The sequence below is a fragment of the Nuphar pumila genome, chromosome 5 (assembly GCF_984573655.1).
Source record: "Nuphar pumila chromosome 5, dmNupPumi1.hap1.1, whole genome shotgun sequence".
NCBI lineage: Eukaryota > Viridiplantae > Streptophyta > Magnoliopsida > Nymphaeales > Nymphaeaceae > Nuphar > Nuphar pumila.
The window spans coordinates 21,774,155-22,062,512 of record NC_143253.1 but is presented as its reverse complement, the minus strand read 5'-3'; the positions used below and the strand labels follow the sequence as shown (position 1 = coordinate 22,062,512).

General features: G+C 38.3%; 9 protein-coding genes across 16 annotated transcripts in view; 5 read left to right on the top strand and 4 right to left on the bottom strand.

Moving 5' to 3' along the window:
- Positions 1-1,386, top strand: part of LOC149837084 (uncharacterized) — a 7,053-nt gene extending 5,667 nt beyond the window's left edge. Inside the window, exons 4-5 of the mRNA XM_090007238.1 lie at positions 569-702; positions 788-1,386. Coding sequence (XP_089863364.1) covers positions 569-702; positions 788-943 — 290 coding nt within the window. The 3' untranslated portion in view covers positions 944-1,386. The remainder of the gene's footprint in view (positions 1-568; positions 703-787) is intronic.
- Positions 1,387-18,477: 17,091 nt separating this feature from the next.
- PSF1 (partner of SLD five 1) lies at positions 18,478-48,330 on the top strand. 3 transcript variants are annotated; one of them, XM_090007235.1, is made up of 9 exons: positions 18,483-18,877; positions 29,866-29,949; positions 30,248-30,294; positions 30,402-30,523; positions 32,943-33,010; positions 47,118-47,231; positions 47,345-47,507; positions 47,582-47,728; positions 48,103-48,330. In XM_090007235.1, exons 4-9 carry the CDS (start codon positions 30,449-30,451, stop codon positions 48,124-48,126), a joined length of 591 nt encoding a protein of 196 aa, XP_089863361.1. In that variant the 5' UTR covers positions 18,483-18,877; positions 29,866-29,949; positions 30,248-30,294; positions 30,402-30,448; the 3' UTR covers positions 48,127-48,330. The 3 variants fall into 3 exon arrangements, with proteins under 3 accessions (XP_089863363.1, XP_089863361.1, XP_089863360.1); XM_090007237.1 differs by lacking the exon at positions 29,866-29,949 and having other exon boundaries at positions 18,478-18,877; positions 47,345-47,504; XM_090007234.1 differs by lacking the exon at positions 29,866-29,949.
- Positions 48,331-55,312: 6,982 nt separating this feature from the next.
- Positions 55,313-57,981, top strand: LOC149837082 (pentatricopeptide repeat-containing protein At2g34400-like). Its single transcript, XM_090007233.1, has one exon. It carries the CDS (start codon positions 55,350-55,352, stop codon positions 57,195-57,197), a length of 1,848 nt encoding a protein of 615 aa, XP_089863359.1. The 5' UTR covers positions 55,313-55,349; the 3' UTR covers positions 57,198-57,981.
- Positions 57,982-64,853: 6,872 nt separating this feature from the next.
- LOC149837081 (kinetochore protein SPC24 homolog) lies at positions 64,854-69,460 on the bottom strand. The gene is made up of 5 exons (XM_090007964.1): positions 69,276-69,460; positions 66,955-67,097; positions 66,764-66,849; positions 65,647-65,720; positions 64,854-65,305 (listed from the first exon to the last, which is right to left on the bottom strand). Exons 1-5 carry the CDS (start codon positions 69,451-69,453, stop codon positions 65,199-65,201), a joined length of 588 nt encoding a protein of 195 aa, XP_089864090.1. The 5' UTR covers positions 69,454-69,460; the 3' UTR covers positions 64,854-65,198.
- Positions 69,461-76,876: 7,416 nt separating this feature from the next.
- Positions 76,877-196,583, top strand: LOC149837080 (pumilio homolog 5-like). Of its 4 annotated transcripts, none has more exons than XM_090005806.1 (12): positions 76,877-77,057; positions 79,597-79,697; positions 79,795-80,446; positions 80,591-80,673; positions 107,301-108,721; positions 108,811-108,952; positions 109,066-109,173; positions 109,512-109,724; positions 109,795-109,905; positions 136,224-136,418; positions 137,539-137,713; positions 196,064-196,583. In XM_090005806.1, the coding sequence occupies exons 3-12, from the start codon at positions 80,014-80,016 to the stop codon at positions 196,084-196,086; spliced, it is 2,904 nt and encodes a 967-aa protein (XP_089861932.1). In that variant the 5' UTR covers positions 76,877-77,057; positions 79,597-79,697; positions 79,795-80,013; the 3' UTR covers positions 196,087-196,583. The 4 variants fall into 4 exon arrangements, with proteins under 4 accessions (XP_089861932.1, XP_089861930.1, XP_089861931.1 ...); XM_090005807.1 differs by lacking the exon at positions 76,877-77,057 and adding an exon at positions 77,874-77,972; XM_090005804.1 differs by having other exon boundaries at positions 76,878-77,057; positions 79,795-80,673.
- Positions 196,584-200,506: 3,923 nt separating this feature from the next.
- On the bottom strand, positions 200,507-231,842 carry LOC149837079 (ABC1 family protein). 2 transcript variants are annotated; one of them, XM_090005802.1, is made up of 21 exons: positions 231,250-231,624; positions 230,949-231,132; positions 229,704-229,738; positions 229,462-229,578; positions 229,104-229,331; positions 228,889-228,975; positions 228,657-228,746; positions 228,450-228,576; positions 228,170-228,264; positions 227,893-228,061; positions 218,223-218,344; positions 217,268-217,396; positions 217,092-217,190; positions 216,921-216,978; positions 216,767-216,842; positions 216,504-216,639; positions 208,109-208,266; positions 202,976-203,048; positions 202,683-202,877; positions 202,412-202,505; positions 200,507-201,527 (listed from the first exon to the last, which is right to left on the bottom strand). In XM_090005802.1, exons 4-21 carry the CDS (start codon positions 229,534-229,536, stop codon positions 200,671-200,673), a joined length of 2,868 nt encoding a protein of 955 aa, XP_089861928.1. In that variant the 5' UTR covers positions 229,537-229,578; positions 229,704-229,738; positions 230,949-231,132; positions 231,250-231,624; the 3' UTR covers positions 200,507-200,670. The 2 variants fall into 2 exon arrangements, with proteins under 2 accessions (XP_089861928.1, XP_089861929.1); XM_090005803.1 differs by having other exon boundaries at positions 229,462-229,581; positions 230,949-231,842.
- A 9,646-nt stretch (positions 231,843-241,488) lies between these two features.
- LOC149837078 (large ribosomal subunit protein P3-like) lies at positions 241,489-244,064 on the bottom strand. Its single transcript, XM_090007232.1, has 2 exons — positions 243,796-244,064; positions 241,489-241,795 (listed from the first exon to the last, which is right to left on the bottom strand). Exons 1-2 carry the CDS (start codon positions 243,991-243,993, stop codon positions 241,631-241,633), a joined length of 363 nt encoding a protein of 120 aa, XP_089863358.1. The 5' UTR covers positions 243,994-244,064; the 3' UTR covers positions 241,489-241,630.
- A 12,559-nt stretch (positions 244,065-256,623) lies between these two features.
- LOC149837077 (ubiquinone biosynthesis protein COQ4 homolog, mitochondrial-like) lies at positions 256,624-272,198 on the top strand. 2 transcript variants are annotated; one of them, XM_090007230.1, is made up of 3 exons: positions 256,624-256,764; positions 270,288-270,479; positions 271,505-272,198. In XM_090007230.1, the coding sequence occupies exons 2-3, from the start codon at positions 270,297-270,299 to the stop codon at positions 272,003-272,005; spliced, it is 684 nt and encodes a 227-aa protein (XP_089863356.1). In that variant the 5' UTR covers positions 256,624-256,764; positions 270,288-270,296; the 3' UTR covers positions 272,006-272,198. The 2 variants fall into 2 exon arrangements, with proteins under 2 accessions (XP_089863356.1, XP_089863357.1); XM_090007231.1 differs by having other exon boundaries at positions 270,283-270,479.
- A 9,380-nt stretch (positions 272,199-281,578) lies between these two features.
- On the bottom strand, positions 281,579-286,166 carry LOC149837076 (uncharacterized). The gene is made up of 3 exons (XM_090007229.1): positions 286,035-286,166; positions 282,039-282,146; positions 281,579-281,946 (listed from the first exon to the last, which is right to left on the bottom strand). Exons 1-3 carry the CDS (start codon positions 286,080-286,082, stop codon positions 281,728-281,730), a joined length of 375 nt encoding a protein of 124 aa, XP_089863355.1. The 5' UTR covers positions 286,083-286,166; the 3' UTR covers positions 281,579-281,727.
- Between the last annotated feature and the right edge of the window lie 2,192 nt (positions 286,167-288,358).

Sequence of the window (288,358 nt, the reverse complement as noted above, 5' to 3'; positions counted from 1 at the left end):
TAAATGAGAATCATTCTGTCACAATGGTGAGAGAATAATTCTCATTTGGGGCCAAGCAAGCATGCCCGCAATGAACACTTCCCAGGAATGTGACTTACTTACCTTTTCAACTTTGTGCTTTCTTGGGTGCTTACAACAATTAATAGTTAGTCAAATTGCTTAACCTTCTAAATTTGTGCTTTATTGGGTCCTTAGCAATTAATAGATAAGCCAATTGGCTTAGGCAGCTAGTTTCAAATGTATCACCCCACTAAGCCCCTTGTTTTTGAGTAAGATTTTTTTATTAGTTTATCTTTAGTAATTTCTGAATAGAACAGTGAAATTGGTTTGTAGAACGTCTTTTTAGTAGTTCTGACAGGAGGTTTTCCTTCTTTCTTTGTGCATAGACAGGATTTTTTCTGTTTGGATATTAAATCATAGCATAAGTATTTTGAACTAAGTTTTGTATTTAAATCATTTATTGCTTGTAAAGTTTTATACCCCCTCCTTTCTCTTTTGTTTTATAGAGACCTTATAAGCATGTCTACGCACTAAACTGAAGTTCATCATGAATTGCCTGTATGTACAGATCAGTTCATCACCTGCGGGAGATCAAGAGATGTTGCACATGAACTTGCTTCACAAATATGGTTAGCAGTGATCAATAATTTGGAAGAAAATGAGCAGACATTTCTATTGCTCAAACATCTTGCACAAAGAGCTGTAGGCAGTTCCATTTTTCTTGACATCTTCACTTTTTCCTTTTCTTTTTACAATTATATATTCAATTTCCTAACATTTTTTTCAGGACGAATACAAATTCTCTTCTGAACTCCAAGGACGCATTTTCGAGAAGATTTTTACAGATTTTCGTGATTGCTTAGCTGACAGAGATTTTGATGATATATGGGCATCTGCAAGAAGCAAGTTTCATCCAATTCCATGTACATGGCTAGGCTACTAACTGCTGCTTCATTCTTCTGTACCCGCAGGAGAACACCATTTGGAGCCAGTACACCTGTCTACAAGGATCATATATGCAGGAGCTTGCTCTCTCTTTTTTTCTTTTTCTGCCACTGGGTGCAGTAATGGAAAATCTTCCCTGGGGATGATGTTTAACATGAGATGGATGGTGTTGATTGCCCTTCCATCTCTAAGATGATGGTCCTTCGGAGAAAGTGTACAAGTGTTGATTGCACTTCCTAAGATGGTCCTATAGGGAAAGTTCCTTTTGTTGCTTCAGATAAGTGTAGATATATATACATTTTTTTGCTCATATTGCCCTTTTGCATGATTATACTAAGAAAATGTGAAATTTGACACTTTTTATCACAGTTCACAAGCAGCATCTTTTTTTTTTTTGGCAATGTTCATCAGTTGTGTATACGTGGATCCATACAAATCTATCTGAGATTATGCAACTGGATTGCAGTTTTAAAGCAAGCGAACAACTTTGTAAGCCAAATCTGGTTGACCGACTCTACCAAATCAGATAACTTAGTCCAGCATATGCTGATTGGGATTGAATTGTGCATAAATACTAAATACACAGTCCCCATCCTGGAGCTGAATTTCAAGACTTCCTATTTTGCACTATAGATTGGATATGTTATGAACCTGTACCCTTCCAAACATTAGGGAGATTTTGAAAAATCTGTTGGGATTTATCTTTTTCAAACCTGGATTCTTGTTAATCAAAAGCAGCTGCAATTTTTGGGGCCAAGTTAATCTAGCTCTTCTATCCAACGGTACATTAGAACATAATAACCTAATCAGATCTGAAGTTGGCTCCAGATACAGATGGGAAAAGCCTTTGTCAGCTGATTGCCTTTATCATGAGATGCAGTTATATACACTGTAGGTTTTCAGATGGCGATCAGGTTTTATTGCAGGCAAACATGTGAAGGAGAAACGAAGGAAATACACCCTTCACCTATGTCACAGAGATACTTAAAATATACCCCCGTATGAAGAATTACACAAAAATGACGTGTCACGTGTCCTTTTACGTAGTCCTTGTTAACATAGCCCTTCATAAATACATAGGGTGCCCGGGTTCTGGTGCACTAGCTTACACTCGGCATGACTTTCCTGAATGCCACTTAAACTACTAAAACGCCCCACCATCCATATTTGAGATCACCGTGTCCCCCATGGAAGGCTAATGGGCTAGTCAATCGGACCGTTATAATTTGCTCAAGACTTATGAAATGGTAGTCTATATGGTTGCAAAACAAACAGCAAGCACAATCTGGACAAACTCTGCAGGCCACCGGCGCAGCACCATGCCCCTTGTGACTACAGCAATTGTCCAGATTTCATGGAAACATAAGCCTGAGCTATTTATTTATGAAAATCTGCAACAGTGGCCGGCAAGAGGCCAGTGTCCACCGGCAACTTGGTAAAACCAGCACTAGGTCATCCAATCTGGGATGCATTGTTGGATGCATGCTTGAATGAAGGGATGCTGAAAATATGTTATGCAGGAATGAATTTCTATCTATGTTAGCAGGGAGGGGGTGTAGATCGGTTCTCCAAGTATGCCACTTAGTTCTTTGTTGTAGGCACAATATTAGCAGCTGGGCAACATCGGTTTCACCTTCTTTTTTATTTTTCTTAGAAGATAACATAGAGTTATATGAAAGTACCAAATACAACTGTGCTGAATCAGATTAATGTTTTTCCTAACTGGGATACAGAGAAGGTATATCCATTATCCACCAGCATTTACTATACAGAGGTCTGCCAACAGAACCATCAAATTGAGCCTCTTATATGTAACCTACTAACATTGATATCAACAACAAAAGTATCGAGGCAAAGCAGGCAGAAGAGAGATCCAGGAAATTCGGTCAATACCATGGTTGAAATCAACATGGGAATAGGGTCGGAGATGTATTTCTCTGAAACTTGCCACCAGGGAAATCCAGCTTGCTGATCTTCTCTGCACACCAATGCAACTGTTCCTCATCGACCCTTGCCATTCTCAGCACTCTAGACACCACTCTAGCATCGATGAGGCCGAGTAGTAGCTCCACCTCTTCAGGTGATACAGGCCAGGATTTCTTTTTCCACCCTTTCTTTCTGAAGAGCTCCTTCAATTTCATCTTCTTCTGGAATTTATAAAGGCAAATAATTTTATGATTACCAAACAAGCAACAAGTATGACAACGTCTGATTCTATCAATATTTCACAACCAAAAAAAAAAGAAGAAAAAAGAGCAACCATGAAAAGAGATTTTCTTTTTAGTATTTTACTTCAAATACAGAACTAAATCATAATTCCTCGAGGAAAAAATTAACTTTCACATAGACAAGTTTACACAGGGATCAACCAACTTGGGTTGCAAGAAATCGGAACAAACTGCAGTCAGACTTCATATAAACCCAGCTACTGATGGTGGCACAAAGTCAGAACACAAGAATAGACATGTCAATGAAAAAGAACATAGCAGAATCTAGGAGTACCTTGTCAAGATCAGTTTTTGTTTGTCGCAAGAGACCAGAAAGTTGGTTGTGGCCTCCAAAAAAATTTACAACACCAACTGCTTTCTTCTTATCCATCTTTAGAAATTGGCAAAATAACAGGATACAATCTTCAAATATCTCGAGGAGGTCAGATGCGGAGGTGGATGAGTCTGAGTCCGACTCTTCACTTGTTTCCTTCTGGTCCATACCTTGATATATTCAAGAAGCAACCTTTTTACGATGAAAATAAAAGAGAAATATTTATATGACACAACATGCAACAGAAAATCTCTCATCTGTTTGAAGAATTGCCAAATCCAAAATGTGGTTCTTGAATCAAAAGATCTGTATGGATACCAAAATATCACAAGTAATATATATAACATGCCAATAGAAAGGTGCACGTTCTGCAAATCATACTTTTAGATAAGGTATCACATCTTTTCTAGCATGAATATAAAATAACTTTTCAAATACCCAAAAAAAAAAGTGATTCATTTGGGCAAAAGGAACTTAAACTATTTTTATCTTAGCCCAGTTTATTAAAGTTTTTTTTAAGAAAAGTTTATTAAAATGCTTAACCCATTTTAAATTTCTTATGTATGATGCAAAATTTCTGGAGCATCATATGCAAGTCCTCCTGTATCTTAAAATTCACTAATATAAAGATAGATAGCTTGATGTACCAAAGGAGCAGCAATTACCTTGGAAACTCGGGACTTGAAGCAACTTTGGCATGGAAACTCTAGCACGGGCATAAATCTCCAGTCTATGACCCGGTTCGAAAGGCTCATTCTCCATGAATCTCTGTAGCATAACTTGAAATTGCTGAAATTGTTGTGCCACATGGCCATAACATGGAAAAGATTGGAGTTCTGTTGACATTATCTTCTCTCTGAATTGTTTGTATTGGCAGTGGAGAGCTTCCCATGTCAAGCATACCTGACCAACATATGCAGTTTCAAGATCTTGATATGGATCATGATGGTGCTCTTGCAGATGTTCAGCATCATCCTGAAATTTAGGCTTCTTCATAGACAAACAACCAAGAGTTGATGACATCTTCTTTGATGCAGATCTTGGGGCTTTTCTCGAAGGAATTGGAGAACCTAAAGCCAAGGATGACATCCAAATTATCAGATCCATTGTGAAAAAATGTTACAAGAAAGAGTTACTTTCAAAAGAAATAAAGCTAAGAAAGATAAATGGACTAGAAAAAAATTCAATTTCACTTTATTTTCAAATTTCAAAGCAATTAGTTTTCTAGCATTCCTTTTATTAAGGTCCTTTTTAATCACATCATTCCTTCTCTGATTGGGTAAATTCATAGACAATAGAGATATATTGATCATCATTAAAAAGTACATCTAGCAACAGGATAATAACTGGCTGATTTTTTTTCAACAAGAGAGAGAGAGAGAGAGAGAGAGGCCAGGAGATAATGGAAAGCTAAGGCTATGCTGAACCCAAGTCTGCCACAGCGGGGAAGAGGCTTTGCACAATCAGAGATATGCCCAAAGCGGTGATCCAAAGCCAAGAAAATTAACCATAAACTGGTTTTACGATATTTCAGTGCAAAAAAATATTACAGAAGATGCAGCAAATCAAACACAGGGGGAAAACTCAGCTTCAGACCAGTTAGCAACTTTACCAAGAGAAAAGAAAATAAATAATGAATTGTGAAGTAGAAATTTATACAAATGCATGACAATTATAATGCATCCTTGTGCATGATGTGGAAAAGGAACAATGAAATATCTCCAAAACCTAAAAGAAAATTCAACAAACTCCTAACCAAATAAAAAACCCTGCTTGGAATTCTATAGAGACGCCAAATTCTGAGAAAATCAGAACAATGGAATGTTAATAAACAGTATTTTCTTGCATCACATAGCGTGTAAATAAACAACATTGCCCTTGAAAAATGGTGAAATTCAGTACCTGCTTCAGGCATCTGTTCAGCAGTCATCCTGTCAAAGAACAACATCTTCTCACTGTATTGATTGTATACATTCTCAAATGCACAACTAGAGCTACTATCTTCAGCATCAGCTTCTGAGTCCCTCCACTCGCTAGAGCTTGTCTCCTCCATATACGCATCCTCCTCAGGTATCAACACCATGAAACGGTTCTTCCTCAATTCTCTCATCTGCCTCTTCACTTCGCCCGTTATGAAATCGTCATCGTCATCCTCAATGTCCCCAGGTTTATCATCACTACTGGTTATCGACGCAGGCTGAAATTCTTCCTTCCCATTAGCTGCTTCACTGGGTACCTGAATCAACTCTGGTCCTTTCTCCACACTTTTCTTGTGGGCCTTCCGAAAGATCTTACCATTAAAGAAATTCATTGCTACGCCTCTGTAATCCTGCACCGTTTAGCAATCTTTTGGCAGCTCCAAATTGGATTTTTGATTGAAGTGCCGGATTCCCAGCAATCCTAAGAAAACTCTAACGGGGATTCAGATGACCAACTGCTGCCATGAAATCAATCATTCAAGAATCGAACAAATGATCTAATTTCCAAGCCAAATCCAGCACAATGCTTGATGTCTATTAAGGAAAACTAACCACGCAAACGCTAATAAAAGTTTCAATTCCCTCAACAACACTCTGGATCGGTACTTGCATTGCATGCAAAAACCATGGCAAACACTACAGTTTTCTGATCTTCTCGCCCTCTCTCAACTAAAAGCCTCAGCAAATATCTTCTTTGAAACAAATGAGCAACTCTAATCCCCAGTCTCCGCAGTCGAAAAGGACCTCCCAAATCCTGAACTAAATGCGGATCGTCATCATCGAAGCTCAGCCCTGTAACTAAAACCCTAGCAAAACCCTCCTCTGCAACAGATCCACACCCGATAACAGTTCCCTCAGAAACCCCTCAAAGTTTCAGTCTTTCACCAATACCCCTGAGGTAAAAAAAAACACTGAGAAGAGACTGAACCTGTTTCAAAGCTGCACTTCCAAAAACCCTAAAACCCATCCTGCAATTGCATCTCCCTCACCTTTTTAAACACTCCCCAGCCATTGTTTCTTCACACTAAAACCCCAAAAGGCAAAACACACACACACACACAGAAGAAAGAGAATCTCTCAAAAACTTAAAAGAAAGAGAGAGAGAGAGAAAAAAAAAACTATGAATCTCACCAACTACAGAATCCCAACATTCCTCTCAGACCTCACCAAAAACCCCTCAAACAAGCACCAAGACCCGTACTAAAACTCCAGAGAAAGAGAGAGGAACGCTATTTGAAAACCCTAAAACCTCCTAGTCCCTCCACCAAAAAAAAAAAGAACCCCAAACCCCTTGAGGGATCAGAGGGGGACCCCAGAAGCTTCTATAAGAAGCAAGGGGATTTGGGGTAGGGGGCTAGAGGCTATTGGGGGTTATTATTAGACTTAGAAGGAGCTGATGCACGGAAATGGTGGAGAGAGAGAGAGAGAGTGGCAAATGGGAGTGATGATTAGTCTTTGAGAATACGTGAGTGTTTGTTGGCTCACTTCCATTTTTGGGGGAGGGGCATATTGGGGATTCAGGAAATGAAAGAAAGAAAGAAGCCGGCTTTGCTCAACTGCACGGAGCCCCAGAGACCACGGTGCTCTCCGTTGATACAGAGAGAGACAGAGAGAGCGGGAAATTTTCTGTTGGGCGAAATTTCTTTTAAGCCCCTATCTTTTCGTGATAATACCGTGAACACCCCTCCTCACCTCCCAATTCCAATGCTTCACGAATGTGCCCTCTCGCTCAAAAGTATGGGTACAAACGGATCGAAAAAATAGTCCGAATATTCGATCCTAAATAAATTTGTTTTTTGTTTTTTCGGATTCCGATCCTTACAGTAAGATCCAAATGTGCACTTGAATCATATTTGGATTTGCTTTAGATTATTTTCAGATTTGGATGGGGTTCAAATCAATATTTAAACTCAGATCTGATTCATATTCGGATTCAAATCTAATCTGATTGCTTTTTTTTCTCGTACGTGTAAAGAGCTTATACTATATGAAGAATTACCACATATATCTTGCATCTGAATTTGGCCCTACATCCAATATGATTCAAATTTGAATCTATTGTTTGCATTTGGAAACCAATGATCCAGCCTATATCTGATTTTTTGTACACCTACTCAAAAGTAGAAACCAGTATCCACAAAAGGAACCAACTTGTGTTTGTCTTCTTGATGATGTTGAACAGCAGCTAATGGAAACAACTTAGCTGGTGAAGAGTACACTTTGGTGGATTCCATGTTAATTTTTGTTTTGCTCCAATAATGTTTTTGGATCTAGGAGATGAGTACCTTCTTTTATTTTTACTCGGAGAAACCACCCCACGTTCAGAGACTTAGCTGCACTGGCTCAACCTGTTGTACTTACGATCGCTTTACCCTTCGACCTCAAGGAGTCGAGTCGCTAAGCTTCGGCTTACGCAAGGAATGGTGCTCATGAGATTTGAACCTAGACTGCCTGTCAAAATGATTAAGAAATAGGCACCTGGTGGACACTGGTGGTACGGCGAATTAAAAAAAAAAATACAAGTATAAGTGTGTATATATGTATAATGGGTCAGGGGTAAACCCCATGTTAACATAGGTTTTTGGGTTTTTTATTTTATTTTTAAAATTTGACCCATGTAATCTATGTACTTGATATCACAGCTCTTGATGAGTTTGATTCCAACACATGGGTGAGCTTTTATAAAGTTTTAAACATCAACTGTCTAAATTTTGTAAGGCTCTAAACATCATTTTTTTCATCAAAACACATAATTCATGTGTGGATTCTTAATAAATCAACCATTAAGGCCAGAGCCACATAAAAAGTATAGAAGAAACCAAAAAAAAAATATTTAGCACCTTGTACCTATTACTCTCTCTCTCTCTCTCTCTCTCTCTCTCTCTATATATATATATATATATATATATATATATATATATGATTAAATCTAATTTTGAATAAATTTTTAATATTTTTTAGTTGACAACATGCTTTTACTAAAATAAGTGTAATGCCCCCCAAAATTCAAACTTATAAACCTTTGAAAATACATAAAAAAAGCCTTTCATTTTTCAAAGATTTTATTTTAAAGAATCAGCAAAAATAATTTTTTTGAAAAACAAAACAAGTTGACAACTTTAGGCACGTTAGCGTAAAAATCCATCACTTAAACCATCATTATCAAAAATATTTTTAGCAAGACAATTAATGAGACAAGTATGCATTAATGATAACTTTCATTTATCCAAAATTTAGGATTTCCTCATATACAAAACTCAAAACCAAATCAGGTATCACAAACACAAAACTATGAGCAAATGAGTGAGATATCGAACCATCTCACGCCACGCCATCAGATGTCTGAAAAACCTATTTGTCACCTGTGCTTATAAGATGGGTCAGTTTCACAAAAAAACTGATAGGTACGTAAGTGAGACAATATGAAACAAAATTAAAACAAATAGTATTATATTGGCATGATAAGCACTTTAAATCAATAATTAAGTTACACTAGCATGAGCAGTTAACTACGCAGAAAATAATCTATTTCTAGCATGTATAATTGATTTCACATGTGGAGAACAGTTAACTAAAGCAAATAACTAACACAGAATATAAGCATACACAATAAGCAGTTCATCAATATTAAAATGCACAATCAAGCAAATATTGTGAACAGGATGATCTTTGTTTTGATATTAGCTGGCATGTTGGGTGCACATACGCAAAATATAGAAACAGCTGAGACTGAACAAAAGCTTTATTATGCTATGTATTTTATGATACCTTAGATAGCTAGTTGAGTCTGCTCCAAAGGGGATGGTCAGTGACCAAAAGAGGATTTTTCAAAGGCATTCGTAGCTACATATGCATCTCACTTCTACAGAAGTCCATGAGATCAATCACCTAGGATAATTTTTGGTAGTCTCATTCCCTAACTTCGATGACTAGGGATACCTAGTCATTTGCTCATGGGGTGGTTATCAATAACCTGTCTATCAAAGTTTTTGTACCATCCATCATCTTCTTTGATGGAAACAATAAGTGAATGGGCATATCAGAGGTTACTTAACAGACGCCTCATCCTATATGCTTTGGTCTTTCAGACTCACTTGATCATCTTGCTTGTGAAGGTGAATTGTCACCATTTTATGTTATTTCAACAAGGTGCTTATTGCACGTTTTGAGGTTACCGTACATGTCTAAAGGTACGGCTACGATGATAGGGGCATGGGTTTCTTAAAGGATAACCCGACACAAAGTTTTACAAGTAAATGATATAAGTAATTCAAAATTCACTTGCATGATTAAGATCTCCATGGATCTGAAATGCTTCTCCCAAGTGTACCAACTTGGGGGAAAGCCAGTTGCTAATTTGCAACCCACAACATCTTATGCGAACTTGAGAAGCCAAGATCCGTGTAAGGAATTCTCTTCTCAAGATTGAAGCATTTGTACGCAAATTCACATCTTTTTGAAAAGAGTGAAAATGGTGTGCTGCGAGAATTATATTTAAGGAATAACAAATACCCAAAAAATGTAAGTTTGTATTCTAAGTACGGCGGCAAGGAAAAACAAGAACAGTAAAGCGAAAGTAATAGCTCATGCACTAAAGTGTGACGGCAAAGCAAGTATAAAATAGTAGATGTAAAAACAAGCGTGTGCACTATAGAACAACAACAAAGTAAAGACAGTAAGTACAAAAGTAGTAAAGAACAAAAAGTAATTATGAAAGCAAAATCCTGTGCATATAAAGCGCGACAGCAAAGTAAATACAGGAACAGTAAAGACAAAAGTATCTGTGAAAGCAAAAACCTATATACATAAAGCATGGCGGTAACAAAAAACAGTAAATGTAAGAAAGTAAATGTGAAAAATAAAAGCAGTCGCACATCAAGTGCACTGACAATAGAAAGCAGTAAAGACAGAAAAATAAAAAGGACAAGAATCGTGAAACCACGTTCTTGAGTTAAAGGCGTACGTATATATATATATTGTCCTTTATCATTTCTTTTACATTCTAAATTTTAATTTTAATCGCTTTATTTTAGTTTGTTCATTGTCCTTTGTATAACTTTCTCTTACCTTGATGAGTCGCGGTGTTGCGTATGTTTTCGAGCGTAGGTAATGTATGTTTCGGGTCGCGGGGCACGAGCGAGCTCCAATGCTCAAACTGTGAAAAGCCAAAACATTAGTATGATATTTGAGGGGAGGAAAAGAAGGACAAGGGGCTCACCTCTGACGGCTTGTTGAAGAAAAAGGAGCAACGGGTAGAGGCATTTCCCCTACCCTCTGGCTGTCGGCCTGACAAAAAAGGGAGATAGAGGGGGTGGGCTCAACCGTCAGGCTGGGCCCATATCTGCTTGTCAGGGAAAGGGGGAGACAGAGGGGTGGGCTCGACTGTCAGGCTAGACCCAACCTTGCTTGTAAGGGAAAGGGGGAGACAGAGGGGGTGGGCTCGGCTATCAGACCATGCCTGACCCTCGCTCACAATAGAGGAAGGGTGAGGGGTGGGCTCACAGTCAAGTTGAGCTCGAGCCTGAGCCCGACCCTGACGAGAGAAGAAAAAGAGAGAGGCAGGAGCTACGCCCCTGCCTGTTGAAAAAACACAGGGGTAGGGGCGAATCCTATGCCTGACAACAATAAAGAGGGAGGCAAAGAACTTTGCCCCTGCTTGCCAAAAAATGGTGGAGGGAGGGGCTTCACACCTGCTGACCAGAAGAAGGGCACATGCAGCGATTTTATTACACACAGACAATAGGGGGTGTTTCCCTTGGTGAAAAATGAGAGAGAGGCTAGAAAAAGAAGAAGACAACGCAGAGAGGAGAGAGAGATTACCTGAGGTGAGGCCAGAGAAGGGGGGGTGAGCACGGGGCCACTGACGTCAGGGTTCAATCATGGGGAGTGAGAGATGCAACGAGGAGGGGTCACCACCCCGGGCTCCGAGGAATGGGGGGAAAGGAGGTCTGGAGGTTCTCCGACAAGGGTCGCTGGAGAGAGTTCAGGGGAGAGGGGGTGAGCGAGTCAACTTGTGTGTGTGGAGGGGTGGGGGGGGGGGGGGGGTCATCGACGCACACAGGGGGAGAGAGAACCGGTAAGAGAGAGAGAGAGAGAGAGAGAGAGAGGAGGCTCAATCATGGGTTGGGTGCAAAGTGGGGTCGCTAATGGGGGCTCCAGCGAGCTGTAGAGGACGGGAGTCGGAGGTCAAAAGGCGAATGAAAAGAGAGAGAGAGAGAGGGGGAGAAGGCAATAAAAGGGGTTTTCTCAAATGAGAAAACCCTACCCCCTTCGTTGCTTAAATAAACACAGGGGGAGGGGAGTTATCGGGTACCTGAGTTCAAGTCCGGGTCGAATCCATATCCGACTTGACCCCTTTTTTTTCTAAAAAACTTGGGCCTTACAAGAAGAGGTAAAACCATATTTTGAGAAAAAAAAGAGGCATGGGAGATAATGTAAAAGCAAAAGAGGATGGGAAACCAAAAGTAGAAAACCTCACCCTACCTTTTGTAACTCTTTAAAATTTTAATAATATATATAAGACCTTTATTGATGACAATGCACAATAACCACAAAAGAGAAAAAGAGGGTGAGAAGGGGGCTATCAGTTGTCCTCTCCCTTTGTGTCATCTTGGTCGACTACAAGTCTATAAGGAAAAATACTTTTGAAAAAATGATTTAGGTCGGCCGGAACCCTATCCCGTACTGACCAATAAAAATAGAATATAACATTTTGAGGGGTAAAAGAGTACTTTTAGATTAAAAATAAACTCCATAAAAGACATGTTTGGTGGGGTTTTAGCCTTTAGGAGCTCCCTTTTTTGTCCCTCCTCCTTTCGGTGACTCTCCGGTGAGCTTCCAACACTCAGATGTGCGTGCTACTCTCTCTCTCTGCTTCTTCTCATCCTTTTTTCCTTTTTGTTATCCTTCTTTTGTCTATTATTCTCCTTTTTTTGTTTTCTTTTCACTATTGGTTTCATTTGCTTTCGTCTGATGGATGAAAGAGAAAATAAGAAAAATGTAATAGATTAAGAGTTAGAAAATAGAGTACAGAAAAAATAGGATAAAATAGAAAATTGATGCATTAGTTTGGTACTTTGTTAAAAGGAGTTTACGATAACAAGGATATTCGGTATCCTTGTCATCTCAGTATACATGTTTGGTATCCTTGTTATCTCAGTATACCTAACAAGAATATTTGTTATCTCGGTATACCATGTATTCTTGTTATCTCAATGTATATCGAATTCTCGGTACTCTTATCGTGATTATCGGATCAACCAAATGCAGCTATTAATAAGAAATTGATATTCCAGAGGAAACATTGTATTATATATATATCATTATTGTAATTCATTCAAACAATGCAATTTGATATGATATTTTCAATTCTCTATACTCATTCTTCTTCGTGGTATCAGAGCTTAGAACGTAGTGAGGCCTATTTTTCTCAAGTCTAGCATCAACTAAAGCTTGTTGTTGTAATCAATTTATCAACGTTTGTTGATCTGCTGCTTCAACCCATGTTGGCTATCTTTCTAGAGTTTGTGCATCCTCTGTCCAGATTATTTTTTTACAGTTTGCACATCTTCATATTTGCAATATTGTAATCTTCGTCCGTTGACCAGCTCACTTTTCTTCAATCTGCAAAACTACCCTAAAGATGAACAACGGAGTTGAAAGTTCGTCAAGTCTGAACCCTAAAGAGATAGAGAGTCCATTTTTTCTTCCATCATTTAGATAATCCCAGCATGGCGCTGGTATCATAACCATTGATCGACGACAACTATACCAGATGGTGTCGGGCAATGACCATGGCACTATTTGCGAAAAATAAATATGGTTTCATAGATGGGTCTATTAAGAAACCGAGTTACCCTCCAAAGAATATTGCTGCATGGGAACGATGCAATAATATGACATTATCATGACTGCTCAACTCATTGCATCATGATTTGTCCTCACGCGTTATCTACACTGAAACTACAGTCGAAGTGTGGACCGAGCTCCGTGAGCGATTCTCCCGATCAAACACTCCATGACATATACCAGATCCAACCAGAGATTGCTAATCTTATACAAATGAAAAAGCTCATAGCAGCCTACTATACCAAGAAGAAAGGCCTATGCGATGAGATGTTCACATACATAACTATTCCACCATGTACATGTGGAACGACCAAGGCCATTCACAAACAACACGATTAGAAAAGACTCATGCAATTCTTAATGGGTCTCAATGAGAGCTACAGTGTCATAAGGAGCCAATTGCTATTGATGTCACCATTAGTAAGTATATCTAAAGCTTTTGCACTGCTCATGAAAGAAGAAAAACAATGTGACCTCAGAGTCATGTTCAATCAAGAACTTATGGCGGTGGTTGTAAAAAGTTCTAATGTTCAAAACAATATGGATCACACCAATAATCGTCAGAATTCTATCTGCCCAAAGTGTGATCACTGCAAAAGAATTGCTCATGTAAAGGCCAAATGATTTCATCTACATGACTTTCCAAATCAATTTGGTGCTCTTCCAATAGAGTCAAACTAACACGAGTTTTGTGACTTCTGAAGGCAATAAGCCTGTCCAAAGCCCCAAACAACTTGGTCAAATATTAGCTGTAATAAATCTAGGTAATTCCAAACCAGCACCTGCGATCAACCTAATAGGTAATCTCAATGTTTCCTTCGTATGCTCCATAGCGCTTGTACATTGGATCATAGACACGGGCATGACAAACCGTATTGCTAATTCTTTGTTAAATTTAATATCTTCTAAGACAACCATTTTCCCTCCTATTGGACTGCCAAACGACTCCTCTACACATGCCCATCACATTGGTAGTGTCAGGTTGGCACCAAATCTTCTTCTATCAAATGTCCTCTTTGTCCCGTAATTTAAGTTTAGTCTTAGTTCTATGAATAAATTGATTTAAGACCTCAAATGTGATGGGTTTTTTTTGTCATGAATATTGTGTTTTTTAGGACTATCTCTTGAAGAGGAAGATTGGAGTATGTAAGCAACATGATGGACTTTATATTATTGAGATCAATGATAATTTTTTCCTGAATAATTCTTCTTTTGATTCCAATATTTGGCATTTATGCCTTGGACATCTTTCGAATGCTAGATTGCAAATTCTTATAAATAATTAAAATTTGCATGGTTGTGTTCCTCCCTGTCATTGTAACATATGCCACAAGACTAAACAAACTCAACTTCCATTCCTTAGCGGATCCATTGCTTCATTAAAGCATTTCTAACTTACCCAATGTGACATTTGGGGGGGGGGGGGGGGTACCAAACCACCTCTTTATCCAGAGCACAATATTTGTTGACCATTGTTGACAATTATTATAGAACCACATGGGCTCACCTTATGATGTATAAATCAGAAACCATAGTTCAAATCAAATTTTATTCTTTCATTGTTGAAAATCAATTTAACAATAAAATTTTAAGTCTCATATCTCACAATGGAACTAAGTTTTTTTCAAGTGACACCAAACCTTTTTTAGAGAAAAGGAAGATGTGCATCAACATAGTTGTGTTGCGACCCCTCAACAAAATGGTGTGGTTAGACACAAGCACAACGATTTGCTCAATGTTGCTAGAGCCTTGAGATTTCAAGCCTCCTTACCCATTAAGTTTTTTGGAGAATGCCTTTTTATGGCTGCATACATCATTTCAAAACCATTATTGGGGAAGATAACTTACGAGTTACTCCATAAAAAAAAATTGACTTATGACCATTTTTTGTCTTTGGATGTCTTTGCTATTCTCATAATATCCATTACTCTCACAAAATTAAAAATCATGCATGCAAAGAAGTGTTTATAGGATACTCATATGGTCAAGTGAGATATCGTGTGTATGATCCTGAAAACACAAAAGGTTTTTGTAAGTCGAGATATCAAGTTTTATGAAAATGTCTTTTTCTTTCAAGATCATAATGCTCTGAATGAAGAAGATAGGAGTATCCTACCCATTCCCATCTTTGAGCCTCAGTCTTGCGAAAAATAAGAATCTAATGAAAGTGCGGCAAATGAGACACCTACACCATCCATCTCGATTCAAATCCTAAAACCATTGAGCCCATTCAAGTCCATCTCCGAAGATCTGAAAGAACCTGACATCTGCCACTGCATCTCAAATACTACAATTGCTATATCGTTGCTCCCATACTTAAATTGATCGATGCAAGAGAAAAGGCCTATAACACAAATCATGAGTTTTTCAAAGTTATAAGGTGTGATCATTTTTTTAAGGGACACTGTGCCTTTCTAAGTGTCTTAATGTCCATAACTCAAGACCTTCTCCCAAGCCATGAAGTTTTTGTATTGGCGTGATGCCATGACTGCAGAGATTAGGGTATTAAAAGAAAACCACACTTGGTCAATTATGGATTTACCCACAGGAAAACACACAATTAGATGCAAATGGGTATACAAAATGAAGTATCATTTTGATGGTTCTATTGAAAGACATAAAGCTTGCCTAGTGGTTAAAGGCTACACTAAAATTAAAGGTTTAAAGTATAATAAAACTTTTGCCCTGGTTGCAAAGATGGTCATCGTACGATGCTTGATAGTTATTTCAGCAATAAAGCATTGACATATATATCAAATAGACGTTAACGCCTTTTTACATGGAGATCTCAATGAAGAGGTTTACATGAAATTCCCACCAGGTTTTTGGTTCAGGGGGGGCATAAGGTTTGCATGTTGCAAAAGTCATTGTACAATCTTAAACAGTTTTCTCATAACTGGTTTGCTAAACTTTCACATTATATACTTCAAGATGGTTTTGTTCAGTCTAAGGCTGACTATTCTCTTTTTTCAAAGGCCACTAATGGGGCACACATCTTTGTCCTAGTTTATATAGACGATATCATTATTGCAGGAAATAATCTCACCTACATCAAGAAACTCAAAGTACACATAAATCAACAATTTCGAGTGAAAGACCTTGGATGTTTAAAATACTTTCTTAGCATTGAAGTCACCAGATCCAATAATGTCATCTTCCTCTCTCAACGTAAGTATGTCTTTGATATTCTTTAGGACATGAGATTCCTTGGAGCAAAACCAAGCAAATCACCCATGGAATCCCACATTAAGCTTGGTAATGAAGATGACACCTTATTGAAAAACCCGAGACCGTACAAACGTCTGGTGGGTCGGTTATTATACCTCACTATAACCCATCTAAATATCATTTTTGTGGTCAATATTCTAAGTCATTTCAGCAGTCAGCCGCGACAACCGTATATGGATGCCACTATTCGGGTCCTTCAATACATCAAAGTTGCTCCGGGAAAGGAATTTTTATGTCCACAAGCAACATTCAAGTGATTTATTATTGTGATTTCAATTGGCCTTCTGCCCAATCACTCGCAGGTCCACGTTCGACTATTGTATTATGATTGGGCACAACCCCCTTTCCTAGAAGAGTAAAAACAGTCCACCGTGTCTCGCTTATTGACTGAAGTTGAGTACTGATCTTTGGCCTTAGCGTGATGCGTACTCACATGGATCAAATACCTGTTGAGGGATCTTGGCATTAGTCATTCCCAGCACATGATATTGTATTGCTACAACCTAACAACTCTTCGCATTGCTGCAAATCAGGATTATCAAAAGCGCACCAAACACATCAAAATCGATTGTCATCTCGTGCACGAAAAAATTCAGAGTGGCTTGATTCAAACAAATTTTATTCCTATACACTTACAATATGCAGATCTTTTCACCAAGGCGCTTGGCACTAATCACTTCTCTCATCTCAAGACCAAGTTGGGCATCCTTAATTCGTTTGCTCCAACTTAAGGGAGAGTAAAAGGAGTTTACAATAATAAGGGTATTTGGTATCCTTGTTATCTCGGTATACCTAACAAGAATATTCGGTATCTCGGATACCCTGTATCCTTGTTATCTTAGTATATATCGAATTCTCGGTACTCTTGTCATGGTTATCAAATCAACCAAATGTAGCTATTATCAAGGACATGGTTATCAGATCAACCAAATGCAGCTATTATCAAGAAATCAATATTCCAGAGGAAACCTTATATTTTTTCTATATATATGTTCATTGTATTCTCTCTTGTAATTCATTAAATTAATTCAGTTTGGTATCATCCTTTCAATTCTTTGTTCTCGTTCTTCTTCATGTATTCATGTAATTAAACATTCAAACTTCAAATTTCAAGATAATTTGTCATTGATCACTAGTCACTACAAAGTTGGGGACTAGGAGTCTTGGGACACAAAATTTTACTAAGAGACATGGTTACACTTAATAAACCAAAGTACCAACCTTGGACTCTGGATTTTGGATTTTGGATTTTTCAGCATAAGCAATCCCCTCATTGGCTAGAGTCAATAGACAATGTTTGTTTTTTAAGTTTACTGAAAAAAGATACCTGTCCATTGACAGTCAGTCAACCAATGTAAAACTTGTAAATTTTTAAGAGAAAATAAATAAAGTTTTTTTTATTTTGAGTTAAAAATATGTTTTTATTTCTTATTATCAATTTTGTGTGTTTATATGCTTAATTATATATTTCTGTCAAAGAAAGGTAAAATAGTTATTGTAAATGAAATATTATTAAAATATTCAATTTAATCATTTTAATGAGTCATAAACCCATTTAAGCATTTTTTAGGTGTTTTGGATGTAACGGGACATATTTTGATGGTTTTAGAATGATTTTGTAAAAAAGGTATTTTAGTTATAAAATTAATTATGAGAAATATTATAATTTAATAATTTATTGCTTTAAAACCAAATTTTGTTTATAATTTAATAATTTATTGTTTTAAAACCAAATTTTGTCTAAGTTAAAACTATGAACCACCAAGTAGTCTTAGTGTTAGTATTATTTTTATTTTGTTTACTTTATTTATTTCATCATATATATATTTTTTCAGATTATTTAGATTCATCGGGTCGGGCCCGAATCAGACCCGATGATACACCCGATAAAGCCCTAAATTGCTTTTATTATTCTCCCTGTTCGCAGTCTCGAATCTCCTCCTCTCTCCTTCCTCGTTCGGAGACCGGTCGGAGCAGGGCACCGTCGCCGACTCCCGTCGGCCGACGTCCTCTATTCTTCCCCTTCCTTCTTATTTCCCCTTTCTCTCTCTTCTTCTCCCCTCCCTTCTTCATTCCTTCTCCATTCGAGTGCCGACCGGAGGGCACCACCATCGTGAGCCATCGCCGTTGCCGGTACTCACCATCCCTCCTGGTTCGAGCACGTTGCCGCTTGGATTCCCTCTTCTCTATCTCTCCCCCTGAGCAGCGAGTTAGTAGCCTCTGCTGCACCTCCACCGCCATTGCCTTTGCCGTTGCTGGAACCTGCGACAGCGCCACACCACTCCGGTGACCCCTGCCTTCCGAAACCCTCTTCCTGCCGATGCCGACGAACCCGGGTGAGTCGTCGCACCCTCTCTGAGTACGTCTATCCCCTCTCTCTCTCTCCTCTGTTCTGTAAAGCACACCCGTAATCATTGTTTTTCGTTTTCTGGAGATGATTTCCCTATTTTGGGTAGAGCCCGGGCCACCGTAGGTGGCCGGATCCTTGCATCGCCGGGAAACACCCCCCAGCCGGGGGGTTTCACTGTTTGTGCATGGGCGTAACTGCAGTACGCGTGAGATAAAAAAAAGTTCTATTAATCGCTGAGTTCTATTTTATTTATGCGTTAGATTGATTTAATTACCTTTGCTTCCCCTGTTTCTCTTTTCTGTACCGCCCCCATCGGGGTTTCTCATAGGGCAAATGGGCGAATGACAAACCAACCGATTGGGATTGGATTTCTTGTCGCCCTTTTCACTGTTTTATGCCTAAATTTGTGAATGCATGATCTGTTTGCTGAGTTTTTTCTTTTTTTTAACCGATTATCTTCATGCTTCTTGGCTAAGTAGCCTGCTGTAAACACCTCAATTTTTCCTCTTTCATTTTCAAACACCCCCTTTCACCATATGCCAATCACCTTAGGAGTCTAACCCTAGACTTATTCTAGTTTGAGTGCCATTTTGCCCCTTTTTGCCTATAAAATTACCATTTTACCCTTAGGTCACCTTAGATCTCAAGTTTACAAAAGTTGGAATGTCGGTCATTTCTAGCTTTCCTGATCTCACAACGAGCGAATCCTATTCATTTCTGACAATTTTAGCTGAATCTGGTTCATTTATTGAGAAATTAGCTCATTTTTTGCTCAAATCCCAGCCAATTGTTCCCGAGTCAGTCAATTTCAATCAATCATGTTTCCCTGAGTCTAACTTGAGTTATCCGGGAGTTCAAGTGGCCCGACCCCAGTTCAAATTCGTTTTTCATACTTTTGGAGTTCATTTTAGTCAATTTGAGCCCATTTCAGCTGAACTTGAGCTTAAGTCTAGTCAGTCTAGCTAGTGCCTGAGCTCCAGATGTAGTTCACATCAGTATAACTGACCTTCATTTTAGCTCACTCTCAGTATATTTTCGTGATCCACTTCACTTCATTGTTCATTTCTCACAATTTCTCTGAAAATTATGTCATTTCTCGATCATCCACTCTAGGAGTTTAGTTGAGTCAGTGTCTTTTTAGTTCACCTAAGTTCAGAAACCCTAAAACTCTGTTCAATCCAATTTAAACCAGTTAAAACCTCATTGTTCAGTATCACTCCATGCCCTGCAGGGGCAAAATCATTTCTCTGAACATTTTGTTCGAAACATCAATTATATCATTTACCCAAACTGGTACAAGTGTCAATCTAGGCTCAAATCAATTCCTTTTATGAACTTTTAGATATATCCGAGATCCAATTCACATTTGGATCTTATCCAATATCAGATCTGATGTTCAATTATCAATTCTCATCCTCGGGCATGAATTGTCAATTCTTTGTCTTTGTCAGGGGTCTGGGACTTCAAATCCCTCATCTAGGGTTTGCATTTCACATGTCATTTCATATCATTTTATGTCATTTTATCGCATTGCATGTCATTGCATATCATTTTCGAGATCCAACACTCTTGTATTCAAAATATCAAATTCAGACTCGATTTTTAAAACCTTTCTTTTGAAATCAATTTCAAAAACCTGGGTTTTAGAATCGATTTTTGCCATTTGGCCAACCCCTGAGGCTTTATATCTCCTTATTTTAAAAACATTTCCTTAGAAAAATGATCTGGATTCGTTTTAAACTTGATTTCTAAATCAATTTTGAATTTTCTTCAAGTGGGGCCTACCCTGCAAGGGGCGCCAACCCTAATTTTCATTTTTATTCAATTTCATCTCATTTCCATGTTTTGTCTATTTCAAAATACAAATTTTTTTATAAATCTAGGTGGTCTTTTAAAGCCTCTTGAAAAGCTTGTTTTTAACTCCTTTATTTTCACCATTTTAAAATCATTTTTGAAAAACTTTTTTTAATCTTTATTTTAATCTCTTTAAAAATCAAATGTGGGGCCCACTTAGGTAGTGCCACATTTGAGGATTTTCAAGCTTGTTTAGAACTTAATTAGGTTTAGTCAAATGTCAAAACCATTAGGAGTCTCCTTAGAAAAATCCCCCCCCCCCCTTCCCCCTTTATGGTCTATCTCTTTTAATTAAGAGAGTTCCGACTAGATCAAAACTTTCTATAAATAGAGCCCTCTAGGATTTCGACCCATGCTCTCTCTCCTCTCTTTCCTTCAAGTTTCAACAACTTCCTCCATTAATCTTAAGGTAAGCTTCCCTCCTCTTTTTAATTTTAATTGATTTTTATTAATTTATTAGCTAATTTTCATTAAAACCAACATTGTCGCCCCTTCTTGTTGGATCTTTTCCTTTCTTTTCCATTCAAGAACCATGTTTATGATTCAAGAATATGATCTACTGATTATTTAATGTGTTTTACACATTTTTGATCCATAAACAACCTTCGTCTTTCATTTATTTTGTTAATGTATAAAAAAGATCGAGATTCGAGCCTTCTATGGATCAAATCCCTCTTTTAATGGCTAAATCAAATTCTCAGCCATGCTTCCCTGTGTTTTTATTTTGATTTCATCCTGCTCATGCATATTTTCATTATTTCATACGTTTTAATCATGATTTATGGCATTAGTTATACATTTTTATTAGTTTTATCATGCTTAATCAAGTTTTATTTTGTTATAGGGTTTTAGATTCCATATCTTGAATTTCGGTCGTCTGTTAATGTTATTATTTTACCAGTTTATATTCGTTGTTTAAATATGACTTTTTTATGGTAGAATTATGCATGTGTCTATGATTTTCAATAAAAAAAAGATTTTTCTTAGTTCTGTAACCCTGTTTTCAAAAATAAAAGTCGAAACCTGTTTTTTGAACCGGAAAAATGCTGTGAAAATCTAGGAGCATCTTTTCGAGGTTGTATCTCCCTCATCGGAGATCATATTAGCAATCTGTAAAAAGCAGTGTCTTCGTTAGAGTGTCTAGTTTAATCTGTGAAATTTTTATAAATTTCTACGGTCGAGTTCTATTTTTTTTTAACCCGACATCAAAACCTGTATTTTTTGAATCGACAGGCATAGTTCAGGGCCAATGTCATCTTGTCGAAATGATATCTCCTTAATCGGAGATTGTATCGATGATATGTAAAAAGTGACCGATCTGTCTGTGTGTCTACTTTCTATGGTGTGATTTTTATAAATTTTAATCGTTGTTTTCTATTTTCTTGAAGCCTACAATTGAAATCTGTGTTTCTTGGATTGTCGGTCTTGATTTGAACCTTGAGTTGTATTGCCAGAATGATTTCTCCCTCACCAAAGATCATATTTTTGATCCGTAAAAGGTGATTTTTTCATCATGATATCTAGTTAATCTCTGAAAAAAATTATGAATTTTGATGGTTGTTTGCTATATTTCCTTAAACTCGAAACCGAATCTGTCTTTTTTGCATCGTTATGCATAGGTCAGAATCAAACGCGTTTTGCCGGAGGCGTATCTCCCTAACCGGAGATCGTATTCCTGATCTGTAAAAAGGGCTATTTTCATTGATTTGTTTAGTTTCTCCCTATTAAATTTCATAATTTTTTATTGTTGTTTGATATTCGATTTTGGTCTGACACCGTGATAGGTACAAAACCGCAGGTAAAATAACATATTTTTCTCCTTTTTATTTAATATTTATTGCTTAAATAATCAAATTCATTTTTCAGTTGCATGTTATTTTTAGGGTTATTAGAAATGTTCATGTCAATTTTTATGATTTTTAAAATTCATTTGATGTGTTATTTAATTATTTCATAAAAACAGGATGCCCACGGAGTTTTGATTCAACCGAAACACGAGAAAATTTTATCTTTTTTGCATATTTTATTATTTCCATACATTGTTTTCAGGAATTTTGAGTTCGTTCATGTTTATAATCATATCATGGTGCTCTTCACTTGATTTGACATTGTTTTGAATTCGTTTGATCGCTGGATTAAGCGTATTACAAAAATCTTTTCTGAAAAACCCTATTTGGCAACAAATGTCAAATTTTAAGGGTATTTTGGTTATTTTTTCTCAGTTTCAAATTTTCAAGTTGTTTATTTTTATTATTCATTTAGTTATAGATCATCTATTATGTTATTTAGTTGGTTTTATTTCAGGAAAGCATGAAAAATGCTTATATCTGGATAAATCCCTTAATTTTTCAGTTATTGTTAGATAAATCCCGAAAAGCTGACATTTTTGCTACTAACAGTGTGCTAATTTTGCAGGAAAGCTCAAGATTAGATTCTCTTTTATTCTCTTTTTTCTTATTTTATTTAAATTATTGATGTAAATTGTAATTATAATATTGAAATAAAAATTTTTCTTTCTGCTTAGCTTATTATACATTTGCATATAGTTTATTTTCAATAATATTGATTGTGATGAACGATGATTTATGCATATTTCAAATCCACAATGCTCAACATGAATGACACGTGCACCTACTTCTATGGAGTTGATAAACTTAATGAAATTCGTATTTATAGCATAGCCAGAATACAAATGAAACTCAGATTTATCATCTTTTTTTAAGTTACAAACAACCTACACTGTTTAGGCTATCTTGAAAAATCATTGCATATTTTCAAAAACTTTTTCAAGTATTTTTTCTCGTAAAATCAAATGAGAAATATTCAAAATATATTTGTGGTCATAGTCATGAATATATGGCGAATTTATTTCATCTAAATTTTATAAGGCACAAAAATCCTTTTGCTCATGATTTTATCAAATTCTTCAGAAAATGTTTTCACAAAATGCATCCATGCATCATCTAAGTTTAGATTGCATCATGAAATGAATTCATATGACCACACACTCAACCCTTTTGATTTATTTCAGGGTTTAAAATTTAGAAAAATCGATTTTCTCAAAGTTACTCGATTTTTCCTTAAAATGAACTTTTAAGTTTTTTCCCTTTTCCAAATATTTTTCTAAGTCCAATTCACAAATTTTCAAGTTTCCTTTTCTTCAAAAGTGTTTTCCCAAGTGTGAAAAACGATTTTTCAATCACCCCTTTTTTCAAGAAATTCCCAATATTCGAAGCATACATCACGTTTTCAGTCAAAAATTTTCAAAGTTCATAGCGTATGCCTGCTTCTTCGTGCATTTAGGAATATAATAATGATTTTGACAGTTGAGCAAAACAAAGCATAAGATTGATCATTGGTTCGATTACCCTTGGTTATGGCGTCAGGAACGATTGAACCTCGTACCGATTGGTGAATCCCATTTTTTAAGTATTTTCTATATTTTTCAAAACGAAGACGAGTTATTTTCAAAACCTTTTCAAAAGGTCAGTTGACTTACCAAAGTAAAATTTTGCTATGATAACACCTGCCCACCATATTCCTGGCATAGGGAATCATGCAAGGCTGTCGTTGCATGATAACAAAAATACCTTTGGTTTTAACGATAGTCTTGTTTTAATTTTCCTGTTTCAGTTTGTATTTCTAAAGGAATACTTTCGTGCCATCGCAAGGAGCGATGTTTTGGACTGCATGCATCCATGGGTTTTGTGACACGGCTGTCCAAATTGGTTGGACTTGTTAGCATGTTACTTTTATTTTTATTTTTCGCATGCCAATTCAAAACTAATTCATCATGATGCAAGTTTTTTTGAAGTATATTTATGTTGCCAAATCAGAAGTGTGCTCTTTCTTTATCATTTATGAGAGAGAGAGAGGGAAGTTGGGGGTAGGCATATTGGCATTTGAAGGTGTTAATAAAACAGTCTCTGCATAACTCCAAAAGAATTTGTTTTTTACCATATTTTGCTCACACATGCATCTCTCCCTCCCTCTCTAAGTCTCTATATATGTATGTGTGTGCATGCATGACTGGTGCAAATGTGTGTGTGCATGTCATGGATAATAAATCAATCAGAGGAGCAATGACAAACACAAAATGTATGATAAGTCTGTAGTCCATTTCAAAAAACAAAATTATTCTCCAAATGTATCTGGAGTTGGGTCCTTTGTAATGGTTGAAAGTGTGTATTTGTGTGTGCGTGCATGTCTTTGTGTATGCATGAGTGATTGGATATAAATTGCTAATCTCTGTCTATATTGATATTCAAACCTTGAAAAGAATCTTATGCAACCGTCTTTTGTATATGTTATTGGTTCATTATCTTGTTCATTTGATGCTACTACATGGCTTGTAGTGTTACATCAAAAGTTGCCTGGGAAAGTTGTAAACCCTTGAGAAAAAAAATTTGTTGTTGGACCTGGGTCGGATCCATATTCCGGATCCAAAAGGAGAGGCAGTCGGGCACCGCCTCACTGCCCACCGCCTGCGTATTTTATACATAAAACACGCAGGGGGAGGGACAATCGACGAGCCCCTCCCCCACGCGTCGACCATCGCCGCTCCCCCTCTCTCGTTGGACCTCACCGCCGGAGCCGACCATCTTCGGCATCCACGACTGTCGCCGGAGACCCCAACCCGCCGCCGCCGTCGACTGCCTTTGTTCCCTCCGCCGCCGCCGCCGTCGACTGCCTTTGTTCCCTCCGTCGCCGCCGCCGCCGACTTCCAGGTACGCTCCTTCTCCTGTTTTCTCTCCTCTCCCCCTTTTCTTCTCCTTCTTTTCAATCAGCAGGCCGACAAGGGCGACACCCCCTACCGCCTGTGTTTGACTGGTTGGCAGGGGCTTTTGCCCCTGCCTCTCGCCTTTAGGAGAGTCGGCAGGGGGCAACGCCCCCCTGCCGCCTATTTTTGCTCGGTCAGCAGGGGTTTCCAACCCCTGCCCGTCTCTCCCTCTTTCTATGCATTCGCTGGAAGGCCGACAGGAGGCCAGTGGCCCCTGCCGTGCCTTCCCCTACCTCTCTCTCTCGCTCTGGGTCTACCAGGAGGGTGGTGCCGAGCACCCCTCCTGGTTTGTCTCCTCTTCGGAGGGATGACAGAGGCGAGGCCCTGTCGTCAGCCTGCTCCAGCAGGCCAGTAGGGACCAAGTCCCTGCCGCCCCCGCTCTTAGAGGGCTCCCGAGGGAGGGCTCTCAGGTGGCCCTTGTGCTATAGTTGGCAGGGTGGCAGGGCCCCTGCCTGCCTCTTGTTCAAGAAGGTCGGCAAGGGCCGAACCCCTGCCACCTCCTTTCTTCGGGTTCTCGGTAGGTTGGCAAGGGTCGAGCCCTTGCCACCTCCCTGAGTTCGGGAACGATGGTAGGGGCCGAGCCCTCTCGCCGTCTCCCTTGCTTTTTCTTGATTGGGTGGGCAGGGGTCGAGCCCCTACCACCTCCCTATGTTCGGATAGGTCGGCAGGGGCCAGCCCCTGTCGTTTCCCTACGTTTTGGTTGGCGAGGAGTGGTCGAGCACCTTCCTGCTTGTTTATTGCGCAGGGAAGGGGTCAACTCTCTGCCTCTCCCTTAGTGGCTTGCGGGCAAGGGCCTTGCTCTTTGCTCTTTCGGCCGGCAGGGCGAAGCCTACCTCGTTGTCTTCTTCGGGCAAGGGTGCAACCCCCTGCCTCCTCGTAGTCCGCTGATAGCAGGTCAGCGGGGGCTCGCAGCCCCTGCTCTGGTTCTTACACGGATAGCAGGCCCGCAAGGGCACGATGCCCCTACCTCTGTTTCCTTCACGTTAGGACAACAACAACGTTTCCGTCCTCTCTACCTTTCTGACTAAGATAGCATATTGACTGTCGCTTTTGCAGCTCGTACGACGGATCTCACTCGCACTCCGCGACCCGAGTTGTCAATCACCTACACTCGCAGACGCCAGCAAGCTTGCAACTCCCCAAGATAGGGAAAGATTGCACAGAAGACTTTGACAATTGAATTAAGTTCAATTAACTAAAAATGATCATTAAATATATATATATATATATATATATATATATATATATATATATATATATATATATATATATATATTTATACGAGTACGCATTTAACTCAAGGATGCGGTTTCGCGATCCTTGTCCTTTACTTTCTGTCATGTCTTTACTTTGCCGTCGCGCATTGCGCTCAGGCTTTGCATTGCACTCCTGCTTACAGTTTCTCCTTTGCCGTCGCGCTTTGCGTTGCACTCCTACTTACCGTTTTTTCTTTGCCGTCGCGCTTTGCGCCCAGGCTTCTTGCTTTTGCATATGTTTTGTTATTGCATTGCCATTGCAAATGACGCTCAGATTTTCGCTTATTGCATGCGCTATAAAGGCATCATCGTGGAGGATGCAAAGGCATTTACCACTCTCTCTCTCTTTCGACAAGAGTTGAGTCGAGAGCTTGGCGATACATCCTCGTCTAAGGAGAGGGATACCTCGCAAGGATCCTAACTCTTCGAGTACGTAGTCCTGCAGAGTAGACTTGAGATTTAGGGAGTTGCGCAATAACATCAAAGACTGCCCAAATCGAAGCATTTGGAAGAATGTGTTTTGGCCAGTTCTGTTCGTCTATTCGCCATATCTCGGGTAACCCCAAATTGGGGCTCGAGCGAACTTCTTAGCGGGGGGTTCTATTGAGAAACCCATATCCCATCTATCGAGGTCGGTATCGAGTCATGCGAGGCATGTAGATACCCTGATAGCGGATGAGATTCGAGATAGTCACATCAGATGTTGGCACAAGTTTTTGGCGGTTTCAAAAGATAAAGATTGCAAAGTAAAGTTTGAGAAACATGACATCTTTGTGAAACACTTCTGCTAAGGCTCCTATTAAGGAGCTATACCCCTTTCATCCTAGAGTATTTGTAGTCGTGCACTACACGCTAGTACTGCGATGATCGGATGAGACGGTTGTGCGACCTCGAACTGTGCTAAATACACAATGCTGTAATCACATAAAATGGTCACTATTCGCCTTCACAGGTAAGATGCTCGAGTGGTTTAAAGACCACAATATAGAATGGGTTGTTAGTTAAGCAATCCCTAACGCACCCATTCGTTTCTTGTTGTCTGTCAAGGGAGAGGAAAGAGCGGTACAAAACTTCAATGGACAGGTTATTAACAATCGCCCCACGGGCAAAGATCCGACCTCCCCAGTCATTGGAGTTAGGGGAAAGGGGCTACAAAAGTTAGCTCAACACTTTTGCAGAAGTTGGATGCATCCGTGACACTGCTTACCTGCTTTTGGGGAATCCTCTCTCAGCTAAAGCCATCCCCTTAGAAGCAGACTCAACTAGCTATTCGGGTTATTGAAAAACATAGAATAACAGACGCCTGAACTAGTCTCAGTTGTTTCTACGTTTTGGCTGCGCGTACCCGCAAGTCAGTAATATTGAAACATAAAGTTTGTTCACACTGGTTGATGGGTCGTGAGACCTGCTTGGTGCTTATTGTAATGTAGCACTTTGACTTGCATCTCTTATGATTGATGTGATTGCATACAACTCATAATCTACGAACTGGTGGCAACTAGGATTGATGTGGCCGCTTGTCTTATAAGTTGCTTACATATTGTGATATAACTGCTGCCGTATGATTGCTTATCATGTATAGCTTATGAATGACTTGCGATGCAATGGTTTATATCTTACGATTAATGTAGTTACTTGCAGATGGACTGAACTAATTAATGGTAATTGTATGTATTGCGAGCATTGTTATGAATGCTTGTCTTATTCAATTACTTTGTTGTTATGAATGCTTGTCTTATTCAGTTGGATTGCTATAGTTGCTTGTTTAGCACTATGGTCCTTATTGCACTTGTATTTAGTTGGTTGCTTTACTAGAGTTTTGCTTACTCCATGACACGTTGGTTAGTTCTGCTAGTCTTGTTTTTCTTGCTTGCTTTAACAATTATTTTTCATTGAATATAGTATCTGTTGAGGACCTGATCTCCAAAGGATTATCTGCGAGGGTGTGTATGATCAAGACCCGGTGACCCGACTAGAGCGGTAGAATCTCTGTGAGGATGTACACTGTCCACGAACGGGTAGCCGCAAAGACGGTGAACTCCTGTGAGGAAGTGTATGGGCCCAGACTAGATATACCATCTAGGGCGGAATTCCTTGTGAGGTTGTACATTTTCAAGACCAGGTGATCCGGCTAGAGCGATAAAATCTCTATGAGGAGGTAAACTATCCAAGAGCGGGTAGTCGCAAAGACGGTGAACTCCTGTGAGGAAGTGTGTTGTCCAAAACCAGGTATACCATCTAGGGCGGTAATTCCTTGTGAGATTGTACATTTCCAAGACCAGGTGACTCGACTAGAGCGGTAGAATCTCTGTGAGGATGTACACTGTCCACAAGCGGGTAGCCGCAAAGACGGTGAACTCCTGTGAGGAAGTGTGTTGTCCAAGACCAGGTATACCATCTAGGGCGGTAATTCCTTGTGAGGTCGTACATTTTTCGGACCTGGCGATTCGACGTGGAGCTTGTGAGTTTTGATTACCATAAAAAGTTATGGTGAGCTCTGATGATCTTTTGAGATTGATTGAGATAGCCAGTTATGAATCTATTCTGTTTTAGCATGATTATATGCTGAACCCAGATGTGAGAATCATATCTTTATTGATTTTAGATCATGCTTTGAACCTTCTATGGAAGGGTGGGTTTTTCTGATAACGTATGACGCCTAAGTGAGTCATAACCGGTGACACTTGGCCACGTAAGGCCTTGAGAGATGAAATAAATTAAGGTTGTTCAGGACAAAGAGTTTGTTAGAAATTGTGAGAGCGATAAACGATGACCTGATAATGATTAAATGCAGAGACCCCGTTCTAGGAACGAAAACAAGCTTGTTGCGTGGTAGTTCACATCTTACGATCAAATGAATCGTCATGTTGTGTTTGACAGTTGCATTGCTTACTTGCTTGAATTGCTTACATGTTCTGCACTGCTTACTTGATTGAACTAGTTACCTGTTTAATTGCATATCTGCTTTAAACTGCGTAACATGATGAATTAAATGTACTTAATTCAGTTTCCTGTAGTCTCTCTTGTGCACCTACTAGTTTTTCGCAAAATTAACCCATTTATATGGGTACATCTGATGATTAGGTATATCACGGGCGATGGCGCGGTGGCAAGATGACTTCAAGACTTTCTTCTTCCTGTTCTTAGCTCGCACCCTGGACATTTTGGGTTTTGTAACGGATTTTTCTTGGTTTATCCGAATTTTGTGAATTTTGGTTCTTTTAGCTAACGCGCCCAAAGTTGTCAGCTTGCCTTTTTGAATTTAACAAAAGAATAGTCTTCTGCTGATTTTATAAACAAACTCTGAAGGAAAGAGATTTTTTTTAGTCTCTTGCCTGTTTTCTGAAAGCTTCGCAAGTTTGAAATTTTGGGGCGTTACAAAAGTTGTCTAGCAATTGCGGTGTTTTGAATTTATTGGTTGAAACAGTTCCTTATTTGGCTAACTTGACTGTTTCTTTTTTTGCAGAATAACAAATATTACAGTTCCTTGATTTTCAAAAAGCTGATTAACAGGTTTGCTGTCTATCGAACCTACATTTCATTTAAACTTTCCTCTTGAAAGCATATTGGGAGCCCTTTGCTGAAGCCTTCTCCTGAATGGAAACCTGATGGCACCTTAGAAAAAAACAGTTGGAGGCTACTATTTGGCATAATCGTTGTCTACAAAATGTTCTGTAAAAGTGCATCTCAACTGCTGAAGGAACTAGTATACAATGAGAATGATCAGCTAACACCATTCAATGTAAGTTTCTGTTGTTGCAAGGTTGATCTGACAAGCTAATTAGAAATTAGCATATACACTGGCACCTTATTACTATGGGTATCCTTTTTATAAGACTGATTCTTGCAGTTGCATCCTATAGCAGATCTTGTATTTTTCACAAACTAAGAAGTGCCACAGAAAAAATAAGTCAAAATGAACTATTCGTGTCTGATGATGACAATAGGTTGAAACCATGTCACACGGATACTCTATTTTGGCTGATGTTCCATACCCCCTTATATAATCGGTATTTTAGGGGAACAAAGGTTGGACAGGCTGGGGACGGAATACCAATTGGTCTTTTTTGCTTTTGGTGGGTCTATGACTGCACAAGCTGCACGTGCTGTTAAGGATGAAGTGTAAAATAATGAGGCTTTGTAACGTCCATTCTTACCCTTCTCAGTGGTGGGATAGATACATTTTTATATTGTTTTATTGTTTACTTTGTCCAATGGATATGCAAAGTTCTGGTCCCTGTCAAGAAAATGAGCTTGGAAAATTGTTTCTATAACCTTAATGTCCATATATATATAGAAGGGGGTCCGGGGGTTCCCGCGGGTCCATTTCATAGGGATTTTTTTTTTAAAATTTTGCAGCCCATTTCATAGGGAAAAATTAAAAAAAAATCCAAAAAATGGATCAAAATGACCTTGGGTGCGTTGACTGCACCCAGGGTCAAAAAAATCAGGGTCAATTTTTTTTTTTTAAAAAAAAATAATCCAAAAATGGACCAAAATGATCCTGCGTGCGTTGACCGCACCGGGTGCCCCACCCGCACCCGCGTCACATTGATGCGGGTGTGACACTTGTCTGGCCGAATCCCTGTGACGTAGTTCAACTGTCTTTTTGTCCTCTCCTGTGATAATCATGTCGTTCACATAAAGGAGTAGAATAATCATACTTGCATCAAAAACCTTAACAAACAAAGTTGTTTCAGTCTAACAAGATTGAAATCCAATATCAAACATAATTTGACTAAACCTGGAATATCATGTCTTTCGTGATTGTTTAAGACCATAAAGTGCTTTATCCAAATGAAGAGCTTTTTCTCTAGGAATAGTTGTACTAGTTAGTGCTTCCCTATAAACTTCTTCAACTAAATTCTCATTAAAAATGCGTTTTTAATATCTATATGATATATTGACCATCTTTTCACAGAGGCTAGGGCTACTAAGGTTCTAATTGTGGCTATCTTAGCAAATGGGGCAAATTTTTCTTCATAATCTATTTCATACCCTTGAGAATATCTTTTATACTCTTTAGAATATCTTTTGACCACTAATCTAGCTTTGTATCTTTCAATAATGTCATTCTTTTCTATGACAATGTCTTGAATAATTTAAGTACTTGATCGTTTCTAAGGCATCTAGCTTTGCCCTTATGACTTCTACCTATTCAGAGTGTTCTTTTGCTTGAGCATAGGTCAACGGTTCTACATATGAATGTATTGATGCAATATAGGCTTGGTGCTTAGGTGAAAAGGAGTCATTAGACACAAATTTTGCATAAAGTTTTGATACTCTAGATGACCTTCTAGTTTGTGTTTCCATCTGGTTTTCATCATCAATATCTTTCTAGTGCACATGGAGGTTTAAGATCACTATGTTAGAAATATTGTATACAACTTTGATCATTATGAGGTTGCTCTTCTCTAATCTCATTATCACGAGATTGTTCTTTACTCACTATATCATCTCTAAGTTCTTGATCTTTATTAAGATCAACATTACAATCTTCATGCTTTGGGTTAGATCCAATAGAAAAGAATACTAGGTTATTTTCTTAGATTTTTCTATTTCAAAAAACTTTCTTTTTCTAAGGACGCATTCCTTGAAACATATAGCTTTTTGTTTCTAAAATCAAATCATCTATAGCCTTTTTTGGTTATTTGCATATCTCCAAAAGATACAAGGAATAGCACGAGGAGAAGGTTTATCATTCTTATCATTAAAAACAAAACCTTTACACCAAAAAAACTTTCAATCTAGAATAATCTGGAATTAGTTTGAAAAATTATCATTGTTTAATGGTTTTCCTGCTTGATTTATGGCATTCTAGTGTTAGAATGATATCAGAAAAGGACTTAAGTGTTTTGTTCTATTATGTGTGCATTGTTCTGTAAAATCAAATCTTTTCCCAGACAACATGCTTCTTCCACATGCATCTGCATCCAGTAATGGTGAAATCACAACCTTTGTTCATTATGAAAGCAAAAGGATCCATCGTATTCTCAATGTGCATCAAGTTTCACTTAAATTTCTTTGTGTGTTTATGTATGCTTTACTTGGAGACTATCCTTCGGTAATATAATAGTTTACTGATCTTGTAATTTCACAAGTTCATGGTTTTAGTGTAGTTCTTATAGATCACTAATTCTTTCTTCCCCTTTTCATCTTAGAATGATATGTTTGAGCACGTTCTTAAAGAATGCAACGAGCATCATATTCAACTTCAGTCCTTAATGAGGTATGTTGATGTGCATTAATTTATGTGGCATACATAATTTGTACAAGTGGGTCTATTGATGGCAGGAATTCTTGAAATATTTTGACAAAGGCAACTAATGATGCCACTCTAAAGGTTATCTATTATGTAGCATTCAAGAACCCAAGATTTTGCTGCAGAATTTGTTTACCTATTTTGTTTCTAATTTTGCCTCTAATCAAACATTGTGATCATTATCCTTATTTATGAAAGTATGTTGAGGATTGAGCAATTTGATCTGTTTATTTTTTATATTGAGCGGCATTTTAACAATTCAGTGACTGTTGTTATTTGAATGGTTACAGTTTGAAGACAAGAATCCTTCATTTTCTGGGTAGAAAATAGGGCAAAGTCTTTCCAGATTGCTAATGCTACTACTAATTTTGACTTGGACTCCAAGTATGCTGTCCTGTATGATTTTTTTTTCTTCAAAACTTGGAAAATTGTCTTGTGTTTAGCTCCAACTTAAAACGATTAAAATAATATCTTGCTTGCATGAAAAATTGTTTCACTATATCCATTTTGCACACACACACACACATATATATATATATATATAATGTTGAAGCATACAGACTTGTTGGAATAATTTCTTATTTCAAGTTTCAACTGTTTTTAATGTTATCAATAAAAAACATACTAGGGGGCGTTTGTTTCATGCCCTTATTAAGAATGTATCATAACCGGGTCGGGTTTTCTAATGTGACATGTAGTTTTACTTTGTGTCTGGGTATGGATCCAAAATACTTAATCCAATCCAGTTACTGTTTTATATATATATATATATATATATATATATATATATATACATGAAATAGGGCACTACTTCTAATGAGAAGAAGTCCCCTCTTGCTGCTGCAGCTTTCTCTCTCATTCCTCACCCTTACTTTCTGCGTAGATGAATCAGGTGGGCCATTCTTACAGCCCTTTCTTATGAAAAAGGCTCTCTTTCATAGGAAATAGGGCATCTTTCCTACAAAGGATGAAACAAACATGTCTGGGAAATATATGGTGGGATCCACATAATAAATGCAAAAAAAACAACTTTCCTGTCAAAATTGGTTTATATCTCCCCTTTGGGGAAGCACTTTCCCTCCAAAGTGACCATTTCAAAGGAAAGAGGCTTCCCTTGAGTGGGAGTGTAACAAACGCCCCCTAAGGTTCTTGTGTGAATCCTATTTCTCAAGGACATATACCATACTGATTCATGACATGAATTTAATTTTTTTTTAAAATTATGATACCAAGACACAAACACTCATACAAGTCATTCTAAATTTACTGCACTTACAACACAATTTAAAATTTATAGTATCTAATATGGCAATGCATTTAATGTTCTTTATTTATGTGCGCAATGTATTTGGAGTGTAACAAACACCCCCTAATTTAGGTTAATTAGATTGAGATTTGAGTGTGCTTACTCCAATCCTGTGAAAGATGGTTCCTTGTTAATCGAAATGGAGGAGATTAAAAAAAAGGAACCCTTCATTTTTTCTTCTGGAACGGGATTAAACTTTTTTTTTGCAATCTTCTTCCACATGCTTCTTCGTGTGAAAAAAAACTTCAAGAAGTATTTATCATGGAAGAAAAAAATCTTCCAGGGAAAATTTAACTCCAGCGATCAAACACCCTCTTAGCGAAGAATGACGTGCATTTTATGTGAAAACATGTGTGACATTTTGGTTGTTTGATTTCTGGAGAAAAAACTTCTTGGGGATTTTTTCTACCATGATAAATACTTCCTGAAGTTTTTGTCATAGTGACCAATTATCTTGTGTTTGACTACTGCTGGAAAAAGTGGAGGAAGAACCCAGGGACCTTTTATCTTTGTACTCAAATGCCCCCTTTAGATGTAGCTGACTGGGTAGGTTCATGCAGGTTGGGTCTGGACTTGGTTTCTGGAGCAAATTTTTTGGTTTTATCAATGTTATTGTTTTTGGCAATTTCTTTATTATTCATCCCTTTCTTCTGATATTGAATGATTTTCCCAATAAGAATAAGAAGAAAAGAAAAGAAAGAAGGTCCTTGGAGTTCCATACAATAGTATAACCCAGAGTTACCAGAAGCTTCTTAGATAGGTGGAAAGCCCGCTTCCCGGAAACTCGCTTCGGTAGCGTGATCCTCCTCGCTTCCGAAACTTGATGGGAATCTCGATTCTCCCATGCTTCTCCTATGCTTTTCACATGCTTCATCTATTCTTCTTATATGTTTTCTCGCTCTACTTTTCATATTTTTTGTGTTTCCTCTCACGCATCTCACTCACTTTCATATGCTTTCTCTAAACTGGCAATCATCATTTTTAGATTTTGTTAAAAATGTAATTCTTACACTAAAAAATCATGAAATTTAAGAATAGACACTTTTATTTTAGTTTTTATTTGCTTTCCATTTTTATTCCCATTCAATTCTTATATTTTTTTTTATTCCTCGCTTGCTTCCTATACATTTTAAAATGCATCGCATCTGCCTTCCGCTTTCCGTATTGTTTCCCCCTTCCGCTTCTTAGTCCGACAACCTTGGTATAACCTCTTTGTTGATGGTAATAATGTAATAATGGTTGGCTCCTACGGAAAAGTCCTATGTAGCTGTTTACAGGTGATGCAGCATGGCTGGGGACAAGTTGCAACCTATGTCACCTAGGTACCTGAAAAATATATATTATATATCTAAAATATATGCTGAAAATATAATATATATCTAAAATATGTAGGACATGCCAAATGCCGTGTCCAGGTACCAGTACTCGTGTCGACACGGGTATGGCACCCAAAGTGCTGTGTCCCGGTTGTTAAAATGTAGCTCCTAAAATCATTGTAAATATAAATATATATATTTATATACATAGAGATATATTTACATATAATATATTATATGTACATATATCTCTCTATATATAAATATATATATTTTTACCCGAAAGGGCATTTCTGTCATTTCCTGTTTTGCGCATATTCACTTTTAGAATATGCTGTAATTTTTCTTTTTATTTTTTCTTTTGTACTTTTGTAATTTCTTTTTTTTCTTTTTCTTTTTGATTTCTTTTATGTGCATTGGGGGTCCCCCAATAGAGTCGTTGGGGGGCCCCAACGGTCACAAATGTGACCGTTGGGGGCTCCCAACGACTCCTTTGGGAGCCCCCCCTTTGCACCTTCTAACATTTGTATAAATAGGGGTGTTCCCCTCTTGTATTTCCGAAGCTTGAGAGTCTCAAGCATTTGCTTTTATATATTGAAATACATGCATTATTGCATGTTTATTATTTATACACTTTTTGTGTATTTTGTTCAAGTGTTGTGAGAGTGCTTTCGTGCACTTCTTTTATAAGGTTTTTATGCTTGTTTATGTATTGTCACTTCGTAGACAATTTCACATGGTATCAGAGCTCGGTTGCTGATTGGAGATCGTGAGATCCGCCTTTGTTCGAGTGCCTCGAAAACCGTGCCTTCGGATTTTTTGAGATTGAAGTGGTGGATCTTGCTTCTCAAATATTTTAGAAGGATCTTGTGCTAAGAAGAAATTGAAACATCGTATTGGTACGTCTTCTTTCTTCTTCTCTCTACGTCTTAATGGGTGAGAAAGAGTCTCACTTTGCCCTTGGCTTCAAGTTGAATGAGTCCAACTATCATATTTGGGCCGGGAATATGGAGGCCCACATAAAAGGAAAAGGATTGTGGGGTTATGTGCAAGGAACAATTTCGGAGCCGGAACCCAAGATAACCATAATGGACGAAAGTGAAATCAAGATTCTTGAGGGAGAGGAAAGGATCAAAGCTCTTGAAGAATACTCAAAGAAACACGACGAATGGGAAATGAAGAACTTCAAGATTCTTTCTTGGTTCTTCGCATCCGTCGAAACGAAGATTAATGCCAACATTATCAAATTCAAAAAGGCATCGGAAGCTTGGCATTATCTCGAGAAGATGTATACATCAAGAGACCTATCTCATAAGTATTACCTTCAAAAGAAGGCCCTCTCCCTTACTCAAGGTGAAATGTCTATTAGGGAATATTTTGCCGATCTTTCCTCTATTTGGGATGAGCTCTCTATGCTTGAACCAAAATGGAGTGGAGAGGCAATTGAACTCCGCCACAAGCAACTTGAAGAAGATCGTTTCTTCAATTTTTTGAATGGGTTGAAACCGGAATTTGAGCAAATAAGGTCATCACTTCTATCCTCATTTACTCCTCCCTCTCTTGAAGATGTTCTCACCAAATTAAGTGGTGAGGAGACTTGTATGAATTTATGTAAACAAGGACCAAGTGTTCTTATGGTTCCTTGTAATTATGAAGAAAATATTGAGGTTAATGCCGTATCAAGACCCAGAAATAATGTAAAGACCTATCGTCCTCCTCACTTTAAATTCCAAAATCAAGGAGGAGATGGTGGACAAAGAGGGAAGCGGGACTATAGCAAGACTATATGTCACTTTTGTAAAGAACCGGGACATATCAAGCCAGTATGTCCCAAATGAAAGAAGCTTCTTGCTATGGCCACCACCGGCGCACCACAAAAGGAAGAGGCATCATCAAGTGGGTCACTCTCGTTGAACCAAATAATGGAAGCCCTTCAACCTCTTCTCAAGGGAGCTACATCCGGTGCCGCCGTGTCTACTTCTTCCATTCCAGGTAAAGTCCCTTGGCTTTTGGACTCAGGTGCATCCTTTCATATGTCCCCAAACATATTTTCACTTTCCGATTATTCAAAAAATGCTTCTCCATCCTTTGTTTCCACTGCGGATGGAACTTCTCTTGAAATTAAAGGAATAGGTAATTTTGAAACTCTAGATTTTTTTATTCCAAAAATTAGATTTATACCTAAACTTAATTTAAATCTTCTTTCTGTTTCTCAACTCTCGGATCATGGTTGTGATATTAAATTTTCATGTGATAAATGTTTAATACAGGATCGCCTGTCCGGGAAATTGATTGGGGAAGGCTTTAGAAAAGGCGATTTATACTACATGGAATCTCTTCGAGTTCCAAAATCTTTTTGTAATGTTGCCCGAAACAAAGATATAAACATGTGGCACAAAAGACTTGGTCATCCTAATATCACCAAGTTGTCTTACTTACATTTTGCAAAAGACCTATGTAAAAGTTCCTTTTCTTGTAATGACTGTATTCTCGGAAAAATGAAAAGTTTACCTTTTGAGCAAAGAACTATGTTCTCATCAAAACCCTTTGAAATTGTTCATTCCGATGTTTGGGGACCAGCACCTGTTGTCTCAAAAGGAGGTTTTTCTTATTATGTTATTTTTGTGGATGATTTCTCTAGATATTCATGGATCTTTTTTCTTAAATTTAAACATGAAGTCTTTTCATGCTTTAGAACTTTCCATTCGATGATCAAGAATCAATTTAATAGTAACATAAAGATTTTTAGAAGTGATTCTGGAGGAGAATATCTCTCCAACCAATTTAAAATATATCTTGAAGATCAAAGAATCATTCACCAAAGATCTTGTCCTAAAACCCCCCAACAGAATGGGTTGGCCGAAAGAAAACATAGACATATTATTGAGACCACTAGAACCCTTCTTATTTCTCAAAACATACCAAAAAATTTTTGGGCTGAAGCTGCTCTTGCTTCTTTTTATCTAATAAATCGTTTGCCTTCTAGAATATTAGGAAAAATATCCCCTTTTGAGATCTTGTATAAACTCGAACCAGATTATAATAGGTTACGAGTCTTCGGGTGTAAGTGTTTCATACTTACGGATAAGAATGACAAACTCTCTCCTAAGGCTATCCCCTGCGCTTTTCTTGGATATTCCGAAACTCAAAAGGGATTTCGATGCTATGATCTTCGAGAAGATAAATTATATGTTTCTAGAAATGTAACTTTTTTGGAAAATGAAAGTGGATTTGAAAAAAATGTTTCTCAACAAGAAAATTTTGATTATTCCTTCCTTTTTGACTTATTATCTAGTAATGATGATACATCCAGTGATGATGATATGTCATCAAACCTTGATGAGAACATTGAAAGTAATATCGAAGAGCATAACCAACAAGAAGACAAGATTTCTAGTGATCCTATAACATACTTTCGTAGAAACCATGACACCTTTAGAAGTGCTATTGACCAATATAGTGAACTCATTCCTGTTCTCGATCACCGAAGGTCTGAGAGGAATATGAGACCTCCCACTCGTTTTGTCTCCTTTGATTTCTTTTCGCCCAGATATAGGGCTTGTCTTAGTGCCATTCATTCTTATTTTGAACCGAGAAACTTTGAAGAAGCAAAGAAATGTATAGAATGGCAAGAAGCTATGCAAAATGAACTTAGTGCTCTTAAAAGGGCTGAAACGTGGAATTTTCAATCTCTACCTATAGGAAAGAAAACTATAGGTTGTCGATGGGTTTTTAAAGTTAAAACTAAGAGTGCCGGATCACTTGAAAGGTATAAGGCTCGCTTAGTTGCAAAAGGGTATGGGCAAGAGTATGGGATTGATTATGAAGAAACTTTTGCTCCTGTAGCCCGAATTGTTACAGTTAGGTGTCTTATCACTATTGCATCTATCAAAAATTGGAATATCTTTCAAATGGATGTGAAAAATGCATTTTTAAATGGTGATCTTAATGAAGAAGTGTATATGGATGCTCCACCTGGCATGGAGATCCCTAAAAATAAAGTCCTTCGTCTTCGAAAGGCCCTTTATGGTTTGAAACAGGCCCCCAAAGCCTGGTATGACAGATTTACCAGTGTAATGCTGGAAAATGGTTTCTCCTCATGTTATACTGATACTGCTCTATTTACTAGAAAATCTAAAGCAGGGATTGTAATATTGTTATTATATGTTGATGACATGTTAATCACAGGTGATGATATACAAGGAGTCAAGGGTATTAAGTCCGTCTTGACTTCAAAATTTGAGATGTCAGACTTAGGCTTTCTGACATATTTTCTTGGAATTGAGGTTGCCTATTCACAACGTGGTTATTTTCTATCTCTGTCTAAACTTGCTTGTGAGATTATTGACAGATCAGGGATTTCTGATGACAAAGTATGTGAAACTCCTGAAATTGTGGGAGCCAAAATGAAGATTGACGACGGTGTTCCTCTAACTGATCCTACTCCCTACAGACAGTTGGTAGGTTCTTTAATGTATCTTAGCATTACTCGACCCGATTTGTCACATGCTATACACATCGCCAGTCAGTTTCAACATGCTCCTACAACCGTCCATATGGGTGTTGTACTTCGCATCATCAGATACTTGAAGGGAACAGTGAATAAGGGAGTATTCCTATCCTCTTCTTCTGAATTAAAATTGCTTGCTTATACTGACTCAGATTGGGGAGGTGACCCTAGTAACCGTCACGCCACCACTGGTTTTTGTATTTTTTTAGGAGAATCCTTGATCTCGTGGCGATGTAAAAAGCAACAGAAGGTCTCCTTATCATCCACTGAAGCCGAATACAGAGCCATGACATCTACCACCATGGAAATAGTATGGATTCGACGTCTTTTGGAAGATATGGGAGTAGTTGTCAAAGAACCAACAAAGCTATGCTGTGACAATAAAAGTGCCATCTACATTGCCAAGAACCACACATTTCACGAGCGAACAAAGCATATAGAGATGGATTGTCATTATGTCCGAGAGGAATACTTGAAGAAGGTCATTGATCTGCCATATGTGACATCTGAGTATCAACTTGCCGACTTCTTCACAAAAGCTCTATGTTCGCCCAGATTTCATTTCCTTCTTGACAAACTTGCGGTTATCACACCGTAAGTTTGAGGGGCGGTGTTAAAATGTAGCTCCTAAAATCATTGTAAATATAAATATATATATTTATATACATAGAGATATATTTACATATAATATATTATATGTACATATATCTCTATATATATAAATATATATATTTATATATTTTTACCCGAAAGGGCATTTCTGTCATTTCCTGTTTTGCGCATATTCACTTTTAGAATATGCTGCAATTTTTCTTTTTATTTTTTACTTTTGTAATTTCTTTTTTTTCTTTTTATTTTTGATTTCTTTTATGTGCATTGGGGGTCCCCCAATAGAGTCATTGGGGCCCCCCAACGGTCACAAATGTAACCGTTGGGGGCTCCCAACGACTCCTTTGGGAGCCCCCCCTTTGCACCTTCTAACATTTGTATAAATAGGGGTGTTCCCCCCTTGTATTTCCGAAGCTTGAGAGTCTCAAGCATTTGCTTTTATATATTGAAATACATGCATTATTGCATGTTTATTATTTATACACTTTTTGTGTATTTTGTTCAAGTGTTGTGAGAGTGCTTTCGTGCACTTCTTTTATAAGGTTTTTATGCTTGTTTATGTATTGTCTCTTCGTAGACAATTTCACACCGGTTACATAGGCTGCTACATATTTTTCTTTGGGAAAAGAAAACTGCAAAATTTCCAATGTTTAGCAGAAACATTTGAACAGAGTAGACTGATAATGAGATCCAGAGAGTATAATTTAGTTTATAATCAATTTATTGGTACTTGAATTTGAGATCAAAATTTTTACATACAGTTTTTGGAGATGCACTTTGTAAATATGATAATGTGGAAATGGTGACATGTGAGCCTTTTTACCACAAACCAATGCGAATCTACTGGCCCTTTTGTATTAACTAGAAACGTGCACTGCACCAAACTAAGAGAGAGAGAGAGAGAGAGAGAGATTGGTGCTTGAAATGGGGATGCAAACAGATCGGATCTGGATAAGCTAAATACATGAGAGTTGGATTCGGATTGGGTTGGAACTGCCAAACATCTCAAAACCCCCATCTTGGTGTTTGAAAGACAAAAAGATAAGTCCAGATGTATGTCTATATAGATGAATGAGAATCGACCCCCCCTCTCAAGATTTCAAATCCTTGAGAGTGGGTTCCATGGATGTAGGTCTTTGCATTTGACCTAACTACATATTCCTATGTGTTTCTGTTTGATCCTAGTTTTCTCATACGGTATCAAAGCTACCAAATATTCTATGATCTCTGAGATTATAGTGACTTTGTCAGTCGGCAATATGCTTCTTTCCTCGCTTCTAGGCTCGATCCTATTTTGCATTGATGGCAAGTTCAGGAACTTTTATGTCTTCAACCTCAGGACCCTCCAACTGCAATGGCTCGTCTGGTATGAGCAATCATCTAATTTGGGAATCCCAGCTCACACCCATTCTGATCTCTCTTGATCTAATGGGATTTGTTGATCAAAGCAGACCTGCTCCATCAAAGTTCAAAGAAGGATCAAATTATCTTAATTCTAAGTATGTTGATTGGCTTAGGCGTGATCAAACTTTGCTAAGGTGGATTTTGTCATCTTTGACCAAACAAATTCATAGCCAAATAGTAGGTTTAAATTCGTCATTCGAAGTTTAGAGTGCCTTGAAGTCCTCATAAGTTGCACACTCTAATCTAGAGTAATGCAATTGAGATCACGATTTCAAGACATAAAGAAAGGCTCTAAATCTATCAATGAATATTTTCAAAATTTAAAGGCCATCACTCATCAATTGGCCATAGAATCAAAACCTGTAGGAGAAGATGATATGATTATGTAGATTCTAAAAGGTCTTCCAAATGAATATCTAGCTTTTAAAACCTCTATTGAGACAAAATCGGATCCTGTCTCATTGAATGAACTCTACGGGATGTTATTGATTTAAGAAGTTCGATTCAATGAATCTGAAGAAAGTGGTACTGAAAATATTAGCCATGCTACCAATATGGTTTTTAAACCAAATTTTAGCAACCAAAGCCAAAATTACAACCATGGGAGAGATGATTTCAAGGAAGGTCTCGTGGTCGTGGTAGATCAAATTATGGTGGAAACTTCTATCAGAATAATCATCCTCGTCCCATATGTCAGATCTGTGCAAAACCATGCCATCTTGGCAAAACATGTTATCAATATACTAACCTTCTTCAAGGGAAATCCGGTCCACCACAAGCATATACTGTAACGCCCCAAAATTTCTCAACTTGAAAAGTAAAGTTTCTCTGAAAGAATTCTCTTAAAACTTGAACTCTGTCTTTTTTAAAGCCTTTTAAAAGTATCTTTCTATTTTAAGAATCAAGTTTGTCGAATTTCAGGCACGTTAGCTCGACAAACCAAAAGTGACAACAACATAAAATACTAGAAAGCTGAAAAGAGTGCTCAATCTTTAATTTCAAAATGTTACTGTACAATGAAAAACAAGAGGCTCAACCCCTATTAAAGCAAAAACCCAAAACTCAAAACCCTGCAACGACAACCAGGAATCTGAAAGGAAGGGTACAACCTCGAGCCACGTCGCATGCACCATTGACTGTCTGCCGCCGCTACTCGTCATCTGCCTATAAAACGGGTCAGTCTCATGAAAAACTAGTAGGAGTGCAAAAGAATAAAAACAACTAACAACTAAAACAACTAAGAATACTACAATATGATGCACAAGAAACTCACAAGTATGCTAGCATGCGATACCACAAGTACGCAAAAACAATTGCTGAAGGGTGATCATGTTTAATTTAGTTTTCACTTGTTAACCGACCATGCGGGTACGTACATGGCACACGAACCGAAACAACTGAGACCAATTCGAGGGTTTATTATGCTATGTATTTTAAGATACCTCAGTTGACTGACTGAATCCTATCCTAAGGAAGCGACCGATGGTCGAGAGAGCAAACCCCCAAAGGCCCAGTAGGGATGCATCCAACTTCTGCAGAAGTGTTAGGCTATCTATTGCTAACCCTTTCCCTTAACCTTCGATTACTGGGGAAGCCGAGTCTTTTGTCTGTATATAGCCATTAATGGTCTGTCCATCAGAGTTGGTACCCTTCGTCCTCTCTCTTGGCGAAGCTAGGTCGAATCGAGCGTGACAGAGATTTCTTAATCGCCGCCTGATTCTTTGTGCTCTGGTCCATTAGATCCAAACGAGCATTTTGCCTGTGAAGGCGCATGTGAGGCCATTTATGTGTGTTTTGAAACTAGTGCCCTTGCACGATTGAGATCTTATCTACCTCGTGGTACTCATTGCACCATGCCACTCATATTAGCGTTGCAATAGTACCAAAACCTAATCATTTGCCTAAGACTCAGGAAACAACAACCCTACGTGCAACGAGGCTCTTTTCTCGAGTTAGGAAAAACCAGTATCTCGTTTTGTAACTCACTGCGAAGCTTGAACATTGATACTCGTGCTCTTACGCTTGGTTAAGCTCTGCTGTCAACCCTGCCAACCACGACAGTGGTTGAGACTGCTGCAATAAAAAGAAGAGTGACATTTGCTATATATATAAAAGAAATTACAGAAGCAACACCGAATGGAATCAACAGGGACTAGGATCGCGAAACTCCGTCCTGGATGTAAAGACATGTGCTCGAACGAAGCCTTAGCGCAAAGCGCGGGGCTAAAGAAAATATAAGCAAGAAAGCGAAGGACCAAAAACGCGAAACCACATCCTGGAGGTAAAGGCGTAAGTAAATATACGTATAACAATTGTCAGGGCACAAAGCGCGGGGCTAAAAAAAGAAATAGACAGAAAGTACAGTGAACAAGGACCAGGATCGCGAAACCGCGTCCTGGAAGTAGATAGGCAAGCATACGCAAATAATTGCTAGGGCGCAAAGCGCGGGGCGGAAGGAAATTAAAAGACCGGAAAGAAAAGAGCAAAAATAAAGGACTAAGTTCGCGAAACCGCGTCCTGGAAGTAAAAGGCAAGAAAGGAAAGTACAAAAAGGAAAGCCTTGGCACATATAGCGCGATAGCGACAAAAAGTAAAGTACAGAAAGGGAAAAGGACTAGGATCGCGAAACCGCATCCTTGAAGTAAAGACGTATATATATATATATATCATATAGTGGTGGCAATCGGGTCGGGTTGGCGTGTCAGAATACCTCAACATGAACCTAGCCCATTTCATTTAACCCTTAACCTGATCGGGAAAATGAAATACCTCCTCAGATGAGGCTCAGGTTTGTACCCTTATCCTGATTGGGCGGAAAATGAAATACCTCATCAAAGGAGGCTCAGGTTTGTACCCTTATCCTGATTGGGCAGAAAATGAATGAAATCCTCGAAGGAAGAAACCATGATGGAACCTTCGGATCTCCGCACAATGAATCCGATAGGGGTTTTGCAAAAGGATGAAATTGGGGTCCCTAAAGCTTGAAAAAGGGTTTGATTTTGGGCGACTCATTGCTGAGACTAAATAACTTTTGAAATTGGTGACCTTTTGCGAGGAAATGATTGGTAGCTTAACCTCAAGCTGAAATTAGACTCTCTATGGTGGGACACAAGGAAGTGTGCGAATCTGAGAGCCCAGACGCTCAGATTATATCAACAGAAGGGAAGGAATCTTGAAAATCCCGTTATCAAATCCTTAAAGGGATAACAACTGATGTCAGGATGCGCCAAAGATGAACCTCAATCTCTCGCTTCACGCCAGGATGACTAGAAAATATTGTCAAAATGTTGAAAATTGTTGTTGATTCAAAATAATTGAAAGTGATGCACATTATTTTGAAAATATTCTCTCTTTTCTATCTAAATTATTACCTCCGACTGGGCTTAACTCCGTAGAATCAGGATTCAAATTCAAATTGCTTGCAAATGACTTTTTTTCAAGGAAGCTATCAATTTCCTTGATATGAACAAAAAGAGAATATTCTTGATATTGTGAAAACAATTGGTGAAAGAATATTGATAATAGAATTTCACAAAATTTAAAGAGGATTTTTAGCAGATTCGGCAGTCTGATATCCTAGGATTCTTTTCTTCTGATGATCTTTCTGCCCACTTTTTTTTTGACAGAATTGGAGCTCTCTTGGGTTTTTCGGGATTACATCATCCTTCATTTTGGAGATGTCCTGACTTTTTTTTTTGAAAGGGTACGTCACAAACTCCTTCATCTCAGAGATGTTCCGATCCTTCTTTTCTCTCAAGGATTATATTGATGGTTATTGACTCTTTGGTTGAAAATCTCTTGATGGTATCAGAAATTAAATATCCTTTAGGGTTTTTCGGGAGGCTCATCGCAGTCGCCTTCATCTTGACGGTGATCTGAACTTTCCCTGAAAGGATCCGTCATAAACTCCTTCATCTTGGAGATGATTCGAATCTTCTTTGGCCCGAGTGTCTAAATTTGGAAATATTTTCTCAAGAAAAATAATCTGGATTTATTTCAAACTCAAATTTTTGAATTCTAGACTGAATTTGCTTTGCAATGGGGTATTGAACTTCAAAATCCGAGCCCGTTTCAAAAACTGCCAAAAATAGCTCGTTTCATCTGAAAATAATTTTGAAATTATTTTCTCGAGAAAAACAATATGGATTTCTTTCAAAATTAAATTTTTAAATTCTACATTGGATTTGCTTCGCAACGAGGTATTGAACTTCAAAATCCGAGCTCGTTTCAAAAACTGCCAAAAATAGCTCATTTCATTTGGAAACTTTCTAAAAATACTATTTTACCCCTCTAATCGTCAAAATGAATTTCAAAAGTGAATTTGGACCCGCTCTGAGATGGCCCATTCATTTACATTTCTATTTTATTAAAAAAAAAGTGAATTTGAAAGAGCTTAGCCTCCTTTGCTCTCTTCGACAGCCTGGCACAGTGAACTTTTTGAACAGGCATCCTTCTTTATGTTGGCTTTCAATATTCAGTATTACAGTTTATATTTGAGTTGTACACATTCTTTTCCTAATTAGAAGCACATTATGGGGCTAATTTGTTTTATCTTATTATCTTCTAGTGAACTGAATGCTAGAAAATTATTTTATTATGTTCTTTCCTTAACAAATGATATGATAGTTTACAAATTTCTGCTATACTTTTGCTTAGTGTTCCTATGTTTTAGTATCTAAAAAATTTCATTTTTACTTTCCACCAGTTGGACTAGATATTATGACTCTCCAGAGCCTAGTTTAGGAGCATGTATTGTGGTTTGGTTTTACAATTCTTGTGATTGCACTCATTTGCCTGTTTGTTAGGAAAGTGTCATGACTTGAACTGCCAATGGAATTTGGTTGTGTTTTCTCCCTATTGCTTGCTTTAACATATGCACTTCTGAAACTTATCTGACTTGATGCTTGCCTTTTTGTTTCTTTCTAATAGGAAGATTCAGGATGATGGCTTAGACATACAAACAACTAGAAATGCTGATCACTTTGGTGCTGTAATTCATCATCTTTCCCTGATACGAAACAAGCGCTGTCTTATGGCCTACATGTAATTTTAACTGTAATTTATTTGCTTTTCTGTACATGTTGGAATACATGAGGACCTTGACCTTTATGTATTTCTCTCTCCCTCTAACTTGGATATTCATGTCCTGTAACTAGGTATAACCGTGCAGAAATAATACAGGGTCTGAGATGGAAGATTGGGCCTGTGCTTCCGGAAGAAATTCAAGGAAAGCTTAACCACTCTGAAGAAGAGTATTTTAAGAATCATTCTGCTGCTTTGGAGGCATACATGTCAGAGCTAGATCTTGATTTGACAGTGGTCTCTCTCTCTCTCTCTCTTTCTCTCTGAAAATGCCTATGCAATAAAACTGTTTCAAAACATTATTTTACCAGGATATGATCCCACCAAAGGATCCATCAATACAGGTCCGTGTTCTATGTGATATTGGTGATGTCTTGCTTGGTGACCAGCTAGCATCACTTGTTAACAACTCGGTGCATTTGATGAAGCGGACAGATGCTGAACAGTTTATTTCCCAGGTAAGCCTGGAACCACATTACGATTTCCAGATGTTTGTTTAAATCTAGTGAGAATCATTCTCTCACCCAAAAGAGAGATTGATCCTCATTGGCTCCATTCTCTCACATCAAGGCAAACATGAGAGAATGGAGCATGAGAGTCTCATTTGTGGTGGCAAATAAGAGTCGTTCCAGATCACACAATTCCAAAACACGTGATGTGGAATCTTTTGTGCAGGCAAAGCAAATATGATCTTAGTCTTCATCTTAGCTTTTGAAGATTTTGGTTTTTCTATCCTCTTAAAGAACATCAGATGTGCATGATATAAATATAAAAGTGAAAGAAAATGGGGGATTTTCAACTTCTAACTTAAGTTCTACTATGGAAATTTCAGGGGATGATGGAAGAGTTCAATTAGTAATAATCAGAGCTGTGTTTTTGTTTGTAGATTGTCAGAGATAATTTGACTTCTTATATGTAGTTTAACTTTCTAAGCAAAGCTCTGCATCATTTGGCATATCGCTGATAGAAATATTATAGCCAAGAAATTGGGTAAAGCTAATGTTGGTTGTGCGGAGAAAACAAATGGTTATGGATGTTCTTTAATGCAATCATCTTATCAGCTAGATTCTACGAGAAATCATTTGGTTCATAACAACATTAAATGCACTTTATGCCATTTCATTGTGCTTTCTAGTATTACTGCATTTATGAGAATTTGCCAATTACATACACGAGTCTGAGATGTTGAACTGCCAATATGAAATTATAAGATGTCATGTTGCCATGTGATATGGGGTTAGTAGCTAAACTACCCTATAATTGCTTGTTACAAAGGGAGCATCTACACTCCCATTCAAGTAATCTCTGACTTTATCAATTCATTCTCAAATACCTTGCAGTTATCACCCATCTTATCATTACTAGAATTCCAACGAAGCTGTATCGACAATTTTCTTTTCCTTGAGTCCATATTTCCCTTCATTTTATAGTATGTACTCTCAAAGTCACTATTTGTGCTGGAAGATTCAATAAACTAAAACTGCTGTTATGTCATTTTGTGTTTCTCTTGATGAATGCCTATCAAATAAAAAGGTTAATTTTTCCTTGTCTTTGGTTCATCTCTTTTCCTCCATCCTGCTTTTATGGGAAAACATTTGGTAATGTCTCCATTACATCATGTCACCTCTGGAAGTCATAGGTACAGGTTGCTTTGATCCAATCGGACCTCGTAAATATGTTCAGCATGTTCCAAATAGTAGGAACCTGTTCTTGAATAATGTTTTTCACCTGAGAAAGTATCACAACTTGTAGGCTGTTGATTTTTGAAGAATTATAACATACTAAGCGAGCATGAACAAGAGTGCTGGTCCAATTCTACTCGAATAGTCTCATTAAAACCTCTATATGAGAGTCAGTGGGATATGAGAACTAGAAATATGGGCACTTCCGACACTTTTTTTTTTCAAATCCAATCATGTGGATGTGCTCGGCATGGTGAATTTGCTAAGAATCGACCATTGGATCAGTTATTTTTTTTATAAATGTGATTTTTGAATTCTTGAATATTTATGAAGATTATGAATCATTGATTTTAAAACCTTAAAAAATCTTGTTTATGCATCAAAATTGGATGACATGTTCTTATAAACCAAGCATGTAGATCACATCCATACGGTTAGATTCAAGAGAAAAAACAAAAAATCCATGAAAATTGTGGTTGACATTAGTTTTTCATATTCTAATGACTCCTATATGATATATTAAAATATATATAAATTGATCATACTGTACAGGTAATTTCACTTGATTCTTTAAAAACCCTATAATTTTTTATGTTTTTTTATGTCTAAAATTGTAAATATTTGACATCATTGGGGCACTTTTACCTTTTGTAACTGCAAATTTAGGCATTTTTATGATAAAATTGTATTGTTTGTCAAATATATCATAGGTTTTTTATGCAAGTTTAGACCTCATGAACTCGCATAAATTTATTTGTGAAATCTCAGTGAAACAGAAACCACAAAAATTGCAAATATCACTCTTTTTTGCATATATTTCATGAAATCACAAAAATAAATGTGAAATTCTAAATTCATAAATATCATATTTTTTTTTGCATATACTTTTTGAAAGTGTATAAATTTATATGTAAAAGTGCACTTATCACTTACCACCAAATTCACAAATATCTTACTTATTTGCATATACAACACAATATCACATAAATTTATAGCACTAATTCATTTTGCAAAACCCCCACTAAATTCGTAAATATCGTATTCGTATATAATACATGTTCTCGCATAACGTAATTTGTTAATCGCATTTAACTATTTGTGAAATCATGACACATATGAGATGTTGCTTATTTGTTGTGAAATGTTTTCTCGAATCAAATATAAACCTACTATGGTCCCCGACCTAATTATTTTCACATAATCTAGAGTTTGTCTCCAACTAGTGGTCCTTAACGAGCTTTCTTTCCGACAACTATTCATCAAAAGCATTTCATCATTGTTAAACCATTAATAACATGTTTTTTCGATAAGCACAATGTACTTTTTTGTGTAATAGCTGAATCAGACATTGTTTTATTTTATTTAATGGCTGAATTAAACATTGTTTTCATTTTGTTTAATGGTTGAATCAAACACTTTCATTTTGTTTAACGATGAAATGATTAAAACAATATTTACTTTTTTTCGAAACACAAATGTTATTTGTTTTTGCAATGCTTGTTCAATGTTCCCATTGTTATTGTAGAAAAATTTAAATATGTTTATTAATATAATATGGCCGTTAAGAAGATTATGTAGAATGAGACCACACCCACATCATTTGAAATTTCTCAAGCATAACAACAAAAGCCAACAAAAAAGTATATACGGAGTCATCTTGGTAATTTGGAAACACGGCTTACTGTGTATAAGTGGGTAGAGAGGGTGCCACATCCTTTGCCAAAAATGTGGGTGTCTGATGTTCTCCACAAAAACGGCATCATCGACAATCACATACAGTTGTATTCAAGCAATGAGCTACAAATTCTAAAGTGACCATGTCTAAGGTAGAATTTATAGAAAATGTTAAGCAGTTTATATGTTAAATCTTGTCTCTCATCCCGGAAGCATCTAAAGAGGGGGAGGGTGACCTATTGACTGGCAATGAGGTTGTTGCTAACTTCAATAGCCGGATAAGTGAAGTTGGAGATGCGGCTATCTCTAGTGGCAGTGGTGAGAGAGCAGAGGAAGCACCTGACCAAGGGGTTGAGATTAATGTGGACCCTCCTCAGGAAGTAGATATAAGTGAGGGTCATGTAGTTGGGTCGGATACAAACATTGCTCAAGAGGTCGATGTTGCTCTTTATGTGAAGGACAAAGTGCATGATCCGATGAAGAGGTCGCAGCAGGGAAGAAGGTCTGGTACTCATGGACAGGTAAAAATGCATTGCAATTGATTGACTGAATATATATATTGTTAGTATACTTGAATGCAACTGATTAGTTTGTCATGTATGTGTAAAATATATAAAAATTTATTGCAATTGACTGATTTCATTTATTAAATTGAGATATATATGTATATATATTGTGATTGCTACTATACATGAATGTATTTATTTGTTTGTTATGTATGTGTGCAAAATATAAAAATTTATTTCAATTGATTGATTAAATTGATGTATATATATATATATATATATATATATATTGGTATTGCTACTATAGATTAATGCAATTGATTAGATTGGCATGTATCTATGCAAAATGTAAAAATTAATTATAATTTACTGATTTTATTGATTAAATTGAGATTTATATTATTATTGTTATTATATATGAATGTAATTGATTAGTTTATCATGTATGTGTGCAAAATATAAAAATTTATTGTAATTGACTAATTTCATTGATTTTATATATATATATATATATTGTTATTGTTATTGTTATTGTTACTATACATGAATTCATTGAAATTAACTGATTTGACTAAAATTAATTTGGATTGCAAGGTTCTTATTCAATTGATTCAAAAGAGCCAACATCTTGCACGCACTGATTGTACTCTAGCCAAGCACACCAATGGTTTTTAACACTAACGAAGGAAGCGACTGAGTTGTTGGATCAAATACATATTTGCAAATTCTTGGAGATCATACCATGGAATATGTCAACCCCTCGTAGAGGCCATTGTGCAGTTTTGAAATTCGGCGACCAACACATTTTAGTTCGGAGATCTTGAGATGACCCTTACGTTGGAGGACATGACACGAATAACCGAACTAAAGTGCCATGGAGAATCAGTTAATGGACAATTGTGAAAAAAAATTAAATTATTGTGTGATATTTGTTTGGAAGCAGATGATGATGCATTCGAAGTCGATAAGATCAAGTTTTTGTAGCTTAGGAACAATTATGACCTTAGTAAGGAGATGAGGATAAAGGCGAAACTACCGTCTGTTGGAGAAAAAGGAGGTAGTAGGGTGGGCAAGATGATGATAGCACTTTGGCTATACTTCTTTGGCTCATGTTTATTCATCGACACTGGTGAAAAGGTGGTACATGCATCATACATCGAATTGTTAGTAGACTTGAATCGCATCGATCAATATGCTTGAAGAGTAACCACACTTGCACATTTGTATGCAAGTTTGAATAGCATGAGCAACATAATAAAAAACCTTGTCAGGATGTTGGTGTTGTTGAAAGTATTTATTTTTTCATTGGACCTAAACTTTTTTTATTTATAGTTGTTTATATAATCATTGTTATGCATATGGGAGCACATTATCCGTTGAAAGGCCCTAGATACATGATGTTTCTCATGAATTTTTATGTGCCGCAATGTGAAGTCGGTCATGCAATGAAGGACGTGATCGAAGATTGGTGGGTTCTCACATATCATGTGCCGACTGTGCTTCATCGCTTTTCATGTTAACTAGGGTAAACATAAGTATTCTTATTGATATTTCATATGTTTTTAAATAAATGCATGTTTGTATACCTAACTATAAAGAAAATGTAGGTAAATTGGTGCCCATGTGAAGGCGTATTGAAAGAGGAGGAGAAAGTCGATCTACTTTTGAGGGTAAAGGACATCGCCAGAAAGGACATTTGGATAAACAACATGAATGAAGTTGAGCATCAAGTGCCTAGCTAAGTGATTCGAAAGTTTGGGTTTATTCAACAACCAACCAGTCGCCCTCGCATAGTTAGTAAATTTTTATCATATGCCACGAAGGATTGCCCCACTACATTCCTCTACGGACTTTAAGATTGGCGTGAGGGCGGCAAAGACATCTGCTTATCGTCCATGAAATGTGCTTTCAATTATGATTTTGTAGTTAGGGGTGGCAAAATCTGACCTGACCCGCCAACCCGCTTCTTAGCCAGGTTTGTGTCGTAAACGGGTTAGGCGGGCGAGTCAACCCATTTACACAAACTTGTCAACTCGCAACCTGTTTATATATATATATATATATATATATATATATATATATATATATATATATATATATATATATATATATATATAAACTTATCGTGTTACTCGGGTCGATCATCGTGTCTATGTTATCGGGTTGCGGGTTACTCGGGTCGGTTATCGTGTTTATGTTATCAGGTCAATCTGTTTAATAAACGGGTCACTGTGTAATCGTGTCGACTCGGTCCATTTATTAAACGGGTTAACTGTGTCGTGTCGGGTTACCCGTTTAATAAATGGGGTGTGTTTGTGTTTGCCACATTCAACCCGTTTAATAAACGGGTTGTGTTCTTGTTGAGGTATTCTGACCCGCCAACCTGACCCGATTGCCACCCCTATTTATAGCCGCCTACAAGGTTGCATGTTCTTTAACGACAAAGAGGTCCTTTCAGGAGAAAAAAACGTTAGAGAGAAGCACACAAATAGCGTAAGTGAATCGGAGGGAGAGTTAACTCTTGCACTTGAATAAATATGCATTTTAAACAATATGGTACGTACTCAAGATAATGTGATATGTACTCAAGCTGACCTTCTAGAGAATGCAAATAAGGTCATCGAGGAGCTACGATCACGGCAACCACAACATCTTCAACTGTAGAAATTCATTGTTTTTGTTTTTTATATATATTTGAAGGTCAACATTCTAACTCATTGATTTGAATATAATGTCATTTGAATGTTTTTATAAATGATTTTTTATAGAGAGGCGTTTGTTTGTCATTCATTGATTGAATGTTTAAATGATTTAAATATAAAATTAAAATCATTAATCTTGCACTTTAAATAATTTTAATGAAAGCATTGTTGAATGATTTTTATATAATATCATTATTTATATGTTTTTAAATCATTTGAATGTTTAACCGATTCAAATGCCTATTTGATTATATTCATTATTTAGGTTGTTATATATGAAAATTTACAATGGTTTTATACATGATTCGAGAAATTATAAAAAAAATAAAAAAGTTTGTACATTTATAATAATTTTGTAAATATTTTAAATATTTGGAGATTCACAAATAACTTCATGCCAGAGTGTTAAATTAGTAGAAAGTGTTTTGCAAATGTATTTTTGCAAAATATTAACGTATACAAGAAATAATATGATATATGTGATTTTGGTGGTTTCAGTTTCACTAATATTTCACAAATATATTTTTGTGAGTTCGTGAGGTTTACATTCACATAAAAAAAGCTGTGATTCTGGATTTAAGTGGGTGTTGGACATATTTGATGACTGGTATAATTTTATCATAAAATACCTAAATTTATAGTGTCCTAACAATGTGAGATATTTATGATTTTGGATACGGAAAGAATATAAAAAATTGTAGAGTTTTTAAGAATCAGATCAAATTACTCATACAGTATGGTAAAAAAAAAAAGTGTTCTAACGGTTCTCTCCCATGAATGGGTCTTGCAACTAGAGATGCAAAATGAGCTATGATGAAAGTTTTGCAAATTTTGGCTGTTTCATATCGTATTCCAATCCGAATCTCTATATATTTAGTTGTTCCAGATCAGTTTGCATCCCTAGCCAAGAGGTCTTGGGTTCCATTAAAAGCATAGTCATAAATATCGCAAGTTTAACGCCATATTTTCATTAGGCATAATTTTGCCATTAAAAACGTGATATTTCAGAAAAACCATTTATTTTGAAAACGTCAGGTTTTTAACGCACTAATATAATGTTGAAAATATTGTTTGCATACTTTGTATTATTTTCACATTCATTATCAAGTTTTATATACTTTATGTACATCTTATTTTGTATGTATCGATGTTTTATCTGGGAAGCCATATTTTTTGAAACAACGCGATATTTTTTTGGAGAACGACATGGATCCAACCTAATTGTATTCCGATTCAGATCCAGAGTCCTATGGATTGGATTCCGATCTTAGTCCAGATTTGGATTTCAATGCAAAATCAATACCGAATCCGAATCCAAATTTTATCGGATCCGGATTTGGCTAGCGAATCTGCCTAATTGGATTAGGATATCAGGGTTAGGGTAACATCCGACCCGTTGACATCCATAGAACCAAACCCGAGTAAACGGGATCGATTCGGTCGAGTATCCGAACCAAACCCGTTCTGTTTACATCCCTGACTGGCTAACTCCCACGAGCGCCAATCCGGAGAGCCATGCTCGCCGGCCGCGCTACCCACCACCAAGCTACCAGAACCAGACGCCTTCCCCTCTCCTCCTCCTCCTCCTCGCCTTCCTCCGAAACCCTGACCCTTGCCCTCTTGAAGGAGTGCACAACCCTCCGCCGCTTCAAGGAGATCCACGCCCACTCCCTCCGCAACAACCTCCCCGATGGGCCCTCCCTCCTCTCCAAGCTCGCCTCCCTCCGCTCCCACTCCTACGCCCTCTCCCTCCTCTCCCAACTCCCCCACCCCGATGATTTCTCCTGGAACATCGTCATCCGCTCCCTCGTCTGCGCCGGCCGCTTCTCTGACGCCCTCGCGGTCTTCCGCCGGTTGAAGCGATCCGGCGCCTACCCCAGCAACTTCTCCTTCCCCCCCGTCCTCGCCTCCTACGGCGCCATCGCGGCGCTGCTCCCCGGTCGCTCCGCCCACGCTGACGCCGTCAAGCTCGGCTGGGCGGCTCGCGACGCCTTCACCCAGCACTCGCTCATCACCATGTACGGCCGGTGCGCCTGCGTTGGGGACGCGCGGCAAGTGTTCGACGAAATGCTGCGGAGAGACGTCGTGTCCTGGAACGCCACCATCGCCGCACTCGAGCAGAACGGCCGCGCTCCGGAGGCCGTGGAGCTGTTCTGGCGCATGCGCCGGTCCGGGTTCGCCCCCGACGAGCCGACGCTCGTCAGCGTTCTCTCGGCCTGTGCAGAGCTTGGTGACGTCGGGTTGGGGTCGTGGGTGGAGAGTTACGCAGTGGGTCGTGGCCTCTTGGAAGGCTCCACCTTCGTCGGGTCTGCGCTTGCAGGGATGTATGGCAAGTGCGGTCGCGTTGATGACGCCCGCCGGGTGTTTGATGGAATGTCGAAGCGGGATGCGGTCTCTTGGAACGCGATGATTTCCGGGTATGCGCAGAACGGACGGTCGACCGAGGCGATTGAATTGTTCGTGGCGATGCGGGAAGCGGGCGTCGAGCCTAATAAGGTCACGCTGGCAGGCGTCTTGCCTGCGTGCGCCGCTGTGAGTGCGCTTGATCTCGGCAGGTGGATCGATGATTACGCTGAGCGTAAGGGGTTCAAGGGAAACGTCTTCGTTGCAACTGCATTGGTCGATATGTATGCGAAATGCGGGATGCTGAACCATGCCCGCAAATTGTTTGATGAAATGCCTGAAAGAAACGTAGTCTCGTGGAACACCATGATCTCAGCTCTTGCTATGCATGGGCGCGGGAGGGAAGCAATTGAACTCTTTGGGATAATGCAGGAGGTGGGGATGCTGCCTAATGAGATCACCTTCGTGGGAGTGCTATCAGCGTGCGTTCATATTGGCTTTGTCGAAGAGGGCCGTGGGTTCTTCGACTTGATGGAGTGGAAGTATGGCATTGCACCAGGCATCGAGCATTGTACTTGCATGGTGGACCTTTTCGCACGAGCAGGGAGGTTGGTGGAGGCCTATGAGTTTGTGGCAGCGATGCCGGTGAAGCCTGATGCGGTTGTCTGGGGGGCATTGCTCGGTGCTTGCCGGAACAGGAGGGATGCTGAGATGGGCGAGCGAATTATGCAGCGGCTGCTCGAATTGGAACCGGAGAACTCCGGCAATTATGTTGTGCTGTCGAGCATGTATGTGAAGGCAAAGAGGTGGGATGATGCCGGGAGGGTCCGGGGGATGATGCGGGAGCGAGGCATAGTGAAGACACCTGGTTGCAGCTGGGTTGAGGTCGATGACTGGATCCATGAGTTCCACTCATGCGATACATTACACGCTCGATGGCGAGATATCCATGAAGCTTTGCAGAGATTGACAGAGGAGATGAAGGCTGAGGGCTACAAGCCAAGGGAGGACCTCGTGTAGGTGATGCCCATAAGGCTTTGATGAGATACATGAGAAAAATGTGTTGGATCTCTGGATATGTGCATAATAGGTACTGGAAATATTTGAGCCGATGAACGCAGAAAGGGTGGAGGTGGAGCCCAACGAGGTCACCCTGGTGACTGCATTGTCCATTGCTGATGAGCTTGGAGATCAAGAATTACATTAATGTGGATTCAAGATGAACCTGATAAATGAGAAGAATTGCTTGCTGCTGCACTCTTTGCTGAAATGAAGAGAATTGAAGCCAACTTGTCAATGTCAGCTTAATGGAGTTTAAAGAAATGTGCATGTTGGCTCTTCTTTTGCATATATGTGTTTCTCTTTGTTGCTTGTTGAAGTTGGGCAATCAATTTGTTCAGGTTCTCATGTGGCCATTTTTTGGTACCGAGAAAGCCTAGTGAAGGAGAAGGGGAACTGGAACCATTGAAACTAATGGATTTGACTGCAAGTTAGCACATTAGGTGAAGCAGATGTTTGTCTGAAGTGCGTGCTGTTGTAGTAGATGTCCCGACTTGTGAGACGTGCACACAAACAAGTGTTGGGAGGGAGGGGGGCTTAAGAGATAATGCAATGAGCAAATGATCGATAAGTATGGTCCTAACTATACATTGGAGAAAATTGAAGAAAACAAGCTGAAGTGAGTTAAAGCCCGATTTGTTTATTTTGAATCACAGTATGAACTTTAGTGGTTTTTGGTGAGATTAAGAAAAAATTATGATTGTGGTGGATAAGGCAGTATGGGATATGTGAATAGATACCCAAATAGGAAGAGATACTTGGACAGAAAAATAAAAGAACTATTAGCATGCACTAGAAATATGGAAAATGACTGTAATGTACGACAAAAATGATGTGTTTTTTTATAAAACTTTACAATTTGCCAAGTTCTTTTGGATATCCAAAAATTACAAATGTTGGGTATTAAAATGAGCATTTTAACTTCAGCATATGAGGACCTTTTGAGGACATGTGAATTTTCACTGTGACAGACTATTATTGATTTTTGACCCAAACATTAAGGAATTCTAGAAAAAAAAGCTAGATAAATACCTTTCAGACTGAATATGACAAACAGGCGTTGAGATACAATTTTGATAGTGTTTCGAAAAAATGAGATGAATAGACGCAGGTGCGCCTAGTTTGGTTATTCTATGTTGTTTTTGGGGCATCTGCGTCAAAAATTTTAAAAAACAATAAAAATGACGAACATATCGATGCGTTAGCTTTCCAATGACACAAAGATTGCTTTAATCTAAAGAGCGGTTGAGGACAAACTTTTTTTGTAGATAGATTTTTTTTTTTATCGCACTTCAAAGGTAAATTCATACTATTTTTTATTTTTTGGACTACCTGAAGTTTACATAACTATAGTTGTGAACTTCTTGTAACTCAAACTTATTGATGTTCGCAAATATTTCACTAAATTCGCATATATTATACGAAGTTTGCATAACCAAAATATGTGAATTTTCGATAATTAAAACATGTAGAAACTTTATAAATATTTCAATATTTTTGCATATATAGTTCAAAATTTGTTTAAAAATAATATACATATTTCAATTAAGCAACCCAAGAAGATTCGCAAATAAGGGATGCTTCACTTAAATTTTTGATATTCAAATTTTCTTACATTTGCATGCTTGTTGAATCATATACAGAGTGATTTTTGTTCATATTTTTTCATCATTTGTTTCTATATGAACCCTAACCCTTTTTTCTTTAGAACTCTCAATATTTTTTTTCTTCCCTTGTAGTGATTCTCGTAAAATTGTGGCGATTCTTGTAAAATATTTTTGTTGCATTCCGACAAGGTTTCGATATCATTCGCAGACTTCCTAGGTTAGGTCGAAAGGTGATCATTTAATAGCCCATGTGTATTTGTGTTTGGTTGTGGTTTGTTTTCTTGTGTTTTATTTAATATTTGTATATCATTTAGGGTTTATTATTACATAAGCATTGAATAAGGGTTTTTAGAGCGATTGTTGTTGGTAATTATGTTAATTGAATGTATAAAATGTATATGGATGATTTTTCACATGTTATTTTAATTAGATGAATGATATATTTTATGGTTAATGCATGCAGTTAGTAATAAACTCTGAAATGGTTAGAGTATACTACCGTAACACTTGCCATCCTATTTGGAGTTCTATAATCGTCTTTAAAAATAGTAGTTATAAGAAAATTATGACTTTCATGTCTCGTAAAATCAGATATGTGAAAGAGTCAATGATCTTCTGATATAATTTTTCTCTGAACCAATAATGTCAACATATATCGATGGTTGTATTTGATGATGATGATGATGATGTAAAATTGATGTTATTTGGTGGTGACGTTTACTTAGTTACCTGCAAAGCTAAAGAACAAGTTATAGCTTGCAAATGAAATGACAGGAATCTTCTAAAAAATATCCATCTATCTTAGGCACCATCGATAGAGTTCAGTCCTTTGGCAAACATTCGACAGTTCTAAATAGTTAATGATATCAATATCCCAAACATTGAGTTCAGGCACGCAAAGTGCATGTAGTTGGCTGAAATGATTGGGGATATAGATTTTTAATATGCCAGCAATAAAAACTTTCATGAACAATTGATGTTGGTTGCAGTAATGTGGATGACATTCAGCCTTTCAAGAAAGATAACAGAGGTATATACAAGATGTTGGATTTTGTAATTTATGCTTGAGATGTAGGTGTGATGATGTTATATTTGTATGGTTAATCTTGAAAGTTGAAAATACATGAATGTTATATGCATTAAAGCAAATGAAGCGATATATACGATGAATTTTGATTTAATTTATACAATAAAAAAAGTTAAATATTAGTTGTAGCGATGACGTAGATAGTAAATAATCAGATGATATTAATAATTATGATGATTATACATGTCTACTTAGCCGTACTGAAAAATGATAGGACATGACCAAGACATTAATAACATTAGACAAATAATGATGGGTGAAAATGATACACAAATGGCAATTGGAAAGTTTAATCATTGGTATGTTGTATAAGTTATATAAGCATTAGTTGGGTGGTAGAACTATTTTTTGTTTTTGCATTAATGAGACATAGTTAAACAGGTTCTCGTTCAATGAATTTTCATATAATGAAGAACAATTGAAAAACATCAAAGTGAAGGCATCTCAATTGTATAATGAGTTGCGTAACAAAAAAACTTAATGATTGTAAACATTTTCAGGAGCTAACAACAAGCTCAAATAATTTAGAAATTGTTTTTGGTAAAAGATTTAATGATCTTCAACATTGTCACAAATTTTTTAAGGATCATGTGATCAGAAATAACTATAAATCAAAATTCGTAAAGAGCTGTAATAAGTCACTGTCATTTGCACGAGAAAGAAACTCCAGACTATGGTTGATTGCCTCAAAGAGATTCATTACATAACGATACACAAAACAACATTCTGTTGAGGGATGAAGTATGAAAGTAGGCATACATGTGGTGGATCATTGGGCAACCTTATAGTAGAAAAAATGGCATCCAAGTGAATTTCATGTATTATTGATAAACACATGCACGATAACCTGAAGATTACTCCAAGAGAAATCATGAATGACATCAGTTGCGAAGAAGGTGTAGAGATTACTGATAAACAAGTATGGTGTGGGTAGGAATAGACAAGTATTGTACTATATTGTTTATTCGAAAAGTCATTTAGGATGCTTCCTGCCTATTTAGATCATTTCATGAAAGTTAATCGTGGATCACTAGGGTACATTCATACATATCGAAAAGATCAATTTAAGTATGTGTTCTTATCCTTTTGTCCATACATTGATGGGTTTTTTAAATGATGGCCTCTAGTTCTTATAGTAGATAGAACATTCCTAAAAAAAGATACATAGGTATATTGTCGTCAACCCATAATATTGATCATTGTGTTAAGATATTTTCATTAGCTTTTGCAGTTGTGGATAAGAAGTTAAATGATTCATGTACATGATTTTTTGAGCATATGAAGGAAGAGTATGTTGTATTTGATTATTATAAAGAGAGATTACCATTTACAATTATCTCATATAGGCATGAAGGTCTAAAGTATATTGTCGCCCACACATGACATATATTTCATATTGGATATATTAAGTGTACTTTTGGTGGAGCGTAGCCTGAGCAACCACAAGATGACAATGCAACTATTTTCTTCAAAAAGTTCATGAGCAAGATAAAGTTGGTTCACACACGATTTTCTCTTTCAAACATGGTTCACACACGATTTTATTAAACATTTTCTCATGTAGTAACTAAAATTTATTTATTAGTTGTTGCACTATATATAATGCAGGATGACCAAGCCTCATGTGCCACTATCCAAATGATATATTTTCTCCAACAAAGGCCTCCTTATGGGTGGCTTTCATATGGAATTGATAAAGATCCTCTTACTTGTTCCTTGAAGGAGGCAATTCCTTATGCAACAATCCTTTACACAACAACGATTGCTATGAAATTCAAAGTAGATATCATTATCCTTGCAGAATCTTTGAACCGATAATAACTTTTTAGTAATATTTGGTTAATGTAGGATATCCTTTAAAATCAAATGATGAAATTTTCAGAAACCAATATGATTGGTTTTCCAAACCTAAACTATCACCAATCTCTATTGAATCAGTTCCATGATATTTGTTGTGGATGGATAAGTTGTTGATATCATTGGTGACATGATAAGGGTCTCCCATATGAAGATATCATCCTTCCTCACTGTATACTAAAGCATTAAAATGGGGTGCAACATGCAATGCTGTGGGAGAGCAGCTTAGGATGACATTTCTTGTGCCATATTTGAGATATGATGACACTGGCGAGTTGTGTCCAAGCTTTTCACAATACTGGCACACAACCTTGGGTTTATCACTATGATTATTGAATCTGCACATGTCCTGCCTCGACCTCTATTATATCCACAATTTCCCTTACCTCACCCAGATTGTCTAGAAAAAATGTTGGCGGCAGGGACAATCGCCTCCATGGTAGTGTTATTTGTATCTTTGATTCGGGCTTCACGAACCAGTAACATTCTATGCAACTCATCCAAAGTGATAGGTTCTTTTCTGGTTTTTATGGTCTTAAATGCCATGTACTCACTTTGAAGACCGCTTAGTATTTGAAGAATCATATCTTTCTCCATCAATAGGTTTATAAGTCAATGCTAGTTCGAGTCTGTTAGAAATACTCATCTATTATTCTATTTTCTTTCTTAAGATCTTGCAACTAATACTTGAGTTGCAGTATATGATTTCTTGTTTGGGCAGCATACGATCACTTTAAAGCAAACCATACGTCATGTGCGGAGTGTAACCCAACTATCTGAGTATGAATTGACTCAGATAATGATGATATGATCTAACTTAAGATGGTCATATTTTCGAAATAGGCTGGATTCAAAACTATAGAATCTCCAACAAATTTCATGGGTGCAAGCTTACTGCTCTCAACATACCCCATGAGTTTGTAGGTATGCAAAATAGGTATAAATTGTGACTCCGAAAGATGATAATTTTCTGAGGTCATAATTTTCTGAGGTCAATTTAATGGCCAGATAATAGTGAACATTACTAAGCATAGATGGAGGTGCAGGGATGAAAACCATGCCATATATGGAGGCAAATGGAGGCAAATGACGATGAAGTCGAGCTGATGTTGGCGTCCATCACAATCAACATAGTGTTGCAAGCTTATTTTTAAAAAATCTTTATCACTATCAAAACACATCTAAAAATAAAGGTACCTGATCTAATGCATGTTTCCTATTAAGTGAATGCTTGTATGAGTTTAGAGCAAGCAATACCTCAAATTTTCCCTTTGAATCCTTCAGGATGGTTTAAAAGATTAGACTATTTAGGGCTTGTGCATATGTCTAACATAATTCTTTTATCTGGAAACACGCATTGGGTCGAATGATTTTTTGAGGTGAAGGCCGAAATTTTTAATGATAAAATTCAAACTTATTCTAGATTGTTGATTTTGAAGGTCTTAAAGTATATATATCCTTACACAATGCAATTGGACGATCTGAAACATGCTCTTGAGCAAACAATCTATGTAAATCATATACATAGGAATTGATCCCTAGGTCATTTTTTTAACTTAAAAATACAATTTTTAGAAGGTTGAAATTTTGGTAAATTTTAATGGTAACTTTCCAGAATGACCACTATAAGAGAGAGAGAGAGATGTTTCAATTTTCTGCCAAGTTTAAGCTCTCTCGAATGAATTGGTGGATGTTTGCAGCATTTCCAAAATGTCTAAAAGAGCATGAAATTGGGACTCTTTGACACTTGAAGTTTTGAGCTTGTGATCTTGAGAAGTTTTATTCCTGAGTTCATGTGTATGCAAGCACATGCTAGTGCAAGTCTTAAATTTGGTATTGATGAGTAATCTCAATGTAGATTCGTTTCAAGTAAATTCGATTGCATGGATGGATTTATCATGGTTCATTACTTATGAACATGCTTTAAATTAATAAATTTAATAATTTAAATAAAGATAAAAATTGATGATCTAGACTGCACTAAATTATATTCATAAGAAGGCTTTTCATATTGAATTTATTAGATTGAAAAATGTGATTTATACTGAATCAACCATGCTAAATCTATTCATACAGTTTGATCTACTTGAAAATGCATGAATGAGAGAGATTACACACACACAATTAAAATGATGGAAAAATGTTTGCACCGTATGGTTGATCTCATATGAGCTGAGCTCGGACTTGGTCCTACTCTTCCATAGAAAGCAGGTCAAGTATCCGACTTGGTTATTGCGCTGGTCTAGCAGTTACATATCTAGCCCAGGTGGGTTCGGATCTGGATGCCGGGGATCCTCTTGGTACGGCACTCAATTCTATTCAGAGCACAGCTGATCTGCATACCAGGTCAACCTGACCTTGGTCCCTGCTTGCCAAGATTATCAAACTGGCCTACATTGTTGGCTCAAATGCATATCAACCCTACATAATAACCACCATCCAGCAAAACTGTAAAAAGGGACCCGCCTTCTGGGCTCACTAGACTAGGTTGGTTGCTCTATCACAGAAGACAAGAGGTCTGCTACCACTTAAGTGAAGTAAGGACGCTCCCACCACAGCACATTTCTTCTTCTTTTGGCCGAGCAACGCAAACCAGGCAGCACGGTAATCGAGAATCAGTCAGAACATCTTTCCGGGGACACTGATCACCAATGGCTGGGACCATGCACCAGGTTGTATTGACAATGCGTCTTGACCATAGTATTCGTATCGAATAGCCCAAAATTCAATTCAAAAGGAGCTGATTCTGCTTATTTTTTAAATATTTTTTAAAAAGGGAATAAAATATTTAAAAAAAAAAACTCAATTGGAGTCCTCCCCTAAGCTTCCTTACAATTCAATTCAAAAGGGGTTTAGGCTACCTATCGCTTTTCTAAAAATTCACTTCATAAATGTGAAACTACATCCTTACTTCACCCTTCCCAACTCACTGTTAAAAACGAAAAACTTTCTCACTATGAATGAACTTTCATGTTATTTTTTATACTAAAAGAATTGTTATTTACTAAAGTTTGTATCATTATAAAATCAACATATATTTACACTAATAAATTTTCAGCATTCCAATGCAACTTAAAGCACAGTTGGATCTGGTTCACTAAATACAAGCATCAAAGAATCCAGCTTCTATGACAGCCACAGTTTATTACAATTTCCAACACTACAAACTCTTAACCTGTATTGTTAAGCATTCCAGAAAGCAGCTTCTTAGTAAGCTCCTTTACTACAGTGATGCAAATTTTACAACTTGCAGTAACAAAGATGCCGTAACAACTCAGGTGTTGGCATGACAACCTAAATGTTGGGTCACCTGCACTAGCTCTGTCTCCAAAACCTCAGTAACTAGTGAGTGAAGAAGCAGAGAAGAGGGGTACACATGAATTCAAGACAGTTTACTGTAACAAGTGGTCTTCAGAGATCTCCCATCTTCCAGAGGGAATTGCAAATCTCAAAAGTGGACGACTTTGAAAGGTCGAAATTGAAGTTCTCAACTTTCTTTTTGTCTCGGTCAACTATATCTAAAGCATTAGTTAAAGAAGCACAAAACAAAAGCAAGAGACAATCAATTTGAGGGGCTTGAGCTCGGTACAAAAAAAACAAGTCTACAGTCAGATGAGTCTCAAGACTCCAAATGAATTAGGGGGCAACCCACAAAAATGCATAGTGATTAGTGACCAAGACCAGTCTAAGTGAGGCCCTGCATATCTGATCTTCTTTTAAACTTTGGCACCATATCCAGTTAGTCTGTGAAGCAGACAACCTTAAGAAAGAGCTTTTGCTTCAAAAGCAAAAGAAATAATAGGAAGATTTTACAGGAACAATGGAGAGAATCACGCAAGATTAACAATAAAAAGGATACAGCCAGAAATCTCTGTTTTATCATCCATATGTGGTATAACCTTCGTGACAGAAGCATACATTGAAATCTCACTCCTTCAATTGAGAAAAAAGGGAAAAAGAAAAAATACATTGTACCAAACCATTAGCAAAATTTCTGAGTAAAGAATCAGTAAAACAGTAATTGCTATGGAGTTGACAACAATTAAACAAATTATGCTGCAAATATATAACTTGTTTCAGGATGTGAAACATCAGTCAACGAACTACTATAGACCCAAGTGACTCAGGAATGCCCAAATCTGAAGAAAACCGGACAGCTCATGGACTTTGACAACTATAACCACATCATCCTATCTGTGAATAATGACTTCATCCTACACAGAACTTCACCAAGTTGCCAAAGCCCAGCACCTTAACGCAACAAATAACCCCTTAATCCCAGTGAAGGCCCTGAAACCAGATATGCATTGTGCTTGTGCATGTGCATGTGTGTACGTGTGTGTGTGTGTGTGTTTGCTTATGTATGTGTGTGCATGAATATGAAGTTATGCCCTCTTATTTACAGCAAATGCATGCATGTACATCTACATCCCCATATGTGTGTGTGTGCACGCACTAGATGCAAATCTTAGTAAATTATATGTCAGAAAACTGATACATGAAAGAAATCAAAACAGAAGAATTCACCAAGTCACTTCCGATGAAACTATGAGACAGAATTACATCCTATGATCTGTTGATTCATCTTTTAAAAAGGCATTAATCACCCAAATTGAAATGAGACCAAATATCCATAAGACTGTGTAGCAGCCCAAATAGACATAGGATACAACATGATTAGATAATTCATGCCATTGAAATAACATGCAGGTGCATGAGCAGGAGCTGCCATATGACCAACTGGCATGGATTTTAATTTGGTAGGGAACCTGGTCATAATCAAAAGGCAAGAAAATAGATTCATTGGTGGGATACAAGCTCCAGAAGTAGCCTTTATCAGTTTCAAGTAAATGAGAAAGGGGAATATGCCTCTGTAGTTTGATTTGGTGCAGTAATAAAGAAACTTGCTCAATCCAAGAAAGGAAATGAGAAACCAAATTAGTAACAAAAAAATGCCTGCTTCTCTAAATGCTTACTGGGCTCGGGATTCTTCCTTCTTCACACTCGTCAAATCTTTCTTGTGTTCCACAATATGGACTCTTTTCCTTTCCAAATCATCCATCTGCTCCATAATTAATGTGTAGATGGAACAAGATTTATTAGAAATAGATCAAAATCAAGAGACAATGATGTCACAAATGCATTGCAAAAGTATCATCAGTACTTATCTTAGCTCTTGGCGTAATTGTTGCTCCTTTTGAATTTCACACTCTAGCTCGTTCTGAAGGCACTGTAGTTCTTCCTCAGGGATGGTTTCTTTCTGCCCCTCCTCGATCTTTAGTTTGCATGTGTTAATCTTTTCTTTAATATCTGCAACAGAATTTAATGATGGACACCAGAATTTCAGAATGTGAAAAGAGAAAACATGGATTACAAATGTTATGGAATAACAAGCTCCTGTTTGTTAAAATGATATATTAAATAACTAAGAATGCACTTTTAACCACCATATTCAGGTTAACAAATGGCATTTCAAACATAAAATAACAACAAAATCATGCATTTCTTTGCGAAGAATGGAGCAATTTCCGTACATTCTGATGATGCAGTGTTTCTTTGTTTTGACTGCAGTCGTCCATTTCTTTCTCATGAATGTAGTACCCGTATATGCGGTAGACTGTCCAATGAGCATGAGAGTGCTGCTTGATTTAGTGTCATATTTTAAAAAATTAAGGAACTTTGCATCATCTGCATTATACTTATTAACAATAACTGAGAACTGTTCTGCTTTTTATTTGAAAAGGAAGAGAAAAAAGGCATCAATGTAAGTACTTGTAGAACTAGGGACATCATACAGGAGCAAGTTTGATATTCAACTTGACTAGATCTATTTAGCACAACATCCCATTGGACAAAGATGAGTATCATGCAGGTTATAAAACTGAACTTGATAAAAAGCCAGAGAAGTTCTGAATTCCATAAAGATTTGCAGATTCTCATCTCGTAAGTGGTCTCCCACCTTGACCCCCATTCAATGTGAATCCAATTATGTTGGACACTTTTATACCACAATATGTGAGCTTAGATCGAGTAAGGAAATCGAAGCAGATTCTCATCTAGTAAATGGTTTCCCATCTTGACCCCCACTCAACATGAATCCAATTATCCTGAATACTTTTATACCAGACTAGGTTATATCTGAACTGAATCCAGACCATTTAAATTGGAACCATAAAATAACTTCCAAAGAAGGCAATGCCACATATGAGATCAATAGTTTAACGACCACACTATTTGAACTCGACAAAATCGCAGATTGACATTTGGTTGCTTCCTGCAATGTGAGTTCTTGGAGGAGAAACACATTAAGCTACTGATGACAACCAAAGAGAATAGCCTGGAAGAATCTGCACAGATCAAGATTCAGAAATTTTAGAGCATGCCTACATGTAATCCAAAATTAGGACTTTCCAGCAGCTGAAACATGAAATCAATGTGAAGCCAATGCAAGTCTTGTACCTCTGGGCACATCAACAGGCCATCTTACAACTTTTCACCAAAAGATTCTTGCGAGAACAGAAAGGAAACCGAGTCAGAAGTTAACAACGAATCCAAACCCATAATTTTCTAATCACCCAAACTGTTGATAGTCTAAATCCAAAATGTACTTTTTGATCGCTATCATGCACACTTCTTTGGCATCAAAGAACATATCCTAAACTGATTCCTAGGAGCAACCACCTTAACTTAGAAAGTTCCTCGGGAGAACAGGTGTCCAAAACCCAGCCACCAAGCAAGGGTGTGAAGCAGATTCAGACCTATGCAACATGATATTGAAACACAAGCAAAAACCAAATGACATTCTAATTCACCCAACCACGCATGCAAAAATGGACATAGGTAAACCTCAGTATTAGAAATACGACTCACGTGCAAATGAAACAATAACAACAAATCAAATCAAAGAATTCGATCCTCTACAACGCGAAATCAAAACACGTAACTAAAAAACAAACAAAGGATTCAGACCTTTACAAAGCGAACCCCAAGCACACAACTACGAGCAAATGAAGGATTAAAAATCTCAGACCTCTGCAACATGAAATCGAAGCACACGACTCTAAAGCAGACAAAGGATTCGGCCGTAACGCGAAATCGAAGCTCACAACTACAAAGCAAACGACATATTCTCAAACCTCCACAACGCGTAATCATAGCAGGCAACTACAAAAGCAAAAATGACTCAAAGCTCTACAACGCAAGATCGAATCGCACAAAAATCAAAGCTCTACCATGCGAAAAGCACATACCAGAGAAGCAAATGAGGGATTCAAGCCTCTACCAACCGCGGAAATCCAAGCACACGACACAAGAGCAAATCAAGGGCTCGAAAAGCCCCACACCGTGGCATCGAAGCACATAACCACCAAAGCAAATTAACATCACAAGCAACACATACACACATCGGAAATGGTTTTTACCGTCGCAGACCGAAAAGAATAAGGAGAAAAGGGAAAAAATAAAGTTTCTAAGGAGGGGAGTCCCGACCTTCGATGGAGGTTCGGGAGTCGGAGTCGTCCCTGTCGCAGGAGGTTCGGAGGTCTCCGGCGGACTCGAAGAAGCGGGAGAGGGCGTCGGCGTCCCTCCGGGCCTTGAGGACGCCAATGAGGTCGTCGGCGAAGGAGATCACATCGTTGATTCCCAACTTCCTCGTCGGATCTGCCATAGGGACCGTAAGGCTTCTGCTCTGCTTTCTTCACTCTGCTTAGGGCTTCGAATGGGAGTGGAGGGAAAGCAGCCTTTCCCCCTTTTCAACTGTTGAAATTTTATTTTGACACTTTATGATAGGCAGAGATACGGTGATCAATGGTTGTACCCAAACGTCAAGTCTTGGACATCTTTTGCTGCCAGATATTAAAAAATATATTCATATAATGTATTCATCTAATTCCTCTTTTTTTACTGAATGCTTCATTTTGAAAGATTTTTTTTTTTTTACTATATCTTCAACTGTGTGTTGAAAGATGCAGATGGAAAAAAGACTAATAGTGAATCTATATCTGACTTAGTTTAAATTAAATAGCTAACAAATGTATCTTTTATGTATGAATAAGTCTTTGGTTAGGATGTGTCTAGGGTATCAATGAGTTAGAAACTCATAGGCGCAAATGGTTTTGATTCGATCTGACCCTGCAGATGTGTTCTACATAGTTGATTTGTTAGAGATCAGCCATCGCATCATGTTTTTTTATAACAAAATACTTTTTTATATAATAAATAATTAGTGCATTTATGACCATTGTTTTTTCAATCACAAAAAAAAAAATAAGAACCTGCATGCACACCAGATTCATTTTGGTGATTCAAAAGGACTGAACTGACCGAGTAAATCATATCTATAAGGTTAAATTCACTTAAAAAAACACAAGCATACGATATTGTTTTGTTTCAACTAGTTGATATCATATGCACATTCACACCAAAGACTTATCTTTTATGTACAAATATAGCAACGCATTAAAAGTATCACTAAAGCCTTTAGTGATGCTTCAAAAGTCATGCTAAAATTTTTAAGAAGGAATTTACATATTTAGGAGAAACTTTTTATATTGGAGAGTAAATTAGCATATTAGCATGTGGGAGGAAATTTGCATATTTGGATATTTGGAAGGAAGTTCCCATCATAATGACAAAAGTTTTTATCGGCAATTTCTTGTTTTTCAAAAACTTAAGAGAAATTGAAAAAAATCCATAAATCTCACATTTTTTTGGCAAAATCTTGGCAATAAAAAAACAATTAAAATTTATAAAAAAATATTTTTATAAGAAAATATTAAAAAAATATTTTAAAAATAAAAATATAAGATTTTTTGCAATAAATAGCCATTTAAAACATAAATATCGCATTTAAATCACGCTATTTATGTTTTTTCATAAATCTTGTGATATTTTGAAAATCTCATGAGAAATTGTTGTTTTATCAGGCAATTTCTCACGATATTATCGCGAAATTTTCAGAAATCTTGCGATATTTGTGGTTCCCATATGCAAAAGGTAAGAAGGACCTTTTACAGCCAAAAATTTACAAATTTAGACATGGGATGAATTTAAAAAATTATAGGGCATTTAGGAAAATGCGATATTTTTGTCATACAGTAAAACTGGGTTCAGCCTTTTTCTTCTTCAGCTGTTTTCCGTCTATGGATGACCAGAGAACTCCTAGATAGCACCATCCATGGTAGTGACTTTGGTGGCATTAGGAGAGAGAGAGAGAGATTGATGTGCTTGGATACTTTATTTTAGGGATGTCAATATATCAGACTTTATCAGATATCCGACTCCAATTAGTTCATGAATTCGATAAGCCAAATGAAATCAGATTAATAGTTGGATTTGGTTTTGGTTTTGGTTTTAAGCTTTGCTACTAAGGCGACGGATAACTGAACTTGATGGATATAAGGATCTAGTTACATGTAAATAAAAAATCAGATTCAGTATGTTTATAGATTGATTCATGGGTGTTAATTTCTTAGCATTCCCGCATTGGATGCTCTCATTACTGAAAGCCACGAGTATAGCAAACAATCTCCTTTCTTTTTAATTAACATTGATTAAGAAATATGGTTATTCATCGTGGAATTGTGAAACAAATAACCATTTTCAGAGGTTTTCAATACAAAAGAATCAGATTCAATGACAGGATTTCACTCTCATGTACTGACCTTTAAAACCATCGTTTTCTATGATTTCCCAAAATCAGTGAAATAAAAAATTAAGTTGATGAATGTATAGGGACCTCATCAGATTGGTTCTTTCAAAAGGTTGACCATGATAACTCAAACAGTCAAATATTCCAAATTCAGTGGCTGTTGTAGTCATGGCGGTGGGGGGCTCTGCTTGTCTGGCAGGAACAGTTAGTGCACATCACCTTGTGTTGGGACGTTGCAAGTTCGAATCCCAATTGTTTAACTGATAGGGGGTCTGCCTAACCCAAGCTTTCTTTGTCGAAAAGAAATATAGGTATGGTGTACTGTTGTATTTTTAATATTCTTATGCAAATTTTAAAAAAATGTAAAATGGCACATACAACTATGAGTGGGTAATGTCCCAGCCTGTTCCGGCCATTTAGTTTGACGGGCTAACTGACCATTGACTAGGCTGGCCCAGTCAATAGCCTGACCCATCAATTGATTGCTAGGCCTAGGCCCTGCTCTCATGTTAAAGCCATGAGCTTAATTGTGTGTGTGTGTATATATATATATATCATAGTCACATGTATCGGCGATATTTTTTAAATATTGTGATATTATCGCTGTAAAATCAACAAACGATGATATAGGTAAAATATCATGATATTTTGAAAATATCGCCAAATTGATAATATCATGAGAATATCACGATGTTCTCATGATATTGTCAATTAGTTTTACTATTTTTATTTTTTTTTATTTTAAATATGTTTTATTTTTCTTTTATATTTTTCACTTGTTTTTTTATCTATGTATTATGTCTAAACATGATATTGTTTTACTTATTTTTTGTTGTTTTTTATATTTTTTAAGCCTGAAGATTTATCACTAAACCTATAATATCACAAAAAATAAATTTGCCGAGATATAGTTGATACCAATATGTGTGACTATGATGTATATGTTCAGGCCCGCCCAACCACTTGCCACCAACCCTATTCAAACTTTCAAAGCAACTATAGTGGTTTTTCTCACCTTGGTGAAAGAGGTGAGTGAGACATCTTCCTTTTTCACTGTTGAATCCTCAGCCTTCCAACAACTTCACTCCACCTTGGACGGCTTCATGAACTATGCATGCAAACCTGCCATATGCATTTTGTGATCAAACCACTGCATTAGGGTCAATGGCCAGACAGCCAATGCAAGATGGAAGGCTCTCTTGTTGATTGATTTATTGGATGGGTACCTCTTTTTCTAAGCAAACAAAGAATGAATGAACCACTCAAAACCTTCTATTTCCATTAAAATACTTTAGGGATGTCAACAGGTCGTGTACCCGACCCATCAGAGCATTACCCAAACCCACCCATATAACAAATATTTGGGGGTCACGATAACAAAATCTCAAATTAAAACCTGCATAATTTCAGAAATTTATTTTTACTGAAAATAGTTGTAAAATACTTGGGTCGGGGGTCGAGTACAGCTGTCAACATGTTCGATTTGTATCATGTACCCAACCTGAATTATGGGGTATGGGCATGGAGAGTGCTGACCTGAATAATATACAAGTCTACCTCAACCAAACCAAGTAATATGTGTGCTGAGTTTGGGTCATGATTTTTGGAGAGTACCCAACCCAACTCGTCTTTTTTGCTAGGTACTTGAATTGAAATGAGTAATTTATATAGTTTTTTAATAAAATTGTGTGGGTCCTGAGATTTTATATGAATGGACTTTTGTTACAAGTTATTTTCATTTGATGCATGATATGTTATATGAACGGTGGTTCATAATGGCCTAAAAAAGAGTTAAAATACATTATTGTATAATTAATAACCCTTATTGAATATTTATAATAGTGTCAAAAATTAGTACTTTTAAGAAATTTATGACCTAAATGTCTTATAAAACTGGATATGTCAAAGAATATTTAAGCATTCGATATAGTTGTTTTGAAGACGTAAAATGTCATAAAAGATTGATACTCGTTATAGATGATAATGATGTAAATTCTATTTTATATAGTGGTGATATTTACTTAATTGTTTTTATCATACGACATGACAAAGTTAGACAATAAGCAGTTGATAAGTGAAATAATCATCGAAGAAGCATTGTTTCAAACAACTATGGGATTAGTGTGGAGAATGTGCATTTATCTTAGGCAATTTGTAGTGTATATGTTAAGGGCAATCATGCGGCGAATATCCATCTCTCTCAAACAAATGTCAATATGATTGTTTGTAACATACATGTGGAGGGCATGTAGTTGTCCCAAACAATTAGAAATATAGATGTCTTACGTGCAAACAATGTTCAACTTGCACAAACAATTAATGTTGTACATGATTAAATGATGTCTGCAGAGAATGTGAAGGTGCTTGAACAAACCAATGTTATTGATGTTTAGTGCAATCATGCAAATAACATCCAACATTTGAATACAATTAATGATTTAACTATAGATTCATTGATAATGAGGTACAATTTGTTAGACTTTAAGAACTATGCTTGAGAATGTAGGTATTATTTTTATGGTTAATCATGAAATTTAGAAATGCATGAATGATGCATCCATGCAAGCAAATAAAAAGAGAAGTAAGATGCCTTGTGATTTAGTTTATGCACCAAAACAAACAATTAGTGGTAACAACGATTCTCTAGACAACGAAGAGTATGATAACGATAGCGTTGTCGTATACCCTCAAACGATAGGCGTGGACCAAGATACAAATAACATGCGACAATTAATGATAGATGCAAATGATACAAAAATGATAATTGAAAAGTTAAACCCTCAATATGTTGTGTAAGCTATATGGGTATTTATTGAATATTATAATTGATATTTTTTACTAATGAGATGTGCTTGAATATGTTCGCATTCAATCGATTCACATATAATAAAAAACAATTAAAAATCATTGAAGCGAGGGTATCTGAAATGACTAACGAGTTACGATACAAAAAAACTTAATGATCAAGAATTTTCCAAAGGCTAATAACATACTCAAATGATAGCGATATTATTGTCAACCAAATGTTTAATGATCTAAAGCATTATCGTAAATTTTTTAAAGATCATGTGATCAGACATAGTTCTAAAACAAAATTCTTGGAGACTTATAGTAATAGAGTAATTGTTGTATGCACGAAAAAGAACTCACAAACTATTGTTGATTGCACTTGGAAGATCCATTACACAAATGTACACAAATCAACATTCTTTAAAGAGAAAGTATACAAAAGTGAACATATATGTTGTGGTTCATTGGACAACTTTTGAGTAAAAAAAGTGTCTTTCACATGCATTTTCGGTGTTATTCTAAGTATGTGAAACTTTGCACAAAAACATACATGGATATATACTCACTTGAGTTTTAGTTAGTTTATGCAACTTCGCATACCAAAACTCCTTTACTACAATATAATCCTTCGTTCTTTTATCATTTCCCTCCTCATCTTCCCCTTATTCTTCGTTCTATCCCTTAAGTGACCTACTCTACATTGCCATAGGTGAAAACCTATGCACAGGATCATGCCCAAATGATCTTTCGATGTTTAGGTGCTTTCATATTCAAACTTGCAAAGTGGTCAAGTTGTACTATACAAATTACATTAAAGATCATAAATTTATAATTTCATATAAATCATGTCAAGATATTAATTTTTATACTTCTAATAAAACTAACACGTCTGCTAAGTTTTTACTATCTTACTTCACCTGACTCAGTTTTGAATATAGGCATGAAAGTGAAGTTGCCCTCACATGTAAGATACATGAATAGTCTTCCCACCAGTGTCGATGGACACAAGAGTGCCAAGAAAATGCAACAAGAATGCCAATGACATAAGTTCCAAACCCACCATTGACATCCTTTGCTGCAAGGTCGAAGTTGCGTGTACTCTCTAGTTGAGGGAAGAGACTAGAGGGTTTTACTGACCCAAGGCCAACCCATATGTAATCTGTGAGAGTTTTTTTTTTTCTCTTGAAGTAATAAGAAAACATTATTATAGTCAATTAACCACGGTCAATGTTTACGTCAGAGCACCGTAACCTTGGATAGAATGTTGTCAGCCCTGTATAGTTTGGCCAACGATACTCAAGCAAATCGTTCAGAATAGGCCAAAAAATAATAATAAAATATTATTTTATCACTCAAAATGTGACACATGTTAAAGCTATTAAAATACTAATTTAAATATTTTTGTATTTATTAAAAATAGCCTATTCAAGGTATCGATTTTAATGAACACCCATCAGCCATTCTGATGCCGTCCATCCTAAATACAAACTACATTGGAAAAAAGAGTGGGTTCCATCCAAGTGATGGGCATCCCATTCGTACAGGTTTTGGATACCGTTCATCTTGAGATCAAGGGCATCCAAGTGTTCCCTCAGAGCACACTGTGACCTGATGTTTGAGTACGGTTATTTTTACTAAATCCATGGGGAAGGACCAGTATGCACCCAAACAAGGGACAATTAAACATGTAAAGCAAAAACATTTTTGTAAAACCATAATCAAGAAAATGATATTTTGCACGAAAAAAATAAAACCCCTTTAGTAAATATCGCAGATGGTCCCCAAAAGGTTTGGCGTAGTGTGGTGGTGGGGGGGGGGGGGGGGGAGGGGGGCTAGGCCCTTAGTCTAGCAGTATAGGTTTAAATCTCATGGGGGTGATACCTTGATACCTTGCTTAAACTGAAGCATAAAGATTTTTTTTAGGCAAAAGGTAAGCTCACAGAATTTTAGCCTAAGGGGGTTGGCGTACTGTGGTGGGGGCTTTGGCTGCTAGAAGGACAGTCAAGGTTCTATTCTCATGAGTGCAGTGTAGACCCTCCTGCGCAGGCCAATGCTTAGCATAGTTTGGACGGCAGAAATCCTAGCTTCAGAGTTTTATGCTGCCGACAGGACGACCGTAGGTATGAAAAGCTGAGCTAACTTGATCGTTCTTAGTGTAGGGATGGCAGTGGGGCGGGGCGGGGAACAAGGACTCCACCCCCGCCCCGCCTCAAGATTTTATCCTCCACCCCCGCCTCCATCCCCGGCGGGGATGGATTTTATCCTCCACCCCCGCCTTCATCCCTGTTTCAACTCCTCCATCCCCGGTTCAAACAGGGACGAGGCGGGGATATTGTGGGGAAAAGTGGTCGGGGCGGGATTGGGGTGGGGATCGTGGCGGGGCGGGGCGGGGAAAAGTGCACGTCCATCCCCGCCTCCACCCCCGGACGGGAATGGATTTTAACCTTCATCCCCGGTCCAAACGGGGCGAGGCGGGGCGGGCCCCCGCTTTCCCCCGGTCCACTGCCATCCCTATCTTAGTGTGCCGGTTTCTTCGGGTTATAAATTAAAAAAAAAATTCAGTTTTTATGAAGCAGGACCATGATCGTAAGTACGACAGGCAGAGCGAGCGCGGCTAAGTCTTTGGTCCCGAGGCAGTCAGAGCGAGCGCGGGTGAAATCACGGGTGGGTGGAGAGAGTCCGAACACAAAGGTCCGTTCTTTTGTCGTCGGATGGTGGAAGGGTCGGACGGTCACGGAGGTTGACACTCTCGGGTTGTTCACAGGACGAGGAAGAGGGAGCTCAGAGAAAGAGAGACGAGAAGAATTAGGGTTTCATCTTCGGCGTCAATGGTAACGGGCCCGTCCTCTCTCTCTCTCTCTCGTTGTTGACTTCATTTTAGGTTTTTGGTTTTGGCAGTGGCCAATATTGTTGTTGGTTAAAGTTTGTGGGTTATTTTTTTCAGTGTTGTAACCTATTTGTGTTTCAGTCACTCTTTTCTTCGTCAATTATCAGATTTTACGTTATCAGATTTCATGTCAGTGTTGTGACTTGTTTTTGGTTTTGCGCTCTCTCGGTGTATGTTCTGCTTTAGTTTGTGAATTTTGGGCTTTTGCATATTGCTGGTAGCTTGTATTGGTTCTGATGTTATTCATTGCAAAGTGATTGCATTAGCTCGTTTAGATGAAAATTCGATCCATAATCAATCTGTTAGCGTATTATAGGTAGGTAACAACAGCTATGGAGACATGTCTGGTCAAGTTACTTAAGGATTAAGAAAGTGGATATTCTGTTATTTTCTCTCCCTCTCTCTTTTTTTTCCCAAAATGGTATTCTACTGATTTTTCTATTCCTTCATGACCAATCGAGGACGTTTTATGCTGAGTTTGCTCAACTATTGTTTTTCGGTGTTTGTGATTTACCCAAGGAGGGAACTTGAGTATAACTTTGTGTGATTGTCTATGATTTTTCTGGAGTATATAGTTTTTAAATAATGATTTTGCTGGCAATGGTGATTTTTAGTTTTGGATTTTAAAGGCGAAGGTGAAGGTGAAGGTGGTTTTTAGGATTCATATAAAAGAGAAATGCTGGAGCGTCAAAGCCCTCATTTGACAAAAAAATCGTTTTTTCTTTTCTTTAAAGGAGCATAAAGGGTAGATGAGACGCCCGATAGGGGTTAGGGCACGCCCCCCGCCCCCTCCTCCTCCTCCTCCCTTCACCCTACCTCCGGTTGACCGACTTTCCGGCGAACTACCTCCGGCGGCTAGGTATGTCCTTTTTTCTTGCTCTTCTTCACATCTTCTTCTTCTACTCTTCTAAGTTTCCTCCCCTTCCTCTTCTTATTCTTTTTCTCTCTTCTTCTTCTTTTTCTCTCTTTCTTCTTCTTTTTCTTCTTCTTCTTCTTCCTCCTCCTCTTCTTCTCTTCTAAGTCTCCTTCCCTTCCTCTTATTCTTATTCTTTTTCTTCCTCCTCTTCTTCTTCTTCAGTTATTTCCTCCCAAAATTTTAATTTTTGAAAATATCAAATTGTTTTGTTACTTTTGCACTATGTATGTGTGTCACCGTGTGTGTATGAGACTCTGAGTAGTTGACTGTGCATTTGTGTGTTTATTTATGTTTATATTCTGAATTTCTGATATATATTCATATAGGCATATATATTCTCAATTTCTGATATAAGGTCCAAAATCTATAACCAATGATGATGGGATGGCTCTCCTTCACCAATTAACGTGAAAATAAGGCTCACAATGCATTTAAAATTTTATATTACAAAGTATTGTGGGTGTCGATTTTTAGTGCCTTACAAAACACAACTAAATGTCGAAAATCCATAAGCTAAAACATGTTGCTTACTAAATAAATGATGAAAGTCCAACATGTAGAGTCTGGTCGGTGAAACACTCGTTCGTTAGAAAAGGTTGGGCAGTACCCTCTCTCTCTCTATATCACTGTCATATAATGATATTTTCAAAATATCGCGAGAGACAAAATATAGTGATATTATTGTAATGTTTTTGGGAAAAACTCTTTTTAAAAAAAAATTTAAGTTTGCATTTCTATTTTTGTGTTTCTTTTATATTTTAAAACCTTTAAAACATGTTTGTTTATATTTTTGAAAGAAAAACAATGCAAACATTATTATTTTCTTAGCTTTTTCTGTTGTTATTTATATTTTTTTCAATTTTTAAGCTCCCGAGATTTATCAACTTTTGGAAATATTTCCAAGAATTACCTCACCGAGAATTACCTTTAACGATACAGGTGACTATATATATATATTTATATATATGTGTGTGTGTGTGTGTTCTGAATTTCATATTGGTTAATTTACTTGTGAATGTTGTAATATTCTCATATTGGAGAGTCTTGGACAAATACATTCTTTGGTTATTAATGGTAACATGCATTATTTGTTGATGTGCGATTGTTGTTAGTGATTTTGTGGCTTAGTTTTTTGTTGAATGTTCATATTTTAGTTATTCGATACTTAGATAGATCAAGTTGTTGCATTAATGTTATTGTTACATATTGTTCTCGTACCCTTGAGTATTTATTTTAAACTTTCTATTTGTTATTAAATGTTGATTAATCACTAAAACATTTTATTTATTTATTTATGTTTTTTAAGTATTCTTTAAAATTTTAAAGTTTTTTTTTTGTGTGATGCCTTTGGAGGCTTACCACTCACTTCATATTTTGGTGGAGCACTTCACTACACCTCAATTCACAACATCGCACATGGTTGTTTTCTGATTGATACAATATGTCGTACATTTCCTGTTTGAGGGTTAGTGATTGGACCATTTATGAAGAATATAAACATTTTCTTTTCCTTGGCTAAGATCAATTGATTAATCCTCTTTTTTTCTCCTTTGTCTTCCTTTCCCAGTGTTGGACCTTTAAAAGCAGCTGCACTTGAACTGTTTTCTGTTGAATGAAGCAAGGTCATCTACATGTGTTTGCAGAATTTTGGTGTCACTGACTGCAGAGGTAGTATACTTGTTTAATCTTCCATTGCCATGATTCTGGTATCGGGCTTCAATCACATTTAAAATGCTTGCTTGATTTCTACTTACAATACTTGCAGTATTTGGTGTGGAGGATGAAGAGCATTTGGCTGTCCATACTTCCTTCTTGGCAACAGTTGCCTCCATGTTATTTGCTTCTGTGATGAAAGAATTACACACTTTTGGATCCATTGTTAGGAAAAAACATGTAAACTTTATCAATACTGCATGCACATTGTTTATCTATTTGTCTATTTAGAGCACATACACTTGTCTCCATTCGCTTATATACGTTCAAGATGACAACTGAAAGCCCGGTGAGGTTGGTGGGCAATGGAGGAACTAGGAAATTGCCATCTTCCAAGGAAACGATGACCTGTACATCACCCTCAAACAAGGTGGCTGCTCAAGAATTGGGAATGCTTTTAAGAGACCATAAAGTTCATGGAAATGAGCAAGATGGAGTGCCTAATCGAAGTGAAAGTGCTCCACCAAACATAGAAGGTTCATATGCTGCATTTGGGGATTTTTTTGGTCAGCAAAACCAAAATTCTAGTTCGGAAATGAGTTGGAAGAGTTTAAGCACTATGGGGAATTCTGACTCAGAGGAACAACATCGTTCTGATCCTGCCTATGTATCTTATTATTACTCTAATATCAATTTGAACCCAAGGCTTGCTCCACCTATTGTTTCTTCAGAAACTTGGCGGTTGGCTGGTCGGTTCAGAGATGGTAAGAAATTTTTGAGTTCTTTTGATGACGGCAGTAATGAATCATTAGTTTTCTCTCGCTCAGCCCTTTCTACTCACAAGGAGGAGCCTGAGGAGGAAGGGCCACCCACTGGCAATCTTGTTAAACATGCTTATACTGATTCAGGAGAAAGGACCGGGGATTTTTTATCGGGAAGATTCTCAGATGCATCATCTGGTCGCCACAAAAGTCTGGTGGACTTGATCCAGGTGAGAAATTGGAAATGACATTTTGTTTGCATAACCTATTATTTAGAGTTATTTATTCGAGATCCAAATCAACGACATTGTGCCCTGATCATGCTTATTCTGTTCCACATTTCCTCTTTTTGCTTTCATTTTTCATTCCTCTTGATTCTCTTCCAACTTGCTGGCCATGGAGTTTGAGAACGTCCATAACATGCTGCCTTGCATATTATCTTCATATCATTGTATCTGGCTGATACTATGCAATCATTTTCAAAATTATCTTGGCACCTTCAAACAACAATTCCAGTTCTTGATTGTGATATTCTTGTTTTTTCTTGAAAATTTTGTCAAGTCTGTTGCCTACCAAGCTCCCAGCTGGCATAAGAAGCATGCTGTTGCTTTAGGAGTGAAAAGAGAAAAAAAAAACAAATTGAAAGAAAAACTAATAGGACAACAACATTCAAAAGTATCATGGTAAAGAAGGTTTTTGCATTTGTGTATGGTAAATGATGAGAATAAAGGGGGCTGGTGACAAATATTCATAAACCTCCATCTAGATCATAGAGCAATTCACATTGAAAATAACACTGCATGACACATTAAATAAGAGCTTCCTGTCCCCTTATGCATGGTGCACGTTGGTATCCTTCATCCGGAATGGGGACCTAGAAGAAATACATAAAAGGAGAATATGAACATTAATCTTTTTTGCATGACATGTATCTCTTCACATAGAAGTTAGAAGTGTACTGATTTTCTATAAGGGGAACCTAAAGTAAATCTTTCAATCCTTTAGAGTCCCAAACAATAGGTGGTGGGGCAAGTTTGGCCCAAATGAAGGGAGATTTCAGTGTTTCTTCCAACACCAAATCATTTCTCTAGTATTTGTTTCAGTTGATTTCTAACCAAGACTTTGTTTTAGTTCTTTAATTGTGTGGCTCATATTCTGTAATTTGTATTATTGTGGCATTTGGTGTCATGTATTAGTCTCACATCTGATTACCCTTCTCTAATTAGGTTTTGTATGGATATTTGTTTTTCTCAGTTTGTAGTTTGTACACCTCAATAAATTTGTATATTTTTTAATGATTCTAGGATTGTAGCCTGATTTTGTTCCAGACTTACAGTTCTTTGTCCAATTTGTGACAAAGGCTTGGATTGGATCTTTTAATTTTTTTTTATATTGCCTTGGAGCAGTAACTTTTTATAAATATTATAGTTTTGCCTGGATATGTCTTCTCATTTTGCTTAGGCACTTTTGTTGATACCATTCATTGTTTGGCTTTTGTTTGTTACTTTATTTATACTAGTAATGTGCATGTGTCTTGCATGCACAAGTGCACACAAAAAAAGTTTTAGAAATTATTAACTTTTTAAATTTGAGGATCCTATGGCGATAAAGAAAAAATTTAGAAAAAATTTAGAAATTCTTAACTCTTTCAATTCAAGGATCCAGTAGAGCCAAGTGCTCAATTATCAATGAGTTTGATACGTTATACATATAGTAATGTGCATGTGTGTTGCATGAGCGTGTGCACAAGTGCATACAAAAAGTTTTAGAAATTATTCTCTTTAAATTCAAGGATCCTATGGCGATAAGGAGGAAAAAATCTAGAAAACCTTAACTCTTTCAATTCAAGGATCCAATATGGATGAATGCTCAATTATCAATGATTTTTATACGTCTTAATATTATAAGTGTTTTATTAAAATTTTAAAAACACTTAAAAAGTTGACATGTCCAAAAGCGTTGGTGTATTTGGATATCTTGCAAGGCATGTGCTTGAACCATACCCCATGCTCTTTTTTTTGACAACTCAAGAATGAACTCTTACTACGGTTACCACTAACATGCTAATTGCGAAATTTAGTAAATCCAGATTTTCCTAAATACAATCAGTTCAGAGTATAGATGGATCCATACCATAGCTACCACTACCAGGAAACAAACTGGATATGAGAAGCATTGTGTGAAGCGGAAGTGGAGAAGCGAGTGTTAAAAAAGTAGTATGAAGTAGGAAACATAATACAATTTTGAAGCGATTATGTAAGTGCATGAAAAATGAAAATGAAACACATAGAAATCAATATGAAGCACGGGCAAAAGCAAATTAGAAACGACATTAGCACAAGTATAAAACCAACATGAAAGCTTGTTATAAAGAAAATTATTATTTTTAATATAAAAAACATAGAAAGTTAGGGCGAAGGGAGTGAAAAGTGACAAGAAGCGATTGTGGAAACTTTAATGGAGTACACAGGAACTGAGAGAGAGAGAGAGAGAGAGAGAGAGAGAGAGAGAGAGAGAGAGAGAGAGAGAGAGAGAGAGAGAGAGAGAGAGTACTCTTAACACTCCCCCTCAAGTTGGAGCATAGATATCAATCATGTTCAGCTTGCCGCAACATTTTGAGAAACTGGGTCTAGCAAGAGGCTTTGTAAAAATATCTGCAACTTGGTCCTCCGACTTTAGATGTTTGGTAGCGATATGACCAGCTTGAACCATATCTCTTACGTAGTGGTAGTCAACCTCAATATGTTTTGTTCTCTCATGAAATACATGATTATTTGCTATATATGTAGCCGCCTTGTTATCACACATCATTACCATAGGAGATGAAACCTTCACTTGAAGATCATTTAGTACAGTTCGAATCCACATCAATTCAGTTGCTGTTTGGGCCATAGCCCTATATTCTGATTCAGCACTGGACCTAGCAACCACATTTTGCTTCTTACTTCTTCATGAAATTAAGTTATCTCCCACAAACACAAAATCCTGTGGTAGATTTTCTATCCTCTACATATCCAGCATAGTCAACATCAGAGTAAGCAACTATTTTCAGGGTCCCCCCTTTCTTGAATAATAACCCTTTTCCAGGAGAAGATTTTAAGTACCTGAGTATCATTATTGCAGCATTCTAGTGTACCTGAGTCGGTTTGTCCATGAATTGGCTAACCTTGCTTACTGCTAAAGCAATATCCGGTCTAGTCACAGTCACATATAGTAGCTTCCCTATCAGTGAGTGATAGCTTTTGCTATCAACAGGTTTTGACCCCTCTTCGAACAACTGAACTTTATGATCCATGAGAATATTTGCTGGTTTAGCTCCCAACATTCCTGTCTCTTTTAGTAAGTCAAGAACATACTTTCGTTGAGACAAAACCACACCTTCACTGCTCCTGGCAACTTCTATACCTAGAAAATATCTAAGTGGACCAAGGTCTTTTATAACAAAATGTTTTTGAAGATGAGCCTTTGTAGCTGCAATATCTTTCATATCATCTCCTGTAAGGATGATGTCATCCACATATACAACCATAACAACTAGACCTGAGTTAGTTTTCTTAATAAATAATGTGTGGTCTGACGCTGACCTATTGAAGCCAAACTTTGACATCACTTCAAACAACTTTTGAAACCATGCACGAGGACTTTGTTTCAGACTATATATCACCTTTCTTAATATGCACACCTTCTGACACTCCCCTTCAACCTCGAACCCAGGAGGTTGTTGCATGTATACTATCTCAGACAGATTCCCATATAGAAATGCATTTTTCATATCTAGTTGACACAGACTCCATCCACGGTGAACAACTACGGAGAGGACAAGACAAATGGTACCCATTCGTGCGACAAGAGAAAAAGTTTCAAAGAAATCAACACCATATGTCTGAGTATACCCTTTTGCTACTAATCTGGCCTTGTATCTTTCAATTGAACCATCTAATTTGTTCTTAATGGTATATATCCATTTGCATCCAACAATGTCGGCATCCTTTGAGGGATCAACTAGGTCCCATGTCTGTTGAGACAATAAGGCATCCATTTCATCTTGCATTGCCTTCTTCCACCTGTTATCGAGCTCTGTCTATTGATAGCTCAGAGGAATAGTTTCAGCAGATAAGGCTGAAATAAATGCTTTCATCTGACTACCAATTTTGGCATCGGACACAAAATGAGATATAGGATATAAGGTACATTGTCGTGTCCCCTTCCATAGAGCGATTGGCCTGTTATCATCAACATGAAGGTCACTGTTATCAGGAGCACTTACCTCAAGAGAAGAAGAAGATGAAGGCATGGGAGGAGGTGGAGCTCTACGCACATATACCAATGGAAGATTATGAAACCGTGAGGAAGGTAGAGTTGGATTCTGTAATTGGGGCACAAATTCCAAGGGAAAAAGAGGGACAAGAAGGGGAAAAGAGTCATCTTGATCAACTTGCATCTGAGCACCAATACTAGAATAATATGGAATGAACTCCAAGAAAGATACATCCGCACTGACATACTCTCGCCGAGAAATCGAATCATAACATCGATACCCCTTTTGATTTTTTGGATAACCTATAAACATACACTTAGTTGCTTGAGCAACTAATTTATCAGGGTCAGGTCCAAGTTTGTGCACAAAGCAAACACACCCAAATACCTTGGGCGAGAGAGAGAAAAGCGAAGCATTAGGATTTAGGATATGCAAAGGAATTTGATCTCCCACAGATGATGAAGGCATGCAGTTGATCAGATAACAAGCTGTGATAACCGCATCACCCCAATATAAAGCAGGGACATTGGATTGAATCAAGGTTTTAAAACCCGTGACTCGGAACTCGACTCGTTCTTTATTGACTCGTGACTCGGCGGGTCAACTCGGTGACTCGGACCGGGTTTTGTTAACTTTTGATTTTAAAAGAAAAACACTATATAAATTATCATTTAAACATATAAAAGTTTGTAGAATGACTTAATTACTAGTGTAATTGATTAATAAGTAAAATAACATCAAGTAAACCTATATCTAACTTATAATTACTCATCTAATAGCAAGAAATCGAACAACCAAGCAAAACAATAATTCAATATTTCAATAGAAACAAGCTCTAAAGTAAAGTTAAGTTAAAAACTTACAAGAGTAAGAGTAAAAACTAAAGTAAAGATAATCATACTTGAGCAATCTGCCAATGCATGTCAGCAATCAACTTTCACATCTCAGCAATAACCATACTAGACCCATGGCCATATAACAAAATTACAAAAATAGACAAGAAGAACTGCTAGAAGAACAAAGGGTTACAGTTACACATAGGACATTTAGATGATATTGCGGCGAGATCAGAGAAAAAAACAAAACAGGAAATTATGGAGGAAGAATACAGGAAATTCAAGAAATTAACACATAGGAAATTAAAAAGAAATTAAAAAACAGAAAAATCAGTAAAAACAAAACAAAGAATTAACAAAATAGAAATTGAAATGTATTGAAACACAGACAATGCATGTAATGAAAGACAGGAAGTTCAGTAAAAAAAAATGATACTTAGCAAAATGAAGAGCAAAACTCAGTAAAATAACAAAACAAAAAAATAAACTTAGTCAAATGAAAACTAACAGAAATTCTGGAAAACAAACTGCAAATAAAAAAAAAAACAAAAATATGAAATTACCGAAACTAAAACAACAAATGCAATGAGATTGAGACTAATGATACACATAAATGAACATACGACAAATAATGAACTGAAATAAAAAAAAACCACCAAATTTGAAATGCAGGTATTTGCAGATATGAGAAACTGCTCTAATACAGGATGAACAAATGATTCAACAATGAGATTAAACAGAAAGCAATTAATGCAGGGAAAATGCGGATAAAAATGAAAATACAAAGCAACAGAAATGACATGCGAAAATGAAAACTTAGACAAATGTTGTGCAACTCACCATGTAATGCATGGTACAGAGGCGTACGCCTCAGTTACAGAGGCGTACGCCTCAGGTACAGAGGCGTACGCCTCAGGTACATACAACATACATACCTTCACAAATCTCTCTGAAAAAACTCGCCGGAAAATCTGCACTCTCCGGAAAATCTCGCCGGAATATCGCGCGGCACACTGTTTTTGCTGGAGAAGATGCGTCGGATTTGCACCGACTCCTTACTGTTCACACTTCACCGTCGATGTGTTTGCTTCGTTCCCAAAAAAAATAACGATACATACCTTCACAAATCTCGTCGGAAAATCGTGCCGGAAAATCTCGCCGGAATATCGCGCGGCGACACACTGTTTTTGCTGGAGAAGATGCGTCGGATTAGCAACGACGCCTTAATGTATTTAATCGATGTGCTTGCTTCGTTCCCAAAAAAAAAACGATACATACCTTCACAAATCTCGTCGGAAAATCGTGCCGGAAAAACGCACGGCGTCGCTGTTACTGTTAACGCCAGAAAATCAATGCCAGCGTCGCTGTTCACGCCAGAAAATCAATGCCGGCGTCGCTGTTCATGCCAGAGCTATCGTCGGATGGCTTAAAACTGAAGAGTTGAAGACCTCGGCTTCTCCTCTCTTCAGTCGAGACAGTGCTTGAAAACTGAAGAGTCGAAAACCCTAAAGTCCTTTAAGTGTTTTCGCTAAAAGGTAAAGTTTTTTTAATTTCAAAAATGCCATTTTCACTAAACCAACGGGTCTTCAGTGACTCGGGACTCGGCCCGAGTCGCCCGAGTCAGAGCGATCCTTCCAGCGAGTTTTGTCAAGGCAAAGGTGGCAGAACTCGCCCGAGTACGCCATGACTCGTGACTCGGCCGAGTCAGCCCGAGTCATCCCGAGTCCGGCCCGAGTCAAGCCCGAGTATTGGCAATCCGAGTATGCCTAGCCGGGTTGACTCGCTGGAGGGCCGAGCCGAGCCGAGTCAACGAGTTGACTCGGCGAGTTTTTAAACGTTGGATTGAATCATAAGGGTACATGCTACATCAAGGAGGTGCCTATGTTTTCGCTCATCCACCCCATTTTGTTGAGAAGAATAGGCACTAAGTGGTTTGAGGTTGAATGCCATGGTCTTGATAAAATTGCAACAAGGCTTTGGTTTTAAACTCAAGAGCATTATCAGTGCGGACAATCTTGACAACAGATTCAAACTGAGTTTTTATTTCAACAACTAATGATTTGATAATATTGTTAAAATATGTAATCTCATAGGCAACTCATATCTCATGTGTAATCTCATAGACAGCTCATGTAATCCCTTGCAATGTTTTTCTTTCTTTTAGTTAGTTTAGTTCTAGTTTAAACCCAACTAGAACTCACTTAAAACCCAATTTTAGGACACCTTTAGGCTTCACCTTTTTGACTAGTCAAAAAGACCTTTTTGACCGAGTCAAAAAGGTGCAGCTTCAAGGGGGCCGTTGGGCTCCCAACAACTCTAATAGAGCAGTTGGGAGTCCAATGACTCCCTTGAGGCTCCTATCCCCTTCTTCTATAAATATGGGGTTGTTTTCCCTTGTAAAGTAATTCTTTGTTCTTTGTTCTTGTGGGAGTTCTCTCCCAAGTCCCAAGTTTATGAAATCTTGTTCTTCATTTTATGTATACCCTTTTTTGGGTATTGTGTATGAGTGTGAGCTCTTTTGTGTGAATGCCTTTGTTTCGTAAATCCTCTTTGTGAGTGTTGAAGAAACAATCCTTGTTAGGGATTGCTACATTCTTTTATGGTATCAAAGCAAGGTTGATAGAAGCAATCAGTCCAAAGTTCTTCTTGTGCATTGTGAAGCGTGCTATTCGTGTTTTTCTCAAAGGAAAGAAGCCTCTTTGAAAGGCTAGTTGTGTGGAGCCTTGGAAGCTTGGAAGACTAGATATTTTTGCTTCTTGTGGTGGTGTATTTCTCTCTTTTTCTTTCCTTCTCCCCTTCTTCCTTTCCTAAGCTTGTAAAATGGATGACAATGAGCACCTCATTTGGGGAAAAGGGGCTACGGGTTATGGGCTAATGCTCACTAAAGAAGAAGGAAAAGAAATACCTTTTCCGGAGGTAGAAAAAGTTAAAGCCGCTTCCACTTATAAGAAAAAGTGAAAAAAATGGAGAATGGGTCACTCCAAAATTATGTCTTGGCTCATTTCTAATGTGGATATAAAGAAGTGTTCAAGCTTTGCGAAGTTTGAACACACTAATGATGCTTGGGACTATCTCAAGAGAATGTATTCTCTTAAAGATGTTGCTCATATATGTAATCTTGAAAAAAGGTTCACAATATGGTTCAAGGAGATAAAAGTATTAGAGAATACTATAATAGCTTGTTCGAGCTATGAGAAGAATTGGCTCTCCTTGAACCAAAGTGGCATTGTCCACAGGATATAGAGCTTCACCAAAATCAAATAAATACGAAGCATTTTTTTCAATTTATTAATAGTTTAAGACCAGAATTTGAGACAACCAAGTCCACTCTTCTTCATCGAGGGAAGGTTCTCTCTATTGAGGACACAATTGAAGAATTGAGTATGGAAGAAAACTGACTGAAGAAAAGAATCTCAAAAAATGATGATGACTCAATTTTAGCTGTTTCAAGATCAGGGAATCATGTTCATCCATATAAACCTCCACATTTTGGAAAAACATATGATGAGAAATACGAAAGTAAGGTAGAAAAAAAAGAAGTAATTTGTTATTATTGTCGTGAACTTGGGCATGTCAAGACGTACTGCTCAAAGTTAAAGAAGCCTTATGAAAAGAAGGTTGCTACTGTTGAAGCTCAACAAGAGACAAAAGAAACATCTATTGGAAGCATGCCATTATCTCAGCTAGTGGAGGCACTTCAACCACTTCTTAAAGGAGCTTCCCCATCTCCTGGAGCTGCGGTCTCTTCAGTAAGCATCTCCGATCCAGGTAAACCTCTTTGGCTTCTTGATTCTGGTGCATCTTTTCATATGACCCCTATCATAGAATTATTGTCTCAATATCATAACCGAAGTGGTTCAAACGTTTTGACTGCCAACGACACTTTTCTTGAGATTAAGGGAATATGATGTTTTGAAAATTCTTCTCAAAACTTAAACAAATTTTGTGTTCCAAAAATTAGATATATACCCAAACTTAATTTAAACCTTTTATCCGTATCTCAGTTAACTGATCATGGGTGTAATGTTTTCTTCTCCTCTCGTGATTGTTGAGTACAGGATCACCAGTCAGGGAAGCTGATTGGGGAAGGCTATAGAGAAGGAGGCTTGTACTACCTGGATTTTTTGGATTTTTCTAAGAGCACATTGTGTTGCAATGTTCAAAAGTTGGATTTGGATCTTTTGTACAAAAGATTTGGACATCCTTGTATATCCAAGATTCAACACTTTTCGAACATGGAAAAATTTTGTAATTTTGAAACTTTACATGTGAAAATTGTATTCTTGGAAAAATGAAAAGATTACCTTTTCCGGAAAGAACTTTTGTTTCTACACGACCACTTGAGTTGATTCATTCTGATGTCTGGGGTCCTGCACCAATTATATCAAAATGTGGGTTTGTTTATTATGTTATCTTTGTAGATGACTTTACACGACACACTTGGATTTATTTTCTTAAACATAAATCCGAAGTCTTCTCGCATTTTAAACTCTTTCATAATATGGTCAAAAATCAGTTTAAAGAGGACATTTCAATATTTCGTACCGATTCAGGGGGAGAATCCCTATCAAAGGAATTCCAAGATTATTTAAATCAATATGGAGTTATACATCAAAAGTCATATCCCTACACTCCTCAACAAAATGGCCTAGCTGAAAGAAAGCATAGGCACATTATTGAGACAACAAGAACCCTCCTCATATCACATCAAGTACCAAAAATTTTCTGGGCTGAAGCAACCTTAAATGCTGTTTATCTCATCAATAGGATGCCCTCTTCGTCGTTAAACACTATTTCTCCAATCAAAAAGCTTCTTAAACAAATTCTTGATTACTCCAGGTTCAGGGTATTCGGGTGCAAATGTTTTGTATTCTTAGATAAAAATGATAAGCTTTCATCTCGAGCTATTCCTTATGTCTTCTTAGGATATGCAAGTCATCAAAAGGGTTATAGATGTTTTGACTTTAGAGATAACAAATTATATGTCTCAAGAAACGTATCCTTCTTAGAAAATGAAAGTCCATTTGAAACCAAAGCATCTGCAGAAACAGATGAGTATTCCTTTCTATTTGATTTAGTCTTAAAGAATGAAGAATGTAACGTTGAGCAAGATGATCAAAGTGATATTTCTCCTATTGAACCAATTAGTGATAACCAAGAGTTCATTCAATATTCTGGACGAGAAAACTCAGAAAGACCATGTGCCCTTGAAAGGTACTCTGTAGAATCAAAACCCAAGATGTCAACAAGAAAATCTACTAGGATCTCAAAAAATCTTGAGAAAGTTGTGTCATATAAATCTTTTTTGCCAAAATTTCAAACTTTTATAGCCTTAATTCACTCCTACGAAGAACCTCCTAGTTATGCTATAGCCAAAACTCAACCAGAATGGGTAAAAGCCATCCAAGTGGAATTAGAAGCCTTAGAAAAGGCAAACACTTGGACTATACAAGAACTTCCGCCTAACAGGAAACCTATTGGTTGTCGATGAGTTTACAAAGTAAAGACTAAAAGCGATAAGTCTTGAGCGGTTTAAGGCTAGATTAGTTGCCAAAGGCTACGCTCAAGAATATGAAATATATTATGAGGAAACCTTTGCTCAAGTAGCCAGAATGATCAAAGTTAGAATCCTAATTGCCCTTGCCTCTATAAAGCAATGGTTCATATATCAAATGGATGTTAAGAATGCATTCCTAAATGGTAGTTTAACTGAAGAAGTATACATGGATCCACCACCAGGAATTGATGTTCCTAAAGGAAAAACTCTTCGTCTAAATAAAGCCTTATATGGACTTAAATATGCTCCGAAGGCTTGGTATGATAAATTTAGCAAGGTGATGCTTGATTTTGGTTTTCAATTCTTGTCTTACTGACACTGCTTTGTTTGTTAAGAATTCTAATGAAGGTATCATTATCCTCTTTCTCTACGTCGACGACATGATCATCACTGGCAGTGACAAACAAGGAGTGTGCAATATTAAAAAATTTCTCAAAACTCACTTTGAAATGAGTGATTTGGGTTTCTTAAAGTACTTTCTTGGTATAGAAGTTGCTTATTCTTCTAGAGGATATTTGCTAACACAATCTAAGTTTGCTTGGGATATTGTTGTTAGGTCAAGCATTTCAGACAAGGTTTTAAAACCCAGTGACTCGGGACTCGACTCGTTCTTTATTGACTCGTGACTCGGTGGGTCAACTCGGTGACTCGGACCGGGTTTTGTAAACTTTTGATTTTAAAAGAAAAACAATATATAATTTGTCTCAAACCATGTTTTTCAGTAAACAAGAGATGTTTTTTGGCTCCATGCAGAATCTTGGGTTGAACTGAAATAAGGAGATCGTAGCATGTGGATAAATTGTTCATTAATGAGCAATAAGTTGGAAATGTGGAATGAAAGAGCACAATTTATTCCAGTTACATAGATGCCTTTATGCATTAAAAATGCACTGCCTATAAAGAAAAGAGAAATTTTTGTTGGATGTGATAAGGCAAGGTGAGGACAATTGGTTCTGATTAAAGGGGTATAGCCTATATGAGATACAAAGAAAATATGAAGTCTGAAAGGACAAGAAAGAAGCACCAAGTAGATGTTGGAACTCTATGGATGTTAAGGCCAAAGTTATGTATGACTTTGTTCCAGTTTCTTGTCTATTATGCCTTCATAAAGATGGGGCAAAGAGGAAAGGTGTGAGGAGAAAACCAAATTCTTTCTTGTTATATATTCATGTTAGTAAAGTTTAAAGCAAAATATTAAATGCATTTATGCAAAGAAACTGCAAAAAATATAATTGTGTAGAACATAATAAAAGCAGCAATCTACTTGATCATAAAATATTAATTAGCTGTTGTTGAATCTGAAGATTGTCCTGCCTGATGCTTCTAGAAATAGATTCATATCCAATAACATTTACCTTAGATCATAGTCACATATTGTCTTTTTTACATATTGAAGACATTAAGAAAGTAACAACAATATTCTCAATAATATTATAATTTTTTTATTCTGAAATACTCAAAAAAATCAAATTTTAAACATTCCAGAACTCGCCCGAGTCAAGCCGAGTCAGGCCGAGTCAAGCCGAGTCAGGTCGAGTCACAGCTGAGTCTTCGCAGACCGAGTTTAGCTTGCCGGGTTGACTCGCTGGAGGGCCGCACCGAGCCGAGTCAGCCGAGTCACCGAGTTGACTCGGCGAGTTTTAAAACCTTGATTTCAGATGAAAGACATGTGGACACTCCAGAAGTTGTAAATGTCATGATGAAGGGTGATGATGAAGAACCTCTTGAAAACCCAACTCCGTATAGACAACTCGTTGGGGCTTTGTCATACCTTTCTATTACAAGACCTGACATTGCACATGTTGTCCATACAACCAGTCAATTTCAACATGCTTAAACCTTTGTCCATATGGGAGCAATTTTGCGAATTATCAGATACATTAAAAATTCTATATCTCGGGGTCTATTTTTGTCTGCTTCTAATCTCAAGCTTCTTGCTTATACTGATGCAGATTGGGGAGGTGATCCGAATGATCGTCATTCAACGACAGGTTTTTGTGTCTTCTTGGGAGAATCGTTGATCTCATGGAGATGTAAGAAACAACATAAAGTATCCCTTTTGTTGAGACTAAGAGGCTTTTAGTAAATAAGTTTTTAGTAAAAGCCTCTTAGTCTCAACACCTTTCATCAAGAGAGGCTCAATACAGAGCAATGACTACTACAACTATGGAATTAGTCTGGCTTCGACGACTATTTTCCGACATGGGAGTTGAAAGTTCAGAAGCATCCGACATGTGTTGTGACAACAAGAGCTCTATCTACATTGCAAGCAATCAGACGTTCCACGAACGTACCAAGCATATAGAAATGGATCGTCATTATGTTTAGGAGGAATTCTTGCACGTCACCATCATTTTTCTCTATGTTGCTTCAGATTACCAGCTGACCGATTTCTTCAGCAAGCCTATTGCTGCTCCTAGATTTCACTTTTTCTTAGGCAAACTTTCGGTTATCCAACCGTAAGTTTGAGGGAGGGTGTTAAAATATGTAATCTCATAGACAACTCATATCTCATATGTAATCTCATAAAGAGATCATGTAATCCCTTGTAATGTTTTTCTTTCTTTTATTAGTTTAGTTCTGGTTTAAACCCAACTAGAACTCACTTAAAACCCAATTTTAGGACACCTTTAGGCTTACCTTTTTGACTAGTCAAAAAGGTCTTTTTGCAGCTCCAAGGGAGCCATTAGGCTCTTAACAACTCTAATAGAGCCGTTGGGAGTCCAATGACTCCCTTGAGGCTCCTCTCCCCTTCTTCTATAAATATGGGGTTGTTTTCCCTTGTAAAGTAATTTTTTGTTCTTTGTTCTTTGTTCTTTGTTCTTGTGGGAGTTCTCTCCCAAGTTTATGAAATCTTGTTCTTCATTTTATGTATACCCCTTTTTGGGTATTGTGTATGAGTGTCCGCTCTTCTTTGTGAATGCCTTTGTTTCATAAATCCTCTTTGTGAGTGTTGAAGAAACAATCCTTGTTAGGGATTGCTACATTCTTTCAAATACTAGGAACTTCAGATCTTTCTTTTATTAAGAACACCCAAGACAACTTAGAAAAATCATCAATAATAACAAGATAATATCGACACTGAGTCCTGGTAGGAATCTTACTAGGACCCCATACATCTGCATGAAGAAGTTCAAAGACCTTATGACTGGACTGACTCTGACTAGAAGGAAATGAACTGCGATGATGCTTGCCCAACTAACATGCTTCACACTGAAATGACGTAGTAGACGAAATTTAAGGAAAGGCATAACGAAACTTTGACAATGAAGGATGACCAAGACGACGATGCCACTGAACAGGACTGGAGGAGTAATCTACTGCAACATAAATGTTTTCCACTGGATGATGCAGGTAGTAGACTCCATTTTCTTCATAGCCTCCACCAATCTTCTTCCCCGCCAGCAAATCCTGAAAATGACAACCCACATGATCAAATATCACTCTACAATTTAGCTCTTTTGTAAGACAACTCACTGAGAGTAAACTTTAAGGAAATGATGGAGCATGAAGAACATTTTTCAACTGCAAGGAAGAAGATATAGAAATATTTCCTTGACCAACAACTGGAGAGGAACTCCCATCTACTAACGAGACTCCTCGATGAGTAGTAATATCCTTTAGATCTGAAAAGAAATGAGAATTTCCACACAAATGTCTGGATGCACTAGAGTCAATAATTCACTTACTATCATTTAGATGAAGATGATCCCCTGTTGAGTAGGCAACACCAGCTACAGGAGAAGAGGAGCTTGAAGGCCGACGAGCTATCAGTTCATCATATTCTGCTCGACTAAGAGTGATACAATCACTGGTAGAAGAAGTTTCATTTGCATTTGTTACCTCTAGTGTTATAACATTAGCTTTTGGAACATTAGGCTTTGATGCAGAAAAGGCTGGCCGTCCATGTTTATCCCAGCAACGATCTTCTAAATGTCCTGATTTTCCACATAAAGTACATTGAAGTTTACCTCTACCTCCCATACCTCTTCCACGACCTTGTCCTCTAATATTTTGAGTATTTTCACGTCCATAACTAGATGGAACAACTAGAGTAGATGTCTGAGATATAGGATGAGATTGTGGAAGAGAAATAACAAGTCTACTCAAGCGATTGTATGCATCAACAAGAGTAGGTACATCAGATCTGATCAACATTTGGACTTTAGCAACAGAGAATTCTTAAGATAAGCCTGTGAGGAACCGAGCAACCATAGTCTGTTCTTGGTGATCCTTTTGCTTCGAACAACAAAAAGGCTTGTGAGTATTAAGTCTTTCAAACACTGCTTTGACAAATGCATAGTACTGGGCCAAGGTTTGATCTCCCTGCTACAAATTATATATCTCTTGTTCGACTTGCAGGATACGACTCACATTAGTCTCTTGAGAGTACGTATCTCGAAGATTGTCCCACATATGTTTAGCTGTATTATAGTAAATTAGACCATTTGCAATATGAGGTTCGCCACTATTCATGATCCATGACATAACAATGTCATTATCTTCATCCCAAGTGATATATTTTCCCACTTTATCATTCGGTTCAATTTTCAACAAAATATGTTTTCTACGATGTCCAAATACCGACATCATAAAAGTTCTGGACCACTTGGGATAGTTTGTTTCATTCAATTTCACAGAACCGTACGAGAAGAGATTTGCAAATGCCTTATATTCCCCAATAGTCTCATTATTGGAATCGAATTTCGAAGCTTCACCCATAATGAATAACACTAACTCAGGAGAAATTGCCGATAATATTGCTACAATAAATGACCAAAGAAAACTTATCCCAGATTCACAAAAAAACAACAACAATCAGATTCACTCTCTAAACCACTCAGAGTTCGAATCTGAATATTTCACGACCACACGAGGCTGTTCAACACACAACAGAAACAATGATGAATCACGATAGCAGATCTGAAAACAGATCTGAAATAATGAGAACCACTTCAAACATGCCATCCATGTCCACGACAAAAAAAAGGATCATTTAATCTATGATCTGTTATGAGCACATTTCAGATAAAATATTCCCCACGAAACAGAAATCACGGCAGCCTCAGATCAGTTGAAAAAAAAATATGCTCCCCACGACACATGATTCACGACGACCCCAGATAAAAAAAACTTTTCTGACATCCAGATCCTTGAACATCCAGATCTACGATTGAGCAACATAAGTTTTTTTCACTCCACTCAGACCCATAATCAGAAAAGAATTTTTTTTCGGCTTTTGCACATCACCCATAACTGCCGCTACTCGTTCCTGTTGACAAAAGATTACCGTGGCCTTTAGATCTGATTACAGATCTGTGTCATGACATTTGTCAGACATCAGATCTGTTATCAGATCTATGCAACTCGTAAAGAGACAAAATACGTACACCTTTTTTTTTTTTACTCGAGCTTTGGTGTAGACATAACACGTGCTCACGCTCTCAAGACCTACTGCTCTGATACCATGTGGAAATTTTAATGGAGTACATAGAGAGAGAGAGAGAGAGAGAGAGAGAGAGAGAGAGAGAGAGAGAGAGGCTAATCTTAACAGCGATTAAGAAAGTGAAAGGGAGTCGATTTTGGAAACAAGGAGGAAGTGGTTTCCCATTAATGGGAATCAAGTATCTCATATTTTGGAAGTGAGTTTCCCAAAGCTTTCCCTCCTTTGGAGGAAGCGATGAGTTTCCTGCTTCCAAAGTGAGCTTCTGGGGAAACGAGCTTCCCCATATAGCAACAAGCTTCCGGTAACTATGATCCATACCAACTAAAGCAGCATAAAATTTTCTCTTCAAAATACACTTCTCTTTTACTTATCATCCAAAACCTGCATATGCAAAACATTCAAATGTTAAAAGTTCTATAAAATTTTTCATAGCCAAATAAATGTGTGTGTGTGTGAGAGAGAGAGAGAGAGAGAGAGAGAGAGAGAGAGAGAGAGAGAGAGAGAGAGAGAGAGAGAGAGAGATTTAACTGTTATTTATGAGATTTGAGATTTCTATTGATAGAATTAACGAGATCTACAGGTGCTTGTAGTTAAAAATTGGGGCTAATATACTTATCTTGGATTAAAAGTTCTTGTTTCACTGCAAAAACTGATGAAAAATAATTTTAACAATGATATTGCCACGTCATTGGAGACAATGTAATGTGCACGTGCACTGGGATTCAAAAACAGGTTTTTGTTCACTTTTTCAAACATGATCAGGTTCAGGTCCATGTATGAACAGCATGCAAGAGCTTGGGTCATGTTAATTTCTAATTTTCAAATTGGGGTCAGATGTCTGACCCAAACGAGATTCAAAAGTAGCACTCTTATATGACAGCAAAACTTTCCCCCACTAAGAACACTGCTTCTTTCCTTGCCGATTCTGGTAATAAGATAAACATGATAAAACCCAACATCAAATCTTCATCAGACCCAACTGATCTGACCTACTGTTATATTATACCAAGTATGTTATGTCACATAGGTGTGGGTGCGGATGCAGCACTTTAAAAAGCTTTGGATGCGAGGGTGCGGGGAGGGTATATATATAATTTTAACAGTTTTAAGCATAGTTTAAAAACTCGCCGGTTCAACCCGGTGACTTGGCCTGGATCGCCCAAGTCACTTGGTCAAAAAACCGGTTAAACTCATTTTTTACAAGTCTGCCGAGTCATGGGTGAATCATGCATATATGTACATATATAATATAATTTATTTATAATTACATATATTATATAAAATATAATATAAATATTATGTATATTCTATATACAAATATGGTTATACATGTATTAATAAAATTATGCATTAAATATATTATAAAAATATCATATATAATACATTGGTAAAATACTATAAAATATAGATAGTATATACATATATTTATATATTTTATATAAAATATAAAGTTAACATGACCCAGCCGAGTCACCGAGATGACCTGACCGAGTCACGAGTCACTCAAGGACGAGCCGAGTGATGAGTCACTGAGTTAACACTAATGAAATAAAAACAATTATCATATCATCAATTCCTCATGCATAAATTTATGCAATACATCAAATTAACAATCTACAATTACTATTCCTCATCAATAAAAAATAACACCACTTATATATATATATATATATATATATATATATATATATATATATATATATATATATATATATATATATATATGTGTGTGTGTGTGTGTGTGTGTGTGTGTGTGTGTGTGTGTGCATTTATGTATTTATATATTTAATATAGATAAAACTGGACTTGGTTAGGGTTAGCTGAATCTACTTTTGGACAAAAATGGACCTCAGTCTGTTTGACTTCAATTGACACAAAGGAAGCCTTGTCCAAGTGTCATACCCGCATGGGTGCGGTGCCCTGTTAGAAGAGTCTCTGTTACATAGATGGTATGGGATTTCTGAAATCTATCGCTGGTTGAGTATGGGACCTTTGATATGTGACCCAAACCCAAACCTAAATCTGCTTATATGTTATATGGTCAGATTTGGAAACTCTAAATGGGTTAGATACCTGACCGTTGACAGCCTTAGTAAGGGGTCAAATATACCTATGAATGTGGATCACATAAATTCAAGAAGTTTGCATCTAAACTTCAGTTAGTGGGTATCTGCGTGTGTGTGAGAGAGAGGGAGAGAGTTTTCATTTTTTTCCATACATATTTAGAAACCTACATTTCTAAACATTAAAAACAAATTGAACTTGTGATGGATATCTACAATATGCACAATAGATTAACAATGGTTAATGGTAAATTTGCAACAAATGTAATATACAACAATAAAAAAATAGGGCAATAACTTATTTACCACATATTTACCCATATGAACTGGTTGTGCAACAATTTGCCCAACTTTGAATTACAATGTCTGCCACTGTGCATCTCTTGAAAATTGAAGAGCCTTTTGATGGGGTTATTGAACAAAAGAAAAAATTACAGGAAGGAAAAAATATATTCCAACCTAATACCTTTGTATGGTTTTTACCGCAAAAAGACTTTAAACCAATGTTGTTTGTATCATAACGTACGATACATATCGATGCGAGAGATTGATACGATACACACCCATATCTCGAAATGGGTGTGTATCATAGGTGTATCACATGTATCATACAATACGGTGCATGCATACTTAAAAATGGTCAAAACCGTGCTTTTATGTTTTTGGGTTTGAAAGAGTTTTTAAGGCCAAAACCCTCATTCGTATAGAACATACTGAAGAGCTTCCTACACACCCGTGAGACCGTTTGGGGGGCTGATCTTTGCACCAGAGAGAGGGTTTTCGTGATTTCGTCAAGAGTGCATTTCCATTATTTTTTCACCCAAAGAAGTGGGTTAGGTAAAAATAAATGCGTTTTTACCATTTTTTTACTCAAGAAAATATGTTAAGGTAAAAAATCTTTATTATGAGTAAAATTACAAAGCTACTCTCCAACAAATTTTTGCCACGGGGGCGCTGCCCCCTACAACCTCTGCCAACTTACCGCGAAGTTGGATCTGCAAAAATTAAATATTTATATCAAGGTAGAAATCGAACTCCACACTTGTCCAATAAATATAGCATCAGATGATCCAGCATGGCAATGGGGCATTCAAGTAATGAGTGAAAACCGATTGAAAATTGAGTGCAACTATTGCCATAATATTTTTGTTTATCTAATATGAAAGGATGAGTCTTGTGGCATGTTATTAATGTTAAAATGTAAAATTGTAAATATATATATATATATATAATATTATAATATTATTATTATATATATATATAAATATCTTTTTCTTTTTCTGTAACTTTTTTATTTTTTGTTTTTCTATCATATAGTTCAGTTTGAACTAGACTGACAATTGCTAGTCAAGTCATGTCCAGACTTGACTAGCAATAGAGTCGTTGGACTCTAGTCTAACGACTCTATTTAGAGTAGAGCCAACGACTCTATTGAGTCCTCTCCTGCTGTGTATATATAGGGCTGCAGCCCCTCTTGTAAAGTTAGTTCAATGCTTCTTAAGCCTTGCCTTTCTATTGTTCAATAAAAGGAATATTTTATTTCTCTTAGTTTGTTTCCTTTTATACCCTTCTTAAGGGTTATGCCTAAATGTCTTGTTAAGACATCATCTACTGCGAATCTCAGTTCGTGTTTGGAAGATCGTCATCTCATTTCATGGTATCAAAGCTGTGAAAGTATTAGATCTTGAAGAATAGTTGCCTCAGTTTCTGTACCTGTTTGCAAAAGTGTTCACCACTTGAAGAGAAGTGTTTCATCACTTCATTGGGGAAGATTTCACATATTGTTGTATTGTATCTATTTTTTTTTCTCACTTCTCTTTTTGTTTGTCTTCTATCCCTATTCTTTCTCTCTCCTTATAATCGATGGATGACAATGATAAAGTCACCATCATGCCTATGAAATTAAGCGATACGAACTATGTAACATGGGCTTCAATCATGAAACACCATACATGGGGAAAAGGCCTATGGGCGATTGTGGATGGTTTCGATTCGGAACCTAAGCTATCTCTTACTAAAAATGAGGGAGATAAAGAGGTTCTTTTATCGGAAGAAAAGAAAATCAAGGCTCTTGCCTCTTAAGAGAAGAAATGGAAAGAATGAAAAATATCTCATGCGAAGATAATGTCATGACTTATCAATAGCGTTGACATTAAAAAATGCTCAAGTGTTGCCAAGTTTGATCATGCCGATAAGGTATGAGAATACCTTAAAAATATGTATTCCTTTAAAGATATTGCACACGTGTGCAATCTCCAAGAAAAGGTTCGAATGATGACCCAAGGAGACAAAATTATTCGTGAATATTACAATGGGTTGTCCGAACTTTGGGAATAACTTTCCCTTTTAGAACCAAAGTGGCATTGTGCCGAAGACATCGAGTTTCGTCAGAAACAACTCGATGCTGAACATTTTTACTAGTTTATAACTGGATTAAGGCCGATATTTGAAACCACTAAATCGGCCCTTCTTCACCGGGGAAAAATACTTTCTATTGCTGAAACTATTGAAGAATTAACAATGAAAGAAAATCGTCTTCGAAAAGGTTCTTCAAAAACTGAAGATGATTTCGTTCTAGCCGCGTCTAGACCACAGAATCATGTTCGATCATATAGACCTCCTCACTTTAACCGGCAAAATGGTGACTATGACAAAAAAAAGTTATTTGTCATCACTGTCATGAACCGGGAGACTACATGCCACAATGTCCCAAACTCAAGGAGCTGAGAGAGAAAGGAGCTGCAATTGCTGGATCAGAGCCTAAAGATCAGGATGCACCAGTTTCCATGGCCTAACTAATGGAGATTCTTCAGCCTCTCATCAAAGGTGCCTCTTCTTCATCTGAAGCTTCAACCGGCGCAGCAGCCTCATCTTTTTTCGGTCCAGGTAAAATTTCTTGGCTCCTTGACTCTGGTGCATCTTTTCATATGACCCCAAATAATCAAAGTCTATCCGAATGTGTTAAAAATAAAACAAGTGTGTCAAAGGACTTTTCTTGAAATAGAAGGAATAGAAATTTTTGAAAGGATTTATAAAACAAAGAAATTTTCTATTCCAGAAATTAGACATGTTCCCAAATTGAATTTAAATCTTTTATCTGTATCTCAAATTTCTGACTATGGGTGTAATATTTCTTTTTTTTCTCATGGTTGTTGGGTACAGGATCGCCAGTCAGGCAAGCTGATTGGGGAAGGCCATGGAGTAGGAGTATTCTATTACATGGATTTTTTGGAAATGCCGAAGAATGCTTTTTGCTATAATATTCAGGAAATTGAGTTAGAACTGTGGCATAAGAGACTTGGTCACCCACATATAGCCAAAATCCAACCTTTTCCAAATCTAGGGAAATTTTGTAACTCTGAATCATTTGATTGTAAATATTGCGTTCTTGGCAAAATGAAAAGATTACCATTTCAGAACAAAACTTTTTTCTCTTCAAGACCACTTTATTTAGTACACTCGGATGTTTGGAGTCCTGCACCAGTAATTTCTAAAGGAGGATTTGCTTACTATGTTATTTTTGTCAATGATTTCTCCCTGCATACATGGATTTACTTTCTTAAACATAATTCTGAAGTATTTTCATACTTTCAAACTTTTCATAATATGGTTAAAAACAAGTTTCAAAATGATATTACTATTTTCGCACAGATTCAGGAGGAGAGTTTTTATCCACAAATTTTAAAAATTATCTTAAATTGCATGGCATCACACATCAAAGATCTTGTCCTTATACACCTCAACAAAATGGGCTGGCAGAACGAAAACATCGCCATATTATGGAAACCATTAGGACTTTATTAATAGCAAATCAAGTCCCGAAAGATTTTTGGGCAGAAGCTGCCTTAACTGCCGCCTATCTCATTAATAGGATGCCATCCTCCTCTTTACAAAATATCACTCCCGTTGAAAAACTTATGAACATTTGACAAAAATGATAAACTTTCCCCTCGTGCAATTCCCTGTGCCTTTTTAGGATATGCTGAAAATCAGAAAGGTTATAGATGTTTTGACTTAAAAAATAATAGATTATGTGTCTAAAAATGTTTCCTTTCTTGAAAAGGAGAGCTTCTTTGATTTTAAAAAAATCAAAATGAATGACTTTGATTGTAACTTTGATAATGATCAAAGAATTATTGATCTTGATCATAGTGTTGAAAATAAAGAAGTTCATAGGGATACTAGTATACAATATTCCAGGCGACAAGAGTATAATCCTGTATGTGCACTTGAAAAATATTCTAACATTCCAACTAGACAATCATCGTGAGTCTCGAGGCCTCTAGGAAAGTTTTGTATCATACGAGTCCTTCTCACCTACATATAGGGCGATTATTGCATTAATTCACTCATATAAAGAACCATCCATATATTTTCAAGCAAAAAATGATATCAAATGGATAGAAGCCATGAAAGCTGAATTAGATGCACTTGAAAAGGCTTTTACATGGACTATTCAAGATCTTCCTTCATGGAAGAAAACTATAGGATGTCGATGGGTTTATAAAATTAAAACCAAGAGTGATGGTACTCTTGAAAGATATAAAACCCGATTAGTAGCCAAAGGTTATGCCCAAGAATATGACATTGATTATGAAAAAACCTTTGCTCCGATGGCTCGTGTGACAACCGTCAACCTTAATTGCTTTAGCTTCTATTAAGAAATGATTTATTTTTCAAATGGATGTGAAAAATGCTTTTCTAAATGGAAAGCTAGTTGAAGAAGTATACATGGAACCCCCTCTTGGTCTAAGTATTCCTAAGGGTAAAGTTCTTCGCTTAGAAAAAGCTCTTTATGGACTTAAACAAGTACCGAAAGCTTGGTATGATAGGTTTAGTCGTTTTATGATTGATATTGGTTTTCAATTCTGTTTAACTGACACTGCTCTGTTTATTAAGAATTCTGATGCAGAGATCATTGTGCTTCTTCTCTATGTGGATGATATGATCATCACCAGAAGCGATAAACAGGGAGTTGAAACGGTCAAAACACTTCTTAAATCTCATTTTGAAATGAGTGATTTAGGCTTGTTGAGATATTTTTTAGGCATTGAAGTTGCTTATTCTCCTAGAGGATATTTATTATCTCAGACTAAATTTGCTTTCAATATTATTTCCAGGTCTGGTATTACTGATGATAAGAAAGTTGACACTCCAGAAGTTGTTAATGTTAAAATGAAGATTGATGATGGAGAACTTCTTGCAGATCCTACTCCTTACAAACAGCTTGTCGGGGCACTTTCCTATCTATCTATTACCATACCAGATATAGCACATGCTGTTCACACAACAAGTCAATTTCAACATGCTCATACTTCTGTTCATATGGGAGCAATAATGCGTATTATCAGATACATCCAGTCCTCTCTTTCACGAGGACTTTTCTTATCTTCTTTTTTTTCTCTTGATTTAATTGCATATACTGATGTTGATTGGGGATGTGATCCCAATAACAAACACTCAACCACTGGTTTTTGTGTTTTTTTAGGGTAATCGATGATCTCGTGGAGGTGTAAAAAACAACAGAAGGTATCTCTCTCATTCACCGAAGCTGAATACAGAACCATGACAACCACGACCATGAAAGTAGTTTGGCTCCGACGACTGCTTGCTGACATGGGAGCTGAAGCAATAAAGGCTTCACAAATGTGTTGTGACAATAAAAGTGCGATCTACATTGCCAGTAATAGAATATTTTACGAACGCACCAAACACATCAAAATGGATTGTCACTACGTCAGAGAGGAATATCTACACGGGACAATTGATCTGCCATATGTTACTTCAGAATATCAGTTAACAGACTTCTTTACAAAGCCTCTCGCTGCTCCCCGATTTCACTTTCTCTTAGACAAACTTTCGCTCATTGTACCGTAAGTTTGAGGGGGAGTGTTAAAATGTAAAATTGTAAATATATATATATATATATATAATAATATTATATATATATAAATATTTTTCTTTTTCTGTAACTTTTTTATTTTTTGTTTTTCTGTCATCTAATTCAGTTTGAACTAGACTGACAATTGCTAGTCAAGTCCTGTCCAGACTTGACTAGCAATAGAGTCGTTGGACTCTAGTCTAACGGCTCTATTTAGAGTCGTTGGACTGTGTCCAACGACTCTATTGAGTCCTCTCCTCCCTCCTTCTCTCCTGCTGTGTATATATAGGGCTGCAGCCCCTCTTGTAAAGTTAGTTCAATGCTTCTTAAGCATTGCCTTTCTATTGTTCAATAAAAGGAATATTTTATTTCTCTTTGTTTGTTTCCTTTTATACCCTTCTTAAGGGTTATGCCTAAATGTCTTGTTAAGACATCATCTATTGCGAATCTCAGTTCGTGTTTGGAAGATCGTCATCTCATTTCAATTAATTGCAAGATATTTAATATTTTGCATTGTTCTTGTGTGGTAGTTGATGTTTGATGATGTCTTATGCAGCTCATAGAGATGTGGTTTTATGGTTGCATTTTGTGCATTTCATCATTATTTTGTGTGTGATGATTTTTTGCTATTTTTCTGTTTTTTTTTGAATTTTTGGTTTTTTTTTTCAAAATTTATGATTTTTTACGATACGATACTATCTTGTTTTGGGCACGACCGCTATGGGTACTTACAACCTTGCTTTAAACATTGATATAAGTTATAAATTCATAAGGAAAAATAGAAAAAAATAGAAACAAAAAAAAATGGTTTCGGTTGGCTCCTTAAAAATAGCCTAGAATTTAGATTGGTTAACTTATCACTCTTTTATATATAGTAGTTAGATTTTCAGTAGTTGCTATCGTTAGCTTTTGCATTTGTTGTTATGCGTTTGCCCTTTTCTTCTTCATTTTTGTTTTCTTGTTGATCTAAAAATTCTTTTCTTCCGGGCTGTCAGATGTTTTTATTTCCTTCACTTCCAAATAAGCGAAGGAGTTCTTGTTTTACCTTAACCATACTCGTTCATAATACTCTGTGTGTTTTAGGCCGGCTCCTTTTTTCCTCTCTTTCACTTTGGTAGTCGTCCTTAAAACATGATGTTAATTGGACTTGGAAACTTCTTCTGATGTATTTCTTTCTGTTTCTGTCCCATGCTTCATTGTTTGATCACTTATTTTTATTATTTTAGTGGTTGTCTGCTGGCCATCCACCGTTTTCTTAATGTATCAAATTTCTGCTGTTCATGATTTTCTTCCTTTTGCTTTCATGCAAGGTTAGAGTGCATTTTCTTTTCACATATGCTTGTGTTTACACCAATGTTTTGATTTTTCCTTGCTTCCTTGATCGATTTGTTAATCTTTCTGGTTACACTAAAAGAAGGGCGTCTCTCCTTGAAAAGTCAAAGAAAATCAAAGGACAAGCATTGAGCAAAGTTTGCCACTTGGGGTATTTGCTTGTTCTATCAGGATCAAGAATCTGTACACATGCTCTTTAAAAGAGGAAGCGATGAAACGGTTCATATAGGTTTCTACTGGGTACTGTCTTTAGCATGATGATGATTATTTGTGCATTAGTTTGATCTCCCATGGGACATTGTTGGTGTGCGAACTTGTGAACTTTTGCACATTGCCTCCAGTTATGGTGACAATTATTCATGCAGTGACTTGGTTCCACATTGCCTCCGGTTATGGTGACGATTATTCATGCAGTGACTTGATTCCAGAATCCATAATACTTTATAGCTACTCTTGTTACTTATTAGTGCTTGAGAGAATATCGGTCAATGTTATTTAGATGAGAAAATCTGTTTCTGTTCTATGCAAGCAAGTTGACATATAATGATCTCCCTCTGCAAGGTGTCTTACTTGACATTAGTATCAGATCTCCTCCTTTGCTGGTTGAAAATTTCAGCCGTGTCATCCATCTGCCTTGGGTTGGTTATTTCTCTGGATTTAAATCCTTGCTAAAATAAGTACACTTTAACTGCATTGTTCTTCTAATGTTTATGTTGTAATCAATCCACTGTGTGTGTGCTCGCACACATGTACATATGCACATTTGGGTGCATGCATCTTTGCACTTGTGTGTTACCTACCCACTATCACTGATATCGACGGTATTTTGAAAATATCTTGAGAAATACCGATATTTTAAGGTAGCCGATATTAAAGGTAAAATATCGCTATATTAGCACGATAATATCATAATATTTTTTTTGGAAAAACTCTTTTTTATTTATTTTAAATTTGCATTTCCTATTTTTTTGTTTCTTTTATATTTTAAAACCTTTAAAACATGTTTCTTTATATTTTTGGAAGAAAAATAATTCAAAACTTATTATTTTCTTAACTGTTTTGTTGTTATTTATATTTTTTTTTCAATTTTTTAAACTCCCGAGATTTTTCAACTTTTTAAAATCTCTCCGAGAAATATCCTCGCCGAGATAATACCTTGAGCGATATAGGTGAATATGGTGTTACCATAAGAATTTCCTTTTTGGGGCTTAATTTTTCCGTTTGCTGTTTTTCATATTTTCCACTGACATGTTAAGTTGTTTCTTATATATGTACTTGGAATTACTTGTCCCTTTGGTGATATTTTTTTTTTGGGTTCATATTTGCACTTCCCTTCTGTATAATATTCGTGCTATAAGTGGTTTCAGTAGGATTGAAAGTTTTTTTATCAGTTGATATATCCATGCTTTTAGTGTTGTGCTCTTGAAGAAAAGTACCTTTATATTTTCCTAATAACATGATGACTGTTGTCTTGAATCTTGCAGGCAGACTTTCCTCGCACTCCATCTCCTGTATACAATCAACCTTGTGCAACTAATGTAGCTTTTGAAGAATCACCTAATTCAGATTCCCATCTCAAATTGTTACATGATTCGTTATCTAAAACATCTATTCTGGGTGCAAATTTTGTGGAAACTATGTCAGATACAAATCCTTTGTCTTCAACTCCTGCTCCAACTTCATCAGCGCAGGATGGGCGAATTCTGATCTCAGAATCTAGAGCAAATGTAGATTTGAACTGTCCAAATTCCCACTTAGAAGATGCTTCTTTGCTCAATAACAACACTGATCCAGACATTGCAGGCACTGAAGCTACCTTAAAGGGTTTAAGTATTTCCAACCTGCCAAGTGCATGTGACCTCAAGAGACAGGAAGAACGGAGGAATTCTCAGAGGATCAATTCTTCACCACACCATTTGCAACGAGGTCCCATGTCTCATGGTCGATGTCAGTCTCAGTCACCTTCTCAAGGGAAAAACCTGGTCCATGTTGGGGTGGATCAGCGTTCACATGGAAATTCTAAGGTTTCTCCTGCTCTTGTTCAAGCCGTAGAAGTTCAGCCAGTTCTTCAGCCTGGTGGAATTACTCCCCCGTTGTATGCAGCAGCTGCAACGGCTTACATGGCTTCTGGAAGTCCCTTCTATCATAACTTGCAGCCAGCAAATATATATGCTTCCCAGTACAATCTGAGTGGGTATGCTCTGAATGCTGCTATGTTACCCCCTCTGATGGCCGGATATGCTCCTCAGCGTGTCATCCCTGTGACTTATGATAATTCTGCTAGTGCAAGCTTCCATGTTCGACCTGCTGGTCCACCTTCTGGGGCGAATATTGCTCCTGGAGTCGCGCAGCTTGGGCTATCACTGCAACCATCTTATGGTGATCCTCTCCTTTATTTGCCTCTTCCCATGGATGAAGCATACATTGCGCGACTTCAGTATGACCCTATGGCATATAGAGGAGGTCCTACAGGAAACCAGATTGAATCTTTTGATGCACAGAATGGCCATTCTCTGACTGCATACAATGCAGATAAAAAGGCTCAGTTTGTCAGGCCAGGATCCATAACCATCCCAAACTCTAGAAAAGGGCCCTTTGTTTCTACAGGTTATTATGGGAGTCCTCCTGGTATGGGTCTGGTAATGCCATTTCCAACCTCTCCCCTTGGTAGTCCATCATTTGCAGGAACATCAATGTCTGGCACAAATTTTATAGGGAGACAAAACGAGAATATAAGGTTTCCAGCAGGCTCTAGTAGCAGTTTAGGATCATATTCTGGCTGGCGGGGTTCAAATGGAAATGACAAAATTAATGATCCAAAACATTCCTTCATTGAAGAGTTGAAGTCCAGTAAGGCTCGTAGGTTCGAGTTATCTGATATTGCTGGTCGTATTGTTGAATTCAGGCAGGCTCTAAGAACTAAGCTACCTACTTCTAGATAGATTTAAGATTTTCCTCTGAAAGACTGTGATGCTTTTTCTTGTTTTGTATCAGTGCTGACCAACATGGCAGCCGGTTTATTCAACAGAAGTTAGAAAACTGTAATGCCGAGGAGAAGGCATCGGTCTTTAAAGAAGTTCTCCCACATGCTTCTGCATTAATGACAGATGTCTTTGGAAATTATGTGATTCAGAAAGTATGGGAAATGATTTTTTTAATTTTCTATTAGAACTATTCCTTGTCTGGTTAATATGCATGTCTTTATGTATTGATTAACCTACATGGGAGTATTTTTTGCACAATTTGCAGTTCTTTGACCATGGGAGTGCTGAACAGAGGAAAGAACTTGCAAAGCAGCTCACTGGGCGTGTTTTACAACTGAGCCTTCAGATGTATGGTTGTCGTGTAATCCAAAAGGTACAAAATTCTTCAGGGTTATTGAGGGGTGAGAAACATGTCTGTATATGTTTTTAGTTTGCATTTTTTCATAACTCATATTTGAAAGTTCATAGTGACATAGCAGGCACTGCTGTTTATTTTATTATAAAATTTTATTGTCTTAAAACATGTTTGAGTGGCAAAAAAGCCCAAATTATTTATTAATCTAAAGGAATTACCACATTGTGTTTGAAATACTAATATCATTAAAAGTAACTAAGTGGTAAACATGATGAACAACTTCACTTTCATAGTAAAGGTTAGTTTGTCTGTCTTTGTTTGTGAGTCTTGATCAGATCTATTGTAAGTTGGTGTAGGCACTTGAAGTTGTTGAGCTGGACCAGAAAACACAGCTTGTCATGGAACTTGATGGGCATGTCATGCAATGCGTGCATGACCAAAATGGAAATCATGTAATTCAGAAATGCATCGAATGTGTACCTGCTGATAAGATTGAATTCATTATTTCTGCTTTCCGTGGCCAAGTTTTTGCTCTTTCCAAGCACCCCTATGGCTGCCGTGTAATCCAGGTAAAAGTATAGTGTAATGGTGTTAGTGCTAAAACCTCTCTCTCTCTCATGTGGCTTTGTGGATTAACAGAGGGTTCTAGAACATTGCACAGAAGAGAGGCAAAGCCAGTGTATAATAGATGAGATTTTACAATCTGCTTGTGTGCTTGGTCAAGATCAGTATGGAAATTATGTAACACAGGTATCAATTTTCTTGGCATTTGGAATTTTGTTTCTGGTAGTGCCTTTAGCAGATTTGCTTGCAATTTGTATGATTACTTTTGTTTGTTCTCCTTTGAAGTAAAACCCTGTAGGCCGTGTGAGGTGACATCTCATGAGTATTGGTTCTTATCTAAGTGTTTACGTCATTTCAAATGATTTTGCACTTGTACTGCTGCACCAGTGGCAGATAAAAAAGTTGTTTGCTACCAAGTTCATGTGTGTTTCTAATTTCTAAAACCATACTATATGCATTTATAAATGAGTAGCTGGTGATTATGGAAATCCAAGAATTCATGAATGATGAATAGAAGAAGCAAGAAGGGAGAGAGAGAGGAGAAAATTAGAAGCTTCATTAGTTATGAAATTGAGAAGTTGCAATATTTATATGGGTTGACCCCTTTTTCTAAGTAAAACTGGACAAGATTGATCCTACACCTTTGACTCTCTCAGTCTCATTATGTTTATGTACAAGAATGCCCTCATAAATAAAACAATTACATGGAAGAAGGGTATTACACTACAAAGATAATACACTAGATGTACATTTCTCTTCAGTTCCCTCAAACTTGGGATGATGCAAGAGGAATCATTTGAAGTTTGAAAGATGTTCTGAAGTGGGAAGGGGCAAGACTCTTTGTCAACACATCAGCTATTTGCTCTTCTAAAGAGAAATGCTCAAGTGGAATTATTCCATCTTGATAAGCCCTCGTAAAATGTCAATCCATCTCTATATACATTGTTCTATCATAAATTTTGGATTCTTTGAAATATGAATGACGCTTAGCTTGTCACAATACAAGGGAGTTCTCCCATGACTGTTCATACCCAACTCATTCAATAACCACCTGATTCATATTATTTCAGTTGTAACGTGAGCCATAGCACTGTATGCAGCTTTAGCTATAGATAATGTTACTCTCCACAAGATTACTGAGCTATCAAGAAAGACAAATAAACTGTAGTAGAATGTCTATCGCGAGTGGACCTACCAAAATAGCATCACAAAAGGCTCAAAATTCTATGCATGATGATGATGTGAACATTCCAAAATGCAGTGTATTACATAACTAATAATTCCAAGCAATGTTGTGAAAAGCGTTGAGGCATAGCGAGGTGCTCCACCAAAAACTGAGGCGAGGCGTAAAGCGTAAACCTCAAATATTTTTTTTAAAACTTAAAAAAACTATAAAAAATATCTAAAATACAAATAAAAAAAATGCTTTATTGATGAAGCAACAAGCAATAAGAAATAGAAAATCTAAAATAAATACTAAAAAATACTAAAAAATATGATATTAACATGTAAAAGTAACTGAGAAACTGATCGTAAAGCATAAGCCTCAATTTTTTTGAAAACTAAAAAAAACTATAAAAATATCTAAAAAAACAAATAAATAAAAAATGCTTTATTAATGAAGAAACAAGCAATAAGAAATAGAAAATCTAAGATTAACATGTAAAAAAATTAAGCTTCTTCTTCTTCTTCGCAAAAAAAAAATAAAATAAAAAGTATAAAAAATTATTTTTATAATAAAATATTAATAAATAAAAAATTTCATGATAAATATCGCGTTTAAATTGTGGTATTTATGTTTTTTCATAAATCTCACGATATTTTGAAATTCTCGCTAGAAATTGCCGTGTTTTATGAAAAGTATTAGCTATATTGCCATTCTGCTTCCTAGTATAGGTTTGAATAAGCCTACTCATAAGGGTTTGAGTATTATCCTGAATATTTGTATTCTTGTCACTCCTTTCTTTGATTGGATATGGTACCAAAAATGAGAAATCAATCTTTTTTTTTTCTTCCTTAGGTTGAGCAAAATATGGTACATGTTCAAGGAGTACATAAATACTCAAAGCTTCTTTCCTATAGGATTCAAAACACTTATAACCCTTTTGACCATTCAGGAATCCCAGGAAGCAATACTTTACAACCCTAGGAGGGTTTATCTTTATAGCGCTCAGGAAACAAAACAAAACAAAACAAAACAAAACAAAACAAAACAAAACAAAACAAAACAAAACAAAACAAAGCAAAACATGTACAACCAAATAGTCTTAGAGATTTATAATCAGGAGAATATCACCATACAACTTTTGAAAAAGAGCGATACCTGAAAATATGCAATCACTCTAGAAGGGATATGATTAATCAAATATATTGTCATGCTAACAACTTCAGCCTGATTAAGTTTGGGTACACATCTTGAAAATAGAATTGCTCTTGTGGTCTCAAGAATATGCTTATTCTTCATTTCAGCAACCCCATTTTGCTTATATGTATGTGAACATAATTTTTTGGTGAACAATCCTTTTTCCTATACTAAACTTTAAAACACATGACCAACATTTTTCTCCCTTTATCTGAATGAAGAATTTTAGTCTTAGCAGAGGAATTTTAATCATGGCACAAATTTTTTTATAGATTTCATAAAGGTCATTTTTATTCTTCATAAAATAGATCTGTCTATCTTGTACAATAATCAATGAGTGTAACAAACTAAGCAAAACCAACCTTAGACAAAATAGGTGAAGGTCCCCAAACATCTAAATGCACAAGATCGAAGGCCTTAGTTGACTCCATTATTCTATATCCAAAATGTAAAGTATGACTATTTGTTCATTTACAACTATATCAACACTCTGAACACGCAAAAGCTATCAGACAATAAGAGATATTGTAACTTAGAACTAGAAATATAACCAAGCCTCTAATACCATAGCATAAACTCATCCAAAACTGTGACTCCTAGACCACTTTTCAATCTTTTCTGCGAGCTCAAGTCTAGTTAATCTAGGTAATACAAGTCCCCTCTCCTATGGCCAATTCTAATCCTCTTTTCTGTAAATTGATCTTACAGAAAAAAATCTACAGAAGACACGATTACATTACAATGAAGTTTAGTAATTTGTTCAACGAAAACATGATTCATGGTTAGAGAGAAAATGAAAGACTTAAAAAATATTATGTTTACTCTCAGGACAAGATTTGGGAGTAACCTTGTTCAACCTTACAAACAAAGCATAAATAACCCATCTGCAGTGCAAAAAAAACCACTAAAAGGTCAATGATTGGTTAGGATAGACATGTACAGTCGTGTGACATGATGTAGTTGAGTCTATCAACCAACCCATAGTGATAACAGCTATGTTACATGGGTAAGTGTTCAGGGGGGCTGCACTCATGTCAACGCCTTTTGACACAGGTACGAATGGGGTTTATACCAAGTACCTTGTGGGTTTGGGTTGGGTCAACCCTGACCCAAACCTGATATCTGACCAAACATTTGTTTTATCCCTCACAACCCTCTCTTTGATGAGAGAGAGAGAGAGAGAGAGAGAGAGAGAGAGAGAGAGAGAGAGAGAGAGAGAGAGAGAGAGAGAGAGAGAGAGAGAGAGAGAGAGAGAGAGAGATGATGGGATGAATCCCCAACTGCCACTTCGCCTTCCCATTTTTATCATGAACTACCCCCTTCTCTCTCTCTATATATATATACCTCCTCTTTGCTGAAATAGCAGGGAACCCCCTTCTTTTGATAAAAACAGAAATAACATATATGGATCTTGGTTTGAACCTACAAAACCATATCCATACATGCATATGTGCACATAAGGAATTGGTTCCTCCTAACTGTCCATATGGTGTGGATGGTAACAAACAGCAATAAATAAATAGAAATATATATATGTAAACACACACACACACACACACATATATATAACAAAATCAACCCTTGGATCTTAGTTTTTTGACATAAAAATATGTTTTTTTAGGTTTGAAAATTTGGTACATTGTAGGCCGTTGATTTTTCAACCCTTGTAAAATCTGACATATATGTCAGAAAAACATGATCCAGAGGTCAGTTTCTACCAAACTTAATGTGTAGATCACATATGTGTAATTAGGGGTGGGCAACAGGCTGGTCTCGATGGGCCAAGCCGACCTGGCCTGCCATGGGCCGGGTTTGGGCCAAGGTTAGATGATTCAAAAGCTGATTCTTACTAAATAAACCATGTAGATCACATATGTAAAGTCAGATTCCAAAAACATATAAAAAAATGAAAAATTGAGACCTTCCACACCCTCCTACCGTTAGGAGGAACCAATCCACACACTCCACACACAATTAAAATTGGTTCCTCCGCACTGTCCATGCGGTGCGGAAAGTGTTGATTTTTTGATGTTTTAAGCCATGTTTGAAAAATCTGACCCTACAAATGTGTTCAGCATGATCCATTTGCTAGGAATCAACTATTGGATATTGCTTTTTGATTAAAAAAAATATGATTTTATGAGTTTTTAAATTTATGAAAATTTTGAGTCATCAATTTTTAAAGCCTTATAAAAACCTACTCACATGTTTTGTCGAAAAATCATGATTCAAGAGTCGATCTATAACAAATTGACTATGTTGAAGATATCTATAGGGCCAGATTGAGTCAAAACAATTTGAACCTATGAGTTTCAACCACTATCACCAATATCGACAATATTTCGAAAATATCATGAGAAATATCAACATTTTAAGGTAGTCGATATTAAAGGGAATATTTTGCAATATTTTCAAAATATCGGCAAAAGATAAAAATGCCGCTATATTCTCACGATAATATCATAATATTTTTGGGGGAAAACTCTTTTTTTATTTATTTTAAGTTTGCATTTCCTATTTTTTGTTTCTTTTATATTTTTAAAACATGTTTCTTTATATTTTTGGAAGAAAAAGTAATGCAAAAATGATTATTTTCTTACCTTTTTGGTTATTATTTATATTTTTTAATTTGTTAAACTCTCGATATTTTCCCGAGATTTTTCAACTTTTGAAAATCTCTTTGAGAAATACCCTCGCCAAGATAATACCTTGAACAATATAGGTGTCTGGTTTCAACTCATTGATATCGTATGCACTTTAACACCAAAGTCTTACATACACATAATCATACCCATTTACTCGCATTTTAAAACAAATTGCCATGTCGTACCCTTTGTAGTTGTACTTGTACCAGACAGGGTTCAAATGCAATACCAAAAGAAACAAGATCCGGAGTAGTAGTGGCAGTATATGGGTCAAGATGGGATTCTTCGCTTGAAGATTGATGAAACCCCTTCATCTGACTCCAATAGCAATAAGCATTTCGAGCCTTCGAACAAATGCCTTCATCAAAACACACAGAGAGAGAGAGAGAGAGAGAGAGAGAGAGAGAGAGAGAGAGAGAGAGAGAGAGAGAGAGAGAGAGAGAGAGAGAGAGAGTATTGCATTGTAAAGATATGGGTGACTTTGTTATGTTGAGGTGTTAGTGTTCAAGTTTTTAGATGGCAGCATCCTTTTATCACTCTTCCAAACGGGATGCAGCTGCTTCTTAGAGGTGCAATATGGGACTTTGGTTCCTTGTGGACCAAGTTATTTTCTTGGATTGTTTCTATGAATAAAAATCAACACTTGAGACAACTTTCTATCACTCACTTTTCCAGACGGGGTGCAGCTGCTGCTTAGAGGTGCAATGTGGGACTTTGGTTCCTTATGGACCAAGTTATTTTCTTGGATTGTTTCTATGAATAAAATCAACACTTAAGACAACTGAAACGGGAAAATTATGCATATACCTCGACTATGCTTTATGTTCTATTTATTCAAGCCTCACCATCCACGAAATCACAAGCACAATAAAGAAACAAGAAGATAAAGAAGGGTTATTTCTTCATTAGAAAGGAAACTGAAAAAGAAGATACGCTTTATGGGGTCGACTCCCTTGAGGTCACTAAAAGACAAATTCTGTTGACCCAATAACCACTTGACAAATTACAACAATAACCCTAAAAAATAATGTTATGTACACAAAAGCATAAAAGAGCTGTGGCACAAGAGACTAATAATACATATGATACACAAACATATTACACTATTCACCACTCCCCCTCAAACTTGAGATGATTCTAGGGGAATCATCCCAAGTTTGAAAAAGAAATGATTGAAAGTGTAATGGAGCAAAACTTTTAATAAAAATGTCTTCAATCTGTTCCTTAGCTCACATGCTCTAAATACCCCATCTTCATAAGCCTTCATAGTAAAGTGACAATCTATCTCAATGTGCTTCATCTTCTAATGAAACTCTGGATTCTTTGCTATGTGGATAGCACTCATATTGTCACAATACAAGGGAGTTTTCACATCCACAGATATTCCAAGTTCACCCAACAACCATCTTATCCAAATGACTTTTGCAGTGACCTGAGCTCAACCTTTTGCTGCTTTTTGTTTTTTCAAGAAATCAAGGAGGTTCCACGGAAGATACTGAAACTTGTGGTGGAAAAACGATCATGAGTAGACTCTCTAAAATTTGCATCACAAAAGGCTTTAAGGTTTGTGGAGGATGATGATGAAAAGAACATCCCGTAATGCATAGTATCTCTCATATAGCAAATTATCCAAAAAACAATAGTAAGCTGAGCAGATGTGGATGAGCTCGTAAACTAACTATCAACGTGTACACGATACGTGATATCTGATCTGAAAATAGTCAAGTAAATTAGTCTCCCAACCAACTGCCTATACACAACTGGATTTTCCAAAACTTCTCTATCAGTTGCCCTCAACTTTGCATTAACTTTCATTGGAGAAGTCACTTTCTTGGCATCATTTGTAAGTTTGGCTTTCACAACAAGTTCAGTTGCATACTTATGTTGTGACAGATGCAACGGACCAAGGAAATATGTACCAAGGTTTTTCATCTCAAAAACATTGGCCAACCTCTTCTTAGTGTCTTCTACCTTCTAGACATCATCTCCAATATCATCAACATATAAAAGTAATAAGCATTTGCTTTGAGAGGATGATGACACAAACAAAGCAAGGTCATGATAACTCTGCTCAAAACCAAGTGATTTGAAAGCAATGCTGAAAATTTCAAACCACGCATGCAGAGCTTGTTTGAGCCCATACAAGGCTCTCCTTAGCCCACACACTCTGCCTCGAGGATCTGAATACATTGGTGGTAATTTCATATAGACTTCCTCCTTCAGATCTCCATTTAAGAATGCATTCTTCACATCTACTTGGCACAACTTCAATTGCCTAACTACAACTACAATCAGAAGTCTTATTGTTGTCATATGAGCCACAAGTGCAAATGTCTCGGCAAAGTCGATTCCAAATTGTTGGCTATAACCCTTTGCTACCAATCTTACCTTGTAGCACTCAATTGATCCATCCACCTTGTTTTTTATCTTGTAGATCCACTTGCAACCTAATATATTCTTCTTAGGTGGAGGCCTCACCAAATCCCAAGCATGCATTCTTTCGAGTGCATTCAACTTTTCTACCATAACTTGCTGCCACTTCTCCTTAGGAGCAGCCTCTGCATACGAACTTGGCTCAACATAGAAATGAATTAAGGCTAAGAATGCACGATGATTGGGAGAAAAAGACTAATAAGATACAAAACAGGAAGATGGAATAGGTACTCTTGTACTCCGACGTACCTGCATTGTAGGGGAGAAGGAGATAGCAAGGACGAAGACTCCACACTTGTATATTCTGGTTCAACTGTAGATGGAAGGAGATCGGGATTGGCCTCTAGATTCTCCTCTTCTCCTAGTTTAAATTGATTTTAGAATGGAATCTCAACAATATTTTTGTTTATTCTGGTATTCACTTGCTCCCCCTGAACCTCAACATTCTTATCAAATCCACTTTGTTCAACAAATGATACCAGAAATGAGAGATCACTCTTATCTCCTTCCTCAACCTTAGGCTGACCAAAGTAGGATGTGTCTTCATGAAAAACAACATTCTTAGAGACCCAAACTTTTCTTTCAATAGGATCATAACACTTGTATCCTTTTTGCCCAATTAAGGAACTCAAGAAACAACATTTTACAACTCCAAGATAAGTCTTATCTTTATATCTATTAGGCAACTATACAAAACATGTTGGTCCAAATATTTTCATCATCTTGTACTTTGGTGCAACGTTATGCATTTTCTGCAAAGGAGATATACCTTTGAGAACATTGGAAGGCATCTGTATGCAAGTTGGTATTGTTAAAAATGTATATATATACATTGTATATATATAAGTATATATACATATATGTATGTATATACTACAATGTAACTAGGTTAGAAGTAAGTTTCTAGTTTTTTTCTTTCTTTTTTCTAGTTTCTTTTGGAATAGTCAACACAAAGTTGACTAGTCAAAAGAGACCTTGGGACAGGCCCAATGGCTCCAAATGGAGCCGTTGGACCTGCCCCCATCTCCTCTTAGAGACTCCCTCTTGTGTATATAAATAGGGGATGACTCCCCTTATGTTGTATGCCTTCTTGCATAGATTGATCGCTAAAATATTATTTTATTACTTGTGTTTTGCCCCTTTTCGTGGGTGTTTGTGTGTAAGCCCATTTTGTGGCTTGTGTATTACTTTGGTGCTTTGGTGAAACTCTTTGCGTGTCCACTCTTGTTGTTTTGGCGTATATATTTTGGATGACCTTGTTTCTTTACATGGTATTAGAGCTTGGAGATCAAGTTGATTTTTTGGTGCATTGAGAAGCATGCCACTCAAGATTTTGAAGAGATAGTCTCTCTTGCAAAATTTATTCAAGTGCTTGTGAGATTGTTGTGCCCTCTTGGTGGTGGAGTACTCGTGTGTTCGTGCTCTTCATTAGAGGTGCTCTCTTGGTGGTGGAGTGCACGTGATACTTTTTGACCATCTCCTCTCTTTCTTCCTCCTCTCTATCTTCTATTTTTTCTCTTAGCCCTTGTAAACGACAATGATAATGTCACCCTAAAACCCATCAAACTTAATAACACAAACTTTATAACATGGGCTTCAATCATAAATCACTTCATATGGGGGAAAGGGTTGTGGGGATTAGTGGATGAGTTGGATTTGGAACCCAAACTAATCCTTATTAAGATACAAGGAGAAAAAGCGGTACTTCTTACGAAGGCAGAAAAGACCGAGACTATGGTCATGAATGAGAAAAAATGGAGAATGGGGCATGCCAAGATTATGTCTTGGCTCATTAGTAATGTTGATATCAAGAAGTGCTCAAGTCTAACTAAGTTTGAACATGCAAATAAAGCACGAGAATATCTCAAGAGAATGTAGTCTCTTAAAGATATTACCCACATTTGTAACTTACAAGACAAAGTATGCACTATGACTCAAGGAGGAAAAAATATTAGAGAATACTTTAGTGAGTTGTCTGACCTTTGGAATGAGTTGGCTCTCCTTGAGCCACAATGACATTGTCCCGAAGACATAGAACTCTGTCAAAGACAAATTGATGCAGAGTATTTCTATTAATTCATCAATGGTCTACGACCGGAGTTTGAGTCTACCAAATCAGCTCTTGTCCTCTATTGAAGAGCTAAGTATGGAGGAAAATAGATTAAAAAAGAAGAGACATCTAGAGAAGATGATTCGATCCTAGCCGTGTCTAGGCCGAGAAACCATGTCTATGCTTACAAACCACCACATTATGGGAGACCAAACAATGATAACTATGGAAAACAAGGCAATGAGTTTTAGAAAAAAAATTATTTATTATTATTGTTATGAACCGGGACATATCAAGACATATTGTCCTAAACTAATGTGGCCTTATGAGAAGACGCTAACATCGGTTGCACAAGAGTCAAGTGAGCTCAAAGCTATACAAGAATCAAACATTGGGAGCATGTCTTTGACTCAACTTGTAGAAGCTCTCCAACTTCTACTCAAAGGAGCTTCATCAACCAGAGCCGCGGTCTTTTCTGTTGGCATCTCTGACACCGGTAAGAATCTTTGGCTTCTTGACTCAGGTGTCTCATTTCATATGACACCAAATAGTGATATCTTATCCGAATGTCGTAACTCAAGCGGGTCAAATGTTTTTATTGTTGATGGGGCATGCCTTAGATAAAGGGAATAGGAAATTTCAAAAATATTTGAAAAGGTTTTTCTATTTCAAAAATTAGATATATCCAAGTTAAATCTAAATCTTTTGTTTGTCTCACAATTATTTGACCATAGGTACAATGTTTCCTTCTTTTCTATTGGTTGTCGAGTGCGGGATCACCAATTAGGAAAGCTGATTGGGGAAAGCCATAGGGAATGAGACTTATACTACATGGATATTTTAGAAATACCCGAAAATACCTTTTGTTATAATGTTCAGAAATTGGATTTGGATTTCCTAATTATCCAAAATCCAACACTTTCCAATTATGAAAAATTTTGTAATTTTGAAAATTTTACATGTGAAGATTATATTCTTGGCAAGATGAAAAGATTGCCATTTCGTGAAAGAACTTTTGTCTCTACACGATCGCTTGAGTTAGTACATTCGGATGTTTGCGGCTCAACACCTGTTGTATCTAAGGCTGAGTTTGCATATTATGTAATCTTTGTTGATGATTTTAGTGGACACGTGGATTTATTTTCTTAAACATAAATCTAAAGTTTTTCATACTTTCAAATATTTCACAAATTGGTCCAAAATAAATTTCAAAAGGATATTTCTATCTTTCGCATTGATTCAGGATGATAATTTTTATCAAAAGATTTGAAAGATTACCTGAAATCAAATGGTATTACACATAAAAAATCTCGTCTCTACACTCTACAACAGAATGACTTGGCCGAAAGAGAACATATGCACATTATAGAAACCATAAGAACATTGCTTATCTCAAATCAAATGCCTAAAGAATTTTGGGCAGAAGCCACTTTGACCGCAATTTATCTTATTAACAAAATGCCATATGTTATCTTGAAAAATATATCATCAGTTGAAAAGCTTTTTAAACTTACTCATGATTATTCTAGACTTAGGGTTTTTGGATGCAAATGTTTTGTATTCACTGATAAAAATGATAAACTTTCTCCTCGTGCTATTCATTGTGCCTTCTTGGGATATGCAAATAATAAAAAAGGTTATAGTTGCTTTGATTTTAAAAATAAGAAATTATATGTTTCAAGAAATGTGCCTTAGAAATCTTTTTTTTTTGGATTCGAAAATTCTAAGGACATAATTGAGTATTTTTTTCTGTTGGATCTAATTTCAAAGATCGGTGATTGCGGTGCTGATCTTGACGAAGTTCAGGATATCATAAATGATATGGTTAGTGAATAAGAATCTCATGACAATGAGTAAGTGAAGAACAATCTCAAAATCAGAACTTATTCAATATTTCAGGCATAGTAGTTCTGAACATCCATGTGCCCTTGAAAAATATACTAATGAAAATCATGTAGAAACACAAACTAGGTCATCGAGAGTATCAAAACCTCTTGGAAAATTTGTGTCCTATGAGTCATTTTTACCTAAGTATCAAGCTTATATTGCATATACATCCCTACATATAACCCTCAAACTTTGCTGAAGCAAAGAAACATTCTGAATGGGTAAAAGCCATGAGGGTATAATTAGATGCTTTAGAAAAGGCAAATACTTGAACTGTCCAAGATATTCCCCTAGGAAAAAAAACCATAGATTGTCGATGGGTTTATAAGATAAAAGCCAAGAGTGATGAAACCCTTGAAAGGTACAAAGCTAGGTTAGTTGCCAAGGGATACTCTCAAGAGTGTGAAATAGATTATGAAAAAACCTTTTTGCCTTTTGTTAGGATGACTACAGTTAGAACCGTAGTAGCCCTTGTCTCTGTGAAGAAATAACCTATATATCAAATGGATGTTAAAAATGCGTTTCTCAATGGTAAATTGGTTGAAGAAATCTATATGGAGGCACCACCTGATATAGTTATTCTTAAGGGAAAGACTCTTCGTTTAGATAAGGCTTTTTATGGCCTTAAACAAGATGCAAAAGCTTGGTATGACGGGTTTAGTCAAGTTATACTTGATGTTTGATTTCAATCTTGTTTAACTGACACAACCTTGTTTGTTAAGATTTCTGATGCAGGTATCATTCTTCTTCTTTATACGGACGATATGATTATCACAAGAGATGACAAATAGGGAGTTGAAAACATTAAAATACTTCTTAAAACACATTTTGAAATGATTGATTTGATGTTTTTTAAATATTTTCTTGGTATAAAAGTTGCTTATTCTTTTAATGGTTATTTGCTGCTCAATCTAAATTTACGTTGGATAATGTTGCCAAATTTGGTATCTCTAATGATAATATGGTTGATACTCCCGGAGTTGTAAATGTCAAAATGAAGATTGATGATGAGGAACTACTTGAAAATCCAGCACCAGACAATTTGTCGGGGCATTGTCATATATTTTAATTACGTGACCTGACACTGCGCATGCAGTTCACGCAACAAGCCAGTTTCAACATGCTCCAACCACAATTCATATTTGAGCAGTTTTGCGCATTATTAGATATATTAAAATTGTTTTTTAAGGACTTTTCTTGTCTGCTTCATCATTAGATTTAATTGCTTATACTAATGCTGATTGGGAAGGTGATCCCAATAGCCGACACTCAACCACTGGTTTTTGTTTGTTTTTAAGTGACTTGTTGATTTCATGGAAATGTAAGAAGCAACATAAGGTCTCTCTTTCAATTGAAGTAGAATACTGAGCCATGATTACCACTACTATGGAAGTGGACTGGCTATGAAGATTGCTGACTGACATGAGAGTCTAGATTAAATGAACATTAAGGATGTGTTATGACAACAAAAGTCAGACATTTCATAAATGCACAAAGCATATTGAGATGGACTGTCACTATATAGAGAGGAGTATCTATAGAGAACTATCGATCTTCCGTATGTTACTTTAGAATATCAATTGGCGGATTTCTTCACCAAACCTCTCGCAGCTTCTAGATTTCACTTTCTATTGGACAAACTTTCGGTTATCCAACCGTAAATTTGAGAGAGAGTGCTAATATATATATATATATATATATATATATATATATATATATATATATATAATTAGGTTCATAGTTGGCAAACCCCGCAAGTCGACCTGGATTAGACCCCAACTGGGTCACAATTTAGGACTGCCGGTCCAACCCATTAAATAAATTTTTTTATCATGTATTTTATTATTGTAATGTATAATTATTATATAAAGTCACTTGTTATGAAGAATCTAATATTGTTCAATGAAAAAAGTTAATAATCATGTATAATTATATGTTTTTGTAACTTAGCTATTGACATATTAGCTTGAAGTTTAGTTATTTTCATGTCTTATTCATGTGCTTACACTATAAAATATAGAGTCCTGACTCGTCCGCATTAGGGGTCCGATCCGAGCCCGAGTCACGAGTTTGCCAACTATGACTAGGTTAGAACTAGGCTTTTAGTTTTTTTTTTCTAGCTTCTTTTGGACTAGTCAACACAAAGTTCACTAGTCAAAAGAAACGTTGGGACAGGGCCTTTAGTGGGTGTTTTGTGTGTAAGCCCATTTTGTGGCTTGTGTATTACTTTGGTGCTTTGGTTGGACTCTGAGTGTCCACTCTTACTTTCGGTGAATATATTTTGGAGGACCTTGTTTCTGTATACGTATGGCTGGTCTGGACCGAACTGTAGGATGGTTTGCATGTTGTCACTGACACTATATCTCTATATTATCTGATTAAAACTTGAACTGAATCTAATTGATCTTAATCAAGATTTTTAAGCTGCTTGAGCTGGTTAAGTCAAACAAGCTTGAACTCAAGCATGAACTCAGTTTGTTAATGTTTGAGCTGGAGCTGATCCTACACAAGGATAGGGTTATCATGTAACCATAAAGAAAATGCTGCTGTTTGGTAAGCCTATAATATTACATGCGGTGGAATCTGAATTGTGTTTGTCTCTTTGTTAAGCTTGACCTTTTCGATACCCCCCCCCCCCTCGGGTCCCAAATAGGTGGAATAGATGCATTAGTGCTACCATTGTTGAAGTGGAGAGTATTGAAGTCTATGTATTATGTTGTTGTACATCAAGTAATGTAATACCCCTTAGTATTAGGACCTAATGTATATAACCTAATATTTTAGGGTAATTTAGGAAGTTCATTAATTTCATTTTTGTAACCACGGTCGTACGATGTGCAGGCCCACTGAAATCGATGAGGCTTACTTTTATTTCAATGTGAACTTCAACTGAACAATAGAATGAACGTAAATGAAAGGGAACAAACAATAGAAAGGAAGAAAAGCCAAGAGGAAAACTGTTGACAGAAAAAAATGGAAGAAAAACTGATGCAATCTGAATATTCTCTGTGTTTCACGCAACCTTAGAAGAGGGTTTTTAAAGCCTGCTAGTGGACCCGGGTCTCGGGTCCGATCCTGGACCCGAGACGTCTTCACTCTGCAGATGGATCTGGGACGATCCGAGCCTTCCCTCGTCTGGAGTAGGTGCGCAGGGTCACGTCCCTGCATCGGGCCACCTTACCTGCGATCAGATCTAGCTCGTGGGTCTGATCGTCCATCCTCTGTGGGTCGGCTTCCCTGGCCGTGCCTGGGTCACGCGGGACAAGCACGATCTGGTCCTGCTCTGCATCATTCTCCCCTGGTTGAGAAGAAGTCGGCTCTCACGTCTTGTTGTCTCCATAGTAAGCATATAGATCAGACACATTGAAGATAGGCGAGATGTGCCAATCTTCAAGCAGTTCAAGGAGGTAGGCATTCAGACCTAATCACCGAAGGATCTTGAAGGGGCCATATTTCTTAGGACTCAATTTACCATAAGTACCCACTCGGAAACGCTCTGACGCAGGTAAACCCATACTAACTGATCAACTTGAAATTGAACATCACGATGACCCTGGTCTACGAAAGCTTTGTAGGCTTTGTAGCTTTCAACAAGTTTGGCGCAGACCTGTCTGTGGATATCACGCATGTACTCAACGACATCAAATGCGTCTGGGGCTGGGTTCGGAAGACTAGACACAAGTGCTAGATCTACAACATAAGTGGGTGACCGACCATAAACCACTTGAAAAGGAGACTTGCCCGTGGACCGGTTAACGAAGCTTTTGTATGCGAACTCGGCTTGCGGCAAGACTAGGTCCCATGTTTTGTCATTCTCCCCAACGAGACTCCTTAGCAAGTTCCCTAGGGTGCGGTTCACAACTTTGGTTTGGCCATATGTTTGTGGGTGGTATGCACTGTTGAACTGAAGCTTGGTTTTCAATAAGACCCATAACGATTTCCAAAAATGGCTCATAAAGCGCGTGTCACGATATAAGGTGATCGTGTGAGGGCAAACCATGGAATCGGGCCACGCCCTTGAAGTAGTACGAGGCTACTAACGAGGCGTCGGTGGTTCGCTTACACGGGACAAAGATAACCATCTTGAAAAATCGGTCAACCACAACTAAGATGGAATCAAAACGGCGCTAGGATCTGGGAAGACCCACAATAAAATCCATGAAAACATGTTCCCAAGGTCGCTCAGGGATGGGCAAAGTTGTATACAAACTACTATTCTGACGTCGACCCTTGGACACTTGACACACTCGACAACTTTGAACAAACTTGACAAAATCTTTGCGCATTTTGGGCCAAAAGTAGCGTTCATCTAACAGAGCAAACGTCTTATCATGTCCAAAATGCCCCGCTAGTCCCCCTTCATGTAACTAGGAAATTAATTGGAGTCTAAGAGAGAATCTAGTCACACATAGCTTATTTCTTCGAAAAAGGTAACAATTATGTATACTAAACCGTGGGTTGGCTATACTATCAGAGGAGAGGCACCCTTCCCAGACTTGCTGAAAATCAGGGTCCGTCGGGTACAACTTCTTGCACTGCTCAAACCCAATGACTTGCACTGACATAGTCATCAGGAGACTATTTTTCCTGCTAAGTGCGTCAGCTACCTTGTTCAGAGTACCTGATTGATGGTGAATCGTGAAGGTGTACTCTTGCAAGAAGCTGGCCCACTTGGCATGCCTGACACTCAACTTCTTTTGACTATTCAAATACTTTAATGCCTCATGATCCGTGTACAGGACAAACTCCTTATAAATAAGATAATGCCTCCAATAACGAAGGGCTTGTACCACAACATAGAACCCTGGCTTGAGTCAGCTTTTCACTAAAGAAAGCAATGGGTCTGCGGTTCTGACTCAAGACTGCACCAATTCCCACTTTAGCGGCATCACACTCAACCTCAAAGACTGCACTAAAATCAAGAAGGGTTAAGACAGGGGCACTAGTCATTTTCTCTTTAATGAGCGTTAAGGCTTTTCTCGCCACAGACGTCCAATGCAAACTAGTACCCTTTAGGCACTCCGTGATGGATGCCATGAGGGTGCTGAAGTTTCTCACAAAACGACGGTAGAAAGTGGCTAACCCATGGAAACTACAGATTTCTCCTATAGTCTTTGGGGTAGGCCATTCCACAATCGCACAGACTTTGGCGGGATCCGCCTTAACTCCATCAGATGACACAATAAAACCCAAAAATACGACACTTGACATCATAAACTCACACCTTTTGGCATTGACATACAACTTTTTCCTTCTCAAAATCTCTAAGACCTAACGCAAATGACTCAAATGAGCAGACAAAGACGAGCTATAAATCAAAATGTCATCAAAATAGACGACAAACTTTTCTATATAAGGGCGCAACACTTGGGTCATCATATTCATGAAGGTACTCGGGGCATTTGATAACCCAAATGGCATGACTAACCACTCATACAATCCATCACGTGTTTTGAATGCCGTCTTCCACTCATCCCCCTCTCGGATACGGATTTGGTTGTACTCACTTTTTAAATCAATTTTTGAGAAGATAGAGGCACCAGCCAACATATCAAACATATCATCCAATCAAGGAATGAAAAACGGTATTTGACAGTGATGCGATTGATTGCTCGACTATCAACACACGTGCGCATGGACCCATCTTTCTTAGGAGTGAGCAGGGCGGGTACTACACAAGGGCTCACACTCTCACGAATAAACCCCTTTTGCAATAACTCCTGAACCTGCCTCAACAACTCGGCATGCTCAGATGGGTTCATGCGATACGCGGGGAGGTTAGGGAGACTCGATCCCGAGACAAAATCAATGGCATGCTGCACCACCCGCATTGAAGGTACCATCAGGAAGGTCGTCTGGCATAATGTCGCGAAACTCCTCAACAAGGGGTACAATGTCTGCGGGAACGAGCAACGACGTACTCATCAACGGCTTAGCCACCAGGGCATAACACTAATCGTCCTCCCAACAATGGCTCAAGAAAGACCGGTAAGATAGGTCCGCGAGCCAGGGAACTCGCTCAGGCTTATCCACAGTAGGAAAATCGGTCTCCTTGATAGGGAGGACTATTTTATGACCCTTAAAAATAAATGAGTACGTGTTCCTGTGGCCATCGTGAATGGTCTTGCGATCAAACAGCTAGGGATGTCCTAAAAGAATGTGACACGCACTCATAGGGGCTACATCACACCACACCTCATCGTGGTAATGCTCCCTCATGGAGAACCGAACTAAACCATGCTGGATGATAGGGACCTTGTTTCCTCTTTTGAACCATGCCATCTTGTATGGTTGAAGTAATTTCTCCGTTTTCAGGTTCAAGGTGGACACGACACTCTCGGACACCATATTCTCACACGCCCCAGTATCAATTATAACATCACATGCATGCCCCTCACAGTTGCAACGTGTTCTAAAAATGTTATTCCACAACCATTTTGCAGGGGTCGACTCTCGGGGTGCGGTCAAAACATGACGGATAGACAATAAATTTTCGACGTTGCCGTCGAACTCTACGACTTCCCTCTCGTCATCACCTTCAACCATTGACTCACCCTCACTCTAACTATCAGACGCTGACTCAACAATAGCCTCAACGAAATGGGCATTCTTGTTCACGGTGGGGCACTTGGATGCAATATGTCCTAACTTCTGGCACCTAAAACAACAGATGGTAGACTCACTAGGCTTGGCCTTGGACCTGGTATGGTATGCGGGTCCGGACTGGTCAGGCTTGCTAGGGTCTACTCTTGGGGTGGACTTGGAGTCTTCCTTCCTAGGGGAGCTCGCTCCTCTGGTTGGGAAACTCGACTTGGGTCGACTGAACTGGTCATTACGGGAGGTCCTATATTCTTGCCTCCTTTTCAATTTTTTCTCTATATTCATGGTATAACTGCTTGCCTGATCCAATGACTCGACTGTGACAACTGAAATCATCAGAAATAGCAGGACGAAGACCAGAAATATACCTCGTGACCTGCTGGCGGGCGGTCTCCTCGATTTGCACTCGCATGGATAGACGATGGAACTCAGCAGTGTACTCCGCCACGGTACGAGTGCCTTGACGCAGGGTCAGGTACTCCTTGTAGGCTCGCTCGGCGTGGTCTGAAGGCACAAACTTTGACTGCATCAACCTCTGCATCTCCTCCCATGTCTCTACGCGCTCTAGTCCCTGCCGCTCCCTCGACCTCTGAAGCTCAACCCACCATGTCTGTGCTAGGCCCCTCAATCGAGTTGACGCTAGAGAGACACGACGGTGATCAACTACAATGTGGTAGTCGAAGAAAAACTGTACGACATAGGACCAGTCGAAGAACTACTCTGCATTGAATCGTCCTGCGAACTCCGGAAGGTCTAGCTTCACCCCGTAGGTGGAGGGGTGCTATGGTGCTTTCTGCTGACGGGTCTCCACCATTCCTGTCGGGTACTTATTCTAGAACGCGTCATCATCCAACACTGCTTCATCACCCTCTTCGCGGTACTGCTCGCCTGGATACTGGTGCTGACGAACTCCAACGACGTGTGGTCGACGCTCAGGTCGCACCGGTCCCTGCTGAATCTGTATGGCGACTCCTGGAAACTACCTCGGTCTGGCTTGCCCATGGGTGAGAGCCATCTGTGGCCGGCGTTGTGGCACCGGTATGACAGGAGGTCCTACTAAAGGTAGACGGGTCGGTCGGGTCTCGGGCTCTAGGTGGGTAGGAACAGGATAATATGGGTCTGGGTTATGGGTTGGGTTAGGGTAGAGGTATTGGGTTGGGTATGGTGCTGGGTTATGGATCGAGGATGGGTTAACGGAATGGGTCTGGTACGAGTATTGGGTTTGGTTGGTGTAGTATTTGGATGAATCACCCGATTGGATCTGGATCGGGTCAAGTCCTAAACTATTCGTCAGACCCAGAATGGGGTGGGTAGGATCATAGATCGAGTTATGGTATGAGAAAGCCTGGTTTGAACTTGATTCGTAACAAAATGGGTCAGTTTTTGACCCAGTTCAAATTCAAATTGGAGCTTCGTCCGGGTCTGATATAGGTTTGGGTCGACATTGGATCCATTTTGGGGTTCAAAAGTATTAGGTTGGATCTGATTCGGGGCGACCCACGAACTGGATCCAACTGGGTAGGTCGGATAAGGGGGTTCGAGGCCTGGACCCGCTCCCTGGGACCCAAAGGATGGTCCCCGAGAACCGGGCCTGGGCTCTGCTGAGGAAAATCCTGGTCCGGACCCTCTCGGGTTCGGCCCAATCCAAAGGGCCCCCCTCGCTCCCGCTCGCGGGTGTGCTGCCACGGGGCCTCCCCACACGGGCTCGGGAGGGAAAGGGGGATCCTTCCCAGGTCGGGCTGACGAGACCAGGCCTGCAACAGGACCCAGCGTGACGCTGGGGTCCTGCAGACCCGACCCGGTCTGTGGCGCATCCCCCGTGTCTCGAGGCCACGAGCCCAGACCTGCGGTAGGACCCGACGTGACGCTGGGGTCTTGCAAACCAGGTTTGGCCGACGACACAGCCCCCGTGGCTCGAGGCCACAAACCCAGGCCTGCAGCTGGACCCAGCGTAACGCTGGGGTCCTGCGACGCAGTCGCAGGGACTCGCTGCCAGGGCTGTGGTACACACAAGCGATGGGGGGGGGGAGGTTTTGCCGTGATCCCTTGGTTCAATTGGAGGGTACCCAGATCTGAATGGAGCGGGGGGACCGAAGGCGAGGCGGTGACACAGACAGGCTGAGGATGCATCGGCTGGCCTGTTTCCGCAAAGATGGGATTCACGCGTGCCGCTGCACCGTCAACCAGATCTGCTCCCGGCATTGGTGTTGAAGCTGTACGTTGTTCCACCCGTGATTCAAGGACGGCAAGCCGATCTTCGAATCCATCCATACGCTTCGACATACCGGCTACATCTTTACTTACGCGCAGTAGGTTTTCCTGGATCTTTGTCAACATGTCCATCACCCGCATCATCGGATCTTTGCTGCCGATTTCCTCCTGCTCTTTTCCGCTTGTAGGATCGTTCCTCGCCTCTTGAACCATGCCGCTGTTGAAGGAGGAAACCCTGTGCTTTGATACCACTTTGATGCAGTGAGGAGGATCGACTTTCACGTTCTTTGACTACGACTGATGAGGCACGACCCTTACGGTCGTGCGATGTGCATAAAGTAATAAGAATGCCCACCGAAATCGTTGAGGCTTACTTTTATTTTAATGTAAACTTCAACTGAACAATAGAAAGGAAGAAAAGCCAAGAGGAAAATTGCTGACAGAAAAAAATGGAAGAAAAACTGCTGCAATCTGAATATTCTCTGTGTTTCACGAAACCCTAGAAGAGGGTTTTTAAAGCTTGCTAGTGGACCCGGGTCTCGGGTTCGATCCTGGACCCGAGACGTCTTCACTCTGCAGATGGATCTGGGACGATCCGGTCCTTCCCTCGTCTGGAGTAGGTGTGCAGGGTCACGTCCCTGCATCAGGTCACCTTACCTGCGATCGGATCCAGCTCCTGGGTCCGATCATCCATCCCCTGGGGGTCGGTTTCCCTGGCCGTGCCTGGGTCACGCGGGACAGACCCGATCTGGTCCTGCTCTGCATCAGGATACCTTCTCATGATTGACATTATTGAATACAAGCCCACGATAACTTGTGTGTCTCACTCCCATCTTCTCCTTTGTGCCCCATGTGAAATACCTTAACCCTAGACCAAATTTGAGTTTTATCATGGTATCATAGCCTGAGAATCAAGGATTAGAGAAGGAAGAGCTGGAGCTGGTGTTGTTCGTGGGTTGGCTGCCAAGCTGATGTCAGCTTTTGGAGGGGTGAGTCGTATGATCACCTCAAGTTATCGAAGATTTGAATTGGGGGTTTGTTAGTGTGTGATTTTAGAAAGCTTTTGAATAAAAAATCATGATCATTGGAGTAGTGTGGGATTTGTTATGATTTTTCTCAGATTTTTCTGAAATAGCGATGAACAATGTTCTGTTTTGATTCCTGTGCCTATTCTGATCTTATCGGTAGGCTTTGTTGTTTGGGTTTTGTTCTATTTTGGTCATTTTTGTATAGAGAATCTATTAGAAGTTGTTTTTTGGCCTGATTTATAGATTTGATGAAGTTTTGAAGCTTCTTTGGTTGCATAGAGGTGACTGTAACAGTGATTTTGGGTGTCAATAGTGTTGTATCGTGCCTATATGTGTTTGCAGTATTAATATTCTTGTGTGGGTGCTGTTAAACATTTTGGATTGCTCTTCGAGTGTCTTGGAGTAAAGTTTGGGTCTTTGACACATAGATTGTGACTCTTAATATTGTGTTGATTGAGTTTTGCTTATTGGGATTCTTGGGTCTGCATTATTGGGTATTGCTGTTATCTCGTCTAGTCTTGGTGTTTTCACCGTGGAGTTGTTGTGCGAGATTGATTTGGTGTTCCTTAGTAGGCTATATTGGAGTTTCGGTTGCGTTTGAGCATTGGAGCGTGACACTGCTTTTCAAGTTTTTTTGTGAAACATGATTTTCGGACCAGATTTCACACATCTTGAAAATCTGATCTGATTTCTTGTTTTGGGGTGCTTGGCTTGCATCAACTAGTAGTTGAGTTTGTGCGTACTCTCCCTCTATTTGGCTCTTGTCTTGTTGTGCTTGTTGTCTTTGTGCAGCACTGGATATTGTAGTTAGAGGTTGTAAGAATGGAGAAGAGTGATCTGATTCAAATTATCCTAGTGAAATTGAATAGAAGAGGAGGTGGTAGGACTGGAGAACGAGGGGAGATGGGATTTGGTGGAAGAGATTAGCTTAGTTCTATTCAGTGTCACTATTGTAAGGGCTTTGGTCATATGAAGAACTGTCTCATTCTCAGGAAAAAGAAATGTGGTGCATATGTAGCTTCTACCGAGAGGGAGGGTGTAATGCCCAAGGAGGAGCGGTCAGGTGGTTCTTCATTAGTTGGTGGTGAAGCGATGGATGTTGGGCAACTTCAGAGATTAGAGCAGGTACAACAGGAGATTTAACATCAAATCTAGCAATTGCAGTTTTTTGCTCAGTTAGTTGTTGGCCCTTCTTCCTCGGCCGCTTTTGTCTCCTCTTATGGTATTGCTTTCTCAGGTCTCTTCTCTAGTTGGCTAATAGACTTTGGGGCTTCATGCCATATGACACCTCAAGAGTCTATCTTAGCTTACTGTCGTCCCTGCACATGGTTGTTTTATGTCTGTCTCCAAAGTAGGTTCTATTACTTGTAACTCTTATCCTGGCAGTAAATTCAATCTTTCTCAAGTTTATCATGTTTCATCTTTTGCTATGAATCTTATTTCCGTAGATCAAATTATCAAACTGAACTGTAATGTCTGGTTGTGTTGTACATGATCACTTGTCAGGGAAGAATATTGGGATTGGCCATAGAGAATGAGTTATGTACTATCTGGATTGGATTGATATAAGGGAGCAGAAGGAAGTTCAAATTGAATATGGAGCTTCAGTTTTGGATGAGTCTGTTTTATGGCATCAGAGACTGGCATTTTTTCAGCTTTAGGTTGAAAAGTTTAGTGTCATCGAGAAGTTTTGGAAAATCCAAGCTAGTTGTGTCAAATCATGTTAAAGATTATGTGAGTTGTAGATTGGCCAAGAGTCATGCTTTGCCATTCAAGTCTAGTGATAGGGAATCAAAAAGTCCTTTTGATTTGGTATATTCAGATGTATGGGGTCTTGCCCCTATTGTGTCATAAAGAGGATCATCCTATTTTGTGACTTTTATAGATGGTTGTACAAGGTTTACATGGATATATTTTATGAAAAATAGAAGTGATCCTTTTGAAATCTTTAAGAACTTTTGTGCCATGGTTGAAAATCAATTTACAGCTAAGATCAAAACTCTGCATACTGACTCTGGTGGTGATTACATTAGTTATGTGTTTGAAAAAATCCTGCAAGAGAGTGTTGTGGTTCACCAAAAGTCCTTTCCTTACACTCATGAGCAAAGTAGTGTAGCTAAGAGGAAAAATATGTATGTCTTGGAAACAACAAGAGCTCTTCTGTTTGGTGGAGAGGTACCCAAAGTGGTTTGGGCAGATGCAGTTCAACTGAGTATTTATCAGATAAATCGTATGCCCTTCGGAATATTTAAAGTTATATCCTCTTTTCAAAAATTGTATGGAAATGTTCTAAATGATGATATGTTGAAGGTGTTTGGTTGTTTATGTTTTGTTTTGCCAGCTGTCAGATACAGAGACATGTTATCTCTTAAAGTTGTCAAATATTGTTTTTTTAGTTTTGCTGAGGGAAAAAAAGGATACAAGTGCTTCGGAATATTTAAAGTCATATCCTCTTTTCAGAAATTGTATGGAAATGTTCTAAATGATAATATGTTGAAGGTGTTTGGTTGTGTATGTTTTGTTTTGCCAGCTGTCAGATACAGAGACAAGTTATCTCGTAAAGCTGTCAAATGTTGTTTTTTTAGTTTTGCTTAGGGATAAAAAAGATATAAGTGTTGTGATCCGGTTGGAAGGAGAGTGTGGGTATCCAGACATGTTTTTCAGGAGGATGTGCTATACTTTAGTCAGTATAGAGAAAAGGTGAAAAATGATATTCACTTATCATTTTTTGTTTCATTTGAAGAAAGGGAAGGTGAGAGAGAGAGAGGATGGAGAATCAACGATAAAGTGGAAAAACAGGGAAGTGAAGGGTTCAATCTTGATCTCATTCCTACGACAATTGATCCAGGACAACAACAAAACTTAGAGTTATCTTCTTCTTCGGCGTCTTCTTAGGTATGTAAAAGTTCTAGACCTTTTGTACTTCCGTCTCGTTTTGTGTCCTATGAGTTTTTTGCTCTTTATAATCGTGCTTTCTTAGTTTTAATCCATTCCTATGTTGAGTCTGAGTCCTATGTAGAAGCAACAGGAAAGTAGTGAAAAGAGCCATGGTATGAAATGAATGCAATTGAAAGAATGTAGGCATAAGAACTAGTAAAACCTCTTTTAAAGAAAAATATCATTGGCAGCAAATGGGTGTATACGGTAAAAATAAAAGCAGATAGGTCAGTGGAGAGGTATAACGCCAGATTGGTAGTTAAGAGGTACAATCAACATTTTGGAATTGATTTTGCAGAAACTTTTGCTCCTATGACTCATATGACCACAATTCATACACTTCTAGCAGTGGCCGCAGGTCAGCAGTGGGATCTTTGGTAGTTGGATGTCAAGAATGCAGTTTTGAATGCAGATTTGCAAGAGGAAGTGTATATGGAGTTACCACAAGGATACTCAGATCTAGAAGGTAGAGTTTGCAGACTTCGCTGAGCTCTGTATAAACTCAAACAAGCACCTAGAGCTTGGTTTGAGAAGTTCAGTTTGGTCGTGAGATCACTCGATTTTGAGAAGAGTCACTATGATCTTGGATTGTTGGTATCTTCCTCTGCGCTTGGAAATGTATATTGCTTCTTTATGTTGATGATATGATACTTACATGAGATGACATAACGAAGGTTGAAGAGACCAAAAAGAAATTGGCTATCATGTTTGAAATGAAAGACTTGGGCCACTTGAAGTACTTTCGTGAACTTGAAATAGCATACTTCCCAAGGGGACTGTACTTGCCTCAACATAAGTATGCTACAGATTTGGTAGTGAAAGCAAGATTAATTGATGATTCAAAAAGAGTAAATTCTCCCATGGAGACTAATTTAAAGATGAAGGTTACAGCTGGAGTGGAGCCGGAAGATCCAGTAGTATATAGGCAATTAGTTGGAAGCCTTATATACTTGACTATATCCAAGTCAGATATAACTCGTGCAGTTCATACAGTTAAGTCAGTTTATGAGCGCTCCCAGACTATTTCATTTGGCAACTGTACTCAGAATTATTAGGTATGTAAGAGACTCAATGCATTATGAAATGCTTTTCTCAGCTTCATCTGGTATCAAGTTGAGATCATTTTGTGATGCTGTTTTTGGAGGATTTACTAGAGACAGTCTTTCTACTACAGGTTCTATATTTTCCTTGGAAGCACTTTGATTTCATGGAAGGGCAAGAAGCAACAGAGAGTTGCCTTGTCTACTGCAGAAGCAGAATACAAAGCTATCACTCAAATCACCGCTGAGATTACTTGGATAAGATGGTTGTTAAATGAACTAGGAATCTCATGTGAAAAGAAGACTCATGTTTATTGTGACAATATGAGTGTAATTCATATTGCCAAGAATCTCGAGTTTCATGAGCGCACCAAACATATTGAAATTGACTGGCATTATACAAGAAGTGCTTATGAAGATGAGATTATAGTTTTGGATAATGTTAACTCAAAGAATTAGATTGCAGATGTGTTTACAAAAAGTCTCTGCCCCTCTAACTTCGGTACCTTCCTTTCCAAACTTAGAATGATCCCTTTGCATCCTCCCAAGTTTTAAGGGGAGTATTGAAGTCTATGTATTATGTTGTTTTACATTAAGTAATGTAATACCCTTTAGTATTAGGACCTAATGTATATAACCTAATATTTTGGGGTAATTTAGGAAGTTCATTAATTTCATTTGTTTGTACACAAGGGGGGTCAACCCCTTTATTACTCTTGAGAGGATACCCTCTCATGATTGACATTATTGAATACAAGCCCACGATAACTTGTGTGCCTCACTCTCATCTTCTCCTTTGTGCCCCATGTGAAATACCTTAACCCTAGACCTGATTTGAGTTTTATTAGAGAGGATGGTCAATTTTTTTATGAATTCCTGTTTTAGTCTTGATTAGCTTGACCTTTTCGATACCCTTCCCCTTATTGGGCCTCAAATTGAATAGATGCATTAATATTGCCATTGTTGAAGTGGAGAGAATGGTCACATTTTTTATGAATTCCAGTTTTAGTCAGTGTGATGTCCATCTGGCTAGAGGGCACAAATTACTAATGCTGCTACTTTTTTCTACTACTACTATTGCAATTAATACCACCACTAATCAGACGGGGTTACTTCTGAACCAAACTAAGCTTGTTCTATCTTTGGTTTGTTACTTTTGCATGTGGTAGCTTCAGAGGTTCATTTTGAGCATTGGTTCTTGCTTATATTTGCTTGAATTACTCTTTTACAGATAATCCTATCAAATTATATTAGTCAATGAAAAGCGTTGTTGATTCTCTTTAAAATCTGATTGCTTTTGCCTGCTTGCAGCATGTGTTGGAGAAGGGAAAACCGCATGAAAGAACTAAAATTATTAACAAATTGGCGGGTCAGATTGTACAACTGAGCCATCATAAATATGCATCAAATGTTATTGAGAAGTGTTTGGAGCATGGTGATCCTACTGAACGGGAATTTTTGATTGATGAGATTCTTGGTCAAACTGAAGGAAACAACAATTTACTGGTACACTTATATCTTTACATATATTAGCTTTGTGATTACTCTTTCAAAAAAAGAATATTAGCTTTGTAATTACTTTATAGCTTATGATAGATTTTGGATCTGTACTGTAGATAATCTCTTCATCCCCCCCCCCCCCCCCCATTTTGTTTCTCCTTCTTTCTCTATCCTGCTTCTATCTTGCTCCTAAAGTTAATGCCTCTATGATGATATAACGCCTATTTTGTGAATGGGTGATTCTTATGTCTTCGGAACTTTGCTTCCCAGGACATGAAAAATGAACATTAGAAGTGGTTAGCTTCTAGTTTCTGAAGCGGCTTCATAGGATATGGAGGAGCTCCTGGAAGCCTTCTTTTGGCTCTCTTGTTATGATGATTTTTTGTTTTATTGGCCTTGTTGAGTTTTCGGTGGCAAATGTTTGTAAATAGAACGTTGGAACTGATTTTTTAGGTTACTAGTACCATTCTAATCACACTTTTTTTGTAAGACTTGGGTCAGTACGGTACATCTCATTATATTTGAAAAGTTGGTTCTTTTTGTGTTATTTTTACTTACAGACTATAGGTCTCTAAGTTATTCCTAAATTTCATAGGATGACTCAGCTTGAATAAATTTGAAAGATTGATATTCTCACAATTTCGCCACCTTGTGTTGAGACGTTGCAAGTTCTAATCCAAATGATATGGTTGTATAACTGGTGGGGGTCTGCCTAACCCCAGCTTGCCTATAAAAAAACATTAAACATACGTGTTCAGAAAGCCCTTGCTGTGAAAAGTTTGTATTTGACAAAAATCAGTTTAAACAGAGTTTGGATGGAACAAGACAAGCTACTTCGAAGTTGTTCTAATCAGGTTGTTTGGTTGATTTAGATTGGCACCAATTGAATTTTTTGGTTTTGATCCACCAAACATAGCAATATTCCCACGCCCGTGCATGTTCCTGCATTACTTGCTTTAGTTTCATACTTCCTGTGAAATTTGTTGTACTGATTTCATTGAACTTGTTTTTGTTGTTTAAGATGGTAAAAAGTACAAATGGGATGCACACACATGCACATGTGGTTTAAGTTTGTGTTGCAGAAGTAGGTGGCTGGACTATTTATTTTGTATTGTTGTTTTTGCAGACTATGATGAAGGATCAATTTGCAAACTATGTTGTCCAGAAGATCCTTGAAATATGTAGTGATCAACAGAGGGAGGTACTGCTTGACCGTATAAAGGTGCATGTACATGCCTTAAAGAAGTATACATATGGAAAACATATTGTTGCCAGAGTTGAGCAACTTCTGCCTGGTGGAGGTAAGTTCTGTTATCCTTATCAGTTTTCCAGTGAAACCATAAAATTTCCTAATGCAGATACTTTATATGTCAAGCTGACATCCAGAATGGCTTACTGAGATACAGTCTCTTGGTTTCATTTATAAAATTGCCCCATTGGATTGTTTTATTTTTTTGGTTAACCTTATATTTTTCAAATATACAATGTCCAAGCTTGATAATGGGATTCTATGTTTAATTTCTATGTACATATTTAATTTTACCTCAAAGTTTTTCCTGAAGGGAGTCTCATTGTGAAGTTCTATTGAAAATTGTTTCCTCATATAGACTGTTACTATGGACCAATTTTATTTCAGTGCCATCAACTGAAACATCAAGCACTTTGGACTTACCACTGCTTGATAATGTACAAAAGTAAATTGTAAGAAAAAGTGAGAGGCTTATAGAAAGAAAGTCTATGGAGAATAAAGATTACCTAAAGTTATAGGAAAGGTAGGGATGCCATGTATTGTCAAAAATATTTTTTTTATTCAGCTGAATTATACATCATTTTGAGTGGGCTATAGCAACACCTGCTTCTGTAAAGAAACAAAAATCTTTCAATCACACTCGATATGCTGACCAAAGATTTAAAAGAACACGCACAAGTTTCCACAAAAGGGCACACTCAATACCAAATCCACGTCAGGGGCATTTCACAAGAGGGCTAAAATAAATATTCTTTTATTCCCCACTATGTAAGAAGCATTGTCATACAAGAGAGGGGAAACACCCTTATTTATATACAAGCAAAAGGCAAGAAGGATAGGGGCTCAAAAGAGTCGTTGGACTAGCTCCAACGGCTGGAAATAGAGCCGTTGGAACTAGTCCAATAACTCCTTTGACTAGTCAACAAAGTGTTGACTAGTCCAACTCTAGTTCTAAATGAACTAGATAAAATAAAGAAATTAAAAAAATATATACATCAATAATATATATATACATATATATATATGTATATAAATGTATATATATAAATACAATTTAACACTCTCCATCAAACTTACGGTACAATAACTGAAAGTTTGTCTACGAGAAAGTGGAATCAGGGTTTACGAGAGGTTTGGTGAAGAAATCTGCTAAGTGATATTCTAATATAACATATGGCAGATCTATGGTCCCATGTAGATTCTCCTCTCCAAGACAATTTCAATATGCTTAGTACGTTCATAAAAAGTACGATTGTTGGCAATGTAGATTAGACTCTTGTTGTCACAACACATGTGGGAGACTCCTGTCACTTGAACTCCCATATCAATCAACAACCTTCTGAGCCAGACTATCTCTATCGTTGTGGTTGCCATGACCCGATATTCAGTCTCAGTTGATGAAAGCAAAACTTTCTAATGCTTCTTGCATAACCACGAAATTAGAGATTCACCTAAAAAACACAAAAGCCGGTGGTTGATTTCATGTTATTGAGATCCCCTCCACAACCGACATTAGTATAAACAATTAAATCTAAATAAAATGAAGCAATCAAAAAAAGGCCTCGAGAAAGAGAGGTTTTGATATATCTAATAATACGCAAAACTGCTCCCATGTGAACAGAAATGGGAGCGTGCTGAAATTGATTAACTGTGTTTACGTGTGTTATATATCAGGTCTAGTAATTAAAAGATAAAAAAATGCTCCAATAACTGTATGTATGGATTAGGATCTTCAAGAAGTTCTCCATCATCAATTCACATATTGGTGTTGGCAATCTCAGGGGTATCAACTCTCTTATCATATGTGATTCCATACATGGAGACAATGTCAAAAGCAAATTTAGACTGAGTTAATAAATATCCTTTAGGAGAGTAAGAAACTTCAATTTCTAAGAAGTATTTCAAGAAGCCTAAATCAGTTATTTCAAAATGTTTTTTGAAGAGTTTTTTAATATTTTCAACTCTCTATTTGTCTCCTCCAATGATGATCATGTCTTCCACATAGGTTAGAAGAATGATAATACCCGTATTAGAAATCTTAACAAACAATGCAATGTCAGTCAAACAAGTTCTAAATCCAATATCAAGCATAACTCAACTAAACCGGTCATACAAAGCCTTTGGGTCTTGTTTAAGATCATAAAGAGCCTTTTCCAGACGAAGAGCTTTACCCTTAGAAGTATTTATAACAGGTAGTGCTTTCATATTAATTTTTTCAGCTAATTTTTCATTAAGAAAAACATTTTTGACATTAATTTGAAATATAAGCCATTTTCTAACATATGCCAAGGCTACTAGAGTTCTAACAATGGTCATTCTAGCGACTGGAGCCAAGGTTTTTTAATCTATGCCATATTCTTGAGAACATGTCATGGCAACTAATCTGCCTTTATATCTTTCAAGAGTTTCATCGCTTTTTGTTTCAATCTTGTATACCCACCTACAACCTATAGGTTTCTTTTCTTATGGAATATTTTGAATGATCCAACTATTAGCCTTTTCCAAAGCTTTTAACTCTATTCTCATGGCTTCTACCCATTCAGAATGTTCTTTAGCTTGAGTATAGGTTGAAGGTTCTACATATGAATGAATTAATGCAATGAATGCCTTGTATTTTGGAGAAAAAGTCATACGATACAAATTGTTTAGGTGGTTAGAAATCCTAGATGATCTTATGGTTTATACTTGAGGGTGTTCAATATATTTCTCTAGTGCACATGGTTGATTAAGGTCCCTACGCCTAGAATATTGTAAATAGTTTTTGTTTCTATGGGTTTGCTCTTCGGTAATTATATCATCATGACCATTATCAAGATTACATTCATCATGACCACTATCAAGGTCACGTTCATAATTACATTTTTCATGACTTGAAATCAAATCAAATAAGAATAAGTAGTCAACTACTTTAATCTTTTCAGAGTAAAAAAAACTTTCCTTTTCTAAAAGGGACACATTTCTTGAATCATGTAGTTTTTTACTTTTTGGGATCAAAGCATTAATAACGTTTTTGATTATTTGCATAACCTAAAAAGGCACAGGGAACAACCCGAGGGGAGAGCTTATCATTTTTGTTAGTGGAAATAAAACATTTGCATCCAAAAACTCTCAATCTAGAGTAATCAGGAGCTGATTTTAAAAGTTTTTCAATTGGTATTATATTTTGCAGAGAAGAAGATTAGATTCTATTAATGAGTTATGTGGCGATTAGGGAGTTAGGGCTGCATCAGCCCAAAAATCCTTTGGTACTTGACTTTCAATCAACAAAGTTCTAGTTGTTTTTATGATGTTTATGTGTTTTCATTCAGTCAAACAATTTTGTTGTGGTGTGTGAGGACAAGACTTTTGATGTGTGATGCCATGTAAATTCAAATAATCTTTAAATTCTTTTGATAAGTATTCTACCCCTGAATCAATGCAAAAAATAGAAATGTCATTTTAAGCTTATTTTTGATTAAGTTGTAAAATATTTGAAAATAAGAAAAGACTTTAGACTTATGCTTAATGAAGTAGATCCAAGTATGCCTGATGAAATCATCAACAAAAATCATATATTATGTATATCCACCCTTTGATATAATTGGTGTTGGCCCTCAGACATCCGAATGTATTAACTCAAGCGGTCTAGATGAAATAAAAGTTCTTTCATGAAATGGTAATCTCTTTATTTTGCCAATGATACTGTCTTTACATTTAAAACTTTCAAAGTTACAAAATTTTTTCAGATTTGAAATTTTTTGGATACATTAGGATGCCCAAGTCGTTTGTGTCATAAATCCAAGCCAATTTTTTGAACGTTGCAACAAAGGGTATCCTTAGGTATTTTCAAAAAATCCATGTAGTAGAGGCCTCCTTCTCTATGGCCTTTCCCAATCAACTTCCCCAACAACCATTAGAAAAGAAGACTTTACATCCATAGTTAGATATTTGAGAAACTGACAAGAGATTTAAATTTAATTTATGGATATACCTTACTTTTGGAAGAATAAATCTTTTAGAATTTTGTAAAGTATTTTCAAAATTTTCATTTCCTTTTATTTTAAGAGATGTACCATCGGTTGTGAAAACATTTGATACGCTTGAGTTGGTATGACATTGAGATAAAATATTTTGATTCGGGTCATATGAAACGAAGCACCAGAGTCAAGAAGCCAAGGGGTTTTACCGGGATCGGAGAAGGAAGAAATCACGGTTCTAGTCGATACTCCATTTAAGGAAGATACTCCTTTAGGAAGAGGTTGAAGAATCTCCACCTCACATAGATACAGGTGTATCATGAGATTTGTTCAAATCACTCGGTTCTTGAGACAAACCAACCGAAGCCATATTCTTTTTCTTTCCTTTTTCTAAATCTAGGACATTGAGGTTTGGTATGTCCCGACCCATGATAATTGTAATAAATAATCTTTTTCTTGCCATACTCATTGCCTGCCTTGTTTTCAATATGGTTTGTTGTCAACTTCATTTATTTGTTTTCAATGAGATGGTTTGTAAGGATGCATGTAGTTTTTCGGTCTAGAGAGGGCTAAAACAAAGTCGTCTTCATTTTTCCAAGGATGCCCTCTTAGCCTATTCTCTTCCATACTCAATTCTTCTACAGTGTCAACAATAGAAGGAATTTTCCCTATCAGGATTGTGAAAAGCGTTGAGGCGTAGCGAGGCGTTCCACCAAAATCTGAGGCGAGGCGTAAAACGTAAGCCTCAATTTTTTTAACTTAAAAAAACTATAAAAAATATCTAAAATTATAAATAAATAAAAAATGCTTTATTGATGAAGCAACAACCAACAAGAAATAAAAAATCTCAAATAAATACTGAAAGAATATGAGATAAACATGTAAAAGTAACATTAATGCAACAACTTGATCTATGTAAGTATCCAAAAAATAAAATATGAGCATTCATTCAATAAAAAATTAGCATTAACAACGAAATGCATATTAACATTAACAATATCATGTCATAATTAGAAAATGAATGTTAGCATTAACAACCAAATGTTAATATATTTGTCTAAAACTCTTCAAAATAATAGTGTTAATATTCACAATTACAAATGAAAGACCCAAAAAAACATATAAATGGCCATATCTCTATGATATGAATTAGGGCCTAGGCTCTTCTTGTGTCTCGTCATCATCAATATTTAAGTCTTCAATGTCATCATCTAAGGAATCCATATAAATAGGTTCTCCTTCATCTTCATTCTCTGACTCTTCATCGTCTGCACTTGCTTCCTCCACATCCTCGATCACTTCTTTTGCTTTTCTTTTTCCTTTAATAAAAAATCATGTATTAAATACTTATTTTGTGTAATTAAAAAATACATTTATATTTATAGCAAGGTAAAAGGAATATAACTTTACCTCGATCTCTTGAAGACCTGTCTTGCCTAGAACCATTTTGTGAATCATGAGGTGAAGTGACTTTTTCAATAGGCACATGCTCAATGGCATTTATGTCGAAGTTCAGATCCAACCATGAATCCTCCAACCAATTGGGATCACTAGACAACACTGGATCTTCTTTCTCCACAATCTACTCATCGTCTGAGTCTATATGATCTAGACATATAGGGTCTTTGGTAGCTCTCCTCATATTTCTCTCTCTTAATTTTCTATTGTACATTACAAAAACCAATGCATTCATCTTCTCTTTTTCAAGTCTATTCCTTCGTTTTGTATGCACCTATAATTTCAAATCATTGATAATCAATTATAAGATAATTGTACTTATAAAAATGTATTCCAAAAATAAAATACAAAATCACAAACCAATGAGAAAGTACTTCAATTTCTCTCATAGCCCGATGCACTGCACGTCAAACTTAGAATTCAAATTGCAAAATTCATCAACTCAGGATTTTCGTGCCCAAATGAACTCTATAAGTCAGCTGCATTCAAATAAAACAATAAAAATTTGATAAAAACATTAAGAATGTCATAATTAACAAAAACATAAAAAATATTAATAAATAACAATATAATTGCAAACTTACCATGACTTTTTAAATTTCTTGTTGTAACAACTGCCTCTCTACCAAACAACCCCTTTGTCTTTTTAAATGCATTGATTTGTGTTGTAATTTTCAACCGAACATTTGCATCAGAAACCAATTTTCAACACAATCATAAAAGCCACTCATAACTTCTCCACCCGGGTTGAAATTGTCAGCATAATGAAAATGATGATTTAAATAATAGGCAGCTTTGCATGCAAAAGCTTATGAAGTTGCAAGTCCCATCGTCTATCAATGATATCCCAAATAGGTTTATCTTTTTTTTCAACCTTGTAAAGGTTTGAAGCAATTTCCTCCTTTGCTCTATCCATTGCCTCGTACAAAAATCCCATAGCAGGCTCATCTGCATCTACTAATCGCAACATTTTCACGAGTGACAGTGTAACTTTAATTGCATATGATATAGTAACCCAAAACTTATGATCATTAAGAACAATTTAAAAAATGTTCTTAGCATGATCTAAAATTTGAAGACAAAAACATTGACTTCAACTCTTTCTTATAACATCCAATATTATGAAGCGTGAGATATGTTGTAGCAAAACGAGTGACCGCTGAACGTAGAAGCTCTTTAACTTTCTCATCAAATTTAATACCCATGCATGACTATAGATATATCTTACAATTTTTTTGCCTTTTCCACTGTATCTTTAAAAATTGATATATTTCCAATATCTTCTAACATAATATCCAAGCAATGCGTCACACATGGTGTCCAAAAACATGTTTTTTCTACTGTTAACATATTCCCAGTTGCCACATAATTTGGTGCATTGCACCACATTACTTTCACCAACTTCTTTAACAACTTTTTCAAACAATTTATACAAATTTGCATTAGTTTTTTTTTTATGTTGTCGATGTCAACGAACTTCAAAAATACTATCCCAGATGAGCTGTTCACAAGAAAATTAATTAAGTTTCTTCCTTTTTCATTTGTCCAACCATCTGCCATAATACTGCAACAAACCTTTGGCCATTCCTTTTTGAACTCTTTTAAATTTTTGTGAGTACAATCTACTTCGTCCTTCAAAATCCAGGTTCTAATCTCGTGATAAGAAGGCAGTTTGAACCCTCGCCCATAATTTGCAATAGCTTTCACCATTGCACCAAAATATGGATTGTTGCGAAGATTAAATGATAAGGCATTTGCATAAAAAAATCTACTAATGGCACGACATACATTTTTTCTTTCATCCCTTTTGAAAGCAGTGTTTATTGTGGTTTGTTGTGATTCTTTGTTCACAAAGAGGTCCATAGGACCACCTGTGCTTGTTTTTGCATCACTACGTGATCCACTGGTTTCTTTGTTAACATTATCGCCTGTTAATGATCCAAAATAAACACTCCTCCCGATATCCAACTTGTTTTGTTCTTTTTCTTGTTTCTTTTGCTTCTAATCCTTTAGATGATTCTGAAAAAATCTTTTCACGTCTGGTGGAACCGTTTCGCACATGCGTACACCATGTTTTGTGTCAGCTAAGTGATGCTTTAACCTATAGATGCCTCATGTAGTCAGTTTATGATAGTAATTGCAAATTACATGTTCTATGAGTTTGAGATCTTTAATGGAATTTGAAACTTTAACTTCATGATCCCATCTTACATCTTTTTCCATTGTTCAACTGCAAAAATACATATAAGAAAATATATATTAACACAAAAAATTATATTCATATTCAATAAGAATCAACATATATAAATTTAAAACTAATTAAATAACTTGGTGTACTTTCTGGTGCCTATCATGCAGTGAATGTGATTGCACCTGATTTTTTGTCCCAGCGAGCCGGATGTACTTTCTGGTGGGCAGCCAATTCTACTTTCATGATAACAGAAAATTAATGACTTTGTCTCTGATTATAAAACATATAATCATACCTATTACAGATGCGGTTGGTATCTGACCCCATATTCGAACTATTGACATCCCCACTTTAAACAAGACATATATATATATATATATATATATATATATATATATATATATATATATATATATTCTGGACCGTGTCATGTTTTACTCATATATTAATGAAAACGGAAAGGTGATTTATGGAATATAAATCAGTGTTCAATAAGGACCGTGTCAAATTTTGAAGGTTCTTATTGAACATCCTGGAGTGCACAGTCAGTGAAATCACACATTGACAGGTAACTTCTTGAATTGAAATCATAAACAGAAAAACTTACGTCAGAAATTTCACAAAGGAAAAAAATAAAATAATAACTCAACCGAAATAAGCATATGAGTAACTACATAATCTTTAGGGCTTCATGTGATAGCTTCCGGCAGTCGCACTATCTTTAACCCAGGTTCTCAGGGTTGAATCTCATCCAAGGCTATCATCCAGCTTAGCAGTTACAGAAATTTAAGAAAATAAAGTGTCTCTATAGAGTTTAAACTCAGCAAGTAGAAAAGCTGACTAACACATACTTGACAATATGGTTAGCTACCATTTTCAATTCAACTTTCATAGATACATTAATCACGAGAATCACAAGCAAAATAATTCAGATATCAATTCATCCCAACAGTGGAAAAGAGCATACCTGACCTCCGGGAGAGGGAGAGCGAGCGGGCGCAGCGGTGGAAGTGGTGGTGACGATGGCGAAGGAAGAGCGTGAAGAGAGGGAAAGCGAGTGGGAGAGGAGAGGGAGAGCGTGCGTCAAGGAGGAACTAGGTTAAAATTGCTTTTTAACCTAGCCGAAACCCTATTTTGTGGTCAAATGAGGGCTTTGACCCTCATTTGACCACGAAAACTTAAGGCGTGTACGCCTCAGCATGAGGCGCGCCTCGAGGCGTATGAGGCACATGCCTCGGGGCTTTTGCGCTTTGTACATGTGCCTCAAGGCTTAAAGCCCCTCGCCTTGAGGCGAGGCACACTTTTTGTGCCTTGAGGCATGTTTTTAATAACACTGTTCCCTATATAAAGAAGTGTATATTTGGTGCTTTCAAACTCTGGTCTCAAACCATTTATACATTGATAAAAATGTTTCGCTTCAAGTTGCTTTTGTCGGAGCTCTATATCTTCCGGGCAATGCCACTTAGGCTCAAGGATAGATAATTTTTCTCAAAGTTTAGACAATTCATTGTAATATTCCCTGATATTTTTGTCCTTTTGAGTCATTGTCCGAACTTTGTTTTGCAAATTGCATATATGTGCAATATCTTTATGGGAATACATATTCTTAAGGTATTATCATGCATTGTTGGCATGCTCTTGGCGTGCCCCAAGACTAGAACACTTTTTAAGATCTACACTATTGATTAACCAAGACGTAATCTTGGCATGCCCCATTCTCTACTCTTTTCACTTTTTTTCATAAGTGGCTAGTGTCTTAGCCTTCACACCATCTGTAACTTCTTTTTCATTTTCAACCTTTGTGAGAACTAGTTTAGGCTCCGTATCAGAACCATCAACTAATCCCCATAAACCCTTTTCCCATATGTGGTGCTTCATTATTGAAAATCGCATTACAAAGTTTGTATCATTGAGCTTTATGCGTATGATGGTGACTTTCTTATTGTCATCTATTCTTACAAAGAGAGAAAGAGATGAGGTGAAAGAGATGAGAAAAGAGAATACATGAGAAAAGAAAGAGAACTAGCACAAGTGCATCACCACGAACTAGCACGAACACACCACCACGATCACCCAAGCCAACAAGCTACACTTGCATAATTCCACAAACACTTTAATTCCACAAACACATTGGGCATGAAAAACAAGGCAGCCAACAATCTTCAGGAGACAAGAGCAACCAAGGCTCAGATACCATGTAAAGAAACAAAAATCTTTCAATCACACTCAGTATACTCACCAAAGATTCAAAAGAACATACACAACAAGTGTCCACGAAAGGGCACACTCAATACCACACCCACACAAGGGGTATTTCACAAGAGGGCTAAAATAACTATTATTTTATTCGTCACTATGCAAGAAACATTGTCGTGCAAGAGAGGGGGAACACTCCTATTTATATACAAGCAAGAGGCAAGAAGTAGAGGGATTGGAGCTAGTCCAACGACTCCTTTGACTAATCAACAAAGTGTTGGCTAGTCTAACTCTAGTTCTAAAAGAATTAAATCTAGTTCTAAATGAACTAGATAAAATAAAAATAAAATAAAATAAATAAAAAATATATACATCAATAATATATATCATATTATGATATATATACACATATATATAAATGTGTATATATATATGTACAATTTAACAGCTTCTACTTGTACCATGAGTTTGAACCTATAAGTTCTTTTATTACCCCTGCTTTGTCCTTGGAAGAAGTTGAATAGCAAGGGCATCTAATGGAGTTTTGTTTGATGACTATCAGCTGTGGTGACTTGAGAATTGAGAGTTGAGCTATTCTGCCGATGGAGTGTTATTAGATCGGATGATTATATTCAGAGAGCTACGGTAAAAAATCTGTATAAAAGAATGTCATATCACTTGATTATGCATATGATCATGCAAAGCTGCTTTCACATTTTTAAGCAAAAAGGTTCTGACTTCCAACAATTTGGTGATCTCTATTTAGCTTCTCCACCTGATGAACAGTCCCTGCAAACTCAAGAAAAAAAAGAAGTGGAAGAACTGGTGTGTGTGTGTGTGTGTGTGAGAGAGAGAGAGAGAGAGAGAGAGAGAGAGAGAGAGAGAGAGAGAGAGAGAGAGAGAGAGGTTCACTCTTACTCGACCTCTAAATCTTCTTTTATTAGAAGATAATAGCCTTTAAAGTGAATGGATAGTAGCACCCTTACAATATTCAAAAACACCAACAAAACATAAAACTGTCAATGACTATGGACAAAAGTAGTCTCCTCTTCAAACACTCCCCCTGAAGTTGGGGGTCAAGATGTCATTTATCCCCAACTTGTTTGTCAGATTAACATGCTTTGTCTTGCACATGAATCACTTTTGTGATAACATCTGCAAGTTGATTCTGTGTTCCTACATGAATCACTTCAAAGGTCTTGTCTTTGACTTTTTCTCTGATGAAGTGACAATTCACTCCTATGTGCCTTGTTCTTTCATGATATACTGGATTTGTGGCTATATGAATAGCTGATTTATTGTCACAATATATTAACTTAGGATGATCCACACCAATACCAATCTCTTGTAGGATAGAATTAATCCATATTCCTTCGCTTGCTCCCAATGCCATTGCCCTATACTCTGATTCAACACTTGAACTAAAAACATCTTGTTTCTTGCTCTTCCATGACACTAGATTTCCTCCTACAAATAAACAATAACCAGTGGTAGATCTTCTTTCAGACATCCTGCCCAGTCATCATCAGTAAATATCTCTACCTTGCAGTGATTATGATTTGCATAGAGTATTCTTTTCTTAGATTCCCTTTGAGATATCTCAACACTGGATTCACCCCTTGCATATGTGCTTGACTTGGGGCATGCGTATACCTACTTAATATGCTCACAACAAAAGCAATATCCGATTTAGTGATGGTGAGATAAATTAACTTTCCTACTAGTCTCTGGTACTGGATTTTATCTTCATATGAGTTACCAACACTCTTGCACAATTTTTGATTTTCCATTGGAGTGTCAATGGGCTTGCTTCCCAACATACCTGTCTCCTTCAGGAGGTCTATCACATATTTCCTTTGGGTGGGAACCAACTGTTTAAAAGATTGTACTACTTCAATTCTCAACAAATATCTCAACTTTCCCAAGTTTTTAATGTCAAAGACTTGACTCAAGTATTGCTTCATATTACAGATTTCTTCCTCATCAGCACCTATGTCACATGGGTGCGGGGGTGCGGCACTTTCAAAAAACCTGGGTGCGGGGGTGTGGCAAAAATATAAAAAATTATATATATATATATATATATATATATTTAAAGTCCAAAAGATAGACATAAATGACCCTGGGTGCGTTGACTGCACCCAGGGTCAGGTTGACCGCATCGGGTGCGGCACCTAGTTGGAGAATCCCTGTGACATATAGGGCAAAAAAAATTTTCTTGGCAAAATTTTTTTTAAGTCCGAAAATTGGACCAAAATGACCCTGGGTGTGTTGACCGCACCCATGGTCGGGTTGGCCGCACCCGCACCCGCGTCGCGTCTACGCGAGTGCGGCACCCTGCTAGCTGAATCCCTGTGACAAAGATCATCACCTGTCCCAACAATGTCATCCACATAGACTATAAAATACTTACACGTTTCCCCCTTTTTATGAAAAGGGTATGATAAAAGGCGCTCTTCTTGTAGTCGAACTCCATGATGGATTTGCTGAACTTATTGAACCAAGCCTTCGGTGATTGCTTCAACTTACAAATAGCTTTCTTTGGCTTGCAAACCAAATTCTTTTTTACACTTGGGGTGAATCTTGGAGGTGGAGCCATGTATACTTCTTGTAGGTCACCATGGAGGAAACCATTTTTCACATCAAGCTGATATAGTGGCCGTGACTTATGAATTGTCAAGGCTATGATCACTCGTATCGAGTTCATCTTGGCTACTAGAGAAAATGTTTTTTGGTAATCAATTCCAGAAGTTTGAGTATATCCCTTAGCCACCAATCAGGCTTTATACCTGCCTATGGTCCCATCTGCTTTGAACTTTAGTGTATATACCCATTTGCATCCTACCACTTTTTTCTTGGAGGAAGTGTCGCAAGGTCCCATGTCTAGTTCTTTTGAAGTGTCTGCATTTCACATATCATAGCCTCCTTCTGTTGAGGAATCTCCATAGCTTCTTTAACCGTCCTTGGAATGGGATTTGACATCACAGGCAGTAATGAAAGTTCTATATGAAGCAGTCATGGTGATAGGATATGAAGTTGCATAAGGGATATTTTACACAATGTCTTTTCTCTTTACGAAGAGCAATGGGAATATCAAGTTCACTTACAATGGGCTCAAATGTTTTTGGTACTTCCCTTTCTAAACTTCTTTGGACTTATGAACTTCTCTTATCGAGCTTCCAAGCCACACAATCTGAGTGCTGCGTCAACTGAACTGCATGGAGCAATGACTTTCTCCATTGACGAAACACCTCCTCTGTTGGGTCTCTACGAAGGACAATGTCCCATTCACCTCGGCTAGCAATGAAAACTTCTTTGACCAAGGCAAAATGCCTCCGAGCAGCTTGATTTAATTCCGGAAATTCTATCTTAAAAGCATGATCCCCATACCACACATCCTGCTAAAAACGAGTTAGCTCACCATTGCTAATGTCTATCTTAAGGAAGTCGCAGAAAGTGCCAACCACCTCCGCCCATCCCTTCCAAATACCTTAACCTCCTAACCACCTATAATCATTTACCCAATTCCAAGGTCACCCCGAAAGGTCATATTTCTCAGAAAACACCATGGGAAGTTTACTTTCTTTCTTTGCAGATAACCCATCGCCACCCAACAAGAAAAGCCAAGTTGAATCTATAGAAATCACGAAATGCCCAATCTGCCAAAGATCAAGGGTTTGGATATATCGCACGAACCCACCAAAGCTTTCACCTTTCTTTCCAAGTTGCCATTCCAAATAAACTTATTAAAAATCTCAATGAGTCACTTCTCAACCTTTCTTGGTAATTTAAAAATTTGAATAAAATGTAAAATCATAGTAGAAAAACAAGATTTTACCAAGGTGATACTCATCGCCCTAGACAATAGGCGGGCTGCACAAGACCGATTTCTTGCTCTTACTCGGTCCTCCACTCCACCCCAGAGAAGGTCTATAGATATCCAAAGATGAAGTGGGAGGCCTAGGTATGTAAACGGTAGAACGCCTGCTGCACAATAAAAAATATGGCAAGCCATGGACTGTGTCGACCTCGTAGCATCATCGATGAGCACCAACACGTGACTCTTTCCCCCATTCATTTTGAGACCAGAAATTTCCTCGAACCACCTCAATATGACCCACATGACCAACATATTTGCTTCGGTTGCCTCACCAAACACCAATAAATCATCTGCAAAAAGTAAATGGGAGATGGAGATGGAATTGGATACCTTGCATCCTTTAAAAACCCCTACCTCTTGGGCTGAATTAATCATCACTGATAGCATGTCTCAGACCGATCTTTCAGAATGGGACATGTGCAATGCGGACCTCTACTGAGTGAAAAATGCATCGAGTGTAAGAACGTGCAGTGTGCGTTGGCTTGATCGGTGACGTGCGGTGGTAGCATGGCACACGATAGGCAACAATATCGTCGTCAATGCATCGTTGTATGGGGGCACAGACGTGGAGCATTGTTTGGTTAAGCAGTGCCTGCGGTTCAGAGGATGTTGCCTTTGGAGATTTGGTTAAGGACCTCTTGGTTTGCATGTCCCACGCGTAGCGGTTGGATGCACGAGGGTGCGTGTGGGTTAGGGTTAATTTCCTCAGGGATCACATTAGGTGATTACAACCGAGTATGGTGACTCGAGGCTAGGCGAGAGAATGCCTAGGCGCCGACGAATGAGTCTGGGTGGTGCTCTTCGAACTGAGGGCCGCAAGGTCTTGTTCCTTCAGTGGAGAGGTTTTGTTGTAGCGTGCGCATAAAGTTATAATATGTTTTGTGGCATGCAAGGCTAAGACAAGTTCGTGTCTCTTTCGAAAGTGATAGCTGGTATGGGACGACTATACACTAAACGGCATGGACTACATAGAGTACGCATTTGAAAATGCGCTTGATCAACTTCCGCTATGTAGCTGCGCACGAGGTGGTGCACAGGGCCAATGAAAATGGTTCAACACATGGAAGTGTTGTTGCACAACCTTTGGTCGTTAGGCTGTTCAGATTGGGCAGTTTGGCGTGTCGCGGGTTTGAGAAGCATTCTATGCCCATGACAGAGCGATAAGAAGGCTTGCAGTAGTAAGGAAGGACCGTCACACTGCACTGGCTTATTGAAAAAGTATGCTTATGACAAATTGGCATCAAAGTAGAAAGATTTACAGAGACTTTGTTGTTCATGGAGTGCGACACTGAAAAGGACGCTAATGGCTTATCTTGGTTACACAATTTTTCGCAGCTGAAGTATTGTTGATTGAGCAAAGAAGCAAGATGTTGACAGGATGATATGGGACATCTTGACCATGGTAAGCAGAAGTGTAAGGTTGTTGTTCAGTTGGCTAAGGGAACATAGATAAACGAAAAGATTCCTACCAGTTGTGCGTTAGGCTCACAGGTGGAGCGTGATGTTTGCCTTGTGCATGCAGAGAATGCACACTGGATTCGACTTGATGGATTTGCACCTTTAGGTATGGGAGACTCAATTTAATTTTTAAATTCTCTCCCAAGATTGTGAGTTAGCGGAGTACCCATGTTGAGCATAATGCTCACTGTTTTGGTCCCTTGAGTTGGCAGATCTTTTATAGTTGTGTGTGCAAAAAAAGTTGTTTTTCGTCGGTTCCCGTCGGAACTTTTTGCCGACTTTGAGAGAGAGAGTTATACGTGCTGGTTCTGGGAGGAGAGTTGCAGCCAGTGTTGTGAAAAGCGTTGAGGCGTAGCGAGGCGCTCCACCAAAATCTGAGGCGAGGCGTAAGCCTCGGGGTGTAAAGCGTAAGCCTCAAAGTTTTTTTTTAAACTTTAAAAAACTATAAAAAATATCTAAAATTATAAATAAATAAAAAAATCTTTATTGATGAAGCAACAACCAACAGAAAATAAAATATTCTCAAATAAATACTGAAAAAATATGAGATTAACATGTAAAAGTAACATTAATGCAACAACTTAATCTATGTATCTAAAAAATAAAACATGGGCATTTATTAAATTAAAAATCGTTTCACTTTCTACGGCTGCATGCTTTCTTGAATTAAAAAAAATAGAAAATTTAAAAAAAAAAGATAAACATCGTACATGTGCGCATGAACTGCAACATAGAATATCAGTAAGCATCCTTGTAGACAAAAAACAAACGAATTATTCTTTTATAAAAAGAATCAAAATTGCCCTGGAACTTAACACATAGATCACTTTCTGTCAATGTGCTTAACACAAAAATTCAAAACTGTCATTAGGCTTAATACATCTTATATCCTGTCATGGAACTTAACATAAATAAATTTCTGTCAATATCCTTAATACAAAAATTCATCAAAATCGAAAACATGCAATCAATCAAATAAATCTAAGTTGAAAAATGAAATCCTATGTAATCAACATAGAACACTTTGTTTGTTGGGACCCAAGAATGCCAAAAATAAGAATGCACGAGAACTGTTTGTTGAAGTGTGCTACTCTTGGTTCTTTCTTATACCAGGTCTTTCTGACCCAGTTTGAACAAATTGAAATATTATGAACTGTATTTTGCAGTTGCTGTTACTTCAGAAATAAGTCTGACACATTAGAGGAAGCTGAGAGAGCAATGCTGGCGACATATTGTGAGAGAGCAGATGTAAAAGATGGGGAGACAATTCTGGATATTGGGTGTGGCTGGGGATCTCTTTCTATATACATTGCTCAGAAATACAATAATACCCATGTCACTGGAATTTGTAATTCTGAATTGATGCAGGCCTTCATTTGGTATGGTGTTACTGAAGCCAGGAAAGGCAGATAGTTGAACGAGCACTGGTCACCTCCCCAATAGACAGAGGTGGACTAGGCATCACCAGGTTAGATGTCTTGAACAGAGCTCTGCTGGCAGATTGGTGGTGGGTGTGATGCACTGAAGACAAGATCTGACATTGGGTGGTTTCCAAACATGCCTTATTAAGTACTGAGACTTCCCCTAGAGCTTGCATGTTTTTATGGTTGGTCTCTCTTGACAACCCAGTTTAACCATAAAATGCGAGACATTCATGTGGCCAGCAAATGCGTTATGTGTGAACATGAGGAAGAAGACTATGCAGAGATCCTACCTTAACCGACGTTTGGGGCTGTTGTTGTTGCGAGAAGGAGGTCGCCGACGACGGTGGTCCTGTTGTCGTGCATGGAAACGAGAGGGAGATGGGAGGCAGAGGGAGATAGGAGGTGAGAAAAAAATAAAAACACATAAAAGGGGTCAGTAGAGCTTTGTTTAAGCCCTATTTTTTTGGTCGAATGAGGGTTTTGACCCTCATTTGACCAAATAAATCGAGGCGTGTGTGCCTCAGTCTGAGGCGCGCCTTGCCTCAAGGCGTGCGCCTCAAGGCCTATGAGGCGCACACCTCAAGGGTATTGTGCCTTATGCTTGTGCCTCAAGGCACAAAGCCCCTCGCCTTGAGGCGAGGCACGCTTTTTGTACCTTGAGGCGTGTTTTTAATAGCACTGGTTGCAGCGTTGGGCAAAAGGTGCCCTTGTGAGGACGAGTGCCTAGGAAGATGCTTTGAGGGACCACTTTGGGGTGATACACAAGAAGGTATCTCTCACTTGAGGATTAGTTTGGACCGTTGGAAAACCGCAAGTTGGTGTTTAACGGAGTTGATATCCCTGCGACACATTTTGGTGGTCGTCTTTTTCTGCGAGGAATACAAAAGGCTTGAAATTGCCCTTGCTGGGGTTGGAAGGCACCCCAACCATGACCATGAAGACGACAAGTTTGTCGTACGGGCGATGATGACCCATTTATGTATGAGACTACACTGGGGTCTCACGAGCAAATGATGCTCGATGTTGATAAAGCAGAAGATCGTTGTTTAAGTGATCGAAGGCGGGTTAAGGAATGAGATTTGACATGTTAAAGGTTGCGTTGATGGTGAATGTAAAGCCGAACAAGTTGAGTAGGTTGAAGAAAAAGAGTAAACCAAAGATAAGTACAAAGGAAAACTGGCATATCAGTGAGGACTGTGTTCTTACCTGCACCGGTATTGTCGAGGACGACAGTGATTTTGGGTGGGGAAGAATGTCCTCGACCGATCTTTCGGAATGGGGCATGTGCAGTGCGGAGTGGAAAATGCATCGAGTGTAGGAATGCGCGGTGTGCGTTGGCTTGATCGGTGACATGCAGTGGTAGCATGACACACGATAGGCAACAATATCGTCGTTAGTGCATCATTGTATGGCGCCACAGGCGTGAAACATTGTTTGGTTAAATAGTGCCGATGGATCAGATGATGTTGCTTTTGGAGATTTGGTTAAGGACCTCTTGGCTTGCATGTCCCACGCGTAGCGGTTGGACACACGGGGGTGCGTGTGAGTTAGGGCTAATTCCCCAAGAGATCGCATTATGTGATTCTAACCGAGTATAGTGACTCGGGGCTAGGCAAGAGAATGCCTAGGCGCCGATGAATGAGTTTGGGTGGTGCTCTTCGCTATGGTGTTCAATCATCAACTGGTCTTCAGACTGGGGGCCACAAGGTCTTGTTCCTTTAGTGGCGAGGTTTTGCTGCAACGTGCACATGAAGTTGTAATACACTTCATGGCACACAAGGCTAAAGCAAGTTCGTACCCTTTTCGGAAGTGATAGTTGGTATGAGACGACTATGCACTAAGCAACATGGACTACATAAATTACACATTTGAAAATGCGCTTGATCGGCTTCAGCTAGGCAGCTGAGCACGAGGTGGTGCGCAGGGCCAATGAAAATGATGCAGCACATGAAAAAGTGTTGGTGCACGACCTTTGACCGTTAGGCTGTTTGGTGCATCATGGGTTGGTGAAGCATTCTATGCCCGTGACAACGCGATAAGAAGACTTTCGGCGGTATGGAAGGACCGTTGCGCCGCATTGGCTTATTGAAAAAGTAAGCTCATGACATAGCGTTTCCATGGCCAAAATGAACAATAGGGGTGAGAGAGGGTTGCCTTGCCTCCATCCCCTCTTAGGTTTGAATGGTTCACTTTTCTCGCCGTTAATAGTAATCACAATCGAGATGGCCTATAGAAGGCCTTGTGAGAAAGAACGCTTGTTATTCCCTGTATGGTCCTGTCATCGGCAGAGAGAGGAGAGAGAGAGAGAGAGGGAGAAAGAGAAAGAGATATCAAGAGAAAAGGGGGTCAGTCCATCGTGACTGCCCTCTCATTCTATTAATACAATTAGTGTATAAACTAGGGTACGAAAATACCCTTTAAAAAAGAGTTAATGTACATTCTACACTTATTGGGTCTGGACCCGATCCATTTTATAAATGGATCGGGTCAGACATATACAAATGACTTCTTCTTTTCACCCTCCCTCAAGTTGTGCATGGTGTTGGACCATGAACAACTTGTTCTTCAGAAACCAAAATCTATCCTTTGTCAAGCCTTTAGTGAGGATGTCAGCAACCTGATCTTCAGTTGGCACATACATAGGCTCAATCTCCTTGTCTTCAACCTTTTTCCTAATAAAATGTTGATCTATTTCAATGTGCTTTGCTCGACTATGGTGGATGGGATTGAATGACATGTTGATGGCACTTTGATTGTCACACAACAACAGTGACCGAGCAATCAGTTCTCCCATTTCTGTCAGGAGATGTCTAATCCATGTGCCCTCGGCCGTGGCAGTGGCCATCGATCTGTATTCAGCCTCGGTGCTTGATCTAGCAACAACCTTTTGTTTTCTACTGCTCCAGGATACCAAGTTTGGCCCAATGAAGCTGCAATAACCGGATACTGATCGTCGTTCGTCTGGATCACCTGCCCAATCAGCATCAGCATAAGTGACGATCTCATGGCCCTCATGGCCCCCGCCTGGATCTAATTCTCTTTTCTTGTATACCAACCCATCACCAACTGTACCCTTCAGGTAACGAAGTATACGTTTGACTGCCTCCATATGTGACATACGAGGTTCATGCATAAACTGGGATACTTGATTAACCGAATATACTATGTCAGGTCTAGTAAAGGTCAGGTATTGCAACATGCCAACTAAGCTGCGATACTTAGTGGGATCTTCATATATATCCCCTTCCTGTGACCTCAATTTCTGATGAATGACACTTGGAGTGGTTAACGGCTTACAATCTGTCATGCCTGCTCTGCCGAGAATGTCCAACGTATATTTGTGTTGAGTAAGGATAAGGGTATCATTTCTGTTATCAACTTCTACCCCAAGAAAATATCGCAGCTCTCCCAAATCTTTCATCTTAAATCTCTGATTTAATAACTTCTTCACCTGCTCAATGTGACTTTTACAGTTCCCTGTGATGATGATGTCATCAACATATATCAAGAGAAGAGTAGTGACTCCTTGTTCATTGTGAATAAATAATGAGTGATCCAAAAGAGACCGAGAGAAGCCATGCCGTTGTATTTCTAGAGAAAAACTGTCGAACCAGGAACGAGAAGCTTGTTTCAAACCATAGAGTGCTCTCTTTAATTTGCATACATATTTTTTGGCGTCTCGTTCTGCATATCCAGTGGGTTGTTCCATGTAGACCTCTTCTTTTAAATTCCCGTGTAGAAAGGCATTTTTTACATCCAGCTGGCTCAATGTCCATCCATGTTTAATGGCTAGACTCAACACAATACGAATGGTCCCCATCTTAACTACAGGACTAAAAGTTTCATCAAAGTCTTGGCCTTCCTCTTGTGTGAATCCCTTGGCTACAAGTCGAGCTTTGTACCTTTCGATGCTCCCATCTGGTTTATATTTTATTTTGTACACCCATTTTGACCCAACGACATTTCTGTTCAGTGGTCTAGGCACAATCTCCCATGTGCCACATTCATGTAAGGCCTCCATTTCTTCATTCATTGCTTCTACCCATCTTCTAGAGCTCGCAGCTTGATAGAACATAAGAGGCTCATCCTCTTTACATATGGATGTCAAGAATAGTTGAAAGTCCAATGAAAATTTTTTATAACTTACCCACCTGTCAAGCGGATGTCGAATCCGTGAAGATCTTCTGATATCCATTTGCTGCGAAACAGATGATCCAGAAGGATCCGTGTTCATACAAGGAATGGATGAGGGTTCTTTCTCTCGCCGAGTGTATACAATACCCTTATACCTTGTTGGCTCCAAGTCATATGTGACAGTTTCCTCCGTTTGGGTCTCATTGGCTGAATCCTCATGTGGCTCATTCTGACTGCAATTTTCTGGACATTCTTCTGTACCATTGGAGAAGAGTTCTGAATTTAACCATGGGTAGTATAACTCAATGCTGGAGCTTGAGTTATCAGTATCCACCATAGTTGAATTATTATCCTGATCAGCAAAGTTCATTTCATCGAAAATAACAGTCCTTGATATTTTGACACGCTTACTCAGGGGATCATAACACCTGTACCCTTTGTAATCTTCGGCATATCCTATAAACCTGCATTTCAAAGCTTTATGTTGGAACTTGTGCCTGAGTGAGCTATCAATGTGCACATAACAAACAGACCCAAACACACGTAATTCATGATAATCAGGTTGTATGCCAAAAAGAGAGAAGTATGGTGACTTATTTTCTAAGATATTCATGGGCAAGCGATTTATCACATGAACTGTGGAGTGGAAGGCCTCAGTCCATAATGATGTAGGGAGATTGCTCCCGTGCATCATGCTCATTGCAGTCTCAACAATATGTCGATGCTTCCTCTCAGCAATCCCATTTTGTTGAGGTGTATGAGGGCAAGACACTCTTCTCTTTATCCCATTATGTTGAAGGAAATTAACAAAATCACTCGAGGAGAATTCACCTCCTCCATTACACTGGAAATTAAGAATGTTGGTAGAGAAATGATTTTGAACGAAAGAGTGGAATTTCTGGAACAATCCAAAAACTTCTGATTTGTGCTTCATAAAGAATATCCAAGTATAACGTGAGTAACTATCAACGAAAATAAGATAGTATTTACTGCCAAAAAAAGAAGTAATTGGATCAGGACCCCAGACATCTGAACAAATGACCTCAAATGGCCTTGAAGCTCTTTTATTAATGGAAGCAAAAGGTAAGACATGACTCTTACATAGATGACAGCTAGAACATTTTGTATCAACGACTTCTGAACTCAGACTGGACTTAGGAATAAGATTATTCATGTAAAGACCGTGAAAAAAAAAACCGTGTCGGACACGTGCCCTGCACATGTCGGACACGTGTCACGGTCGGTCCGCCGTTTCGGACCCGGATCCGAGCTGGACCCGAGCCCGAACTCGGACCCGGCTTCTCGATCGTTCGAGAAGCCTGTGACTTTTAAAAGTCACAGGCGTCTCGGGCGAGGGGCAAAACCCCTTGCCCCTTCTCTCTCTTCTGTGCCGCCCACATCACGCTCCCGCCGGCGAGCGATTCCGACCGGCGATCCTCTCTGCGGCCTCCCGATGATACGAGCACTCTCCTCTCAGTCTGGCAGCCTCCCCGACGATCGATGATCCTCGCTGCCGGCCTCCTGACGATGCGAGCATCTCCGTCCGGCCGCCTCCCCTCTGAGTTTTGGCAGCCACCCCGGCGACCTGCGTTCCTCCTTGCAGTCGCCGAGCGCCGGCGATTCGCCCCCTTGCTGTCTCCTCTTCGCCTCTCACCCTTCGAGCGAGGGTTCTTTGCCATCGGCCTCCCCTCTCAGTTCCGGCGACCTTCGAGCCGACCCTCCACCTTTGCTGCTGCCGGCGATCGGAGTACCCCCGTGCGAGCAACCCCTCCGGCGGACCCGTGGCTTCGGTCCTCAGAGGTAAAACCCCTTCTCCCGTTCTCTTCTTTCTTTCCTAGCGTCGGCAGGGAGCTTCGCTCCCTATGTTGGCTTAGCTTTTTGGTAGGGGGGCTCCGCTCCCCTGCTTCTTGCAGGTTTTTCGGCAGGGCTCGATCGAGCCCTGTGACCCTCCTCTTCTTCCTTTTGAGGAGCTGTTCGACAGGGGGCTGAGCCCCTGTCGGCAGGGGGTTAACCCCCCTGCCTTCCTCTTTGTATGGGTCGACAGGGGGACTTTGCCCCTGTCATCGTGCTTGCCGGCAGGGGGCTCAGCCCCCCTGCCATTTCGCCTTGCCGTCAGGGGGCTCTGTCCCCTGCCATCTGCCTTTGTTTTTCGGTAGGGGACAAGCCCCCTACCTTCTTTCTTTTCTCGGCAGGGGGCGAGCCCCCCCTGTCGTTGCTCTTGTGTTCGGCAGGGGGCTTCGCACCCTGCCTTATGTTGTTGTTTCCGGCAGGGGGCTGAACCCCCCTGCTCACCTGTTGTTTTTCGGTAGGGGGCGGGGTCCCCCTGCCTTTGTGTTGCTTCTCGGCAGGGGGCTTCGTCCCCCTGCCTTCTTTTGTTTGCCGGCAGGGGGCTAGGCCCCGTGCCTTCTGTTGTTTCTCCTGCAGGGGGTGGAGCCCCCTGCACACTCTGTTGTTCCCGGTGGGGGGCGAGGCCCCCCTGCCTCCTGCGTTGTGCCAGCAGGGGGCGAAGCCCCCCTTGCTTTTCTATTTTCGAGCAGGGGCTTGCCCCCTGCATCTCCGTGTTCTCTGGCAAGGGGCTCTGCCCCCTTGCCCTGTTCTTGCTGCCGACAGGGGGTGTCCCCCCCCCCCCCCTGCCTTGTTGTGGCAGGTGTGGCAGGGAGCTTCTGCTCCCTCCCCTGCCTTTCTTTGTGCTGGCAGACAGGGAGCTCCTGCTCCCTGCCTCTGCAGCTTTTGCCAAGCAGGGCTGAGGCCCCTGCCTCTGGCACCCTTGTCTGCAGGATGCAGAGTTTCTGCACCTGCTTCCTGCCGGCAAGGAGGCCTTGCTGCCTTGTGTTGCTTGTTTATTCCGGCATATGCTAACTATCTAAGATCTCCAAGTTGAACGGTGGATCCCGCTCGCCCTCTGTGGCTCGAGCTCTTGCTTGCCTACGCTACATGCGTACGAGGACCCGCAACCCCTTAAGGTAGGGGATTCTTGCGTGAAAGGACAATGAACTGATAAATGCTAAAATAAGGAAGATAACTAAAAGAGGACGATATATGTATACGTATAATATATATACGTATGTCTTTACCTTCAAGGACGTGGTTTCACGATCCTTATCCTCTTTACTTTTCTGCACTTTCCTTTCTGTCGCCGCCGCGCTATATGTGCCTAGGCTTTCTATTTCTGTCTTTACATTCCATGTCTTTTAACTCAAGGACGCGGTTTCGCGATCCTTGTCCTCTTTACTTTCTCGCGCTTTACTTTCCAGCTGCCCCGCGCTTTGCACCTTGGCATTTACTTGCTTATGTCTGCCTTTTTCTCCAGGATGTAATCCTGGTCCTCCTTTATGTTCTTGCACTTTACTTCCTGCATTTACTTGTTGCCCCGCGCTTTATGCGCCATGGCCTTGCTTCTGCTTTATTTCTCGCGCTTTACCTTCCGGTGCTGTCGTGCTTGCTCTTGCTCTTTTCTTTTGTATGCGTTTGTCTTTACCTTGTTGCCGCACTTCGTGCATATGCCTTGTTCATTCATGTGTCCATTGTTGTCGTATGCTTATTTACTTGTTTACGCTTATCGATCTATCGAGGTACAACCCCGTGCCTCATGAGCCGTCCTTTACACTGGCGTAGTTCGTATAGGATCTTGTACCTCACGAGTCGCTTGCGTAGTTGTCTGCTTGTGCGTTACGATGATCGAGGTATGATCTCATACCTCGTGTGGAGCTTTAGCGTTCTGCCCTCGCGGTGCGGCTTCGCCCCCGAGGCTTGTCCCTCGTCGTACCTTTGTATTAGTAGGTGCATGAGTTTGCCTCTTGTCAACTTGCACTCTCTGAGTGCAACTTCGAGTGCGTAGTGTATATCGTCTCACTTGGCTTACAAGCCACGACACACACTTATGCACTTCAGTTCTCAATAGACATCGTCTTAGGTGCAAACCTATTTTCAAGATGTATAGCTTGTAAATCAGAGGTAGCGGTCGGACCTCCCAAATTGATGTATTTGGGATAGATGTGTTACAACCTTAGTTTGCCTATTCGATACGACTTAGATAACCTTATTTAGGATCCGGTGCACGAATAGGGGTGGGGATCCTAGCAAGGTACTTGCGTCATCACTAGACCGACGTTACCTCACCTCTGATGCGAGACCTAGTTTTAGGCTTTTTGGTTCAACCATGATTGTAGCACCTTCCTTCGTGAAGGTATTGCTGGATCTCTTATAAGAGATCCATGTTCTTCCTCTTGTAGCTATACCTTTAGTTACGTACGATATGTTTGGACTACGAAGAGAAGGACGAGAGGTTTATAGTAACCTCTAAGCGTGTATTGACACATTAAGCTAATCCTGTTATGTTGCTTTCGCCTAATAGGCAGATTGCTCGCGATTGTCTAAAGGACCCGAGCACGATCAGTTGGAACTGGAATGAGTTCACTGCGGGTTTCTATAAAGTAGAAGCTTTGGGATTTCCTGCGAGAGATCCATACCCCTCTTATCGTGGTTGTACTTTTGAACAGGTACGTTGCGTACTACGATGAGTAGGATGAGAGGCCTATGTCTGCCTCGAACATGCAATGGCATGTGTTTGAGATCACAAGAGTGATGTTTCTACCCTCACTGAGGATTGACCCCCTTTTCATCGTAATTGTATATGTGAATAGTTACGATGCGTACTGCTGTGAGTAAGATGTGAATTGTGTGCTTGTCTCGAACGCGCAATGGCGCGTATAACTCACCTAAATAATAATCATGCGCCTTCACAGGCAAGATGCTCGATTGGGTTGAAAGACCAGAGCATGAGAATGGGACGACGGTTAAGAAACCCTCCGTCGTGCTCATTCGGAACGGTTCATCAAGAGAGAGGATGGATGGTACAAAACTCCGATGGACAATCATATATGGCAATCTCGGGCAAAGATCCGACCTTCCCCAGTCATCGGAGGTTAGGGGAAATCCTTCGGGCCACTTCTGCAGAAGTACGGATGCGCATCCATTGGGCCTTTGTTTGCCTTTGGGGATTTACTCTCTTGGTCACAGACCGTCCCCTTAGGAAGCGGACTCAGTCAGTCATTCGGGGTATAATAAAATACATAGCATAATGGACCCCCGAATCGATCTCGGCTGTTTCTACGTTTTGCCTTGTGCGTACCCACAATGGCCTGCTCAGTAATGAGACAAGATATAACTTATACACATGATCTTGAGATATGCATATTGTGACGTGCATTGCTTGTTTGCTTGTTAGCTCGGTAGTTCGGTATGCTATTCGTTGAGCTAGGTACGCCCGTCGAGGCGTTACCCTTGTTGGTTAAACTGCTTACGCAGTTCCTTGCTTGGTAATAACTAGCTTCTCATACTAGTTGATTGCTTATCTTATATTGCTTAGGAATTGCTTGTGATGCAATAGCGTGTGCCTCACAATTAATGTAATCACTTGTCGATGGACTGAGCCATCCTATGGTACTTGGATGTATTACGAGTGTTGTTATGAATACCTGTCTGATGAAATTGCTTTGCTTGGCTGGTGGATAGAGTTAGTTACTCTTCACCTATTATATTTATGAGATTGCTATAGTTGTCTGTTCAGCACTCTGATCCTTCCTGCTCTTTTACGTAGCTGTCTGCTTTACTAGAGCTTTGCTTACTCCACAACACATTTTGTTAGATCTGCTAGTCTTGCTTGTTTTTGCTTGAGCTAGCGTTTATCTTACTTATTGCAGCTTCTGCTCTTTCTTGTCCTTTGCACCCCTACTAGTCTGTTGAGTGACTGACCTATTTCCATGGGCAGGTGGTGAACAGGTTGAGATAGCTTGCGATGGCATGATGACGCGATGCACTCAAGGCAATGCCCTTTCCTGACGTTGCGCTCCTGGGGACTCTTTTGATAGACCTGGTACAAGGTTTCTTAGAAAACATCTCTTTTGATTAGAACTCTGGATTTCTAAAACTGTATTACCAAAATGTGGTTCTTCTTTTCATTTCAATAAAATATATATTTGAATTGCAAGTCAGTTTGTAAAAGGGAAATCTGCTTTTTGGTTGTAATGTGCCCAAGGTCTAGGGACTTGTTGTTTTGAACCTGATCTTCCGCTGAACTTCTGTTTTAAACTCTGATAAATGATTGATTTCAAAGCTTTCCACCTTTTTCATAAAAGGTTTCAAGTCCACGATTTTGGGGCGTTACAATTCATGACAAGTTTTTCAATAAAATGGCGACCACAATGGCCAAGACGACTATGCCAAAGTCTTGGCTTATTACTTTCAGAAACATTAAATAAAAAATCAGAATCAAAGACTTGGTGAGGCTTCAAGGATGAATAGTTGGGATGAATGAAGGAAGGATCTTCTTGGAAGATGTACATGTTGCCCCATCGTTTTCCTTCAGCGAATGTCCTCCTCGTGCGAAGATCCTTGACATAAACAGAAGAGGGAGTAAATTCAACTGAAGCATTTGCATCATCAACAAGCTTTGAGACAGAAACAATGTTCTTTTGAATATTAGGAGCATGGATGACACTTGGAAGTTTAAGAGAGGACTTTGTCATGTGTATAATGGCATTTCCAGTATGTGAGATGGCATGATGTGATCCATCTCCTGTGACAATGCTATTCTTTCCAACATAAGGTGTAAGAGTCAAGAGTTTACCTACATCTCCTGTAACATGAGTAGCTGCTCCGGAGTCGACATACCAAGTTCCTTTGTCATTTTGTTTCATATTCAATCCTGCCAAGGCTGCCAACAACAACTCTTTTACTTCTCCATCCTTTCTAGCCTCTGCTTGTGGAGCTTTCCCTTTGTTTTGAGGATTAAACCAACAGTTCGCTTTAATGTGCCCTTTCTTGTTGCATAGGAAACAGGTGGGAATGGGTCTGTCCCTGGACATTGGGTGTTGGAAGTATGCCACGACCTCCATAGCTATTTCTCCCTTGTCCTCCTTTTCCTCGAAAAGAACTTCCTCTACCTCGACCATAACTCATTCCCATAGCCAGCACATCTTGTGTTCCGGAATTCCCATGAAAGGCTTCAGAGGAACCTTTCAGATTCATCTCATATTGCAACAGTTTTGCACGAAGATCTTCAAACTTTGGAAGTTCTGGTAAACATAGTAAGGTTGTCGTCATAACATGATAATCTGGCCCCAATCCACTCAAGGTTTGTTGTACTTTATCTTTTTCACTGACAAGACACCCAACAACAGCCAACTGATCTGTGATGCCTTTCATTTTATTCAGATATTCCATAATAGACATGGAATCTTTCTTTAGTATCTGAAATTCTCGCTTAAGAAACATAATTCTTGCCTCAGAGATTTGTGAATATGTTTGAACTAACATATCCCACAGTTCCTTTGCCGAACAATCATCAGGAAGAGCAATAAGGACCTCCTGTGAAAGAGTTGAGGTAATATACGCCACTAACGATTGATCCCTCTTCATCCAAGCAACATATTCTGGATTCTTGTGAAGAACAACAGATTGTTATCCTTTATCATCGGCTTTTTCTTGCGAAAGGAATTCTGGAGGTGGTGGAATCGATCCATCCAGATGACCAGAGAGGTCCTGACTCTTTATAAACGGGATGATCTGTCTTTTCCAGGTTAAGAAGTTACAGTTATTCAGTTTTTCAGAGACTAGTTGGCCGAGGAAACTTGAGGACAGGCATGAATTCCCATGAGTAAAATCCATTTGATTGAACTGACACTTAGGTATATAAAAACAAAACAAAACAAAACACTGCTTTGAGCACTCGACCAGTGAGAATACTCGGCTGACAGATGTCAACAGAGAGAGCAACAGTGATTAGCAGACACTTCTTTTCGAGCCAACGAAAACAGAAAACAGCAGACACTTCTTTTCAGGGCCAATGAAAACAGAAAACAGCAGGGATTAACAAAGGAAAATCAGATTAACAGAAAAGGAAAATACTCGGCTGACAGATGTCGACAGAGAGAGCAACAGTGATTAGCAACACTTCTTTTCGAGCCAACGAAAACAGAAAACAGCAGGGATTAACAAAAGAAAATCAGATTAACAGAAAAGGAAAACACAGTAATCTGAAATGAAAAACAGAATCACGATGGTAGAATCTCAAAGGAAAAGGAAAAGGGTATCGAGTTTCAGAAATAGGAAAGAGGAAAGAGTTTCAGAAATAGGAAAGAGGAAACCTGTTATCGTGAAACCGACATCAACCAGCCTCTTTTAGATCCACATAGATCCACTCACCTGTGCCTTACGTTCCCTGATTCACGTTGATGCCTCAGTCGAGTTTTTCAGAAATAGTAAAGAGGGAACCTGTGCCTTACGTTCCAGATTCACGCTGATGCCTTACGTTCCCAGATTTACGTTGATGGACAGGAAACGATGCAGCCCACACAGATCCAGACCGAGATCAACCAGCCTCGTTTAGGCCAACCACACAGATTCACGCACTTGATGCCTTACGTTCCCAGATGATAGCTCTGATACCATGTGAGAAAGAACGCTCGTTATTCCCTGTATGGTCCTGTCATCGGCAGAGAGAGGAGAGAGAGAGAGAGGGAGAAAGAGAAAGAGATATCAAGAGAAAAGGAGGTCAGTCCATCGTGACTGCCCTCTCATTCTATTAATACAATTAGTGTATAAACTAGGGTACGAAAATACCCTTTAAAAAAGAGTTAATGTACATTCTACACTTATTGGGTCTGGACCCGATCCATTATATAAATGGATCGGGTCAGACATATACAAATGACTTCTTCTTTTCAGGCCTCTCACCCCCCAAGTGCTCCATTTCTCATCAAATGACATACATCTCAAACAATGCAAAAGAAATTTCCAATCTAGAGGATCAAATGCCTTTTCAAGATCAATCTTCAAGACAAAGGAAGGCATACCTGATTGCTTGATGGAGTGAATTGATTCATGCGCCAATATGCATGCCTCAAGTAGTCTCCTTCCTGGAATGAAAGCGCTTTGAGAGGAAGAAATAATTGAATTAATATACACCTTTAACCTTGACGCAAGAGTCTTATAAATGATTTTTAAACATGTATCAATCAAGGAGATAGGCCGGAACCTCCCTATGTCTTCCGCATTCGCTTCCTTTGGAATAAGAATGATGGCCGACCTCCCCATAAAGCTTGGGACCGTGGCATTTGCATGAAAGTCACTCATTAAAAGGAATAGGTCATTTTTAACACAATCCCAATTTTCTTTGAAAAAAATCTATAAAAAAACCATCCAATCCCTGAGTTTTACCATTAAGGAGTGACCACACCACTTTTTTTATTTCTTCTAAGCTGAAATTAGCTTCCAAACCAACCTAACCGTCCTCCCCCAAGTGAAAGAAAGCCAAGCTTGATATGTCATAAGTTGCTGAAACCATATTAGAGAAGTGGTTCTTGAAGTATTCAGTTGCTTTAATTAGAACATCCGGTACTTCCCAAAGCTGGCCATCAATTCTCATAACAACAACAAACAACAACAACTACGCCTTCATCCCAAAACAATTGGAGCCATCAATTCTCATAAATAGGATATTATTTACTTTCCTCCTCGTGGATGCACGCATGTGAAAATACTTAGTATTGACCTCTTTGGTATTCAACCAATGAGCTTTAGCTCTATGCTTCCATCTTATATTTTCTCACTCTCCAAACACTCAAGTTTTTAACCAAAGCTTCTCTCGGCCCCCTCAGTTCCAATGCCCGGAATAGGTCAACCACACTTTCCTCCATTTCTTGAATGGATTTCAATTGTTCTTCCCACCTATTCAACTCATGAAATTTCCCAGCGAGCCTTTCTTTACTCCATTCAATCAATTTTCCACGGACAAAAGAGTTTTTGGCAATGATACGTTGTCCAGCCCATCTTGCCGAATTAGGCACCAAGCTCCACCATCCTAAAATTTTTTCATGAAATTCAGGAACCGTCAACTACCAAAGCTCGAAACGAAATCCCACCCCATTTCTCCTCCTTGGCTCCTCCCAAGACAACCAAATTGGCGCATGATCCGATATAGAAATAGGGTCCGTAAGGGCCGCCAAATCGCGAAAAGCTTGCATCAAAGGCAGGGAAATAAGGAACCGGTCCAGCTTTCGCAAAGTGGGGGGATTGCGTTTGTTAGACCAAGTAAATTTAGAGCCTTTCTTAGGAAGGTCCGATAAATTTCCATCTAAGATAAAAACCTTCTCATAGACCTTGTATAAAAAAGAGGCTTATTAGAGTCATCGATTCTCAACAAAGCATTGAAGTCGCCACCCACACAGTGAATGGCCAAAGAAGGAAAGAAACACCAATATGTAAAAATCAATAAAAAAACTAGAACCAGTTAAGTCCTCTCTCCAAGCTACGAGAATACCCCCTGCGTGCCCGATAGTTGGCTTCTCGACATAGTTACGATTACACCAATCTGATTCAAAACATTTCTATCCAGCATATTCAGTTTGGTTTCTTAAATGCATACTACGACGTGCTTTTTATGCATTATAAGATGAGATAAAAAATTCTTTCTCATGGCCTCCCAGACCACGAACATTCCACATCAGAATCCGCATTGTTCATAGATGATGTCCCTCAGGATGAAGCTTTAAGGTGGTCCTCATATCGTCACACCTTTCCTACACCTCTCCTTACAATGCTTTTCCCTCAATTCGCTTTCAATCATGGCCCGTGAAGAAGAGGAAAGATCTAACTTGATCACCTCCAACACTTCCTCAAAAGATGGAGAGAGTGCATTGTCAATCGCTTCAAGCTCATGATGGACACCTACACTAGACTGCAACAGCCGCGCCTCTCCCACCCTTGCACTATCCTCGCCGAGTGGCTGCTCCCCCGAATTCTCCTTTCTTCCTATGAGACAACCAGACCGATTGTCCCCCTTACCATTGACAACTTCACTGCTTGCTACAACCATAAAAGCTGCAACATAGGTTGAAAAATCTCCATCCCTACCACCAGCAACACCAATCCCCACTGTCTGCTCATTGACCCTCTCTGGAACCTCACTGCAAAGTGAATTACATCCCTCATTCACCTGTGAACTCCCTGAGCCAACTGGGCATAGCAATATTGGATCAGGGCAGTGGATCTGGTCCAGATCGATCCAAAACTCCCTGATAAGGATAGTTCTGGAGCGACACATAACTCTCAATCAGACCTCTCGATCCACGAGTGGTAAATATGGATCCAACTCCGGGTCTGGTTCATCCCTTTGGGTCACCAAGACTCGGTCCTCATGCCATTCCAAACGTCAACGGTGAGAATTAAAAAAGGAAGGGGCGTCAATTTGAAAACATACCTCGTTATGTGGAGATGGAATTGGAATGTGAACAGGCATGGCTGAGGATGCTACTTGATGCAGAAGGAAAGCTCCATGTGTCAGCCATTGAGTGGAACCACGAAGTTTCCACTTCCACCCAGAGAAATCAATGAGGATCTCATTAAATCTCTCCTCCATGATTATAGCAGTTTTTAGTGGGTGTTGTGACAATCTTCTTGGGCAATGCGTAGTTGGCCCCTCCTCATAATAACCCACCTCCCTGAAGCCCTCCTTATCTTAAATATGCTCTTCCCCCATTGGCTGGGTCGGCTCCCCTTCCAGAGTCGCACACATCCCATGCTTGGTCCCATCATTGTCTTCCCTGACCAACAAACGTCCCGTGGGCCTCCATTTTTTCTGGCCAACGAGCTTTCCGCGAGCTTGAACCAGCTTTGATGCTATGATCGGCTTCCCAACTGGCTCCCTGTCATGGAAGCCTGTGGTATGCTGCGTTTCAATGCCCATCTCCGCCCTTGAAAGGGTACAACCAATGGATCCAATGAATATGACCTGTTCCTTGGCCACCATTGCTGGCCTGTGAGTCCCCAAAGGTGTGTCCTGAGAAGAGCCAATATTCCCTGTATTCCTTGGACCACTCCTGTAACGCCCTAAAAATCCAGGACTTGTAACTTTTAGAATAGTTTAGAAAGCTTTGAAATCATACAATAATCAGAGTTTAAATAATACTTCAGCTGAAAATGATATTTTTAAAACCACAAGTCGATGGACCTTGAGCGCATTACAGCGTAAACTTTCCTTTGTCAAATCCCGCATAACCATTGAAATCAAATGGTTTATAAATGGAGTTTCAATAATTGAGAATTCGTTTGTTGAAACCAAGAAGAAGCTTACTAAAACAGTTTTATTAACTCACGGTTTAATAAAAGAGAAATTTTGAAACACACTTTATACCAAATTTACCAACATGTCCTCAGGAGCGAAACGTCAGGGAAAGAGCTCTATCTTGACCTCATCACGCCATCGTGCCATCGCAGACTGTATTACCTATCCATTACCTGCCCATAAAATGGGTCAGTTTCGCTAAAACTGGTAGGTGCACAGACATGACAATATTGAACATAATTAAACAAAATCATTTAATATGTCAAATAGACAGACAATTATATAGCAATTTAATTTCAACAGATTCACAGAGCAACTATCATGAGCACAATGCTAAAATTATTACAAGCATTTTACTGGCACAAGTAGGCTAATTATTACAAGCAAAGCACTGCACAAGAAAGTTAACTAGCAAAATACAATGCTTCATCAACCACACACACAATTCCATAAGTATTGAACCTGTTGTACCCTATAACTTTCATACGTGCATAACTGAACACATTGTGTGATCGGATTTAAATTATGTTTCGATATTAACTAGCCAAGCGGGTACGCACAAGGCACGACTCTAGAAACAGCCTAGACTGATCCGGGGGTTTATTATGCTATGTATTTTATGATAACCCGGATAGCTGACTGAGTCCGCACCTAAGGGGATGGTCGGTGACCAAGAGAGAAATCCCCAAAGCAGCATAAACAATGGATGCATCCCAAACATGGAGAGCTACCACCTAGGATAATTATGGTAGTCTCATTCCCCTAACTCCGATGACTGGGGAAGCCAAGTCTTTTGCTCGTAACTGCCATTAATGGCCTGTCCATCGAAGTTTTGTACCTTCCTGTCCTCTCTCCTGACAGGAGTCAGCGGTTCGAATGAGTACATCAGGGGTAGTTAACTGAAGACTCATTCTACATACTCTGGTCTTTCGACCAACTCGAGTATCTTGCCGGTGAAGGCGAAAACATCACTTATTTAGGTGATCACAACATTTTGTTATTTGCACTCATCGAGGTTGCCACAACCTACTCATTCAATCATCGCAACGTAAGAAGACGTACTTGTCAAAAAGTACGGTCGTACTTGTCAAAAGTACGACTACGATGGAAGGGAAATGGTTCCACAAAAGAAACCCCAACAGATATTATCTGCAAAAGAATTAATACAACACATCCTGGCAAGATAAGTCTTGAATTCACTTCAACAACATTTTTCATATTTCATGATTCAAGGTCATCTCGGATCTCTCGTCCGATCAACAAAGTACTTAACATGTTGCGCATGTCTAAAAGTACGCTATACTGAACCAGGGAGGTGTGTGGGCTTCTCAAAAGAAACACCCAACACAACTTCATAACGATCCAAAGAATAAAGGAGTGCTTATTTGACACGATTCCTCCTTAAAAGTCATAATTCCACATTGAGTAATTCACACAAGGCACATCACTATCAATCTTGCATCCAAAATTTATCTTAATATCGACATGTGACACTAGATTGATAAATAAAGAATGGGTCCTTCAACAGAACCCCACTCATTCATAGGCTCATGCCCCTGATCGGGGTTATTCGAATTGGGTTGCAACTCGAATCGGGGTTATAAAATATTTCTCCCAAGTGTGTGGACCTGGGAGGGCCTATATGTGACTTCGAAATCCGACAGGACTTAAAACTTAACTTTGCAAAAGCTGTGTATTTTGAAGAGCCCTGGGTTTGCAGAAGGAAATCCTCTTTAAAAGAACTATAGCGCACAAGTGCAACTTCTAGTGTTTTGAAAACAAGTGATAACAAGATAGGCACAAGACTACATTTATGTAAGTACATATTTACCATGAGTGTGAGCATATGCAGGTTATAACATGTCAACAAACAACTCTCGACTTGCGATGCCGCACATCGAGGGAAAAGCACATAAGTAATACACGAGGTACCAAAACTATACATTGACCACTTAGATAGGCAAACACATAAGGTCATAAAAAATACACGAGACACGAAGTCGTACCTCACTCAAAGGAAACGTGCAGGCAAAAATGGATGCAAGCAAACAAGGGCATATGTATTTCAAGAAATACGAAACCACACCTCAACTCATAAGCAACTATGCAAAATAATGATCGAAGAATGAAATTGTACATCGACCCATGAGCATACAAACAAGATAATGCGCAATGCAGAAGCAATATAATCTAAGCATATCTAGCATAGGTATCTTAATTATTTCAACTTAAATAGGTTCATTTATTGCCCTTTGTGCGACTTTACCCTACCTCGAAATGTCGTAAGGTTGTAATATTCTCTAAGCGGAGGTAAGCACAAACTCGAGCCACGGAGGGCGAGCAAGGTCCACCGCTTGACCTGCGAAGCTTAGAATGTTAGCAATATGCCCTAATACAAATGAAAAGCGGGTCTGGTAAAACCTATTGCAGTACCGGGCCCCAAACACGAGAGCCGAGCAGGTAGGGAGCTCAGCTCCCTACAGAAAATGGACAAAGGCAGCAAAACCTCCTGCCTGCAGGAGGCAGAGGCAGGAACTCTGCATCCCGCAGACAAGGGTGCCAGAAGCAGAGGCCTTAGCCCTGCTTGGCAACAGCAGCAGAGGCAGGGCCTACCAGAACAGAGAAGGGCAGGGGAGGGAGCAGAGGCTCCCCACCACACCTGCCACAACAAGACAGAGGGGAACAACCCCAGTCAGAAAACAAATCAGGACAGGGGGCGCAGCCCCCTGCCGAGAAGAAGACAGGCAGGGGTTCTGCCCCTGTCGGCAACAGGATCAAGGCAAGGGGGAAAAGCCCCTTGACAAAGATCATACGAGGTGCAGGGGCTTCGCCCCCTGCTCGAAAACAGGAAAGCAGGGGGGCTTCGCCCCCTGCCAGGACAACAACAGAAGGCAGGGGGGCGAATCCCCCTGCCAAGAAACAAAAGAATGCAGGGGGAGCGAAGCCCCCTGCTGAAGACGAAACAAAGGCAGGGGGATCTCGCCCCCTACCGAGAAACACAAGGCAGGGGGCGAAGCCCCCTGCTGGAAACAGGATGGGGCAGGGGGCAAAACCCCCTGTCGAAAGACAACAACAACATGGGGTGGAGCCCCCTGTCGACAAGAGGTGACGACAGGGGGCTCATCCCCCCCGTCGACCAACTGCAAAAAAGGCAGGGGGGGTAAACCCCTTGCCGGCAAGAGGTGACGACAAGGGGCTCAACCCCCTATCGACCAACTCTTCACAAAGGAGAAGAGGAGGGGAGGGTTATACCTGAGAGCAAAGACTCCGGCGGTAAACAGAGAGAGAGAACACAGAAGAGAAGGCTACAGTTCACAAGGGGGAGCAAGGAGGCAGCCGACAGGGTTGCCTGACGGCGACGGTTGTTGGGAAACCCATCCGAGAGGAAGGATCAAGGGAGGCGAAGTCGACAGGAGCTCGAAGGTCACCGACGACTTCTGTCATCGGGTGGCCGGAGACGGCAGCAACGAGTCGACAGCCAGGGAAAAAACAGGAGACCACCGGCAGTTGTAGACATCGGGTGGTCGAAGGCGGCAGAGAAAGGGGAGACGGTGGTGGTCGGCGGCTTCGATCGCCGACACTCGCTTAGAGGGTGTGAGAGGAAGAGGAAGAGGATCGAGGGGTTGGAGGGCGTACCTGGAAGGGTGGGCGTTGGCCTCGATGTCAGGCTCCCTTGCTGGGTCGTCGTTGACGGCGATTGGAAGAAGGAGGCAGCAGCGTCGAGCTTGCTGGAAATCACAATGAAAGAGAGAGAGAGACGTCGGGAGGAGAGGAGGAGAGAAGGGGGCGCGTCCACCCTCTCCTCCTGCTCTTAAAGAGCTCAGGGAGGGCCGAAAATTGGGGAAACCCTCAAGGGTTTCCCCTTATGCTGTCGTGGGGGTGGAGCGACACAAGTGGGGGGGTGCGGCGCACAGGGGAGAGGATTTGTTTTTAAACAAATCCTCTCTCGGTGTCGGGTTTTAAAACCCTACCGATAACGGGGCCCGGGTCGGGTCCCGACCCGACCCGGCTTTGGTCCGATAAAAGTTTTTTTTTTGACGTGGGTTTTACAACTCCCCGAAAAGTCGATAGGCATTCCTGATTGACACCTCCGGCACCGATAACGTCTTTTGAAATTCATGTAGGTGCATGATGAACATACCCAATCATTTTATAATATACAAGGAACAAACTTCATATTTGGATTTCATCATATACACTGTGGCCAATCTTAAATAGTCATCAATGAAGGATGCAAAATATTTGTAACCAAAAAGAGAGGTAACAAGTGCAGGGCCCCATACATCAGAATGAACAAGCTCAAAGGGTTGATCACTAACAGACTTGAACGAAATGACACTCTATATTGTTTATCTTTCTGACAGGTATCACATTCTAAGGTTTCATTCTTTGTCCTTCCCTTTAACTCAGGGTACAAAATTTGTAACTTTGAAATGGGAAAATGTCCCAACCTCAAATGCAATAACAAAACCGACTCTGTCCTATGCGACAGGGAAAGAAGGTTACCAAGCAATTTAGGTCTTTAGTGATAGTACTAACTGAAAGAAAGTTTACAGAACAATTAAGAATATGTAGAACAAACTTTAAAGTAAAACATGGAGTATAAACAACTCCCCTTGCTAACTTAAGATTCCTATTGAAACTTGGAAAATAATAATATAAGAATTTAATATCAGCCATGTGGTCTGTCACACCAAAGTCAATGACCCATTCATTTGAAGCAAGGAGTGCAGTGTAATAAAACAAGATGACTTCAATCACACACCAAAGATTCTTCAATCTTCAACGAAAGTATTCTCTCAAGGAACACACTTACAACATCCACAAAGAGAACCACAAAGTGTTCCAAAGGATCACTCTCACAAACTCCTCAAAGGTTATAAAAAATATAATTTATCCGTTGGGAGCAGTCAGACTTAATTTGACTTCTCCCTATATTACATATATTATTTATCACACATTTTAACACCCAAAGTTTGCCTAGAAGGAAGTGAAACCTAAGAGCAGAGAGGGGTTTGGTAAAAAAGACTGCCAACTGGTACTCTGATATGACATAAGGCAGATCAATAGTTTTTTGAAGATATTTCTCTCGAACATAATGGCAGTCCATCTCGATGTGCTTCATTCTTTCGTGAAACGTGTTGTTGCTAGCAATGAAGATAGCACTTCTGTTGTCACAACACATCTTTGAAGCTCCTAGAATCTTGATTCTCATATCAGCCAACTGTCTTCTTAGCCACACAACTTTCATTGTAGTATTAGCCATGACACGATACTCGGCTTCAGTTGAAGAGAGAGAGACCTTCTGTTGCTTTTTACACCTCCACGAGATCAACGATTCACCTAAGAAAACATAAAAACTTGTGGTTGAGTGTCTATTGTTTGGATCACCTATCCTGTATGCATCTCTATAGGCAAATAGATCTAATGCAGAAGAGGAAGACATAAACAGGCCTCTAGAGAGAATTTTTAAGATATCTAATAATATGCAAAATAATTCCCACGTGAACAGTTGTGGGAGCATGTTGAAACTGTCTGGTTGTGTGTACAACATGTGCTATATCAAGTCTAGTAATAGTTAGATAAGAAAGAGCTCAGATAAGCTGTCTATAAGGAGTTCGATCGTCCAAAGGCTCTCTATCATCATTTCTCATCTTAACATTTGTTCTTCAGAAGTATCAACTTTCTTATCATCTGATATTTCAGACCTAAGAATAATATCAGACACAAACTTAGATTGAGATAATAAATACCCACTAGAGAATAAGCAACTTCTATTCCTAGAAAGTAGAGTAGAAAACTCAAATCAGTCATTTCAAAACTAGTTTTAAGAATATTTTTGATATATTGAACTCCCTGTTTGTTGCCTCCAGTGATTATCATGTCATCTACGTAGAGTAGGATGACAGTACCTGCATTAGAATCCTTAATAAACAAAGTAGTATCAGTTAGGCAAGATCTAAAACCAATATCAAACATGACTTAGCTGAATCTATCATACCAGGCTTTGGGTGCTTGTTTCAACCCATGTAATGCCTTTTGAAGGTGAAAAGTCTTTCCTTGAGAAAGAATCATACCAGGGCAAGGTTGTTAAATGCGATGAGGCGAAGCGAGGCGTTGAGCATGTTATGAAGCGAGGCGTAAGCCTCGAGGCGTTGAAGCGTAAGCTTCATGATCAAAATAATAAAATATATAATATTAATAAAATAGCACTGGTAAATGGTTTTTTAATATAAATATACATATATGAGTTTGTTATATACATATATGATTTTGTTTGATGGTTGATTTAGTAAATATAAGGTTTTTGAAGGATTTGAAAAATAAATAGCTCCCAATTTTTTTTAAATTATAACCTTGAATTTGTTTCCATCAAAAACGGCCTAAACCAAAAAAAAAATCTTAGTGATGCATATAAATATTTTTTTCTTGGACATATCAAATGCATACATGCAATAGAACTATCATGAAACTATAGTTTTTCAGCAATGCACTTTTGCGCACATCTCTTACTTATATACAGGTATATGTAAATTTCAGTTAGTTATACTAATGCAAGATTTTTAGTGGTTTACCACCACGCAATTAATCGGGAGCTATTAATGCTATTGAAACTTGCATCAAACATTTAGCTGAAATCATAGTGAGGGCAATCCAAAGAGTGTTATATTTGAAATTATTTTAGATAATTATGTATTCAAAGCAATTCCAGAACGCTTCAGGTACTGAGGGTGCGCCTCAGTACCTTGAGCGTGCGCCTCGCCTGTGAGGCGTACGCTTCAAGTACTGAGGTGTACGCCTCTCACAACACTGTACCAGGGAGTGCCTCCATGTATACTTCTTTCATAAGATTTTCATTTAAAAGGGCATTTTTAACATCCATTTGGTATATAGACCAATTTTTAATCGAAGCTACTGCAATAAGAGTTCTAACCATGGTGATACGGGCAACCAATGCAAAAGTTTCTTCATAATCAATGCCCTGTTCTTGCAAATATTCCTTTGCAACTAACCTAGCTTTATATCGCTTAAGTGTTCCATCACTCTTGGTTTTTATTTTGTATACCCATCTAGAACCTATGGGTTTCTTTCCTGGTGGAAGATTTTGAATAAACCAAGTTTGAGCCTTCTCCAAGGCTTCAAGTTCTACCCTCATAGCTTCAACCTATTCACGGTGTTCTTTAGCATGAACGCATGATGAGGGTTCTACATATGAGTGAATCGGGGCTATGCATATTTGATATTTTGAAGAAAACGAAACATAAGATACAAATTTTGATGGAGGTTTTGATACTTTAGATGATCCTAATTTGCAATTCATCTTTACTAAAGTTAGGAAACTTTCCAAGTGCACACAAGGGTTTTGATTTCCTCGCCTAGAATATTGCATACAAGTTTGATCATTGTAGGGCAATTCATCAAGTGGTTCAAAGTCACTAGATTCAATAACGTTCTCCAAATCATGCTCACAATCACAATTGTCAATATCTTGCTCTGAGACAAGGTCAAACAAAAAGGAATACTCAGTTACTTTCTTCGATTGATCCTTATCAATGAAATTTTCTTTTTCTAAGAAGGTAACATTTTGAGAGATGTATATTTTTTCATTTTTCGAATAATAACGCCTATATTTTTTTTTATTATCAATATAACCAAATAAGGCACAAAGAATAGCTCTAAGAGAAAACTTGTCATTCTTATTGGTAAAACTAAAACATTTGCAATAAAAAATTTGTAATCTTGAATAAACAGGAGAGAGTTTAAAGAGTTTTTTAGTCAGTGATATATTGTGTAAAGAAAATGATGGCATTCTGTTTATAAGATAAACAACAGTCAGGACAACTTCTACCCAAAAAACCTTAGGCACATAGCTACTAATAAGTAAAGTCCTTGAAGTTTCAATAATATGTTGGCGTTTTCTCTCTGTTAGGCCATTTTGTTGTGGTGTGTGTGAACACGATCTTTGATGCGTGATGCCATATGAGTAGAGACAATCTTTAAATTCTTTTGACAAAAATTCTTCCCTAAATCAGTACAAAATATAGAAATATTTTCAAATCTATTTTTATCCATTTTATGAAAATTTTGAAAATGAAAAAATACTTCAGAATTATGTTCAAGAAAGTAAATCCAATTATATCTAGTAAAGTCATTCATAAAAGTAATATAATATTCATATCCATCCACCTTTAGACACAACTGGTGCTGGACCCCAAACATCTAAATGAACCAACTCAAATGGTCTAGATGAAACAAAAGTTTTATCTTTGAAAGGTAATCTTTTCATTTTTTTTAGAACACATTCTTCACAAGTGAAATCATTAATATTACAAAAAAATTTCAAACTTGGAAAAAATTGAATTTTAGATACACTGGGATGTCCTAGTCTTCTATGCCATAATTTTTAATCTATTTTTTAGACATTACAACAAAAAAACATCTTTCGGTATCTTCAAAAAATCCATATAATAGAGATCTCCCTCTCTATGGCCTTGCCCAATCAACTTTCCTGACTGACGATACTACACCAAACATTCATTTGAAGAGAATGAGATATTACAACCATAACTGGATATTTGAGATACTGATAAGAGATTCAAATTTAATTTAGGAATGTATCTAATTTTTGGAATGAAAAACTTTTTTTATTTTGAAAGATCATTTTCAAAACTTTCTATTCCTTTGATTTCAAGAAGTGTACCATCAGCCGTAAATACTTTTGACACACATGAGTTGCTATAGCATTCAGATAAAATATCATTGTTTGGGGTCATGTGAAAAGATGCACCAGAATCAAGAAGTCAAAGAATCTTACCTGGGTCCGAATAAGATGATATTGTGGCCCCAACTGAGGAAGATGACCCTGTAAGAAGAGGTTGGAGGGTTTCAACTAATTGAGCTAGAGACATGCTTCCAATAGATGATTCTTGAGGTGTGAGAGAATGTCCTTGTTTTTGTCCTTTGATTCTTGAGGAAAGCCAACTGAAACAACCTTCTTTTCAAATGTCCTTTTTAGTTTAGGACATTGAGACTTGGTATGTCTCCGTTCATGACAAAAATAACAAATGATTTTCTTTCTTTGATAGTTGTTTCCTTGTCTTCTATAGTAAGGTGACTTATATGTACGAACATAGTTTTCCGGCCGAGAAACGGCTAAGACCGAGTCATCTTCACTCTTGCTTACATGCTTTTTCAATCTATTTTCTTCCACACTCAACTCTTTTATAGTGTCTTCAATACATGACACTTTTCCTCCACAGAGAATAATAGATTTTGTAAATTCAAATTCTGGACATAGACCATTAATGAATTGATAAAAGTGCTCCATATCTATTTGCCTTATGCAGAGTTTTATGTCTTCAGGACAATGCCACTTTCCAATTCTTCTCAAAGTTTGAAAAGGTCATTATAGTATTCGCTAATAGTTTTATCCCCTTGAACTATAGTCCGAACTCTCTCTTGCACATTACATACATCTTCAATAACTTTAAGAGAATACATTTTCTTAAGATAATTTCAAGCCTTGTTGGCATGCTCAAATTTAGTAAGGCTTGAACATTTTTTTACATCCACACTATTGATAAGCCAAGACATGATCTTGGCATGTCTCATCCTCCACTCCTTCCTATAAGTGGTTATAGACTTGGATTTCTTACTTTCGGTTAGAAGAACATCTTTCTCACCCTCTACCTTAGTGAGAACTAGCTTGGGTTCTGGATTGGATCCATCTACTAGTCCCCACAATCCCTTTTCCCAAATAAGGTACTTCCAGATAGAAGCCCAAGCCCCTGTTACATAGTTGAAATCATTGAGTTTTATGGGTTTAATGGTGACATTATCATTGCCATCTATTCTTACAAGGGATAAGAGTGAAAAAAGACAAAGATAAAAAGAGAAGAAAGAAGAGAGAAGAAATAATGAGCACGATCAATTGAACACTTGCAAGATCACCAACACTTTTGAGGAAGATACTTCAAATGAGCTTCAACACTTCCAAGCTTTGATGCCATGTAATAAAACAAGAAGACTTCGATCACGAACCAAAGGTTCTCCAATCTTCAACGAAAGTGTTATCTCAAGGAACACACTTACTGAAAAAGTGTGTGTGTTTCGGGTCTGGATCTTATACCAGACTCGAGACGGGTCTGGATCTTATACCAGACCCGAGTCCATTTATGTATAGCTTTGTATACTTTTCATTCCGGGTCTGGATATTATACTAGACCCGAACCCACAATGTACACTCAAACATATTAATACAGTCTTTAGGTCACAATTTCATTATTGAAATTGTGACAGCCGCAACCCCTTCTTCTATTCCTTTCTCTTTTCTCAACATAGGCTCAAGAGGAGATTCTGACATGGTATCAAAGCAAAGATCCACTTAGGGCTTGAAGGGGGCTTCCAAAGGTGCGACCAAGGTTTGAGATCTCTCCATTTCTCTCGTTTTCTTCACTTTCGATCTTCTTCATCTCTCTTCATCTCTCTTTTCGTTTCTTTCCTGAAGGATTCACATCTCACGTGAATCCCTAACGTGAATCTCTAAGTCATCACGTGAATAGTGAATATGTGAATCGTGAATATGTGAATCGTGAATCTAAAAAAAAACTCGTCTCACGTGAATCTATTGTTTTGCGTGAATACCTGAATCGTGAATCTCAAAAAAAAAAATCTCGTCTCACGTGAATCTATTGTTTCGTGTGAAACCCTAAAGTCAACCCATTTTCTTTTTCATCTAGCATATTCAGATCTGATTGCTTTTGCACCAGATCTGGAGCATTTCTCCTTGCGCATCCTTCTGCCACCTGGACTGGAATCAAACTTTTGCTGTTCAGATTTGATATTTGACAACAGATTTTTTTTTAATTTGCTTTCATTTCTACCAAGTGTCTCCTCCTTTCAGCCTATTTTCTTCTCGTTGTCACAACTGGTACTCAATTAATAGTTGTCTGTCAACGTTATCTTCATCTGTTTTTGTCCAGACCTGAAAACACAGTTAGTTTCAACTTTTGTTCAACGTGTGAGAAATTCCTATTGCGTCAATCTCAATTTTATAAAAAAAAAAGGGAAGGGAAAATTCAGATCTGATCTCTTTTTGAATATGACAGTATCTAATCGCTAGTTTCTCGAAGGTTGCTCAGCTCAAAAAAAAGGGGGGGGGGTGCAACGAGCTAACCTTTTTGACAGTAGACTGGGCACTCCGTGAACACCAGAATATCCTTGTTATATCCTTGTTCAATTCCTTTTCCTCCATGGATTCTCATTCTTCTCATTCGAGTCTTTCTTCAAGTTTCCTCAGTCAACTTGTTTTCGAAAAGTTAACCACCTCAAACTTCTTGATTTGGAAGAGACAAATCATACCTTTTATAAGGAGCCAAGGTCTCTTAGGTCACCTGGATGGAACCCCTTCACTCCCGCTAGAATTTGTTACGAGAGAAGAAAAAGATGATAAAGGGGCGAGTTCAATTGTGTATGTCAAAAATGCAGAATATCTCAACTGGGAAAGGAAAGATCAATCAGTAATTGCATATATCATTTCTACGTTGTCTCAAGAGGTTTTTGTTGCAATCCCCGACAATTGTACAGCCCTGCAACTTTGGGAGAGGTTGGTTAAGATGTATTCACAAGTTTCACAGGCGATGATGGTTTTTCTAAAGAGGAAATTTCAGTAGCTGAGAAAAGATTCCATGACCATCATAGAATATCTCAACAAGATGAAGACTATCAGAGACAAACTTGCAGTTATAGGATGTGCCATGAGTAACAGTGATATGGTTTAACAAACTCTCAGTGGATTGGGACCCGACTATAATAGATCGTCACTTCACTATTGTGTCTGCCTACTCTTCCTACTTTTGATGAGTTGCGAACTAAATTGATTCAGTATGAAATGATTTTGAAGGGATTTTCTGAAGAAACACATGCTTATGCAAATTCCTAAGAAGTTTTTGCTGCAGGAGTGACTTATGGTCGAGGACGAGGGCGAGGGGGATAAGGGCGAAATGGACACGGAAGACGTGGATTGCTTCCCACTCTAAATATCTTGACTCACACTCAGGGACAAAGGTCAATCCCCACTTACTTTGCAACAAAATGGGGCATATCAAGGCGAATTGTTGGCACAACCCTGAAAATAAAGGAAAGACTCTACATACAGAACAAAACAAAGCCCACTAATATCAGAGACAATGGAGAGATTAGAGATTTGTTAATATTTGCCCTGTCAGAATTGAAATTAAAGCAGAATGATCAAGGCACATGGTTCGTTGATTCAGGGGCAACAACTCACGTGACTGGTGATGCAAGTAAACTTTCTAAACCTATCCCTTATTTTGGCAAAAGTAAAATTGTCACTGGAGATGGATCCTATCATCGTGTTTCTCATGTTGGAAAATCTGTCATTCCCATGTCACATTCTACTCTTGAACTTATTGATGTCCTTCATGCTCCAAATATCAAGAAAACTATTGTCTGTTTCTAAGCTTGTTGATGATAATCATGCTTCAGTCGAATTCACTCCCTTCTCTGTGCAGGTCAAGGACCTTCGCACGAGAGAAACATTCGCTGAAGGAAAGAGACAAGGCAATATGTATGTCTTTGAAGAAGCTCCATGTCATCTTGTTTGCCCTATTCATTTGGAATCGAAGCCTTTATTAGAGTCGTGTTCCTTCTCTTCAGCAAATGTTTTTAGTATTTCTGAATGTAATAAGCCTTCCTTACGGCATAGTCGATTAGGACATTGTGGGAGTCATTTTATTGAAAAACTTGTTTCTAATAATCTCATTCCAAAAGAAAGTCTCAATGTGGATGAGAAAAGTCAGAAGTGTTCCAGTTGTCTTTTATGCAAAAGACATGTATTGCCTTTTCATTCTATTAATAAGAGAGCTTCAAAGCCTTTTGAGGTAATATGTTTTGATGTATGGGGACCTGCTCCAGCTGCCTCTAGATCTGGGAGCAGATACTACCTAATCTTTATTAATAGCTACTCTCGATACACCTTGATATATTTCATAAAAAATAAGTTGGAAGTTTTCCTTTTATTTCAAAACTTTCTTTTCTTAGTAAAAAATCAATTCTCTGAGTCCATCCAATTCTTCCAATGTGATGGAGGTGGGGAGTTCTCATCTAGTGACTTTATTTCTTTTCTTCAAAATAATGGGATAGGAAGAAGGGTGTCCTACCCACACACCCCTCAACAAAATGGAATTGCTGAGCGAAAACACAGGCATATCGTTGAAAGTGCCATGAGTATGCTCCATGATAGTAATCTTCTCATTAATCTGTGGACAAAAGCTTTTCATTCCGCCGTACATGTGATAAATAGACTGCCTATGGTTGTTCTAGAAAATAAGTCTCCCTATTATTGTGTTTTTGGAGCTCATCCTAGTTATCATGATTTGCGTGCTTTCGGATGTTTTTGTTATGTGCATATTGATCGGTCCTTAAGAAACAAGTTTCAGGATAAGGCTCAAAAGTGTAGATTTGTGGGATATGCCGAAGACTACAAAGGATATAGGTGTTATGATCCCGTCAACAGACGTATCAGAATCTCAAGAAATGTCATCTTTGATAAACACAATTTTGATCACAAAGCTGGCACAACGGATATGCCCTCTACCACCACCGAAGTTTATCATCCTTGACTGAATTCAGAACTTTTTGCTAGTTCCAATGAAGTCTGCTCTCCAGATTGTGGGCAGCAGGAGGAAGAAATGTCTGAGACTATTGGCACATCGGGATTACATAATGGGGAAGAAATACCATCCGTACCGGACAGATACAAGGGCATTTGCTATACTAGACAGAGAACAATAGCGCCAAATCTTTCAAATCACATCTCAGCCACTGCACCTACTTCCTCTCATACTCTTGAGGTCAGAAGATCCAATCGCATGCGACATCCTATTGATAGGTGAGTCAGTTATAACAATTTCTCCTTGGACTTTCAGCTCTTCTTAACTGCTCTGAATCAGGAGGATGAACCTATCATGTACTATCAGGCAACTACTTCTACCAAATGGGTAGAAGCCATGAACGATGAAATGCAAGTCTTACATGAATGTGAAACCTGGGAAATCGTCCCCAGACCACTTGACAAAAATGTTGTTGGATGTAATGGGTCTACAAAATAAAGTATAAACCAGATGAAACCATTGAACGATACAAGGTGAGACTGGTTGCAAAAGGATTCACTCAAGAAGCAGGACAAGACTATGATGAGACATTCAGTCCAGTGGTGAGAATGAGAACAATTCGAATTATTCTTTCACTGGCCGTTGAACATGGATGGAAGCTGAGTCAGCTTGATGTTAAAAATGTTTTTTTGCATGGGGATTTGAAGGAGGAAGTCTACATGGAACACCCCCTGGATATCAAGAGCAAAACTGTAAAATACATGTGTGCAGGCTAAAAAGGAGCTATCTATGGCTTAAAACAAGCATCTCGCTCTTGGTTTGATAGCTTCTTACTTGAGATTCAGAAGCATGGATTCCCACGCTCCATACTGGATCACTCATTATTTATTTTTAGAAGTCAGAATGTGAACACTCTATTGTTATTTTATGTTGATGATATAGTTATCACTGGAAACTCTGAAGATAACATCAAAGAAGTAAAAGACCTATTAGGACAGAGGTTCAAAATGAAAGATCTTGGAGCCTTGCGCTATTTTCTTGGTGTAGAAGTCGATAGCCAGGTTCATGGCTTGACCCTCACTCAGCACAAGTATATGATTGGTGTTCTCAGCAAGACAGGTATGAAAGGCTGCAAACCTTTAGCAACTCCTAGTGTGCTCCACCAAAAACTAAGTACTCATGATGGAGACCTGTATGAGGATCCCACCAAGTACCGCAGTTTAAGAGGAATGTTGCAATATCTCACATTTACTCGACCTGATATTGTTTATTCAGTCAATCAAGTGTCTCAATTTATGCATGCACCACGTACTAGACATATGGAGGCAGTTAAGGGGATACTCAGATATCTGAAGGGGACCATTGGAGATGGCTTGATATATTCTCCACAGTCGTCAGGTAAGAATGTGCGTGAACTTACTGTATATTGTGATGCAGACTGGGCAGGAGATCCTGATGAGCGAAGGTCTACGTCGGGATATTGTGTTTTTATTGGAGAAACTTAGTCTCTTGGAGTAGTAGAAAACAAAAGGCTGATGCTAGATCAAGCACTGAAGCTGAGTATAGATCCATGGCTGCCGCTTTTACTAACTGAAGTGGGAGAAACGATTTCTCTGTCTACCTTGCTATGTGACAATCAAAGTGCTCTCAATATGTCATTCAATCCAGTACACCACAGTCGCACTAAGCATATTGAGATCGACCAACATTTTGTGAGACAAAAGGTTGAACAAAAAGAGATTGAGCCTTAATTTGTTAACACCAAAAAACAAGTTGCAGGACATTTTTACCAAGGGCTTGACAAAAGATCACCTTTGGATGCTTAAAGGCAAGTTGTTCATGGTTCAGAGCCATGATCAACTTGAGAAGGGGTGAAAAAGTGTGTTTTGGGTCTGGATCTTATACCAGACCTGAGTCGGGTCTGGATCTTATACCAGACCCGAGTCCATTTATGTATAGCTTTGTATACTTTTTCATTCCGGGTCTGGATATTATACCAGACCCGAACCCACAATGTACACTCAAACATATTAATACAGTCTTTAGGTCACGATTTCATTATTGAAATCGTGACAGCCGCAGCCCCTTCTTCTTCTATTTCTTTCTCTTTTCTCAACACAGGCTCAAGAGGAGATTCTAACACTTACAACATCCACAAAGAGAACTACAAAGTGTTCCAAAGGATCACTCTCACAAACTCTACATAGAAGATAAAAAATATAATTTATTAACAAAGAGAGTGTGCCAAAAGGCTTACAAAACAAAGGAGAGAACACCCCTATTTATTCACACGGGAGAGAAGTGAGAGAGAGTGTAGAGAGGGAGCAAGGCTCCCAACGGCTAGAATTTCTAGCCGTTGGGAACAGTCAAACTTAGTTTGACTTTCCCTATATTACATATATTATTTACATATTTAATAATTATATATGTAATATATAGTATATATACAAGTATATATATGTATACCTACCATATATATATATATATATATATATATATATATATATATATATATATATATATATATATATATATATATATATATATATATATATATATAAGCATAAATGTATGTACATTTTAACATTCAGAAGCCTTTGTACCTTGATAAACATGATATGAAGTGGAGGTGGTGGCTGCATCCCTACCCTTCGTTAGCTCAACATTCTTCAATTCCAATTCATCAAGTCTCTTATTTAAGAGCGCTAACTCTTCTTTGTGGGTTCCCTCCTTCTCTCGAGCGATACCATATGCACAGTTACTCCTAATGTTGGTTTTGCCTATCGGATCCCAACATTGGTCTCTAGTGTGTCGAGGCATGCCACAGTAACTACATTAAAATTTCTCCTCATCACTGATGTGAGAGCCTCTACCACAGCCACACATAGAAGCTCCCCCTCAACCTCTTTCAGTACCGCACTTTGGGTTGTGTATCTCGCTGAAAAGAGCCTATCTAGCCACACCTCCTTTGAAGGATACACGGTTCCTAAGTGAGGTAACTGCTCCTGCCTCATAGTGAGGGCCTTCAAATGGTCATAATCTTCCCCAAAGCCACAGGGAAAGCTGAACACTTTTCCTTTCTTGTAATTCTTCTTGCCTCTCTGTGGAGCAACTCACACACTTCGCGCAACTAGCACATTTTGACTTTGTATAAAGACTCCATCAATTCTTCCCACCATTGGCGCAGCCTATTATAGCATTCACTTAGGGAACGACTTGTTTACACATATATTTCCTCCATAAGGTCACATTTTTGGGCCACATTAGTTTTCCTTGAATAGGCCTTGAATTGGCATCCCACACTTTGGCGGTTTCAAAGTTCATGAATGGACCCAATGGATGGCTCCATGTATTGAAGTAACGATGCCTGACTAAGTAGTCACATTCCCAATCCGGAAATATAAGATCCTCCTCCATGGGTTTCTTTGCTCCATTTATATACTCAAGTTTCCTCTGCCTCAATAGAGATCTTCACCGATCTTGACCACTTTTTATAATTGTTACCATCGAACTTTTCACTAGTGATTTGAAATGTGCGCTCTTTATTCATGGAGGCTCCATCACTTGAAACTTTAGACTTGGATGAGGAATCTCCCGGACAGGTATTCCCCTTGTCACTCTAGTCCTCTAAACTCATGGTTGTTCCTAATGCCTATGCAGGCTGCAGACATGATTAAAAATTTAAAACCCTAGTTCACACTTAGGGTTATGCTTCTTGAAGCTGCTAACCAACTCCTACAGCATTCTTGAGCTGTCGCCTCATCCATACCCAAAAATTTCACGCATCTCCAAATCCTCACACATCAGATTCGTAGGTATGAAATGTTTACTAGGGGTAAAACTCACCTATTCCAACCAGCTAAGTTCTGTCAATAGGCAGAAACTGCAGTATGTCACACTGTCACCAAATTTAAGATGGGCAGCAAAGGAAACTTTTTAACTCTGGAACACCCATAGATCAGCCCTTATAAACGTTCAAAGAACCTTAAAAAACCTGCTAAAACACATACTGCATAAGTCCTAAGAACCAGACCAGAATCACACCCAGGTTGACCAAGCATAACACCGCCACATGACGTCAAGTTGTCAACATGGCTGCAACCTGAGTGCAAGCTCTGATTCCATATTCAGCTTCTCCACCTTGATGAACAGTCCCTGCAAACTCAAGAAAAAAAGGAAGAACTGGAGAGAGAGAGAGAGAGAGTGTGTCACTCTTACTCAACCCCTCAATCTTTTTTTAGTAAAAGATGTCAGCCTTTAAAGTGAATGGACAGTAGTACCCTTACAATATTTCAAAACACCAACAAAACATAAAACAGTGATGTAAACATAAGACGGTCAATGGCTATGGACAAAAGTAGTCTCTTCAACAATCTCATCTCCCCATTTGAGTCCAAAGACGCTCTATTCACATTTCATAACTAAAACTTTATAACATACAAGTTTGTATGATTTGTTCCAACTTCCAAGAGTAAACAGAACGTCATGGCCAATACTTTAGTCTCATGTTGATGCCCTTTGGCCTGTTCTCTGTTGTGAACATCTCCAGATCAATTCACGTGTTTAATATGGTTAGTCCACTGCAAGGAAACAAAACAAAAGGGATCAGGACTCAGGAGTACAAGTATCATCTCTCTCCTGATGTGATGAGATGAGCAGGCAAGGGTCTCAGTGCCCAGCTCATCAAGGTTTTATCTTTAGCAGGCCAATTTCTGTATTTTATAAAGTATGCTAATGGTACCGCTAGTGGTTGACTACTTCATACTGGTGTTACTATATAAAGGTTCAAATTTGGTTCAGGATCCGAATATGCATTTAAATCTAGATAGTGTCTTTTCAGACTGAAACCAAGTCTCATGATGTGTCGATAGGATCTCTTTCAAGATCAAATAATGAAGTCACAATTTAGATTTCATGTACGGGGAATTTCCTTACATTTAGTTCAACGGTTGGTCTTTGAACCTTTTTTGTTATGACAGTTGTTGTCACGGGCCTATTTCCTTCAATGGGCCAGCGCGGCGCGACGGTCCTTCCTTACCGCCGCAAGCCTACTCGTCAGCTCGCTTGCCGGTCGCGGAAGCTTGTATTCAGAGTGCAAGAGAGCAAGAGAGAATAGAGGGAGAGAAATTGCAATCACAAGAAGCAATCACAACGAGGGTGAACAAAAGAAAGCTCAACGCATTTAATTCATTCACAATTTTGCCCGCAGGCTATTACAGTTCAAGTATACGGGCTGCCCCTTCGGGGTATTGATTCACCTGAACCGGGCAGCTTACATCAGACTCAACAAAAGCAAAACAGACTCTAGCGCAACTGTACACTGTAAGTCGCAAGGGAACATGCTCCCCCCTTCAAATCATGCGCCGTCCTCGGCGCCATCTGTTTCGTGGTAAGCCTTGACTTTAGCCGGGTAGCGGCTGTTCATTCGAAATGCAGGCTCCCACGTTGGTTCCGTTGTTTCCTCCCACTGCACCAAGTATTTCTTCGCTTGCCCCAAGTAGTTGACCTTGTGGCGAAGGATCTGACTGAGGTGCTTCTCGGCCCGTTGTGCTGCCGGGGCCCTCTGCATGATGGGAGCGCGTTGCGGCACATTGCGTTCCGGGTCTCCATCATCTGGATGGAACTGCTTGAGGTTGCACACGTGGAACACCGGGTGCACCTTGAAATCTGGGGGCAACTCCAGCTTATATGCCAGCTTGCCCACCTTCTTTGTGATGGTGAAGGGTCCCTCATACTTTCTGAGTAGTCCGCCGTGCCGCCCGCGGAAGATGCCTGTGCGACCAGGATATAACTTCACCAACACTTGGTCCCCAACTTGGAACCCTGCGGGCCGACGGTGTTTGTCCGCCCACTTCTTCATTCTCTTCGCCGCTTTGTGTAAGAATGCCTTCGCCAACTCATTCTGCTCGTGCCAGTCGCGAACAAACTGATAGGCGAAGGATGGCCTTCCCTTTTCTTGTGCGGCAAGAGTGTGCGGGGTCAGTGGCTGCTGCCCCGTGGCTATCTCAAACGGGTTGTGGCCTGAAGATTCGCTCTTCTGCAGATTATAACAAAACTGTGCCACATCAAGGAGCTTCACCCAATTTTTCTGATTGGCACTAACAAAGTGCCTAAGGTACTGCTCCAGTATCCCGTTGATGCGCTCTGTCTGCCCATCTGTCTGCGGATGAAAGCTTGTTGAAAACAGCAAATCAGAGCCAAATAACCGAAATACTTCACGCCAGAACTTGCCCGTGAAGCGAGCATCGCGATCGCTCACAATGCTCTTTGGTATGCCCCAGTGCTTCACCACATGCTTTACGAACAACTCTGCAGTCTTCTCTGCAGGGCACTCTTTGGAAGCTGAGATGAAGGTGGCATACTTTGAGAAACGATCCACCACGACTAAAATAGAACTGAGGCCCTCTACCTTTGGCAGACTAACAATAAAGTCCATAGAGATGCTTTCCCAAGGACGTTCTGGAATTGGTAGAGGCTTAAGGAGACCGGCAGCCTTCTGGTTTGTCCCTTTATCTTGCTGGCAGATGAGGCATGTCCGCACATACCCCTCAACATCGTCTCTCATCTGCGGCCAATAGTAGCCGCGCTCAAGGAGTGCTAAGGTCCGCTCCTGACCAGGATGGCCGGCCCATAGTGTATCATGGCACTCCTTGAGTAGCTCTCGGCGAAGGCTTCCCCACCGTGGTACAAAGATGCGTCCCCCTTTTGTTACAAGGAGGCCATCCTGTAGCCAAAATCGCCGAGTCTTCCCTGCCTGCGCCAGAGAAACAAGGTGTTGTACGGTCGGATCCTGCTGTGTACCCTCGCGGATGCGGCTCAGCAATGCACCCTCCAAATGCACTTCAGAAGGCTCTGCGCGCGCAGCAGCTAATTCAGCCCTACGGCTCAAGGCATCCGCCACAACATTGGTTTTTCCAACCTTGTACTCTAAGGCAAAGTCGAACTTAGCCAAAAACATCTGCCATCGAGCTTGCTTGGGCGTCAACTTCTTTTGCGTCTGAAAATAGCTCGTGGCCACATTGTCCGTCTTGACGACGAACTCGGCACCCAAAAGGTAGTGCCGCCAGGTCCTGAGGCAATACACAATGGCGGTCATCTCACGTTCGTGCACTGTGTACCGCCTCTCTGCATCCTTTAGCTTACGACTCTCATATGCGATCGGATGACCGTCTTGCATAATAACTCCGCCAATGGCAAAGTCTGAGGCATCAGTGTGGACTTCGAAGGGTCTCGAATGATCAGGCAGTCGCAGCACTGGCTCCCTCACTAAGGCTTTCTTCAAGCCGTCGAAGGCATCTTGGCACGCTCCTGTCCAAAGTCATACCCGATTCTTCTTTAACAAATCCGTGAGGGGCGCAGCAATAAGGGAATAACCTTCGATGAAACTCCGATAATAGTTTGCCAAACCAAGGAATGACCGCAATTCTGGCACTTTGCTTGGCGGAACCCATTCCTGGATGGCCCTTATCTTCTGCCCATCCATACGCAGCACACCACGCCCCACAACGTGGCCAAGGAAGCTGATCTCCTCCTGCCCGAAGAGACACTTCTCTCGTTTGACACAGAGGTCATTATCCTTCAGCACCTGAAACACTGTTCGCAAGTGCCCGGCATGTTCCTCCATGTTGCTGCTGTAGATCACGATATCATCCAGGTAGACTACCACAAACTTGTCTAAGTAAGGGTAGAAGATCTGGTTCATTAAAGTCGTGAAAGTGGCTGGAGCATTTGTCAACCCGAATGACATTACTAGAAATTCGTAAGCACCATAGCGAGTGACGCAAGTTGTTTTCGGCTCATCACCTTCGGCAATCCTCACCTGCCAGTAACCCGATCGCAGATCTAGCTTGGAAAAGATACGGGCACTGCCTAGCTGATCGAACAAGTCTGCTATCAATGACAATGGGTACTTGTTCTTCACCGTGACCTTGTTCAAAGCCCGGTAATCCACACATAACCGTTTAGAGCCATCATGTTTCATCTGAAAAAGGACCGGGGCACCAAATGGGGCTTTTGATGGACGAACAATGCCTGCGTCCAACATCTCATCTAACTGCCTGCGCAGTTCCTTCAGCTCAGCTGGCCCCATACGGTATGGAACCATAGCAGGAGGCTTCGCTCCCGGGGTCAACTCAATCTTGTGGTTGACCTCGCGTCTTGGCGGAAGACGCTTTGGCAATTCCGGGGGCATCACCCCCCGAAACTCCTCCAACAGTGGGGCTAGGGTCGGTGGCACTGCTGCTTCGACCTTCCCTTCCTCTGCGCGCACTGCCACTAAGAATGTCTGCTCCCCATGCTTGACACCCTTCTTTAGTTGCATTGCCGACAACACTGAAGACTTGCCTTTCTGCGTAAGGCACTGCACTGTGTGGGACAGGTCTGACTCCATGATCGTCAGCGTGTTGAATTTTGGCAACATCATGACATTCTGGTTTCGCAGAAACTCCATACCCAAAATCATCTTGAAATCGTCCAGGGGCACCACAGAGAAGTTGGCTTTACCGACCCAACTTCCCACTTGAATAGCCACATCTCTTGCTTCACCAAGGATGGGCTTGGCCTCAGAGTTTACCGTTTTAATGGTCCTCTGCTTTGGCCCATGCTTCAAGCCCAACCGCTCTGCCTCTTCCCGCGAGACAAAATTGTGTGTGGCCCCGGAGTCTATCATTACTGAAGTAGACTTTCCATTCATAATAACTTCAGCGTACATGAGTTCCTTACTGACCTGCATGTTTTTAGTTGCACAACTTCTAGCTGCATTAATCGATCGCATGACGCCCATCCTCGGTTGCATGGTCTCAGTGTCGCTGCATTCTTCCTGTGCAGCATTGGCTTGCCCGTCGTCCTTTACAAGGCGCTTTGGGCATTGCCGGGCGATATGTCTATCACCACAGAACCAACATGTCACAACCGCACCCTTGTTGCTGTTGTTATGCTTTGTGTAGTTATGTTTCTTTTCGGATTGATGGCGTGTCGACGCCTTACCTTTATCGTTGCGCTGCTCATCCTTCTTGCCTCCGTGGTCAGGCTTTTTCCCAACTTTGGTTGATGGGGTGAAAGGTTTGCGCTGAGTATCAACTAAGCGCTCAGCCGCCACATATGCATCTTCCAAAATACGGGGGTTGCTCCTTTCCACTTCAGACTGTGCCCATGGTTGAAGTCCCACAATGAACCAGTTGAGCATGTCGTCTTCTGGCATGTTAGGTATCTCAAGCATAAGCTTCTGGAACGTTCTGACATAGTCTTGCAACGAACCAGTATGTTTGAGTTCACGAACCATCCGGTAAGCCTGTCTCTGCGCATTTCTTGGCATGAAGTAGTTGCGCAACTCTACTTTGAAGTCGTCAAAGGTGTCTATCACACATTGACCCCTCTCCATGTCATTGCGCTTCCGCCTCCACCAAGCGATAGCATCACCATCAAGTAGGGCCGCTGCAGCCTTGATCCTCAGATCTTCGAGGGTCACATTTTGGATATCCAAGTAGTCTTCTACTTGGAACAAGAAATTCTCAATGGCCTTGCTGTCGCGAGAACCATTGAATTTTGCGAGTCTAGGTACATCAATCCTTGATGGTCTCTCACCGTTTCCGCCATTCAGGGTCACCGTCCGCTGCAACGTACGGTTCCTCAACTCAAGATCGGTCACTGTAGTCGTCAACGAAGTGACCTGCCCCATTAGTAAGTTCACCTGCTCTTGCAGGCTCGCCACCACATCATTCAATCCATTGAATGATTCACATGCGCGTGAAATCGCTTCATCGTACGAAGTCACATCTTCCACCAACTTGTTAACAGTTGCAGCCAACTCTTCTTGGCCCCGAGGTGAACCCATCTCCTCAGCTTCGGCAACTGCCTTGCCTCTGGTGTTGCGCAAGTGTTGATAAGGCGCCACGATGTCTTGCTCACAAATCGCAGCCTGTCGGCGTGTCTGTCGACACCGACTCCGGAGTTCCTTCTCCAGCACGAGAACGGGCTCTGGTACCACTTGTCACGGGCCTATTTCCTTCAATGGGCCAGCGCGGCGCGACGGTCCTTCCTTACCGCCGCAAGCCTACTCGTCAGCTCGCTTGCCGGTCGCGGAAGCTTGTATTCAGAGTGCAAGAGAGCAAGAGAGAATAGAGGGAGAGAAATTGCAATCACAAGAAGCAATCACAACGAGGGTGAACAAAAGAAAGCTCAACGCATTTAATTCATTCACAATTTTGCCCGCAGGCTATTACAGTTCAAGTATACGGGCTGCCCCTTCGGGGTATTGATTCACCTGAACCGGGCAGCTTACATCAGACTCAACAAAAGCAAAACAGACTCTAGCGCAACTGTACACTGTAAGTCGCAAGGGGACAGTTGTAGTGCCATATCTAAGTGATGACAATTAGATGACATTGGTGCAATGCCATATTCATACTGGTGTTGCAATATGCAGGTTCAAATTTGATTCAGGATCCGAAATGCATTTAAATCTAGATAATGTCTTTTCAGACTGAAACCAAGTCCCATGATGTGTCGATAACAAGGACCTCTTTCAAGATTAAATACTGAAGTCGACAATTTAGATTTCATGGACCAGGCATTTCTTTGCATTTAGATCAATGTTTGGTCTCTGATTTTTTTTTTTGCAATGATCAGCCTTTCATGAATCAATCAATCTGGGGGGCTTTGGGTAAGGTTGGTTTCACCCTCACCCCCCAACAAAAAGTATAGCAGCTAGGACACTCCTATCCCACCAAAAGGGATACTTTGACTTGTTCCAACAATGCTCATCGCACGAATCAATCAATCTGGGGGGCTTTGGGTAAGGTTGGTTTCACCCTCCCCCCAACAAAAAGTATAGCAGCTAGGACACTCCTTGCCCACCAAAAGGGATACTTTGACTTGTTCCAAAAATACTCATCGCACGAGGCTTGCCAGTACCAGTGAACTTAATTCAGCTAATCCTTCACTCAGAGTAGACTCCATTCAAGAAAGTCTTGTAACCCTTCTGCTGGAAACTGCCATATTTATTTTTGACTCAAGCAGAAGAACCAAGATGTATTTTAGGTGTGAAAAATAGAGCTTACAAAATACTCTTATAGGGTTATCACTCTGTTATCTTACATGTGAGCTATATCGAATCCAAGGCACAGGACAGTTTGATGAACATGTAGGAAGAAGGTTGCTCTTCATGCATTACGTCTTGGAATTTATAAGTGCCATTCTAGCAATATGATATGCTAGCTTAAGCTGATGGCCTGAGAAAAGTCTCAGCATTCCAGCAGTTTTGGGTTTGACAAGCAAATAAAGGATTGTTTAAAAAGGTACCAACCGTATTCATCTTGTTGCCATTGACAACTGTATTCATCTCATTCTGTATTTGGATATCATGATTCATTACTGTATCCTCCAGAATTCTGCACAATCTATTTACAGCGAACCTAATATTTATGAGACCTGCTATCAGTCATTGTATTCTGGACAAATTACGAATTTTAAGAAATATGTTTTTTCTCTGAGGGTGCGTTTGATGGGTGCAATTAATTCTCCCCCACTGAAAAACTTTCGGTTTTTGGTGGGACCGACATGCGCCCATCAAACACGCGATTATTACTTGTTTTCCACCATTTGAGAGGTTTAAATTCTCAAAAAGTGAGGGGAGATCTTTTTCCCCCAGATAAGTTTCTCATCAGGGAGGAACATATCTGGCGTAGCAAACTCCCCCTGAGAGTTGGCGTCTCCTAGTGTTTGACACAATGGAGAGTTTGTGACTAGGTCACACTAGTAGTAAAGGGAAGAATAGTTCACTCTGTGCTCACCATGCGATGGAATGATAATATCTTCTACCATTAAGTTTAGGCTGTAACTTGAGTTCAGAAAACAAACACACATTGTTTCTGTTTTTTTTATTTGGTAAGTAATCTCTTCATTTTTGTTGTTAGGTTGCTCATCTTTCCTTTTGTTTCTTTCTGGACAGAAACATCTATTTCTGGTGGATGAAGACACATTTCAAATGTTCTGGAGTTCATACAGGTGTTTTTATGTTTAGAAAGTACTGCAGAGACATGAAAGTACTGGCTGCAGTCTAATAGGCACATGCCTTACCAGGTGACATTTGCTGAGGCTTTCAGCTGCCTAACTGTACAGGTCAGAACTTCTTTAAGTAGTTCACAACTGTAAAGTGTGTAACAGATATTCACGTAGTGTAGTTGTGTAGTTAATGCTTATCAAAAAGAAGAAAAAAAGAAAAAAAACTTGGTTATCAAAAAAAATTTGTGTAATTAATGATATGGTCATGTACAGAACTCTCTGTAAATCTCATATTGGACAAGGTGAATGTGTACGAATCAGCATTCCCATGAATTACCAAGTTTGGATCATGTCTATCAAGTTGGATTGTTTCTTCTTGGTGATGGGTTGTTGAGCAATGGATTGCATTCCTCCTAACACATATTTCCTGTATTAACACTTATTTGGTAGAATGCATATATTTGGATCAAGTTCTGATTGCATCAAACGCTCTACCAAACGGTCGTTTTTTATTTTGGGAAAGCAGCGTGTCCCATGACCTTTATTTTTAAGCATGTGCATAGACTAGCGACAAAACCTTTTTTGGGTAAACAGCGCCAGCCAAATTCTCGTGGTCAATTGATTGTTTTTTATTTTTTCACGTTTTCTTGGCAAAGATGGAAAAAATAGAAAACCAATTTTAAATTATTTTTAAAAGAAAATGTAAAATAACTTGAGAGCTAAAGAATTTAATTTCTGCTGTTTTTATCCAGATATACCGGCCAGCCAATTTCTGGCGGTTTTTCACTTTTTTTGAAAAAGTGCTGAAATTTGTCATGGTATCTTTGAAAATGAAGTTGGAAACTGACGGAAGCAGATCAGGTCATGCTGAACATGAGCGGTTTTGCTCATTCTGACATCGTGGCCATCCGATTTGCATTTTAAAAAGCTCAAAAGTCAACAAAACCACGTGGCATTCATCCAAAATGCAAACAGACGGCCACGATGTCGGCATGAGCGAAAATGCTCATGTTCATCATGACCTGATCTGCTTCGGAAACTGACCGGTGGCGGTGTGCTTTCATGGCATCTTTATCCATAAAAAATTGGAGAATGATCTTTTACCCAGACCTGGACCTGGAGTAGAACGTGCCTCAGCTAGATCCGTTATGACCCTAATCTGGACCCAATGAAGCTGTTACTGAGTTGTGTTTGGGTCCAGAACCGATCAAATCTAGCCAATGACCTACTAGTTGGCATCCCTATCGCCAGAGGCCCAGTTGAATCATTAACCCTATTTGATTGTGGCGAAGCTTACTACAACCAATGTTGGGCACTGCAACAATTTATGAACCAGAATAGGCATCTAAGAATGTCAATATCAACTCGAGTAACAAGCATTTTGAGAAAAAAATCTTAACAGTAACATCAAATCACAAACTACGCTAAAAATGCCCTTGCCCCCTTTTAATGAGGGGACAATTTTCCCATTACAGAGATGCAAGAAGAGTAGGACAAACTTCATTATGTCCTTTGTTTCACTCGATCAAAAAACAAAATCGAATGTTATTCCTCTTCGTCTTCATTTTCGGGAAACTGTTCCTATCTCATGTTCAGTTGGACGAGCTCAAGATTAGTTCTAGGGATTTGTTAGCTGAGCAACCCCAAAATTTGAGGTGGTTTGTCTAATATGACATACGCAAATTGATGTTATGTTCCATAAGGTCCGGCTGAGTGCTAGTCTTAATACATCCAAGATCAACGTCCAATTGATTGAATTTATTTCACACACAAAGCTGGAGAGATCCTCTTCTTGGTGCAATAATTAAGTACTTAAGTTTATGAAAATGTAGGTGTGGCTTGAGAGCAGTTACTGTTTCAGAAATGCAAAAGGTTAGAGCCGATCTTGGTACACATCAGGAACATGACTTATATTGAATCGATGCAACAGGAAAAACGATGTCTCTTCTTTTTGAGGATGCCAACTAACTGGGTTTGGTTCGGATATCCCACTGGTTAACTAACATTTAGTCAAATTTGGTAGCAAATTTCATATCGCGATTAGTAGTTAGCTAAATAGGCTGGATTTCAGTAGTCTTACATACGAATCCAAATCTCTCTACACGTAAAGTGTATGAGCTCCAAATCTGACTCTGAACCTGATTAGATCATATCTACTTTTAACATATATATACTTGGTCATATTTCTGGTCTCAATTGAGATTTGGACCCAATCAACCACAATCAGTCTTTAATCCTAATTGCTCAAGGACAGGAAATTTTCAAGTCCCAAGGATTCCTGTCTGAATCAATTCCCTACGTTTGGATTTCCTTTTCATGTCCACTTCCCAACGTCCACCTCCAGAGCCATGCCTAAACCATCTATGACCAGACAGGGGATGCAAGCGACCCTTTGCCCACCACCTGTTTTGGACCACTCTAATGCTCTGTTTGGGGGCCGGAAATGGGAGGGGAGATGAACTATCTACATCAAGTGTTTGGGAACCTTGTTTGGGGAGACGAGAACGGTGTTGAGAGTGGATAAGGGGTTGCAGATGGGCTATTTTCAACTACATCCTCACAAGGATGAAGCCTCATCACCCATTTTCTTGTCCACTCCCATCACCCCTCTTATCTCCTTTCCAACACCTGCTTCCAAACAGAGGACGGTTAGAGATATTTAGGTAGTGTAAGTGTTGGAAGGCCTTGCACCAATCAGCAAAGGAACCCAGATTTGGGCGTGCGGCAAACTCCTCAATCTGGCTGAGAGAATGCATCACACCTAGGGGTGTCAACAGGTCGGGTTTGGTTCGGATCCAGGTGGAACAAGACTTGGACCAGATTTTTGGGTATGGTATCAAGTCGGAATCTGGCTCTAATCAGGTCTACTATAAGAGAAACCATACCTGGACCTGATAAGAACTACATGAACCAGACCCAGACCATACCTGGTAAGATAATATTTTTTATCATTTGCACATTGACATTGCAGGTCTTAATTGGAACCCAGGTCGAGCCCGTGTCTGGTATAAAATTTCACAAACTATACCCGGGTCCATGTATTAATCGGACCTTCGAGTCTGGACCTGGGTATTAATCGGGTTTTCTTATTTGTCACCATACCCAGACCCTATAAGGTTTGGTTCGGGTAAACCAGGCCCGTTGACACGCCTAATCACGCCCTGTAGGCTTTCCAACTATTAGAGTTGACAGAGGTTTGGTTCGGGTAAACCAGGCCCGTTGACACCCCTAATCACACCCTTAGGCTTTCCAACTATTAGAGTTGACAGAGCTAAATATCCTTAAGATTGCACATCTTAATATACAGCCATTGCTGAAGAGGTGTCATGCTCTTAGCACCCGCTTGTGTCAAGGTATATGTTCTACCATTTCCATTTTCACTTTTCTTAACTGGGAATAATCAAAATTAGACCCAGTACACTGGTTGGGGATGCACCCGAGAGCAGATCAAGTGATCTGCTACCTCCACAATGTACACAAGGACCATGAGGTCCTTGTCGGATGAAGATATCAAATCACTTTCTTAAAGTGATTTGACAGATCACCTGATCTGCTCACGATGCACCAACCAGCCGCGTCAGATCCTATGCCATAAAGATGCGGACGTGAATATAGTTTGTGATGTTAGTTCACATTTTTTTGCAAAATAGGACACGAGGAGTTGAGGACAAAGTTCTTTAATTATTTTGTTTTTTCGAATCTAAACTTTTATGTTAAGAAAAGACTAACCATATGCTTCAAATGCATGACACGTGTTGTGTCATGTCCCCTGGACACGGAACCAAAAATGGTATGTTCCTATGACATCGGTTATATATAAGCTGCACAAACATTGCCAAACAGGTGAATTCTCCAGTGACTCAATCCCCAATCATGATCCAAAACCTACGTAGTTCCATAACAAACCAAGCTGTATTTGACCCAGATGAACCCAAGACCTGCTTGGCATGCAACTAGGGTTGGGAAATGAGACAAGTCACTCCTGGTTCAACTCGTGATCGGCTCACAAAGAGATTGTTCAAAGTCATAATAAACTCAGCAAGCTAAACACAAACAGGTGTTTGGCTTGCAAACAGCAAGTTCAGAGTTCAAGTTCTATGGCTTCCAGCTCTGAAACAATATGTTTTTTTTTCGTAAACAAGTCCTGAGATTAGCTCAACAAGTTTAGACTTTAGAGTTCAAATCCTATTACTCCCAGCTTTTAGACAACATTAACTTTTTATACAAAGCCAGCTCGAACTCTTGTTTAGCTTGAGCTCGACTCCACAAAAAAGAGCCAAGCTTAAACACTTCATGTTTGGTTCATTCAGCTGGTTTACCAGCTCTAGATGCAACTTATGGAAGGCGGGATCTAGCAGCCCTGTTGTTTGCTACGACGGAAAAACATTAATTTTGGGGGAAATTGAAACTGATTATGTTATTATTCCATCACTATCATCATCATCATCATCGCACGCCGGGTCCCAAGTACATGGGTTTGGCTTATTACTATTAAATACATAATAAAATACAAACAATGACAAAAAGATTCATGTAAAAAAAACAATGAATTGCTCATGATGAATTAGTAGGGGCTCCAGTAGTCCTTCCCAAATTGAACTGCATATCCGGTCCCTTCTCCCCAAAAGTTGAGAACTCCTCGGGCACAGGAATCTGAAGCTCAGAGCAAACTAACTGAACTATCTTCCTGGTCACACCTCCAAATGACATCTTGTTTACCGTTATAGCCATTGCAAACCCGTTCTCTATATCACAAAACCCAGTTGATCCTCCAACTCCAGAATGCCCAAAGCAAGTCAGCCCCTCTGAAGAAGGAAACCTCCTGAAACCTAGCCCAAACTTCTCATTTTGAATAACCATATCTCTGTAGTGTTCACCTACACCCAAGAGTGCATCGTGAATCCTAGGGTTAGCATACATCCTGCTACCTACTATATTATCTAGGTCCTCATCATCAATGCTGATGATATGATTGTTATCATCATTGTCTACAGCCCTGTATCCCTTTTTATGACTGCTGGTGCCATTGCTGTATTCAGATTTTTTCGCAACTGCTGCTGTTTTCTTTCTACCTTTTGCCTTCTTGGCATCTTCCCGGGAAGGGAACTTTGGGATGTGGGGGTGGCTTCCCAGAGGCGGGCTACTTGTCATGTGTGGAAGGGGGATGTTGCCTGCAGCAGCTAAAGTTGCATAGTATCGAGCCAATGCACGGGCAGAGCAGTGGCCGTTGGCGGCTGGAATGACAGCACGCCTAACAGGCAGCATGTTGAAGGTGACAGGAATCTTGGACACAAGTGAGGAAATATCAGTTGTGCTCAAAGATGCTGGTGCTCCACGCATATTGGCATATTTGGTTATTCCTTCAAGGTCCTCCATATCGACAGTAAGAGTAGCCAATCGTGATTCCACCCCTGAGAGGGGAAAATTGCAAATCACATGATTATATCTCATAAAATAATGAAAACAGTGAATCAACAAACTTATACTTCTAGAATAAGAAATAGTTGTCTACAGATGGGGGTGTGAGTGCGTACACATAAGCACTTTTTATCAGATTTGGGATATAAGCATAGTTGCAATCTGAAACGCTCACATGGAGTTCCCATGATCAAGATCATTTTCACATAATAAGACATGAGCAAATACATAGCATGGCTAAACTGCAACCAAGAACCTATCAATTGAAGCTAGTAGTTATTTGAAGTTTCTTAGTGTAGAGGTGTACCCTAGGTTGATAATAAGGGTGAATCTTGCCTTCTGTTTTCTACACTACTGCTAAAGGATAAACAAAAATGGACCCGTGAGTGATGACAGTGTGCTTCTCTGAAAAAAATACACGCCCCTGGCATTTAGTCACTGCTAAACAATCAAACCAGGAATTCTTAGACAATGTTTTACCATTTTTGCAATTAAAACAGCAAAAGTATCAACTAAATATTTAAAGACATGAATTTTCCTGAAAGGGCAAAAGCACTATACAGTTTTCATTCTTTTTCTCAAGAAGCTAAAATGAGCTTATGGAGATCTTGTATAATGATTTTCAAGTGCATGTTTGAAAAGATTTTAGCTGTATATCCAAAGCAAACAACTAAGTGAATGAGCAAACCTTCATTAAAAAATGAATGAAAAAAAGGAAAGACCAGAGTTGGCAAAGACAGACACAAAAACATGCACGCACACACAATCACACATGCATGTCACAACCAAAATTCATAGACATGCAGACAGGCACCAAAAATCATTTATAAGCTGTGAGTACGATTTTCAGAAATTGAACAGAGAAATGTTCTAATACCTGGTGGAATGCCAATGTACAGTTCACCTTCAATGTTGAGAGGGTGCACAATTGCTTCCTCCAGAACCTCTTGAAAGCTCTTACCAGATGCGTGCTATTTTTGTCATTTCATTCAGGAGCATAACAATATAATCAGCATAAACACTATAACGCCACATACACTAATTTAAAGAATAACGTGCCCCCTATTGTGACTAAGTATCTATAATGCCTTATTCACTTAGATGATTATGGTATCAACATCACAAAGTAAAAGAAACATTGTACACACCTCTATAATTCCACCACAAATCCAACCAAAAGACAAGTAGTGATATATTTGCTCAGAACCAGGTTCAGTCTCTGGTATGGCTGTGGCAATGCGCTTTAATGATTCAGCCCAATCACACATGACTAAAGGGTTTTCCTTCATAACATCCCCCATGGCATTGTGGAGTCCAGATGTATGGTTAAGTACATGGAATACCTAATCATAAATAAACAAATAAGGCAAGATACAGTGTCCAATGATACACATTCAGCATTCATAAATTGGCAAAAGTCATAAATTAGTTTGAAAAGAACCTTTATCTGGTCTTTTCCATTGGAGCTGAAATATGGCCAAATGTTTCCCACGTTCTCTTCAAGCTTCAGTTTCCTATAATTAAAGAAATTCAAAAAGTAATCTCAATCAATGGTACACAAATAAAGGATACGCCAACAACTGGAACCTGATGTAAAATAGTGTTGGGGTTCACATGAAAAATACAGATGGAGACAGAGAACTGTCATGCATCACAAACAGGCAAAAGCAATTTTCCTAATGAATCATGAAATACAAAAGAGAAGTGGCATGAATGACGTAAAAATCAAGAGAATGGTCTTTTACAAGCTACAGAAATACATCAATTCCATAGAACGAGGATGTGAATTAAGACAACTTTACTCCATGCAGCGGAGCTAAGTAGTTCATGCACTATTAATGGAAGCCTGCCTAAACCTGTATATGTATGTTAAGGCATAAGTCATGCTGCTAATGATAAAGCAAATTGCCATGTCATATGGTAGCATTTATTTCCCATGTCAACATGACACCAGACACAACAACAGATCCTACCACAACACTTCATGAACACGGTCAAACCAGCATCAGACACAGTCAATAGCATGCCCTTCATCCATTTCTTTCCATAATGTTGGTCATTTATCTTATAATTGCAGTTTTTCCTTTTAAAATTTGTTACTGATTAAATTAAATTTCAACTTTCAATGTAACATTCACTATGTAAATTTTTATTCATATAATGATTTAAAATCGCTGTTCAATATTTGCACTTTAGATTCATTCCAAGCATGTCTCATGCCCATGTTTGTCTATTCGACAGGCAAATCAGTCCTAATACACAAAAATAAAAGGAAAACCCAGAAAAGGATGTGAGACTCACGAGGGGAATATTGATACAAGAGGTCATGGCCAAGCATAAGTAGAGCAAATTGATACAAGTCTAAATGAAAAAAGAAATGAACCAACAGTGTCAAAAGGATTGAATTGATCAAAGGAGAAATATATGATCTGAAGAATGATGTTCAATCCACAAGAAACAAAATGGAAACTAATCCCACAGTTCACTATGCATACAATCTTACAATGACTGGATGGTACTAAAGGCGCTGATATTTGCCAAGTACAAACTTCTTATGTGCAAACATAAGATGCATGTCTAATCTTAAACGTAGCAGCAAGGATTACATGGATAAAAAGTATTTTGACATTTTATAATATGGTTACCCTAATTGTGTAAACACTAATCCCAGTAATGCACCACACCCAATCCCTCTGGAAAGTTTTGCAAAGCAGGTGGTTGTGCTGTTAGACCCAAAGACGCATTTGAGAACCATATCATCTACATACTTTATCTAAACAGTGGAAAAACTGAAATATTTAAATATGTAAACAGAGGTAAAGCACTGACTTCTGGGAAAAAAATGAGTGTTCCCAGGGGCCGAGTCATGGGCAAAACTATTAGGCAGCTACTAGGTCTTCTTTGTACTTCTGATTTCTGACAATCCAAAATACCTAAATTTTCAACAGTTAAAAATTCCTGTCTAGAAAGCAATTCTTCAGTCCAAGGGAATTAGTTAATTAAGATGCACCCTTGCCAGACATTTCTATAGGAGTAACACTGAGGGAAAGGGGGAGTAACTTACATGACAAAAAACGAATGGTGAGAACAGACAAATGAAAACCAATGCCTCTAAAGAATGAAAAGATTGTTAAATTGTACATATACATATACATATTTGTGTATATAGTATAGTATATATGTATATATATATTATATGTATATATATTTATATTGTAAATATATATTATATACTGAAAAGATTGTTAAATTGTACATATACATATTTGTGTATATAGCATAGTATATATGTATATATATTTATATTGTAAATATATATTATATATATTCTTTATATATATATAATATATGTGGGACCAAGTTAAACTTGGTGATTTGCTCCCAACGGCTAGAATTCTAGCATTGGGAGGTCCTTCTCTCCATTTTTGTGCTCTTTCTCTCTCTCTTCTCTCCCTATTGTGTATAAATAAGGGTGTTCTCCCCTTTGTAAAGTATGCTTTTTCACACTTGATTTATGGAATAAAATATATATTTTTATAGCATTCATTCTTGTGAGTGTCCCCTTCATGGGATTGTGAGTGTGTTTCTTAGAGAACACTTTTGTAATCAAGTTAATGGACTTTTGGTTCATGATTAAAGACTCCTTGCATCTTTACATGTTATCAGAGCTTGACTCTTTCATTCTCATTCAAGTGTTCTTGGTTGAGATATTGGTGGAGTGCTCGTGGATTGTGATCGTGCATCATTGGAGGATTCAAGTGCTTGGTGGAGTGATTGTGTTCTCTATTTTGTTTTTCCTCTCCTCTTCTCTCTTCTTCTCTTTATCCCTCTCTCTACCCATCTCTTGTAAAATGGATGACAATGAAAATGTCACCATTAAACCCATGAAACTCAATGATTTTAACTATGTAACATGCCTTATTTGGGAAAAAGGGTTGTGGGGACTAATAGATGGATTCAATTCGAAACCCAAGCTAGTCCTCACCAAGGTAGAAGGTGAGAAAGAGGTACCTCTAAAAGAGAATAAGAAGACCAAAGCTATAACCACTTATGAGAAGAAGTGAAAGGAATGGAGGATGGGACATGCCAAGATTATGTCTTGGCTCATTAGTAGTGTGGATGTTAAAAAGTATTCTAGCCTTGCCAAATTTGAACATGCTAACAAGGCTTGGGATTATTTTAAGAGAATGCATTCTCTTAAGGATATTGCACATGTATGCAATGTTCAAGATAAAGTTTGAACCATGACCCAAGGGGATAGAACTATTAGAAAACGCTATAGCGATCTATCCGAACTTTAATAATAATTGGTTCTTCTTGAGCCAAAATGGCATTGTCTCAAAGATATAGAACTCCACCAAAGACAAATGGATGCAAAGCATTTTTATCAATTTATCAATGGTCTTAGACCAGAATTTGAATCTACTAAATTAATTCTCCATACAGAAAAAGTTTCCTCTATTGAAGATACTATAGAAGAGTTGAGTAAGGAGGAAAATAGATTGAAAAAGTGTATAACTAAAAGTGAGGATGACTTAGTCTTGACCGTCTCTAGACCGGGGAATTATATACATGCATATAAGCCACCTCATTATAAAGGACAACAAAATGACTATGATAGAAGAAAAACTATTCGCCATCATTGTCATGAACCGGGACACATTAGGCCTCAATGTCTTAAACTAAAAGGGTAATTAGAGAAGAAGGTTGCTTCTATCGGTTCTTCACAAGAGTCAAGTGATATTTTCACACCTCAAGATCCATCCATTGGAAGCATGTCTCTGTCTCAATTAGTGAAAGCTCTCCAACCACTTCTCAAGGGGGTGTCTTCAACTAGAGTGGTTGCTTCATCTTATTCCAACTCTGGTAAATTTCCTTGACTATTTGATTCTGGTGGATTTTTTCACATGACCCCAAACAATGATATTTTATCTGAATATCATAACAACTCAAGTGTGTATGTTTTTACGGCTAATGGTACATATCTTCAAATTGAAGGAATAGGGAATTTTGAAAAAGATCTTTTAAACTCAAAAAGTTTTTTATTTCAAATGTAACGCCCCAAAATTTAACCCGAAAATATTGCATTTTTTTAAAAATAAGAAATGCAATAGAAATAATAATTTAAGCTTCGGTTAAAATTCTGGGCTGGTTACATGCGTTTGGATCCAACAACACTAGTTCATCAGTCAACTTAAATTAATCATCAAATAAATATATCGTTTACAAACGAGTATGAATAAAGATTAAATGTTCAAGCGACATCCCGGGAACACAAAAATTAATGGTTCTTAGCGCTTCTCCTCTCCCTTCTTGTGCTCTCTCTCTCTCTCTCTTAGCTCTCTCTTCTCTTCCTATTGTGTATAAATAGGAGTGTTCTCCCCTTTGTAAAGTATGCTTTTGCACACTTGATTTATGAAATAAAATATATATTTTTATATTGTGTTCACTCCTGTGAGTGTCCCCTTTGTGGGATTGTGAGCAATGTAGCACAGACTCTTCTAACAGGGCACTGCACCCGCGTCGCACCCGCATGACACTTGGACACGGCTTCCTTTGTGTCAGGTGAAGTCAACCACACTGAGATTCATTTTTGTCCAAAAGTAGATTCAGTTAACCCTAAGTCCCTAACCAAGTCCAGTTTTATATATATTATATATAAATACATAAATGCACACACATGAACATAGTGCTAACTTAAAACTGTTAAAAATTATATATATATACCCTCCCCACACCCAAGTAGTTTTTAAGTGTCGCATTCGCACCTATGTGACATAGATTGTGATTGTGATCCTTAGAGAACACTTTTGTGATTATCCACTCAAGTTAGTGGACTTTTGGTTCATGATTAAAGAGTCCTTGCATCTTTGCAAAGATTGACACTACATTTGAGGACACTTACCATGTGTTTCTAAGAGAGAAGAGCTTATTTGTTTCTTGTCATGGACTATTTCCAAGTCTATACATATTTTGTCCGGGCACTTGCAAAGAGAAAAGAGGACAAAGGATTATCATGGTATAGATGCTAAATGAAGTAGTGATATGTGGATCTAGCATCCAGCTTAAACCTCAAGCTCCTATCATGTCAATGCTGCCAGCAATCCAACATCAGGGGTAGTTTGGAACTACTAAAAAAGGAAGAAGATTAAAAAAGAAAAAGATTTTCGTGGCACTAGATAGCTCTCAAGGATTTCTGGGCTCAGTCAAGATACCATTTCCTCTAAGGGGCATTTGAATACCACGGATCTCTGGGTGAGATATGTGGACACTTCCATCGAGGTCAGATCCAGTGTGGGGCCCACACCAGATCCGACCTCCTCCCAAACATGGGATCTCAGGTCTGAGGGTCAGAGATCCTCAGATTTCTGGTCCAATGGGTGGGGATTGGACCAGAAATCTGAGGATTTGAGATCCTTGGTTATGAGATCTGAGGCTCTCAAACGCCCCTAAATGAAAGTTGAAACCATCATGTAATTCCTCAACTCTTAAAAACCATTATTAGCAAATAAAAGATGAGGCATAAACATTGGTTCTGATTCTTTTGAACAAGGAAAAGAAAATCATTTCATACCCATTATCCGCCAACCAATGCACCATTCCTGCAGTAATGCCCTTTGTAGCTGAGAACACTGGGAAAAGACTATCAGGTTGAACAGGCCTTGGGTCATATCTTCCAAGTGTTCCAGCAGCTGTATCTATTATGACCCTTCCATCCATATATGCGCATACCTAAATGGAAAAAGGATATTAGTATATTGGTAAAATTACAAGTATTCATCCACAAGTTATTTCTGTCAGTGTCAAAATGTATACTTTAAGGCCACTGTCTTGACTATCAAGACAAGAGTACTTGCAAACCATAACTTAGATTTTTATAGGCACCTAAAGAAAGGCAAATTAGGCATAGTATTCATGTTTTTAGACAATATATTGAATTGTCATTGCTTTCCATTTTCTGTCTACTCAAATAAAATTCTATTGACAGTTAGAACAAAAGAAAGAAAGAATGAAAAAGATAGGAACCTTCCAGAAATGTCAAATTTAATGGCTTGAAAGAAATTATCTATTATTATGTCTACATGCTTATGCATGTATATTTTGTTACTGAATGTAGGTATTGCATTGGTGTCTAATACTTTGAAATAGGTAGGACCAAGATTGTAAGTATTGTATGGTAACCCGTATCGGTCGGGCCCAAAATAAGGTATCGTATCGTAAAAAATTGTAAATTTTGAAAATAAACTAAAAAAAATTAGAAAAACTAACAAAAATTCTAAAAAATCATAACACGAAACAATGATGAAATACACAAAATGCAACCATAAAATCACATATAAAGCATTTATGTCTCTATTAAATGCATAAGACCATCAAACTTCAACTATCTTACAAGAACAATGCAAATATTAAATATCTTGCAATTAAGAACATGCCACAAGATTCATACTTTCATATTACATCAACAAAAATATTATGGCAATAGTTGCACTCAATTTTCACTCATTACTTGAGTGCTCCATTGTCATGCCGGATTATTTGATGCTATCTTTGTTGGAGGAGTGTGGAGTCTGATTTCTACCTTGATATATATCTCTAATTTTCATGGATTCAACTTTTGGATGGTATCCTTGTAATTTTACTCATAATAAAGTTTTTTTACCTTAACCTACTTCCTTTGATTGAAAAAATGGTGAAATGCACTTTTACTTTAGTAAACACGCAAAAGCCTTCTTCCTTGAGTACAAATCGCCCCCCAAATCACTCTCAAGAGTCCTAGGGTACGTGGATACCTCTCTAATGACTTCTACATAAATGAGGGAGTCGGTCTTCAAGAGGTATGCACTTGTATCGCGATACGATTGCTATAGTATCGCTATTCCTCATAGTAATGATATGTATCGTACCATATATACAACATTGGGTAGGACAATGAGCAAAAACCAGATAGAAGAGTCAGCAAGGACTACAGAATAAACTAATCACGTTGTGTATATCCATTCAACTTCAATAGGTTCTTTGGTTTCCTTTTGTGTGCAAGCCCACAATGAGGGGAACTGGAAGAGAAAGTATGCGCATTGTGATGACACCTTGTCGTCATATACTTAATCCATTATATGGGGAACATATTACAAGCATTAAATCCAATTTTGTTTGAGGTACCTCTTGTCAGTACAGCATCAGAGTAACACTATAATTCAGCACAAGCACTATGGATGACATTTTTTTAACTACTGAAAAATACCTGGCAATGGATTGTTGCAATTTAGTCCTAATTTTTTACAATGATTAAGCCCCATACACACACACACAATGACTAGCCCAAGTTATTTTGGGCCCATGCCTAGTGTTTTGCCTTCTTATTCATCTCCTTTCTTTTAATTATTTGTTGTTGCAGTAGGGTTTCAAAACCCTTTATCACTCCGTAAAAGGAGTGTCTACCTTGACAGCATAAATTTTCCAAATTATCCGAAAACTATATCAATGCTATTGCTAGCATATAGATATTAAGAGGACAAACAAACCTCTGTTTCAATTACAATATCTCATTATACCCTTTTGAGCAGGGTAAGTTGCTTGCAGCACTTGAGAGGGGTCAAGATAGCCTGGTGATGAGATGCATTTCCTAAACACATAACATTAGAAATCAAAATTTCAAATAGAAGGTAGCAGTCTTAATAGTCAAAAGCACAGCTAACGGAGTGCCTAGCAGCAGCACAGTGGGAGGCACCTAAAACTCTCTCTCTCTCTCTCTCTCTCTCTCTCTCTCTATATATATATATATATATATATATACCTTTTAAAGTAAAAAGGCATTTATATTTGATCACTAATATATCAGTGATGCATCATTAAACACCATGATGAAAATTGTAATATTATAATTTTTTAAATTAAATGCATATCAAATGAGTTCTAATTACATATGATACGTGTTTCTCAAGTATTTTGGGGAAATTTCAGAATTTATTTGGGAGCTTCTTTAGTAGTTGGTATTCCTAGATGGTTTCTAAAACAAGTTTTTTGAAGCAGTAATTGTAAAATCCACAAAATTCTCAAAATTTTCAAAATGAATAAAAGAGAATTTTTTGTGAATTACTTAGTTAAATACCATTTTCTTGGCAAATTATCAGTTGATTAATTAGAAAATTCATTATCGATAATATTTTGGCATTTATTCAAGTTATTAGATGTTTAATCAAAGAATTTACGAGGTTTTTACAAAGTATTTTATGCTTCGGGTCAACCCAAATGGATTTCGGTAGGGTTTAGACCCATATCAGGGTTTAAACCGGACATAGAAGGGATTGGATATATTTGAGACCCAAATGGACCCCCCAACGTATAAAGTGTTTTGGAATCCATTTGAAACCCCAAATGAATCCCAATAAGCAAAACGAGATTTAGATCCATTTGGAGACCAAAATGGATCCCACTAAGTAAAATGTGTTTTTGGAATCCATTTGAGACCCAAATGGATCCCACTAAGTAAAAAATATTTTAGATCCATTTGGAGACCCAAATGGGTCCTACTAATAAAATAAGATATTGGATCCACTGAATCCATTTAGAAGACCCAAATGGATCCCACTAAGAAAAAGGTATTTTGGATCCATTTGGAGACCCAAAGTAGATCCTCCTAAGTTTTGGATCCACTTGGAGATCCAATTCGATCTCACTAAGTGAAATAGGGATTTCAGATCCACTTGAATACCCAATTGGATCCCATTAAGAAGATAAGATTTTGGATCCATTTGAAAACCCAAATGGATCCTACAAAAATAAATAAATAAATAAATATATAATGAGATTTTGGATCCAATTAAGACCCAAATGGATCCTACTTAAGAAAACTAGATTTGAATTTGTTTGAGATCCAAATGGATATCACTAGTGTATAGTAAGTTTTGTGTGGATGCACCTAAGGCCCATATGGATCCTACTTATTTGGATAAGAACCTATACCCAAAAAGACACCACTCACAAATGGGATCTAAGAGATCAGATCCACAATTGGAAACAAGGTGATAAGAGTAAGACCATTAGAGAGTACTATACCACTATAAAAAAGCTTTGGGATCAAATGACCAAATTAGAACCAATATGAGAAACACCAAATGACGTTCTCCAAAAGAAGAGGCAAATCCTTGAAGAGCAATTATTCCAATTTATGAGAGACCTTATACCTAAATTTGAATAAGTTCGGGTAAATATTATTCATAGGGAAAAATCTCTTCTCTTACATTAAGTTTTGACTCAAGTTTGTACGAAGGAGACAATCTTGATATCCATGTCTGAATCCAAAGATAATGTGTTGGATGTATCTAGACCGGGGGGCTAACACCAATGCTTATAAACCTCCTCATTTATCCAAGCCTTACTACGGAAAACCTCACAATGATGATGCAAGGAAAAAGATAATGTTACAATTGTGGAGAACCGGAAAAAGGAAGAGAAGAAAAGAAAGTGGCATTCATAGGATCTTCTCAAGACAAATGTAAAACCAATGGAGATTCAAATTCCGTTGGAACTATGATGTTGTCTCAACTAGTGGAATCCTTACAACTACCCCTCAAAGCCTCCTCTTCCTCCATTTCAGGAGCCGCGGTCTCTATTTCATCTTCTCCTGGTAAGGTTTTTTGGCTTTTAGATTCCGGAGCTTATTTTTAAATGACCCCAAATGAATCTTTACTTTCCGATTGTAGCACTAATTCAACAAAACACATGTTTTTATTACCGATGGGTCCTCTCTTGATATTAAAGGTATTGAAAATTTTAAAAGATTTTCAAAAAATTTCATTCCAAAAATTAGATTTGTTCCTAAATTAAATTTGAATGTTATTTTTGTTTCTCAAATTTTTAACCATAGGTGTAGTGTCTCCTTCTCCTAAAATGCATGTTGGGTGCAGGATCTCCAGCCAGGGAAGCAGATTAGGGAAGGCCATAGAGAAGGAGATCTTTACTACATGGATCAACTTGTTCTTTCAAAAGAACTTTTTTGTTATAATGTATAAAATGTGGACATTGTTTTGTAGCATCAAAGGCTAGGACATTCTAGCATATCTAAATTGTTTTAAAAATTTTTGTAATAAAGAATTTCATTGTACCGATTGCATTCTTTTTTTTGTAAAAGGAAAGCTAGGGTTAGCCAGACCCCCACCAGTTATTATTCAACGTACCACTGGGTTTTGAACCTGCAACGTCCCACCACAAGGAGACGTGCATTGACAGCTCCTACCAACCACGTGGAGCCTCCGTTGGTATGTACCGATTGCATTCTTGGCAAAATGAAAGCTTTTTCTTTTCCTATTAGAACCTTTTTCTCATCTCAACTGTTTAAATTAGTGCACTCAGATGTATGAGGTCTCGTTCTTATTCCTTTAAAAAGAGGTTATACTTACTATGTGATATTTATGGATGATTATTCTAGGTTTACTTGGATTTATTTTCTTAGGCATAAACATGAAGTTTTTGAAATATTCAAAGTTTTTCATAGCATTATCAAAAATCAATTTAAAACTAATATATTTATCTTTCGCTCTGATTCAGGAGGAGAATTTATGTCAAGTAATTTTAAAGAATATCTTGAATCAAATGGGATTTAACATCAAAGATCTTGTGCCTACACTCCTCATCAAAATGGTTTAACCGAAAGAAAGTATACACATAATTGAAACTACTAAGACTCTTCTAATTTCAAAACATATTCCAAAAGAGTTTTAGGCCGAAGCCCCTCTAACCGCCGTATATTTTATCAATAGACTTCCATCCACCAAACTTCAAAACGTTTCGCCTTATGAAAGACTTTTTAAAATCTCTCACGATTATTCTATACTAAGGTCTTTTGGATGCAAATGTTTTATTCTTACCAACAAAAATGACAAGCTTTCTCCAAAAGTCATACTTGAGGTAGCAGATTTTTTACGTGGTTATTTGCTAAAACAATCTAAGTTTGCCACTCAGATTATCAATAGGTCTAGAATTACAAATTAAAAGAGGGTAGACACTCCTGAAGTAATCAATGCAAAGATAAAGATAGATGATGAAACATCCTTGGATGGCCCCACTCCCTACCGGCAGATGATTGGGGCTCTCACATATTTAATAATTACCCGACCAAATATTTCTCATGTTGTGCATACAACAAGCCAGTTCCAACACTCCTTCTTTCATACATATGAGTGCTATTATGAGAATTATTTATTATTTGCAAAATTCTGTTTCCAAAGACCTTTTATTATCTTTCTCCTCTCCACTTGAATTAATTGCATACTTTGATTCTAACTGGGGAGGAGACTCTAATGATATACACTCAACTACTTGTTTTTATAGGTGACTCGATGGTATCTTGGAAGTGTAAGAAGCAACAAAAATTGTTCTTATCATCAACATAAATTGAGTACTACGCCATGACTACCACGACATCATAAATCGTGTGGTTGAGAAGATTGTTGGAAGATATGGCCAACAATCATACATTTCATGAAAGAACCAAACATATCGAGATGGATTGTCATTATGTTCGTGAAGAATATCTAAAGAATACTATCATACAAACTTATGTAGCATCAGTATTTCAGTTGCCCGACTTCTTCACGAAAGCACTTCCTTCTCCTTAATTCCACGTCTTGACAAACTTTCGGTGATCACACCATAAGTTTGAGGGGGAGTGTTAAAGTTATGTGTATAGGTATATATATCTATTTAATGTAGGTATATATACATATTTAATGTGTTTATACATATACATATATATATATATATATATCATTGTAATAGGTAATACCCACAGATGTTTTTACTAGATCACATCCAATAGGGGGCACTTGAGTCTTTTTATATTTTTCTTTTCTTTATTCATTTTTGTGTCTTGTTGTAAATAGGTTAGGGAAATTATGGTCAAAACCATTAGAGTCGTTGGGAGCTCCCCAACGAAGCATAGTGGCTTCTAAATGCCTATTTAAATGGACTTTGTCCCCTGGTTTTGTTTATGCTTTTCTCAAGCACATTAAGCTCAATAAGACTTATAATTTTTATGTGTTCTTGCTCGTTTAGAGGCTTTGTATGTGTGTTTTGTATTGACCCATAAGTGGTCCTTTTGTTTGTGCACTATTGTGTATGTTTGTAAACCCATAAGAGGCATCTAGTTGTGCATTTGTTGTTTCATTATATATATATATAGAGAGAGAGAGAGAGAGTTGGTGGTAGATGCCTACCATTTTTCTGGCCTACCACTAACCTTCTGGGCTTTTGAAGGTATTTTCCATGTTTTCCTTAAATCTGACTATAAAGATGTGTTCTACATGCTTGATTTTATAGGAATAAACTCTTGGATCCTCTGATTCCAGCACACAAGTAGGTTTTTATAAGTTTTAAAAATCGACAGTCTATAATTTTCATAAATATTCAAGTCTTAAAATTTTATGTTTTTTACCGAAAAAAACATGATTTATGTGTCACTTCCTAGAAAATCGACCATGTCAAATACATCTGCAGGGTTAGATTTGCGAAAAGCAATCTTAAAACACCCGATCTCTTGCGGTAGGCTAGAAAAGTGGTAGGAAGCTACAATTTTCCTATATATATATATATATACACACATCTGCAGGGTCAGATTTGCAAAAAACAACCTTAAAACACCCGATCTCTCGCGGTAGGCTAGAAAAGTGGTAGGCAGCTACCAGTTTTCCTATATATAACTAGATAGATAGATAGAGAGAGAGAGAGAGAGAGAGTATAGTAGGGCTGTCAACGGGTTGGGTCAGGGTTGACTTGGACCGGCCATATAACTAATAACCAGGTTCAAGTTCAGGTTTCGTCGGGTCACAAATGCAGATACACAAAATTTTAGAAATTTATTTTTGTTAAAAATATATATAAAATACTCAGGTAAGGTACCCGGCAAAAAAACTAGGTTGGGTTTGTGTCGGGTACCCAGCAAAAATCATGACCCAAACCCGGCTCGCATATTGCTCGGGTCAGGTTTGAGTGGACCCAAATATTATTCGGGTCTGCACTTTCTATACCCGTGCCCGGGAACTTGGGTTTGGGATGGGTCGGGTACCCGATACAAACCGGACCCATTGACAGCCTAGAGTATAGACACACACACATACATATACATATATCTTTAGTTTTCTTTAAAAGATGAAAAAATATGCCTTCTCTACTCTAAGGATGCGTAGAAGTAAGAATTCCTATTAATGAGACTCATTACTCATAAGGTCCTACAATTTCTTTTGGGGGTTTTATTCCATTGAAAACCTAAAATCTGCCATTTTCTCATGAATTCCCAAAGTCAAATACAAAAGCAGGCCTACACTGCAGTAATTAGTTTCGCCACCTATATAGTTAGTAACTGAAATTCCTTATATTATGAAACTAATAGCTTTCTGCTTTTCCAATGAATTCATGTGAATTCACCTCCCTTGTAAATTCAGTTTACTGAGTCGACCTAAATCCAAGCATACCCTAAGCGAAAACAAGAAAAAAGGAAATTGTTGTTTAAGGGTGGTTACACAAAGCCTTAGTTAATTCATGCTTATGCATAAGGACCAAAGTCACTTAAGTCTCACTTAGCACTTTTTGCAACTATGCCCATGTTCTTGCATGATAACTAGTAGAAGTGGAAGATTGATCTTACATTGAAGCTGTTGGTGCTTTCAAGACCATGTTATGAGAAATCTGTTATTTACCAGTTTTATTAACTTCTCCTATTGAGAGAAATCACATGTACAGTTGCTGCATCCTGTAACCCAACTGGGTGGATATAGCTTCACAAGTCAATTAATAATTTCCATAGTAACAGAAAAGGAAAAATATCTCAAAGAAGTAAACGACAATTCTAGGATAGTGTCCACTCAAAATTTGAAATATGATTGAGAGGCCAAGTAAATATGACAATGTAGCATCATAACAGAATATCAAAACTGCTTCTAACAACTAATGCATTATCAGAACTTGCTAACCTGAATGCCTAATATTTTGTTGCTTCCCAGTTCAAGCAGTAGCTGCCTCAGTTTTGCCTCTACACTGGAAAGAACAGGGGTCTCATATATCCACTTCTCAGGAGTTGCATTTCCAACTTCAATAAATCTTCTGTTGCTGTTATTTATACAAAAATTTCCAACAGGAGAGTAGGAGGAATTAGTACAAAAAATTTGCAAGATTTCCCAAAGAAAACCAGCAAAACCAGAGTTAGGAGAAGTGACATAAAAGAAATACTTCTCACCCTAATAAAGTTGCCTCAGCAAAAGGCCTCATGATATCCAAGTACACTATCCTCACATTCAACATGGAGGAAAGACCTGAAATGCATTACAAAAATCTTAAACAAAGAAAATACATTAGAATACGTAAAAGGAAAATGTCTGATAGATTCTAACCTCTAAGAAGATTTAGGACCCTGGCAAAAATTACAGCATCACCTGGAAAGGCGTCAACCTGAAACATCAACAGCAACATTTCAGATTACAGATCCATAAACATGTGTTCCAATAATTAGATTAACTAGAAATTAACTACCATGCTTATAAGTAGAAAATATTTAGACTCACGGGGTTGAGATAGGTGCTTTTCTTCTTGCCCTGTTTCATCTTCTCTTGGATGGCTTTCGTTCTCTCATTTCTATCCTTTGCTAAAGATTTTAAGTTTTCCTTAACAAAGCAAATAAAGGTAAGGCATTGACTAATTATTTATCAAAATAGAGCATAAATCATAATGAAGTGCTCACAAGATATTCATTTGCTGGAGTTGAATTGCGGAAGAATATGTTGGTTATTTCCATAGCTTGATCTGGCATGTCTACACGTAACCGAAGACCCATTTCTGCGAATGCAGACAGCAATGCCACATGATCACCCTGTTACAAAACAAGAAAATTGCATATTCAAAATTCTAGACCACAACAATCACCAAAAATAAATATAAGAAAAGATAAATCCAGTCTTACATCCTAGACTGAACTATGAAGAATGAAGAGAAAAACATAAACAATATTAGAACCTTCAAGATAAATCACAGGATTAATCAATTGTATTTGGACTTAGGTTCATAGATGTGGCAGAAAAGGAAAAGGAAAAAACTTGGCAAAAGAAAGAATAAAAAGAAGGTAAAACAATATAAGATCAGATGCATCTTAGAATGGTAATGCAAACATTCTCATATAATCATCTTCGAAAAGTATCAAAAAACATTGTTTTGCCTTACAAACATATTGCAATATCATTCAATCACACAAAAAAGAAGAAAACTTTGCACAATTTTAAGCACACCAAAGACCTTAATAAAGATGTAAACAATTGGCATAAAAACGATGTCAACATTCCAGTAGCAGCAAGAGTAATACCAGCAGCAACAGTAGCAATATAAAGAAATGAAAAGAACTATAATCTTATCCAGCAAGGAACACTTTACTCATTCCTAGGTATCATCAGCTTCATAGACCCTTGCTACCTTTTTCTTTCACTTTTCCCTTTTGATAGCAAAGATGATGTTAGTGAGACCACTGTCAGTTCTTAAATTACGGTAGCATGAATCCATTACTTCCACAGATGGGTAAACTATCAAGAACTAAACTTGAGTAATTTATTGGAAAAGAATTGTGAACAACAACAATAACTGTTTATCTATTCCATCACATATATATTTAAATTTTAACAGATACAAAATAAAACAATATTACTAACCTCGACAGCTGCAAGAAACATTTTCGAAAATGCTTGTTTCATGGAATTTGATATTGATTTAGTGAGCCCAAAATCGAGTAAGACAGGACGGTGTGGAGGTTCTCTGCTAACAAGAAAATTTCCTACATACAAAAAAGCATGTGTAACTTAGAACAAAATGAACCAGAAATTGAAAAAAAAACAATATAAGTGTGCCCATAATTCCCTATGCATTTACATGCTCTGCCAATTGATCATCTACAAATAACCTACAACCAAGGACCAAAAGAAATTGAAAGAAAGGGCAGAGATTTGCTACAAAACAAAAGAGTAGAGTGTTAGAATATGTTCATGTAACACACACACACACACACACACACACACACACATATATATATATATATATATATATATATTCTTCATTGTAATAGGAAATACCCTCTAGGAGTATTTTGGTAATTATACTCATGTAATAGGGTCTTCCCATTAGGGATCAATGATGTATGATGCAAATTTAAAAAAGGGCCTATGGACGAAAGCTTTTGTTAAATTATGTATTCAAACCATGTAACCTATTATATATATTTTATATATAAGGTAATACACATACATATATTAATATATATGTATATTTATGTACTTTATATATATATATATAAAATATATATTTTATAATAATAGTCGTAGGGGTAGTTTGGTCTTTTTACGCATATTCAATTTCTTGAATATGATTGTAATTTATTTTTGCAATTTTTTTTCTTTTTCTTTTTCTTTTTCTTTTAAATCTTTTTATTTCTTTTTAGTACAATGTACTTTACCTTGGGGGGGGGCAACACACTAGTCGTTGGACCCCTCCAACGACTATGTGTGGAGCCCCTCCCAAGGCTCTCTCTTGCCCTATAAATAAGGGCCTCTTCCCTTGTATTTGTAAGCTTGTGGGATTATAGCCCAAGCCCTTTTAGTAGGACTTATGACTTTTGGGTTCGCATTTGCGCATTTGTGAGTTTGTATTGTGCTCTTTGTGCACAAGTGTTCTTGTTGTGCGTGTATGTTCACATTTGTTTCCAAGAATATTGTAATATTGTTCTTGGTATCTTGTTGAAGATACTTTTACATGTATCAGAGCCACATTAGTGATAAAGGATCGTGGATTTGTTTGATTTTCGAGTACTTCGAAAAGCGTTCCTTCGGATATTTGAAGATTGAAGTGGTGGAGCTTGCTTCTCAAATATTTTGGAAGAATCTTGTGCAAGAAAAAGCTTTAAATTTTGTGTTGGTGCGTATTTCTTCCTCTCTCTTTACTCCTTAATGGGTGAAAAAGAGTCTCATTTTGCTCTCGACTTTAAGCTAAATGGATTCAATTATCATGTTTGGGCCGGGAACATGGAGGCTCACATAATGGAGAAGGGTCTATGGGGCTATGTGCAAGGCACAATCCTCGAACCGGAACAAAAAATTACCATTGTTAATGAGGGTGAAATCAAAATTCTCGATGGAGAAGAAAGAATCAAAGCTCTTAAAGAATATTAAAAAAAACATGAGGAATGGGAAATAAGGAATTTTAAGATCCTCTCTTGGATTTTTTCCTCCGTAGAAACAAGAATTAATGCAAATATCATCAAATTCAAGAAGGCCTCTCAAGCTTGGGAATATCTTGAGAAGATGTACACGTCTAGAGATTTATCCCATAAATATTATCTTCAAAAGAGGGCGCTAACGCTTCAACAAGGGGAGATGTCTATAAGAGAGTACTTTGCCGAGCTCTCTTCTATTTAGGACGAGCTTGCTATGCTCGAACGAAAATGGAGTGAAGAAGCAATAGAGCTTCGCCACAAACAATTAGAAGAAGATAGGTTCTTCAATTTTTTGAATGGGCTTAGGCCCGAATTTGAACAAATCCGGTTTTCCCTTCTATCCGCTTTCACTTCCCCTTCTCTTGAAGATGTAATTACTAAACTTAGTGGGGAAGAGACTCGCATGGGAATTAGCAAGAACCATCTAAGTGTTCTAATGTCGTATATGCCTATAAGAGACTCGCATGGGGATTAACAATTAGAAGAGAATGAAGGTGCTAATGTCGTATCAAGACCAGGGAGTAATTTAAAGTCTTACAAGTCTCCTCATTTCAAGAATCAAAACTCAAGTGGTCAAGGAGTGAAGAAAGACTATAGCAAGCTTACATGTCATTTTTTTAAAGAACCGGGACACATTAAACCTATATGCCCTAAATGGAAGAAAATTCTTGCTATGGCCATGACATCTCAACCGGAGGAACAACCATCAACATCAAATGGGTCTCTTTCTCTTCATCAAATTGTAGAAGCTTTGCAACTTTTCCTCAAAGGAGGAACTTCCGGAGCCGTTATGTCTACCTCCTCGCCTTCCGGTAAGATATCTTGGCTTTTAGATTCCGACGCATCTTTTCATATGACCCCAAGTGTTTGTTCTCTTTCCGAAATTTCTAAAAGTTCTATTCCATCCTTTGTCTCAACGGCGGGTGGAACACCTCTTGAAATTAAAGGAATAGAAAATTTTGAAAAACAAGATTTTTTTATCCCCAAAATCCGTCTTATACCTAAACTAAATTTAAATTTACTTTCGGTCTCTCAACTCTCGGATCATGGTTGCGATGTAAAATTCACTTTTGATAAATGTTGGATTCAGGATCGCCAGTCCGGGAGATTGATTGGGGAAGGCTCTAGGAGAGGTGACCTCTACTACATTGACTTTCTTCAAGTCCCCAAGAATCAATTTTATAATGTTGTTCAAAACAAAAATATTCATGTATGGCATAAGAGACCGGGTCATCCCAACATTGTTAAAATCTCTTATTTGCCTTTTGTTAAACATCTTTGTAAAGGAGATTTTGTTTGTAATGATTGTATTCTTGGAAAAATGAAAAGTCTACCTTTTTCTCAAAGATCCATGTTTTAGACAAAACCCTTTGAAATTGTTCATTCCGATGTATGGGGTCCCGCTCCTGTAATATCTAAAGGAGGATTCTCGTATTATGTTATTTTCGTGGATGATTTCACTAGGTTTTGTTGGATATACTTTCTTAAACATAAACATGAAGTTTTTTCAACTTTTAAAACATTTCATAGATGATTTTAAATCAATTTAATGGAAGTTTAAAAATTCTTAGGTCTGACTCTGGTGGTGAATATCTTTCAAATGAATTCAAGAGTTATCTTGAAAGTTATGGTATTCTCCATCAGAAATCTTGTCCAAAAACCCCGCAACAAAATGGGTTAACCGAACGGAAGCATAAGCATATTATAGAGACTACTAGAAGCTTGCTTATTTCGCAAAACATTCCAAAGAAACTCTGGGCTAAAGCCGCCCTTACCTCGGTATATCTCATAAATAGATTTCTATCGAAAAATTTAAGCAAAATTTCTCCTTTTGAAAAGTTATATGAAAAAGAACCTGATTATAGCAGGTTAAGGGCATTTGGATGTAAGTGTTTGTCCTTACAGATAAAAATGATAAGCTTTCGCCAAAGGCCATCACTTGTGCCTTTCTTGGGTATTCAGAAACCCATAAAGGTTTTCGGTGTTATGACATTAAAAATGACAAACTATATGTTTCCAGAAATGTGAGTTTTTTGGAAAATCTTAGTGGTTTTGAAAGTTCCGAATCACATAATGAAAATGTTGACTATTCATTTTTATTTGAACTATTAGCCAAAGATGATGATTCTAGTGATGATGAGTCAAATCAGAATGACTCAAGTGATATTGATATTGAGAAAATCTCCTCACAACAATCTATCAATGAAGGACCATCTAGAGATCCCATCACCTATATTTATAGAGATAGAAGCACCTTTAGAAGTGCTCTTGAAAGATATGATAGTCAAACTGTTCCTCATGAAGAGGAAAATCTTCGTAGAACCGAAAGACACAGAAAGGCTCCATCTAGGTTCATATTGTATGACTCATTTTCACCCAGATATAGAGTTTGTCTTAGTGCTATTCATTCTTATGTAGAACCTAGAAACTTTGTGGAAGCTAGTAAAAGCCCTGAATGGATAGTTGCAATGGAAAATGAACTCAAAGCTCTAAAAAAGGCTAAGACATGGGAATTTCAAGATCTTCCTAAGAGTAAAAAAACAATAGGGTGTAGATGGATCTTTAAGGTTAAAACTAAGAGCGATGGATCTCTTGAGAGATATAAGACTCGATTAGTTGCCAAGGGCTATAGTCAAAAGTATGGGATTGATTATGAAGAAACTTTCGCACCTGTGGCCCGAATGGTCACTGTTGCATCCATTAACAATTGGAACATCTATCAAATGGATGTTAAGAATGCCTTCCTGAATGGTGATTTGAATGAGGAAGTTTATATGGATGCTCCACCTGGAATGGAGACTCCCAAAGGGAAAGTGTTTCGTCTTAAGAAAGCACTCTATGGCCTAAAGCAAGCCCCTAAGGCTTGGTATGATAGGTTTAATTATGTGATGTTGGAAAATGGTTTTTCTTCTTGCTTTACTGACACTGCTTTGTTTGTTAGAAAATCCAATGCAAGGATTGTAATTTTGTTGTTGTATGTGGATAATATGCTCATTACCGGAAGTGATACTAATGGGGTTAAGAGTATAAAGTCAGTTTTAAAAGATAAATTTAAAATGTCTGATTTAGGTTTTCTAACTTATTTTTTGGGTATTGAAGTAGCTTACTCTCATAGAGGGTACTTTTTATCTCAAACTAAACTTGCTTCTGAGATCATTGACAGGTTAGGCATTACAGATGAAAAGGTTTGTAAAACTCCTGCTATAGTAGGAACAAAAATGAAAATTGATGATGGTGTTCCCCTTTCAGATCCTACCCCCTACAGACAACTTGTAGGATCTTTGATATATTTGAGTATTATCAGACCAGATATCTCTCATGCAGTACATACTGTAAGTCTGTTTCAGCATGCACCAACTTCAGTCCACATGAGTGCCATCTTGCAAGTCGTAAGATACATAAAGGGCACTCTAAATAAAGGAGTTTTTCTTTCCTCTTCTTCAGATTTAAAGTTAATTGCTTATACTGACTCTGATTGGAGAGGTGACCCAAATAACCGTCACTCCACCACTGGTTTTTGTGTGTTCTTAGGAGACTCACTGATTTTGTGGAGATGTAAGAAGCAACAAAAAGTTTCTCAATCTTCGACTGAAGCTGAATATCGTGCCATGGCAACTACTACCATGGAAATTGTATGAATTCATCAGTTGCTAGAAGACATGGGAATCAAAATAGAAGGGCCTATCAAGTTGTGTTGTGACAACAAAAGTACAATTATATTGCCAAAAATCACACTTTTCATGAGCGGACTAAACACATCGAGATGGACTGTCACTATGTTCGTGAGGCGTATTTCAAAGGAATCATTGATCTTCCATATGTCACGTCAGAATACCAGTTGGCAGATTTCTTCACTAAAGCTTTGTGTGCTCCGCGCTTCAACTTCCTCCTTAGCAAACTCCCGGTCATCCTGCCCTAAGTTTTAGGGGGGGGGTGTTAAATTATGTATTCAAACCATGTAACCTATTATATATATTATATATATAAGGTAATACATATACATATATTAATATATATGTATATGTATCTACTTTTTATATATATAAAATATATATATTTTCTAATAATAGTCGTAGGGGTAGTTTGGTCTTTTTACGCATATTCAATTTCTTGAATATGATTGTAATTTATTTTTGCAATTTCTTTTTCTTTTAAATCTTTTTATTTCTTTTTAGTACAATGTACTTTACCTTGGGGAGCCAACACACTAGTCGTTGGACCCCTCCAACAGTCACATTTATGACCGTTGGAGGGGCTCCAACAACTATATGTAGAGACCCTCCCAAGGCTCTCTCTTGCCCTATAAATAAGGGCCTCTTCCCTTGTATTTGTAAGCTTGTGGGATTATAGCCCAAGCTCTTTTAGTGGAACTTATGACTTTTGGGTTCACATTTGTGCATTTGTGAGTTTGTATTGTGCTCTTTGTGCACAAGTGTTCTTGTTGTGCGTGTGTTCACATTTGTTTCCAAGAATATTGTAATATTGTTCTTGGTATCTTGTTGAAGATACTTTTACATCTTTTCACACAACAGTTCACTTAATAAACAGAATGTCCTTGTCCACTCTTGGAGGAGAGTCAACCCATTTTCTATTGTATGGTGTGCATCCGGATTACACAAGGCTAAAAGCCTATAGTTGTTGATGTTTTGTTTATATCGACAAGTCTCTGAGAAATAAACTATCTCCCAAGGCCACGGAATGCCAATTCACTAGGTATGATGATAAATTTATGGACTATCATTGTTTTGATCATGCTGCTAACAAAGTTATCATTTCACGACATATTTTCGATGAGAATATATGTGGCAGCCAGCAAAAATCATCTAATTCCGACCTCTTGCATTATTTTTGGCCTTCCTCACATGTGGTAACGAGTGCAGGAAATCATGATGTTGATGTCCTATCTTTGCTCAACACGATTGCTGATCTGGATTCTCATGCACCAAAGGCAAATAAGTTTTCTTTCTTTGATCAGGTCTATGCTAGAAGGAGACCACCACAAGAGTCCAGCGATGCCATCACGAGGTGTTGTATTTTCTTCTATTTCGGATCAACAGCAACAGCCAATAGAAACTCCTAATCATGCGACTACAACTTCAACGCATGATGGTTCAAATTTAGGATCTTCAGCAAATGCTCCCACTCATATGAGTACTCGAGTCAGGAATCCGCCATCTAGACGGGCAAGCTATGAATCCTTTTCATTAGATTTTTACACATATGTTGCAACTCTTAAATATATTCAAGAGCCCAAGCCTTTTGCTAAAGCAAGCCTTGATTCTTGCTGGACAGAGGCTATAAACGATGAAATTGCTGCACTCCATGAATGTCATACATGGGAAGTGATTCTCAGGCCACCAAATAAGAATATTGTTGGATGTTGATGGGTATATAAAGTTAAATGCAGGTCAGATGGCAGCATTGAGCATTTCAAAGCTAGACTGGTGGCAAAGGGGTATACACAGGAGCATGGCTTGGACTTTGATGAAACATTCAGCCTTGTGGTTAGAATGGAAACAATTCAAATTGTCTTATCATTGGTCATATAACATAGATAGAGATTATTACAATTAGATGTTAAAAATGTGTTTCTACATGGGGATTTGTGTGAAGTGTATATGGAGCATCTACTTGGGTATTTAGAAGGAGACCCAAACACCTCTGTGCTGAGATTGCAAAAAACCATTTACGGTCTTAAGCAGGCTTCTCGAACATGGTTTGATACTTTCAGTACTGTTGTGAAAACTCTTTGATTTCAAAAAAGCTATTGTGACTACTCTTTATTCGTGCAAAAAGTACAGTTGGATATCACTATTATATTGGTTTAGATCGATGACATCATCATTAAGGAAATAGCTCAGCAAAGATTAATGAGATAAAATTATTGTTGCACAAGGTGTTTTATATGAAAGACTTGGGTCATTTTGATTCTTCCTTGGAGTGCAGCTGGACCAGCAACCCAATCGCCTTATTCTTTTCCAACAAAAGTATGTCCGTGATATTCTACAACAAGCCCATGGATACTTCGATGGTTGTTCACATGCATTTGAGTACAGACTCAACATATGATACCTATTTGGAAGATCCCGAAAAATACCGGAGCATAGTCGAATCTCTTTAGTATTTGATCTTCACTAGACCTGATTTAATTTTTGTCGTGAATCAGGTATTTCAGTACATGCATAGGATTCAAACAAAGCATATGGAAGCGGTGAAGTGAATCCTGCTGTATATCAAAGGCACTCTTTCTGATGGACTTGTTTACATGAGACCGATTCGTGAGCATACCCATCATTCCATCAAGGTGATTGCATACTCGGATGTTGATTGGGCTCATGATCCAACTACAAGGAGATCAGTCACAGGTTATGGTGTATATTTAGGCATTCATCTGGTCTCCTGGGCAAGCAAAAAGCAGAAAACAGTTGCGTGGTCTAGTACCGAGGCAAAGTATAGGGCCATGGCAGCCGTGACTGCTAAAGTCACTTGGATTAAACATATTTTATGTAGCTTGTACCAGTCCATCTCCAGCTCTCTAGTTCATGCAGTATATATATGTGTGTGTGTCACATGGATGCGGGTGCGGGGGTGCGGCACTTTCAAAAAACTTGGGTGCGGGGTTGCGGCAAAAATATAAAAAATTATATATATAAAGTCCAAAAGTTGGACATAAACGACCCTGGGTGAAATTATATATATAAAGTCCAAAAGTTGGACATAAATGACACTGGGTGCGTTGACCACACCCAGGGTCAGGTTGATCGCACCGGGTGCCGCACCCACACCCGCATCGCGTCGACGCGGGTGTGGCACCTAGTTGGCTGAATCCCTGTGAATCTGACATATAAATATATATATATATGTGTGTGTGTGTGTGTGTGTGTGTGTGTGTGTGTGTGTGTGTGTGTGTGTGTGTGTGTGTGTGTGAACTGAAATACCCATCAGGGGTATTTTGGTCTTTTCACTGTAATAGGCATCAGCCCATTAGGGGCTGACCACATTTTATTTTTAGTTTTTATTTTTATTTTTTGTACTTTTTCTGTTTTTTTCAGATTTGATGGGACAGCTCCAACTAGTTGTTGGAGCTGCCCCCAACGGCCGTTGGGAGCAGCCCAACAGCCACTTGGAGCTGCCCCCTTTGTGTCCCTTTGTATTATAAATAGGCCTTCAAGGCCTTTGTATATTCAACTCTTCCAAGAGCTCTCCTATGCAATAACAAAGATATTTTTGACCCTTGTGAGGGTGGTGCGGTTTATTCAATCAAGTATTTTACTTGATTGAAGTGTGTTCTTGCATGTCTATAAGCGACATACTTTGGATTTAGTCCATTTCATTACAGTGACAACCGCAGTGCAATTTCTATTTTCACTAATCTAGTTCAGCATAGAAAAATGAAACATGTGGAAATAGACCACCATTTCATCAGAGAAAAAGTTGAATCCAAGGAGATTTATCCTGTGTTTATTCGCGGAGAAGACCAAGCGACAGATTTATTCACCAAGGCAATTCCAATAAATCGGTACTGAGATTTAAAATCCAAATTTTCCATGGTTCTCCACCATATTCAGTTTGAGGGGGCGTGTTAACCGGATCCATGAGAATCATGATGTAATGTGTATATTATAAATACCCAACTAAGTGAGGAGTATTATTGTACTTTCTACATTATAATATAAATACAGAATCATGCCACCCACAATGGGTGATGTCTCCATTGGGAAATCCCCTTCTCTTTTCTGACCTCAAGAAAAAATGCTCTTTAAAGATCAGCATGAGAATAATGCTCTTTAAACAAAGAAGAGGAACCAAAACTTGATACAGCTAAGGGAGAGATTTATAACTATATCATGAGTGTTACCGTGAGCTAGAATGATGCCAAGTCCTGTCATGCTGTTATTTGCATGATATCAGGTGCTAATGGAATTCACAAAAAGAAAAAATACATATATTCTGGAAAGAAACACGGATAACTAATTCTAAAAAAATCAGAATCATTGATCTACAATGCAATAAGGTCAGACCATTAAAAAATGCAAAAAAGATGAGCACACGTATCAATTCTCAGTAGGAAGAGATGAAAAGTTTCAGGAAACCGCAAAGCAGTACTGAAAACATACCAGGATGAGGATCACCATTGAAAAATCCATCAACATATATTTGGTGTGCATAAGCACGGGTGATTTCTTCAACAATTTTTTGTTTATCAACTCCTAATGCCTCCAAAGACTCATGGTCATTTAGCCGAATCCCATCCATAAAATCTAGGATTAGTACCTTTTCAGTTGACTGTAACAAGAAGAGTGAAACATGGCATAAATAAACTTTAGAACTATAGAGAAATGCGCTCCACACATAAGTTATACAAATAGTAAAGAAAATGATTCAAAACATTACCTGTATAACTTCTGGAATTAATACATTGACACGATCAACAGAACTGGAAGACATGCTTTTGCAGCCAAGATTTTTGGACACTGTCCTTGTGTTATCTGTTATTGCATATGCAAGTTCAATGTGCAAGCATTTTCATCAAAACAAGCTAGAGAAAAACTCAATCTTTTCAAGCTCAAGGTTATGTGACTAATTTGTGAACTAACACAATCATGAGTAGATGTTTAAATGCTCAATGTTTCATTTGAAAGTTTAGACTGAGGAAACTAAAATTGGCGCTCACCAGCTTCACGATTAAAGTCAAGCTCTTTCGGTGCTTCCTTGCACCACTCATCTATCAATGGATTAAAATCATACTGTGGCTCTGCCCATGCAATCCAGTCAACTATTGCCTTTGCATTTTTCAAATCCTACACATAAATGAACTTCTAATTATATAATGCCCCTGAACCGGACTTAGTTCACATGAATAATGTGAAAACATAAGAACCTCTAGTATGACTGCCTTGATGCCCTCATGTTGAATCTTGACAACAACTTGTTTCCCATCCTTTAGGCATGCCCGATGAACTTGAGCTATCTGAAATCCATCATGAAAGTAATGCACAAAATAGAGAGTGATACCACTAAAACAGTGGGGAGAAAAAAATGACAACTTTTGTGCAAGAGATCAAACATTTACAATTGAAAATCACAACTATATGTCCATCCCAGGAACTTACTGATGCTGTAGCAAGTGGTGTTTCAATGAAATCAGAGAAAAGATCCTTCATTGATTGCCCCAACTCTTTCTCTATTGTGTGACAGACCTGAACATACAGAAGATGTACCATTCTTTTTTTATTTCTCACACTTCTCATGAATCACAGCATGACAATTTGAGGAAGAAACAGAGGATCAGGACTTTAACTTCTTTAATATAACTTCTCAAGATTACCTCTTCCAAAGGACGAGGAGGAAGAGAATCCTGTAACTGCTTGAGCAGAGATATATAGGCCTCAGGAAGCACATCTGCCCGTGAAGACAAATATTGACCAAACTTTACCCACAACCCTTCCAACTCAATTAGCAAATTTAGAAGACGTCTGGCATTGCGCTCATGAACAGCTTCCCACAGAGCAGCCCGTTTAGCTTTCCTAATCCATCCCTCTCTTTTCTGAAGAGCCTACAAATTACTTAAGGTAAAACTTATAGCAATGTCCCTAAGATACAAGTTCGAAAAAAATTTATCCCATAAAGAAATCAAATTGAACTGATGCCAGAACCAATGTCAAAATTAACCAAACAAAGCAAACCTTATAGTCAAGATATATCAGAAAGGCAACAGCAAAGACTTTCATGCGCCTCTTGTAGATGTTTCCCCATCCCATGTTCCTTGAATGATATATGTAACTGCACCAAGCTAGCACTTGCTGCTTTTGAAAGCATGTCAAGATCCACATGATCACTGACTGAGAATATTTAACTAACTGGAAAATTATTTAAATGGAGGTGGCAATACAATATGGTTTAATAAAAATGAAGGTGCAGGAAATACCTCAGTTTCTTATACTCGATTTAGTCTGATCCAAACTAAAACAGAAAAACAAAGAGTTCAGGACGTAAGTTAATGATCAATTGCTTTAGAAGGGGATCAAGGATTATAGTGAGGTTCAAGTATTTATCACTTTATGCATGTTAATACATGTCCCAACACAATTAAGAAAAAATAAAGTAAAAATTTGCACCTTTTGTGTTAATTCTCTTCTTTAGAAAGTTAAAAGCAGGCAACATCATATGAATGTAGGTTTTCCCAAAAAGACATAAAAACAGTTTTAACCATATATCATCTATAACTTACAAGATTCTTTTCCTTCTTTACTCAAACCGTTTTTATTTTCTAAGTCCTTTGTGATTGCTATATTCAGAACCAAAGAGAAGAGAGTAAGTCACAATCACAGATATAAAGAAATTGAACCGTTCACTTTATGTATACAACAGTTTGAAAATTCTTTGACAGCTCTGGGATTTCAATTTACACCTATTCAACTTAATGTTAAGATTTCATAGAGATAATTTCATGACAAATTTTCAATCTTATATTTTTCTAGATTCAAATAAATTCTTTTCTTTAGAAATTTGCCTAGTTTACCGTGAAAGTAACCAAGAAAAATGAATTATTCTTAAATACTCCCATTCCAACATCCTTATTGGCGATTATTACACAATAACATACACACATGAACGTATGCATGCACACACGAACAGAAGAATATGTCAATTCATGCGCGCATGCACACACATCAAACTCTAGTTCCATCATTTCTTCGCTGGGAAATATAAAGCCTTAACAAGAAGAGAACGCAATTATTCCAGTTAAAATAAGACTACCTCGTACAAGAATAAACATTAGAATAAAGATCTAGCAAATAACGTGAATTAATTCAAGCAAGAGAAATCGACGCAACAAAGAGATGACAAGTTGATGCCATCCTTCATAGCAATTCAAAGAGTCATTTATTCATATCTGCGTAATGATGAAAGTGTCATTCATTTCACTAATTGGAATGTCAAATTAGATAATCTATGTGACAGTTTCAGTTTTCAATCTTTGTAGGGCTCAAATATGAGTGATATATTTCACCAAATCAATTCAGTCAGTCAAAAAGTTAAGCATACCGGTTAATTAATCTACCAGATTAAAACCGAATTTTATTGGATCCCTCATATGAGAAGCACCAATTCTAAAAGATCAAACACATGTTCTTCACAAGTAACATACAAGAAAATCAATGAAACTTACCGAATGCCTAAAATACTTCAATGAAATAATCAAACGGCTCCCAAGCGTAGGGCGTGAAAATCGCGTCCAATTCCTCAACGACTCGGTAAACTAACTCAAATCTTGCTTCAAATGCAAGGAAACTCTCGAATTTCTCAAAACTCAACCGGAGAAAACCAAATTTTGCACTAGATCCCGGATAGCTCTGCAAAATAACTTAGAAACTTAACTCCGGAACTCGTCCAATCCCTCAAAAACTCAGTAAACTGACTCGAATTTTGCTTCAAACGCAAGCAAACTCTCAAATTACTCAAAATTCAACCTGATAATTAGCTCCGCAAAATAACTCAAAACTTTACTCCAAAACGCAATTAGCTTCCGAATCACTCGGAAAAATTCAAAAACTTCCCCCGATTCCCAATAGCTCGGCAAAATATCCTCAATTTTGCTACAAAACACAATCAATATTAGAAACGCCTCGAAATTCAACGAGGAAAATCGAATTCCCACCCGAATCTTCAGCAACCCGTCAAAATAACCACATCTCTGGTTTAAAACGCAACCGAACCCGAGAATCAGCCGCGGGGAACCCAATTCTCCACCAAACCCTTAAAGGCCACGCAAAAATTGACCTAAATATCACTCCGAGACCCCAAAATCAAATAATTCCCTCGAAGTTTCGTGCGTCCACCAATCCTAGAAGGAAGCCTAGCTTTTACGACCTACTATTCAAGCGAGGAAACGGAGGATGGGGTTCCGATCGTCGGATCGGACAATGGAAAGGCTCCTGGAATGAGTCCTCGCCGTCCGATGAAAAAACGCGCAAATTTTTAGGTGGGAAAAAGACGTTGGAGTCAATGGCGTCTCCACGGGACGGCTCAGCGTCTTCGCTCTCTCTCTCTGCTTTTCCTTCCCTCTTCTTTCTCTTGGTCCGCTTTTGATTCTTTTACTTGAGAAAAGTTGAACAGTTTTTGACGGGGAGGATTTCAACCGCGAGGCCCCGACGATCTTGATAATCTTGCCGGCACACGTCCCTTTCTCCGTCTCCATCTCTATTTATATCTTATACTCCAACAACGGAGTGGGGGGCTCGTTTAAAAAAGTAAAATAAAAAGACCTGCGGAATTCGAAAAAACAATCTCATGACTTCGTTAAAACTTTAAACAACAAGGCCCTTCAAGATTCTATTGCCACGTTTAAGCTCTGGAAAAGATATCCGTAGGCACGAAGCCCAGCTTAAAAGATGGAGGCCAATGTTTAACGACTTGTTTTTAAGGTGAAAACCCGTGTGAGATATTTTTTCTTTTCTCTTTTTGCACTTTGGCAGACGGTTGGGGTGGGCCCTGAGGGACTGCGTGATGCTGGACTCGCTCATTTTCATGAGTCCGGATCGGGTGCAATATGATTGCACAAAAATTTGTGCATTATTCACTCCATCACCCTCCGGAGGTCTTGGGTCTCACACCTGACAGGCCCTGTCCCCAAGATGGAGGGTGATCATGTGCTTAATGCACATGTTTGTGCAATCATATTGCACCTGATCTTTTCACCATTTTCAGGTTGTTTTTATTTAGTCTGCCGTACTGTGCCACGTGAGATGTGAACAGGGATACGAATATGAAATACGACTCGAACACGTTATTTTAATGAAAAACTGAAACACGAGAACGGATTTTTAGTGTTTAATATATAAAAATGCTTCATGATTAAAAGTAATAAATACAGGTATATCTGCATGCCGAATCGTGTTCTGTACAATGTTGTCCGTATCGGTATCGGCCTTGAATTGTCAGGCCACCGATTTAGTGTTCGGGCTGGGCGCATTTACCAGTTGGCCCATCTCGAACTCGAGTCTAGGCGAAGCGAGCCAAGTCCAAGCTGACTCGTGTATACAAATTACAGCACCTGACCAACCACCCAGAACCATCCTTTATGATATATATATATATATATATATATATATATATATATATATATATATAAAATCTTTTTTCGAGCTCATACGAACACCCTTTGTTCGTGCTCAACTCGTACATGCTAAACAAGCAACTCGTGGCTCGGCTCACCATCTAAACGAAACGATCATGAACGAGAGCCGCGAGCTGCTCGGTTCGTTTTCCAGCCCTAACCCAAATGCACCGAATTGGGAAAGGTTTAGGTGACTGCAAGTGGGCGCCTAGGTCTAGCATCCAACAGGGGCATTATTACCAGCCCATCTACCACGAATTTTGGGAGACACTGCAGGCTTACTGAGGATTCAGATCTCATTTACCAGTCTGGACAAGTGTTCTTTTTTCCTCGGTGGGGCAGGCTCCCTTTTATTCACTGCCAATAACTATACAACATGCACTAAAGATGGAGAAAAAAAGAATGAACAGAACAAAATCAAGACAAAACAGGGAGCAGTAGTCAGGACTCAGGAGAGGGAGAATGTATATATATATATATATATATATATATATATATATATATATATATATATATATAGAGAGAGAGAGAGAGAGAGAGAGAGAAATGTGCTGGTGTTGCCTCTTTTTCAAACTGTGGGGGCATCACGAGAAAAAAGGGCCTAATATGTTCACACACACACATATATATATATATATATAAAGAGAGAGAAAGTGGTAGTTATGTATCATGATATGGTGCACACACTTTAGTTTGTAGTAAAGATTTAGCCACTAAATGTTAGATCTAACCATATAGATGTGTTTAACATAGTTTAATTAGCATAGTAGATGCTTCTAACATACCATAAGATTTGATTTTTGAGATGGTGAAAATCAAGGGTTCACAATTCATGTAGGTTTAAAAATGATATAAAAGTCATGTTTGAGTCAACTTTAAAACATGAAAATTGTAAATAGAGCATGTTAAGAATGACCCAAAGGTAAGATTTTGTTTTTGGAGCTTAGATCTATGTAAATGAAATGGAAAATGATCATATTATCTTTACAAAATGGCACACTTTCAAAAAAGCCTCACAATTTTTTGAAATTCTCCTCATGTCCAAAATTTTGATTTTTGACTTTTTTAAGATATTTTTGCCCCTCCGCAACATGAAGTTTGCAACTCATTGTTGAAAATATCTCCAAAATGTGCAAACCTCCTTTTAGTAAAAAAATGCATAAGGAGCATAGGCAAGAAGACATTCTCAAATACATTACGACCTTCTTTAACTAAATGCTCTCACATTTGTGAATGTCTTGACTTTTGCATATGAATGTCCTTACACATTTGTGAATGTCCTACTTCTTGTGCCCCTTATACGATTTTAGTAAAATAAGGTTCGCACATTTTTGAAACATTCACAACCATGAGTTGCGAAGGTCACCAAAATGTGTGAACCTTCTTTAACTAAATACTCACATTTGTGAGTGTCTTGGCCTTTGCATGTGAATGTGCTCAAACATTTGCGAAAGTCCTCCTACTTGTTCCCCTTATGTGATTCTAGTGAAAGGAGGTTTTCACATTTTGGGGATCTTCGCAACCGTGAGTTGCGAAGGTTGTATTTGTGAATGTCCTCCTGCTTGTGCCTCTTATGCATTGTTTTAGTAAAAAAAGGTTTGTATGTCTTGGAAACATTTACAACCTTGAGTTGTGAAGGTCGAACTCCATTTATGAATGTCCCTTATGCAGTTGTTTTTAGAAAAAGGAGGTTCACACATTTTGAGGACATTTGCAATGATAAATTATGATGATCATATTCTTCTGCTTGTGCCCCTTATGAGATTTTTTTTATTAAAAAAATGTTCACATATTTTTGAAACATTCACAACAATGATTTGCGAACATCGTGCTATATTTATAGAGGAGCAAAAAAGTCCTAAAAGGGTTGAAAATCAAAATTTTGGACATGGGGTAAATTTTGGCAAAAGGTCCAAATGTATAAGCCCATTTACAATTATTTTTCGTAAATCAAACTCTCCAACCAAAAGAAGGTCCAAATGTATAAGCTCATTCTCCATCTAGTGAGTGTTTCATGGATTAGACCACATATATGATACTTGTAGTTTAATTAGTAATGAATGTGTTTCAAAATATGATTTTTGATATTTAGACAATATTTTTTATACCAATAAAAACAAAAACCTACATTGCATAAAAAAAGTTACAACACAAAAGTTATGTTTTTTATTTTGGAACAACTCTATCTAAAGCATGTTTCTTGATAAAAAAAAGAGAGTGAAAACAAAAACACAATAATTACATTTAATAGATTCATCTAGTATATAACATATATGGCAATGATTACCAATGGATTGCCTTTTTTATCTTTGAAATCCCCTGAAGTATCATACCTCTCTTTTTTGTTTCAAGTGGGGCAAAATGGGATCAGAGAGAGTAACACGAGTGAAATAGATGATCATAGGATTTAATTATCATAGGGGCAAGCAGAGTGGGCAGGGTGCGAAAGCTAAGTGAGCACAGGGGAAAATCACAACACACAGAGGGTGGCAGAGGCGTGTCACTTCTCTAGACACGATAACAAAAAAGAGGGCAGGTTGGACGTGTTCAGGGTAGTGACACAACAAGGGATAAAGTAATTGTTGGGAGAGAGATGTGTCTCTCTTGGCTAGGCACAAGAATTTAGGTGGTAGGTAGAGGGCACAACTGAAAGGTAGAAACATGTTTTCGACTAGCCGGTGATGAGCGAGGGTGGATAGACTGGTGAGGGAGCAAAGTCTTTTCTTCAAAGAGCACTCATACACAAGAATCCTAAACAAAATTTAAAGGAACAACTCAATAAATTTTATTTAAAAATGGAGGAGTTATACATGCCTATTTATAGAACAAAAATAATCAAGATAACATGTACATCCAAAGTCCCTCTCTAGATGATATTTCAAGAAGGGCATCCCACTAGAGTCCCAGCCGGGGTAGAACTCCAGGCTGGGGTGAACTCTGGTAATTAATGTAGTCTCAAACATGTTGGGCAGCTACCACTGGGGTGGATATTTTGGGTCGAACTTGGGGGCAAAAAAATGGTCTGTAACAATCCACCCCTCTCAAACACTCCTTGTCCTCAAGGCAGAAACTCGGGGTAACATCTTTGTAATCAACCTCTCCTCCTAGATCAAACACTCGGGAAAAATTTTCTCCTTTTGCCATAAGTCAACCATCTAAGTGGTTGCTAAGATAGTGACCAAATAATTGGTTGTCAATTGTACCAAACATCACCTTGAACACATAGCGTGCATCAGATTGTTGACCTTACCAGCGTGCAGCTATGGTCGAGGCAATAATCGACACAGTCATATTAGCACTCATTTTGCCCACAACTGAATCGGGCTCTTGTTGCACTTCAGTGTACCTATAGAAGGCATTGGGGTATTGTGCTTCAGACATGCCTTCTTTTATCCCTTCACTCGGATCCCCATCGGACGTGGTCATCCTCACAATGGTTGATGTATAGTCACTCTCAATAACTATGGAAAGCAGAGTGTCTAGTTTTGAGTATTTTGCACATAATACAAGACAAATTTGGGGTTGTGACTTGCGTGCTCGGCTAGAAAATAGAAAATTTAATTATAAATCCAATGCAACAAATCGTGCCAAAAAATTTCTCACGGATTGACGAAAGTCACAATTCTGTTGTTGTGATGTATTGGGTACCTTGCTACAATACCGCAGAAGGGTTGATTGTAATGTGCATTGCTCAAAGGTCTCTTTAGGCGCAACTGAACTCAAGTGGCATGCAATCCCACCCTGCTAGCATGATTCAAATATTACATCGGACACGTGGCAGGTAACAGTGTTTCGCCCTTAAGACTCATCTTTGCCATCTGGCTTCAGCCATTTTGGATCTCTTGGAGTAGCATAGGAAGCAACCCTACTTGGTTCAGACATTTCACCAAACAGGTTGGGGGCAATCCCTTCCGGCTCAGGTTTGACTGCCTTTAGTTGAGATTTTGCATCAATGAGCCAATATATAATGCTGGAAGCGTGTTTTTTAATATGGTTAGTCATTTGTATCATCTCAGCAAGCTCCTTCTTAAACCTGTTGTCCTCCTCCTTAACGCATTCACGATACTCCTTTTGTAATTAATGTATTTTGACATCTCTGCTCTGAAGTCCTAATACCATTCATAGTGCTCTTTGGTATCTACAATTGTGAACATATAGTTGAGATTGAGTCGCATTGTGTTTTACGTAGGTCGAAGAGCCAAATCGCAAAATCAATGCATGTGCAAACACTTCCCAAGTTGGTACGCCAAGGCTCTGTTCGAACCAGTGGTACCAGCACGCTATATATTCCTCCAAATGGATGTAGGTGATATAGATTTTTTGTATTTTCGGGGTTTGCATCACCCAAAAATAATGCTCAATCTAGAATATCTAGTTGGTTGGATCCTTGCTGGAGAAGGTGGAGAATTTGATATCGGGTGAGTTCATGGCTCCAAGTCAAATGTTGTTGGCCTATAGGACAGACTATTGTCGGTCCGAAGTTCGGGTAGTGTAGAGGGCTATGGTAGGTTTTATGATTGGTTATGGGCTTCATTGATTGATGGGAGGTCTTAGGTACATAATTTTTTTATTATTATTTTGGAATTTTAAAAGGTAAAAAATAATCAATTTTTAGGACTGGTTAGAACATTACAGGTTCAATTCGGTTTTCTATGTTTGAACAGGGTTTAAAGAACGGATCAGATCTCAGCAGTTCAAATGAATTGTTAAGATCTGTAAATTGGGTTTGAAAGCTAACAGATATACGTTCCTAGGGTAACAATTTTAAGATTTATGGATCTAGGATCATGGCTAAAGAATTTTTTAAAATTCAAAAAATGTTAGGTAATCAGGATCCAGATGTTGAATCTGACAGGTTTTAGTAAAACAACAATATCTATAAATTGGGATAGGATTTTTATGATCTATAAATTAAGTTTAGTTTAATATAAGAAGGGTTATCTATAGTGATTTTTTGAAAGTTTTTGGAATTGTTAGATGGCCGACATGAATTTTGAAAAATCAAAATGGTATGCAGTCATATGCCGATCCTTCCTAAGAACATGCAGAAATTTGACCTGACTTTCGAAAGTCGGATCGAGTTCACTAAATATTGGATTCTAACGATTCAAAATTTAATTTAGAAGTTTAAGAATTGAAAAACTTTTATGGGTACTGAAATATGGTAAAAAAACCAAAAAAGTTGTATAAACACTGAAATTGCTATAAAATTTTTGAGAAGGGCATGAGCTTTTCTTGCATTGCTGAGTGCAGTTCGACGTGGCTTCTCGAGAACATCTACTCTGATACCAATTGATAGAACCTGACTTTCCAAGAATTTTTATCAGGTCTTGGCACGTAAAATGAGGTAGGCCCAAACGCAAGGTCCCACGCATGAGAAACATCATGGAAGTAGGGGTGGGAGGCAGGAGGGCATGTCGAGCTAGGCAAGTGCAGAGGCCAAGCGTTGTAGGTGGCACATAGCTTGAAAGAGAGGGTTGTGTCCCAGGATAAGGGACAAAGTCATGTGAACCGTGAAGGAGGGTGGAGTGATTCTAAGCAAGGACTCAACCAAGGGAGGATTGTTGGACATGTCTCAGGGCTGAGACATGTCCAAAGTGAAAAATACAGGGAGGTGAAAATGAACAACTCACAGGACAGGCATGTGGATAGAGACGGATGGCGAAGGCACGACTAAAAGGGAGTAACCTGGTGATGGACGGGGATGGATGAACAAGTGAGGGAGCAGAATCTTTCTCTTGGAGAGGTGGGCAGGTTATATGTTCCCCCCAAGAACATGCACTGTAGCTACAGTGCATGTTCCTAGGTCCCCACTGAGCGTTGCGTGGCGCTTAGTGGGGTGTACGGGAGAGCCGTACACTGCCGTACATCCTGCAGGCTGATGTACGGCGGTGTACGGCTCTCCCATACACCCCATTGAGCGCCACACGGCGCTCAATGGGGACCCCGAAACACGCATTGTAGTTATAGTGTGTGTTCCGGGGGTGCACACACAACACCCTCTCCTTGGAGAGCAATCACACACATGAACCGTGAATGAAATTTAGATGAACAACTCAATAAATTTCATTAAAGAATAGAAGAGCTAACATGTCTATTTATAAAACAAAAAAACATCAAGATAAACTTACATCCAAGGAGGCATCCCACCAGAGTCTCAACTTGGGTAGGACTCCAGGCTTAGGTGAACTTTGATAATTAATACAGAGTTCCAAACAGGCCGGGTAGCTACCACGGGGGCAGATCTAGGACTGAGGGGGATATTCTAGATCAGACCTGGGGCAGACAATGGGTCCATAACAGATGAACCAGTAGTAGCACTATCTTAGCCGAGAGATCCCGCGTTCAAATACCATTAAGAGCAACCCTAGCTTGAGCCCACCCCTTAACCCCGAAAGAAAAGAAAACGAAAAAAAGAGCCGCACTAAATGAGTTCAACTCTCGGTTTGTTTGCAACTGGTTCATATCCAAATCAGTTCTGCCATGTAGTTGCCATACACATGATCAACCTTGTCATACAAGTATACAACAAAACCTAAGATTCAGACGGTTCAAATGCAGACGACCAAAAAGGTATTTGGGTTGGATCTGTTCAGATGGGTCGATTTTTCAACAATTTCTGGTCTACCTGATTTGATCACAGTTCTAAGTTTGGTTACGTGCAAACCACTAGGATTTGGATGATATTCATTGAGGCCAAGTTTCAATCGTATTCATTAATTACAGGTCCAATAAATCATGTAATTATTGGTAATTCATTTGTGCGTATATTTAGAGGTAACGTTTGCTATCATCAGGGGTAAGGAACCCCTAGTGAAAAACTGCATTTTGATTTTTTTTTTAATCTTTTTTCATCCCTTTAAATGTCATTTACACATTTGGTTTAGTAAAACCTGGCCTTTGGATCATGTTTTTCCAAAGACTAACGGATTTTCAGGGGATGAAGTGAATTTTCAGCTTCTCCAAGATCACATTTTTATGTTGAAAAAAATATATGATCCAAGAGTTAATTCTTACTGTTTTGACCATGCTGAACACATTCATGTCGACAGATTTGGTCAAAGCTTCCTCATATGAGTTCCAATTAGGAGGCACACGGGCGGACTCACGCGCACGCACACACACACACCAAAAGAGCCATCCAGATCCAATACAAAATTACATGGAAGATCTTGTCCATTCAAACTAGATGCTAAACATAAACAACCTAAATCTGGTTTGAACATGTTTCAGTTTCAAGTGAATGTCCAAAAATAAAGCCAACCATTGTTTCCCCAGGCAATGGCTTTTTCTTTTCACCTCATATAGGTCATGGTACAATGCCGCAAGATTAAAACAGAGTAGGGCTGGTAAACAGGCCAAATGAACCCAGCTCGGCTCATTCTAGTGGCAAACTGAGCTGTGATTGAGCTCATGGTGAGCCCAGGCTAAATGAGCCGAGCGGGAGCTGTTTATAGGGGAAAAAGAAAAAATGAGGGGCGGTGGGGGCGCTGGAAATAATAGGTTTTGAACTGCAAATCTATTAAGATGAGCATTTTTTTCTTTTGAAAGGGCAAATCTATCAAGATAAGCTTGAATTGACCCATATACACACAATAATTACGTGCAAGACAATAAATACTTGTATCCTTGCATTCTGGTTCGTATCTGTCTAACCCGAGCTAGATTATCCAAAAAAAAACATTATTATTATACACTACATTCCATCTTGTAAAATATTCCCAAAATATGTATATTACTAGTTAACAAACCCTATACAAATTGAGTCGAGCCGAACACCAGCTGTTTGTGTTCAGCTTGCCCAGCCTATCTTCCAAGTTTGAAGGAACTCTTTGCAAGGTGAATATGAGCCGAGCTACAATCAACTTGTCTCATTTCCTAGCCCTAATTCAAAGGACCAAATCTGAATTTGAGATCCTCATGAATGGGATCCAGTAATAGCCTGTAGTTCCATAACCAAATCTGAATTTGAGATCCTCATGAATGGGATCCAGTAATAGCCGGTAGTTCCATACTCCCAACAAGTTGTACACTTGCACTCCTAAACATTCTGAGTGAGGTTACCTTTAAGAGCTTTTGCAAACCAATGGAACTGCATCAAATGGTTGTGAATCATCAACATTTTGTGCTAAACTCACAATTCTTTTTAAAAGGAAAAAGGAAAATGAAGTCAACATAGATTGTAGTCCTATAATCTGCTTTATTTTTATGTTCATTATTTAATCATGAAATGGTTCATGGAAGACCACAAAAATCACAACAGAACACAAATGCTATAGAAGTGATACTAAGTTTACAGTGATCACTTCGAAGAAGTCACAGTTGATCATTTATGAACGAAAGCAACCTGAATTGGGATTTCTCATGAAAAACAAATTCTTCCTGCTCCTATAAAGGGTACTTGGATGCAACTGCTTATCTAGACAAGTGGGATAAGTTGGGATATCAATACTGTGCTCTTTGGGTTCACATGCTTATCCACAGATCTTTGACGTTGGGATATTAGCAGTGTGCGTCAGAATGCACAGATTAGCCAGCTTTCTGCAATTAATAAACTACCTAATAGACTCGAAAGGCTTACAGAGTAACCACATGAACTTCAAAAAACATAGAATTTCCAGGATAGTACTGTCTATAATCATCAAAAACTTACCATTTCCAATTCCAAAATCTTTCACCACCCACCTAAAAGAAAAAGGACAGAGATAAACACAGTTCAACAACTTAAACACAAACTAATCAAAGAGTGAGAAACCCATATCCTCATCACTTTCTTCCTTCTCTTCCTTCTTCTCTTCCGGTGGAGGCTCTGCTGCAGCAGCTGGAGCACTTGATCCGCCTGCTGCTACCACTCCTCCTCCGATGAAAGCGCCGCCACCACCACCTCCTCCAATAATCACCTAGCACATCATCCAAATCCCCATTTATTAAAACTAAAGATGAATGAATCCATTTATTACTAAGTTCATCCCATATTCCCACTGAGATAAATGTCATTATAAGGGACGTTTGCTTGCAACACGTGATTCAAAGTCACATGTGATCTCACCTGATGTGAAATCAAAACATGTGACTGCAAATCACAAGGTGGAGAAGGTGATTTGGAATCACATAGAAGTGAGTAAAATGGCTCAAAATGTGATTTCAAATCTCATTGCCACATTGTCTCACATTTGCTTGCACGTAAGAAATGGGGCAAACGAGGATCATTCTCTCACAGGCACAGCCATGAGAAAATGATTCTCATTTGGGGCCCAACCAAACATACCATATATTTTGGCACATTCGACTGTAGTGTACTACTCTGTAACAGGAAGTCGTGTGTGAGCTTTAAACTTTATCTGATCATGGTTAATTTATTAAGAATCATATACTAGAAGTGTTTTTGCGATATAAACCAATCGCAGAAATGTCGTAGGTAATAGCAATGTTATGGTGAAAATTTCAAAAGCTGAAATAATGCCAAAACTCTATTTTCAAATTGCTGATTTTGAAAATATCATGTCTTTATCATGATACTAACACCATAGATAGAATTTGCAATATTTTTATATCATTTAGATTTTAATTATATTTTAAAATGAATTGATATTTCCCCAAGACATTGTAGAGGAGAACCGGATTTTTCAAAGTATCGTGATTTTCCTGAGAACAAAATTTATCACATTGGTACAATTATAGTTTTTTTCAATTGTAAAACTATGGTGTCATGTGGACCCTTGATTTTTTGAAATGCTTAAAAGTTCTGCTTAGACAACACAACAGGACAATCCAAAACATGATTTTTTACTGAATAAACCATGCAGATCATATCTCGTCTGTAGGGCTTGGTCCACAAAATGATCGAAACAAAAACTAAGAAAAGGTTGGTGTTCTACTAGAGAGAGTCTGGTTCTAACGATAGTAAGCCAATATTTTCCCAAATAAACAGGGAATGAATACATAAGAAATCAAATAAACAAACACATGACATTCAATCAATTGAGCAATAACAGAAAGCGGCATTCCAAATCACTAATCATCACCAAACCACAATCCAAGAGAATAAAAACATCCCATAAAGAGAGAAACCAAACATTCCACCATTGGGAAAAAAATCCAAGTACATCATCTTAGCAACAAACCAACACAAAATTACCCAATAAAGAAAAAAAATGAAGACAAGCATGAAGAGCAAAGGATCCAAGAAACTAAAGACCCAAGGTATTTGGCGTAGTGGGAGGGGGACTTGGCTGCTAGGTGGGTGGTCAGGGTTCCATTCTCACAGACGTCAGCCCCTTGCATATAAGAATGGGCAAAGATATTATGCCCCTTGCTTGTGCCGACTCTGGGGGCAAGGAGTGCGCCCATGGTTTACACTAGGAAAAGAGATCGCAAGTCTCTGATCCCGGGGGTGGTTTCCCCGTTCCTCATGAAAAAAATGAAGGATCGAAGAAACTAAGAAAATGTCATTATCTTTAACCAAAATGACAGTAACTAAGGAATACAACCCCAGATCCTGCCAACCAATGCAATTTTATCACCCAATAAATCAATCAACGAAACACAAACAAAAAAAAAAGAATACGAAGAACACCGATTTACGAAATCAATAAGGAAAGCCTGAACTCACTGAAAGAAAACAAAAGAACCCAAAACCTAACCTTAGATAGAGAAAGAGAAGAAAAATCCGAATCGCCACCGAATTGTTGCTAGATCAATAAAACATAACCAAGACAGGTAATTTCTTCGAACAAGCTACTCAAAATAAGAATTGAGAACATCCACGTATACATATACATAATCAACAAATGCTGATCACAGCCTCAAAAGATCATCGAATGAGAAGTCCGACGACCATGTAGACTCTTAACCAAACAAAGGAAAATTGGATTAAAGTAATAGGCGGTGGTGGTGGCACCTGGAAGACGGCAGAGGAAGGGGTGACGAGGGAGAAGGAGGAGCTGACGGGGCCGGAGGAGTCGGAGGAGAGGGCGGCCTGAACGAGCCTCCTCTGCAGGTCGTACGGCGAGGAGGCGGACGCCTCCAGCTCGCCCGAAAGCTGCTTGGCGCTCCACTCCCCGCCCTTGCTCCTGCACACGAACGTGAACACTCCCATCTTTTCTTTTCTGCCTTCTTCCTGACTTTGGGATTGAGGAAGGCGGTGGTCGGTGGAAATGCTTGGAGGAGGGTTATACGGGGCTAGGGCTAGGGTATATATATATATATATATATATATATATATATATATATATATATATATATATATATATATATATATATATATATATATATATATATATATATATATATAAGTGCTAAATAAGTTTTTTGAGTTTTATTTTATTTTATTTTTAAATTGATGCAATTAGTATGATTGAATTTATATATTACTTTTTTATATGATGATTAATACGTATGTATTGTTGGTCAGATTTATAATATAAATTATTCACAAACATAAGAAGATTATCTTTGATGGATGATAAAAACCAAGACATGTTCTAAATTAGCTCATCAAATTTTTGCAAACTAATGACATTAGGTCATTAACCTCACAATTTAATAATATTTGCATATATGTGAACCGAAGAACATTCCTGAAATAATATCATTCAATTGAAAGGTTACTAAACTACACGAACTTCAAAACATTCACGTGTTAGGATGTGCTAACTTTAAGACATTCCTGTTGCTTATTAACTTTTTACTTAGACGATGTTCACATATCAAAATGTGTGAAATTCAAGACATTCAAACAAACGTTATTTGAACCTTTTTCAACTAAAAACTCACTTAAGTTCAAGAATGACGTCCGCAAATATGAGTTTGAAGTTTGCAAAGATATGCTATGGAAGTCCCTAACTTCGCAAATCTATGTTGATTATAAGCTAGACAGGTTCATGTCACATAATTATGAACATCAAGACCTTTGTGCCATTGATCATATTCCAACCTTCTTTAGGTTCAAGACTAATGTTCGTAAATGTGTTCAAACTTCGAAAATATATGTTGCGAACGTCCTTACCTTTGCACATTTGATTAACCTTATAATTAGACGATTATACGAAGGTAGGGTTAGGGTATATATATATATATATATAGGAAAATGGGTCCGTTCTAAACCCATTTGGTGCTAAACCACGTCCTAAATGGGTTTTTCAAGTTTTTTTGGTATTTTTTATGCGGTTTTGGCTCCATAAATTTGTTGGGCATGGTCAATTTACTAAGAATCCAAACTTGAATCATGTGTTTTCGATGAAAAAAATGATGTTTGGAGCCTAAAAATTTTACAAAGATTTTAGATCGTTGATTTTTTGAATTTTATAAAAACCTACTTACGTATTGGAATCAAACGCTTCACATTTGTACGGACATAATTTAAAAATAAAATGAAAAAGCCCAAAAAACCTATTTAGCACGCGGTTTAGCACCAAATGGGTTTAGCACATACTCATATATATATATATGCACCTTGTGTTGGTTTTGTAGAGGGATGTGAATAGATCGAGTTTGAATCGGATATTGGATCAAATCTAAATTGGATTATGAGCAATTTGATTTGCATTCTTTGTATTGGACTTTGGAACTGGACCCAAACTGCATTGGAAATCCAACGGATAATCTGACTATTATGCATAAAACATATCTGATTAGTTAATCGAATCCGGATTTAGTATTACTTTTTTAATCAAAATGACCAGATTACATCAGATTCAATAATGCCTACATCCAAACCAACTTTAACCCATTTGCATCCCTAGTTTGATTCACTTTGGTAATAGTGCACTCTAAGAGTAGGAATGCAAGCGGTTGGTAAATGAAACATGTATTTAGCAAAAAAACACAAAGATTTTGATCTAAATCCAATATGAAACAACCAAAATTCTGGATCCATCCCATTTGCGTCCCAAGTTTGATTCACTTTGGTAATAGTGCATTCTTAAGGATGCAAGGAGTTCGTATATGGAACACGTATTTAGCTAAATACATGGATATATGGACTATAATCTAATCTGAAATGGTCAAAATTTATAAAATGATGTGGACCCATTTTATGCAAACTCATATCCAAATCCAAGCTCCAAGTATTTAAATTCGTGTGACCCATCCATGGGGTGCCACCTCATCAATCCAGCATAGAAGACCAAGTGGGGCCCAAGCGTAAGACACCTTATTTTTGAGGAAGTTGACTCAAGTGGGACCCACTTGTGGAGCACCCTTCCAGAAATAGTCAAAGAATATCAAGTGGTTCCCACTTCCTTGGCACCTTAGCCAGCTTTAAGCTTTTATAAACTCATGTAGCCCTCTTGAAAGCTCTCTAAAATTGTGATAAAGAGTTAGTCCAAGTGTGAGAGCTAAGTTCTGCATTCATCAACAAACCCGCTAAGAAAAGAAGCAACCCCAAGCTAGTTTGTGTGAGAAATTGCATGTTTGGGCTCACAGAGAGCTTTCAACCAATCTTGGACCTAGTGCAGCAACTCCAGGTAGAAGTCTAGGCCTCACAATAATTGTTTTATGCCACTTCTCAAGGTAGAGATGCGCTTGAAGAGTGTGTCAGTTTTTTAACATGTAAGTCAGCCTCATTGTCGCAGCATGTCAACCAAATTGGCGAAAGCGGTCTTGCTGCCACTCTCGATGTCAACATGATTCTTGAAGGACTATTGGAGGATGCACAAATGGACCCAAGAGCACATCAAAGTAGTGTTCCACTTCAACAAGCGGTGAAAGTTCTTTCTCCTACTTTCATGGGAATGAACTCATATGATGATTTATTTATAGTAAAAGGGCAATGTATAAGCCTAATGAATCCCCCCAAAAATAGTTTAGGGTATGACATAGAATGCCTCAATGACAAAAAATTAGAATGAAACCGATGGCACGAGTAATGCCATGGGATACCCACTAGGGTCGCATTAAAAAAAGAACTCTTAAGGGAGTTTAGACTCTCCCTTTGCAAAGACCTATGTACCATGCACGAGGATTGACCCAAACCCCACCTCGGTAAATGTTTCGCCTCTTCAATGACTCGCTTTTTGGAGGGACTACCTACAAAATATTGAGATTGAGCAGCTATATTATCGTCATCGCCAACAAGTACTATAGAGGATAAGCCGATGTTTTTGCCGCCATCGTGCCAGTCTTAAAGTTTTGAGAAAAATATGATGGGATAATCCTTTGTCCTGTCCTTTTTTTGTCAGCGAGACAATTTTGCTAACTATGCCAGGGCAATCAGTTGGTTGTTGAACATAGTCAAATTGTCGGACCACTCATATGATCATTTGGCACTTAACTTTATTCATTTTTGTAACCAAATGTCTGTCATCGAGATGTCCTTTGCTTACATAACAACATCTTGATTCTCCTCTTCCTCTTCGGCATCTTTGTAGGGGCACCACTTTACCTACATAACAAAGTTTTATTCATGATTAGTCCTATATTGCATTACTTATAAACAAGTATGAAATATTATAAAAAATACTTACATTTTTCCTAGTCAACCTTTACAATAATTTTAAGTAACGAGTTATGTCCATATCATAACCAAACACTCTTCGATCAGTCTCATCTTTATTGCTTGACCGACTCCACTTTTCAACATGTGAAAATTCCTCTCAGGGGCCTTTCAATAGATATGTACTCTCATATCCAAACATGCAGAGATTCATACAATGATTAACACATATCAATACATAGTATATTACATCATCCATGTTAAATAATATTTTACTTTAAATAATATTTTAGATACAAATAAAGGAATAACTACCTGGAACAACACCAACATGCTAGTGATGTTTATTCCTTCAGTCCTCATGCTACTCAGACCTCCATAGAGGTGTGCAAGTGTAGTTGCTCCTCATGCATATTGGTCAACGTGATCCAAGTCTTTCACCAATTCAATATATGAATTATGGACCGACTTTCCACCATTGTCAATGAATACACATGTGCCTAAGAAGTAGAGCAGAAATGTTCTAAGATCCTTATCCCAGATATTATCGGCCTTCCCTCAAACACACGATAGTTTCTTCTTCAATTTTCGCCCTGTTGGGGTCAAAGTGATTCATTAGCCATGATAACTTCAATCTTTCTCCCAGGAAGGCATCATTCTTCACTTCCAAATAAATATTACACATGTACTTGAAATCTCCCCACCGATGTCCACAAACTGGTTCTTCATTACACTTAAATCTAATGATTTGTGCCATGTCCTCCAACATGAAGGTCATCTCAATATCTCTGAACTTGAATGTATTGGTTGCTATATTCTAAAATTGCACTATGGCCTCTAAGAGAGAGTGTCTGATGTTCCATAGTGTGATTTCTAAGAATTTTTGAAAATACATATGATCAAGCATGTCCTTCGTATCATCTGAGAGAGATAGAAACCACTATATGCTTAGAAACAGTAAAACCAGTATATGTGGCCTATTGGATTACTCTTATAGCCTTGCAACTTATACAATATATATGACAATTTAATAAATGATTGAATATAAAGTAAAAAATGATTGTAAACATCTTAGAAACATGTATATACAAAATAACAAATGACCAAAGTACCTGTCCATAAGCACTAGACCTTCTTTCCTGCTTTGATCTTCTTATCGGAGTTTGCACTTTCTTCTTCGCATCCTTCCCTTATTCAAGTGCCTCCTTCACCCCTCTGTCATCCATATTCTCTATGGTCGTGTTTTCAAGTTCATTTATCTGATCATTGAGGTTAGCAACAACCTTAGAGTGAGCGCATTAGTTAAACTTCTTGTTCACTAAGTGTAATAACTGCAATTTCTAAATGTTAAATAAATTTATTTTATATGGATCTTAAACCAGACCTGGACTTGATCTGTAGTCCAGAAGCTCGGTCCAAATAATATCCAGATCTGGATCTCTTACCAAATCTAGATATCGATCCATAACCATATCAAAAAAATAAAAATAGATCTTTTAATGGATCTAAATATTATCCAAATGGATATTTTTATTGGATCTAGATATTTATCTGAATCCATATTTCAGTTGCATATTTATAAATATTTAAATAATCTAAGGGTAAAATAATAATTTCAGGCAAATAACAAAATTGTATAAGAGTAAAATGGTAATTTACCACCCTAAGGGTATATTTAGGTAAATATTTAAAATATTTAAGGACAAAAAGGTAAATTTCATAGCTCAAGTGGCAAATTGATTATGTGAAATCAGACCAGGGCTATTTTGGTAAAAAATAAATAAGATTATAGAATTAATAAAAGAAATAAATAAAAATAAAAATAACAAATAAATAAACCATTGAATTTAATGGTTTTGATCAATGATTTTGAAAGTGAGCCCCACCTAAGGGGGGTGAGTCATCCCCTCCTCTCCCTGTGGTGACACCTAACCAAGGAGGGGGTGAGTCAATCCCTCCCCTTTCCTTGTTGCGACACCCGGAGGGAGACAACCTCTTATGGGGGCTATAAATAGCCCCCACTCGCCCCTCTTTCTCTCACCTCACTCGATCTCTCTCTCTAACTCCCTCTCTTTCTTTTTCTTCTTAATTTTTCTCTCTTTAAACCTGACCCCTTTTCTCTAGAATTCAGACCCAAACCTTCATTAATTTTCCAATCCACTCCTTACCTCTACAGCTTGACGATTTTAGTTCGTTTGAGGGAGTCTTGCCTAAACAAATTTGGCTTTTAGAGCTTCACCAGCTGGAGTTTTGTTCAACTTAGACAACAATAAGAAAATTTGAACTCTCCTGCGACTTGTTCGTGTACCCTCATGCCCCTTGCATAGGTTAATACTTGAAGCATATTTGAGACTTTTCACATGGTACAACCACGACACCGAAGGCCTTAAACGACCACCCCTTATGACATGGAGACCCCACTACCGTGCACCTCTTAGAGTGCACTTTTAAGTGCACACGCCTTTGTCGAGACGTATTTACACAAACACTTATAGCATCGGAGGCCTTAACGGGCCACCCTCTTTTGTTTGCGGAACTCCTCACCACTGCACACCTTTCTTAACACCCTCACCTTCGTTAATGCACTTTTTACGGTCACTGAAAGCCTTCCCGACCACTCTCCTTTGCTGGCAAACCTACTAATCCAAAGGTGCCACCTAGGCATCTATCATAGTTCACTTACAGCATCGGTGGCCTTATCAGCTTTCCTCCTTTGCCAATGAACCTTTCTACACGCCGCACACACAATAGCACAACACTTGCCTGCACTCCTGCATCTTTGCACCGCCTTTGCGTGCGACATACCAACACAACCCACACCTAGTTGTGCACCCCCCCCCCCCCCATTTGACTTGAGCAATATGCTTATGTTACGCTGTAAGGCTGCCAAAATCTCCACTCACCATCAGAATAACATATAGCGAAAGCGTTGCCAAAATTTTCAGAGACTTTGAAACCATGTTGCAAAAGCATTGCCCAAACACTCACAAACAAAGTATGTACTCGTAGCCCTGATCTAGTCAATTGTATGCATTTGTAGGACTTCCTAACGCTTTTATGAACCTTTAGGATCTCTTTTACACATTATATTATGGCAATTATGCCAAAAATCAAACCCATTATGCCTTCCGTATAGAGGAGATTCTGTTAAAAAAAATGTAAACATTTTTTTTTTGAATTTTGAACTATTATGGTAGTTTTGTTGAATTTTTTATAAATATTTCAGAAATTTTAAGTTGCTATAAAGAAAGTTATCTTTGGATTTTTGAATTAATATAAAGAAAGATCCTTGGAATTTTGAATTTATATAGATGTTCTGCCAAAATGATTATTAAAATTTCGAATTATTACATAACAGGTATGATTTGAAATTTTAAAAATTTTATAAACATTATTGTATTAAGAAATTCAATGTTGAATTAAGAAAGGTTTTGTCCAAATTTTTATAAAATCTTAAAATTTTGATATCCCAAAAATGAGGTAGATGCCACCTGTCATTTCAGAAAATCCTAAAATAGGAAAAAGAATTATTAGAAAGATTGATATGAATTATTCCTATATTTTTGAAATCATAAACAATGAGACAAAATAAAAAATTCTCTCTTATTTGAGCTTAAAGAATTCAAATTGAATTTAAAGGAATAAATTTTATTTTTAAAATTAAATATTATGTTGTATGATTTGGTTAAGCTATGACGCTAACCTAGGACTCTGGGATTGCTCAGAGATCTATTCATGATTGAATGATTGAAAATGCATAATATGATATATTAAATTATATAGATGTAAATGTTACATCATTCGTAAAAATCAATTATGAAAATCAAATGTAATTAAAAGATTTTAAATGTATATTGTAATGCAAAATGTTTTCTGAAATGAAATAGTATTTTGTGATGTGAATTCATGTTATTTATGTTAAAATTCAATTTTGGGCAATTACTGCATATTGGTGTATTTAAATAGCATAAAAAGTTTTATGGGTATTGACCCAAAAGAATAAATTATTATAAAAATTGAGCATGAAATACAAAAGATGCTTCTTAATGTGAAATTATGCCAATTGTGGCAATTTCTGCATATTGATATATTTCGAATAAGCATCAAAAGTTTTGTGTATTGTATAAATGATGCACAAAATTGTGTGGATATAAAGCCACATCTTTCATGATAGTCATTTTTGAAATATATAATGTGATGCATAAATGTTTAAGAAAGCAAAATTATGCTTCATCTGTAAATTCATGCTATTTAAATTATAAGCATGTAGATTTTGAAAATGCATATTGGTGCATGTAGGTATTGACCTAAAAGTGCAACTCATGTTGATATTTGAGCATGCTGCATTTATAAAAAAATGGCATGCATTGAGAAGTTATTTTCTGAAAGATAAGAAAAGTTACACTAAAATATAAAAAAATGGCATGCATTAGAAAAGATTATGGATGAGTGAGTCAGTCACATGTGAATTGGCATAAGCACCAATCTCGTGGGTTTCCAGTATTCACTATAAGGGTGTTATATCCAAGAGCAAGTACTCCGCTAAAAAAAATGTTATTCATATGTAGATAGTTTAAGGAGGATATAAACCCAAGACTAGGTAGTCTGGAGTTTTCCAATACTCTCTGTGAAGGATGATTTCCAACACCAAGTAGTCTGGACATTGAAAGCTTAAAAGCGACATTGTCCCTCAACCATGGGCAATTAGGGGGACAAACTCAGTTGGCAGAGCTGGATAGTCGAACCATATACATGTGTGTTAACAGTGCACTATAATATTTTAGTGAAGTGATTCCTTGACGAAGAAATTGCAGACACTTGTTACAGGCATAGGGGCAAACATAAAGAAAATGAAATGCTTGAATATATATATATATATATATATATATATATATATATATATATATATATATATTCCCCGGGAAGTAGAGGTTGATTGCTTGTAGTTTCGACCTAGTTGGTGGTACCTCAGTATATTAAATCATAATGGTTATTTAATTTGTTTGTAATGTTTGCAAGCATGTCATTTAATTCAAAAGTAATTTAAGATTAAAAGATAAGAATATGGTTCATGCATATAGGATAGACATGTAGATGTATAATTAATTGTTGTATTCATTTCTTCTTTTATTTTATGTTTAGTTTTTTTCCATCAGTTATTCTTTTTCCTTTTCTCTTGATATTTCAATTATAAAGAATGTGAGATTTAAGCAATTCTTTATAATTGATAGATTATAATGGATTGTGAGATGCAAGCAATTTATTATGATCATTAAAATTAGTTATATTTATTTCGGTTTATGAGATTGTGAATAAATGCTTAGTATATTGTGATTGTGGAAAAACATATGATTAAGATATGTCTAATTAATGTATACTAGAGACCAGATAAATGTTTGCTAGTACTTACTTTGACATTAAGTTGTCTCACTTGTTTTTATTAAAAGTTTTCAGGTTTAAAAAGATCAAAGGACGGATGCTATAGTACACGAGGACTCAATTGTAATTTTGATGTGGATTAGGTTAATTTAGACTGTCTCTGAGTTGTGTTTTAGGCTTATATAAACTTTGATATTCGTTCAATGAAATAAAATATTTTTGAAATGATTGTTGTGATTTACTTTTCAACCCGTGACATGCCCAAAGATTAGAGCAAGTTTATATTTTAAAATAACTTTCGTTGTGTTTCAAAAAGAAAAATTTTCTAATGAAAATTTTAAGTCTCTAAATTTTTGGGGTGTTACACTAAGTCTCCCTCCACCTCCCCTTCCTTTGATGCTTCCAGAATGGGAGACATGATTGTTGCAACAAACTCTTTATCCCTTTTTGCACATTCTGCTTAAGTTTTGTGCTAGGTAGGAGTTGTTCACTGTAATTTGACCAATATTTCAGGTATTTATGATGCTCCTTTGGAGATGACTGATAATTGAACCTGCATTTTTTATGGTAAATGTTAGACAACCAGTATTTTGGCTACAAAAAAGACTCCCTCTCTATCCATGTGTCAAGCATATTACATATATCATAGTATATAGGATGACCCAATATGTGGTTTTTCTTCTTTGACAATTCTTGTTGTATTTCAACACTAACTAACGATGTGGGTGTAGGCTTCTTAGACACAAACTTCTCATTTACCATATTATGTTAAACCCTGTAAACTCTATCTGTAACATAAGCCAAGTAACTCATAAAACCTTTCTTATAATAGATAGTCTTTAAGTTTCAAAAAGATATCTTGTAATAGATATAAAATTACCACCTTGACAAGCAAAACCATGTCATAAAAAAGTATCAATAGAAAATCCAACCTTTGACATTAAAGTATACACAAAACAAAAAAATATATAAAATTTATTCATCAATGAGAATAAATTATTAGTCGTAGTTGCCATTACTACACCAGCAACAACACCATTGCATACAAAACAACATAAAGAAAATTAAGCATTCTAGAAAGGCTAAACTAAAAAACATGCTTAAAAATTATCAAACAATATTTAATTATATTAAATAAGAAAAAAGGGTGCAATGACTCCAAGCATTAGAAGATGAAAGGAATTATAGCCATCACCAAAGTGTGGTTAACTCGTTGTCTCACTGTAGAAGTAAGAGCCTTAAGCCATTAAATTAAACAATTTAACCACTATTTTGTTGTGTCAATAAAACCCAACATTTAGGAAGGTAAACTGAAACTGCTATAACTTCTTACATTTTTCAATGTATTGATTGTAGACATATTTTTCTGCATGAAGGCTAAAGAGAGATACACGATAGAAGATGCAACAATAGAGAAAAATGTTGAAATATGTAAGCTCAGTGTTATCGGTATTTTATAAACATTGAGAAAAAGGGTTATCGAAAAACTCGTCAGAAATACCGTGTTTACCAAAAAAACTCATTGTTAAGAATGTGCTTACCGAAAAAACTTACTGTTGATGAATATGAAGAATGCAACAATGAAGTGCTAGGTAAAAATGGCAAGAAAATATTGCCAAAAAAGTCACTAATTTTTTTGCGAAAGATCAAGAAAGTTGGGGACCACAAAGAAACCTTAGAATATGCAAAAATAACCTTGGGGTACAAACAATCACCTTTTATACCCCCAAAGACTCACATTTGTTCTAGTAGGAAAATACACACATTAAAGAACATCATATGTTTAGATATGCAGTCTTACTGTGTTATATGCGTAGTTAGTGCGTCTCTCTGCATAATTAGATATGTGATCTTTTTATAAAATATGTTATTTTACTAAGGCATTTATGAAGTTATGATCATAAGAAGGTTCACATAAGTTATATTTGTGTGCTTCATAAAAATTGCAAAAAATTATGCAAACATATATTTAAGTGACGGTTAAAGAAAGAAGAAGGGAGGTTTACATGATTTCCCACAACTTTTGGTATAAAATATGTGATTTTACTACATTATTTGCGAAGTTAGGATCATAAGGAGGTTCATATAAGTTTTATTTGTATGCTTTGTAAAGACCTAAAAAAAATAGGTACGGACATACATTTAGCTAACAGTGAAAGAAAGGAGAAAGGAGATTCGCACAGTCTCTAACGATTTTGGTATAAATTATATGATTTTTTAATGATATTTGTGAAGTTACGATCATAAGCAAGTTCACATAAGTTATATTTGTGCGCTTCATAATGACTGCAAAAAATAGGTGCGAACATACATTTAAGTGACGGTTAAATAAAGAAGAAATGATGTTTACGTGATGTCCTGCAACTTTGGTATAAAATATACAATTTTTTTAAGGTATTCACGATTTTATGATTAACAAAGCATACCACATAAATAACATAATTTTTGCCCAATTCTTGAGGAGCGCAAAAAATATGTGCGAATATATATTTAAGTGAAGTTTTGCCTTAGCCGATGGGCGAAACAATATATCATGCGAACTCCGTGATGCTAGATTGCGTGAAGGGTAAAAAGGTTATAAAAAATTATATATTTGAGGTTTTGGACAGTGGGTGGATTTCAAAAATTTTGAGGCATTTGGGAAAACACATCATTTTTTTGGTACAATATGATCATTTTTCAAAAAAAAAAAAATGCTACTTGCTTATAGAGAGAAAAACTTATAAAATGATAGATTAACGAATTGAACAATTAGGAAGATATCTAAAAATCTATTGATTCATCACCACCACCACCATTACCTTCTCCCAACTATTCAAGTCTTGTTTTTTGTGTTTCTTTATTTTTGGAAAACATTTGGAACACCAAAATCTTTCACGTCCCCACTCGCTCCTACCAATTCTTATGCCCTTGAGTCCTTGGAAAGTTAAAAAAAAAATGCTTGGTATTTAGGTACTCAAATCAAATCCCAAATCCCCCGAAGGACAAAAAAGATTAGAAAGGCACCAAGACCCAGAAATCTTTTTACAGTTGCCCAGAGTCAATGCACAAAGAGGACAATTTTGAGAGTCTTTTTAGGCCATCAGATGTCCACGGAAATTTGTTTGTAAGAATATTCTTAACCCTGAATTGATTTTCAAATCGAGTAAAGGAATCAGGCAATTCCGATTCAGAGCTGAATCGTTTTCAATCGACCAACTTTTAACAACAGAAAGATATGCGTCAAAACATATTAAAATACTTTTTTGTGATAGGCAAGCTAGCAAACCCTACCAGTTATACAAGGTACTATGGGGTTTTGAACTTACAACGTCCCAACACAAAGTCACGTGCACTAACAGCTCCTATCAAACAAGTTGGTAAAAGATATTAAAAATACTACTTCAACTATTTTTCATTTTTTTTTTTTGAAAATTAGCCAATTCAGGTAATTTTCCGTATGGATGATTGGCAACAATACTTACAACATTGGTTCTTGAAGTACTGAAAGGTAGACAATGGGCCCGAAAGCCCGCGGGCAGGCTTGACCCAGCTCAACCTGCCACTGGGAGGGCTTGGCCCGAACCAGGCCGGCCCGTGGCCCTGGCTTGGCCCGAACCGGGCTGGCCCGTGGCCTGACTAAGCCCATGTGTATATATTATATTATATATATTATTTATATAAATATATAACATATAATATACATATTTTATTATATATTTCAGCAGTAAGGCGGTTCTGACAAATCTAGCGAGAAATATGAATTTGTTGTGCAAGAAATTCATTAAAAGACAAAAACTCCATTATTTTCGCGATAAATAAAAAACTTTGAAATTATCGTTTTTGACTAACTGTCGCGATAATATCGCGAGAAGTATAAAACCTCGGAATATTAACTTGTGTTTTGTTTATGTATTTTTTTCTCCAACGAAAGACGCTCCTCCCCCTTTCTTTTTCTCCCTTTCTCTGCCTCTCTCAGACGGAACGACGGAATAGCCCATTGGAGCTCAGATTGCCGGTGACGAGTTGATATTTTCCGGCAGCGTGAGGCTTCGGCAGCGGTGCCGTGACTGACCTGTGAGTCCAATTCTGCCCCCCCACCCTCTCTCTCTCTCTCAACGGCAGAAACCCCCTTTCTCTCAGATTTTGTGAATGTGAATGGTTTGTGGTGGGGTTGGAGGATGGCCACAATACGGATGCGTTTGGGAGGAGGGTGTCGGAGGTGGTTATCTGGGTTTGAGGGAGTTGGGAGTTTTTTGGGAGAAGAGAGATGAACGTATAGATCTTTTAGAGCCTGCAATCAAAGCCCAAAACTGACTTTTGTCAAGGATAAAAAGGAGTAAATTCTATTATTAACAGTATCCTAACTTCACATCTCATAGTCAATATATTCTTGTATATTTCAATTTTCAACACTACATGTGTATTGAAAATCCCCAACCCATAGGGAAGAAGAGCAACATACTCTAGATAGCAGAACATCTCATTCAAGAAGTAATATACTTAAATCTATTATTATATATAATAAATCAATAAGGAGAAAACATTTATTATCTCAATCATCATCTCAAACAGCTTTCTGTTGATTTTCTTTTTGTTCACCTTTTCTTTAATGATTCAGCAGCTAATTTCATGTCAAACAAACACCTCATATGTCCCGTATATTTTTTTTGAACGAACAAAGACCAAGACCTTGTCCATGACTCCATCCGTTTCATATGATCTTGGGTAATTCATATTTCTCATTTCAGAATACATATAGCAACACCTTGTCCATGACCCCACTTTCTCATCCATGGATGTGCTGCTTGTTGGTCGGATTATCACCTCTCTGTAATTACATTGAAATTCCTTCAGAAAAAGCCTTTTACCCACTGTCGTTTTGACACGCTGCATTTGCAAAAATATGTGTTATAGATCAATTCTATGCCGCTGTGGATCGACATGGTTATGGTTTTCTAAAGTTATAAATCGATTCTATGCCACTGTGCCGGACCTATTGGTATAAGTAAAATGGTCTAGAACATATGCTGTTGTTCTCTTATCACAACGATCAAGTTCAGCAGTAATATTTTGAGGAGTGTGCTGTGAAAATGTCTATGAAGAGACAATACGCATACAAGCATAAATACTTTATAAAAGAAGTGCACGAAGATACTCTCACAACACTTGAACAAAATACGCAAAAAGCCTAAAAGTAGCAAACATGCAATAATGCATGTATTTCATAAAAAGGAGCAAATGCTTGAGACTCTCAAGCTTTAACAATAACAAGGGGAAACACCCCTATTTATACAAAAGCAAGGAGGTGCAAAGGGGGGATCCCAAAGGAGTCGTTGGGGAGCCCCCAACGGTCACATTTGTGACCGTTGCCCCCCCCCCCCCCCCAATGACTCTATTGGGGGACCCCAATGCATCTTTATGAAAAATAAAAACTAAAAAATGAAATACAAAAAAATAAAAAGGAAAATTACAGCATATTCCAAATGGAATATGCGCAAGATAGGAAATTACAAGAATACCCTTTTCGGGTAAGAAAATAAAAAGTGTATAAATATATATATATATTTATATATATAGAGATACATATACATATAATATATTATATGTATACGTATCTCTATGTATATAAGTATATATATTTATACTTATAACAAGGTTTTGGAGATACATTTTAACACCCCCCCTCAAACTTACGGTGCGATAACCGCAAGTTTTTCAGAAGGAAATGAAATCTGGGCGAACATAGAGCTTTTGTGAAGAAGTCTGCAAGTTGATACTCAGACGTCACGTATGGTAGATCAATGACCTTGTTCAAATATTCTTCTCTGACATAATGGCAGTCCATTTCTATATGTTTTGTTCGCTCGTGAAAGGTGTGATTCTTGGCAATATAAATTGCACTTTTATTGTCACAGCATAGCTTTGTTGGTTCTCTGATAAGTACTCCCATATCTTCCAAAAGGCGTCGAATCCATACAATTTTCATGGTGGTAGATGCCATGGCTCTATATTCGGCTTCAGTGGATGACAGAGAGACCCTATGTTGCTTTTTGCATCGCCATGAGATCAAAGACTCACCTAAGAAAACACAAAAGCCAGTGGTGGAGTGACGATTACTAGGGTCACCTCCCCAATCTGAGTCAGTATAAGCAAGTAATTTTAATTCAGAAGAAGAAGATAGAAATACTCCCTTATTCATTGTTCCCTTCAAATATCTGATGATGCGAATGACATCACTCATATGAACGGTTGTGGGAGCGTGCTGAAATTGACTGGCGATGTGAATAGCATGTGACAAATCAGGTCGAGTAATGCTAAGGTACATTAAAGAACCTACCAACTGCCTGTAAGGAGTAAGATCGGTTAGAGGAACACCGTCACCAATCTTCATTTTTGCTCCCACAACTTCAGGAGTTTCGCATACTTTGTCATCAGAAATTCCTGATCTGTCAATAATCTCACAAGCAAGTTTAGACTGTGATAGAAAATAACCACGTTGCGAATAGGCAACCTCAATTCCAAGAAAATATGTCAGAAAACCCAAGTCTGACATCTCAAATTTTGAAGTCAAGACGGACTTAATACCCATCATCGCCTGTAATTAACATGTCATCAACATAGAGTAATAGTATCACAATCCTTGCATTAGATTTTCTAGTAAATAGAGCAGTGTCAGTATAACATGAGGAAAAACCAGAGTTACCGGAAGCGCCTAGCTAAAAGGGGAAGCGCGGAACGTCGCGCTTCCGAAGCGTGGGGGGAAGCGTCCCCCTTTTTTGGGAAGCGCGTCCCCCTTTTTTGGGAAGCACGCTTCCCTTTAATGGGGGACGCGTTTCCCTTTAATGGGGGACGCACTTCTCTTTAATGGGAAGCACGCTTCCCCCTCGCTTCCCCCACGCTTCCCCTGTTTTTTTTAATTTTTTTGTATTTTTTATTTTTTATTTTTATTTTTTTCGCTTCCCCCTCGCTTCCGAGACGCTTCCTATGTCGCTTCCGAGACGCTTCCTAGGTCGCTTCCGAGACACTTCCCGAATCGCTCCTAAGTGGTCCCCCGCTTCCCCGCTTACTAAAATTTTGAAAGTGCCTCGCTTCCCGCTCCCGCTTCCCGCTCCCTCTTCCTCAACTGGCAACCATGGGAAAAACCATTTTCCAGCATTACACTGGTAAACCTGTCATACCAGGCTTTGGGGGCCTGTTTCAAACCATAGAGGGCCTTTCAAAGACGAAAAACTTTATCTTTATGAATCTTCATGCCTGGTGGAGCATCCATATATACTTCTTCGTTAAGATCACCATTTAAAAAAGCATTTTTCACATCCATTTGAAAAATATTTTAATTTTTAATAGATGCAATAGTAATAAGACATCTAACTGTAACCATTCGGGCTACAGGAGCAAAAGTTTCTTCATAATCAATTTCATACTCTTGCCCATACCCTTTTGCAACTAAGCGAGCTTTATACCTTTCCAGAGATCTGTCGCTCTTAGTTCTAACCTTAAAAACCCATCGACAACCTATAGTTTTCTTTCCTATGGGTAGAGTTTGGAAATCCCAAGTTTTAGCCTTTTTAAGGGCATTAAGTTCATTTTGCATAGCTTCTTGCCATTCTATACATTTTTTAGCTTCTTCAAAATTCCTTGGTTCAAAATAAGAGTGAATGACACTAAGACACTATATCGGGGTGAGAAAGAAACAAAACGAGTTGGAGGTCTCCTATTCCTTTCAGATCTTCGGTGATCGAGAGTAGGAACAAGCTCACTATATTGGTCAATAGTACTTCTAAAGGTATCTTGGTTTCTACGAGAGTAGGTTATTGGATCACTTGAAATTCTACTTTCTTGTTCATTGAGTGAGTTATGTTCATGAACGTCACCATCATTTTTCTCATCATGGTTTGATGATACATCATCATCACTAGATATATCATCATTACTAGACAATAAGTCAAATAGGAAGGAATAATCAAAATTTTCTTGTTGAGAAACATTTTTTTCAAAGCCACTTTCATTTTCTAAAAAAGTTACATTTCTAGAGACATATAACTTATCATCACGAAGATCATAACAACGAAACCCTTTTTGAGTTTCGGAATATCCAAGAAAGGCGCAAGGGATAGCCTTAGGAGAGAGTTTGCCATTCTTATCCGTAAGTATAAAACACTTACACCCAAAAACTCGTAACCTACTATAATCAAGTTCAAGTTTATATAAAATCTCAAAAGGGGATATTTTTCCTAATATCCTAGATGGTAAGCGATTTATCAGATAAACAGAAGCAAGAGTTGCTTTTGCCCAAAAGTTTTTAGGAATATTTTGGGAAATAAGAAGGGTCCTAGTGGTCTCAATGATGTGCCTATGTTTTCTTTCGGCCAACCCATTCTGTTGAGGAGTTTTAGGACAAGACCTTTGTTGCACAATTCCATGATCCTCAAGATATACTTTAAATTGATTGAAGAGATATTCCCCTCCAGAATCAATCCTAAATATCTTTATATTACTGTTGAATTGATTTTTGATCATTGAATGAAAGGTTTTAAAACACGAAAAAACTTCATGTTTGAACTTAAGAAAATAGATCCACGAATATCTGGAAAAATTATCCACAAAAATGACATAATAAGAGAAGTCTCCTTTTGAATCAACAGGTGCGGGTCCCCAAACATCCGAATGAACAATTTCAAAAGTTTTAGAAGAGAACATAGTTCTTTGCTCAAAAGGTAAACTTTGCATTTTTCCGAGAATACAATCATTACAAGAAAATGAACTTTTACATAGGTCTTTTGCAAAATGTAAATAAGACAACTTGGTGATATTAGGATGATCAAGTCTTTTGTGCCACACATTTATATCTTTGTTTTGGGCCACATTACAAAAAGATTTTGGAACTTGAAGAAATTCCATATAGTATAAGTCTTCTTTTCTAAAGCCTTCCTCAATCAATTTCCCGGATCGACGATCCTGTATTAAACATTTATCACAAGAGAATTTAATATCGCAATCATGGTCCGAGAGTTGAGAAACAGAGAGAAGGCTTAAGTTTAGTTTATGTATAAATTTAATTTTTGAAATAAAAAATCTTGAGTTTCAAAATTACCTATTCCTTTAATTTCAAGAGAGGTTCCATCTGCAGTGGAAACAAAAGAGGGAGAAACATTTTTTGAGAAATCGGAAAGTAAAAACATGTTTGGGGACATATGAAAAGATGCACCGGAGTCCAAAAGCCAAGAGACTTTACCTGGAAAAGATGAGGTAGACACGGCGGCACCGGAGGTAGCTCCCTTGAGGAGAGGTTGAAGGGCTTCCACTATTTGATTTATAGAGAGTGACCCACTTGATGATGCCTCCTCCTTTTGTGGTACACTGGTGGTAGCCATTGCGAGAAACTTTTTCCATTTGGGACATATGGGTTTGATATGTCCGGGTTTTTTACAAAAATGACAAATAATTTTGCTATAGTCCCTTTTTTCTCTTTGCTCACCATTTTCACCTTGATTTTGTGGTTTAAAATGAGGGGGACGATAGGTTTTTACATTGTTCCCGGGTCTTGATACGACATTGACCTCATTGCTTTCTTCATGATTACAAGGAACCACAAGAACACTTGATCCTTGTTTACATAAATCCATACGAGTCTCCTCACCACTTAATTTGGTGAGTACATCTTCAAGAGAGGGAGGAGTAAATGAGGATAGAAGAGAAGACCTTATTTGCTCAAATTCGAGCCTTAGCCCATTCAAAAAATTGAAGAACCGATCTTCTTCAAGTTGCTTGTGACGGAGTTCAATTGCCTCTCCACTTCATTTTGGTTCAAGCATGGCAAGCTCATCCCAAATGGAGGAAAGATCAACAAAATATTCCCTAATAGTCATTTCATCTTGAGTAAGAGAGAGAGCCTTCTTTTGAAGATAATACTTATGAGATAGATCCCTCGATGTATACATTTTCTCAAGATAATGCCAAACTTCCAATGCCTTTTTGAACTTAATGATGTTGGCATTAATCTTAGTTTCAACGGATGAAAAGAACCAAGAAAGAATCTTGAAATTCTTCATTTCTCATTCATCGTGCTTCTTAGAATACTCTTCAAGAGCTTTAACCTTTTCTTCTCCTTCAAGAATCTTGATTTCACTTCCGTTTACCACAGTTATTTTGGGTTCCGGTTCCGGAATTGTGCCTTGCACATAACCCCATAGCCCCTTCCCTTTTATGTGAGCCTCCATGTTTTCGGCCCAAACATGATAGTTGGACCCATTTAATTTGAAGCCAAGAGTAAAATGAGACTCTTTTTCGCCCATTATGAAGTAAAGAGAAAGGGAGAAATGACATACCAACACAATATTTCAAATGCTAGCTTGCGCAAGATTCTTCTAAAATATTTGAGAAGCAAGATCCACCACTTCAACCTCCAAAGATCCGAAGGCACGCTTTTTGAGGTACTTGAAAAGAAGAGAATCCCACAATCCTCTATCACCAACCAAGCTCTGATACCATGTGAAAATGTCTATGAAGAGACAATACACATACAAGCATAAATACTTTATAAAAGAAGTGCACGAAGACACTCTCACAACACTTGAACAAAATACGCAAAAAGCGTAAAAGTAGCAAACATGCAATACAACAACAACAACTACGCCTTCATCCCAAAACAATTGGGGTCAGCGATATGAACCAAAAAAGAAATTCATTTTGGGTCTTCCACATGAATCCTTTTCCTCCAATCATTTCTATCCAACGCCATGTCCTCGGTGAGGTTCAAAGCATTCATATCCTTTCCTATCATCTCCATCCAAGTCTTCCTAGGCCTACCCCTACCTCTTTTAACTAATATATTTTCCCATTTCTCCAACCTTCTAACTGGAGCATCATTAGGCCTTCGCCGAATATGTCCAAACCACCGTAAACGATTCTCTCGCATCTTATTCTCAATGGGTGCAACACCTACCTTCTTACGTATCTCTTCGTTCCGAATCTTATCTTTTATTGTATTTCCACACATCCATCTAAGCATCCGCATCTCAGCTACACTCATTTTTGAATATGATGTCTCTTGGCAGCCCAACATTCCGTACCATATAGTAAAGCGGGTCTAATAGTCGTCCTATAAAACTTTCCCTTCAACCGCAATGGCATTCTACGATCGCACAGCACTCCAGTAGCAAACATGCAATAATGCATGTATTTCATAAAAATGAGTAAATGCTTGAGACTCTCAAGCTTTAACAATAACAAGGGGAAACACCCCTATTTATACAAAAGCAAGGAGGTGCAAAGGGGGGCTCCCAAAGGAGTCGTTGGGGAGCCCCCAACGGTCACATTTGTGACCGTTGCCCCCCCCCCCCAACGACTCTATTGGGGGACCCCCAATGCATCTTTATGAAAAATAAAAAATAAAAAATAAAAAGGAAAATTACAGCATATTCCAAATGGAATATGCGCAAGATAGGAAATTACAAGAATACCCTTTTCGGGTAAGAAAATAAAAAGTGTATAAATATATATATATATTTATATATGTATACGTATCTCTATGTATATAAGTATATATATATACTTACAACAAGGTTTTGGAGATACATTTTAACATGTGCATTATTTTCTGGCACATGGGACAGTTCCTAGTTAAAAATTTTGTGATTTTACTTTGTAGATATTATTGTCATATTCCTGGATAAATTGTCTTTTTTTTTCATGTTACCAATTCCCTTACTAGGAGATGCAGTAAGATTGGAACTTTATTATGTTTCGTTTGTTGTGATCATTTTCTTTTTGTTTTAATACTTGATAACTGATATTTGGATTTTATGCTTTATAGATGACTGTTCCTACATATTTGATGGTTGAGGGTTGATACATCCTAGATATGATTATTGGAATTCAAAATAGATTTTATTTTTTCTTTGCATGTAAAATTTAATTGTGTAATCAATTTGATTTGATTTGATTTTTTATTTTTTTGAGAAGTTATTTATTTATTTATTCTTTCCTGAGATTTTGCCAATAAAAACTTGAGAAAAATAAAGTTTTTGAAAATCTCACAAGAAATTCACAGCTGAGAAATTGCCGATTTAAACTTTTGTTACTATAGTCCTACCTTGGGATGTAAACGGCTTGGATTTGGATCGAATGTGGCCAAATACCAGATCCAACTAATCAAATGTTGGCTAAATGGATTCAGATTCGAATGATGAAAAACAAACTAATATGTGATCTGATTCATATATCCATCAAATCCAGATATCCATTGGATTGGGTAGCAAAAGATCAAAACCATATTCACATCCGATTATAATCGGACATGGTTTTGGCTTACCAAATGCTATTGTTGACATCTGTAGCCCAACCCTTGTCTCAAAGGTCAAATCGGTTTGGGTTTGGAGGAATTCTACCTTAGACCCATTAAAACCAGGGCATGGTTTGGTGTGACCAAAATGGGTCCAACCTGCAAGCGTTCTGAAACTATAATTTAGATATACACAACAAATATTGGCGCTATTTTGAAATATTTTTTATTTCATTGCCATATCCTATAAATATGCTTGAGAAAACCAAGTTGTTGTCTTATATCTTTGATCTTTGAGAAAACTATGCTTTATAAGTCTTGTGTTGATAAAAGTTGTTGTGACGCTAACTTTGTCGAGGATGATTTGCTCGTAGTTTGCCTATGTCCATAATGATTTTATATTGGGATGTATGAAAAATCGAGTTTATACAAGTTTGATCCATTTAAAGTTTTCATGAGGTTAGTAAATGATATAGACTTGATCTAGTTGCCTAAAGATTGATAAATTTCATAATTTTCAGTGTTTAGTCTATACCACTGTCACCGATATGAGCGATATTTTGAAAATATCGTGAGAAATACTGATATTTTATGGTAGCCAATATTAAAGGTAATATGTCGCAATATTGTCAAAATATTGCTAGAAGACAAAATATCACGATATTATCGTGATATTATCGCAATATTTTTGGGGAAAAACTCTCTTTTTTTTAAATTTTTGCATTTCCTATTTTCTTGTTTCTTTTATATTTTAAAACCTTTACAACATGTTTCCTTATATTTTTGGAAGAAAAATAATGCAAAATTTATTATTCTCTTAGCTTTTTTGTTGTTATGTATATTTTTTCAATTTTTTAAACTCTTGAGATATTCCCGAGATTTATCAAATTTTGAAAATCTCTTCGAGAAATACCCTCGCCGAGAAATTACCTTTAACGATACATGTGACTATGGTCTATACCCATAATATCTTGTTCAACTCAATACATCAGAGTCGAATTGTCTCAAACCAGAAGACGATAATGCATGACATGTATAAAATAGCCAAAAATAATGATCTTGAGGTTGAAAACTCTGATGTGAATCTAGATGGACAAAGTGATCCTAATTCTCCCACAGATCCACTGATAGGTCCAGGATCAACTCGAGAAGAGCGTAGTGTGTGCAGGTCTACGAGGAACACCACAGAACAAAGGAGGCACAAAATGCAACTCATCGGTCTAGGTCATGTTCAGATGTGATCCAATTATGGGATCAAAACTGATCATTGTAGTTAATCCACATGTAGGATCTTATCTAGTAGAGTGATTCATGATATGATGTAATTATATCACTATTAATTTCATTTATAAAGAAATGAGAAGAGTTGATAGGTGATAGTTTTGATGAACATTATTTGTATATTATAAGTTCCTATTATTTTCAGTTTTCCTAGTTAACTATTTCTCAATTATTTTCAAATAATCATAGTTTGTAAATTTATGTGAAACTCATTCGAGGTTTCTATCAATTTCTAATTTGCATTTCTTATATTTAATTATGAAACTTAATCTTAATTGTATACATTTGCACCCATTACAATACAATGTCATCATTACATTAGGGCTGAACTGTATCAAAATTAGAGTAATGGGCTTTATGTGCACTTTATTTGACTTTCAGAATGTCTAGTCGACCTTGACATAGAAAGGTCCACTTGGTTTGGTATTTGGGCCTACGACAAAATCCACTTTAAGAATTAGACAAAACGATGATTGTTTTTTATGGTATCCTGGGTTTGCCATGCATCGTATCTATGTAAGAAATGAGTAGCATGAAAGTGGCATTGGTTTTCTAAATGGTGCCGATCTATAACTGAAGTATATGGGAAAATATTTGCTACAAACTCTTGTAGTTACAAACACCTCTGGATCTCCAGGGCACAAGTTCTGATCAAATCAGATTTTATAGATGGATTCAACATGACCAAAATAATGGGGATTAACTTTTGAATCATGTTTTTTTATGGAAGAACATGATTTTATGACCCAAGAAAGTATTTCATATCATAGGCCTTTCATTTTTTAAGCCTTATAAAAACCTGCCCACTTATAGTAATGAAACGATCTAAGAGCTAATTCTCACTAAAAAAACATATAAATCACATCTGTAAGGTTAGTTTCATGAAATAAAAGCCATCTCATACCTACAAACGTTTGTAGCAGATAAAGTTCCAATCCGTATAAGCCATCTTATAAAGGTGAAGTGAATGTGGACTGACTTTAATTCAACCCATATCCTACCAGTTTTCAGCCTAAGAAGTAGAGAAATAAACTGTTTAGGTTCGGGCATAAATCCAATCGAATTTGAGCTCATTTAGCCGGGTCTGGTAAACAAAATCATATGATCATATCTGATTGATAATCAACCTGTATTCAGTTCCAGTATTTGAATCTGAGTTTGACTCAAAGTCTGATCTGACCTGATTTCATGTAAACGTACATATAGTATGTACCATACTCAGACGTGGAATTGGGATATGCCATATTCATCCAAGTCCAAATATGACTCCAGAGTCCAGATCCAATTAAAGTAAATCCGAACCGAGTCCAATAATATTGTGGAGCCAACAAGATTTGGTTCCAATCCGACCCAATATCTGACTATTGTGTTGGATTTGGTTTACCTAGCTCCGAACTGGATACAAACCATTGCCATATATGTATATACAATGTTGTGAATAGCGCACCTTTGGTGAGGCGTGCGCTTGTGCCTCAAGTAATTTAGGTTAAGTGGGGGCTTTGACCCCATTTGACCCAAATTAGGGGACTTTGACCCCTTTAGGGCACTCCCCTTGTCTTTCTCTCTCTCTGCCGAAAGAAGGAAGAAGGGGTGTGTCTCTCTCTTCTTTTTCTTCCCTCCTCTCTTTTCTTCTTTTGTTCTTCTTCTTCCTTTCTTCTCATTTTTCTTCTTGCTCTTCTTAGTCCTTCCAACTGCAAATAGCAAAGAAAACTGCCCATAATGTGATTCTTTTTTTTTTCTCAAAAAATTAATAAATTTCTTTCCAAAAGATGATAACCATATGTGGAACAATTTGATTAAAAAACTCAACAATAAATGTAATTAGTTTAAGAAAAATATCATAAATGAATGTGGTCTTATTTTCTTTAGATGGTTAGTGAAATGTAGAAATTAAATTGAAGCTTTCATTTATTATAAATTTTTTTATTCATGGGTTTTGAGACTTTAAGGTAGTAATATGCATTGTATGATGATGACATGATGTTGAGGAATTTGATTGTTAGTGATTTTGTTACTTAAATTTTCATTGAATGCTCATATTTTATTTGTTAGATACTTACATAGATCAAGTTGTTGCATTAATGTTACTTTTACATGTTATTCTCATATTTTTTGGTTTTTATTTGAGATTTTCTATTTCTTATTGGTTGTTGTTTTGTCAATAAAGCATTTTTAAATTTACTTGTATTTTTAGATATTTTTCTAAAGATTTTTTAAGTTTTTAAAAATATATTTTTGAGGCTTATGCCTTGCCTCATACGTTGGTGGAACGCTTCACTGTGCCTCAATGCTTTTCACAACATTATATATATATATATATATATATATATATATATATATATATATATATATATATATATATATATATAGAGAGAGAGAGAGAGAGAGAGAGAGAGAGAGAGAGAGATTCATTCATTCATTCACGGCACAAGGGTTTTTTTGCAGGTGGAGGAGATCATTTTTCCATGTACGCATTGCATTTTCTTGTTTTTCCTTCTCGATTTGCTTGCCTTCTTTTGAATATAAATGGTGGGAACCAATTCTATTCTCAAGATTTGCCTATGAAATCTATTTCTACTTTATAATTTGCTCTTTTATCCATTGTATTCATGAAATTGCGTGTTTCCATCTACAATAAATCCATGTTTATCTTCAACCATGAAAAGAGAACCGATGAGAACTTGATGACCACAACCTGTTTGGTGAAATGCCTAAAAAAAACTGAAGTTGAAGTAATTGCGTTAGGTTTTACAGGGTTTTGGATAAAATCAACCGTGAATAACAAACCATATAGATCTTATCCTTAGGGATTAATCCACAAAAAACAAAGCATCATAATGTGAAGAAATAGGCGCTTTCTACCAGAGGGTACAATATAGCCAAGGGTAGGCAATATTATCCCAGTAATCTCTATCGAAAGTTTAGTGGATACTTATAAAATGCTATGCTACCAAATATATTTAGAGGTGATTTACACATAGGCACCTAGCTATGTGGTGAATTTACATTTAGCTTCTCCATGTTTTAAATAGTTAAAGTGCTTCATTTTTCATAGAATTTTCAGTTGTTTGTGCGTGTTGCTTTTACTTAAAAAATTATTTACTTGCCCTTAATTGCACTACAGACATAGGAAATTATGAATGAAATATTAAATAACTAAAATAAATTGTTATTATGGCAATTACAATTGCATGGGGGGGGGGGGGGGGTCTTGTTTGGGCATAATCCCAGTGATCGATATTGAAAATGGGCAGAAAATACCAATGTAAGTCAGGTCTTAAGATGAGTTATAATAAGTAGGGTTGAGGATCATCAATGGATGATTCATTTTATCTATAGATTTGGGTGGTGTGCTAAAATTCTTCCATGTATTGACCCACAGACATGAATAGGATAAACATAATGTCAGCAATAACACATGGTAACTCCTGCAGTTAGGCTAGTCCAAATCTTCTAATACACGAGTTAGCTTGTATCCTCCAGAGCTTACTAAAATACCCTTCTTATTGAAACTAAAATTGCTATTTGTTAAGTGTGGTGCTTAGCACCAGGGGTTTTCTATCCAAATCATGATTTGGTTGTTCATGTCCAAGTAGATTGTGCTGGTAACTCGAGTCTAGGCGAGGTGAGGCGAGTCCGAGCTTAGAGAAGCCTTTGAATCTCCATTAAACTCTGACTCCTTAGGAGGACCTCCTTCCTTTTTTATGTTTAACCACCATTGCACTGAACATAATAAAGGTAAAAAGAGTCACATCATCAACCAAGCTTCTAGCTTAGCTTTTATTTGGTTATTGTTGTTTGGAGGTTAGTGACTTACTCTTGGATTTTGTTTTTCTTTTTACCACCATTGCACTGAACATGATAAAGGTAAAAAGAGTCACATCATCAACCAAGCTTATAGCTTAGCTTTTATTTGGTTATTGTTGTTTGGAGGTTAGTGACTTACTCTTGGATTTTGTTTTTCTTTTTTCCCATTGTCCATACTTCTTTTCCTCAATTCTTGCTACTGATATGCTGTATGTTGGAAGTGAAGTGCATTAAGATGAATGGAGGTGCACACATCCCTCTCAAGGGATGGCAGCAGGCAGCTGTGGCTGTTGGTTCAGCTGTTGGTGCACTATTAAACCCAAGAAGAGCAGACCTGATTGCCTGCTTGGGAGAGACAACAGGAAAGCCAGCTTTCCATAAGGTTCTTGAACGTATGAAAAGAAGCCCAGAAGGCAGAGTAAGTTCCATGCTGTTATTTATTATCCATTTGGTTCTTGTATAACCGGGCTTATTTAGGGCAAAAATTTGTTTGATTTTCAGGAATTATTTTGAATTGTGGGTCGTTGGTCACTGTTGCATTTAATTCTATGTCTTTGATGATGCATGTTGCATCCTGATTTTTAAGGCAGACCATACTTGCATCGATTTTGGGTCTACAATTACTTAAAAGTTTGAGGTTAAAAAGGTCTTGTGTTATTAGATTGTGCAGACTGCCATTTTCTGGAGTGATTTTTTCCCACAATGATTTGTCCATTTGGGAAAGAAAACAAGATATTTTCATTGGATTGTTTTTCCTCGTCTTTGTGATGGAAAAGAGTCTAGAGGAAATATCAGTAGAGTTCATAGTGTGACCAAATCAATATTAATCAATCAAAAGTACAAACAAATGCATCAATTGATGCCCATTTATGCTATTGCTTGCAGGTAATCATTTGTTCCATTAATTTTTGTCCATTCTCAAATCTTGTTTGATCTATAAGGTGTACTCATGGCAAAGTACAGGCCAAGGTAACCCAGTAATTTTTGCTTTTTAATCATGAAAGCTGATACCATTAACAATCACCACTGATGGATCATTAATTTATGGCCTACTAGGTGCCTTGGCTGTGAATGTCCTCAGCCATCCTCTTATGTAACATCTAGAAGGGCAAGATCAATTATAGTATTCAAACCGATCATTTGGATCCTAAGGAGATATTTTCAGTAATAAGCATTATAAAAAGCGTTAGCACTTGACCTTTGCTTTCCACTGCAATGAATACGTTCTGTGGATATACAATGCCATTTGGAAATCCTTTGTAGCCAAACATGCCTCATGCTGATGCCAGTCAAAACTTGCAACTACAGGCAGTGCAAATCAGCCAATTTGTGGAGATTGTAAACACAACCTTAATTGTTTCCTTGCAACCACGAGAGAGAGAGAGTATTAACTAATATTAGCATCTTGTTTTTTATTGTTTTTACTTAAATTTGCCCTTTCAGGAAGTACTTGCAGACAAGCCTCGTGTTATATCTGCAAGTGTTGCTCATGCATGGGATTTGCCTCCACACACATTTGGTGCAGCATATGCAAATTTCATGGGAACAAGAAACTTCTCGCCAGATGACAGGCCCCCTGTTCGATTCATGGAAACCGAAGAGCTAGCCTATGTAGCTATACGTGCTCGTGAGGTTCATGACTTCTGGCATGTGTTGTTCAAGCTTCCTACAAACTTGATTGGAGAGACTGCACTCAAGGTGGTGGAGTTCGAGCAGATGCTTCTTCCTATGTGTTTGCTCTCTGTGTTTGGTGGGTCAATGAGGTTCAATGGAAAGCAACGTGATCTCTTCTTTAGTCACTACTTCCCTTGGGCATTGCGCTCAGGAATAAACTGCACGGATCTGATGTCTGTATACTACGAGAAGCATTTCCATGAGGATTTGGAAGATGTGAGGAGGAAATGGGGCATCATTCCTGCAACAGACCCTACACTTCTAAATTGATTTAATTAACTTTTATTTTGTAAATTTTGTTGTTGTTCCGTGTTGCCTGAGAAGAAATTGGCCAAGTGGATTTCGAGGACTGAAAGGCTGTAATATTTGTTTAATGTTTGCTTCACTTGGTCAAAGGAGAAATGCCATGTTCTACAGAAAGATGAGGGAAGTTGTGATTCATATATTTAGAAAACAAACCTTTCTAAGATTACATTGCCTTACAATAATAGCCTTATTAACCGTTAATAATAGAGCTCAAAAGTGCAATTGCCAAAGAGTTTACAGTACTGGCAATAGTACAACATTATCACATGGTTCCCAAATTCAGATAAATATTCCATTGTTATTACATGAATTCATGTTAAAACCAGATCGAGATGAATATTTTCAGTGCAGTTTTCATTAATTTTCTATATGTTTTCTAGTGTTTGTCATGAGAACTTGCTTCTTTAGTTTTATTATTTAATATTTACATATATCTTGCATTTGCAACACTAGCAACATCACACTGAAAGCGCCACACTATCCAGCAAAAGTAACCCATGTATGGTATCACAAGCCTGAGCTACCCGAAATTCGCGATGCCCCTACATTACAAGGTGGGGCATGGTAAGAGGGCGCAGGTCTGAAGGCATTTCCTTAGGAGAGCGTTTCCAATGGAAAATGGTGGGCTGGGTTTTCATTTCAACCATCCATTTTCCCACAATTTTGAGTGAAACAAACTGGCCCTGATTGAGGATCTGTATTCACAAGATCATTGTTATACTATGTTGCAAGCGGATCTGGCTTTACTTGCACTGTTTGGCGCAGACATCAGGTTGAGAACCTGATGGCCTTTTGGTGATGGATCTGAAATTATTTTTGTCAAATTTTTGGTTCTCAGCCAATGAGCAGAGTTCAATCTATTTGTGCATTTCCAGAGATTGGGTAACGTGGACAGACAGATGGGAAAATATTGGCTAAACTCTTGAGTACCGCACTCTCTAGTTGAAATTCATAGGTGCAAGCTTTATTTGATTAATTTGACCCAACAGAAGTATTCAACATGGTCCATTTTCTTAAAAAACACACTTTGAATTAAGTGGTTTTGATGTAAAAACATGATTTTGATGCATCATGCACTGTTTAATGTTCAAGCTCTTGAAAAATCTATTTATATAACGCAATCAGGGAACTAAAACTTGTTTTAACTAAACAAACCATGTAGATGAAATCTATAAGGCAAAAAAATTGAAGTGATTTTAATAGAGCATACGGTACACTTGAGGGTAGCCAATATTATCCCCAGATTGTTCAGTTTTTTTTAGTCCAAGGGAAACCCCCTTGATTTCCCAAAAATTGAGAGAGAGAGAGAGAGAGAGAGAGAGAGAGAGAGAGAGAGAGAGAGAGAGAGAGAGAGAGATTAATGCACAAACGAGGTTGCGCATTCTACCGTGTGCACATCTGCACCAGAGAGTTCTCTAATGGTGCCGCCAAGAACAGAAAAATCTGTTATGTTTGGGACTAGCATAATTTCCATTTGGGAAGATGAAAATAAGACATTTAACTTGTAACGCCTCTTTTTTTTTTTTTTTTACGAAAACTCATCTTAAAATTCCCTTTTTCATTCAAAACCAGGACAAAATTCTTAAACCCACTTTACCCCTTTGGCAAATCAATATTTTGCACATCCTTGCAAAAACCATTATTTCTCTACCTACTAGTACGACACCAACTATACCCGCAATATTTTCATTTCATACGTAGGGTTTTGGTATAAAATATGTTATTTCATTTATTTTGAAATATAAAAGTTTACAAAATATATCATCTGTTCTCAACAAAGTACCAAAAACCAAAAACCAAAACAACTCCAGGTCTCAGGTAAAACAACAAAACACCGAAGTTCCAACACAAGGAAACCAAGCTTGCATCTCCAGGAGTCAACTCTGTCATTACAAGAGTTGACCCTCATATTTGAGAGTCAACTCGTTCTCAGCAAGAGTCGACTCTCAGCACAAAAGAGTCAACCCTTGATCTGGAGCAGTCGACTCACAACAGAGGAGTCAACTCCTGATCTGCAGGAGTCGACCCTCAGCCAAAACACCTAATACAAAAGTGAGACTCACCTCCAACACCAACTAGGTAGGGTTTCAGAGACCACATTACATCATATCGGGTTGGATCCCTCATATCCAAAACTCAACCGTATCTACCCACACTCAAAACACCAAAAAAAACACACTCAAAGCACTAGAGTCGACTCAATCACTACAGGGGTAGACCCACACTCAACAGGAGTCGACTCAAGCACTGCAGGGGTGAACCCACACTCACACTCAAAACACCAAAAAAAACACACTCAAAGCACTAGAGTCGACTCAATCACTACAGGGGTAGACCCACACTCAACAGGAGTCGGTGAACCCACACTCAACAGGAGTTGACTCACAACTGCAGGGATAGACCATGGCCTAGCAGAAGTCAACCCGCCCACTATAGAGGTCGACCCTGGCAAACACACGAGTCAACTCCTCCCTACAGGGGTCGACCCTGGCAAACACAAGAGTTGACTCCTCCCTATAGGGGTCGACCCTGGCAAACACATGGGTCGTTACATGTAAACTGATTTGCTAAAAACCACATAATCCAATTACACAATTAGATTATTCCAGAAGTGATATAGAATATGAAGGAGTCGACTCTTATATTACAAGAGTCAACCCTAGAGGTAATTCATACAACAAACAGGAGTTGACTCTTACATTGTAGGAGTCGACCCTTAAGTAACAACATAAAACAACACAGTCACGAGTCGACTCTCGTAATGCAGGAGTCAACCCTAAAGGTAGCAACATGAAATAGCATAGTCAGGAGTCGACTCGTAGTGTAGGAGTCGACCCTTGAGGTGACAGAATGCAAACATTACACACATGAGTCGATTCTTGCAGTGAAGGGGTTGACTCTTGAGGTAACAAAACATAAACTACACAAACAAGAGTCTACTCTTGTATTTCATAAGTTTACTCCTGAGCTAACAGAACAGAAACTCAATAGATAGGAGTCGACTCCAAATAGAAACCAACACACAAGAGTCGACTCATACATTTGCAGGAGTCGGTCCCTGAGGCATGCAACCATGGTTTATAGTATTAGAATGCTGAACACAAGGATCAAAACCGAAAATCCAGATAAAAACTATTCTCCATTAAATCAAACATGGATTTCCAACAAGACACCTCATTTCTAAGTCATTTGAAAATCACATCTTCTAAAATCAACCCATTTTCAAACAGGGCTTTTAGGAATCACTACTTAGAGCATATTTCAAAAGCTAAAAGAAAACATGTAGAATTTTAAGCAAACTGTAGAGAACACATGATTTACACATGTTCCTCCATCTATATACAAAGGATTTGAGCATGAACTACCTTTTAAATATGTAGACCACAACATCCATGCTTAAATAGCCTGCAATGTACTAACTAGCAAACCTTGAAGATTGGGAAGCATACCTCAAATCTATGCCAAAACAATGAACAATCCCCAACAAGCACTGTCCAAAATGCGCCCCAAATCTCTCCAAGAGTACTGGAAACTCCAACATGCTATAAATGCTTCATCACACCGAAAAGCTCCTCCATTGGCCGGACTCCACCCAAAGCTGCCCTCTTCTAGTGGAGAATGGTCGATGAAAGGGGGAGAGGAGGTGAGGAAGAAGATGTGCGCAAGATAGAGGTGAGGAGAGGGAGAGAGCAAGCGTACAAGAGAGGGAGGGGGGTAATATGCATAAGGGGAAAGAGAGAGGGTTTAGGAGAAAAACCCCATTAAAACAAAAATTAGGGGGCAGGGGTTTACATGGCGTGGCTGATCAAGAAGAAGGGTAGGGGCCACTTGGCACCCATCCAAGACAACTGTCATGGTAAAAAAGACCATGACACTCTTACAACCAAAAGTAATACCCTCCATGTCCATAACATACCAAAAATGCCCTTGGTCTAAAACCAATTTACAAATCTGCCATCTACCAAAAAAACAACTACTTTTCCAACAATACCAAGTATATTCTCATGCCAAAAATATTTTCAAGCTTTCACCAAAATACCGGGCATATCCCTTTTCCAAAAAACCGTGATCGTTCTCAGAAATGATGACTATGTCCCTAAATCCAAATTGATCCGATCCAAACCCATATTCGGCCATTTTACGATCCGATTTCAACGAGGAACCCTTATTCATCAATAAAAAGCACAAATACCAATGCAAAGACTCGTAATTATAGAATAATCTCATAAATAAAGGGTCCAAAAAATTTGAGGTGTTACAATCTACCCCCTAAAAAGAAAATTTATCCTCGAAATTTGGTCAAAGTCCTCTATCACAAAAACTTCCAACATAGGGTTCACCACTCTTCCACTGCGTATTCAGATCAAAAGTTTACCCTCATGGATCGATACAATCACCTCAAAAATATAAATTCACCAACGCAACAAACGAAAGCAAAACACCAAAACAATCAAAATACAAACATCAATTGATCAACAAAAAAGAAAATACCTTCAATGGACTTGCCCTTGTCGCTCGGGCCTACTACCTCCGCGGTGGCCACATATACACGTCTTGCATTCCTCCTCTGTTGTGGGGACTGCCGATATTGTTGTTGTGGCGGCTGTGGCAAGTATCGCTGCTCATGGGGTCTCTGCTGAAGTCTTGCCCTCTTCTAGGGGCAATCTCAGACAACATGTCTCATCCTGCCACAACACAAACATGCCTTGGAATCACGAGGACAAGGCCGATCGACGTGATATCTTTGGCATCGCGAGCAAGCCTCCTCAGTTGGCCGCCTTTGCCAATGCCTATCATGTTGTGTGTGTTGCATCTTTGTATTCCTTCTATCCTTAAGGAATGTCCCTTTGACCTCCCTATATGTTCCTGCTGCCTCGACTTCCTCATAGATACCCAGTCCTTCGCAATAACAATGGTTGCCTCGATGGCCTCATTCAAAGTTTGGGGGACCATGAGCAACACCTTAGTTTTGAGTCCATCAGTAAATCCTCTAGTGAACTTCATTGCTTGAGCGTGTTCAGTCGTATAGGCATTCAGACAATAGCACTCAAAATGATGAAATTTGTTGGTGTACTCTGACAAAGATATCACCTTTTGTTTCAATTCCAAAAATTCTTGTATCTTCTATTCTCGTGGGTGCACCGAGAAATAAGCATCAAATAATGCCTCTTTGAAATCTTCACATGGCACAACAGGCACTGCCCTAAATTTGACCTCACAAGTGGTTTCCCAACAATGCTATGTATCGTCTTTGAGCCTGTACGACCCAAACAACAAATTCTTTCTCTCAAGGACTTCTAGAATCTCAAAAATTTGTTTGTTCTCTCTAATCCAGTACCCTGCCTTCTCGAATTGGACCTCCCTTTGAATACAGGTGGATCCATATCCATAAACTGTTGGTAAGACACTCCATGCAATTGCGCCTGCTGCGCCTGAACGGTCCGGGTTAGTGTATTGAAGGCTCCCATAAAAAAGTTCCACTGTGCAGTCTAACCCTGAGGCTGACGAGACCTACATTGAGTCCAATAATGAGGGGGCGAGACATCTATCATCTTAAAGGGAAAAACTAAGCATTAATAATTAGATCATACAATCATAATCTTACTTACAGGCAGCAGAATACGAATCTCGGGCATTGGACTAGTTCTGGACTACTCTAACACCAAAATTGTAACGCCCAATTTGTTTTTTTTACAAAAACTTATCTTAAAATTCCCCTTTTCGAAAAGCCAACACAATAGAAGACTCCCTTTTTCAAAACATAGGTTCAAAACCAGGACCAAAATTCTCAAAACTACTTTGCCCCTTTGGCAAATCAATATTTTGCACATCTTTGCAAACATCATTATTTCTTTACATACTAGTACAACACCAACTATACCTACAATATTTTTATTTCATACACAGGGTTTTGGTACAAAATACGTTCATTAATTCATTTTGAAATGTAAAAGTTTACAAAATACATTATCGGTTCTCAACAGAGTACCAAAAACCAAAACAACTCCCAAAAGTAGTCACAGGTAAAACAACCAAACACCTAAGTTCTAACACAAGAAAACCAAACTTGCATCTCCAAGAGTCAACTCTGTCATTACAAGAGTCGACTCTCAACACAAAATAGTCAACCCTTGATCTGCAGGAGTCGACTCACAATATAGAGGAGTCAACCCCTAATCTGCAGGAGTCGAGCCTCAACCCAAACACCTAATACGAAAGTAAAACCCATGCATAAAACCTCAAACACCAACTAGGTAAGGTCCCACAAACCACACCACATCATATCGGGTTAGATCCCTCAGATCCAAAGCTCAACCGCATCAACCTGCACTCAAAACAATAAAAGAAACCCACTCACAAGCACAATAGTCAACTCACAACTGTAGGGATCGACCTTGACCTAGCAGGAGTCAACCCACCCACTGCAGGGGTTGACTCTAGCAAACACAGGAGTCGACTCCTCCCTGCAGGGGTCGACCCTAGCAAACACAAGAGTCGACTCTGCCTAAGCAGGAGACGACCCTCGGGGCCAACCAAAACAACACCAACAATAGAGGTCGACTCCTGACAACTTAGAGTTCGGTCTCCCACATTTGGAACAAAGAAACACAAGAAACTACACACCCAAAAAGTCTAAAACTCTTTCCCAACATTCCTAGGGGTGTCCCAAACCGCTATACACAAGTTGTTGCATTTTCAACAAGGATTTCATGATTTTTCATCCTAAAACACAAACTGAACAGTTCTAGCAACTAGTTTTCAAAACAACACAGTTTTACTTAGTTAAATGCCCAAACCTTCGGGCCACCAATTTTAGTTTAAACATCCTCCTTCAGTTATAATCATATATACATATAGAATCTTTGAGCACAAAGCATTTTTGAGCATGCTAGAAACATATAATCCATTTTTCAGAAATGTAGAAATGCTAGGATACATGTAAACTGACTTGCTAAAAACCACACAATCCAAATCTCGGAAACAAACATGCTGGAGTAAAATCTTACACAATCGGATTATTCTAGAAGTGAAACAGAACAGGCAGGAGTCGACTCAACATAGTCAGGAGTCGACTCTCGCAGTGCAGAAGTCAACCCTTGAGGTGACAAAATGTAAACATTACACATAAGAGTCAACTCTTGCAGTGCAGGAGTCAACTCTTGAGGTAACAGAACATAAACTGCACAAACAAGAGTCGACTCTTGCATTTCAGAAGTTGATTCCTGAGCTAACAGAACAAAAACTCAACAGACATGAGTTGACTCCTGAGCTAACAGAACAAAAACTCAACAGACATGAGTCGACTCTGGCATTGCAGGAGCTGACCCTCGAGGCTTCCAAATAAAAACCAGCACATAAGAGTCGACTCATACATTTGCAGGAGTTGACCCCTTAGTCATACAACGATGGTTTCTAGCATCAGAACACCGAACACAAGGATCAAAACAAAAAATACAAAGGAGAACCATTCTCCATTAAATCAAACATGGATTTCCAACAAGACCCAACAAGACAACACCTCGTTTCTAAGTACTTTGAAAATCACATCTTCTAAGATCAACTTATTTTCAAAATCACTCCTTAAAGCATATTTCAAAAGCCAAAAGGAAACATGCAAATTTTTAAGGTAACTGTACAAAACCCATAATTTACACATGTTCCTCCATGTATATACAAAGAATCTGAGCATGGTGTGCAGACCACAACATCCATGCACAAATAGCATGCAATGTACTAACTAGCAAACCGTGAAGATTGGAGACCATACCTCGAATCTATGCCAAAACAACGAACAATCTGCAACAAGCACTTCCCCAAATGCGCCCCAAATCTCTCCAAGGCTGCCAGAAACTCCAATACGCTGGAAATGCTTCACCACACCGAAAAACTCCTCCACTGGCCGGACTCCGCCCAAGGTTGCCCTCTTCTAGTGGAGAGTGGCTGATCGAAAGGGAGAGAGGAGGTGAGGAAGAAGGTGTGCGCAAGGTAGGGGTGAGGAGAGGGAGAGAGTGAGCTATAAGAGTGTGTGTGTGTGTGTGGGGGGGGGGTTGATAGAGAGAGAAAGAGAGGGTAATACACATAAGGGGAAAGAGAGAGGGTTTAGGGGAAAAACCCCATTAAAATAAAAATTAGGAAGGGGGGGTGGGGTTTGCGTGGTTGATCAAGAAGAAGGGTGGGGCCACTTGGCACCCATCCAAGACAGTTGTCATGGTCAAAAAGATCATGACACCCCTACAGCCAAAAGTAATACCCTCAATGTCCACAACATACCAAAAATGCCCTTGGGCTGAAATCAATTTATAAATCTTCCATTTACCCAAAAAAAACTCATTTTCCAACAATACCAAGTATATCTCCATGTCAAAAATATCCATAACCTTTCTCCAAAATACTGGGTATATCCCTTGCCCAAAAAACCATAATCATGACTATGTCTCCAAATCTAAATGGATCCAATCCAAACCCATATTCGACTATTTTACGATCTGATTTCAATGAGGAACCCTTATTCATCAATATAAAGCACAAACCCCAATGCAAATACTCACAATTATATAATAATGTCATAAATAAAGGGCCCAAAAAATCCGGGGTGCTACATAACTAGTCCCTAGAGTTTGTAACTTACTAGCAATCTCATGAAAGAAAATATAAGAATTATTTGCAAGCATCACTCATGCACACTGCCGTTGCTTTTGTTTTTTTTCTTTCTGTTCAACATGAGTGAGAATTTTCAAGGAAAATCTACTCTATTCCACAACCTAGAAGAAAATGGCCTTATTTGAAACAGGTAGATCATATACCGTGCACCCCTTTGTATGAGTGATATGCATGTTTAGAGTTCCCAAGTAATGCAGAATTGCTTTATTCCCAGTTCAAAACTACTCTTAGAATTCTTATCTAAGAGTCATAGTTTTCATCCGGAAATCAGAATCTATGGTGGAGAGCATTTAAAATTGTACTAGCAGAACCAAAGCACACAATCTGGACTCGACCCTCAACTAATATTGATGCTGAAAGATCCTGACCCTTCTCACAGAGGAACCAAAAGTTAATAGGTATGAATTGAAATGAACAATAAAGAAATGAACTACGGAAAAGAAAATTGATAAGGAGAATCAGGCCTCAGGCTTGAAATCCACTAGGGGCTATTCAACCTATAAAAGAAAACCAATTTTGTTCACATCAAATACCATGAAAATTTTCATGTATAAAATCTCAAACATGTGATAAATGAATGACAACAGCAATAAGGAAAGACAACCAAGAAAAGAACGTAATTACAATTAGAGAGGGCTGCAGATATAGGGATATAGCCATTTTTATGCCGTTTTCAATAATGACTAGTATATAAGGGGGATACGGAGCAGGAGCCAAAATGTAGTATCCATGTGACATAGACCTTAACCAATTAAAAAAACTATTTCTGCTGGGCAACTAATTATGAACTTATGCATGTGGCAATCATCAGATACTTGAATAACCTTAACTGGATTAACACCCACCTTTAAAAAACATGCCAGCAATTTGAAATAAAGGAAACATATAATCCACATTGGAAGAATAAACACAACAGTAATGACAGACATGCAGAAAACAAGCAAATTATTAAAATTGAAAAGGAATCATTAAATAGCACAAAGGAAAATAGTGCATGAGCAGATACACACAGAGTATCATTGATACTACTGGTCTTTGGCCATTTTTTCAGGATTTTTGTCACCAACAGAGTCTGCCAATACACGCCTTTCATCTGAAGAAGCAGTGATAACAGGCATCCACAAGTCAGAGGTGCACTGTAATATAGTTTGAACTTCTGGATCTGTAGCCATGGCTGAAGAAATCATTGCATCCACGTGATCCAACTTAGTTGACAAGTTATCCAGCTGTCTGGCTATCTCCAGCTGCAAAGTTTTTGGTAAAGAAGGTTTAGCTGCACTTTCCAAAACTGACTGATAATTCTTATAAGAAAATTTTCAAAAATTGTATATGCTACCTCATCAAGCTGGGCAGATGGCTTAGATGGCACTTTTGTAACCTCTTGGCCAAGAGCCTCTATTTTAGCACGCAGTTCAACTTCCTCTTGATTACTTTCTACTTCCACCTGCACATTAGATAATCGGTAACTCATTTTCACAAATGCCAGAACATCATATAGCAACAGCTCACACAGTTTGGCAACACAGAGAGAGCATTTTGACTTTCGTGTCACCAGGAAACATCATTTTTTTCATCTGTACAAGCTTTCTCAATAGAACACATGCAAAACTTCAGCATGCATAGCCCTATAGTCATATCCTGCTAACATATCTTAAGATTTTCGTTCAAGCAAGTAATTCCAGCTTGCCTGATTGCATTAGCAGCTTAGGGTCCAGTTTCCCCAATGTATTAACAATTCACATCAAATGAGTAAACTAGATATTTATATTAGTTCCAGTGCTTATACTAGCTACCAGTTAATGACCTCAGATAGACCCAGTGAATCTGCACACTTTTAAAATTTGCTTCAGTCCATGACATAAAATGTTCCATCTATTTTATCAGATCATGATAAAAAAATCGTGTAATATCATAAAAGAGAACAGCTTAGTCCGAAGAAATATAAGTAGGAAACAGGACAAACAGAAAATTGTATGTATGAAATGCTGCACAAAGAATACACCAAGACCTATGTAACAGGGATTCGGCTAGCAGGGTGCCGCACCCGCATCGACGCGACTCGACGCGGGTGCGGCACCGGGTGCGGTCAACCCGACCCTGGGTGCGTTTACCGCACCCAGGGTCATTTCGTCCATATTTTTTGGACCCGCGCCGGGGGGAACCCCCGGACCCCCCCCCCCCTATATATATATTACATTTTTGCCCCTGCCACACCCCCGCACCTGGGTTTTTTGGAAGTGCCGAATCCCCACACCCGCACCCATGTGACATAGACCAAGACCATTCGTATGATTATGAGGCAATAACAAATGGTTCAGCAGTCAGCACTCTTGGATAGAGAAAACATGGATATGAAGCTTGAAATTCTAAAGAAAGACAAAGCCAAATATATGCAAGTTCTTTTGAGAGAAAGAAAGGATGAATTAGATGAAGCTATATATACTGATAAAGATCTCTAACTCTAGCAACGGCAAGAATATCCATCCCAGTTAGAACTCGACCTCTATAAGAGAAATAGATCATATTAATTATGTTGGTTATAGCTGGTTGACTGAAAATTTAAAATTTCAAAACTCTAACACAAGCACACACAATGCATGTATGTTAGCAAATGATAAGGTGTAGGTGAAAATTAAGCTTGCATATAATTAGCAACCGAGTATGACTACAAACACAGTCACTTGCTGACTACCCAGATGGATGAAGAGATTCACCTGTTATTATCTTCTAGGGGGAAGATCTCATTAGAATGGAGCAACAAAAATGAGCAACAGAAAAAAGACAATATTCATTAGGAAGAAAAGCAAAGAAGAAGTTTAGTTGAATTAATTGCTCTTTTCAGGAATCCTTAAAAAAAAAAGCTCTATTCAGTAACCAAGCAGTAGATACAAAATCTTATTTGCTTGAAACAAATGCCATGGATATATAATGTTCCCTGGCATGTATTAGTATGCTATGCAGCTATGATCAGAGGACTATAGGGAGGTATAAAAATGACATAAATCTTTGATGGATATTTAGGATAAAGGAATCTAGCAGCTTGTGTGCAGATAAATTGGGTAAAACTCAACTTCTTAATCATACAGTGAATTCAATGATATAGTGGACATGGTGTGGCATCCATAAAACCATGGTACTTTGTGTAAATCCATATAAAGATTATTTCCAAAAGATACTTTATTTTTAGATATACTCTTAGTTGTCATAGGTGCTAGGCAAAGCCTAGGCAATGAGCCCCTAAAAAGGCCTAGGTGGATTAGGTGGTACTTCAAATAAATAAAAAAATAAAAAAACATACAAAATATGTAAACAAACTACTAAAATTAATAAGAAACATGTATACAACATAAAATCAATCAACAATAAGCAATATACAAATAATATGTCGTCGAACACAGTAAAGCAATTATATTACATAACCTGCTCAAACAAATTAAGAATAAATTAACAATTGAATAAACAAACCATACAACTAACAATGTGAATGAACAATATACAAAAAAAAATCATGTATATAAAAAAATTAACATGTCAACAACAACAAACATAATACAAGCAATAGACAAATAAGAAGAAGAAATGAATAATTAAATAAACAAACACACATCACAATGTCCATAACATACACTAACGTAGCCTGACACTAGTAGTGCAACTACAAGGTCGACTGACGGTAGTTGAAGAAGATTATAGCTGATTTACATGAGCATGTGCATACACATACACATAAAACAAAATGAACATGTAAGCCCATAAAACAAATTTGAACAGAACAGGTTGAATTAGAAACAAGTTACAACCTGTGCACCAAAAGTATAAGACAAGCAAATGATATAAACGAGTGGCAAAAATAACATAAACGAGAGAGAGAGAGGTGAAAAAGGGGAAAAGGGACCTTTTCCCCCTTTTATATGTTGACGAAAAAAAACAAAAAGTGGACCAACCTAGGCTTAAGCCTAGGCAGTCCCAGCCTAGATGGTGCCTAGGCAAGCTAGGCAGCGCCTAGGCAGTAAAATAGGGCCCCACCGCCCAAACCTGGTCGCCCAGGCGGTGGGGCTGAGCTGCCTTTGACAACTAAGGATATACACAGCACGGAAAGAACACCATTTCAGTTTTGTCAGCATGGGTTGGTCTACACAATCCCATGAAAGGAATGTACAAAAAATTCACTCCAATGATCACCCTGTGGTGGGAGTTCTGGAGAAAGTAGAAGTAGATCCCAAGGATTGCCACATAACCTTCACTCTGTAAAGAAAAAGGCCGAACATGGCACGCTTGGTGCAGGGTACGCTGGGTGACCTTTTACAGAAGAAAAATATAAAGTCCTTATGAGTTTGGGAGTAAATCAGCATCTGATACAAGCTAATCCTAAGGAGAAGCCAGAGCATTAATCTCAACGATTTCTCCCATTGGTGTTTGTTAGTCTTCTTCCTCATTAAAATCAAACGGTAGCAAATAGGCAAGCATATTCAAATTCACAACTCATTAAAATAAACCACATGCTGGATGCAGGGTTTCTGTAATAGCAGAGAGGAATATGGATCTAAAAACCCACATGCCAAACGGACACGAAGGGAATCACTGTCTTAGGATTTGCAGCTGATCCTGGGGAGGGTTGTAGGCATTAATCTCACAGATCTATTATGTTGCTGAATGTTATTCTTCATCTTCTACATTGATATCAAATGTGTTAGGAGGGCACCATGTTCAAATTCTCAACTAGTTAAGAGTAGCCGACTGACGTAAACACATGACATGTTTGATACTGGGGTCGCCTTTGTATAAAGGAAAACAACAGAGGCCTAAATAAACCATGCGATATATCTGGTAGAAATTACTGTCCAAGAAACAAATTCATGGGGGCTTGAAATCACTAATCTCATAGATTTCTTATGTTGGTGCACGTTATTCTTCCTGTTCATTAACATCAAAACATGGTAGCACCATATTCAAATCCAAGAATCCATTGGAAACAGCACAATTGTGGTTTAAGTACCATCGTTCTCAATAGACAAAAAACTTAACCAAATCAATCAAGGAGGAACTTTATGAATTGTGTTTGGGGAACAAATACAAACACAAAAAAAACCATGAATTTAAGATCAATCCATTTACACAACGGCTCAACCCCAATATTCACTAAATATTTATTTATTTCTTTTGACCTCCTTTAACAGCTTCTCGTTTATCTCTCTGAGTAAATTTCAAAACGCTTTGATATTAATGAACTCAATTTTTTATCACACACACACACACACAGAGAGAGAGAGAGAGAGAGAGAGAGAGAGAGAGAGAGAGAGAGAGAGAGAGAGAGAGAGAGAGAGAGGCATACCTGCTGGAGAAGGTGAGTGAGAAGGTCGAACAATTGTGATTTCTCCATGCTGGGATTCGAAGCAAACGAAGGGCGTTAAGATCCTTGTTCCCCTAATACAAACTGTTGGACATTATGGGTTAAGGGTCCAATTACCCTGTTTGACAGCCATTAGTGGGTCAAATAGTGGCCAAATAACAAGGTTAATGGGTAGGAGTTAAGTGAATGTGGAAAGACCACCTTCACTTAACTGCCTTAATCTCCCATTATATAAAGGAGCTAGGAGGCCAGGAAGATGATGAGTTATTTATAGTATTTATCCTGTCAAAAGAATTCTACATTCTGATATCGTGGAACAGGTTCTGATATCGTGGAACAGGTTTTGTTCATCGTCGACTTAAGGCTTGGGCTCATTGTGGGTGTCGACCGGTTGAGGAGAACGCCAAATTCCTTATATGCGTCCATGGCGAATTCAGGTACGTTTCCTGCATTTTGTTTTACAGGATTCACCAACATTGGATTATGGGCCCACACCACGCATTCCGCTGCGCGTGGTCGTGTAGGGCTTTCTGGTGTTTTGTGACAACTGTCGCCCCAGGGCGACTTAACTCACTGGTGACAGCCATATTCACCGTGAGGGTGACTGACAATTCCCAGCAAACTATCATCACGAGTAGACAGTTTTTTCGACAGACTGACGTCGTGGGGCGACAACCTTCATCGACAACTATCGCCGTGAGGGCGACAACCATTTCCCAGCAGCGGTCGACTCAGGCGACCCTCATTAAAAAAACAAAAAACACAGATCGAGTTTTACCTGTGGCGGTCGGGTTGCAGAGCTGACTGCCATCACCGAGAAATCAGAATGATCACCGTGGGGCGATATGCTGGAAGGAGTGGCCATTGGGTTGTCATGACGAAGTAGTCCTCTGACCGCCTGAGCTTTCGCCTGAGATCCCCTGCACCGTCAGGTTGCAGGGTGGTTGGCCTATGCCGAGGTCACCGGAGATGTTGTCGGGGTTGAAAACGCCGGATGATCGACATCTGGGGTTTGAAAACCTCCTTTTCTTTCTCTGCCCGACGTCCATCGGGCTACCAGTGGAGTCACCGTCGCCAGGGCTTCTACGAGCGATTCCAGCAGGTAGCCGGTGCCGGCAATCGCACGCTGCCGTGGGGCGACGTCGGTCGCCGATGGGAGGGCGACGTGGGTCGCCGAAGGATATTTGGGCATCCGAAAACAGCTGTTGTCGCCATCAGGATAAGTCGGTGCCGAGGCTGTCGTCGGATCGGACGATCGCCGTGGGGCGATGTGCCGACAGGTTTGGTCGTCGATCGTCGGCGACCTTGCCGGCGCTGCTGCTAGTGTCGTGCACTTTTTTTCCTCTGCCCCTTCAGCCATCGAACTGCAGAGCACGTCGCCGTGGGGGCGACGTCAGTCGTCGGTGGGGTGACGCAGGTTGCCAGCAGGCGGCGTCGGTCATCGTTTGGCGATGTGGGTCACCGTGGAGCCGAAAAGGGTAGAAACCCTTTCGGTTTCCCTAAAAAGGCAAACAGAAACCCTCGGGTTTCTGTTTCATTTTAACAGAGGTACCGGATCGGGTCCGGCCAGGTGACCCAATGACAAACCCGATCCAAACCCATTTTGGGTGGATCGAGTCTACCACTTATTCTTGGATCTGACCCGAACCCATAATGGTTCCGGGTCTAATCCAGAAAGTTTCAAGTCCATCTCGGATCGGGTTGGGCCCATGTCCATTTAGGACCAGGTTCGATCCGGATCCATTATGAGTCGGGTCCGATCCGGGACTGTTTTGGACCGGGTCCATTTCGGACCGGGTCTAACCCGAGTTCTGTTTAGACTGGGTCCGACCCGTATCAAGTATGGGTTGGGTCAGACCCAGATCTCATTTGAACCGGGTCAGATCCATGTTAAGTAGGATTCAGACACTATTTAGACTGAACCGTATCAGGAACCTGATCCGACCCTTTTCGGGACCGGTTCAGAGCCGTTTTTGACCGGTTCCGTCCAGTTTTTCACCGGTTTTGAGATGCTAAGACCCTGTTCTCATGGATTTATAAAGATTCAGAGATTTTAGCATACAGTTATAGGGTTTTATGAACTTTTGCTCATATTTAGTATGGGTTCATAAGGTTTAGAACCAGTTTGGACCCAAGATAACCGGTTCAGGGCCGTTTCAGACCAGTTCAGAGTTTTTTTAGACTGGTTCCTACTTGAGGACCCTGGGTTTTACCTATATGAGCATGCTTTTGTTATTTTTCATGCTTTATAAAGTATTTATTTTAAATAATGCATGACTTATGCATGTTAATTCATGTATGTTGTG

Coding starts and splice junctions, on each gene's coding strand:
- PSF1 (XM_090007234.1), top strand. CDS start 30,449: ATGTTCTGTAAAAGTGCATCTCAACTGCTGAAGGAACTAGTATACAAT. Junction 30,524..32,942: donor ATCAGCTAACACCATTCAAT/GTAAGTTTCTGT, acceptor TTTTCATCTTAG/AATGATATGTTTGAGCACGT. Junction 47,729..48,102: donor CTGAACAGTTTATTTCCCAG/GTAAGCCTGGAA, acceptor TGGAAATTTCAG/GGGATGATGGAAGAGTTCAA.
- LOC149837082 (XM_090007233.1), top strand. CDS start 55,350: ATGCTCGCCGGCCGCGCTACCCACCACCAAGCTACCAGAACCAGACGC.
- LOC149837081 (XM_090007964.1), bottom strand. CDS start 69,453: ATGGCAGATCCGACGAGGAAGTTGGGAATCAACGATGTGATCTCCTTC. Junction 67,098..69,275: donor CTCCCGAACCTCCATCGAAG/GTCGGGACTCCC, acceptor ATTCTGTTGCAG/ATATTAAAGAAAAGATTAAC. Junction 65,306..65,646: donor TAAAACAGAGATTTCTGGCT/GTATCCTTTTTA, acceptor CTAATGCTTTAG/ATATAGTTGACCGAGACAAA.
- LOC149837080 (XM_090005804.1), top strand. CDS start 80,014: ATGACAACTGAAAGCCCGGTGAGGTTGGTGGGCAATGGAGGAACTAGG. Junction 109,174..109,511: donor GTTGTCGTGTAATCCAAAAG/GTACAAAATTCT, acceptor AAGTTGGTGTAG/GCACTTGAAGTTGTTGAGCT. Junction 136,419..137,538: donor AAGGAAACAACAATTTACTG/GTACACTTATAT, acceptor TTGTTTTTGCAG/ACTATGATGAAGGATCAATT.
- LOC149837079 (XM_090005803.1), bottom strand. CDS start 229,536: ATGGGATGGGGAAACATCTACAAGAGGCGCATGAAAGTCTTTGCTGTT. Junction 229,332..229,461: donor TGATATATCTTGACTATAAG/GTTTGCTTTGTT, acceptor AGTAATTTGTAG/GCTCTTCAGAAAAGAGAGGG. Junction 201,528..202,411: donor GTACATTGGCATTCCACCAG/GTATTAGAACAT, acceptor TTCCCCTCTCAG/GGGTGGAATCACGATTGGCT.
- LOC149837078 (XM_090007232.1), bottom strand. CDS start 243,993: ATGGGAGTGTTCACGTTCGTGTGCAGGAGCAAGGGCGGGGAGTGGAGC. Junction 241,796..243,795: donor CTTCCTCTGCCGTCTTCCAG/GTGCCACCACCA, acceptor ATGATGTGCTAG/GTGATTATTGGAGGAGGTGG.
- LOC149837077 (XM_090007230.1), top strand. CDS start 270,297: ATGAATGGAGGTGCACACATCCCTCTCAAGGGATGGCAGCAGGCAGCT. Junction 270,480..271,504: donor AAAGAAGCCCAGAAGGCAGA/GTAAGTTCCATG, acceptor TTGCCCTTTCAG/GAAGTACTTGCAGACAAGCC.
- LOC149837076 (XM_090007229.1), bottom strand. CDS start 286,082: ATGGAGAAATCACAATTGTTCGACCTTCTCACTCACCTTCTCCAGCAG. Junction 282,147..286,034: donor TCACTCACCTTCTCCAGCAG/GTATGCCTCTCT, acceptor TCTAATGTGCAG/GTGGAAGTAGAAAGTAATCA. Junction 281,947..282,038: donor CATCTGCCCAGCTTGATGAG/GTAGCATATACA, acceptor AAAACTTTGCAG/CTGGAGATAGCCAGACAGCT.